This window comes from Carassius carassius, chromosome 21, assembly GCF_963082965.1.
Source record: "Carassius carassius chromosome 21, fCarCar2.1, whole genome shotgun sequence".
NCBI classification, from domain to species: domain Eukaryota; kingdom Metazoa; phylum Chordata; class Actinopteri; order Cypriniformes; family Cyprinidae; genus Carassius; species Carassius carassius.
Window position 1 is genome coordinate 19117021 of NC_081775.1, and position 287372 is coordinate 19404392.

A 287372-nucleotide genomic window follows, 5' to 3' on the forward strand; every position below is an offset into this window, starting at 1 on the left:
TTCAAGACGGCTGCACTTATAGTAAATGAAACTAACATGATCTCATTTAAAGCCCAACAAGGAGATCATATATAGTTGTATGAAGAGAAAAAATAAATAAATAAATAAATAAACAAAGTAAAATCTGTTAAGGTAGCACTAGTATTAAGTGCTCAACCATCTCAGTCTGTGACGGGCGCTGGCAGAGTGTTCATGCCTACCTATGGCTTCGGTAAAAGAAAATGCTCAGCCAACAAGGCTATTCCGGCCAGTCACTAACTTTTCCATTGATGACAGCCGAAGCACCTCGGAATGAAGCCTTTTTCCCTTCATCACGCGCCTTCTTGATCAAAGGCCAGAGCTTCTCCCGAGCCGCTCTGTCCTCCAAAGAAAGAGCTTCAGTAATCCTGAGACGATTCTCTTGCAAATACTGAGAGTTTTTAGCTTCTTTCCAGATGGCATCACAAAGGCGACGCAAGGCAAACAAAACTATAGTTGATCTTGCAGCGCCATCATCTTTCAGTTTCCCCACGCGATGGACAATGTCAATGCCTTGTTTCAAGTCTTCACGAAGCTTTGGTGCCATATTCCCAAGGATGTCGATTATCTTGCCTCTGATGTCTTCATCTCTTGACTCTCTTACGCCATGCATCTTAAGCGACCACCTTCTACTTTAGCGTTGACACTCAGCAACAGCTTCTCTCAGGTGCTTATTTTCTTCTTGGAGCTTTGTATTGGCAACTTTCATTTTCTCCAGTGTTTGCTTGTGTTGTTGAACATCCAGTGACAGCTGTTTGACAGTTGTTGTCAGCTCCTCAACACGTTTGGAAGTAGCTTCAGTAGTTATGCCTATAGCAGAGACTCTCCGGAGTGTTTCATCCTGCTTGCTGGTCATGGCTCGTATTGCCTCCATGAGTTCAGCATAAGCCGTCTGCCCGTCTCCTAGTTTCACCCACCTGATTGAGATTCTCGATTCCTTTTCTTGGCAGGCTTCTCTGGTGTCTCCACCGCCAAAATGGGAAATAAACCGGTGCCTGACAATGGCTCTGGGGTGGTTTCATACCAGCACATTTCGTCTCCACTCAAAGGATTCTGGGCTACCGACTCTTGAGACTGGTTACCTTCCATTTTTAGTGGCACGTGTAGAGAAATCGTTGAACTTTCAGTGTTCCTCTTTTTCTTTTTAGACTTGGGCATTCGTGGTAGCCTACAATTACTACGTCTTGCTATATGTTCGTTTTTTTTTTTTTTTTTTTTTTAAGGTTCTGCCATCAAATTATAAAAAAAAAAATTGGCAGTAATATCATAAACCCTTGGAAATTGCTCGCAGAGCGACAAGCACACGTCCTCCTACAACGCTGCCATCTTGGGACGATATCCTTCCGTGTCTGTTGTGAGAGAGTTCAAAACAAAGCAGTTTGTCATATCCGGTTCGCGAACGAATCATTCGATGTAACCAGATCTTTTTGAACCAGTTCAGCAAATCGAACTGAATCATTTTAAACGGTTCGCGTCTCCAATATGCATTAATCCACAAATGACTTAAGCTGTTATCTTTTTTAATGTGGCTGACACTCCCTCTGAGTTCAAACAAACCAATATCCCGGAGTAATGCATGCACTCAAACAGTACACTGACTGAACTGCTGTGAAGAGTGAACTGAAGATGAACACCGAGTTACTATTCAGTTCGATTTGGTGAACTGGTTCAGAAAGATCCGGTTACTTTGAATGATCCCAAACCGGATATCACAACCTGCTTTGTTTTGAACTCTCTCACAACAGACATGGAAGAGAAGATAATGCTGAGTTAAGTCGTAGTTTTTGCTATTTATGGACCAAAATGTATTTTGCAAAAAATTCTAACTGACCCTCTGATGTCACATGGACTACTTTGATGATGTTTTTATTACCTTTCTGGACATGGACAGTATACCATACATACATTTTCAATGGAGGGACAGAAAGATCTCGGACTAAATCTAAAATATCTTAAATTATGTTCCGAAGATAAATGGAGGTCTCACGAGTCATTAATGACATAATTTTCTTTTTTTCGGTGAACTAACCCTTTAACACATATTATTCTGCTGTTTCTACAGTGTACCTAACTGATCAACAATAATAGGAACAAACTAACAATGCGTATCACACATTAAGAAATATTATTGAACTATTGCAGCTAGCAACTTGATTCATGTCATCTCTGTACTGCTAGGCGCTTCTGTTCAAGTCTCTACAAACTGATGTGCTGCCTGGCTGGCTAGCTCATCAATGTTTTTTTTCTTTTCTTTTGTGTAATTTAGAGGGAAAATGTATGCCTTTTTGTAATTTGATTCACTTTTCAAAAGTTAATAAGTTGCCAAATTAGAAAAAAAAGAAAAAAAAAAAGGAAAACCTTGTTGCTAGATGCCTTTTAAAATATTCGATTATATTTATACACCGACAGTTGGCGACAAATTATTGTCTGAGTGAGTCAATGAATCAGTTAATGAATCAGTATCATTTATTCATACAATTCAGACTAATTTTGGAATTAAATTAACACTAGTCTTACGTTCCTGATGTTGCAAATACATAACATGTATGTATTTTGGTCTGATTTTTTTTTGTACAATATAGTTTTATAGAATAAGTCGTCTTTACACAATCGTTGAACTTTATTATTCAGGATCAATGTGTTCAACAATAAATACATATATTTCTAAGCATTAATCACTGTGGAATGCTACCGTGGTTGCCATTTATTTAATGTAAGGCACTTTATAAAAACAATCATGAGGAAATGTGAATTAAATTAAATGCAAATCTATTAATAAGCTTTCCACTAATTATTGATCCGTTCAGTATTACGTTTTATTTTCGATCACCATTCAACCCAATCTGAGCAGAAAAAGACTGTAGAATATGTACACAGAATATGTACACTGATTTACAAGAAATAATGGAAGGTTTCTTCCGTTCCACACACAATATGTACATAAAAGACTATACAAAACAACCATACATGTTGACATTTATGATAAAGTAGTTGTAATGACCAGCAGGAAACAATTTTAGTCCTGGTCCATGTAAACTCACAGATACTGATGAGAAGTAACACAGATGGGCATAGTATGACCACAGGAACATTTCAGTGAGCTTATTATTGATGATAAATTCTGCAGGCCTATCAATGCTGTGTTATACTGTAGTGACCTTTCACAAGAAAAATAAAAAATAAAATAAATTATTAACATTCATTGTTAATATAATAATTATTAACATTTCATTGTTAATAATCTGGCCCATTTCTGGAGTGGAATCTTTTGTAAATTAATCACAACATTTCACCATAAACCACTTTTTTTTTCAAGTTTGTTAAAAGTATTCTAATTTTCAAGATGTTCAAAAAGTATTTCCAATTATTCAACAAACAAAATGACATACAACATGAAAGATCCCCAGCAGTGTCATAGTGTTTCTGGAATACTGCTAGATATTTCGTATTCAGACATTTATATTCCTTCTCCTCTCTTAAACAGAGTAAAGAAATGTTGATGGTGACGAGAACTTCACTAAACACTAATTGTTTAATAAAAGACATCTTGTACTCTAGATTTCATTTCTCTGATGTAACTAGACAAAAATATACCAATAAAAACAATCCATTAACTTCAGGTTCATACTCTGACATTGAAGCATTGTGCTTAAAACAATGCTGGAATTCAACACAAAACTGTACACTCTTCCTTATTGAATAATGTTATAAGCTGCTTTTAGGAATGTTGAATAATCAAACTGCCCATTATTTCTTTAAAAATGAAATTAACTGAAATTCACTTACAGTGGGGCGCAAAGGTTTGAGACCAAATTTTACATGTGGGATACAAAATCAAAATTTACTTTTTATTGTTTAAGGATTATTTGTTTGATATCTATCAAACTAAATGGAACTGAACCTGATGCAGACGTTGCAGGTTCAAGAGTTTTGTGTTCTGTATTAGATTTGGTCTTTAAGGTTTGGAATCCGGTGGTGCTCTTTCAGTGGCCACCCGACGTCTTCTTTCCGGTGACCCATTCAATTATGATGAACGTAATGCTCATAATCATGAAGATGAAACCCAGTGTCACAAATGCAATCGCCTGGAAAACATAACAAAGTGAGAAAAAAAGAAGCCATAGATCTGTGAATGTACTACTTACATTCTGTCTGATTCTCACCTGGATCTTTGGCCGAGATTTCAACGGCTCCTTTTCTTCAGGGACGATGTAAATGTAGAATATTCCCGGAAGAATAAAAATGAGGCTGGGAGCAGATGTGGCACCTAGAACAAAAATCATTCAGCTCAGTTCTGTATTTTTATTATGTTGATGTGACCATTAAATCCTCTATGTGGCAGATCTTACCGATGAAGCCGAAGATGTCACGAATGTTGGGCACAAAGATGACGAGCAGGTTGACTAAGAAAAGGAGGCAAACAGCGATGGAGATGTGACGCACCCAGTGGAAAGGTTTATCGGGGAAAAGAAGCTGCAATACAGCACGACGAATCTAGAGAAAAACAATGAAGTACTGTCAACACTCGACCAACATGTTAATGAAGAATTGTATGCAAGCAATAACTAATGAGCCAGGAAAACTAGAAAAAAATTAAATACCGGGAAAAGGACCACGGGAATGGTCAGTGTCACTGCTATCACCACAGCCAGCCGAACACACAGCATCAGGGTGTCTTTTTTACTGTACATATTCAGAAGCTCTGACTCCACAGTTCCTGCACATATGTAGACACACAGTGATTGTTCAAACTTTTTCAAATATCACAAACCTTGAAATTCTGGCACTTTGATTATTATTTACCATGGTTCATTGTAAGTGCCATAGTTCCAGGTACAGGTATTTTTTTTTGTTTTGTTTGCAAACTTTCTCTTACCATAGAAGGTGAGGTAGCCAAAGATGGCAGTCAGCAGGTACACGACAAACACGGCCAAAATAGAGATATTAGCAACTTTTTGCATGCTTTTCTTGCTTGGACTAAAATAAGGAGACAAAAAAGCAAATATATCAGTACATAATAAAGTAATTTTTAAAAATGCAATGTGATTGAACAAAAGTGCAGTTCCAGTCTTACTTTTTGAGTTCTGTGTAAATGGGCAACACTTCAGGGTGACACACAAAAGCAAACGTAATAATGGGAATGGTAAAAGCAGTCTGTAATCAATAAAAAAAATGAGATTAAATGATTAATTCACTGCGTTTAATGTGAAGCTAAAAATGACACATAATTGTCTGATTTGCACTTTATATCTCTAACCTCTGGGTTGACAGTTATAAGTTTGGCTTCACACATGTCATCGGTGGAGTTGTATATGCTTTCAGTGGGCACAGTTTTGTTATAGCTGTGTTCATCAGGACACTCTGAGACAAACTTCTTGTAGATGACCTAATAAGACACAATAGGGAGAGACATAATTACACATGTCAGTAATTATTAATGTAGACTGGTGTTTTTATACTGTATGTAGGTGGATCATAGATGGACTTACAGTTATAAGGAAGAAGACTATGCAGCTGAGGGAGAAACCACTGGTGTAGCCCAGATAGCCTAAAATAAATGCATACATACATAATAAATGCATTTACATTCATGCCATACCAATTTGAATAATTTTCAAACTCAACTGGTAGATACTGATGAAATGTGTAGCTATAATAAAGGCCTTTATTACACCCTACCCAGTCATGTTAGCAACCTGCTTTCTGTTGTATATTGTGCCGAATTCACATGACCATCTTGAAAATGAGTGAAATCTGCTTAAAGAACCTTTTCCAAATACAATTGTGTTGATTCCTTCACCTGTGAAATTTCGCTGAGCAATGACTTTGAATTTAAAAGCATCTTTTGGTGCACTCAACAAGTGCAGATGTTTGATTGTGATTATTATGAAATATAATGGAATGACAAATGACAGAGGGAGAAAACTTAATGAAAGAATTTTTAGGAAAGGAGGCAATAACCTACCAAGTTGTTTGATCAATGCCAGGGGAAGAATGATCAAGACACTGACGATGATGATGAGATACCTCCCGTCAACAAGCCAGTAACTGACAAAGAGAATAAATGTAAATGTTTTACATCACATATCATGTCAGACCTTGAAATAGTATATAATCTATAGCGCAACACATTTCTCACTTATTTTACATCAGGTTTATTTATTTTTTCTTTTTCAGAATCTTAAAAGTTTTACAGTTTTGAACCTCACTGTATCCGGCACATCAGGATCAGTACTGTGTTCTGGTACTCACTCTGAGTTATCTGGCAGAAGACCTTGGATAATATGAGGTAACTCTATTTTCACAATGAACAGGTAACTGGACATTGCTGTTGGATCAAAGAAAGAAACACTGAGTGTTGTAGTACATCTGTATTCGGTGCTCATATTGCTTTAAGTGCTTATCCCTGACTTTGCTTTATCAGCTATCATGTCTTTTTGACATTGTGGGTAACTACTGAAATGTATAATATATAACAGTTTACCTCCAATGTTATGCAGTGTTATAATGCATGCTGCTAATATTTTCCCAGGTTGACCAAATGCACGGTTCCCGAGCTGTTCATATGCACGGTTCCCTACACACACAAACAAACAGAATGGAAAGTTCAGAAAAAAATCAAGATGCATTTTAACATAGGGTGTGATGTTAGTTTAAAAGTGTGATGTTATCAGGATTGTCTTGAAGATAAAAATCTAAGGTTTCTCACCAACCACTCCTGCACTCTCCAGAAGCAGGTGTATGGAGTAGGCAGAGAGAACAGCAATGAATAGCAACAGGATTCTGAAAACAGGTTACACAAATAATGAAACTAAGCAACAACAGCAAAAAGAAACTTCCCATGTGGACAGTGAGAATAGTTCACCCAAAATGATTTTCATCTTAATATAACCACCTCATTTTGTTCCAAACCTGTATGTCTTTCTGTCTTTGGTGGAGTAAAAATAAAAAAAGAGTTCCAAAACAAAATCCACTGACAATTTAATAGCCTGTGTAGATGGATATTCAGTGAATTATTTTCCCCACAAAATTATTTCTTATAGATTGTCTCATCAGCCGGTCATTTGACTTTCAGTATTGCTAATTTAATCATGATTAGGCGGCACAAACTGCAGTTTGAACGGGATATTATAACCAGTCGACAAGGAGATGACAGAGGAGACACAAATCTAACTTCTAATCCCATTAATGACGCATTAGACAAGCTGGGAGTGCATTTCTAACAACAACACCATCTCACACACACACACACAAACACAAATAACTCCGTAGTAAAGGCATGCAAAACAGTAAGTCAATGACATGTTTTATTTGCTAACACTTTCCCCTATTTGCATATTGCAGATTTTTTTGACTGGCAGGAAGTTTTTTTTGTTGTAGTTTTAGCTGTTGAGATAGAAACTATACTAGAAAACGTACTCGGTTACTAACATAACCTCGGTTCTCTCTAGAAGAGGGAACGAGTACTGCGTCTTAGCTAAGACGCTACGGGAAAAGTCTCTTTTCACGAAATACTGAAGCAAAAAATTATCCTTAATTTTGAATTGTTGTAAAGCGCATTTGCAGCAGCACACAGCCATAGGCTTCGCGCCCTTCATGCCACTTCCCGCCGAAACGGGTGTGGCCCAACCCTATAAAAGGAGCTCGCGAGGAGTTTCCTGGTCGTAAGCATTCTGAAACTGTGTTTCACCAATGCCTTGTTCAGCTGTCTTAGATCCAGTATGGGCCTGAGACCCCCGTCTTTCTTGGGCACTAGAAAGTATCTGCTGTACAGCCCCCCTTCGCTTTGACCTTGAGATACAGGCTCCACAGCCCCTTTGCTCAACAGTTTTGATATTTCGGCCCGAAGTAGGTGTGCTACTTCTGTTTTGATCGTCGTTTCGACGTGCGCTGAAAAGCGCGGAGGGCGTCTAAAAAACTGTAGCGAGTAGCCTCTCTTTATAATGCCTAGCACCCAATCCGAAACCCCTGGAAGCGCTGACCATGCATCTGCATGAATGGCTAAGGGCTGGATGCGAAGCGCACTCTGTTGACTGGGCAGGGCTGTGCTTATATGTGGAGATGGGCACTGAGGAGTGGGCATCGTCACTACATTTATAGCACCATCGGCCGTGGCCGGAACACCAGAAATAACACTCTTTTCGGGGAAATATCTGGGTAGCCGTGATAACGGCTTTTGTGTGCAGGCAAGTGGGCAACTGTGACTGAGAGCTTTGCGGGGCCGGTCTAGCGTGACTCGCTGCTGAACCGGAGCGCTTCGGCAAGAAGTGCTTAAAGGCTTGTGACGCTTTCTGGTCCTCGACGAATCTCTCGACAAACTCGTTGACAGACGATCCGAAGAGGTCAGCGGGGCGTCGAGGAACGCAGCGCGGTCAGACTCTGCCATGTCCGAAAGCGTTAGGCACAAATGTCTCTCAGCCACCGTAGCGGAAGCCATAACCCGTCCCATGGCCTGTGCAGCGGACTTAGTAGCGCGGAGGGAGAGATCCGAAGCACTCCTCAGATCCGCGAGGCAGATAGCTTCAGGTCCCATCTCATCCAGCTTGCGGAGGAGATCGCCCTGGAAAATCTGCAGCGTGGCCATGGTGTGTAGCGCAGACGCAGCCTGCCCAGCAGCAGAGAAGATCCGTGCGAGCAGAGATGACGTCATGCGGCAGGCTTTCGATGGCAACGCTGCTTTCGTCCGCTGTCCAGCAGAAGGCGGGCAAAGGTGCGTTGCTATAGCCTGTTCCACCGGCGGAAGTGACTGGTAGCCTCTGTTTTTAGCATCGTCCAGTGTGGAGAATGCTGGCAAAACAGACAAACGAGTTTGCGCCGAGAATGGAGCGTTCCAAGCTTTCGTCACTTCTTCATGAAGCTCAGGAAGAAACGGGGCGGGCTTCGAGCTGGGAGAAATACGCTCATCCGGCAGAAAGCTACCATCCAGCCGGGAACAAGAGTGGGGCGCTGGTGCAGACCACTCGAGGCCGAGGTTCGCCACGGCCAGCGTGAGTACTTGCATCAGCTCTTTCTCGATATCAGCCCGTCTGCCGGGCCTCTGAGCAGAAGGCGCGAGATCCCCGGAGCTCGCCCAACCCTCACTGCCCGAAGCTAGCAGAGAGCACGTGTCCTCTTCCTCCGATGCGGCCCTGAGATCCACTTTCTCGGAAGACGCGACAGCAGACAGCGGGCACTGACCATCGAGAAGCGATGCAGGGGAGGCAGGTGAAGCAGGGAGAACCGGCGAGCTCGGTAGAGCTGGAGGCGGTTCCGGTAATCGCTGGGAGCGGCGCTTTTTACGGCGCTGCGGTGCAGTGGAGGATGCAGGCTCGGAGAAGAATGCCAGGTGAGTCCTCAGAGTCACCATCGGCAGTAGCTCGCAGTGAGGGCAGCCGCCGTCAGCGAGCGCGAGCGCTGCATGATCCTCACCCATGTGTCGCAGGGCGAACACACACAAGGATATAAAAGGATATAGGCGCCGGAGAGCGCAGCAGGAACGGCAGTGGAAGGCGGCGAAGGCCAGTGGCTTCAGAAGTGGCTCGTCCCGCTGAGATGCTTATCAGACGGCGCTTGCTTCCTTCGTGATCCAACAATGCGTGAGCTTCGCTGAAGAGATGAAAAATCAGGTGAGTCAGCCTTTTCGAGCTCCTTTTATAGGGTTGGGCCACACCCGTTTCGGTGGGAAGTGGCATGAAGGGCGCGAAGCTGGTCTGATGTTGCATCAGCCTGCGCTCGATAGGCTTGTGCAGTTGCCGCAGAGCAGCCAATGAGCGAGCGAGCCGTCTCGCCTATGGCTGTGTGCTGCTGCAAATGCGCTTTACAACAATTCAAAATTAAGGATAATTTTTTGCTTCAGTTTTCGTGAAAAGAGACTTTTACCGTAGCGTCTTAGCTAAGACGCAGTACGAGAGAACTCTCGTAAGAGAACTTTTTTCTTCTCTCTCTCTTGAAAAGCCTGGCTGAGCTAGACAGACAGACAGACAGACAGACAGAGATACAGACAGACAGAGAGACAGACAAACAGACAGAGAGACAGACAGACAGAAATGCAGACAGACAGATAGACAGAGATACAGACAGACAGAGAGACAGACAAACAGACAGACAGACAGAAATGCAGACAGAAAGAGAGACAGAGATACAGACAGACAGACAGACAGACAGACAGAGATACAGACATTTATCAAAATAAATCTAATTATCAAACAATCTAAAAATACATATCTGGAACATTAGTCAAAGAAACTAAAACACAAAGTAAATTACAATTCTACCAAACTCTAAAATCAGATTATGAATGTGAAGATTATCTCCAGAGTGTCAGAGAAACAAAGCAGAGACGGATCCTGAGCACAGTCTAGCCATCAAGACCGGCAGCCAGAAAGAGCTGGTTACCCAGAAAGCAAAGAGTGTGCTTACTGTCAGACAGGAGAGATCGAGACAGAGACCCACTTCCTCCTTCCCTCTCAGAAATACATGTCTATAAGAGACCTCTACTTAAACAAATTCACCAACTTAATAAAGAACTTTACAGCCAGAAACAGAACAAATAAAGATACTATTATGAGAGGGACACACAGCAGCACTAGCTGCGAGATACATGTGGACGTGCCACAGCCTGAGAGACAGCAGTTGAACGTGTGTGTGTGTGTGTGTGTGTGTGTGTGTGTGTGTGTGACCTCAGTGTGTTACCTTACTGTGCACCACAGTGATCCTAAGTATGTTTGTGTGCTTCTATGTAAGTTAAAGACTGTGGTATCAAATGTTCACACATTCTAATTTGTTACAATGAATATTCTAAGATATAATATTCTAAGTTATAATATTCAGTTCAATTACTGTGATGTTCATTTAATTATTATTATTGTTATATTATTATTTATTTATTTATTTTGCATATGTAAGCTTGGGCAATATTGTATCATTTACAATCATGCCAATAAAGTAACTTTGAATTGAATTGAGTTGAATTGATACAGACAGACATACAGAGAGAGAGACAAAGATACAGACAGACAGACAGACAGAAAGAGATACAGACAGACAGAGATACAGACAGATGAATAAAATGTAGCCAAATGCCAAAGAGAGATTTATTAAACTTCTCTAAAACCTTCTAGAATGTTCTGTTTACATTTGTAAGTAGGAGCACATACCAGAAAGACTCACAATTTACACACAGTACTCATTATGTTTATGACATAAAAGAAACAATTATTACTTAGAACTAATTTTTACTATCACACCTTCAATAACCTTTATTTTTATTATCTATTGATACCATAAATCAACCTAAATACAAATGCTTGATTGGAAGTGTAGTTTGACTTACACAAAAAGGATGATTCCGGTGTTGGCCATGGCATAAGCCAGTCCCAGAATTCCACTGCCTATAATGGCATTGCTGAGGTTTAAAACAGACATTCCGAAAGAAGTCTTTCCCTCGAACTGTGATAAAAGTTGAATGTTGTGTTAGTCATGGATTGTATGTCTATTTATCTGAATAAGTTATTTCAATTTAAATAGTAGATTCACTTTTTGTGTATTAATTCCACAAACAATTACTAGGACAGAGTAGTTAGAAGTTATTCCTACTGTTACATATTATACTTAACTGTAATATAGAGGGTCTATGTTTGTGAGTCTTTTACATAATTCGAGTCAGTTTCATCCAGCCTTATACAGTAAGTTTTTGTGAAGCCAGTTCTGAAATCCGGATACTCACATCTGTAAACCGAGTTTCTGTCTTTCCATTACTCTTACTGGGGAGGAAGGTATCCCCCTCTGTCATGTTTTCAAGGGCATCAGATCTGTGTAATATAAGCAAAATTATTTATTTATTTATTTTGCCAAGTAACAATGGTACATTTGAATTGCTCTGTTTTTAGCTCTATTTCATCTTGCATTGGAAATGTTTAAAAATAAAATGCAGGAAAAGCTACTGTTTCTCTTTTTGACCAGGTAAGGACCCTTAAGATATAAGATTTATCTCTAATTGCATTAATGCAGCAGGTTTATTAATGCTGTATTAATAAATACCTTTAAAACAGCGGTTGCAGGCTCAAATTACTAAGTGGTTACTGGATTGCTTTTTTTATTAAAAACAAAATGGTTAATTTAAATGTTAATATAGCTGAAATAAAATATTAGATGATAACATGTACAATAAGCTTAAGTACTAAAATTACTAACTGATAACATACCGATTACGAACTGATCCTAATGGAAATAAAAACTTTAACTAAATATTCAAAAAAAAATAATAAAACATAATATTACTAGATATTACACTAAGATAAAAATGAAATGGAAAATATAAAAAGGTAATTTAAAATATTAATAAAATACTGATTTGGTGTAATATATTATTTATAAAAAACATACATACATGAGATATTATTACTAGCTAAACCAACATGCAAGTGAAAATTGATTTAATGATAGTATATTAACACCTGAGTTTTAGATCCCTAGTATCTTTCAAACCAAGCTTTGCATTAATAGGCAGAAAAAGTTACAAGCTAGAAGATATGATGTCATGTAAAATTTGTGAACTTTTAAAGCAGTATCTTTTTTCTGCAATAGTTCCTCTTGTTTTGATGTTGAAACTTACCCATTCTCAAGAATTCTGTCAGAGTTGAGAACATGGTGACCGTTTGATACATTCTGTAGTTCCATTTTACACTGTAAAACACTTAACAATCCTCCGAAGAACACTGTCTGCAAGCTCTGTCAACACAATCTGAAACACAGGAAGAAGGTTCTAGGATAAATTATCATTTTACTGACAACTGAAATCAACATGAAACATGAGTGCTTTGCTGAAAATTGTGCAAAAATGTCCAAAATCTAGAACATAAATTGCAGATTCAGTACATACTCAAATCTGCTTAAGCATTGAGATCAGTGACAATCACTTTCAACAGGACCATATCCTTCATGTAAATAATATTAAGGTCAAGGAGAAGACAGGGGAAACGTAATGGTAAAAACATTCTGAAGAGCATTACTGCATGCTAAAAAACACCTAATGGAAAGATTAGCCTTGATAGAAAACAGCTGTGAGTGTCTGTGTGCATATTTTTCCTCTTCATCATCGGATTCAGGCTGGCAGTACAATGCTTTGTGTTTTTAAAGCTTGATTACTTTAAACAAAGTAAAAATACACTATAATTTTAATATGTGGGAGGTGCAATTACATACTATATAAAAACTAAATATATTCAGATCTTCCCAAATAAGACTTTAAAAAGAATACTTTTTAACAATTTGAAGTACCCTTCAAATTGTCAAATTGAAACCTCATCTGTTTCACAAGGGTTATTAAAGAGATACTTCACCCTAAAATGAAAATGTAGTCATTAATCACTTACCCACCACGTCGTTCCAAACCCGTAAAACCTTAGTTTGTCTTCAGAACACAATTTAAGATATTTTGGATGAAAACCTGGAGGCTTGAGACTGTCCCATAGACTACCAAGTAAATACTGTGCTGCGTATGCTCTTCTACATAAACATAGAAACAGTGCATCCTTGTGGTGCGGATGACACAGAAGAACACACGAAGCACGGTGATATGGAGTGACACAGAGGAGACTGTTGACAAAGGAATTATTGAATAAAGTTATTTTTGCATAACCGCTTTATATAACCCAGATTACATGTCTGATTGTAGATGGAGTATTATGGTGACAACTTTTCATACCTTTTATTAACCTTGAAACTGTTATTTACTTGGCAGTCTATGAGACAGTCTCAAGCCTCCAGTTTTTCATCCAAAATATCTTAAATTGTGTTCCAAAGAAGAACGGAGCTTTTACTGGTTTGGAACGACATGTTGATTATTGAAAAAATTTTCATTTTGGGGTGGAGTAACCCTTTAAGCATGAAGCTATAGTGTTGATGGACACACCACAGTGTGAGTCATATGTTATTATTATAAATAAACCAAGAATTGTATTTGTATATCATATAGTCATCTTTTAGTGCAAATAGCATGGCTGATGCTACTTTTTTTAAGCTTGCACTCTCAGCATGACAAGGAAACATTGTGAAAAATGTGCCAGTTCTTGTACGTCAAGAAATACTTAAATCTTAATCTTCCGTTCAGGATATGGGCAGTAGCCTTATAAGAGAAAATGTCTGTATTCATTCTCTGCTATATTTGGGTTTTGACTACTTTAAGTCTTGCCAAAGCTTGGCAAGCACAGAACTACAGTCTTTAAAGGTCAAGCTACTAGCAAAATAAGTCGGTGAAGATTAAAATATCAGAAATGTATTTAGCTTTAGAGCCACATATTAATTAATGCTCCATTTAAAACACTATATTAAAGACCATCATACTCTGCACAATCTATTATGTGCTTGTTTAAAGTGAAAGCAAGACAAGAGATATACAGTTCAACTGAAGTGTACTTTAACAGTGTACCATCATCCATAATGTAAAATATGCAAAAGTTACTCATGACAAACCATCAATTCACTGCCAAAATGAACAACTGGTGTGAAATAATGCATGATTTGAATAAAAAACTCTTACAGAAACTGTAAAACAAGGGAAGTTAATCCTGTGAGGCAAGTTTTGGTTACATGACTCCTGTCGGATACAAGACTTTATCGGTATTGAAACAGAATGAACCTCCCTACACACCCTTATTCAAACACACGCTTGTATTCCAGCAGTAAAGAGAAAAAACTCACCCTTGTGGGATAAAGAGAAATTAAAAAAGTGTAGCAACGTGGTATCCTGAGGTCAGAGAGTCCTCAATCATTCATTTGTTAATGTGTTAACTGAAGCTGTCCAGCTTGTGTGAGAACACATTCAGAGCTCACCTGTGTTCTGAGACAGGAAAGGGGAGGAGATGAACTCCTGTGTGGAGGAGTGGACATGTGTCTGGTCTGGTCTGAGTCTTCCATAAAATAGTTTAAAATCGTGAATCGGCAGAGTTTTTTTTTATGTATGCGTATGCTTATACATGAATACAAATTATACTATGGTAGAAAAAAGACATCCAGGCATTAGAGCACTGAAGAATGATCATGCTTGAAATTTATAACAGTTTGGGGGATTTTTTTAATCTTTCACCTAGATATCACACTATAGAGACTGTGCTGTTCCCTGAACTAGAAAATACAAAAAACGTCCAAACCAAGTTAAGATTAACAATTTAATTGAGGTTCAACAAATAAAAAACAGATGCAATATGGATAAACAAATGATAAAGCTTGGCTTATTGAATATCAGATCCCTTTCTACGAAAACACTTTTTGTAAAGAATATGATCATCACTGATCATAATATAGATGTGCTCTGGCTAAAACCTGATGATTACATTATTTTAAATGAGTCCACCCCCCAAGATTACTGTTATAATCATGAGCCGCGTCTAAAAGGCAAAGGGGGAGGTGTTGCTTCAATTTATAACAACGTTTTCAGGATTTCTCAGAGGGCAGGCTTCAAGTATAACTCAGTTGAAGTAATGGTACTTCATATAACATTATCCAGAGAAACAAATGTTAATGATAAATCCTCTGTTATGTTTGTACTTGTCACGGTTCGTGAATACACCATCTCCAGCTGTAGTCATGTTATGTCATGTTGATTGGTTCATGTGGGTGTTGCCACTGATCGCCTGATCAGCGGCAGGTGCATCTCATTCCAACCGCCTATTTAACGCCCTGTCTTTCGTCTCCTGTTTGTCAGATCATTGTTTGAGGTCCATGTGTTGATGTCTGTTCGTGCTCCTGTGTTCCTGTCCTTGCCCTGTTTCCTGTTTCGGTCTCCTTTGGATTATCACAGTCACTCACGGATTATCACCACGGATCACCGATCCACCACCACCGTCATCGCTACCAACGCACTCAAATCACCTACCCACCTGTCTGTGCTGCCATCGTGGTTCCTGCGTCACTCACCAGCATTCATCCATCACAACTCCTGTCAATAAACTACCTTTACTTGCATCTGCCTCCTGTCCTCCATTGTTAGCATCACAGAACGATCTGACCAACATGGAGGCAGCGAGTAATCAACCTTCCTCTCACCAGACTCTTAACGACACTGGTCGCGCGGTTCAGGCTCTAGTGACGCAGGTGTCCGAGCTCACCCAACAGTTCCAGCTATTACGAGCTCCCACTGCGCCACTCACACCGCCTGTTCCACTAGCACCATCGGAGGCCCCCTCCCAGCGGGAACCACGCCTCCCGATTCCGGAGGCTTACTCGGGTGAGCCCGACTATTGTAGAGCTTTCCTTAACCGTTGTGATATGCATTTTGCCCTCCAGCCTAGAACTTTCGCCAGTGAGAGAGCCAAGGTGGCCTTCGTTCTGACCCTGCTCTCTGGGAGGGCGGCATTGTGGGGAACAGCGGTGTGGGAGAACCAGGACCCATGCTGCGCCTCGTTCCAGGCGCTGTCCGCCGAGATGAGACGGGTCTTTGATCGGGCCGCCGCAGGACGGGAGGCGGCCAGGAGGCTGGCGGAGTTACGCCAGCACGAGAGATCCGTCTCGGACTATTTCATTTAGTTCCAGACCCTGGCGGCGGAGTGCCATTGGAACGAGGAGGCGCAGTGGGACATGTTCCTGCATGGGCTGGCTGACCGCGTCCAGAGGGAGATCTATGCCCTGGACCTTCCCCCGTCGTTCAATGGACTTATTGAGCTGGCCCTTCGGGTCCATGCACGTCTGGCACGGATGGAGAGTAGGGGGCTACTCAACACCCCATCCAGGGGACCGGCAGACGTGCGGTTCAGCGGCGGGGACGTGGCCAGCCCCGTCTACGATCACGAGCCCATGCAGGTAGGGCGAGCTCGGCTTTCCCGGGAGGAGAAGGAGAGGCGGAGGTCCCTGGGCCTTTGCCTTTACTGCGGGGGAGCCGGACATCAAGCCCATGCCTGTCCGGTAAAAGGCCAGGCCGGGTAGTACGTATGAGGCTACTATCGGGTGGGATCTCCGCCGAGAAGACCTCATCATCATCATCATCATCATCACCATCATCTTCTACGCTCCTTCCGGTATGGCTGTGGTGGTCAGCACAGACACATCACTGTCAGGCACTACTGGATTCCGGGGCAGAAGGTAACTTCATGGACAGCACATTAGCCCACAAGCTCCACATTCCCCTCAGACCTCTTCCGCACCACATCACGGTTCATGCCCTCACTGGTCAGCAACTTACCACCATATCATACATCACTGAAGACATTACACTCATCACCTCTGGCAATCACTCCGAGACCATCTCTTTTCACATCCTTGACTCTCCCCTGGCACCCATTGTCCTCGGACACCCTTGGCTCCTCCTCCACAACCCTAGCATTGACTGGCTCTCTAACTCCGTTTTGTCTTGGTGTAAAAGGTGTCATGAGTCTTGTCTAGTGTCTGCCTGTCCATCTGTGTCTGTGTCTGTGTTGCAGGAGGAGGCGGTGGATTTGTCTAACGTGCCCGCTGAGTACCTCCATCTGAAGGAAGTGTTCAGTAAGTCTCGGGCTGCTTCTCTTCCTCCACATCGTCCTTACGACTGTGCCATAGATTTACTATCAGGTAAGTCTCCGCCTAAGGGCAAACTCTATTCACTTTCTGTTCCAGAGAGGGTGGCTATGGAGAAATATATTTCTGATTCTCTAGCTTCTAAATTCATCCGCCCTTCCTCTTCTCCTGCGGGGGCGGGGTTCTTTTTTGTGGGAAAGAAGGACGGATCTCTGCGACCTTGTATTGATTACCGGGGACTGAACAACATCACGGTAAAGAATACTTATCCTTTGCCGTTGATGTCTTCGGCCTTCGAGAGGTTGCAGGGAGCGTTAATTTTCACAAAATTGGACTTACGCAATGCGTATCATTTGGTTCGGATCAGGGAGGGGGATGAATGGAAGACCGCTTTTAACACCCCCAGAGGGCACTTTGAATACTTGGTTATGCCCTTTGGGCTCTCCAACTCCCCAGCGGTCTTCCAGGCACTCGTCAACGACGTGCTGCGAGATATGATCGATCAGTTCATTTATGTCTACCTGGACGACATATTGATTTTTTCTTCTTCTCTCCAGGAACATGTGCAGCACGTCCAACTAGTGCTTCAGAGGTTGCTAGAGAATGGGCTTTTTGTCAAGGCGGAGAAATGCGAATTTCATGCACAGTCAATTCCATTTTTGGGGTATATCGTGTCGACTGAGGGAATACGCATGGATCCCGAGAAGGTTAAGGCTGTGGTAGAATGGCCAAGCCCAGATTCCCGTAAGGCCCTACAGAGGTTTCTGGGGTTCGCTAACTTCTACCGGCGTTTTATTCGCAACTTCAGCCAACTAGCCGCACCTCTGACCGCCTTGACCTCCGCCAAGACTGCGTTCAGGTGGTCAGACACAGCTGAGGCTGTGTTTGCCAAACTGAAGAGCCGTTTCATTTCAGCCCCTATTCTGATTACCCCTGACCCTACACGTCAGTTCGTGGTGGAGGTCGACGCATCAGAGGTGGGGGTAGGAGCGGTGTTATCTCAACGTTCTCCCTTAGACGACAAGGTCCACCCTTGCGCGTATTTTTCATATCGTTTATCTCCGGCAGAACGAAATTATGATATTGGTAACCGAGAATTGTTGGCAGTTAAGATGGCATTGGAGGAATGGCGACACTGGTTATAGGGATCGGGGGTTCCTTTTATAGTATGGACTGACCACAAGAATTTAGAGTACATTAGCACCACCAAGAGGTTGAACTCCAGGCAGGCTCGGTGGGCACTTTTTTTCGGACGTTTTGACTTTACTATCTCGTACCGCCCGGGTTCCAAAAATATCAAACCCGATTCTTTGTCGCGTATTTTTGACCATTCCGAATGCCCGTCCACTCCCGAGTGTATTTTTCCTGAGACATTAGTGGTCTCCACTCTCACATGGGAGATCGAGTCGAAGGTCAGAACGGCCTTAGAAGGGGTAACGCCTCCGCCCGGGTGCCCACCGAACCGTTTATTTGTGCCGGAGGGATTAAGGTCCAACGTTATCCAGTGGGGACATTGCTCGAATGTAGCTTGCCATCCAGGGGTTAACCGTACTAGATTTTTAGTCAAGCAACGATTCTGGTGGCCACTTATGGCTCGCGACATTCACAGTTTTGTTTTGGCTTGCTCGGTTTGTGCCACTGGTAAGACTTCCAATCGGGCCCCTGATGGGTTACTCCAACCGCTGCCGGTTCCTTCGAGACCCTGGTCCCTCATCGCTCTAGATTTTATTACCGCCCTCCCGCCCTCCCAGGGCAACACGGTAGTTTTAACCATGGTGGACCGGTTCTCGAAGGCGGCCCACTTTATTCCCTTACCCAAATTACCCTCAGCCAAGGAGACAGCGTTGACCGTCGTAGACCACGTCTTTCGTTTACATGGCCTCCCGATAGACGTGGTTTCCGACAGGGGACCCCAATTTGTGGCTAAATTTTGGCAAGAATTCTGTAGACTACTGGGAGCGACTGTAAGTCTGTCCTCAGGGTTTCACCCCCAGAGCAATGGTCAAACCGAGAGAGCCAACCAAGATTTGGAAAGGGTGTTGCGATGTTTGGTCTCCAAGAATCCTTCCTCCTGGAGCCAACAATTGTCTATGGTGGAGTACACCCACAATACCTTACCAGTATCAGCTACGGGCCTATCTCCTTTTGAGTGTAGTGTAGGTTACCAGCCACCTATTTTTCCCAGTATGGAATCCGAAGTTGCGGTCCCCTCCGCTCACGCCTTCGTCCAGAGGTGCCACCGCACTTGGACCAGAGCCCGTGAGACTCTACTCCAAGTGGGGGCACGCACCAAGGCCAAGGCCGATCGCCACCGGTCTAGGCCTCCCGTATACGTCGTGGGTCAAAAGGTGTGGCTTTCAACCAAGAATATTCCTCTCCGGTCCGTATCTAATAAATTGGCTCCCAAATTTATTGGCCCGTTTACTGTCACCAAGATCATTAGTCCGGTGGCAGTCCGCCTTAAACTCCCTCCTACGTACAGGAGAATTCATCCCGCCTTTCATGTGTCCAAAATTAAGCCCGTATTTCATTCTCCCATTAATCCGCCTACCCCGGTCCCTCCCCCGCCGCGTCTCGTAGATGGGGAGACCACCTATTTGGTAAATCGAATTCTGGACTCTAGAAGGAGGGGACGCGGTTTTCAGCACTTGGTGGACTGGGAGGGTTACGGTCCGGAGGAGAGAAGTTGGGTACCTGCTAGGGACATCCTGGATCACTCCCTTATCGATGATTACAATCGACAGGTAAGAGATTCTGGGGACGCCAGGAGGCGTCCTTAGGAGGAGGGGTACTGTCACGGTTCGTGAATACACCGTCTCCAGCTGTAGTCATGTTATGTCATGTTGATTGGTTCATGTGGGTGTTGCCACTGATCGCCTGATCAGCGGCAGGTGCATCTCATTCCAACCGCCTATTTAACGCCCTGTCTTTCGTCTCCTGTTTGTCAGATCGTTGTTTGAGGTCCATGTGTTGATGTCTGTTCGTGCTCCTGTGTTCCTGTCCTTGCCCTGTTTCCTGTTTCGGATTTTCACAGTCACTCACGGATTATCACCATGGATCACCGATCCACCACCACCGTCATCGCTACCAACGCACTCAAATCACCTACCCACCTGTCTGTGCTGCCATCGTGGTTCCTGCGTCACTCACCAGCATTCATCCATCACAACTCCTGTCAATAAACTACCTTTACTTGCATCTGCCTCCTGTCCTCCATTGTTAGCGTCACAGTACTGGCTACTGTATACAGGCCACCAGGGCACCATACAGACTTTATTAAAGAGTTTAGTGATTTTACATCCGAGTTAGTTCTGGCTGCAGATAAAATTTTAATAGTTGGTGATTTTAATATCCATGTTGATAATGGATAAGTTTTGTGCAAACTTCATATAGCCAAAATTGTAAATTCTACTTCTTGTTACAAGTATGGAAGAACCATCACTTCTACCACAAAAGACTGCTTTTTAAGTTATCTTCCTGATGTATCCAAATTCCTTAGCATATCCAAAACCTCAGAACAACTTGATGATGTAACAGAAACTATGGACTCTGTCTTTTCTAGCACTTTAAATACAGTTGCTCCTTTACACTTAAGGAAGGTTAAGGAAAACAGTTTGACACCATGGTATAATGAGAGCGCAGCTGGAGCGCAGCTGGAGGAAAACAAAACTAGAGGTATTTTGTATTGCTTGGTGGAAAAGTAACCTATCCTACAGAAAAGCATTAAAAACTGCTAGATCCGATTACTTTTCTTCTCTTTTAGAAGAAAACAAACATAACCCCAGGTATTTATTCAATACAGTGGCTAAATTAACGAAAAATAAAGCCTCAACAAGTGTTGACATTTCCCAACACCACAGCAGTAATGACTTTATGAACTACTTTACTTCTAAAATCGATACTATTAGAGATAAAATTGCAACCATTCAGCTGTCAGCTACAGTATCGCATCAGACAGTGCACTATAGACCCCCTGAGGAACAGTTCTACTCATTTGAAGAATTGTATAAACTTGTTAAATCATCTAAACCAACAACATGTATGTTAGACCCTATACCATCTAAGCTCCTAAAAGAGGTGCTTCCAGAAGTCATAGATCCTCTTCTGACTATTATTAATTGCTCATTGTTATTAGGATATGTCCCCAAAACCTTTAAACTGGCTGTTATTAAGCCTCTCATCAAAAAACCACAACTTGACCCCAAAGAACTAGTTAATTATAGACCAATCTCGAATCTCCCTTTTCTGTCCAAGATACTAGAAAAGGTGGTATCCTCACAATTATATTCCTTCCTAGAGAAAAATGGTATATGTGAGGATTTCCAGTCAGGATTTAGACCGTATCATAGTACTGTACTGAGACTATAGAGTTACAAATGATCTGCTCTTTTCATCTGATCGTGGGTAAATCTCTCTATTAGTTTTATTGAATCTTAGTGCTGCGTTTGACACAATTGACCACAACATTCTTTTGCATAGACTTGAACACTTTGTTGGCATTAATGGAAGTGCATTAGCATGGTTTAAATCGTACTTATATGACCGCCATCAGTTCGTAGCAGTGAATAAAGATGTATCATATCGATCACAAGTGCGGTATGGAGTACCTCAAGGCTCAGTACTAGGGCCGCTACTCTTCACGCTTTATATGTTACCCTTTGGAAATATCATCAGGAAACATGGTGTTAGCTTTCACTGTTATGCTGATGATACTCAGCTCTATATTTCTTCGCGGCCCGGTGAAACACACCAATTTGAAAAACTAATGGAATGCATAGTCGATATAAAAAACTGGATGACGAGTAATTTCTTACTGCTAAATTCTGAAAAAGCAGAGGTGTTAATTATAGGACCTAAAAACTCTGCTTGTAATAACCTAGAACACTGTCTAAGAGTTGATGGCTGCTTTGTCAATTCTTCGTCATCAGTTAGGAACCTAGGTGTGCTATTTGATCGCAATCTTTCCTTAGAAAGCCACGTTTCTAGCATTTGTAAAACTGCATTTTTCCATCTCAAAAATATATCTAAATTACGGCCTATGCTCTCAATGTCAAATGCAGAAATGTTAATCCATGGATTTATGACCTCAAGGTTAGATTATTGTAATGCTTTATTGGGTAGTTGTTTTGCACGCTTAGTTAACAAACTACAGCTAGTTCAAAATGCAGCAGCAAGAGTTCTTACTAGAACCAGGAAGTATGACCATATTAGCCCGGTCCTGTCAACACTGCACTGGCTCCCTATCAAACATCGAATAGATTTTAAAATATTGCTTATTACTTATAAAGCCCTGAATGGTTTAGCACCTCAGTATTTGAATGAGCTCCTTTTACATTATAATCCTCTACGTCCGCTACGTTCTCAAAACTTCCTATTTGGCGCCTAAACTCTGGAATAACAGTTTAAATCTAGATTAAAGACTCATCTCTTTAACTAATATGCTTTTAATATCCAAATCCATTAAAGGATTTTTAGGCTGCATTAATTAGGTAAACCGGAACCGGGAACACTTCCCATAACACACCCTATGTACTTGCTACATCATTAGAAGAATGGCATCTACGCTAATATTTGTGTGTTTCTCTCTTATTCCGAGGTCACCGTAGCCACCAGATCCAGTCTGTATCCAGATCAGAGGGTCACTGCAGTCACCCGGATCCAGTACGTATCCAGACCAGATGGTGGATCAGCACCTAGAAAGGACCTCTACATCCCTGAAAGACAGCGGAGACCAGGACAACTAGAGCCCCAGATACAGATCCCCTGTAAAGACCTTGTCTCAGAGGACCACCAGGACAAGACCGCAGGAAACAGATGATTCTTCTGCACAATCTGACTTTGCTGCAGCCTGGAATTGAACTACTGGTTTCGTCTGGTCAGAGGAGAACTGGCCCCCCAACTGAGCCTGATTTCTCTCTCCAAAGGTTTTTTTCTCCATTCTGTCACCGATGGAGTTTCGGTTCCTTGCCGCTATCACCTCTGGCTTGCTTAGTTGGGGTCACTTCATCTACAGCGATATCGTTGACTTGATTGCAAATAAATGCACAGACACTATTTAAACTGAACAGAGATGACATCACTGAATTCAATGATGAACTGCCTTTAACTATCATTTTGCATTATTGATGCACTGTTTTCCTAATGAATGTTGTTCAGTTGCTTTGACGCAATGTATTTTGTTTAAAGCACTATATAAATAAAGGTGACTTGACTTGACTTGACTATAAAGTTGGGTTAGGGGTTATAAAGTATGTGGGAGAAAGCAGGGGGTTGTGGGTAATTGTGTGTTGTGGTAAGAAATGGGATTAGAAGATCAGTGCTTTGTTATGGTTAACTGCAAGCATTTGGACAAACACCATTAGACATTGTAATCCATGTTAAGCAAACATGTATGGAAGCAGATTAGTCTCAAATATAATTCACGCAAAAAACATGATTCACACATGCGTAGACAATTTTACATGCATGAAACCTAATTCACGTACACACAAAAAATATCCACGTGTGTGAAAAAAATATATATTCACAAAAAGCAATTCACATGCGCAAAATAAAATTATATACTCGTAAAATACATTTCACAAATGCAAAACACAATTCGTAGATATACAACTGTGCACAAAAACCTTTGAATGTTTAAAATGTATGAGTGTATCCTTGCATTTGAATGTGCAAATCGTCATTCACGTACGAATCGCCTTAGATATGTGTGTGTGTGTGTGTTTGAGACTTTCCTGGCAGCATAACACTCGTAACACAGAGCAGTCGTACTCTTTAGCCAATCAGATTTAAGCTTATCAATCGACCAATCAGTATCACGTGAGGGCGGGCCTACCTCCATGTTACGTCATCAGCTTTCGACCAGTTCATGGCTGAGCAGAGGTAAGTGCAGTTAATCGTTCATTTCTGTGTTAACTGAAGTTAAAGAGTTCGAGATCAGTTGAAGCAAAGTTTATGAACTATTAACTGATGTAAGCAAGTGTTGTTGTAATCAGATGTCCCATATCGTGTCAAAAATGAAGAAGAATGATGCTTGTTTTGTTGTATTTTAGCTGAAGGTACAGACAGCTCTCACAGCTACAATCACGCTAATGATTGCAAAACAATCATCTGTGGTCAATACCCATCGAGATTGTTCTTTAAATAGTGAATAGACCTATTTTAATGAGCAGCCAGTGTTTTTTTTGCCATTTGTGTATGATGTTAAATTATTATTAACACTTGTTTCCCTGCATTTATCAGGATTACTCACCTTTGGTGTGACATCTGGATAGCAGTCACGAACATCTTAATTCATGTTGTTTCTTTATATTCTCTATTGTACTTTTTTTGTATTTATGTCTTAATTGGTAACACTTTATTAAAAAGTTTCATTAGTTAACATGAACTAACAATGAACTGCACGTGAACAGCCTTTATTATTTTTTGTTAATGTTAACATTTACTAATACTTCATTAAAATCTTGTTAACATTAGTAAATGCACTGTAAACCAACACTGAACAGCTGTATTTTTACCTAACGTTAACAAAGATTAACAAACACAGCAACAAATGTATTGCTCATGGTTATTTAATACATGAACTAATGTTAACTAGTTATTGTACCTTATTGTAGACTTACCAATATATTCAACATTAATTTCCTTATGCTGTATTGTAATGTCAAGGTTTTTAAATAAGGTTTTTATTGTCATCTTAAGGTCTCACAGGACAATATTGTGAAGCATTCATTTTACTTTGCCTAGTAAAATAGGCAAATCTGATTTTATGCTGATAAGACAAAGGTACTTATCATAGAGAGGCAATTAAGATTATGCGACTAAGATTACTCAGTAAACTCTATTCAAATACCATCACTTAATTTCCCACATCCTTTGTCTGCACCTCTTGTACTATAGGGTTTTAGTACTTTAAATATCAGGACACAATCTTATATGTCCTAACAGAGAGGTCTACTGATGACCGGACTGAACACAATTCATTTTTTAACTTTTCACTTGATGTATTGCAATTATATTTATATACTTTAAAAGCAAAGTACACTCTGAATGGATCTCACAACTCCTGAAAAGACGTATATTTCTCTGTACTGAATATTGTGCTTCACAGTTTAGACTGTCAGTTCATGATCATATGTAACAGGAACATTAATCATGATCAAGTCATTTTATATATTTTATTCCCAAATGATTCGGAAACTTTCAAATTAATAAAACGTGTACAAATTGAACTATGTCTGAATCTTTTAATTCTTACAAGAACATTTAATAATGCCTGTCTTGGAAATCTGAAACAATAAAAACTACATAATATATGCAGATCAAAACATGTCTCATATGCACGTCATTACATACATTATCATCAGTTGAATGTGTGGTGGACAGGACATGAAAATCCATCAGTACTAAAAATAAATGTTTATATTCACATGTCGGCTAAACAGCAGTTAATAAACTATTGCTTCAACTGATCTCTAACTTCTAAACAGAAATGAACGATTAACTGCACTTACCTCTGCTCAGCCATGAACTGGTCGAAAGCTGATGACGTAACATGGAGGTAGGCCCGCCCTCACGTGATACTGATTGGTCGATTGATAAGCTTAAATCTGATTGGCTAAAGAGTACGACTGCTCTGTGTTACGAGTGTTATGCTGCCAGGAAAGTCTCAAAAACACACACACACATATCTAAGGTGATTCGTACGTGAATGACGATTTGCACATTCAAATGCAAGGATACACTCATACATTTTAAACATTCAAAGGTTTTTGTGCACAGTTGTATATCTACGAATTGTGTTTTGCATTTGTGAAATGTATTTTATGAGTATATAATTTTATTTTGCGCATGTGAATTGCTTTTTGTGAATATATTTTTTTTTCACGCACGTATATATTTTTTTGTGTGTACGTGAATTAGGTTTCATGCATGTAAAATTGTCTACGCATGTGTGAATCATGTTTTTTGCGTGAATTATATTTGAGATTAATCTGCTTCCATTTATTAATTTTAGACACCATTTTTGTCACAATTTCAAGTCATTCATGGCCAAATATTTTCAAGCCTCAAGTTTGAGTGCAAATAAATCCCAAATCCCTTTTGATAGTTTAATGTCCTACAAGTTTTATAAACCAAGGCAATTAATTTAATGTATTTGTAATGTATAATTTCCTGATTAATTAAGTCATGTTTATCTAAAAAAAGTGTGTGAAAAGTCAATAAATTGTTTTAATCTTTAATAAAATTTGCATTTAAGTTATAGTTATAGTTATCTTCTACATTGGCTATTAAGAGACTGTTTATCTAAAATGAAATAAAAACAAAGCATTGTCAGTTATTCTTTCTTTCTGTAAATGCCCACTCATACACAAAAAAATTGTATTGACTTATATTAAGGCAGCCCCTTGATTATTTATGTATTCATTTATGAATTTTACCTTTTCTATAACCACCTCACTATTTGTTGAAAAAATAAAAATGAAAAAAGTAATCTATCGCTCATCAATCTTTGTTATATAATAGGCTATTTGAAATAAAATCTTGAGCAATATATTTGACTAAATAAAATCATGAACCATGTCAGATGAAAAATATTTGGCTGGACAAATGTAAGCATGGGTTTGGCAGGAACTGAAATGATACTTATCAAAGTATTGTTGACTTTATTCTTTGTTCAATATTTGTTTTTGTTTCAAAATAACAAGAAAAACAACAGCATATGTATGTTTAGTAATGCTTGATTGGACGTCATCTTTTCATGTATATTGTGGTTTTAAAGACATGCATGGTGCAAAATTACCAAAAACATCTACTTTATTAAAAAGGTCGGGAATCTTCACTGAGACTATACACCACATAGCAAAAGATGTAATTCCGGTGCATATACTGTAAATCCATTTAAGGACAGCAAAAGTATACGTTTTAAAGGTGTAATAAAGAAAACAAAGGCAAAGTATGAAAAATGGTATTCACACACACACGTTTGTTTTTGTGAAAAGTGGGTTCATCCCATAGGTGTAATGGTTTTTATACTGTACAAACTGTATATTCTATCGCCCTTCACTAACCCTACACCTAACCCTAACCCTCACAGGAAACTTTGTGCATTTTTACTTTCTCAAAAAAAAATCATTCTGTATGATTTATAAGTGTTTTGAAAAATGGGGACATGGGTTATGTCCTCATAAGTCACACTCTCTTTGTAATACCTGTGTCATACCCATGTCATTATAGAGAGTTGTGTCCTGATATGTCACAAAAACAAGAGCACACACACACACACACACACACACACACACACAAGGCATTAAGCCAGTGTTTGCAGGCACAAGTGTTTATTTTAAGCTATAATAAAAATATTTATTTTAAAAATGTTGTGTGTTTATCGTCATCAAACAAGATGTTCTCACACAAAGACTAGCATCTTGACAGGAACTAGCATATATAACACATGTGGGGCCAGTGTTGTGCCTGAACGCGTTCATTGAACGATAGTTCATGAACTCATTCATATTTTGGGCGAACGTGAACTGAACGTGCTGTATTAATGCCTGATGAACGTTATTGTGAACTCGTTCATTCTGGTGTCTGTGAACGGCACGCTCTCTCAGGTTAACTTCGTTCAATATGGTGCCAGATTCTATAGAGCCTTCCAGGCGAAAACCCGGCTAAAACACACCGTAAACGGGTCTTAATATGTAGCGGAAAAACACCCAATCTGGCAACACCAGCCACCGTCCGCCGCATGCGTGACGCGTCATCAAAAAAAAAAAAAAACACAGCAAACGACAGCAGCATGTAGCAAGAAGGCGTATGATCATTTAAAAGAAATTTATGATGTTTATGACAAGGTCGGTGAGAATGGGAGACAAAGCATTAAAGCAACAATGGGGAAATGCTGTCCCCTCAATGCTAATGTAAACCCTGGTTGGATAAGGATTCAAAATTGGATATGAAGATGAAATCTGACGCATAGGTTCATTGTTAAAACTGATAAAATAATTGCTGTCTGTGATTCTATATGGGCTGTGGCAATAATTGTGAAAAATAATAGCTCGCAGCAACATATGGAAAAAAAAGAACTATGAACTAGTTCATTTTTGGAACTGTGAACTTTAGTTCAAAATTTTGTAGTTTGAACTATGAACTGAACTAGTTCATTTTAAAATTTGTGAATTGAGCTTTGAACTAGTTCATGTAGAAAGTGAACTTTCCCAACACTGTGTGGGGCCTCACTCACAGCAAGATATTGTTGTAATGCCTTGAAGGTAAAACAAAGCTTTATACAGGACTCAAAACACTAAGGGGCCTATTTTAATGATCTAAACGCAAAGTGTAAAGCGCACAACGCAGGTGCACTCAGGGCTTGTCCAAATCCACTTTTGCTATTTTAACGACGGAAAAACGTTTGGCGCGCCCGGGCACATGGTCTAAACGGGTTGTCCCTATTCTCTTAATGAGTAATGGGTGTTTTTTGGGAGTAACGTGCAATAAACCAATTAGAGTCTCATCTTCCATTCCCTTTAGGCAGGTTTTTGAGCCCGTAAGTCACGATTTCAAACCACGACTCACGACTTTATAGCGTTCCAGGCAAGTCACACCAAACTTCCTGAGCGCAAGCAATTGTAGCTAGATTATTAATTTTATTGCAATGTTATATTGTCCTAAAATCGTTTTTTTAACGTGCACCACTTGCGTAAACACTGCATCCATAGGCAATATTATCTGTAGAGGCTGCCATTGTTGTTTTTCGCAGGCTATGTGACGTCAGAGTTCGTAACTCGGAGTACATCTATCTAGTACGAGTTCACGGGTGGGAAGTCACGGGTTTGACTGCTGTTCCAGTGCAGTTTCACGGGTAGAAGGTTGGAAAAACACGGGTTACAGGTTGCCTGGAACACGGCAGCTGCGCTCGTGCCATGACGGGTTTGCTATTTACATGGCGGAATTTGGCAAGCGCAAAGACAGAACACGTCTCCAAGATGAAACGGAGCTGTTCGTGTGCAAGCAAATAGCCTAATTCTGATACATGTGATGATCCATTATGACATGTAGGCAAATATATATAAAAAATCTTATGCATTGCAATCCTTTAATTTTTAATATTTGGCATGTTTGTGTGCTGCTGTGCGTGCATCCCTGTGTTTAATAAGCTGCATGTACGCTCCTTAAATAACAAAGAAAAAACATTGCGCCAGACTTTAGACCAGGGGGCTGTTCCATAAAAGTCGCTTAGAAAAGCGGGGATTAAAGTCCAAAACCTGACTTGAATGAGCCGAGCTAAACATCCGCGCTTAAATTGGTTCCATAACAGTAAGTTGAGGATCATGTGATCTTACTAATTTGAGTCAGGTTTAAATAGTCTAGATAATTGCGCGTGCACGCCATTGTTTAAAAGTCCTGAAAAGTCGAGCATGGGTCAATCGATTTACTGTGGGCTACCATGGCAACAAAAGGAAAAGATAGAGCAGCGATGTTCACGGCAACGGAACAGCGTTTGCTATTGGAAACATATGAAGAATTTAAAGATGTCATCACCAAAAAAGGCAATACAGCAGCAATAAATAAAGCAAGAGAGAAAGGTTGGCAGGAAATTGCTGATCGTCTCAATGCGTAAGTAGCGGTGTAAGCTATTTAAAATACTTTATCAACATTGAATGTGTGTCACAATACATTGCAAAGTTTGTGCGTGAATAACCGTAACGTTAATTGCTTTCACGCAGCAGCAACTTAAGTGAAGGAAAAAGAACCTGGCAGCAGGTGAAAATAAAATATAAAAATATAGTTCAGAATGGTAAGTAAATCCAATATATGTAATGTATATATGTAATCAATGCCAGCTTGAAGTTACAACTATTCAGGTTTTTTTTATGTATTTTTTTTAATTGCAGCGACCAAAAAGAAGGGAGGGCCACCACCAGCCAGCTTCACTCCTGCAGAGGAGCTGGCTTTGGAAATTAATAAAGGGAGGCCCGTCCTTGAGGGTATAGAGGGGGGGGGACATCATCTAAAATGATATCACGTAGTATAAGGAGTGAGTATATAAAAGGTGTGTGTGTGTGTTTTATTATCATTATTCCTTCCTGACTAACTGATTTCCTCCCTCCTTAGGCATTGTAAGCCTAAGTACACCATAGCAGTAATGTCATGTAGAGGTACTTGTGCTACTGTAGTGGTGCATTTTGGTAAAAAAAATTTCTATCAAGATTCTGTATGCTTTATGGATCCACCAGACATCATGTTGCCTGTGAGTATGAGACCTTTTAAATCAGTCATGTAAGCTAATGAGTTTAACTGAGTTTAATCAGTGGTCACCAGGAGAAGGCCCATCAGTTGAGGAGGATGAGGAGACTGTGTCTGTATGTTCAAGGAGGCCTGAGGTAGTCACAGGTTCCATGTGATACTGTATTGAATATTAAAAAGTGTACTTGTGTGATAAAATGATCATAATGTGTTTTCAGGATGCTGACACTGTTCTAGAGCCCTCTCAGTCTGGGACCACATGTGACAAAGTGAGTATTAAGAAATGCAAACAATGTGACAAGAGTATTCAATGAAATAACTTGAATCTATGTTGCTACAGAACCCAGAAAACATAAAAGGAGTGTATAAACGCCACCTCCTTAAACAAATGGAAGCGATTTATATCGACATCCAGTATAAAAAACTGAAGATGAGGAAGTTAGAGCTGGAAATTCAACAGCTACAGAAAAATGCAAGTAGAACTACCATTTTTAAAAAAGGAAAAAAAAACGTTACCTTTTTGATCACTTTCCACAAAATGTATTTGTGTTTTCACCCCTAACAGGCAGATTCACTCTGAATAAAGACAAATCACATTAAATACTTTGACTTCTGTGTGTTTGTTCAACTAAGGAGAAAGTTGAGGGGCCAGTGGAAAATTTTAAAAGCTACACATGGTTTAGACCATATTAAGCAAAATAATTATTTGCATATGTGTCTCGTATAAGTCTGCCTGTTCTGTTTCGTTTTCTTCCAATACTGCTTCATTGCCCCAGTCTTCCTCTTCAACAATCCTTGGTTGCCTCTCTCTCCTCAGACAAGCAATGTTATGGAGGACTACACAAGCAACTACAATGTCACATGCCCTAGGTGGAGTCACTCTGAGGTGCTTCAGACACTGAAACCTTGACTTTATCAGCCCAAATGCCTTCTCTATACGACCTCTTGTGCGTGCATGGGCAATGTTGTAGCGGTGCTGTGCCTCTGTCCTGGGCTCCTGATAGGGAGTCAAGAGGTAAGGCAGGCATGGGTATCCCTTGTCTCCCAGCAAAACTCCTGAGAATTATCCTGCATAGAATGAATATATATAATGTAGTTTTTTTTTTTTTTTTTTTTTTTTTAAGACTTTTTGCGATTTAAGTGATTACTAGCATACCTCTTGCTAGTTGCTGGTAGAGAGATGAGGCTCTAAAGATTCTGGAGTCATGCACAGAGCCTGGCCATTTGGCCTCTACATTTGTGATGATGCAATCTGCATCACTAATCATCTAAAATAAATTAAACCTGTAGGTCACTACATTTTAATTGCAATGAACTAAACACTGGTGCCCAGCTTAGTACAGAACACTTAGTGCTAGAGCATAGCCTTCAATATCATCTCAGTGGGACCGTACCTGTACATTGATGCTGTGTACTGATTTCCTATTCACAAAGTCCGTTTCATGTGGACCAGACGGACACTTAATACGCACATGGGTGCAGTCCAATGCACCGATAACATTTGGGAAACCTAGGAAAATTATGTTTGTTTTAAATATGTCCCATGTAAAATCAACAGTCAAGAAATATTTCAATGTTTTTTAGTTATTTGAACAAGCTATTCCATAAAAGGCATGTTTAATGGTACAAATAGCTTTGTGGCCAGGGAATGTGATGAACACATTGAGTAGTCTTTTTAAAGAAAGGTACACCGTTCGTACAGAGCGCCAAACTGATGCTTTGCTGATATTCTCTGCATCTCCAACTGTGTACAAAAATGTTCCACTGGCAAAAAAGCGAAGTGCAATGCACACCGTCTGTGGGACTGTGAGCGCTCTGTTGCGGCGTGTATTATTTTCAATGTATGGGTTTAGTAATCTACAAATATATGCAATCCCATCTCTTGAGAACCCATATCGCTCATACAGGTAGCTGTCATTAAAAGCCAATGGGTCTGACCTGTCTCTGAAAGTTCTCTCTCTTTGAAATGCCCTCCGCAAGACTATAGCTCCCTCATCCACCACCTCATCTATGAAAGGACACGCCATGGTTAAGTTTGGAAACGATTTCAGCTCCCTATTTATATACTTTTAATTAATTACCAAACTCACCAATTAAACACACAAGTTTTGAACATTTCTTAGTGTATTTATACCTTATAATTTCTTACATTTATTAGTAAAGTACATTTGCTTATTTATTTTAAAACATTTTTTTATTAATAGTGGTTAAGTAAAATAAAATGACATCGAAACACCAGAAGGTGAGTATAAATGGTATGCTCGTTAAGCCTGAACTCAGACTTAGCCTGACAGTTAGCCTGCCCCGGACCAGGTTAATTTGCCAGCATAAGTTGCCGGGGTAACTGAGTTTGAACTTTTGTAAGTTTGATTTATGAAACCGAATCTACCAAAAATAAGCCTGACTAACCGAAATAAGCCTGGCTTATACTCTAATCTTGGTTTATGGAACAGCCCCCAGGTTTGAGTTGGTCTATGGCGCAGTCTATTTTCAGCTCCTTAAAATAGAATTGCGCCAGCAATGCGCCTGAACACACCTCTTTTTTAGACCAGCACACCCATGGGCGCAAAAATGAGCGCAAATGCATTTGCTAATTAAACGACGTGGAGCTGGACGGGAAAATGCGAACGGCGCCGGACTAGAAACTAGCAAATCGAAACTAGCAAACACACTTGCGCTGCGCCTTGCATCGCATTGTGTCGGGTGTATTATAGGGTCCTAGATGTTATAAAGTCTAATGGTCAATACTTATTATATTGGAGCGAACATAATCTATTGTTATTTTCTGGTAACTTACCTAAGACATGTCAAACTCTGAGAAAAACAGTTGAACAATATCAGTGATCCAACTCGAGAAAAACTCTGTGATATCTCACAAGAACAGACTGTTCAAGAATTGCCTCTGTCAACATTGACTGAAATGGTAAAACCGGTCACAAAGTACCATTACGTACTGTTGACGTTAAACACCTTTATGCCAAAGTGAAACTGAAATCCTACAGGTCTGACGCATTTTAAACCAGTAAAGTGGCTTTTGAAGCTCTGAATGTATGTGGAAAACAAAACAGTTGCAAAGAAATGTAATGAATCATATTTAATCTTATTCCATCACTTCAACCACTATTCACTATTCACCCCACATCCTGTCCAAACCTCAAGTGAATCCAGTGAAGTTGAAATTTGTGTGTGAGAATTGGCATATAAGTGCCACTGTAAACAAGGGATATTCAAATTTAAGTCTGTTTTAGAATCTAGATATATATGCATGGATTGTCTGTACAACAGCAGCCATTACAATTGATCTGCTTCTGTCATGAATTATTGCTGCTTTCGGCTATATAGATGCTATATGGCACATGGTCTTTCTACTTCCTTCTCATGAAAGGTGATAACAATTCATGAAGAAACAAATTAATTCTTAACTAGTGACTATATTATCTCATTTTGATCTTATGTGGGTGGGGTTATGTGTGTGTCTCGTTTGCACTGATTGTTTCATGTGGGCATGACCACCAATTGTTCCATCAGCGGCAGCTGCTACTCATTTCCTGCTCCCTATTTATTGCCCTGTCTTGCATCTTGTGTTTGTCAGGTCGTTGTTTGAAGCCTCCTGTGTTTGTGCCTGGTCTTTTCATCCTTGTTAGTTTCCTGTGTCTGTCAAGATTGATCTACTCCCTCCCATGCTCACCATTGGTTCTTCACTCGTCAGGATCACCCGTCTCAATCTCTGCATCACGCTCTCCTGCTGTCTGGTTCTGGACCTGATCCCTGGCAGGGAGAGATCTGCCCTATATTCATCATGTGGCTTTCAGTTTATTCTCTGACGTTCTGTGTGAACTTGGTTCATTATTGCACTTGCATTTGCTTCCGCCTCCTATTTTGTAATTACATCTATATAAAGAAATCATTGGACAACTGTCCACTATGTTGTTTATGCTGACATAGTGTTGAGGGAATAACTGAGAGATAATTTTCTTACCTTTTAATACTTTAATTACAGTTTTTCCTCAATTACAGTTAACACAGCAAACTGAACACACTCTTATGCTGGCGAAACTGTTAAGTATTCACTGCACAATGAATCACAGCATTTTATTCTAGTAATGCATTTATTCAAATTCAATATTAACATCAAAACTAAAAGTGTGTTCTCTGTTGATTTTATAACAAATTTAGCTAAAGATACACGAAGAAATAAATGAAAATACTTGTTTTTCATTAAGTTCTTTAATGAGGAGTTCAGGTGTATAACAATAAGTTGTCACCCCACACACACAAAAATATATATATATAATCCAAATAAGTACATAGGTAAATAAAAAAATAAAGTGATAAATGTACTGCATTCATTGAATCAATTATTTTATTGATCATGCCTCTCAATTACATCTGACCAGAGAATTTCATCAACATCACAGAAAATATTTTCATGAGTCATGCTTGTGCCCCAATATCTCCACAGGCCTCTTCCATTGCTTGAAGAAGACTTACTTGGTTGTAAGGGTTGCGATCATGTACTTTCCATCTCCAAGAGGAGAAGAATTCCTCAATTGGATTCAGGAAAGGAGAATATGGTGGAAGAAACACCATCCTGAATTGTGGGTGATTCTCAAACCACTCTCGCACTAGTGCTGAATGGTGGAATAGTATGGAGTAATTTTAACGCAGTATATATACGCAAAAAAATTACGTTTTGCAATAGAAAATAAAGTTTTGCAAATGAAAATAAAGTTTTGCAAACGAAAATTTAAGTATTAAGGAAAATAAATTTTCTTTTTGCAAACAAACATTTTTAATTGCAAAACATAAATGAAACAGCGCGAAAGCAATGATTTTGCAATACATATTTTCCATGGTCATATCTATTCATTTATTTGCAACGCTGTTTTAATTTGCGTGTAAGTCTAGTTTGAGCTTGCGATACCATTTTCCCTTTGCGCTTCACTTTTCTGCACGTCTCTCTGTGGCACTGTTTTGACGTGGGTTGGAGTCAAGGGACGGGGGTGTGTACAACATGCCTCCTTGGAAGTGACGTCATGGGCCCGAGACGCAGCTTATTGATCCAGGTCCTGTCATGATGAGCAGAGACTTTCGAGTGGATAATTTCATTTTATTCAATAGCATAAAACTGTACAAATTTTCAATGTAGGGAACAAAAAAATCTTCCAGGGTATATTAAAAAGAGAAAAATTATGGTTTGATACTCCTAGATGGTTCTTGAGTATGGCATCTAATACAGACAGATGTATTGAAAAGGAGAGAGGGAGCTATGGAAAACAGAAACATGGTAAACATTTAAGTTTTAAGCCACACCTTCAATTCTGAAAAAAAAAGAGTGGGACTTCCAGTTTGTCTTGCCCGCCTTCTCAAGTCAGTTGTTCTGAATCTCATTTCACTTTCTTTCTCTTTGTGTGTACATACCTAGGAAGACAAAACCTCATTATGAAGGAATCTTATTCTTGATTGGGAGAAAAAAATGGACCATGTTCTGTTTAATTAAGGGCATCATCCAGGAATGTGAACTTTTTTTCTAAATGTTTATTGTGAGCATTCTACTCACATTATTTGAAGTATTGAATAGTGCATACATATGTGAATTGGGATACACCTCTTCTGTTGCATTTTTAATGCTTTTGGCTTTGTAAGGCAGAACAATAAAGGAATGTGATGCTACTGGACAGGATTTTCAATGAAGCTCATTTATTTGATATTTAACAGACAAACAGTAGGCTTGTAGAAGAGACAGTCTCTCAAGGGCACAGTGCTAAAAAAGGCTCTCTGTAACTTTCCAGTCATCACCTCTCAAGGCGTCTAGTCAGAAACCCCAAAAGCACCGCTTCATCTGTTTACCTATTTGTATTTAATTATTTTTCAGCTATTATGCCTTATAAACTCAAAGTTCTTCATGCAGAGAAAGGTGATATTTTAATTCTCCCATGCAGCATTATGTAGGCTGTCATCTAACATGGACGGATAAAAAAATCTGTGGTGTATGGTAACTGATCCAGGTTCTCCCTTGAAACCGATTTAAAACCAAGAAGTTTCAAATCCTCATTATTTAAGGATCATCTTCATTTGCACAACTTTCTTAATATGTTACAATTGTTAAAAGCAGTATTCTCTCATCAACATAATAAGAAGCATGCATCTAATATTTAATTGTAAATGTTTTTTGTCATACTGGTACACTTTTACAAAAGCTGTCACTGGGGTGGTAGCTACCCTATTAAAATGTACTAACATTTGGGTACCGATATGTACATATTTAGGGACTGATATGTATCCTTTAGGTATTAATATTTACCTTCAGAGTACTAATATTGTACTCTTTAAATGTATCTTTTGATAGGGTACCACCCAAGTCTTTGTACCTAATTCTTTCTGAGAGTGTAAAGTTCTGCAGCTGTACCTCACCTGTCCGGGTGTGAATAGTCATGACGATCTGGTCACCCAGCACCACTAGTCAATAGCATGTTATGGTTTGGAGGCTGATCTAGTGTCCAGACTTCTTTGAACAATAGCGCCCTCGGATGGGGATGTGTTAAATTGAACAGCTGTTACAGTTGTTACCACAGCAGTGGTTTCGATTCTTTTCAATCCTTCAGTCCTTCATACAAACCCTACTAAAACTAAAATAACTAAACTAAAATTCCAATATTACCATATTTTGTAAAAAAAAAAAAAAATACGTATCTATTGGAAAAATAAGTGACCTTGGTAAAACTATATGGTGAAATGACAAAGAGTCAGGTCGTTGTAAGTAGTTACGTGTTTTATTATGTTATACATTTATACATTTCTATTATTTATAATGATTTATTAATTTAATTTAGCTAAAAAAAAGCCTATTGTTTTTTTCCTTTATATTGTTTTGTCAAGAACTTATCTTAATACATTTTACAAAGAAATATTTAGTCTGATAGCTAGACATTAAGTCCCTTCTGAAAATCATTAATTTTTCTTCGATTTTATTCTTTGACCAAATAAACAGCACTTTCTCCTGTTGTTGCTGCTGTTGTTTTAGTCACAAAATGGGTATTTGTTTTACATTTCAATAAAACATAAGCATCTATATACATATATCAGTGTGCAGGCATAAAAGAAAAAATTTATATATAAAATGTATGGATGAAATGAAGAATAATTGTTTTCAGTAGGTCAGTTAATCAAGGAAAGGCTGATAAAAAAGTATCTAATTTTAATAATTAGATTTTAGAAGACATAAAGGGGACTTTTGTTTTGTTCTCTTTTCCACTCAAGCACAAACCCGGAAGACGGAAATAATGTCCGTCGTCGTCCACTAGAGCAAGTCAGTTTGAGGTTGAGTGGAAGGTAAGTAAACAAGGATTATTTCAAACAAACACGTTGTTTACAAGAAGGTAATAGTTTGTTTTCGGTAGTTGTTTATACTTTGCCAAAGTCGTTTGAGCTCTTATTAGAAATTAAGCTGGATCTCAGCCGTTTCACACTTTGCTTTGAGAGCAGACGAGTCTGAACAGAGAGTTAACGTTAGCGGCTGCTGCTAGCACACTGACAGTCTTACTAAGTGAGAATAGTTCTTGTGTTTTTACTTTCCATAGTTTCTCTTTAGTTCTGTAATTATTAGAATTATAAGAATTCATTAGCCTTGCTTTTGCTTTTTAAAACTGCATAAATGTTATATAAACAAACCCACTAAAAGCGTGGCTTTGCATGGACTGACAAACTTTAGTATGCGTGTTTACGGTGTTTGTTTGGTTCGTTTTTCTGTCTGTTGTGTTTTTCCATGAATGACTTTATTAGTATTAAGTGTTTTTCATCCGATGGTATGTTTATGTCATTATGATTTTCGTTGTCAACTTGGTTTCATTTCATTTTATTAGTCAGACGATTTATTCAGAGTAAAATTCCCCTTGCTGTCTGCAAACGCCTCTTTCCCAGACCTCAGTCTCAGTGACATCACCTGTGGAAGTTGAGTCAGATGACAAATATAGCGTTTGTTTGAATTTCCAAGCAGACTTACACAAATGTACGTCTTTAGCCGGTATTTAATGATTGTTTTGGCCACTGCGCAACAAAGGTCCAGTCAGACCTTACAGGCGTGGAGCTTCTGAGAAGTGGAAGATTGAGTGTTAAAAGACTGTGGCTTGCTGTGTAAATGTTGTTAAATGCTGCCTTTCACTTTCGAGAAGCCACTTGGAAGCTGGTAATGGAAAGCATGGTGGTATTTGGGGGTCCATGGCATCTGAAAAACCCCTCATAGATTAAAGACTGGGAGGCATTGTATCTAACCATATCAGATTCAGAGCTCTGATTTCTGAAGTGTTAAAACGACCTGGGCTATTTTGTATCCTTTTTGTAGTTAAACATGTCTAATTTTGTCCATTCTGATGCAACATGGTTTTCCTGTCCAGTTTACCATGGCGATGACAAGTCAGACGTCCTGCTCCTCAATGAGCAACCACACTAAGGAAAGGGTCACCATGGCCAAAGTGACTCTGGAGAATTTTTATAGCAACCTGATATCACAGCATGAGGAAAGGGAAATGAGGTGAGACCCAAAAAGGCAAAAGGCTTTTCATTTGTTTTCATGTTATTTTTAGATATAGACTTTTCCATTTTTCGATTGAACATTTGTTGTAGCCCATGTGCTAGTTAAAATAAGTGAGACATATGTAGTTTTGAAACAAACTTTCGCTAGTGAACAGGTTTGGCAGGTCTAAATGAATCCGTAAGCATTTGGACACATGCATGTAATTCTTCACATACTGTAGGTTTGAGTCAATATGGTGTGACGACTATCTGTCATTATCACACATTGTTTCTTTAAGAACCTCCCAGATTCCAGGGGCCCTTTTAGACGGTGTTCCGTCTCTATTGAAATGATGTCAGACTAGAAGACCACACCTTTCAGTGGTGCGGTGAAGCAATCTGCCTCTTGGTGCTAGTGTTTCATCAAATGTCTAAAGTTATCCTTTATCTCTTACAGGCAGCAGAAATTGGAGAAGGTCATGGATCAAGAGGGACTAGGTGATGAAGAGGTGAGCATTTCTGAAATGCTGGCCTTTTTTTCTGAAACCATTTCCTCGCTTACATTAACAAACATCTTGGTCTAGATCCTGGTGGTTTTGTTAAATATTAAAGGTGGGGTAAGTGATTTCTGGTAGCCCAATCTTGATATTTCAAATCACAGAAGAAAAATTGTTTTTGTTTTTATCCGCCATCTCTATCTTTCTGTTGTCGCTCGTCCAATGTCTGTCCTGTGCACTCATGAGTAGACACGCCCCTTACTGCTGATTGGCTACCAGTTTGTTTTGGTATTTGGCCCAACTCCGTTTTCTAAAGCGTTTTTGAAAAAATACACCCCATCGGTTAAAACAGTTCAGAATGCAATTTCATGTGATCGGTCGATTTAATATTTGCCTTTTCTGGTCCTGCAGAAGCGTCTCCGGCGGTCTGAGCATGCTAGGAAAGAAACAGAGTTCCTTCGTCTCAAACGAACACGGCTTGGATTAGAGGACTTTGAGTCACTCAAAGTGATTGGCCGAGGAGCTTTTGGAGAGGTATAAGTTTCTTTCTGTTAAAGACCTCATAAATTAATTTTTTTTGTCGTTTTTAGCATATATGTTAGCTGTGAGACAGTTTGTGTATTGTGTATACTCTACCATTGTATTATCATTTTTCAATATTAAAATAGAAAAATTGTAACAATATATTACTGTTTTTACTGAATATAATTGCAGCCTTGGTGACCATGAAAGACTTTTTCATAAAAAACAAAACAGAACTGTAGTGTATTTTGTGATTTTAGTACATTCAAAATCCTCTTTATTTCTCTAGGTGCGGTTAGTTCAGAAGAAGGACACAGGACACGTTTATGCCATGAAAATCTTGCGTAAGGCTGATATGCTTGAGAAAGAACAGGTGAGATCACTGATGGAGTCACTTATGTCCACACATGTCATTTAAAATGTCCCCCAGTTTCAGCACTGGTCTTTCAACAGTGAAGCCTGCTCTGGTCCGGATGTGAACTATTATTATCCACACAGTGACTGTTGTTAAACTCATTACAGCGTTCAACGCAGAAACCACTCATGCACGCGCCACATGTTGTTACATATTAAATATTGTTACGGTTATCTTTACAGAGATGAACTGGAAGCTCGTTCATCAGGTTCGAATTCTATTCTGCAAGATAACCTCATGCATAATACAGCACAGTGATTGGATCAACATGGGGAAAAACTTGGGAAACTGTTGACGTAGACACACTCTTCAGCCACTCTGAATTAAAGCATATACATCACTTTTCGTGATATAGATTCAACTTTTCTTTTTGAACCGGAAGAACGAAATTGGTCCAAAAAATAACCACTTTTCCCTTAATAGACATAATGAGTGCTATTGTTGATTTCACTGATGTGCAACCTGTTCATATATGTTCACATCTCAAAAAATTTGTTTTAGGGTTTCATGACACTTTAAAGTTCTTTGACTTGTTAACAGGTCTCTGTTTTTTGTTCAAGGTTGGCCATATTCGAGCAGAAAGGGACATCCTTGTAGAGGCAGACAGTCTTTGGGTGGTGAAGATGTTCTACAGCTTTCAGGATAAGATGAACCTCTACCTCATCATGGAGTTTCTGCCTGGAGGTGAGTGCAGGATGTCAGATCCCTTTACAGTCAAAAAGATGGTAGGAAAGCCACTCCAAAAGATGACTGATATATGCATGTGTGTGTTTGCCCAGGTGATATGATGACTCTACTGATGAAGAAAGACACTTTAACAGAGGAGGCCACACAGTTTTATATTGCAGAGACTGTGCTGGCTATTGACTCCATTCACCAGATGGGCTTCATCCACAGAGACATCAAACCTGACAATCTCCTGCTGGACTCAAGGGTAAAAAAAAAATATATATATTAAACCGTACTTGAATAGAATCATCAAACTCAATTATCTTTAGCAAAATAAAGTATTTTTGAAGTAGGACATTATTCTGATCAATTTAGGCATTTGTTTAAAATTGTTAATACCAATAACTGTACCAGATACATTTCACTTTGTTCTACTGATACCGCATAAAGACTCATATCATTACATTATTATTTTTTTGTATATTGACAATATAGGTAAGATATGACAATGTGACATTATAGCTCAATCTAATAGCCTAGCAGGGTCACATAGCTTTGATCTAATGATTCTCATTCACAATGTCATTTTTGCTCTTTCAGGGCCACGTGAAGTTGTCTGATTTTGGCCTATGCACTGGTCTGAAGAAAGCTCACCGCACAGAGTTCTACAGAAACCTTAATCACAGCCTTCCCAGCGACTTCAGTAAGACTTATCACGGTCCATAACTCCTGTCACATTATCATTCAGAAATCATCCTAATGTCCTGATTTTCTGCTCAAGAAACTTTTCTGATTATCAATATTGAAAATTGTGGTGCTGCTTAATTTTTATAACATTATAAATGTCTTTTCAGCAGTTTAAATGTAATGCATGCTTTTTTCAGCATTACAGAACATGAACTCAAAGAGGAAAGCAGAAACATGGAAACGAAACAGGAGACAGTTGGTAAGAGATTTCTCTCGACCCAGTACTGTTCTACACACAGTGGGTTGGTACAGATTGATCCAGTGTTTCAGGAAGTTATTGTGAAATGAACATGTTCTTAATATGGTAGAAGATGATTGTAGAAGTACCATAGAAGGGGTTACGATGTACTCTTGTGTAATCCAGTAGATCTCACAATGTTTCTTGTGTTGCATCAGAAGAAAAAGAGTAGACAAATTATTTGTGGTTTTTCAGGCTTTCTCCACTGTTGGAACCCCTGACTACATCGCTCCAGAAGTGTTTATGCAAAATGGGTACAACAAGCTTTGTGATTGGTGGAGTTTGGGCGTCATTATGTATGAAATGCTGATAGGTGAGTTGATTTTTGGTTCATAAATAAAATGAGTATTTTAGATACGGTATATGGCTAAAGTGTTTGTGTGGGTGTTTTTCAGGTTACCCTCCATTTTGCTCTGAGACGCCTCAGGAAACTTACAGGAAAGTGATGAACTGGCGGGAAACTTTGACATTTCCACCTGAGGTTCCCATTTCAGAAAAGGCCAAAGATCTTATCCTCAGGTTTAGCCTCATCACTGCCTATGATTCTCCCATTCTTCATGTTCATCTCTTTTTGCTGTGGTTATTTTGTACTCTATCTTAGCTGTAGCACTTCTCTCAACCCAGTGGATTTTGCTTTCAATAACCATGTTGTGAAACTACACAAGACAAGGTTTATATTTAGCAGGCTTTTTTTCTTCATGTTTTGTTGTCTTCCACCAGGTTCTGCTGTGAGAGTGAACACAGGATTGGAGCCACTGGAGTGGAGGAGATCAAAACGAACCCTTTCTTTGAGGGAGTGGACTATGACCATATCAGGTAAACTGTCATCACACACAGATTAAACTGGAATCAACTTACTATTCATGCATAATGTCTTTTGCATTATAATTATAAATATTTTAAACCGTTAATATGCTACATTGTCAAATGATCCCTCTTAATTTGTCACATGACCTTGACACATTGCATGTTTAATTCAGCACGTAGTATCCAGTATCCAGTTATTCAAGAAATGGTTTTTAGTTATTTTTTTTATTTTTTTTATTCCAGTTTTGTTCTAAAATTATTTTGTTCTAATAATCAGACATGAAGAAAACAGTAATTTTAGGGCTTGTATTACTGCTGGTTCATTCATGCTACAAATAGAAGCTCAGGTAGAGCACATTGCACTGTGGGATACATTGTTCCATGCAGTGTGCTCTTTAAATGTGGATACTGCTTATTTTGGTGAATCTAGGTTATATGGCTACTCTATGTCTGACATTTGCAAAGCAAACATTTTTCAATTATTCAAAAGTTTGGGGTCCGTTAAGAATTTTTTTTTTTCAGCAAGACTACATAGTCTTCAGTGTCACATGATCTTTCAGAAATCATTCCGGTAGGCTTATTTGCTGCTCAATTTTCCCCCCTAGGGAGAGACCAGCGGCTATTCCAATTGAGATCAAAAGCATTGATGACACCTCCAACTTTGACGAGTTTCCTGATTCAGACATCCTCCAGCCTTCAGGTTTGTTTTTAGTGCTTTCTAAAATACATAACATTTCTTTGGGGCTGTTATGTATTTCAAAACATCTTATTCTTACTCTCTCCCTCTTTCTCTAAAGTCGCTCCTGTGTCCAACCACACTGAGGCGGATCTGAAGAGTAAAGACTGGGTGTTCATCAACTACACATACAAGCGCTTTGAGGGGCTGACAGCACGAGGAGGCATCCCATCGTACATGAAAACTGGGAAGAGATAGGCTTCGATAGCACTTGAGAACTTGCTGCACTCTTTCAGTGGTTGTTTTCCCAAAAGGAGACGTTCTCCATTGCTCCTCCTCGCATCTCTAGGATCCTACATCATCTGTTTCCTGTTTTGACTCGCCCATTTATGGATGTGGACTTCGCCCACACTCAATCCATAGAAAGACAAAAGTTTTATCTAAGGGCTTCTTTTCCTTTAACACCCTGAATGTGCTCATTTAATCCCTGAGGTTTTGGTTTTATACTTCTTAAGGATCTAACATTTAAGGCAATCATATTTTAGGTTGCCAGATTTTATACATTTTGGAATGGAGATATTTTAGTACTCTGACACTGGTAAAAATAAAAAAAGGGCTTGAACGGAAGCTAGTTAAACCTCCTGCATTCATAATTGGTTTTAATTGCATTAGCAGAGGTGGATCATCAGTTGTTTACTTCCATAAACTAGTATTTGTGGTAGAAGCCCCGTCTCAGCATTTTTCAAGTCCACGTCTGCTGTACACATTTTAAAGACTGAAAACTTCCATTGTGTCCAATAAGATGGATGTTTTGAAAATCCATACTTACTTTTTTTCTCGTGGTCACCATCCAAGACAGTGGAAAACATGGTCTTTTCAGAATGTGATTCACACAAACCCCCAGAGCTGCAGATGATGCCTTACATACGGATCCTTCCTATACACCAGCAGAAACATCATGAATGCATTTGCCAATCAAACCAAATTGTTCATCAGCTTGCTAGGAAACTTTACCAGCTGATGTCAAAGACCAAGCAAACTCTAGCAAACGGACAAGCGTTTGTTTTTTATTTAATGGGTCATTTTAGCCACTGACTGATTCAGAAGTTGCTTGGTGCTAATGCTGTCGTTTTTCTTGAAAAGGGGGCTCATTGCTGATGTTTGGGGAACAAAGCCTCATTTTTTTGCATCTTGAGGAGAATAACAACACTATTCAGGGATTTGAATTTGATCGAGTCTTCCATTTTAATATGGGGATGATATTACCAAAGAGGCGCCACTTTTGATCGGCTTTATGGGCTTGACTCTCGATGTTTGGTCGTGGATGCTTAAGCTTTCATACAGCATTAATTATACGTTCTTAAGCTGTTAACGTATGAACTTGTAGCAAAAGATTCATTCCATAATGGTTCCAGTCAGTCTGCGTTATTGGATGCTGCTTGTATCAGCATGTTGCTTGTGATGGCTGACTTTGTATAAATCAAACAAAGGTGTCAAGTACAATTTTCTGAAGTGTGTGAGATTCCAGACAGAGAATGACTGAGTCATATTTCAACAATCAGGACCCATATGTCTTCTTTCTGTGACCAAATTGAATGTATCTTGAAGATTAAGAGGCTTCTAGAAGTTGCATTTGTTTATGATTGGCTGCCCTGGAATGATCGGAGAATGATTTGGCGACTAAACAGCATGACAAAGGTTTTGTATGTGGAATTGCTTGTTAGATCTCGAGCTGAGCAGCTGTTGAACACAATATACTGCAAGAGAAATATTATCACAAGTAACAGATTACTGTATCGCAGAATGCTACAAATATAAGTAGCATGAAATTGTGATTGAATAGTGTTTTTTATCCTTTGGATGTGTATTATTATTATTATTATTATTATTATTCTTTTAATATATAAGAGTGGCTGGAGATTTTCATGCTGTCTGAGAGTCGGCCTGTTGCATGTTTTTGTGTGCTGGACAAGTCAAAAGAGCTATGAATGAGTTTGAGAATTTGTATTTTGATTTTCTTTTTGCTGCTTTGTTTATTTGTTTCACTTGTTCTACTATTTTTGAATGGGAATATGTGAGGGTGATTTCATGGTTATCGCTTATGAAAGATGGCTTGATGAAATGATACACTGTCTACAAGAAGCAGATCACAGGCTGGGCTGCTTTGTATCTCTTGTTGCTGTATCTCGCATGCTGAAAATGATCATGAAACCAGTGTCATAATGATAACCAGATGTAGACTAGTCTTAAGATTTCTGGGGTCTACATTTACTTGCTTAGAGCTAAAGAAATAACTACACCAATGTGTATAAAGGAGTTTATTCACACTGGCACTAGTCCTTACAAACTATCCAATGTTTTGCTGTTAATCCAGTGCTGATGGAGAAACAGCACTCCTGCTTCTGGATGGTTTGAACACCGTTCCAGTTTTCACTGATGTCATATTCTGCTGTGGGAGGTGGACGTTATTCCTCTCTCTGCCTTAAGTTTGAGTTGTAGAGTGTTTGTGGATTTTTCCTGCGCTCACCGAGCACCTTTCACTGGTTTATTTGTTTGATAGAGAGTTTGTTTTTGAGGTGTGGGCACACTTTGACCTGTTAAACGTCCTGAATAAAATTCCAGTTCATTTAAATGAGTGTGAGGCTCTTCTGTTCCTCTTACATAGGAACATTTTGTTCCTTAAAACATATATTATAATTTTTTTTATTAATGTAAAAAAATCCCCTCAACTATTCTAACAAAGTGAATAAATCTTATTTAGACCTTTTTTTTTGTTGTTGGTTTTTTTGAAGAACATACTGTGCTAGAAATGTATTTTAATCTGAAAATTGTTATGGTTAATTATCTTTTGTCAACTGAATTATCTACCGCTGTTATAATGTATGTGATTGTTTTAAAGTAAGGCTGCTTTAAGTACAAGTTAAAGGGGTAGTTTACCCAAAAAAGTTATTTGGTCATCATTTACTCAGCCTCAAGTTGTTCCAAACCTGTAGGAGTTTCTTCTGCTAAACACAAAAGAAGATATTTTGAATACTGTTGATAATCAAATTAATGGCTACTGTCAACTGTTTGGTTACCAACATTCTTCAAAATATCTTCTTTTGTGCTAAATGGAAAAAAAGTAACTTGTGTACGTTTGGAACAACTTTTGAGGGTGAGCAAGTGAATATTTTAAGCATTGTTTCCTGGCATCCAAATTAGGAGCCTGTGACTATACTCAACCCGTTGTTGATGAAGTGAACTCTTTGACCTTTTAACACAAATGTAATGTGAATCTTTTCAGTTCACAGTACATTAACAGCTCTGCTCTATAAATAGTACACAGATAGTCTGAACATGTTTTTCAATTGCATGCATTTATGACTTGGTCAAACTCATTCTTAACACTTTTCATCAGTGACTAAGGACTTTTTAATCTTTGAAACGTTTTCAAACATTGTTCTGGGAAAGTTGAGCTGTTCTTCTAAGTGTTATCCGGTAAAACCCCCACAAGAGCAGAAGGATGAGTGCCGCCATTGCAGCAGATACGGACACACTTATCAGTGCCATGTTTCGGACGATGCTGCTGGGATACGGGTTTCCTGTGGTCGTCGTGTTAGGAAACAGACTCTCAGGATTTTCCCAGTGAATCAGACCTTTAGCAAAGTCTAAACTCACTTCTTTAGGTGATAACACTTTCACCCCTTTATACATCCTCTTCACTCTTCGTTTGCCAGTGTCTAGTACGTCACAGCGGTATGTCCCAGAATCCTCTTCTCTAAGGGGGTCTAGCACCACCTTGTCCAGGCTCAGGGCTTCATAGCGGCTGAATAACGAGTCATCAGAAGTGATGATTCCACGGGCAAAGCGCCAAGACACCACAAATGCAAAGCGGCCCATGGCTTCCATCACTTCCTCTAAGCAGTCTAGCACCAGGCACTGACCAGCAGTTGTTGTTTGGGTCTTCAGTCCACACTGCCAGGTGTCTAGGCAGCGGATGGTCCTCATCTTGCAGGAAGTGCTGGAGATGTTTCGGTTTCCCCCAGTAGGGCAGAGCTCTTGAGTGCGGAGGCCAAGTCCGCAGGTGGCACTACAGGGAAAGCTGCGGGTGATGACCCAGGTGCTGATCATCTCCAGTTCTTGCAGTTCAGCTTGGGTTAAATTGTTACACTTGCTTCGTGAGTGCAGGAACATCCAGTGCAACAACACCAGCCAAAGTGCTGAATATGCCATTGTGACTTCTGACACTGCTGCCAGAAAATATCCAGAATGAGAATCTGTAAGCCCAAATATTAATATTAATTAATGAATTAATATATATATATATATATATATATAACCTGTTTTTTTTTTTTTTGCATATTTGTCACAGTTAAGATTCTGATCATCAAACAAGTTTTAATACAACACAAAGATAATGCAAGTAAGGGAAATAAGTTGTTTTAACATACCTGGCCTTATGTGAAAAAAATAATTGCCCCCTTCTTTTTAATCATGCAAGAACTGTAAGTAACCCCATTATTTTAGAAAGCCAAGTTAAATATCACTAGCCACACCCGGGCCTAATTACTGCCATACCTGCTGAATCAAGAAATCACTGAAATAGAACCTGTCTGACTAAGTGAAGAATGCTTGAAGAGCAACACATCATGCCACGATCTAAAGAAATTCAAGAAGAGGTGAGAAACAAAACAGTTTACATGTATCAGTCTGGAAAGGGTTATAAAGCAATTTCTAAGTTCAGAACCACGGTCAGAATCTTTATCCACAAATGGAGAAAACTTGGAACAGTGCTGAACCGTTCCAGGTGTGGCCGGCCTACCAAAATTACTCCAAGAGCGCAAAGACGAAGAACACAGAACAACATCTAAAGAACTGCAGGCCTCACTTGCCTCAATTAAAGCCAGTGTTCATGATTCAACAATAAGAAAGAGACTGAGCAAAAACGACATCCATGGGAGAGTTCCAAATGCAAAAGCCACTGCTGACCAAAAAAGAACACAAAGGCTTGTCTCATATTTTGCTAAAAATATATCTTGATTATCCCCAAGACTTTTAGGGAAATATTCTATGGACTGATGAGACAAGTGTTTTTTTGTTGTTGTTGTTGTTGTTGTTGTTGTTGTTGTTGTTGTATATTTTGGGAAGGTGTTTGTACCATTACATCTGGCGTAAACCAACACAGCATTTCATAAAAACAACATCATACCAACAGTCAAACGTGGTGGTAGTGTGATGGTATGGGGCTGCTTGGCAGCTTCAGGACCTGAACGACTTGCCATAATTGATGGAACCATTAAATCTGCAGTCTATCAGAAAATCCTGAAGGAAAATGTCCGGCCATCAGTTTGTGACCTCAACGATGTGAAACACTCATTGCCAGTTATCGTAAATGCTGCAGTTGTTACTGCAGAGGGTGGCACAACCAGTTATTATATTTAGTAAGCAATTACTTTTTAAAGCAGGGCCAGGGAGGTTTGGACAGCTTTTTTCCCTTAATAAATGAAGTAATTATTTCAAAACTGCATTTTCTATTTAAATGGGTTATATTTGTGTAATATTAAAATTAAATTTTTATACACATCCATAGCATACATGTATTAAATTAACATATTAACTAATGTAAACCTATCTATAGCACACCTGAATATTTACAGTTGTGGTCATAAGTTTACATTATCTGCATTCTGCATACTGTGTTGTTACCTGGATGATCTTTGGATCAAGAATCATGTATATGTAAACTTTTGAATGGGTTAATTTTTATGAATTAAATTATTATTTTCTGTTGTGGACTATATGTACATGTATTTTATGTGAAATATCTTATTCAGGTCAGTACTAAATAAAAAAAAACATTGCATTTTGTATGATCCCTCTTATTTTGGTAAAATAATTACAATTTTGCAGATACTGTGGAAAGAAAAAGATGTATTTGATATGTTCACTTATCATTCAAAAACAAGAATATATGGGTCTTACCTTAATTGCTGTGTTCAAAAGATATGAGAAGTTAAGATATAAAAAGATAAAAAGATAACCCTGAAACTTTTAAGATTCGATTCTGCATTCTCTTTATCGCGTCATATTGGACGTCTGTTGCGTCCATCACGTGCGCTTGAATTAAGTCGGGAAAGCACGTGCTTAAAAGAATATTTTGCTGTAACTGTCGGATAAAACATGTTTATTTGTTGTAAACAGTTAATATATTTTATTTGTTAAATATTGAATGGGGTTTTCTTTTTTTTTTTTTACATAGTTTGTGTTCGATCTTGCCACAAGATGGCGCTCAGTCTCACAGAACGAATGCAGTTTGGTTAAATGATTTGGATTACGGTTGTATTCGTGATAAAATAACTGTTGATGATATTATCTCTGTGTCACCTATGTTAGTTTAAGTTACTGGTAAATCACACATTTTTAAGTTATGTCAAAGCATGCAGTGGTAACTATAAGGCTACTCTACAGTTAGTGTAGGCAGCCCTTAAGCCAAGTAAAACAGAACCTGAGGTTAGTGACACCTCTCCTATGTCAGACAGCTATGATGCCTGGGGCTGAAATACTCCTCTGGGGTAATAGTGACTCAAACCAGGCCAACGAGTCATTCTTACCCTTTACGTTTTTGCCCATTCATCTGGTGGAGCCTGGTGGTTTGGTGGCCATATAAGTTGTGTGTTAGAGAGGGATAGATAACTTAGTCTTTTGTGATGGGGTAAACAGGATGTGGACAGGCTCTGATGGCTGTTTTTTATCATGCTGAAGAAGCATCACCTCAAGGGCACAGAAAGTACGAAGAAAGAAAGACAGACCAAACAAGCATTAAAGGAGTAGTTCAGCCCCGAAGAAAATTCTGTCATCATTTACTCACCCTCATGTTCTTCCAAACCTGTATGTTTTTCTATGTTCTGTGAATCACAAAATAACACACACACACACACACACACACACACATATATATATATATACATACATACATACATACCGTATACATGCAAACAATGCTAAATGTAATTTTTTTCACTTTTCTCATTAGAACTAGTAAAAAACTGGATTTTAAAAGCCTTGTTACTATGTTTAGCCCTGTTACCATTAAGGAAAATACATTCCTGATGGCTTTAATGATTAAATTAAACATATCTAAGTGTTCATGTTTACTGGAAACTTTTTTTCACTTGATTTTTGCTTACAGAAGTGTTTTGAGCTTTGTCCAAAATAAAAAGCACATTTTATATAGTATGATGAATGCATGTACTATGTAATACAGATGAAGGATACTATATTTGTCTTGTTGAAATTGTCATGTGGCCTGCAATTCCAGCATTGCTGCTCAGCATTTAAAACTTCTCTTCCATTGCCTCATGGGATAGTAAAGGATAAACTCTTAAGAATCTTGCCAGAAGTATTTCAGATACTTTGTCTACTTTTTTATGAATACTGTAAATTCAGACACACTGCCCCTTTTAAATACTCTTTTTCACCTTCTATATAGTATGAACGTGCATATTTGGAGGCAGCCTTTGTTCACATCACTGGTTCACATTTGTCTCAATAGTAGGCTACAAACAGATTTAGATTTAGACATACTGACACCTATTGGCCTACATGCATTCAAGTTTATGCACCACTAACTGCTGTGGTTTTACACCAAAACAGTTTGTTTCACCATTAAAAATTTCATTAAAATGTTGTATTCGTTATTGGTGTTTTGTGCTGGTACATGGTAGGTCGTTTGATATTAACATGGTGGCACCATGTTAAAACAATTATGTCTAGACTAGAGTCTTCATCTCATGCTAGTGAACATCATTTTAATGATAAATCCTAAGCATGCATTTTTATTGTATTATTTCTTAATATATTAAATAAATAAATAAATAAATAAAATACTGAATGCATCAGATGTGATGCCAGAGATGAAAAGAAACTATCTTCTCACAACACTTAAGCATCTAAAGATAACAAGGGATCAGTTCATCAATTTCAAGAAGACGTGATTTTTAAAGCGGTGCAACTTGCAGACGGTCCCTTTAGCGGCAGACTCGCTTCTCTCTCTACAGCTCCCACAGCCGTCTTGCTTTTCATGTAGTCCACACTGAGCTCTCGTGATCTCACTATTTCGGCTTTTACTTCACGGTTTTGCCAGTGATTTCATGGTTGCTGATCGTTTCACGTGCACTGCTTTTTTATTTTTACATCATTTCGCTGTGGCCACTTTCATCTTTTATGCTGCAGGCAGTCGGTGGGCTACTTCTCTAGTTGATCTTTTAATCGGAAAGTGTTTTAATGAGATGCAATTTGCTTTACGATTGAATTCGATGTTGCGCGTTGCTACTTTTACACAAGTTTCTTCAGTTTCAATATAACATTTTCCTCGTCGCATCCTGGTTGTTTGCAGCGCGCGACGGATCAAATGGATTAATAATCACATCTTCACATCAGTTTTCACACAACTGGCGTGTACTCTTGTTTGTTTGTAAGACTCTCTCTCTAAGGGTTTTTTAAAAATGAGCAAAATAAACACCGAGGAGGACAGTCAACAAGAAAACGGAGACCTCGGCAGCAAGGAGTCGGAGCGTCAGCTTCGCCTGAGACTGTGCGTTTTAAACGAGATATTGAACACTGAACGGGATTACGTGAGAAACTTGGCATTTCTGCAGTCGGTAAGTAGACTGGGTTCAATCTAAACTCTGTGAATGTTGCAGTTTGAGCACCCATGTGGCCGGTTACATGTTGCAGTCGTGCGGTTATTGTTACAGTCTCTTTACAGTCTCATAAACTGCAGATAAGGTGAAGCTGTCAAGCTGTGTTTTAGTCACTGTACTGGCGTCAAGAAAGAGGAAGAGGGAGAATATGTGAAACGGACAGCTTTTCTAAAACAAACCGTGTTGGCAAGGGTTTTTTTGTGTGACATTTTATAACAAAACAAAACACAAGGGACTGTTTTGTAGAGGGACTTCTTTGGGGGTTCATTAATGATGGTTTAAAATGACTCGAATGTTGTTTTTCCAAGTGGGTGTTTTAACTCAACCTTTTTTGCTTCATATACCCTAACCCTACAGCCCAAACAATAAGGCTCAAGTACCAATTCCATCATTTATTTTATTAAACACACACACAAATGATTCTGTGGGTAAAATGTTTGTCAAAAATTGAAATCAAAAGCCCCTTTAAACCATATTACACACACACATCTGATTAAGAAGAACTTTTTAACTGACTCATTCTTATTTGTTGTACTTTTCCGTTCTCCGTAGGTTGGAGATGACTGAAGTGTGAACACTTTCAAACCGAGAAACAAGAGTCTGTCACTTTTACTGCCTTTTTAGTCATTCAAACAAGCTCTAACTTACATTAGAGTATATTTCCTGGTCATGTGCCATTTCCTTTTATAAGCTCTGTCTCATAAAATCAGCAGCGACTCATGTAAGAGGTGGGATTTTCAGGGTCTAGTAAATCCCCTGTAACTTTCAGAACACTTGTTTTTTTTTTTTGTCTTTTGGTAAGACCGATTGTGCTCATCAGCATACAATCCTGCTCAGCCCAGAGCATGTGTCCTATAGTAACAACCCTCCTGGAGCATCACTGACCATTCATAGTATTTCAATGCCCTGATAACATATCTTAACAAGTAAAAAAATAAACACAGAAAATGTTTGAAGTCTCCAGATAGTAATTTGGCATACTTAGCATACTGGCATACTGATTAGCATCAGATCAAGACATAGCATGCCTGGATTTAAGAACAGACAATCATGAGCCCATTCATATTCCAACCTTACTACCAACCCAAACAACTTTTATTAGACCGAAAGGTTTCAGGACTGTGGCTTTGTTGCTCCCTGAATGGCTCTTCATGCATCTGTTTATCTGTACATTTTTTAGTGTTTTAGAACTTAAATAAACCCTGTTCTTCAGTTTTTTGTGCATTCCCAAATGCATTTCTCACATTCCACACCAGCACATTTTTCCCAGTCCAAAACCTCTTGATCCTGGGATATATTTAACAAGATCAAAGCAACTTGAGAGGTTTTACAAACACGCCAATGAAGGGTTAGCAGCCTTACAGTTATTAAACCAGTTTTATAACAATCCCTCATAATCATATTGGCCTGTCAAGCTTCTGGAGTACAGTGGCTTTGTGTGGAAGCTGCCAGTTGATGACGTCGAGACGACTGTGGCAGTTTAAGATTTAGGAAAGACACTGTTTCTGGTTTGCTGTGAGAGGATGGGTTCACTTGTCCTAGTTATTGTTCTTTCTCTGCATATGGGAAGAATCTTAGGTCCCTCTCATCTGCTGTGTCTCAGAGGGATTCATCTCCCAAGCGGTGCGTTTGATGTTATCTGATCTGGAAGCATTAAGTGAAGCGCGACCAATCAAATTAGTCCCTGCAGATGCACCTGACGGCCTCTCGTCAAGATGTGCTGACGCAGGTGAAGCGAAGCGGACGGGGGTGCATCAGGTGAAAGGGAGAGGAAGCTGCTTCGTCTTTCAGCATCTGTGTCTCTCCAAGGGCCTCAGTGTGAAAAACAAGGCCATGCTTGAGATCGATATCAGAGACGTCTGCCTTTCAACTCATGGATGGCACTCTTGGTGGTCTTAATGCTCCTTTGTCAGCACGCACAGTCATTCCAAACATCACTGGCTGCCACACTCTAGGGAGACTGATAATTGCTTCATGAATTTGTTTAGATATTTAAGTAAGATACCCAAACAACTTTTATTAGACCGAAAGGTTTCAGGGCTGTGGCTTTGTTGCTCCCTGAATGGCTCTTCATGCATCTGTTTATCTGTGGAATTCCACAAGGAATCTCAAAGATATCACAAAAGGATAATGTCATGGTTTCAAAGCAAGAAACCAGGCTGCGATGTGTAAACGGTTGGCAGAACTGTAGATTCCCTGATGAGTCTATTTTAGGCATCATGCCAAATAATGATTTTTTTTATTTTATATATATATATATATATATATATATATATATATATATATATATATATATATATATATATATATATAAAATCAATGGCATTTTTTTTTAAACTCCAATGACAAAAGCATTTGGCAAAATTATTAAGAAAAGCAGATGGCAAATGCTTTTTGCAATTAAAATATTATTAATAATGTATTATAATTCATTGCTTTAGTATTTTGAATAATTGATTAAATATTATAATGTTAAATTATTTATTTGAAAATGAATGATATTGTTTTATTTAAATAAGCTTTTTTAAGCATCTACAGCATTCACGTGGCCATGTAAAACTGTAGCATTTTTATTTTTATGTTTGAATTATTTAATTGATAAATCATTACTACATCTTATCCTTGAAAAAAAGTGCAGGAAATAGTTAATACATTATAATTCAAAACTTTGTTTTTTGAAAAGATCTCTTATATGCTCACCAAGGCTTCATGTATTTGATCAAAAATACTGTAAAAACTGTGATATTGTGAAATATTATTTTAATTTGAGAATTTATTTTAATATTTTGATGGTAAAGCTGAATATTCAGAGGTCATGCCTCCAGTCTTCAGTGTCACATAATCCTTCAAAAATCATTCTAATATGCTGCTTTGGTGCTCAAAAAATATTATTTGTATCATTATCAGTAATATTTACTTTCACTTTCATCAATTTAATGCATCCTTATGCATTAGCCCAATATTAAATCCTTTATTAGTAGGCTACGTCCCATTCAACAGACCTTTTAAACAATTAAGATAAGCTGATTTCAGGGAAAGTTTCCCTGGAGAAACCTGAGGGTTAAATGTCTTCTTCAGGGGTAAAAAAGTAGAAGATTGTGATTCAATTAACTTTTGAGTTCCTAAATGTAAGAGCTTCAGTGTTTGTATATGACCGGGATCCATTTCCTGTGTTGGGATCTGTGCCCCCTCTAATATCTTTGCTGCCTGTGCAGCTGCTGTTAGTTTGTGTGGCCCAGCTGGGCTCCTGTGGACAAGAGTCTGTTCACCCAAACAGAAAGACATGAATGTATAGAGGAGCAGGGGAGGAAGTCAACCTGGTGCTTCCCGCTTGCTGATGATGTCTCTGTCTGAGTCCTTGCAGGAGGGACGCACAAGTGTAGGCTTTCTGTTTTCAGTTACAGACTTGATCTGCACCACAGTGTCACAACCAGCTATCCAGCAACCATATGGCTCAGCGGGATACACGTCTGCACCCGCCAAACTATGGAAACAATCCTCAGCTTAGATAAACTGGTATTTTATATTTTCTGTGTAAGCTGCAACTCTATAGACCAGATGCCCAAACCAGGGCCTGTGGGCCAGAGTTACTGGTAGTACTATACAGTAGTACTGATGATCATCAGTAGCGGCACCGGTGGCACCTGTATTAAAACAGTCTGCAGCTGCCGCAAGCTCTGCCGATTACTCTACTATATCCCCTAAAATGTCAGATTATCAGTGTTTTAAAGCTGTGACAAATCATGCGTTATAAGCCAAGCCCAGTACACAGAGGAACAAGTCAGCACCAGGAATTTCAGGAATCTCTTTAACTTTTCCTGAGTTCAGTCAGCTTGGTAGACCTTTCCTCGTGTTCAAGCATCTGATATCAAACAAACACTGGGATAATGTTGCTAATTATAGCCTCATTTTTAATGCTGACAAGATTTGTGGAGGGGGTTGAGTTTCCTCATGTTCTACTCTGATAACGTATCACTTGAGGGAAAAACAGTTGAAGTAAAAGTGCTTTTGTAGTTTGAGCTGTTTCCGATGACTTTTATGATGTCTGTACTCCGTAACACCCAAAGACCCAAGTCTAGAAGTCTAGTGTCCTGCAAAGTGTAGCACTAATTTGTCACAAAATACTATACCTGCCTGGAAGATTTTTTAATTATGAAGAATTTGATCAGCAGGTTCTGGTGTGTGTAATTGGGGTTGGACACTGACCCTCCAAAAACAGGATTTTATACCCCTGCTGTATTTAGATTAATCACTCGAGAGCCACAGGACTGTGACAAGACTGATTGGTTGATGGTATCCCAGGAATGCACACAGTCCCAATTTACAACATAGATTTTACAGATAATAATCTAATATGCTGATTTGATGCACAAGAAACATTTCTTATCAGTATGAATGTTGAAAACGGTTATTTGATGAATAGAAGGTTCAGAAGAACACCATTTATTTGAAATATAAATCTTTTTACATTTCTTAAAACATTATACATTTCTTTATTTGACACTTTTGATCAATTTATCACATCCTAGCTGAATAAAAAATAATACTCATACTGTCTCCAAATGCTTGAATGGTAGTGTATGTTCCTTGCAAGTAATTTTATCAGAATACACAGCTAATTTTGAATTGTCTATGGAGTGAAGAGTTTGTGTTATCGAATCGGCACAGTCAAACATATTTAATAATCTGTTATGTGTTGAAAGATTTTGGGCCAATGATTGTTTGTCATGGGTTGGGGCTACCTAGTGCAGAAACGGCAATCATGGGACCAAAAAAATGTACTGTCAATCAATGTGGTAGCTGCTAGTTAATGGAAAATTCAGGATGTTTTCATGTTAATGTTTGTTCTGCTGATGTTCTCTGTGATATTCAGTATTTTAAACCAATCGGATTGGCTTAGCTGAAAGTCAAATTTAGAAATCCTAGATAGAGTTGACTGATTGGTAGGGATTCACCATATCAGGCCCGATACTGAGCTCCCCGATACCAAACACCGATACCACACAGCATGTGATAAGTGCCATATTCAGACAAAGAAATACAGACAGCAGAATGGAGTTATTAGAGATTAATGATGTCTACGTTTCTATGCAATGAATATAATATTAAACATTCAGTATTAACGCTGTATAGCTGAGTGGATTAAGTGCGCAGTGGCGGAAATGCACAAGCTTGTCGAGTGAATATACATTTCATTACTGAAAACTTTATAATTCGGATATGTCAAAAACAAGTAAGTAAAACAATGCACAAGTTACTTAACAGTAGGGAGGGAGAAATGGAGGGAGACAGAGAGAGAGAGAGAGAGAGAGAGAGAGAGCACACTCGCGCACTTCTGTTGTGTGATCTTTGATGTTCACTCACTTAGCACGCATTTGGATTATAACTAAATCATAAAAAAAAGTTTATAGGGGCATTCACTATAAATATCATTTATTTACAACCTTAGGCAGACTCTGGCAAAAGTGAATCTAGCAGCCTGTGTGTATTGTACTAGGCAGTACGTTACCAATGTCCCTCTCGTGAACCTGGATGACAGCATGCCCAGGAGACTACAGGCTGTCATTAAGGCTAAGGGTTGCCCGTCTAAGTATTGATAGTTGTGTAAATACTAACAGCTGTCTGAATATAATTTTGCTGATTGTAATCCATTACATACCTTTCTATAACAGTTATCAAACATTATCAAGATGAACTTGTTCTGACACAGTTTAACTATGAGTCATATTTTATTACCATCTTCTAAACTATAGAGAATAAACTGTGATCATGTGAAATGTTGAAGTGTCTGAATAAATTTTGGTTTGACTATATATTTAACAAATTAAGTTGACCAGCTAACATTATACATACTCTTTTGGTTTCTGTACCCAATATGTAAAATTTTACAAATGAAATAAAAATATTGGTATCGGTACTCGGTATCGGTAAGTACCAAAAATAAAAGTATCATATTGGGCGAGTACTGGAAAAAGTGGTATCGGTTAGGGCTGTGACGGTGGCTGATTTTTACCACCGCGGTAGTCATGGACCAACAACCGCCGGTGGCGCGGTGTTTGAAAAAAAAAATATATATATATATTAGTGTCAAAATTTGCTCATTAACCAAGGCGATAATTTTTTTTTCCAGTTTAACGTATTCAAATTATTAATTTGAAATTATTAACATAAATTATTAACGTAGGGGCGGGGATGGCCACCCACTCACAACTGCTGTTTCTTTCACTTTTTCTCATGACAAGAAGTGAATTTATTCAGTCGCAGACTCGCAGAATGACTGAACAGGAAACGTTTCAGACACGCGCTCCACTTCACTTTATTATCAGGTGCAAGTTAAGCGAGCGCGGACGGTCCTGTGCTCAAAGGCGGTGCGTGCTTCCTTTGTGCATATCCTTTCATATCAAACTGCGAAATAAACTATATGCAAGCAGTGTCGTGGTCAGTTAATTCATGGAATTACCAAAAAAGGTGATTAAAGCTGACTTAAACTGTGCATGCATGTAATATATTTTATATATATATTATATACAGGATATATTTATATGTATGCACGTCTAGAAATCAGCCCAGCACTGTCTCACTCATCTAACACATCCTATTTAACTCGTCAGTTCGTGTTTATTTGAGCACTTCTGTCAGTGAACGCCGCCTGCAAAACACTAAAATAAATATCAAAGAAATAATGTTTATTTAGGCTACAAGAAAGTAGCCTAAATAAGAAAGTTAAATACACCCTGTCTAACGGACGCGAGCAATGCAGTGCAACAAAATACTCATTATAATCAGTGATGCTACACTGGATGCAGCACAACATGACATGATAAATCCCCGTCCGGTCTGTGATGTAGGCTACTGACACAGAGTTCAAATGTCCTGTATAGATACTAGACAGACTAAACCTGTCGCAACGCGGTTGTGTTGCGTCCGGTTAACTTTTCCGCCACCAAGCAAGCTCAGTAACTCCTCATCTGTCCGCGCTCTCTTTGAAATAGGAATCGTTGCCATATTTCTTGTTACCATCTTTTATTTATCGCGGTCTCGTTTGTATTTGGCCAGTTTGGAGAAAGCCTCACCAAACCTTACCAGCCAGCGTTTGCGATCACGAGAACTTGTGCAAACGCTGATGGGTGACATGAATGCAGATGACTCCAGATCGGCGATGTGGTATTTGCTTTCCCAACAAGATCCATCGCCCAACACTAAATTAATTTGCTGAATGTATAAACTGTATTTTCCTGCGCTCAAATCTGCCAATCTAAAGGAAACGCTGTGTTTGAGGTAATTTGTTAATTACCATAGACTTAGAATTTGCAACTATTACAGTTATTACACTTATATACAAAACTTTGTATTATGTTTGTGACGTCACGTGCACTACCGCCGGTGGCAGTAGACAACCGCGGTAGCAACCGACCACCGCGGTGACGCGGTTGTCACGGCAACCGTCACAGCCCTAGTATCGGTGCATCGCTACTGATTAGTGAGTCACTGTGAGGTAACGAGCACAGCATGAAAATGATACGGTCATCTGTGTTCCTGACCACGCTGACAGAGGCCTGAGAGAGGTGTCGATGAGTTATTTATTCAGATATCAAAAACAGAAACACATTGGGATATGTAACCAGGCAATGGTGTAATAACTGTCCCCTGCTCTTACTAGATTCACACCTCTGATTTAATAGCATCTACCTAAACATGCCTGTTGGCACCTCCTCATCTTTTACAAAAAGCTGACAGCAAACAAAGCCATGTGTTAGATATTATGAATGCTATCAGACGGAGGAGAGGTATGCAGACCACATGCATATGGGATAAGACTCTTAGCAGATGTTCCCAAAATGTTCAATAAACTTCGGATTATGGCTTGCAGCATTACACTGACACTTACATAACTCTGCTTTAAGCAGGTCTGTTTTATGTTCCTGGCTGTTTAATTATTTAGGTGATGAGGATTTATGTGCATGTATGGTGTTTGTTTTCCTTTGGATCTCTTTGTGGGATAGTGGCTGTGATTATTTACTTGAATCTGATACAATACTTGTGCTTTCTCACTCTCTCTTGACCGCCAATAGTCTTGATTGTGACCCCATCACAAACATTACTTCTGCAGCTATAGACAATAGCCACCTACTGGAGAGGCATGTTTTGCAAAGAGAAAGGCAGCAGTAAATAGAAGGCCATAATTGAAGTATTGACCCTTGACACCTTTGTCCAGAAGAGCTCTAAGGAATTCCTCAGTTGTCCTCAGGGATTTACCCCTGTGGTTTGTGGCCAGGGGCTGGACGTAGTGTCATGACTCTTGAGATATTTTTTGCGGGGGGATCTTCAGATGTAGGCTATGGCTTATCCAGTTGCTTCTGAAAGGGAAGAAATATGAACAGTGTGATGTTAACTTATCCCACTTACCTCATCATTGGACAAACAAAGGAGCGTGTAGTATTGATGGATGTGAATTGTGTCAGAATGATTGGAACTGAATTATTTAGTTAATTTAGTGAATTATTTATTAATTTAGGTAGCTAAATAAGATATATCAGAGAGCTTAACTAAAGTAACCCATTGGAATTCATTGACATAGTGTTTACTGATTCTTAAAAAAAGGGATATTTCACCTAAAATTGGTCTTCTATTTGTAATTTATTTTATTTACTCACTCTCATGTTATTCATGTCACTTTAATTTTTAGGAAGCGAATGATAAAGGATAAAGAAAGCAGCTGTGAATTTGAAAGCTGTGAATCAGACTTCTCACAACATATTTCACATTTTTTATGTATCAGATCTGTAGGCGGAGAATAGACTTTTGTGTTTGAACACATTTAGTCACAAGTGTGTCTGTGCTATGAAAGAAAACCTCTGAAAGTGGAAAATCTCAAATGGTTTTAGACACCGTTCACACTTGGATTTGTTCTGTCGACTTGCATATGCATATTAATACCAAGTGTAAACAGGTCTATTGTGTCAACGAGTTCAAGGCTGGATCAAGTCCAATTTGTGAACAAATCATTTGTTTGAGCTAGTTCTTTTCAAATGAACTGTTTGCTCAGGTTCCAAAATTAGAAGAACCATTTGTCCACAAATTAATTAGTTGTTAATGGCTTAAATTTGGGTTTGTTCCCCATGTAATGATACTGCATATAATCAAAAAGCCTGGAATCTACTAGCAAACAAGGAATTCTTGCTAATTTAAAGTTATTTTTGGAGCTTATTACAAGTGTGGACAAAATCTAAATGAAGATTATTTAAAATATTAAATCATATCAGTCATGTGGAATTAGTGAACTGTCATTTTTGTATCAAATGTAGAACTTCAAGCAAAACCTGCTGTTTGATTTAATTATTGCTGTTTGATAATGAATGAACTCATTCAATCTGTACTTTAATCTGTCATAACCCTTTAACGGATGTAAAGCATCCGATGTTTTGTAATCTTGTGGGTGTATTTCCTGTGGTAAGACGGAAGAGTCTTGTCCAGCCACCAAAGCCACTCTTAGGATGTTAATCAATGAAGAAATGACGGAAATTGTGCATTTGTAGTTTGACTCTAATGAAGCAATACTGCAATAATGATGATACACTTTGTGGCTTTTGGGCTGAATGTGCGCCAGTGATATTGAATCCATTATTCTAAAGGGAAGGAGGAATGACACATCAGTAAATTAGATAATATGCACACACGTATATAAGCCTGTGGTAAATGACAAAGTAAGCTGCTACGGTTGTTCAAGGCCAAAGAAATCCCATTATGCATCAGTACACTCCAAAGGTAATTAAACAGTATGTGTTTGTTTGAGGACTCATGTAAGTGTCTCTCTATGTGAAGTGATAATGATTGCTGTCTGTTGTTGTCGTATGGGCTAGCTCAGGGACCACTCTGTCCTTTACCCCCTGTGGTGAATGAACCCCTGGCTCTCATGGCACCTTTCCATGTGCTCAATCACTCTTCCATGGAGATGAGCCCAAATGCCTTCCAGATGGCCAATCCAATCTGGACTGAGATCTTATCTGGACTACCACATGTCAGCACCAATCGTTTGTAGCATTGCTGTCCAACGGTCAACCAGTGTTGGATTTTCCATACCCTCAAGCTTCATATGCCAGTGTCACAGACAGGAGTTTTCTTGTGAATGAAGCCATTTTGCGGTAATGCGACGTACACAACTACCTCACATTGGAAGCATATCTTTAATTATTTTTGCTTGGCAGATGAGAAAACGGGTGGAAAAATCTCATTACATTAAAGGGTAGATCAAAACCATATTCCATAGGGCTGTGACGGTGGCAGATTTCTACTACCGTTGTGGTAATGAATCTACAACCGCCGGTGGCATGGTGTTGATATTAGTGGTCAACTGATATGTGCTTTTTGACAGCAGGGGAAAGCAGGGGGTTTGATAGCCGATATAAAGCCTATATATATTTTTTTATTATTAATATTTAAGAAATTTGAAATCATTTGACAATGGATTAAAAAAATAAATGTGTAAAAGAAACATACGTATAATTTAGATGACAGTATTTTTCACAAATAAATAAATATTGAATAAAATTCTAGTATAAAAAAAGTAAACACTTTAACCAACAGGGCACTCAGTATTCTTGGAAGTTTGTGTGTATTGGGAATCATATTTTTCAAATAAAGCCAGGGTAACCCTCATTTTACGCTCAGGCACTACGGCTCTCAGCGCATCTAAATAAAAGTCCCGCCTCAAACACATCTAGTTGATATATAAGAAAAATTTGTGTGTGTCTATATATATATATATATATATATATATATATATATATATATATATATATATATATAAAATTTATGTAGAGATATATTAGTAATACCGAGTGCACGATTTTCAAACGTATTGGGTCGCCGTTGCTTTAACACTGCATGACTATCTGGGTTAGCATTCAGTTTCTGCTGTGTTCACATTGCACGATGGATCGGCGACAGGGGGTGTCACATCGCATGACTTCACAATACGAAGAATCGCCGACAACTATGTCTAAACCACAAACTACGCTTCACAACAAAACCCACACAAAAATGATAAGGAAATAACGTGAGAACCCATGTGCATCAGACAGGAGTTCTCGAGCTAGGCTGGAATTATATAAAAAAATATATATATATAAAATATATTTTAAGCCTGCAAATTCTCTGTGAGCTGATTTCCAACTACAAGGAGAAAAAGAAAAACAGGGTGCAGGGAACAGGGATTGGGTGTTCTGCAAAGAGAGTTGGAGACAAATAATTTAGCAGTAACTGTAATGCTGATGTTGTGGCTGGTCAAGCAAATGTTTTTGCTTGTTTCTGTATGATATAATGGTTCATATCTATTAAAATACTGATATTCTGGCCTATAACTCCTCCCCGAACTTCCCTCTGCCCTGAATCTTGTTCTCTCATTGACTGTAAGTCATCCCCGATGTAGTTTTCAGTCAAAAATCATTGCACACAGTGTGATTGTGAAATATTTTGCGGGTGGCGACTTGTTGGCAATTCCCTCAGATCGCGTCTTTGACTTTCTAACTACCTGATTGTCTTCACGTGAATGAGCATGGATTTGCCTCCAGTATCGGACATTTGTCTGCAATTTCGCCAAACCTGTCGTTGATTTAAAAAATCAGGCTTAAATCGTGCAGTGTGAACTCTGCATAACATACCCGATTTAACTCGTCAGCTCGTGTTTATATTAACACTTCTGTCAGTGAATGCACAGCCTGCAAAACACTAAAATAAATATCAAAGAAATAGGATAATACAGTTAAACAAGAAAGTAGCCTAATCAAGAACGTTAAATACACCCTGTATAACAAACACGAGTGGAGCAGCGCGACAAAATACTTATTATAATCAGTGATGAATGCAGCACGACACATGACAAATCCCCGACAGTAAACTGCCTTGTCCTATTTATGAGGTACTGACAAATGTCATTTAGACACAAGACAGACTCAACCTGTAGTGATGGGGTGGTGTCAGGAGCCAGGCGTTTGCATCGTGGCAACTTATACAAACGCGGATGTGTGACACGAATGGAGATTGCTCCAGATCGGCAATGTAGTATTTGGTTTCCCAACAAATTAATTTTGTGAATGCATAAACTGTATTTTCTTGCGCTCAAACCTGCCAATCTAAAGGAAACGCTGTGTATGGTGTTTGAGGTCATTTGTAAATTACCATAGACTTATTGTCTAAATGAAACCATTTGCAACTACACATTATTGTATACAAAACTTCATATTATGCTTGCTACAGAGTGCTTGACATCATGTGCACCACCGGTGGCAGTAGACAATCGCGGTGGGTGACATGGTTGTCACCGCAACTGTCACAACCCTAATATTCCAAAAACCTCTAAGGACACCTTGACAATTGAATCTCCATCACTGAAATACTATACATAAATATGTTTGTAAAATGGCACAGCTTTTTAAATATGTGAAAGCACACACTTAACATCAATCAGTTAAGCAGTCAAGCCTTATAATATGATAATCAAGTATTATTTAAAAATAGAACTTAAAAACTTGGTAAGAATGTATGAATGCAAATTAGTCATTTTAACTGAACTTAGGAATGGTGTTGGTGCTTTTTTTGGTCATATAGTGTTCCTGCAAAAAAAAAAAAAAAAAAAAAACTAACAATAATACTGATAAGAAATTGTTATTATTATTATTATTATTATTATTATTATTATTATATGAATTCTACCAATAAGAACAATATAAAATGCACCAAAGATTTTAACAAGCTGCTGGATTCATGAATATTAATCAACAACTCTAACTTATTAACTAAAATCAAAACGGGGCCAATAATAGGTGAGCACAGCCAATGAGATTGTCATTTGCACATTTGTACTGCCCACTACCGGAAAACCCGGCAGTTCTTAAAAGCTGAAAAAAATTCAAAAAGGAACTCCATTATTTTGACAGGAAAATACAACAAAGAATATAATTTACATATAGCGCATCAACTCTGCATGTTATGTAAGACTCTTTTGCTTGCGCTCTCTCTCTCTCTCTCTCTCTCTCTCTCTCTCTCTGTCTCTCTCACTTTGCGCGAGTGAGAGAAAGTGACAGCGAGCCGTGCGCCTTCACACTAGAGTTTACGGTATACCAAATACACAAATGAAGGTGCGATGCGCATCCATTGAGATGAACTGAAAAATATCACAGATCGATTGTCTGAGAGTGAAACTCTGAAGTGCTCAGGCAGAGTGTTTGGCGAATTAAAATTTATCTGTACCAAACTTATACTCAGCCGCCAATTCACACACTGGCGAGTAAAATCTAAGAATTTATTAGCCACTGGCGAATATTAGACATCATTCAGTCACCCAGAGTTAAGATTTAGTTGCATATGCAACTAAGTGATTTTGATATTTAAGAAACAGAGTATCATACAATCTTCGGGGGTAGGCATTTTTAACTTGGAACAGTAAGCAGCAACCTACTAACTACCCAGAACACACTAGCAACCTCCTAGAACCACTCAGACCATCCTAGCAACAACTCAGAAGATCATAGGCAATCACCACTCACAATATCCTCAGAGAATCTAGTTTGGAAAGTCGTCTTAATCAGGCCTTGTCCAGATTGCCATTAGGTTATGTAGTATAATCTTGCTCAGTGCATCAGTGCTGAGTGTCTCGTCCCTTGTCACCCTCATTTTTTTTTCTGTCTCTCTTCTGTCATGTCGTGCCATGGCTCGTTTCCACCCATGTGTGCGGCTCAAACAGCCGTGAACTTTGAAGCCCCTCATAGCGGAAGTGCGTGACAGGGGGTCGAACTCAAAGAGGACTTTGTTACAGCAGCCGCTGCTTGAGGGGTGGTGGGGAATCAGAGTCATGAAGAAAGAGGGCAGAGCTCGGATCCCCTCTTTCAAACCTCATCCTCCTGTTACTGGGCTCTTTGTCTCCATTAGCTGGGTTGCGGCCACAAAGAGAGGAACCCCCACCCCACCACCCCACCACCCCGGTTTATTTATTAAATTTCACGCCATGCCGGCCAAAATGGCCCCTTCCTTGCGTCCAAAACTACTTCATACCCTTTTGCAGCTAGGCAGATTCTCACAGAGAGCCATGAAAGGGCCCTTTGGAATGGCTGGGGTGTGTTTTTAGCTGGGCATTCACCGGAAGCGTGAGCATCAGATTCAGTGTATTTTGCTGTTGCTCACGTTGTGGGAACCAGTTCGGGTTGTAAAGATTCTCCTCACTTGTTCTGGAAAAAGAGGACAAATGTGTGGTTTTGAGAACCTCAGGGGTTCTTATGTGACCCTTTATTGTTCATTCAATGTTAAAGTACTAGCAAGTAAACACCACTGTTTGTATGAAGCTGGAAAAAATAACCTTTAGGCAGGATGCTTAGTGCTGACATGTGCTGAGACATTTAACTTGAGGAAGGCTGGGTGAGTTAATGTCTAAGGATGTCCTAGAGTGGACATCCTATAGGTTAATATCCTGTCACTTAGCAGTACCCATAATATCAGACTGGATGAGTTTTTCATCAGGTACCTTCAGCCCTCACAATGACGCACATAGTGCTGTGGATTTATAGTCAACATGAAATCAAAATTGACCATACTTACTTTCATTACATATTCCTGGGCATTTTGCAAGTGAATCAGCAGTACGTTATTCCAAAGAAAAAAATTGTTTGTCTTCTTTGTAATGTTTTTCTTCTGAAATTACTTTTTTTTTTCCACTGATGTCAAGCACGTTGCACAGGCCAGTGGATGATGTTGACATTTAGACATTGTTTTATTAAACACACATTTGATCTGACTTTATTTTGGTATTTAACGCCCACTTTTCACAATCCAATCAGTTCCTGATGGGTCACTGAATATCCTTATCCATTCTTAAATAAATCAAATTATAGAGTTGGTGTTTCACTTTGTAAAGTAAGGTGGGTTGGTTTTGTTGTCCTTTCAGTTATTTACTCTACTGTACGTACATGTGCGATTTTTGTAGCCTGGTGAATTCTGAACATTCAGTTGAATTTGGGTTTTATTTCAAACTTTTTATAATGTACATGTATGTACATGTATTTCCTTCAAACTGTCCTTGTTTTTCCAGAATGCCTGAGCTCACTTTCTTGTGCATTTGAAACTCCTCATTGTTGCTGCTGTAAATTACTGCTGAATGAAAGCAACTATCAGGCAAATTGACTGTTAGCAAAGTGTCTGCAGAAATGTCTGCTGTCTATTTCTGCCTGAACGCTGAGTAATCACATTCAGTTTGTGATTGCTATAGAGTCTGAGACAGTAGTGTAAAGGTACTATAATTTGAACTTAGAACTTTTGATTTATTCATACAACGATGAGTTGTTATTGGAAAAAGTGTTGCTAATATTCAGGGATTGCTTTGTTTACATTCACTGGAGATGATCTGGGGTTGTAAATGTGAAGATATATGTAAATGTGAAACATTCATGTTTGATGTGTCAATATACATTAGTCGTACCCGGACAGAGAAAGAACTTTGACATGCTTTATATCATCTCAGCCCCTTAATAGTAGTGTAAGACATTTGTTCACTTTGATGCTAGCTTTTTAGTGTAAATATGTGATATTAAAAATTGTAAACCTGAGCAGTTACAGAACGTACTTAATATACACTATTTTTCATAGGCTTTATCCTCCTTAAATGGGCCATGAACCATGAAATGTGTGTGTTTACGTCACCCACAAAGCGGAAGGAGACACAATCGCTGCGTCCGAAATCACATACTGCAAGGAGTCAGCAGTGTTTTGATTTGAGAGCGCGGGCAAACATAAAGAGAACGTTGTGGTGTGTGTCCATTGCATGATAGAGCTGGCATACCACAACTAGGGCCCTTTGATTTCCACGATGCAGAAAACGTGGAGGGAATCGCGGAATCCTGTCATAAAAACGGAATTTACAGTTTAACGCGGAATGGCACGGAATTTGTCAAATTTTTAATTAATTAATCAAACATAGGTCATTGCACTTACATCAAATCACTATATGGACTAATATCTGTAAATATTAAGCCGGAACAGTCTATTTAAATAGAAATTCTGCATGTTTTGCGTGTCTCTGTTAATGAATGGAGTAGAAGCGCATATTCCTTTATCACACACACTGAAGCGTGCGTGACGCTCCGGTGATTTGTCTCCTGTCTCACTAAATAAGGACGTGAACACGTGAACAACATCTCCAGAACTGCTCTGATGGTCACTTCATGAGCATTTGACCGTTTGATTTGAGTAAAACTAGCGTCACATCACATACACAGAACTGTAAAGGTACACCAACCCGTCAAAATAAAAGGCCGGTTAAAGACAGCAGAATGTACATAGCCTACTACTAAAAAAAAATCTAACTTTTTTTTTTTTTAAGGTTTAATCACACAACATTTCTTCCATGTTTTATTTTTAATAGTAAATCCCCTTTGTTTACCAAAAAGTTAAGTTAATTTTCAAAAATTAAAAGATAAATTAAATGAATGTTTTATGTGTTTAATGTTTAATGTGCATCTCAGAAAATGCTTTATTTAATACCCCAACTGAATGGCACTTAAATGCACTTAATTCATCTGTTAACTTTATTGTCAGTGTTCACAGTACAAGTACAGAGAAACAATGGGTAATAATTAAATGTTTATGTTTGATGTATGCATTGCATTCTATGCATTTAAAAAATAAAAATATTTATTAATATAACTTTAAGAGACCCAGGAGTCTTATTTTCTCTTGCATAATTAATATTGCACTTTAATTAAGCAAAAATACATTTTATCCAATGCTGGGACATGGCATCACAGTATGGTAAGGGACGTAACATTTCCATCACACGCTTGAGGTATTCAGCCAATCACAATGCAATGGATAGCTGGCCAATCAGTGCACACATCACTTTTCAGAATGATGAGCTTTGTAAAAATATATGGGTTTCAGAAAGGTGGGGCATAGACAAGCAACAGTAATGTACATTATGTGGAAAATAATGTTTTTTCAACCTTAAACCGCATAAACACACTGCATTACACCAAATACACAACATAATGTACTTTTTAGAAACGTCATGTGACCCCTTAAAATGGGCCATTTTTGCATTTTATTTGAAAGCTTAAAGTATCAGAATATAATTTGATTATCATTTGTTGGACCAGGATGTGACCTGTTGGCTTAATGTTTAGCTTTGTTAGTTCAGAAATTGTACTTGTACACATTGTTCTGTGTAGCGCCTGTAAAAACCGCATATCGCGGTTTTTCGAATGTCTCACTTCTGTTTCTTTGTTCAATTTAGTTGAAATCACATGCTACAGTAAAGGCTTAGAAGTGTGCCTTAATGCTTTTGCGTTTCCGCATCTTTTTCCTGATCTGTAGCTTCCCTTGTGGTGTTAAGCAATTTAGGCTCACCCAGACCAATGTTTTCTTGCTGATTTTGATCAGAATCTGACAGATTCTTGCATAAAATGGGTTCACAGCTGTTTCTTTTTCTTTTTTTTTTCTTTTGTCAACAAATCGGTAGGTACAAAGGTAACAATCCCAAATGCAATACCTTTTGTCCACTTGTTTTAGTCAATGACTTGGAGTGACCGTCTCGTTTAAAGAAATTGCTGAATTTACCCTAGTTTCACAATCAGAGGTTTAAAAAGATTATGTTGCAATAGCCAGACTAGTCCTGATTTCAATAGAGTGCCACTGTACTTGCCCTGTGTGACAGAATTCATGCGCTTTTATGTACGTACATGTGGTTGAAAAATAGGATCTCAGTTGCACATAAGAGAATATTCTAGAAGTCAAATAGCTCAATGTCTGTACTACCCACTGTCTTGCTGTAAAGTAAGTTAAACACTGTAATTTTTTCCCCCAGGAAACCATCTGACATTTCATGATGTTGCTTTGATATCCCCGGACATGTTGATTGTCCACCACACTTTCTTTCACCGTCTGTGTACTGGTGCTGCTAGGTCAACCAGAACAGTGCTAGTCTCGACGCCTGCTGATGGCAGAAGTGTTGGCAGCAGGCTCTTGACCATCAGTCCTGTTTGGAGAGGTTGAAGTCCATGACAGCATATGGCCAGTCTGGTTTGGTCCACCTTACTGTCTGACCATCTTTGCCTGACTGCTTCACATCAAACAAAAGGCTTGTTGCCCATGTCTGACCTTCTGTCACTCCGAAATTCAGCATGGCTGATGGGTTAGATCTCCAGCGATGTGAGACAGTAAAGTATGTCAATCAAACTTTCACCCCTTTAGAATAATAGTGTGTATTCACAATGTTTTTCTCTGTAAAAATATGTTTTGTTGCTCTGGTCAGAGTCTTTACCTTTGTCAAATCAAGAAGGGCTACAAACACACTATACCCTAAAGGATTGAAGTCTTTGGACCTGAATGATACCTCAAGTCTGAGATGCATTTGTCCACACTGCCTCAAGCTGTTTCTCTGTTTTAGCAGCACACTGGAATGCATGTGGGCTTATTTTTCTGCATTGACCACACAAAGCTTGTCAGACCGCACCGTTTCCTATCTAGAGTCATATCCTTCCCCTTTTTGTTTTTTGTAAAGAGAACTCAACTTTATTTCCCCCTTCCTCACAAGTATCACCTTAATTCATACATTGCTATGATTTCGAGGTTGTTCTTTCTTTAAAAAGGGTTATATTTTTAGAGGAAGGTTCTCATTTCCTAATTGCACTCACCATTTACTAATCAGTTGAAAGTGAAAACCAGATAATCTTTCCTGAAGATTCTTAAAACAGAACATACACGTTGCAGTATTAGCTAGCTGTTTTACAAATGGCCTTTGTTCAGAATCAAAATATTAACTTAAGTATACTGCAGTATACACTTTATACCTCGTACTGTTTTTAAAATACTGAAACAACTGCCATTATTCCACTATAAACATAGGGGCCTATGAAATCTGTATTACTTATTTTTTCCATTAAAAAATAATGGAATGCATTGTTCTCTTTTCTCATGACTCTTTTAAAAATGTTTAATCATCAGAAAGCATATTTAATTAATTGAAATCCTGAAACTTAAAACTACAATATTAAACATTTTAAGTTTAACAAAAATGCAAAATTTTAAGGCCCTATGTAATGTTATTTTTTTCTCAAATTCTTTCAGTTTTTTTTTTTTTTACCAAATTCTGTTTTTTCATTCATTCTAATGGTTCCATTAAACATTAATAATCAAAAACATCTCTAATTAATAGATTTTATATAATATTTCATTTATTTCTATTTTTCCAAAAATACTGTTTGTATTTAAAATTTTCTGTTAAAAAAATCCTGGTAAATAATTTTCTGGTAAATATTCCTTTAAAAATAATGTTTTAATAATAATTTTAGTAGTAGTAGTATACATTAACATTTAAGTAGCATTTCTGTTATGGTTTCTTCGTTAAACCAAACTTTCATTTTGAAGGTGTGGTGTGTAAGCCTTTAGCTTTTTGTTTTTTGTTTGTTCACATTCCATATCATTGCATTATAAAGTAAATTCCATTTTTTATGACTGTATTCCACAACTCTGTCTGCGTTTTCCAAATTGCGGAAATCATAGGGCCCTATAAACATTTCAAACAGCTGAATCCTAGATTATTACATAACAGCACTGTTTGTCACATGACCTAACCACATATTGCTTTATTGCAAATATCTTGAGTTTTTTTCCTGACATTTGGTATTTTGATGAAATTATGTTTTGAGAGTGAAAAATCCAAGTTGTTATTACTTCCTGTTCACTTCGCACACTGGAAATGGAAGGTCAGGTTAAGCACATTGCAAGCGGTATTTCAGACACCAGCAATAATAAGGTTTTATTTATATGTACCGGCAGAAGGCAGCACATTGGCATTGCTAATATCGGCTAATTGAGTTGCAGTGGTGTTTGTTTATCAGAGAGGGACTAAGTGGTGTGTCTGTTTGCATGATAATGAACGCCTCTCGTCTGTGAGAGAGGCCGTAAAGGAGGTTATTAGAGTGGCCCATCGTTGTTCAGTGTCTGACTCCTCCAGGAGCAAGCAAGTGTGACAGAAATGGCTCTTAAGGCTCAGAGATGTGCTGGACCAAAGTGAATGGTTTTCACTCAAGTCCTCCTCTGTTCTGAGACCCTGGTAAGATCTGCCCATGTGCCATTGTTAGAACTGAACTGATGCTGGTTATAGCTGCACCTCAGCTGGAAAGTTGCATCTGAAGGGTTCAGTTTGTAAGTTGTTTTTACATTTTAACACTGTGGGTTGCCACTTTTTTTTTTTTTTTTTTTTGTGGAAAAGTGTATAAAACACTTATAAAAAAAAAAAAAAAGACAAAAGGACAAAAGAGGTTTTGTATTTTTATTTTGTGTGTGCATTATTTATTGGTACTTTTTGTATTTGATTCATAGATGTTCATACTGAGATTTAGTAAAATTGAAGATAAAATTGTGATTTAAAGATTAAATGTAAGATTAATTTGAGATAAATCTTCATTTTCATAAATAAAATAAATGTACTTAATTTAATAAAAAATATTTTCTTATACATACTGAATATGGTTACTTATTGATAAGTTTTTTTTATGTTTGTGACTGTGGTTGTTGTGACATGGTTCAAGTTTCAGACCAGCAAAACAAATTTGTTCTAGTTCTGGATATGAATTTAGCATAGTGAGAGATAGAACTAAGAAAATGTACTTTTCATGAGCAAGTTTTGAACAGATCTTATGGGTTAATGGTAAAGTTTAGACATTAAAGTTAACTTCCACTTGTTCCCCAATTGTGAAAACAAACACAATAAAATGTACTGACAGAAATGCACTTAACACGGATGTTTATGGGAAATGATTTGCCACAGATGCTGTCGATAGAGCTTCTTGTATATTCCTTTAATGTACACATAATAGAAGCCACTGTTGTGAAAGATATTGCAATCATTACAGGCGGTATAATGTCACCACAAGTACATTTACTTTACATTGCTGTTTTGTCCAGGCACATGCGTTTTTAAGGGGCTTACAGGAATTAGTTTGCTGTGTGGTGGTAAAAACTGCGGTGGACATCATACATGGCTGTGGTTTTTCAGATGCACTAATGAGTGCATATTCAGTGCTCTGTGAGTGTTTATGTGTGCAAGTATTACTTCACAGTTTCCATGTGGTATATTGTTTTTGGCAGTAGTCCATCCCCAATACAAGGGTGAAAGGCTGTGCAAGCTTCCGAGTCGTTTTTTTTTTCTCTGTCTCAATAATGACAATCATTGTTTGATAATGTGCTAACTTAAAGGAAAACGGTCTAAACAATGAACAGTGTTGATGTATTGTGTGTGGGAAACAGCAGCCTTTTTGTTACGGAAAAGGTTCGTTCTGCCTTTTCCTTCCTGAAATGTAAGAGGCCAGGGTCTCGCTCCTGTCATTGAATTAGTGTCAGTGTTTGGTTAAGGTCACCTTGTTTTGCAGGTGGCAAAATTATAATGTCTGTTTCCTGGCAAAGCATTTAATTGAGGGGGGAAAAGAATCAGCGAACAGCTTGTTTCCTTTGTGGGGACATATGGACACATTGCTGCTCTTCTACATCTAACAGCCTGTGGCTATTCTACTGTGTGTAATTCTATTCCCCTGTCCCTCTTACCAGCTGGACAGAACAGACAGTCACAGTCTTCAGATATGTAAACCTCATCAGAGTGCTAACAGCTTGTCAGTTTGCCTGTAGACTATAGATAGATTTTCAGATTTTTTGCTGTTAACTGTTTTCCTCGCTCTCAGTTGCATCTGTAATGTCTGAAGCCCTCACACACTTGAAGGTTCCATTTGAGAGTTCTGTCCTCTTTTTTTTAGTTTTGTTCCAGCTGAAATAAAATGCCGGATCATCTGAATAATGAAAGAGATTGAAGTCAATGAAAAATAGCTTGTAAAGGTTGATGTGCAATATTTCATTAGCTCAGTGCCTCTTTGAATAAAAATGAATGAATTCAATTTTCATTTCACACACATGCCCCCGGTCGCACCTGTCATCCTCTGCTGCTGACTTCACACTCTCCGTTGCCCAGAGAAACAGTAACTGTTGCCATGGAATCATAATGCAGCCTTAATGCAAGTATCTGTTTATTTTGACGTGAGCATGATGCAGGGAAAGGCCAGAGAAGGGCCAAATCATGCCTAGGAAGGAAACTCTTAAACTCGTCAAGGTGATTGAAGTGTGCCTTTTTTCAATGGCACATTTCACATATCCCATCTTACAGAGATGGCTGTATGTAACCCAACTATTACAATTGTTTGTTGAGCATCATGACCATCCCAACAAAGCAACACTGTCTCAACCAATGGCATGAGTTTGGGTGTGGGGTGTAGGGAACCAGTTTTCATTTATTTTTTGAAAATATTTAGAAATCTTTTTTCATAAACTCCATCCATGTAATGCACACACTCCTTTTACTCTTCACACCCTTCGTTCTGTTTGTGTGGCATTTTGGAGATTTGCATCCTGTCTATAACTCCACCAGCCCCTCGGGCTGAGTCACATGAATGACCATTTTATGGATTACTGTGGATGGGCCATATGAGAGATTAAATTAGCTCATGCCTGAGGGACGGGCCCCTCGCATTGCTGCCAGGAACTGCAATGAACAACAGGACCACCATCATCACCACCCATATGACACTAGGTGGCAGTTGCAAGTGAGTTCAGGTCCCTTCTGGGAAATCTGACTAGCTGAACATAAACCATTTATTCCAAACCTGTATGACTGACTTTTTTTTTTTTTAAGAACACAGAAGGAGATATTATTTTGACAAATGTTTAGAGTGCTTTTTTCCATACAATGAAAGTCAATGGGGTCCAAAACAATGTATAGACAATAAACGCTTTCTTCAAAAATATTCTTTTTGTTTTACAGAAAATAGAAAACCGTGGAGGTTTGGAACAATAGAAGTGAGTAAATGACTAAGGCCTCATGTGGCACAGATCGGATATGACTGCTGAACGTGTAAGCAGGAAAAAAATCGCATGGATTCCGATGTTCTCAGATCGGATTCAGGCCTTATTCATGTGGTAATAAATCGGATATGAATCGGATACGTTCATTTGCTTGTGCCATGTAAGCAGACAGATCGGATATTTCCCAGTAAATGTGAGTCGTACGTCATTAAAAAAGTGACGTCAACTCAGGTGGACACCACCAACTGAGATCACATGACTTATTATAGGTGCGAAATTACAAGGGCTCCTCTTTTTTTCTCCGCCGTACGAGACCAATGTTTTGCTGATTTTTTTTGTTGACTTTTCAAAATATTGTGGAAAGCAAAACACTGTATAACTTTATTTGCATCTGCATCCATTGTATTTCGTGCTGTTTTACTTCCTTTTCCGGGTCAGAACATCTACGTTTGGTAGTTTCAGCAGTGTATAGTGTAAATGCAAAAATTGGATAGAGGACTTTTAAAAAATGATGTAAGCGGGTCGTCAAAAAAATCAGATATAGTCAGAAAATCGGATTAGGGCATCAAGACCTGCAGTGTAAATACAGCCAAAATTGTCATTTTTGGCTGAACTGTCCCTTTAAGTTGAATTGAGCATTTCTTGAGTGCAAGCATGTGATTTCAGATGATGTTTACAGTTAAATGTGTTGGAGAGTTTCTACAAACAAACACTCTTCTGAGCATAAGCTGCCATCCTAAATGTCTTCCAGAGACACAGAATTGTGACCGAGAGTTAGTCTGTCATTATCAGAAGGATGCCAGGAGGAGATACAGCCAGTGCTTCTCATTAGCGAACTTTTCCTCCTGTTATGTGGTAAAGGAAAAAGAGGTGTGACAGTCTGCATTTAAGGTCTCATTCGCCTTTAAAATCTATGACAGAGGGATGAAGGAGACTGGCGACGAGAGATTTTTCTACCCAAACAATCAGCCCTATGCTGATGCACAAAATCACCGCACATGCTAATGAAAGAATCAAAGAGAAAGATGGAATGAAAAAAAAAAACAATAGCAGAGGTGGCAAAGGTGAAACCGCTCAGGATAAGTCTTTAGCTTTGTGGTGGTGCTGTCGGAGACCGTCTGAGTGACAGGTAATTTAACAGACGCTGGGGCGGAGCGAGTCGAGTGCACTGTCACCAGATCGCCTCATTGCCGCCGCCGCTGCCGCTGCTGATGAGAAGTGTTTTACAGAGCCAGAATTAGAAACAGTCAGTGAGTGGCAAACTGTCTTTCTCCAGGGGAGACTCTTCTAAAACTGTGCAAATCTGTGATGAAGATATTTATAAATCTCTCTCTACCCTCTGGTTCTGTTTGTATCTGCTTCTCAGCCAGCGAAATTAAAGGAAATTATGGGTAATGTGCCTGTCCACAGTTCACCAAATATACTGTTTACTCACCGAGTCGGTCTAAATGTGTATATATCAAAGCTTCTCAGGGAGCCGGGACCCACTAGGGGCCTCAGCAAACTTTCAAGGGGGCTATAGATGATTGAAAAGTACTTCAGTTATGTTAAAACAACAAAAAAATCAGGATATTTATTATGTTTTTTCACCCATTCAACATTTTTTTAAGATTCAGTGTTCCCACCCATGGAAGTCATATAAATTAATACAATCGTATAACTCCATGTGCATTTCTATAATGAATATGTATTTTACAAAAAATACATACAAAAAAAATATTTTGCCCTTAATCCTTATCCAGTGAATAACAAAAAACTGGAAAGGTCATATTGTAGTTGATAATAGGGGCCCTGGATTCAGCAGTTTATATGTATATACATTGTAGGCTGAAGATTTGATGACGACTGAACGTTTATAATGAGTTTTGCTATATTTACATGCAGTAAATGCAGATATAAATCAACACTAGATTTGTGTTTGTTTTGATAGTTTAGTGTGCATGTTTGTGTAGAAGGTCTAACATCCTTACAGTTTTAGCACATAGTCTGTATGCACAGCAGGGTAAAGTGCTGTTAAGATCTCTTTGTAAAGACTCTGAAAATTAGTCTATGACACTTCTGTTTATTCTCCCATCTCCGGTACACAGTGAGTGCAGTATGTGCTTGGCTTCATGTGTGTTTGTCACTGAAGGTGAATGTTTAGTCTCTAGTCAGAGTTACAGTCAGAAGGAGGGTGTAAACCTACAGGAAGTGTTACAGCTTTCAAACATTAACATAAGTGTGGGGACCATACAAATCTGCCCACCTTTATTTCACCGCAGTGATTCCTTGTGTAAACACTAACTTTTTTCCCTTTGTGTCTCTCTCTATTTTTGTAAATCAACAGGCTTTTCTCCAGAGAATAAGGCAGACTGCAGAAAACCAACAATGTCTTACTCCAGAGCAGGTCAAGGTGAAAAAGAAAAAACATTAACACCCACATAATATTTTCATGCAGTATTATTATTTAAAAAATATACAGAGGCTCTAAGATATTTGGACACTTTAAGTGTTACTGCATTAGATTACAAATTGTGTTATTTTTGGTGATTTAAAAATAAATAAACTAAAACTTTATTTCACGCAGATCTTATTTTCCAACATTGAGTCCATTTTGGAAGTCCATCATGATTTTCTTTCCACTCTGGATGCCAGTTTGCAGCCTGAACCCCAAGCACACCATTCTCTTGGACATGTGTTCCTCAAGTTTGTGAGTCCATGAGATTGCATTAAAATCATCATTGAACTAGTGCTTCTCTGATTAGCAATTGATTTATTATGGCTCTTGGACTTTTTAGTCATGCACACCATTAAAATCTGTGTCCCAATCCTGCCCAGTGTGGGATCATTCCCAGTATCCTAGATCTGTATGCGTTCACCTCCTCCATTCTCTCCAAATTCTATCACCCCCGAGCAGTGTTTGGAATAACGGCGTTTCAAAGAACGGCGTTAGGTAACAACGTTATTTTTTCAGTAACGGGGTAATCTAACTAATTACTTTTCCCGTCGTTACAACGCCGTTAACGTTACTGAACGTTAAATGCGTCGCGTTGCTATGCATTGATTTAATATGCAATCCGAACGCACCCCTGGCTCACACAGCGAGTGAGCAGGTGGGTTAATAACGAGATAAGCGATTATGATTGGCTAAGGCAGAGTCATGTGTTTCATGGTAGCCAATCAGAGCCAGTGTTTTTACACACACACGCCAGCGGCGCCAAACACACACACACAGTCACACACACGCAACAGCTACACAGAGATTCACAGCAGCAGGAGAAATGGCGAGTCAGGAGCAATCCGATGAAAAGTTGGCATTTTCAAGGTGGAGATATAAGCACTACTTCAAATTCATTGTAGTCAAAGGCAAGAACGTGCATGCAATGTGTGACACACGGATCTACAAAGCTAGTGGCCAAAAACACTTTTCTTACAAAGAGTGCAGGATAAAACTCTTGCTGTCTGTTGACGTGCAATAAATCTCGAAAGTTATGTACGATCACCCGTCTGTTCTACTTATTTCAACTGACTTGTGAAAACTGCTAAAAAAAAAAAAAATTATTTGACATATAGCAACTTTTTTTTTTTTTTTTTTTTTTTACAGTAACGCAAATAGTTACTTTCCCTGGTAACGAGTTACTTTTATTATAGAGTAATTCAGTTACTAACTCAGTTACTTTTTGGAACAAGTAGTGAGTAACTATAACTAATTACTTTTTTAAAGTAACGTTCCCAACACTGCCCCCGAGACTACCTGCCCTCCCTGTGGTCTTTCTCAAAAGTGACCAGTAGTTCAATAAAAAGTATAGAAAATGCAGTTTCACTCACAATTTAAATTTTAGCAACAAATGTTCAGTTGAAACAAAGGAAAGAAAAGTATTTAATGATTTTAGTTAGCAGCTCTATGGGTTTAGAAGAAGATCCATCAGCTCCACTGCATGATACTTTTAAGAAAACAATACACCTGATCCTTGATCCATTTTCAGTCAGCTGGTTTGTTAAATTTTTCTGTTTCTGAAAGGATTGATATGACATTATGTGGGTTACTATTTTATTTTTGGGGTATTAAATAAAAAATTAAAAAAAAAAGTCACATGCATTAAAGTTGCAACTTCATGGAAGCATTTGTAATGTTTTCTAAATAGCTGTCTACAATTCTAGCTTCTTTATCCATTCAAACAGTTCTTTATAAATTAAAATTAAAATATTTTCCCTCTCTGGAAATATGGTCATAATGATGATTTGTGATCTGAACAGTGATTTAATTTATTTCTTAGTATTGGCTGTCAACCATGCATATTAATTCTGGCACTTTAACTTTTTCTATGGTTCCCACAAGAAGCCATTTTGGGTTTGGCATTTGTATGTGACCTTCGACCAAGTTCACTGAAACATTCTGAGGTTTTAACCTCAAACTGGAATGAATTTCCTCTTAATTGGACTCCGTGTGTATGTGTGTGTTTTTGGGATGAACGGTGCTATAAAGCATATGCCAGGACAGATGTTCGCCTCGTTCATGGATGAGGTTGTGTGATGCTGCCAAACTCAAACTCAAAATCTCATTACAGGTGCTGAGGTCTGGAGCCCTGAGGGCCCAACCACAGTACTGACACACACACAAACACACACACACACACACACACACACACAAATACACATTAATGCAAATACCAAACCCTCTCTAGACATATACATGCAAACAAATGAGAAAGAAAAATGAGAAAGAAAAGAGGAAAACACACAATTGCTCTCTAACCACACAATGCCTGTGGAATCCCAGTATCAGTTTCCTTCTCTGTCAGGATGCCTCAAGCTCCCTCATCTGTCAGGATTCACAGTGTCCCCGTCAAGGTTACAGTGCCTACACAGACTGTTTCTGTGGAACTCGGATAAATGACATCCTACCCTCACCACATGCATCTTTAATAAACTGTCATCTCAGCCCTGATTTGATCCAGATGAACAGTTCTTCTGGACTTATTTTAGCCAGACCCGACAGATCCTGTTTAATGTAATGTAATTTATTTTTTGTATATTTTTTTATATAAAGGTTAAGTTGGACCAGCATTTATTTAAAAGCATTTATTTATTTATTTATTTATTTATTTATAGATCACTACATAATATTTAAACTCTCATCTGTGGCACTTGATAATTTTTGAAAATTTAAAAATAATAATTATAAAGAATGAGTGTCCAGTCTTCTAAATGGTAATGCAGTAGAGATTTGTTTTTAATAACTGCATGCTGGGATTAAACTTTACTAAAAAGCAACTCCTCTTTAAGCTCTTCAAAAGGAACAGTGCACATCTTTAATCATTAAAGCTGTGCACTGCTCACTTTTAAATGTCTGAAGATGAGCTGCTGTTCTTTGTAGCTTATACCCTATTTCCACCTAGCTTTGCACACCACAGAGAAGGTGTGGCTTTCAGTCAAAACCTATGCACTTTGATTTCATTTCCTGTGTTGTTTCAAATAATGTAGGGCAAAATGATGGGGCTTTGTTGCTTCTCTGGCAGTTTCACTGCCTGAAATCACCCCCCATGTCACTTCACAGCTCGGTATTTGAGAGAATGGTTAAAGGAAGAGGCATATTGAGCTATGTAAAATTTCTTAAAATATGTATTATATGTTCAGTATTTCCCATATGAGCTAAGCTCAGGTCCTAGGTCAACATTTTGTGGGTGGATCAGAGGGCCTGCCAGCCTGGGACAAAGTTTATACCTGAACATGAGATTTATAAATTAGAATGTGCAAAAACAGACCTCCTTTCTAACAAAAGAAAGTTTGACTCTTGATTGTTTTGAAGTGTTTTGACTCTCCTCTCTTTACTGCAGAGGGACCGTTTCTCTGTGTATGGCGAGTACTGTAGTAACCACGAGAAAGCACTCAGACTACTGATGGAGCTTAACAAGATCCCTCACGTACGGACTTTCCTATTGGTAAGCACCTTTCCTTTCTAAAAAGTCCAGTCTATTTTATTACATCATATCTGATGATGATCTCTCACACATCTTGTGACCGTGCTGGCACAGATAAGTTTCACTCATGAAGCCCTGCAACAGATTTCATTAGTGATAAGATCAAATAAACATTAGTGGCTAGATCATTTCGTCATCTCCAAAATTGATTGAAGTGAAAGTTATACCCAAACTTATTTTACTGTACAAACCAGGATGTGAGAGTGTGCCTTTCAATGTTTTCTATGGAAACCCAGTGTATTCTCAACATAAATCAGTTTAAAGGGGATGTTGTGCAAATCCAATCATGTGTTTGTTTTTTCAGCACCTCATGTTGTTAGGAGGAAAAAAGAGCACAGATGTTCCTCTTGAGGGGTATCTCCTCTCTCCCATTCAGAGGATCTGTAAATACCCTTTGCTACTAAAGGTACAACTTCCCTTTTTCCACTATGGCTATTATCAAGCATGTGCATTATGAGTTGATTATTTCTTCCATATATATAGTACTACTTTGCAACATTATTATAGCTATACATTAACAGTAGCTATGTGTATAACAGGACAAAAAAATAAATAAAACTAAACATATAAAATGACATTTGCAACACATTTTACTTCACTAATTTGACATATCCGAATGAAAGAAGACTTAGTTTTATCAGTTAGGATTTTTTTTTTAAATGGCTGTTACTATTTAGAAATTTAGTTATAAGTTAACATTATGCAGTGTCCTTAATGATGCCAGAGGAAAAGAAAAGAACGGTGGTGTACATTTATAATTACAAAGATGTTGTCTTTCTTGGGAGTAAGATCATGAATGTATTAAAAGGGGTACATTTTTATTTACTATTCATTTTAAACACCCCTTTATAACCCAACATATCAGCAGATAGTTGATGTGTAACACAGGCATGTACCTGCTGTTGTCCTTCAGGAACTTTTGAAGAGGACCCCTAAGAAGCATTCAGACTACCCCGCGGTAGAGGAGGCCCTGCAGGCCATGAAAGCCGTGTGCTGCAACATCAACGAGACCAAGCGACAGATGGAGAAACTAGAGGCTCTTGAGATATTACAGTCCCGCATAGAGGGCTGGGAGGTGAGTCAGATACATGATCACTCATTGTCATAGATGATGCACTTTTTTTCTTTTCCTGGTTGATGGTTTTAAAGGAACAGAGCAGCACCAGTTAGTTTGGTTTAATGTTTCTTGAAAAAACTTCTTTGTTTTTGGGAAGCTACTCTTTGACAGATTGCTTTGTGTTTATGAGCATTTTTAAAGCGTAGCCTCAAAAGAATCACTGATGTGGACATGATCAGCGTCGCATTTTGTCTCTGATGACATTTTCTCAGGACAGGAAGAGGATGTCTTAGCACAAAGGCCCGTTACTATAGAGATCTGTTAGTTTTGTGTGCCACCACAAACTTTGTGTGCCACTCTCTCTCTTTGCTCGTCTTTCATTGCTTGTCTCTCCCCGCCTCCTTTTTTTCCATCATCTTCTCTATGCCATAGTTACTTTGTCTCCATCCTTTCTTTCTCTCATTCTTTGTACCCTGTCCATTAACCCTCTTTATCGATTTATCTGATGCAGTACTGAGTGGTTGTACAAAGTGAGGCGTTTTCTATAGCTGGCGTTAAGCTTTAAGTGTTGCTTAGATGGTTAACATTTTCACCATTTAGTGCAAACAGTGCATTTTTGTTTCTGTTGTTATTTTCTAGTCCAATCATGCCTCTGTGAACATTCAAGATTCCTGCAAAGCATGACAGGATGGGGATTATTTAACATATTTTAAAGTAGGAATAGGAATAGTCTGCCCATAAAAATAGAATTGTCATTATTTACTCAATCTGATGTTGGTCCAAATCCATATTGTTTCCTTTCTTCTGTAGAACACAAAAACAAAAAAGAATGTGCAGGACACTGTTAAACATATAATAATAGTTCATGTGGGCTGTCGAACTATAAATTGACAGGAATAAATGCAAAATGTACAAGAAATCAAAAGAAAATACAAAAGTTAGGTTTTTAATACTTCAGAAAACTTGGAATATAGAATATGTTGGAATATAATGGAATGGATCTTTTATGTGTGTGTGTTTTTTTTGTTGTTGTTGTTTTTTTATACAAAGCTTGACATTCTGGGTATCAATGTACAATCCTGACCATTTCACAGAAGGAAGCAAATAATATGAGTTTGGAATGACAGAATTGTTCCTTCAAGGTTTCAGTTCTTCAGTTCTCCAGAGATCATGTATAGATAACTATTAAACATTTAACACAACATAAAATGAGGGCTTAAAGATCAGGCTTTTTGTAACCCCAGACACAGAGTGTTTCAGGATGTGGGGTCTGATTGAAAAGCAAATGCATTAAGTTTCCATTTAGTCCAGAGTGTTTCACCTTTATAGGTAAATAGTGCAGAACAAGCGGAAAGCAGATTCCCATCTCTCTAATTGACCCGTCTGGGCATGCCATTGATTAAGCAGAGAAGATGGAGTCTGCTTATCAAACACACTCACACACGCCCACACCTGCCAAGCATAGAAAATCACATCCTGTACAGAGTCAGCACGAACTGCAGCGTCAGAGTGGAATCAATTTGAAATAGTCCTGGGTATTGAACAGGACACAGTCTGTGTTAACATGTCGGGCTTCCTCTGGCCCTTTAAAGAGAAAGGGGATGCTCCTATCTGAGGCACAGATGGAAGGTCTGATTTAGTGACCAGATTGAAGTTGTTTTAAATGAAATTTGACATTCTCACTGTCATTAAACACAAAAAGATTGCAAATATAATGACCACTTCAACTTGATCAAATAAACTGATGTATAAATCTTGGCAGCATCTTCATAATTTTTTTCAACTGCCACTACATGAACAGCTAATCACTTCTAAATAAAATATTTATCATGGAATGTTTATAGGTGAAACTCTTATACTGTTCTTTTTCATGGAACTTGTGAAGATGCACATTTATCAAAATCAATGGTAATGTTCCTTTGTTTTGTTCTCCAGGGGACGAACTTGACTGATATATGCACCGAACTGTTGCTCCAAGGCAACCTTTTGAAGATATCAGCTGGAAACATCCAGGAACGGGTCTTCTTCCTGTTTGACAACCTTCTAGTTTACTGCAAGAGGAAGTCCCGGTTAGGCCTTTAAGATGCTTTTGAGTTTTATATTAATCTTGTATAGAATATTTGTAACCTATCTGCATAAACCTGCATAAACGTGATTTCTTGTAGATTACTGTTATCCCCAGTAAAACTTCACTGAAACAGAATCAGAATCATGTGTAGAAACCAAACAATATTGGTCTCATTTTGTTCACTCTTTAAAAACCCAGAGTGTCTGGGAAGAAATCCACCAAAAGGACAAAATCCATCAACGGGCCGCAGTACGTGTTCAGAGGCCGTGTCAACACGGAGGTCATGGAGGTCGAGAATGTGGAAGACGGAACTGGTAGGTTGGAGTTTGTTAGTGCTTTTAAAGTGTTTTGTATGTGTCATGTATTTTCCGTGCTGCTTAAAGTATCGAATTGTTAGCTTAGCAACATGCTAACTTCAAAGTCTGTTCAAATCTGTTGAGTTTCCTGTGCATCTAAGTAGATTTTGAAACTATTGTGTTTTGTTTCTTGCCACACAAATATTCATGTTTTAAAGATTTTTAAAGTAAAAAAAAATGTCTGTTATGCTCTTCATTGCATAGATGTCCATAAAAATACAGTAAAGGTAATATTGTGAAATATTACAAAATGTAAAAATGTACTTTATTCTTGTCAAAAACAGATTTTTTTTTTTTGCATTTTTATCAGCCATTACTCCAGTCCTTAGTGTCTCATGATCCTTCAGAAATCATTCTAATATCCTGATTCGGTGCTCAAAAAAACATGTCTTATTATTGTCAGTGATGAAACAGCTGCACTGCTTTATATTTTTGTGGAAAACATTATATATTTTTTTCAGGATTCTTTGATGTATAGAAATTTCAAAAGAACTCTAAAGTATTAATAATGCCATTCTGATCATGTTAAAAAATAATTAAATGATCTAAACTTTTACAGTACAAAGCAACATTTTTCTTGGGATGTTTAAGGGAGTTTCCTGTATGATGTCCTTGTTTTTGTTCCATCTGATCACCATGTGATACTTCTGAACTTCACAAGAAACAAACAGAACCATTTAAAGGGAACTTCAGCTGATGCAGTAAAAATTAGCGCCTCTATATCCTAAAGATAAATTCATGCAGGGTTGGTTTCTCAGAATCGAGCGCTTTGCGTTTAGCACCTCTGTTGCGCTGACAGCCGAGGGACCTCGTCAAAGGTGCCGTTCAGCTGTCGGGCCGAGCATGAAATTCAACTCTCAGGAGAAGTAACGGCTGCACTTCTCACCTTTTGCTCTTAGTCTTTCACCACACCTTAAGTAGCAGGGTGGAAGCGCAACTTTTCTCTCTTTTTCTCTGAGCCACATAGAAAAACATCCTTTCTGAAAAACAAGGCATAGGGTGAAGATTGAAGATAATGAGTTTGAAATTCAGATATTGGGCCTAATTGCAGTTTTATGATTACAGTGTTGTTTCAAGGGAGATTTCAAGACAGTTTAGTGATGAATAATTATTAGAAGTGGTAGCTGTTATGACCAAAATCTTTTATTAAGCTATGAGTAATTTTATGTGCCATTCATTTTAATTTAAGCGGTCATATGATTTTGTGCTTGAACTGATGGTAAAACAAAGGACATTATTAACTGTCTTTACATGTATTTTAAAAGATGAAGCTCGTGATTGTGGAAAGAGGCGTTACATTTACAACAAGTGCTTGTGGTGATTGGGCAGACTGCGCTTGTCGGAAGGAGGGACTTTGTAGAAAACGACACGTTTGAGAGAGGCGGAGAATAAAGGACCTACTTTAATTTACAGTATTTGAAAAATAATGTGTTTTTTGAAAATTAAAGCATGTCAACATAATCTGTACACCAAATACACAAAATAATGATCTTTAAAAAAGCATCATATGATCCCTTTAATATTTTATGCTGTTAGGGTTAGTAAACCATAAGATAGGCTTATTTATAGTAAATTAATAACAATAAAAGACTGACTTTACTGCAAAAGCAGCACCATAATATGTAATGGTCATAATATGTAATATGTCTTGAATGGAAAAAACAAAAGTAATGAAATATATAGTTCTGACTCTAAATTTTGATTAGATCAGTCACATTTGAAGCAGTAATAAAATGGCACATCATTTGTGGCAACAGGAAAAAAAAATGTGGCAACCTTAAACATCTCAGTTTTATTTTTTCACATTACTCCATGTTTCTTTATTGCTCTCACATGCAAAGCTTGGCAATCTGATCTGCTCGTTTTGACTGAGCTATTGTTTTAATTGGAAAACAATCAGATAATGCTTAGGTGGTGTTTATTACTGAACCAGACATGTGTGCCAAATACGATTACCCATAAATTCTCTCCAGTTTACATGAGCTAAAAGCCTTTGTCAAATCCTCTCAGTGCTCTGAAATCTATTTATACTACCTCACATTAAACACTGCTCATTACCTATTCCATACCTCATTCATTTCTCCATATAATTCACCTGCTGTCAGGTCTGGGATAAAATTGGACCATGAGTAACAGTCTGAACCGCTCACTCACACACTCTCTTGTCAGGCTTTGGTTAATGGTGGGAGAGAAGTGCCATGTGCCGAAATGCATCTTTAATGATTTCTGACACTAATAGGACAGTTGAACCTTTTTTACATTATTAATGCTTCTAGATTGTTGAAGATAATCTTATCTTATTATCTGTGTCAGCATTTGTGTTTGGGTCAGTAACTCATTTAGTAATGGTTAGAGGGAACCTTTTTAACCTTGGTAATAAGCTGACAAAATGATATCGTAGCGGAAATGAAACCTCCACATTTTTTAAGGTTATTTTGAAGGCGCAAGCGATTTTGATAGATGATCTGATCTGATTTAGGTAGACCCTCAGTAAACAGCCTTTAACAAATGTATGTAATTGTTTGCATGCCATATAAGTAAATGTTGTGTTGTATGTAATGTTTGTGTGATCTAGTCCTCAACTGGTGTACTCATGTTATTAGCTTTGATGGATATTTTTTAACCTGTTTTGTCTTTTTCGTGTTCTTTTACTTTGTCTTTCCAGCGGACTATCACAGTAACAACTACACAGTTACCAGTGGCTGGAAGATTCACAACACGGCTAAAAACAAGTGGTTTGTTTGCATGGCCAAGAACGCTGAGGATAAGCAGAAATGGCTTGATGCCATTTTAAAGGAACGTGAACAGAGAGAGAGTGAGACATTTTTCTTGGTTTATAATTATGGAGTGTGCAACATATGAGCATAAAATAACAGTTAAATGTAAAAAAAATAATAATAATAATTAAACCGTTATAACTCATACAAAATGTTTTGAATCAAACAAATCATTAAAAAATTCTGATGGCATGACGACTGGTTTTACAATTTAACATGTTAATTTAGTAAATATTTCTGAAAAACTGCTAATGCTATTACGTTTAAACTGGCCATATGATGTTATTTCAAGTTTTCCTTTCTCTATGGAGTGATACAAGCCCTTGGTGCATAAAGAAGATCTGTAAAGTTGCAAAGACTAACGTGACATGAATCATAATACTTAAGGCATTTGGCCAATCACAAAGCCCTGAATAGCTGGCCAATCAGAGCACACCTTGCTTTTCAGAACGATGAGTTTTGTAAGAATCAACGCGTTTCAGAAAGGAAAGAGCACATTGCATTACGCCAAATACACAAAATAATATTCTTTTTAACAACATCATATGAAACCTTTAAATGATTGTATAATAGTGATTTTCGAAAGTGATTTTAAATTATTTAAAAAATAATTTATCAATAGCCAGTCCTAGTCACAACATTTACTAAATACAACCCGAATTCCGGAAAGTTGGGACGTTTTTTAAATTTTAATAAAATGAAAACTAAAAGACTTTCAAATCACATGAGCCAATATTTTATTCACAATATAACATAGATAACATAGCAAATGTTTAAACTGAGAAAGTTTACAATTTTATGCACAAAATGAGCTCATTTCAATTTTGATTTCTGCTACAGGTCTCAAAATAGTTGGGACGGGGCATGTTTACCATGGTGTAGCATCTCCTTTTCTTTTCAAAACAGTTTGAAGACGTCTGGGCATTGAGGCTATGAGTTGCTGGAGTTTTGCTGTTGGAATTTGGTCCCATTCTTGCCTTATATAGATTTCCAGCTGCTGAAGAGTTCGTGGTCGTCTTTGACGTATTTTTCGTTTAATGATGCGCCAAATGTTCTCTATAGGTGAAAGATCTGGACTGCAGGCAGGCCAGGTTAGCACCCGGACTCTTCTACGACGAAGCCATGCTGTTGTTATAGCTGCAGTATGTGGTTTTGCATTGTCCTGCTGAAATAAACAAGGCCTTCCCTGAAATAGACGTTGTTTGGAGGGAAGCATATGTTGCTCTAAAACCTTTATATACCTTTCAGCATTCACAGAGCCTTCCAAAACATGCAAGCTGCCCATACCGTATGCACTTATGCACCCCCATACCATCAGAGATGCTGACTTTTGAACTGAACGCTGATAACATGCTGGAAGGTCTCCCTCCTCTTTAGCCCGGAGGACACGGCGTCCGTGATTTCCAACAAGAATGTCAAATTTGGACTCGTCTGACCATAAAACACTATTCCACTTTGAAATAGTCCATTTTAAATGAGCCTTGGCCCACAGGACACGACGGCGCTTCTGGACCATGTTCACATATGGCTTCCTTTTTGCATGATAGAGCTTTAGTTGGCATCTGCTGATTGACACAATCATGCCGATGAGTGATGCTGTGTCGTCTGAGAGCCCGAAGACCACGGGCATCCAATAAAGGTCTCCGGCCTTGTCCCTTACGCACAGAGATTTCTCCAGTTTCTCTGAATCTTTTGATGATGTTATGCACTGTAGATGATGAGATTTGCAAAGCCTTTGCAATTTGACGTTGAGGAACATTGTTTTTAAAGTTTTCCACAATTTTTTTACGCAGTCTTTCACAGATTGGAGAGCCTCTGCCCATCTTTACTTCTGAGAGACTCTGCTTCTCTAAGACAAAGCTTTTATAGCTAATCATGTTACAGACCTGATATCAATTAACTTAATTAATCACTAGATGTTCTCCCAGCTGAATCTTTTCAAAACTGCTTGCTTTTTTAGCCATTTGTTGCCCCCGTGCCAACTTTTTTGAGACCTGTAGCAGGCATTAAATTTTAAATGAGCTAATTAAGTGGATAAAAGTGTAAAATTTCTCAGTTTAAACATTTGCTACGTTATCTATGTTCTATTGTGAATAAAATATTGGCTCATGTGATTTGAAATTCCTTTAGTTTTCATTTTATTAAAATTTAAAAAACGTCCCAACTTTTCCGGAATTCGGGTTGTAATCGTACTTGTCAAAGCAAATATTTTTTACATCTATTGAATAGGAATGAACTCATTTCTGCCATGCTTTGTATTTTAGCATCCTTGATTCTGCTATACCTAGTATGTCTTTATGTGGATTTTTTTTCTTTTTTTGTTCTGTTGTGATATGAAGCACCTGTCCTCTGCTGGGACACCTGTTCTTGTTTTATCTGCTTTTGAGGCCTGTGTTTTATTAACAGGGTTGTTCTGATTGTTAGGTCACATGATCATAGCAGTAAAACCCCAAATATACCACAGAGCTCATTCTGATCGCAACTCTTATGTTTTAGCATGAAGTATTAGTCTGCAGGATCGGTTTGCCAGTGTCCAAGGCAAAGTCCTCAGCCAGAGTATTGTAATGTGGTGTGAGCTGGCGGTAGGGCGAGACGTAACTTTAATGCTGCATTGCCAGATGAAAGTAGAAGTTTATGGAGCGTATCGTGTTTCCAACGTTTGAAATTGGAGCCCATTTCAACAGGTGCCGCATCAGTCACACCTCTCTGACCTTCCAGATCTTTAGCCAGCGCCCCCTTCGTTCCTCTGTGCAAGTCAAAGACGTCATTGAATTACATGTTCCAATTAATACTTAGCTTGACATGCAAAAGTGGCTCCAACTTAGGAATTCTGGTCATATAGAGTTTAAGATCAGAAATATATTTCATTCAAACTAAAAGAATATGAATTACGCATTACAGTGACATGGTCTGCTTAAAATATACCTTTAAATATATAACACATTTTTTTATAATTATTAGTAATAAAAAATGCATGTTAAATGCTAGCATTATTTATTTAAAAAAGTCATTTAAAATAAAGTGTATTTATTTATTTTTGAAGAATGTGGGTGAACATTCCCTGAATTTATACCTATGTTCACCCATTTCGTGTTGGTGTGCACTGTTTGAAATCAGCAGTTCAAAATAAGTGAAAAAAAAACAATCAAGATTTATGGTTTGAAATGAAGGCTTGCTCATTTCTAAAATTGCCATTCAGCATCAGACCTACAGATGCCACGGTGGAAATTACACTTCAGCAGGGTTATTTCTGAGCAGCCATTTTTAATGATGTGTTGCCTCTTTACTGAGACTTGATTGAATTGGAGCCTCGTACAGCTGCCACGAACACCTCCTCAAAAACTCTTTGTGAGCGAGAGCTGCAGCTGCCGGTGGCTTCCCTCTCTCCGGGGTCTCAGACACAGTAAAGAGCTCTGAATGAGAGCCATGCCAGCTGCCGCCACATCTGAGCACGTCCCACCTCCTGCATCAGCTGCAATCCCATTGATAGTCACCACCTTTTGTTTAAATGTATGGTAAAAACATGAATGTTTTCTTTGACTGAAGAGTTCTTTGCATTAAGCAACATACAAACAGCCTTGGACAGCCTTTTTTTAGCCAGCCTACTTTGTGCGAAGCTCCTGTTTCCGTTGCAGCTTGACTCATTGCACTATTACACAGTTTTTAATATGCAGCATTGTTGTCTTCAGGTCTTTTGAAGGAAACTGCAAACATTTTGGTAGCGGTCTTTTTCTGCATTTTTTTTCTCCCCCTATTAACCACATCTTGCCACTCGACCAGAAGTGTAGCAAGAAAATTATTATGAGTAGTTTTTTGGGGGACCTGTCTTTAGTAATATGTGATAAGCAGTCACAGTTTAATTTTTAAAGACTTGCTAATGCTACCTTTTATTATTTGATGGAATTTGACAAATAGAATTAATGGTTTAATTTTGTGTATGGTGTGTGGCTTGTTTGTACTGTACAATGCTGATACCGTTTTTTTTTTTTTTTTTTTGAGCCTCAGCCCTTCAACCACCAAAATACCTCAAATAGCAGCATGCATGTGCAAGTGTGAACACACAAACACGTGCAAACCTGTGTCTTATAATAAAATCAGTTAAACCAGTGTTTCCTTTCAGCCTCACCTAAATGTTAACTCACACAGTAACACCCACACTGATTCAGTGAAACAGCTAGTAAGTGATGCTCGAGGAATAAACTGTATTTGCTCTTTTTGTTGTTTTTGATTCCACTGTCCTCATCTGTTAGTCACTTTGGATAAAAGCTTCTGCTAAATGAATAAATGTAAATGTAAACAGCAGTACAGTCTCAAATGTTTTTGACATTCAGACCAGTTCAGTTCCTTCTACAAATTTGCTATTAAAAATTATTTCTTCCCGCTTTAAGTCCATTTATGCTTGCCAAATATGACTTATGGTTTTCTATGAAAAATAATGCACATTTGACTGGTGTTGCAGGAGGAACACACTGAGATAAAAAAAAAAATTATTCATGCACATTTGGATTTATTCATGAAATAACTTTTACAAAATCATTTATAAATTATAATTTAAGAATTAACCTTGTGCCAACATTTAAAATAATTACAAAATAATAAAATTAAACAATTTGCATGTTTAATGAATAGCTCCTTAATAAATATATATATATATATATATATATATATATATATATATATATAATTTTTTTTCTTTTTTTAAATTTGTATAAATGTTTTTTATTCACAAAAAATACAGTTATACAATTATACAATTTAATTAAACAATTTACTTGTTTCATGCACATTGTTATTATTGCTCTTGGATGTGTATTTCTTAATTTGCATCTATTGTTTTTGCAAAAAATACTAATGTTATTGATGTTATTTTTTTTATTTATATAATGTACATATTTTTTTCATATGTATACATGTTCTAATTTTTTTTTTAACCATAATCCCAAACATTTTATTGTTTTTATTATTATTATTTTTTTTTTAATGACATTAAATTGCAGATTTTTTTCACTTTTATTAGGAGTTCTTGACTCTTTTTTTTCTCATATTTATTGTCAGGTTTGAAGCTTGGGATGGAACGTGATGCCTACGTCATGATCGCAGGGAAGGGAGAAAAGCTCTACCATTTGATGATGACCAAGAGCCGCCACCTTATCAAAGACCGACGCAGGAAACTCACCAATGTACCCAAGTGCTTTTTGGGAAAGTAAGTTTGAGCAATTTGTAATGCGTTTTAGAGATTCTCATTTACAGAGGGGTTCCCCTTATGACTGGTCAGTTCCCATGCCAGTGATTGGCTCGCTCCGTGCTGTGTGCGGCACCTTCCCTCGGCGGCTTTTACACCGTCTGACTGTCTCCTGAATATCTTGCAAGTCATCCTAATCCAAGAGGCCCCTGCATGAATGAAAATGCATGCGCACACACACACATACACACTCACTTAGCGCTTGTAGATGCTTTCCCAAGCTCACTGCCAAGCACCCCATTGGACACAGACATTCCCAGCAAAAAAGCCTTCATTAGAGAGAACTCTGCATTCAGTCTCTCTCTCTCTCTCTCTCTCTCTCTCTCTCTCTCTCTCTCGCTCTCTCTCTTTTTCTCTGTGTATCTCTCTTCATTTTTCCCTCTCTCTTTCTTTCTGTCGCTTGCTCACCCAGTCTTTCAACACCATGAATGAACAATGAGTGCTATGTACGCCATTAAACTTCCAAATACAGTGTGTGTGTGTGTTTGGGAGTTGAGAGGAGAGATTCCTCACCCCAATTAAAATTCCCTTTTTGCACTGCACTAGTAGATAAGGGGAAAACACTGTGGTCCATTTAAAGCTATTATATTGATGTAATCTAGTTTATAAGGCCACAAAAATTCATAAGTTCAAATATGAGCCTCGTTAAATTGATTCATAAATCGGCAGGGCCTTTCTGCGGTGCAGTGTTGGGAGCCAGTAACTCAAAGTAACAAATGCTGCTAACTTTTCTACATTTTCAGCAACGCGGGTAGCTAACATATTGCTTACAGTCACAAGCCGATTTAACCAGTGAATAACAATATTATGCAACAAAATGCTGTTCTCACAATTGCAAATTCACTTCATTATAGTGAATTTCAGTTGGAGAAAAGAAGAGAGGAATCATTTTTAAACTCATTTATTCATTGACCTATTCACAATTTGTATTATTATTTTGTAGTTAGATGCTGCTGTACCATTTTTCCAGTTCTAGACCTAGTTTTATTTAGTATTATAGTATTTAGTATTATAGTATTTAAAACTATATATTTCAGTTTACACAGAAATATATACTCTGATTGAGATCCTCACTGGTTTTGAGGCAGATTAATTACTGATTAAAAACAACAGTGTACTGTTTGATTTTAAAGTACCCCCCTATATGGCTTTATTATTTGTTAACATCTTGTAGTGTACAGTAGCTAGGTTAACTTGACTAGTTCAAATACAGTTGAAGTAGCACTTCCGCTGAAGTGGCTTAACTGTCGCTGGGCTTACGGCCTCAGCTGTGCTGTTGTTCTCCTGTCAACACCTGACTGGATGAATTTCGCACTGCTCCCTCAGAACACAATTATTTGTGCGTTTCAGCCTCGGTGGTCCAGGTGAAAGCAGCTGTGATTGGCTTCTGTTGTTCGCTGGCTTGCGCATCCATCTCAGAATAGAACACAATCTGACTCCTTCCAGGAACAGCCGAGCAGTTCAGCTGTTAATATGAACAAACGCTCTGCTACTGCTCAGACTCTGGCTCTTTCTCTCATCTCTGTCTAGCTTGAACTACTGTTTTGTTTTCCCCTGTTGTGCTTATGTTGAAGAATTCACATCAAAATGATGAGATTTTGCATTAGCATCTGTTGTCTGAATACACAGAAATCATTTTGACTTGTCCATCAGTTTGCAAAAACAAACAAAAAGTTGCATTTATGAGACTGGTATGTTAAAATTGTTCACTAATTATCCAGTTATTCAACTCAGGTTGTGACCATATAACCATGATAAATCCTGCCATTGTTGCATGACACTTATAAGGATATAAAAAAATCCACCCACAAGAAAAACATTGGTAATGCACAGCTTAAAGTTCATCCATTCAGAACATCAGTTCCACTGTTTAAGTTTTTTTTCTTTTGCAGTTAAAATAACACCGTTTTCTAAGGAAGGGTTAATAGTGCTTTACATACATATGCAAGCTTTACATTTCTGTCTTGCATCACTGAACTCTAAGCATATTTCTGTTAACGTGTATATTATTACTACATTTTATATAATTTCTTTCAAACTAAGGGCCACATCCAAATCTAAAAATTAGATAAAAGCTTAAGAAATTCTCACACACATCTACGGCATGTGAGAGGGCTCTGTGTGCATTAGCTGTGGAGAATATTAATGAGTTACATAAACACTAATTAATTCACCCCAGGGACGCCCACCTCCACCCCTTCTCTTTCCTGCCAATCTGAATTAGAGACTTATGTAATCACAGCAGACTCACTGTCTGTTTCATTTCACTGCTCTCTTTCATGGGCCTGACCGCCCTCTCCTCTGTGAACTTCCTCTGCAGGGCTGCACATAAAATACATAACCCACATCATAAACATCTATTGTCTGGATTTTGTGTTAAGGGCAGGATTACGTGATTACTACCCTTTTATTGATATAAACAGCTTGACAGTTTTTTTTATTAGTGGTCAGTGCAGCTGCTTAATGCATCTCTAATTGCTTTAGGGCTGCAGCTAACGATTATTTGATAATCAATTAGTTGGCCAATTATTTTTTAAGATTAATCAATGAATCTGATTAAAACCCCTATTTTCTTTATTTTAATTTTATTGGCAAAAAGACACTATTCCACATTCTGCCCAATGTCCTTAAAACAAATGTGCTAACTGAATGCTACGAAAACATACAGTGCTTAATTTATTAGACCACCTGTCATAAGACACAAATATTTTAGGAATCTGTCAAAAAAAACAATATTCTAAAAATGTTATTGTAATTTTTGGTCAAATAACCAACTGAGATAACTAAATAGTATTCATTCGCTTAACAAAAATGGCCTCCTTTGCATTTGATAACAGCTCACATGCTTGCTGGCATTGTTTATGTACTTTTTGACTAATTGGGTATCTGAATAAAAAAAACACTATAAAGCACTTGACAATTTTTTTCTGCCTTTCTTTCACAGATAACAGCAATAATTATTTTATAGCATTAAAAATAGCTAACTACTGTTACTAAAAAGCTTAAGCATATTGGAGGTCTGACCAATACAGAAAGCAAAAAAAAAATTTTTAATTTAATATGTTAATTACGTTTAATGCACAAGCAGGCGCTCTTTCAGTAAGATTTCAACTTAATGCAGACTGTCAGGACGGGCCTTTATGCAAAAATGGAAAGGCTTGCATGAATTTGTGACATTTACAGATAAGGATATGACTGTTAACTAAAAGTTATATTTGCACCGAAGACGCACACAAGTATCTGTAAAAGCCCCTGACAGGCAAGCCATTACGCTAATACATCAGCTTGAAACTTAAAATAAAGATTTATCATGTTTTGAGCAGCTTAGATCACATACTTTTCCTGCAGAAGCTCATTCTGTTTCCTCCAATATGTGTAGATTCAGTTATTCAGTTGTGTAATTTGATGCGACTTGCTGAAGTTGTACGTGCGCTGTGGGCAGACCTGAATAATCGACAATGAGAATTATTGTCGATGATTTTCATTATTGATAATAATCGATTTTATCGATAAGTTGTTGCAGCCCTAAATCAGTTAATATTCTTTTCCTTTGTGGTAGCACACTGTTTGTGTTTAGGGGATTGTGCTTGCCACGTACCTGAAACGGTAGTCTCAAATCACACTCACTCAAAACACAGAATCAACATGATCTACAATATTATGCACAATTGTGCTAATTTTCTCACATATATTGTTGTTGGTATACTGTTGAGTTGCATAGACAATCGAAGTGGTATTAGATAGTATTGCCATCGCTGTCTAGTGTTCAATGGTGAAGGGTAAAGATTTATCAAGGTTAAGTATTTTAAAAGAGTTAATTAAGTTGTGCGTGTCGTCAGCTGATTTGGAGGAGATATGGAGGGCAGGTCAGTTTAGTAGTCAGGTGGGATATGAATAGAGAATCTGGTCGTCTTACTGTACTGGATGGATGTGGGGCGCATTTGGCACCAGCATCTTCTCTTCTCCTCCTGCTCCATCTGTTAACCCATCCTTTTATCCGACCCCTCTACCCTCACTGCTGTCGTTCAACATTTCAAGGACGGACACTCACACACACACACACACACACACACACCCTTCTCAGTTCTCACATTTCCAATTTCCAGGCGTCATAATTGTTTATACGTTGGTTATTTCTGTCACTGAATCTAATGGGATTCACAGTTTCTCACGCAGCACATTTCAGGCATGAAGTCACACAAATGCACTCACACACAACATTAGATTCACCACTAAACCACTTCACACATGTAAGTGCTGAAATTTCTCCCCAGCTCTCAACAGAACCCATTTATAATTGAATAACTCCTCTTCAAAATGTATTTTGGCAGTTGATCAGACTAGCAAGCATATACAGTATAGTAGCTACAGAAGTGTGTGTATGTGTGTGTGTGTGTGTGTATAATAATATATTATATGAAGAGTTTATTTGCAAGAAAAAAATATATATATATGTTTTTTTTTTATTTTGTTTTAATGTCAATATGTTTTATTGTGTTAGTTAGCTGTATAGTTTAGTTATTTTAATTGTGCAAAGAAATGCACAATAAAAAAACATGTTTTTTGAAAATTAATAAAAACTGAGTTATCTGTTTTTGTTATCTGACATACAGTATACTATTATATTATATTATATTATATTATATTATATTATATTATATTATATTATATTATATTATATTATATTGTATTGTATTGTATTGTATTGTATTGTATTGTATTACAAACAAAACTACTGGATATTAACAAAATTCTTATCAAATTTGATTATATTTCATGTATTTTTTTATTATATTATTTTTTAAATATAATATATATTTTATTAATTTAAATTAAATGTATTAAAATTTTAGCTTGAAGTCATTTCCTGAAACTAAAACACTATGTGAACCTTACTTGTGATTTTTGAACTTTTAAGTCCTTAAGAGGGTGGAATGCAGCTTGATATCATCATGATTTGTGTTCTTGGTGAACTTTTTACCATTCTTGACCAGTCACTCTGGAGGACTGAGGGAATCCAAGTTCCCAAGTACCTTTGACTAGGGGCTCATAAATCCTTTCTTTATCATGCTTGCAGCATTGTGTTATGTGCGGCCTGACACAGCTGTTGTCTCTGTGTGTCCTCAGTGAGTTTGTCTCATGGCTTTTGGAGAGTGGAGAGATCAGTAAGGCTGAGGAGGGAATCAACCTGGGTCAAGCTCTCCTGGAGAACGGCATCATCCATCACGGTAAGACAAGGTTCTCCCTTGAAGAAAATTGTGTTGTTTCCTTGATTCTGTTGGACATGGGCCATGGTATTCCAGTAGTTTAATTTTTAATTAATTTAGGGTAATGTAAATGTGAATATAGTACTATGGTATTCAAATACCATAGTTGTAATATCTGATCTTTGGATGTGCAAAACCTGCATATGTTCAAAATCATTTCAATTGGCTATAAATAGCTAAATGTATACATAAACGATCATAATAATGATTGATTCAACCATTGTGACCCATCACTGTAAAATTACTAATTGTAATCACTATTTCTTCATACAACTCCATTATTCTTTTTCACTCTCCGTGTTTTCTTCCATTTATTCTTTCCACCTCTTTCAGCTCCAATGTATTTCATCATGTTTTTGAGTGTTTCTTGGTTTCATCACCAAAATGCAACTGCTGTCTGTTCTGTTTTTTTTTTATACGGTCTTGCCAAATGAAACCCAATCCATTAACAGTTTATACAAATGTTGGACTGTTAAAAATCACAATTTGACTGATTTACACACTACAAATCTGGCAAATATCCTTGTTGGCTGGCACTCACTGAAATCCCCTACAGATGATCGACAGTCTGGATAGTAACATGACATGAAATGCTGGTAGAGAGCAGCGTTCTTCTGAATTATTCAAGAGGTGCAGTGTTTGCCTGAGATTTTGGGAGCATCATACCTCTATTTTACAGCCAGGGGATTGTAACAAGCATTGTGACAAACACCAGAAGGGATTGGAGTGATGAATTCAAGTATAAGGGCTCAGGGGCTCGATCAATAATATGGTGGCGGCATTCAAGGAGAGGTCAAAAAGGCTTTTGTGGAGTGATGGCATTCACACACTTCAATTAATCACAGACCTTCACATACATGTTTATAAGCAGCAAAGTGAGAGAAACAAAAAGATCACACACTCAATGTGTTATGTTAGAGGTGAAGTTTACGGTTTATGCAAAACATAACCAACATTTAACTCTATCTATATGTGTTTTTTCCACCATAGTGTCAGATAAACATCAGTTCAAGAATGAGCAAGTGTTGTATCGCTTCCGGTATGATGACGGCACTTATAAAGCCAGGAGTGAAATGGAGGACATCATCTCAAAGGTATTTCCCCTAGAATAAAATGATAGCTCAAGTACAAATGAAACATGAGATAAGATAAATATCCTTTTTTTTTTTTGGTGATGAGGTCAGCAAAAGAATCAATCCAAGGCAGACAAGATGAGAGAAATGTGATTAGAAATACACTTAAAATTCACTATATATTGAAAAGTGACTTTAAAAAGTTGCATTGCATTATATTACTCAGTATATGTGTGTGCTGTGCTAACATCAAACTCTACTGGAATCAATTTAGAGTCAAGTTTCATGTGGAAAAATTGTTTGTGTAGGCAGCTCACTAGGTTTTTAACCAGTCAGTTTACAGATTTAAATCAACAGAATCTTGAGTGCCATATGATCTCGATAAATAAAGACTACAAAATGGTCTACTTAACAATTGTTGTCAACAACTCAATCAAGCAGTGATTTCAACAGTAAATGAAATGAAGAAAGCATTGCAGCTGTTGGTACAAATGCTTTATGTGAGTGTATGTGTGTCCGACAGGGTTTGAGACTTTACTGTCGTCTCCACAGCCTCTTCACACCTGTTATCAAGTAAGTGACACATGTTCTATGACATACTTCACTCTCCAAACAAATGACAAAACTATTACTTAATTAACACTATTAGGATTTGTAATCAAGTTTCTGATAATATGTGTTGTTAACACCCTTTCTTGCACATGGAGAGTAGCATTACCACTTATTTATTGTCTTTTTCAGATATAAATCCAGTTTAAACATCTTTTTGACAGCAAATACAAATGATTTTTAATAAACAGTTTAATTTCAACTGTTGTAAAAGATGAGACGTGTCTGTTTGTACTTCATAAATTCACCTTGGCCAGCTGCACATGATAGACTGCAGTTGGGACCAAGTCTGATCTCAGATCCACAAATTAACACAGTTACTTGCCCTTTAGCATATACTTTTAATCTTTTTAAGTGACTTACTAATTACATTACACTAATTGTGAAGGACAGACCACCCTGGAGCAAACTGGGTCCTAGTGGTAATAAAAGATCTCAGTTGATAGAAGATATTTCCAGATTATTGATCTCCATTAGCTTGGCTTGAACCCAACTTTGCCACTAAATTGTTCAGTACCCACTTCAACACTTTCACTGAATTGGTACATTTCTATTGTTATTATATCAATTATATTAGAAATATAAAAGGCCTAATTTGGGTTTTTCCAGTGGTATATCTTGTTAGAAATTCCCTGCTCTTTTGCTTTGTCTTGTAGTCAGATGTCCGATGTTGTTTATGTTACCATCTGGACAGTTGTGAACATTTTTAAACTCTTCTTTATGTACAGAGACCGAGATCATCATTTGAAAACCTTCAAATCTGTCATACCAGCAAGCAAACTGGTGGATTGGCTTGTGTCACAGGTAATATGAGGAAGGACACACACACACACACACACACACCAGTTTATTGCATACACATGCACACACAAACACACTCCTTTTTTGCTTTCTTTTACTTTTTGTACATCGTTCAGCTCAGAGTTTTTGGGTTTCTTTACACAATATCCCATTTCTGGTCTAATTGAATACCTACTTATTTACAGTTCAATGTTCACAGCTGCTTCATTATGTAATTTCATTCCAAACACAGAAGTCATTTAGCATGATTTTCCTTCTTCAGGGTGACAGCACAGCCCGTGAAGATGCAGTGACCCTCGGTGTCGGACTCTGCAATGCTGGTTTCATGCACCATGGTCAGTCTCTATGTCCAAGCTTTGTCACAATCCAATCAATAGCTGTTGGATTGAACCAAGTCCCAGCTCTAAATTTTTCTTTTCGTTTATCCATTTCACTCAGGATATAAAAGACATCTCATTGTGATTTTAAAGGTCAAATGTACAGTTTCTGTGCTCTGATGAAATCAGATGGAATTGCAAGAAGTATCATGAAAATGTTACGTGTGTTGTCTTTAAATAAACTTCAGATTTTTCCATTTTGGTGCCTTTTCTGTTTGCCATTGCAACACATACTGTATGGTGCCCAGAGCAAAGCTTTGAGGGTGAAAGCGTTTTTAAAAAGCAATAAGCCCCAAGAAGCTATGTTTTACAGTGATAGGCAACACGTAGATGCAGTGGTGCAGTAGTACAGAGGTAACACAATTTTAGTTTGTTTGTGTTTTATTTTACATTGTCAATCGCGACTCAGCTGATCATAATCAAGAGCTAGAACTATTTAACGACCAAGTGTTATCTTTTTTCCTCTCTAAATTCATTGATCAGTGCATTAAGTGCAGCACAGTTTTAAACACCAGTGTGGTGTTTTACAGTTATGGATTTTTAACATCACCCTGATTGTGTCAACAAGAGGTCTAATTTGTTAGTATGAGAGACACAGAAAAGTCAAATGAAGAGAGATGAGTGCGCTTTAGATGTAAACAGCTGCTGCAATAACATCTGGGGCCTCTGATGGAACAGAAATAGTCACAATATTGGAAAAGAACATTTTCAGATGAGATACACATGCTCATAGGCACAAGCGTCCTGTCAGAGTTATTGAAGTGTTTTGCTGCCATGTCGGATCTCAACTTCCAAAATAGTCCAAAACAATATTTTGTTTGGAATTCATAGACCGAAGTTACAGAAAACACACACACACTCAATGTCACATTTCTTCCTGAGAGGGAAAAACAGCACACACCAGATCTCCCATTAAAACCTCTGCCTTCATCCTTCGCCTCAGATTTGCCCAAACATCAATCCCACAGACATCATGAGTTGTTTTGACGGGAACTGAAGGGTGATGCAATCGGCCCATTTCACACTGTCAAATCATTTTGTCTCCAGCAGATATGACCAGCACTGAGTGTTTTGTTTTACCGGTTTCTAAATGTGTGAAATTGTTTTTTTTTATCAAATTCCAATTGAATTAAATTCAAACTTTGCCTTGCAGTTCTGGAGAAAAGCGAATTTAAGGACGAGTCACAGTTTTTCCGCTTCTACGCCGATGAGGAGACAGAGGGTACGAGCTCCAAGAGTAAACAGCTCCGCAGTGACTTCAGACTCATCGAGAACATCCTTGCCAAATCCTTAGTGGTGAGATACACAGACACACACACAGCCGGGGAGAGCAGTGTTGACGGATAACTAGCAATGCCACTAACTTAACCAAATTTTTCAATAGCTGAACTTATTTCGAAATGCTGTAGTTGTTTATATGTTGCTTTATAGCTCAAGTGACCTAGGGCATTGAAACGATCAAACCTTCTGTCAAGTCATTTCGCTCTCAAAGATCCTGTTCTTATAGTAAATTAATTAAAATTAATAAAATTAATTTTGACTACTTAAATTGTGTAGCCTGACAAGATACAGGAGATATCAATCAGATTTAGATCATTCTCAGTTTGACAAACTGGCCCCAATGTCAACAATACTGACATAAAAGGAAACAGAAAACCCAATAATTTCATGTTGAAAGTAACATATTAACAAAACACACCCCTTTATTTATAGGCACACACTCATGCTACTACACACACTCAAGCGCAACCATCAGCCATGCATTGATTTTTCTCCTCCGTGCCAATTAAGACCCTCCTCGTCCATCAGTAATTACCCTGACCTTTACAAACTACTCTTTCATCCCTTATAGACTGACAGATTCCTCCTCCAGATCATGTCCTCTTAGATGCTAAGAGCTTTCAGACGTCAGGACCTTACCCCACTGCAGATTTTCAGAGAAAATAGGGGTTGAAGGATAGACAAAAAACAAAGGAAGGCATTTAGAGTGCTGGTAAACATGTTCTTATTAAAAGCTCTTAGATAATAAAAGCATGTAAAAGCCCATCTCATGTATAGCTGTGAAGAAACTGAGCATTATATCCTTGTAATGTTCCAGACTTGACCTTAAACCAGTATATCTTTCAACCGTGATAACACCTTTAGCACCTGCGCTGGCCTATTAGCATGCATTTGTGGCACTATTTGAACAAATTATTGTTTGGTTATTTTTAGAAGAAAAGACTTAACACCTCAATCAGCTTTTTGGACTACAGGATGCATCGCTTGTTCACACATTTGCACAAACGCTGATGCTCTCTCAATGTGGCACCGAGCTGCTAAATCATAAATTGAGTCCCGAAAGTAACACTTTTTTTCCATTCCGCTCTGCATTTATTTTGAGATGCAACCAGCTCTTGTGATGATATTGTGTTTCTCTTGTCCATCCACAGATCCACCCTGAAGAGGAGGACTATGGGTTTGAGATTGAAGAAAAGAACAAGGCCATCGTAGTGAAGAGTGTCACCAGGGGCTCATATGCAGAGGTAAGAGTTTGGGTAACCGCATCCTAGTTCTCCACATTTCTCTGACCTATACAAAAATATCAATGAAAGGGCAAACCCAAAATACATGAGTCCCACAGTCTGCCACATTTGGGATTTTCCCTAGTAAGTGGTGTTTTCTTTCTTATAAGGCATTTTCACCCAAATTCTGTCCATATGTGTGAGCTGGTAGTCTTCAGAGAGTAAGAAAACCTAAACAACTGTTTCACAAGTTTCACTGTCTGATCATCTGTCACATTTAGCACTGGTTCATTGAAGTAATATTTAGTAATACTGTATGATTAAAATAGGCTCAAAAACTATATAAAATGTAATTGCTAAATGAGGCTTAGTTTTTTATTTAGAACCTTTTTTTGTTAACATGAAGGTTACATACATATTTGAACTGTGCAATTTCATAAAAACTGTCAAAACAAATGTCCCAGTTATATTTCATGCCAAAATGGAAAGACAAAAATAATTTGCTGACTTAGTGATGAAAACATATTATCAATGTTCAGAGCAGTTGTGCTGTTCAGTAGTTTATGGAAACCATTATTATTAGTATTTTTTCAGGATCTTTTTTTTTTTTAAGAAAAGCATTTCTTTGAAATATTTTGTAACATTATATATCTTTACGGTCACTTTTAACCAATCAGTTTATGAAAGTATTTGTTATGGATCTCAAGCTTTTGAAAGCTAGTATATATTTAAAATATTGTTTAATAAAATAATAGTAAAAGTAATTGTCATTCTTCACAAATTTGATATAAAATCAATGGTTAATTGCAAGGGGGAGTTAAATATGTTTAATAACTATTAAAACAAAATAGCACATTGCAAAAAACAAATGAAAATAGACATTTGTATGCAAAATATAATTTATTATATTTTGGAGTGAATTGTGTAAATTTTATTTGAATTGCTTTGTGAGAGTCACATCTTCATGCAACATAATTGTATTCTCTTAATGTGCAAATATGTTAATCCATCTGACTTATTCACAGTCCACATGGTTTTACAAAAAAAAAATATAATGGAAAATGTTCCAAGCTGATAGATGTCCATTTATTTTTATCCAGTGTGGGTTGTATTATAATGTGACAAACTCTTCTTGATAGCTAGATCTCTCAAGGACTCTTTTTGCATCTAAACTAACCTTGATTGTTTCCCCGGTCTCTTGTTGGATGTAGTGTGGATCTAATGTGATAAATCTGCCTTTGGGAAATAAACCTAGATCATTATCTCTCATTTGAAAGGGGACCTGTTCAGCTCGAATGCGTTAATTTCAGTGCACAGGGTTATTTGTGTTCATGCTCTGCCAGATATTTATTGAAGATTGGTAGGTAATTATGGTTAAGATCTAAACTACCACTCATTTTATCCCCACTGTGCCTGTTAGACCTGACACGAGACATTTTGTTCATATTCAAGTTTCACACTGCTGCTCACAGGAGCATCTGCAGAAGATGAGAGTGTGATGGTAATGGTGATTAATCCAGTGTATGAGAGGAAGTGATGTATGTCCTGACACTTACGTCACGGGCTGCTCAGATCATGTGTCAGGTCCAGGACACGCTTGCTTAATTCATTCCACTCCCTCTGTCTTCACAGCTCTGCTCTCTGGAGATCTGGGAGAAGAAATTAAGCATGTCCCATCATATTCTCCTCAGAGTCTTCACACTTAACTTATTAACCATCTCTTTCTTCAAAACTTTCTTGTTTTTTTTCATCCCATTTTTTCTGTTTCTTATAGATTACAAGACTTTCTTCCTTCTTCATTTTTGATTGTTTGTTAGCTGGATTCTTGGTATTCATTTCCTTTGTTTTCATCTTTATATCTATGGTGCAGATGGCAGGCCTGCAGCCGGGTAGAAAGATCTACTCCATTAATGAAGACCTGGTGTTCCTAAGGGCTTTTTCTGAGGTGGAGACCATGATCAACCAGTCCTTCTGTATACGCCGCTCGCTCAGACTGCTGGTGGCCACCAAAAACAAAGAGTAAATCCATGTTTATTTCAGAAATCAAGTACTTATTCACAGACACACAGAAGTGTTAAATGTAGCCGGGTACAGTGTAAAAAGACACTACTGGTATCAGAGTTACATGCAGGACAGCAGCACACTGCAAAACAGTTGTTTTCAAATGAGTGCTCATTAATGTATAAGCATCCCAACACTTCTTGTTCCTCAGTGTAGACACAATGTTGTTCTTGAAAAAAAGATATTCTGCTTAGTAACACAGAATGCATCCAGTACAGCAACACTCTTGCTCATGTCATGTTGCTTAAATAAAAGTGAGACAAAAGAGCCTAGCTTATGTGCTTATATCCTGTCTTTGTGTGTGTGTGTATATGACAGGATTGTGAAGATCCCAGATGTTCATGGCACTCTTCCTTTTGTTCTCTGTGGTTCTTGTCCACCTTACGTTCATGCAGTTAAGAAAGGTGAGTCCTCATTGTTTGTAATGATCAAAACAAGCATACACGTAATATCACATTCATATGCAAAGTGATTATGGCCTCAAAACCCTAGAGCCTTTCTGATTTTTTTCCATAAAAATTCACATGTGTTATTCTGAATCGGGGAATGCATTGTCTGCCTGACAGATGTTAATGTACTATAAAAAGCTTTCAAATAAAGCAAATTCATGACACCAGGCTGCTGTGGTCATGTGATCAACATCTGGTGCTCTTCAGAATTTGAACCCAAACTCAGGATGCCTGCACATGTTTCTGGATTTAAAAAGCGCACTCTAGGAGCTTTTTGAAGTCAAAGCCGTTAGCTCATCTTCACGGCACTTAGACAAAAGTAGAGATTTATGATATGTCATTATGGGAGCTTTCATCACTTCAAGTGCCCCTGAATGCAGGGGGTGTAAATTCCAGAATAAGTGGTCTATTCAAAGCAGAGTCAAGAATACATGAAATCATCCTGTTAATAAACAATAATCATAATTTCTTGTCTCATAAATCTTCCCGTTGCTGCAACTTGTTTAAATTTCAAATTTTTATTAGCACTCGAGTGAATTTGTTTCTTTGTCTTACGATATAATTATGATAATAACTTTATGATCGGTCATGTTTGATTAAGATAATATATTAAGACAGGTACCTGGGAGTACATATAAAAAGACGCGCTATTAAAAATAAAGGTTTCAAATAGTTCTTTTTATTTTTGATTTTCCAAAGACCCTTTCAATAAACTGTTCTCTGTACATTATAGGCATATTTTTGTGTTTACAGGCTCTGAGGCGGCAGCAGCGGGTCTTCAGCCCGGTCAGTGTGTCCTTAAAGTCAATGGCAACAACATGAACCAGAGCAGTTACCAGGAAGTCCTGGAGCACTTTAGTGGACATCAGCCTGTCCTGGAGCAGCAAGATACTGTGAGAATCAACACTGCATTATGTGTTTTTTTTATTAGACTATGTGGTCCACATATGGTGATCCCAGAGGTTACTAGCTTCTTACACTCTATACAGTGCCCGTTTCCTCCCTTTGTGATATTGTTCTTTTCTTGTGCCGCAGAGCTGTGGTCAGTGGGCGTACCGTGTGTATGAGGATGTGGAAGAGCAGATGTCTTTCAGGGGATGTGAGAATGGCTCAGATTCAGAGGATGGCTGCGCTAATGGAACAGGTTGTGTGTGTGCGTGTGTGTGTTTTTGGCAAATTACTCAGTGGGACAGGTGTACCCAAAAAGTTATTGTCGTTAACGGAAACTATTATGAATACAAAAGCCAATGGGAACTTTAGATCCAGTGTCAAACGCATTTGTGAATGCAAGCTTGGGTGAAGACCTTTTGTTCTCGGCTAAGTACCAAAGACATTTGACCAGTGGTGGATCATTGACGTCATTGACTTCTTGTGTGAATTCACATTAATAATGAACAGATAAATCTCCCAAACCCTACTAAAAGCAAAAGATGTGAAAAGATGGTTATATATATTCAACTATTTATGAATAATTTAAAATAAAATTTAACTGAAATTAAAAATAAAACTCACAATGAAATGAAAATATAAAAAAAAAACAAAAAAAAAACCTTTTTAATGTCATTGAAATGTGAGGTGATGTCCTGTACACATATATTTGTGTTTCCATTTGATTCTTTACACTTGTGTGTTCTTTGGATTTCCTAGGCTCTGTAAGAAGGCTGGAACAGTTGTCCATCTCTGACGATGTTCCTTCAGTCAGTCTGAATGTGGATAATGTTCATGTGGAACATGGGGTTGTGTACGAGTACGTCAGCACCGCAGGAATCAAACACTGTGTGCTGGAGAAGATGGTGGAACCCAAGGGCTGCTTCAACCTTGCTGCAAAGGTCAGACCACATTTTAATACTAAATGTTTCATTTTCTGAATTTTGAATTTTGATGACCCATAATTGTGCTTGTGCGTATACTGTACATATTAGATTTCAAGATGGACATTCAAAGGAAGTTGTTTTCTCTGACCTACCACTTGTTCATGTTCTCAGATACTGCAGGCCTTTGTGAAGGACGACAGTCTGTTTGTGAAGAGCTGCCGACAGCTAATGGCTCAGAATGAGAAGGTGGTGACCATGCCACAGTTTGAGTTTCGGAGCATATGTGACACCAAGCTGGAGAGCATAGAAAAACGCATTTGCAGCTACAAACAGGTTTGACATCTGTCTTGCTGTTACTACTTTATCGTATTCCCTAATGCTCTATGGATTATACAATATCTCAGTGTTTCGAGACATGAATGACCCTTTTTTATTAATCTAATTGATATTGAAAAATTGAATAAAAGGCATTAAAAACAATGCAAATGCTGTCTCATAGTACTTTACTATTCTTTTCCTATCAGTTTGTGGAGGAATTGCAGACGAAGGCCTGGCCCACGTTTAAGCAGGCGAGCACTAAACCTCATGTTCTGGGCTGCATGGACTTCGTCCCCACCAACTGTCATCTGAACCTGATGCAGGTGTCCTGCCCGAAGAACAGCTCCTCATCAATCCGAGGCTTCAGCATCCGCTTCGGACGCAAGAACTCCTTCTTTGGCCTTGATCCTGATCAAGGTACATAATAGTCATGTTACCATTTATAACTGAAGGGATTTATTCTAGTGCTGTCGAACAATTGCGATTAGTCACATCCAAAAGAAAAGTTTTTGTTTACATAATATAAGTGTGTGTGCTGTGTATATTTTTTATGTATATATAAATACAAACAGATGCATGTGTATATATTGAAAAAAGAAATTGTTTATATATTAAATATATTTATATATAATATAAATTATATGAATATTAATTTATACATGCAAATAGATGTAAGTATTTTCAAAATATATACTGTATGTGTGTTTATTTATATATACATAATAAATGTACACCGTACCCATACATATATCATAATAAACAAAATCTTTTCTTTTTGATGCGATTAATCACGATTAATTGGTTGAGAGCACTAATTATATCAAATTTAAGTATTGTAGTTAAATATTAGATATTCTTTTATAATACATGTTAATATTTCTGTTTCTCGTAAAGGCTAAATAAAATCGGTTAAAGAGAATATGTAATGTTTAAGTCTGAGAAATGACTTGATTAAATACAACGATTCAGCTCATTGGCTCAGTTAACCAAATCTCCATGTTACAATTATTGAAAGTTGTAAAAAAGTAATTAAGCTTTATGGTGAAAACCTCCCAGGTCTTGTAAAAATCATGGCCTGCTATTCCCAAAGCAATCCAGAACCTTTTAAAGCATCTCCATCAGACCCCCATTAAGACACCATTAGACCATAAAAAAGTAGCTTTTAGTGATCTCATCCCCACTGTCCCATAGGTCTATAGTCATCCAACGCCTGCATCTCTCTCTTAGTATGACTTTGGTTTTTGTTTATGAGGCCTGATGCTTTATTTAAGAGGATAAACCTTAAGACATTTTAGCTTTATTATCAAATATAACAAATTGGCAAACTCAACTGTGAAGCAATTGTTCAGATTTGTCCAGATTCTTCTTGGAGCAAAACAATTATAACATTTATTAATAGCCATTTTAATATCATTTTGTTTTATTTAATAATTTTAGTTTTCGTTTTTTAAAATATATTATTAGCAACAATACCTATAAATGATACAACTTTAATGAAACCGCTTTAAACTTGTAAATTATTATTTTTTTTCCTCTGGATTTAGATGAATGACTTTAAAACCCAAGCCATTCTGTACTTGTCCAAAAATTTCAAGACCTTTTAACATTTAGCTAAGTTTTAAAATTCAACTGGGCATCCCTGGAACTTAAAGAGCCAAAGAAGCTGGCTTTCATTTTTGGCTTCACCTGCACAGATTTCTGCGGCCCAACTTTCTGTCTAGCCGCCACGTGTAGCTGGGAATAAACCACATAATGCTTTGTTTCTTATGCTCTGCAGCACGAGAGCTTTTTATTTTTCAGTATCTGCTACACATCTGCTCTGCAGTTGTCTCATGGTCTGAGATGTTTAAAATTCCTCTGGTACACTTCTCTGCAGTCTACAGCCTCATGGTCCATGGCTTTACCACATGCAAGTGTATCCCTCACTGCTTTTCAGTCATTCGATTCTTCTGTGTTGTTGAGTCACAGAGACTCCAAACTTAGTATGCTGCATCCCTAGACAGCATTTTAAGGCATGCGCCCAGCATGAAGGCTGTTGCAAAGTCTGAGTACCATAATAATGTCTTCTAAGATGCCTTCTTTAGGCAAGATTGTAAGGTTGCACTACTTATATTTCCAGGTTGCAAACTCAGTGACTCAAACTCAAGAAATCCAGGGCATGAATCAAGAAGAGTGACACTATTTTTAATTTTGATTAATGTCATTTATTTTCTTCCTGCAGCTAATTTAAATCCCATGTCCCACGCCGTGCATTGTGTGACCAGCATGGCGGCCCCCTCCTGGAGTTGCCAGAGTTTAGATGAAGACACAGAGGAGGGTGACGGGAGCATAGAGGACGGCAGGAAGTATGAAGAGGGAGGTCTCAGCTTCCTTCTCAAACAGGAAGACATGGAGAGCCAGGATAAATACATCTGCCTCTATAACCGCCTGGACATTTCAGTGCGAGAGATGAAGCAATATGTGGCCCAGATAGATGTGTAAGTGGTGAAGTAATTTAACAGTGTTCAAAGTAATGTTTAAATAGATTTAATTTGATGTGTGATGAGCTCTTTAAAATGTAAAAAAATAAATCTATAGTTAATATACATGTAATCTAATCATTAAGATAAAATATTTAATAATCTACAAAAACGTTCTCAAATTCTCATCTGATAGTTTAGAGTAGGTTTTAGTGTCCTCCTCTTTGAGTTCTTCCAGTTCAAAACTTCAGGATGTTCTTTTATCACAGTCTAAAAATATTTATGGCTTTTATTTTATTTAAGCCATAACAGTCGACTGCAGAGAAGACATTTCAACAGCCTCTCAGGAGGAACGAATGTTTGTTATTCAGTGGCTAGCATGTGCTTAAGTTAATTGTCAGTGAAATGGATTTAATTTCCCAATCCCGTTCCCCCGTCTCTTTCCCAGTGCCTTTCTGTCAGTCTACACTTCCCTGTCACATAAAATAACAAAGATCATTAGTAAAATAAAAGGGTGTTTCTTCAACTAGAGACAGTTTTTTCCTTATTGTCTTAGAATACCCTTAAATAGACTAAGCTCTCTTATAACGTTTCATATGGTTACTAGTTTAATTTATCCGTTAACTTCATTTATTTGATCAAATTTAGAGTGAAACAATAAAATAGATCAATATTATTGCAAACTAAAATATCTGTTTTCTGTTCTTGTGTATGTTTTTAAAATGTAATATATTCCTGTGAGATCAAAAGCAGGATTTTCAGGATTCTTTAAAGTTCTATAGAAGTCTTTCATAACAATGTACCGTAAAGGTTCTTACTCTTTATTTTAATTAATTAAATGCATACTCGCTGAATAAAATATTAATTTCTTAAAAAAAAAAAAAAAAAAACTCTAATATATGATTCAAATTTGAATTACGTTAAAAAATTATAATCAGATAATGATGTCTTATTCTCAATATCTGTTGATCTGCTCCAACATTAATAACATTAATCATTATTGAGCGAATCAACTCATAACTCACATAATGTTCAATGTCAAAACATTCTCATAATTCATTATAACAGTTCAAATCTATGGGTTTCCAAACCTCTCTAAATACGTTTCATCATAGACTTCTGTCATCGATAACTGGACCGACCCAGCCACAGGGCTCAGAGCCGCCCTCGTTTGAGAGCGCCCCCTCAACCTCTCCCATACCAGAAGAGACGGACCAAGACAAGACAGAGCATGGCGGGAACAAGAAAGTGTGCTTCAAAGTCAACGAAGATGATCAGGAGGACTCTGGACATGACACCATGAGCTACAGAGACTCCTACAGGTGAGGAAACGATGTTTATGAAACATGTTGGAGCCTGGGTTCTTAAATGAGGAACACAGGTTCAAGTCCGTCCTGCAACATGTCCTGATCCCATTACCACACTGTTAATAAGTATACATCTGTAATAACTATAAGTTTTTAAAATGCCAATATTGATACAAGTACCAATTGTCATTATGACCTTCATAATAACATTTTGTTTTCTGTGAAATGACATCTAAAAGTTGATTTAAAATCCCAGTTTTCCTCCAGCACATGTGAAGCAGAGAGCTAGACAGGCATCTGGTCTCCTGTCTGCTTCTCCTGTCAAACAGACACATAGGGAGATGATTAACATCCCTTGCAAAGAACCTGTAGTGCCACAGCAACCCAGACGCCCTCTTTAAATGCTGAAGAACACATTCAGTCAGTGTTGTTTTGTCATCATTATATGGAGCCAAAGTATGTGTGATCTAGACCTGGCGGAGCAGGGCAAAGCTGGGGCTGACCACAGCCGAGTGGATTTTATGCTTCTGTCGGGATAAATGGATGCCCTCTTTAGCACCCTCTATCATTATGTGGCATTCCACTTTAAAATCCTGCTACTCTGTGATAGGGTGAGCTCATGAACAGCTGCAGCCGTCATGTTTTATAGATAGAAGCATTTTTTCTTCTATTTAGGCTCTTACAGTAAGTAAATGGATTTGTCTGTGGGATGTAGGTAGGCTGTCTGTTCTTGTTATCGTGAGAAGAGTGCTGGCTGTTGGAGGGACATGTATTTTTAAGGGTTCAGAAGGTTGAATGGTAAAATATGAGGGAATGCTCCTTTTTCCACTTTCAGCTTCTGGGAGTGTTGCAACCTGCTGGTCATGAGCAGGATCTGCTTCCATTCTTGGCTTGTGGTGACACTAAATTTGGCCTCCCTCTCATTGTGGGGTGGGGAATGGGAACTACTTCTATTCTTTCTACTACTAGTGGGTTGAAGTACAGTCTGTTTTTCCCTCAAGCTTTTTGGGGCAAAAAAAGACATTTAGAAAGTTTTATTCTGTCTCAGAATAAACATTTTAAGGATGGCAAGAAGACATCCACCTAAACTAAATTGTTGATGAAATTTGTTGATGTTTCTAAATCACTTCAGCTCCTAATTGATCCGTGTAAACATTTTCTTAAAGGGATAGTTTATTAATTACTCACCTTTATTTCATTCCAAACCTTTATCACTTTTGTTTCTTCTGTAGGAAAAAATATATATTCAGCATTTTTGTCCATGCAATGGAAGTCTTCTACTTATCATTTGATTCCAACAGAATAAAAAAAATCATAGAGCAGCCCCTTTGGTATTTTGCAATCATGTGATCATACAAATTAATGTGAATTTAACCAGTTGAAACGTTTGTGGAAGCATGCATTTTTTTCCCCTTTTTGCAATTTTTCTAAAAAGAAAAGTTATTAGCTCATCAAAATGTGTTCTTCTGAGCCCAAACGAAATGAATGATAGGTGTTCAACCACTGTCCTACCCACTGTATTGCAGTACATTTCATCATAAAATGAACAGGAATGAATCAGCCATACAGAGATCCTGGAGAGTTGTTTGTTTCAGTGAAGCTCTCCTTTACAATTGTAATTTTTCTACAGCTTTGAATAATTACTGAACTTCGCATTTGTTGCATTGGCTATACATTTTTGTAAATCTGGAAGTGTTCTCTGCAGGCATCCTTCTCATCACATGAAAACATTTGTGTCTGTGTTTTCACAGTGAATGTAACAGTAACCGAGACTCAGTGCTGTCATACACCAGCGTCCGGAGCAACAGTTCTTACCTGGGCAGTGATGAGATGGGCTCAGGTAACTGTCGTCTGTTAGATGCGGTTACAATGCTGAAATTCAGGACAATAACTAACAAAACATCACTATTTTTATTGTTTTTTTGTTGTTGTTTTCAGGAGATGAGTTGCCATGTGATATGCAGATTCCTTTAGACAAGCAGGATAAACTTCACGGATGTCTGGAACACCTTTTCAATCAGGTATATTGATTTTCCTTTTTGCCAATTTTAGCTTGATATTCCTTTTGTAACTGTTGCCCTTTGTCTGACTCCACTCACCTCATTATTGTCTTCTATTTTTGCTCTTCATCAATACATCCCCTTTTAGTTTCCCTCTCTTCTCCCACAGTGTCGTTTATCACATTACCATCATCTCTTGTAAGCACTCTTTGACCTCTGCACCTCTGCTCTTTGACCTCAAAATCTATCGTCTTCTGGAGGTCACCAGATTTTGACCCCCTCTCAGTTTCCCAGATATCAATAATGAGTTCTTTTATCCACTGCAGACAGGTTACACGTGAACAGACTGAAAGCAGCAGGCCTGATGTTAGCAAGGGCGTTAGCCGGTCTTCAGTTAGCACAGGATGTTTGTGGTGACGGGGTTAACTGTATCTTTTTCATTCTCAGGTTGACTCGATCAACAGTCTCCTGAAGGGCCCTATCATGAGCAGAGCCTGCGAGGAAACCAAACATTTCCACAATGACCACAGTCAGCCAGGTACCGCCCGGGCGGGTGTGCGTGTGCGCTATATTTGAAACTCGTTTGAGGGATGTGTGTATTTGGGTTCTCTGTTGGTGCGTTTGGGGTGACTTTTATAGGTGGGGTAGGGGTGTGTGAATGTTTCTGTTTGCATCTGTACGTTATTACCTCTGCATGTGAGAACACCACAGTAGTTTCTCCTATGTGTTTTATGTATTTTAGGGGAGTAGTATAATTAGCTTGTTTAACTATGGGGTTCTGACAACAGTTAGGAATTTTGTGGGGTTTTGTGAGAGTTCACACTGCCAGCTACATCTGTTGACCTGTTAAAATGTTTGTAAGATATTGCAAAGCACATTCGCTTTATATATTATATTGTCCCCTATATACATATAATTATATATAAATGTATATAAATATATACATTTTTATATATTTTTTTTCAACCCCATTTTTAGTCCTTAACTTATAATGTCTATTAACTATAATAGAGTTTCGGCACACGGATGAGTGGACTGCACATTGGCGGTATGTCTTGCACAAGAATATCCAGGAGGACCCATGGAATCTGCCCATTTCAATAAAATCTTTAGTTAACAGCCTTCATCGCTTCGTAGAAGGTAAGTCAGTATAACTATTTACTTTTCTGAACACGTTTTGTAGTGCACAAATCATCATTGTGCATTATTTTAATGATGATTCATGCAATAAAATCTGCAGTAATAATAGCAAATAAAAATGTATTAAAAAAAATTTACCATTGGAATAATGGCTAAACAAAATACTTTAAACTATTTTGTGAAATTAAAAAAATTAACAAAATGTAAACTTTAAGTTGAGCTGGCATCACGTCTATCATAGAAAAGCTATGGAAAAGCAGTGCAGTGGAAATGCAAAAAACATGCTGTGTGAACAGCCCCTACACCAGTAAACTAGATTAGAAAACCGTTTCATGTTCAAATTGTTCAGGCTATAATGTCCTGTATTATTGTGCATTGGGTTGTATTCATGTCTGTTTGTAACTGTTGCAGATGGAAGGAGTCAACTCTTGTTGGCGTTGCTTAAATGCACTGGTAAGTTACTCAAAATTTGAAACATTCCCTTGTTGAACTTGACCATTGTAGATCATTTCAAATAGCTATTGAAAGGCAACCCAGAATGTTTACATGGTCACGCACTTGCGTCATCATCTGTGTGAGACTTCAGAAAGGCAACTGCATTGTGTGTGATTTATCGTCCCTACTACTGTTCTGGACTGAGCTGTATTTACAGACACCTTCATGTGCTGTGATAAGGGAGTGTTTTATTGGAATTCTGTAGCAGGGAGTGTGTGCATATGTTTGTGTGCGTGCAGTCAAGTTGCAGTGGGGTGTGTCTGTAGACACAGATAAAGTGAGAGTGGGTTTGTCTCGTGGGGTCTGTGGTGGGAGACATATGGAAGCTGTTGAGTGTTTGCTTTGGAACCTGATCTAGAGCCCTTATCCCTACTGCTCCACACAGACAGCAGCTCAGCTCCAATCCCTGTTCCCACCCAGCACTGCTGTGAAACCCACCATCTGCTTAAAGTATTACACACGCTGAACATGGCTTACAACTGTTTTAGGACATTCAGGATTCCCCTCAGGCAACTGTTTGGGACATATGCTGATCTGTGAACAGTAAATTAATCAGTATTTGCAACATCTGCCAATAAAACTTTAAATTAGAGTAATTAAAATTAATAAAATAGCAGTTAAAACAGTCAAATTAACCAGTTAATAATGGCTTCCGACCCATAAATATCAATTTCAGAGGAATTATCATCATCATCATCATTTGGAGCGTTTTCTCAACAAATATTAATATTTGCTTGGTGTCAACAAGAAAGTATTTAACCAAGTAATGCATTTTTTTTAAGTATTTAAGCAAGTAATGCATGTATTGTAAAAAATTAAATTGATTAAAAGTGATCACAAGTGACAGTAAATTCAATGTTAACCTGTTAGCCAGCACCACACAAAAGTTTTAGCATCTTTCCAATTATCAGAGAATCCAGAAATAAATGTATCATGATTTCCACCAAAATATTAAGCAGCACAACTTTTTTCAGCATTAATAATAAAACAAAATGTTTCTTAAGCATCGAATCAGCATACTAGAACAATTTATGATCATGTGACACTAAAGACTGGAGAAAATACATTTTAAAATATATGAATAATTGTAATAATGTTTGACAATATTGCTGTTTTTACTGTATTTTTGATCAAATAAATTCAGCCTTGATAAGCTCAAGAGGCTTCTTCCAAAAACATTAAAACATCCCCAAACTTATGAACAGTAGTGTTTCTCTTCACCCCAGAGTATTGAATATGAATATACAATAATATTTATAATAATTTATATTACAGTTTAAACAAATGATTAGGTCTAAGACAAATATTTTTATTTGTCTATATGATTTATTGACTCTTAAAAATGTGATACAAACATATGGAAAAATAATTACATATTTTCCATGCATAATGAATAAATGTGAGTGTACACACATGTACATATATTTATACTACTCTTCTGTCCCAGACACAGAACTCCAGCTGCGGCGGGATGTCATATTCTGCCAGTCTCTGGTGGGGGCGCTGTGTGCATTGGCCGAGCAGCTTGTGAATGCGCTGAACCTGCGGTTCAACAATAACGGAGAGTATGAGGAGGACAGTAAAGAGGTCAGCCGGAAATGGCTGGAGCAAATTTCCACCATCGGAGTGCTCTTTAACTTACAGTCAACACTTTCTCCACATGTGGTAAGACTATTAGACATGACATCTTATCATAGCTGATTCAGTGACGGTCATCCCACAATGGCTCAGTGCTTTCTACTAATACACACAAGCACGATAATAAAGTTTTAGAATTGAATCCTGAGACTATTAGGACTAAATACAGAACCAAAGCCATCATATCCAGGATTTTCCTGGATTTTTATTTCAGTCATGTACTCTCCTGCTTGAAGATCTTGATTATTTTGGGCTCACAAACTGTTTTCTTGAACAGAGAGAAGAGCGAATCATGCTGGAAGATACAAAAGCAGCACTGCAAGATCTGGAGAAAGTCACCGTGCTGTTCCGCCCACTGGAGAACGAGTGCCTCGTCCCAAGTATGACACCACACCACATATATTAACACATCGAGTACTAGCTTGTCTACACAGTGCAAACAGAAAAATACATGCATGTGTGTGTGTGTGTGTGATATATAAAACACAAACACACAGCTTAGAAATGGTATAAATATTTATTAAACTTGTATGCTGAGTAAATTAAAGTTTTCAAATGCTTTCTTTAAACCACTGTAACTCTTATAAATAGTTAGATCCAGGGTCCCTCCCTTTCTCTGATAAAGCTGTGGGATTCCACTAAAAAGTGAAAGCCAAAACTCTCGTCCTTATATAGCAGAACCTCCTTCCCCTCCTCACATACACATACATACACACACCCTCCAGATGTCCTCTTCAGGAATGTCAGATAGGAGAACAGCTTTATCTGCCCTCTTCTGTTTTGGTTTGACTAAATCTGAGGGAGGATGTTCTGCTCTGTGGTTTGTTCCTGCCACAAAGGTGTTTTATTTACAAGGTCATCTCTGTGTTGTACAAATGTGAACAGCTTGACTTTTTCTCTTTCACACATCTGTGAGGTTTTTGCCTTTACTCATCTAATTACAACATAATTAACCTGACAAGATTCCCAGTGTCTTCAAACATAAAGAATACCTTATACAGTATGTAAGGGTGCAAAATTGAAATTGGATAGAATTTTAAATATTCTCTTCCTGTGACTCATGCATCCTTTAATGCACTTTTTCCAGACACATCTGTGCATTACCAGGTGGAAGGCAGTCGGCAGGCCATCAGGGTGACAATGTTCTTGGACAGCTGTCATTTCAGTGAGCTGCCAACAAGACTGCAGAACGGAGGCTCTTTGAAGCTTCAATCAGTCCTCTTCACTAGAGGTGGGAGCAGACAAAAGAAACAAGACAAATGACTCTTTCCATTCTAAATGTGTTTCATTTGTAATTTACAATTCTCAAACTTTGTGAGCTGCCTACAGAGGCACTATAGGCTATTCAAAAAGGTAGCCTTCTTAATTATGCTGCCTCTTAAGATGCCAGGCATGCTTCTTTTGAGGAAACACCTATCCCAAAATGTAATGTGATAAGAATAAATCAAGGCAAGAGAAGTGTCTTTTTTTGTACTTTGTTTTTGTTATTTTGAATATGGTTATATCAGTTTTACTTCTAGTTATTTGTTGAGAAATGATTCCTTGGCATCTAGCTGAAAAAAATGAGTTCATATCAGGTGGTGTTTATTTCAAGTAACAAAATAATAATAATAATAATAATAATGGTTTTAATTTTGTTTATTTTACTTAAAAATAAGAACCCTGGTAATATCATTGCATTATTTTACTGGTTTTTGGTCTTTGTGCTGTGTATTTTTATGCTTAGGGTTTTGTGCAACATGCAAGCCTGGTATCAGAAAACTATTGAAATCAATTTAGGTTCTTACAAAATATGAAAATGAGTGATGTTCCAAATCGGTCACTTGTGTGGTTTCATGACGTTTAGGGTTCTGCTTTATAAGAGGCATTTATAGCTAAAATCCAAATATGGCATTGTTTTAAAACTTTTAAAGGTAAAACTTTAGAATAAGGTTCCAATAGTTAATGTTAGTTAATTGTTTTAATTAACATGAACAAACAATGAACAATAGATTTATTACTGTGTTCATCTTTGTTAATGTTAGTTATGAAAATACAGTCATGCATTGTTAGTTCATGCTAATTCACGGTGCATTAACTAATTTTAACAAGCACAACTTTTGATTTGAATAATGCATTAGTAAATGTTGAAATTAACATTAAGATTAATAAATGCTGTAGAAGGATTGTTCTTGCTTGGTTCATGTTAACTAAAGAAGTTAACTAAAATTAACTAATGGGAACTTATTCTGAAGTGTTACCCTTTTAAAATCTAGACTTTCAAGGGGATTGCCTATTCCGATGTCACAGAGAGAGTGTTAGAATTAGTCATGGTCCTGATGTGCTCATTTAGAACTAGTTAAAGCCTGGATGTTTCCTTTATGAGTCGTGGTCTCCATCTAGTGGCATGTTGAGAGTATTACAGAATGATATTGATCTGCATTTTCTTAATCATCATAAGGGCTGGAGAAGCCAGAAGGTGTGTTGTCTCAGGATTTTGTTGCCATGGAAGAGTTTCAGCAGCGTACAAATGCTCTGTCACTGGAGAAGGTCAAAGGTTATTACCGCAAACTCAGGTACATTTGGCCATCACCGATTGACCTTTGCTTGAAGTATTGATTGATTTTGATTTTGCTGTTAAGCTATCTTTATATTTAAATTAATAACATGGTTTAAAAAGATAACTTAATGACATGTTTAACTTATATTTTTTAAGTAAATCATTTATGTAATACATACATTTTAATATTTAAATGGCAAAAAAAAAAAAAGTGTTAATTGTTTTTATAATGTCTTTCATTTTTTAGGGCTTTTTATCTGGAGAAATCAAATTCAGACTCAAATTCCACTGCAGTGAAAATAGACCAGGTAACATCCCGACACGCTATCATTCAATTGTTTGGTCATTGATTTTTTTTTTTATGTTTTTATTCTGCAAAGATGCATTAAATTGATCAATAGTGAAAGTAAAGACATTTACATTGTTACAAAAGATTTCTGTTTAAAATAAATTCTATCCTTTTGAACTTTGTAATCATTAAAGAATCTTGAAGAAATATAACATTTTCCAAAAAAAAGAAATAATACAAATCAGCATTGATATTGTTCCAAAAAAAAAACATGTTTCTTGAGCAACAAATCAGTGTATAGAATGATTTCTGTAAGATCATGTGACACGGAAGACTGGAGTAATGGCTGCTGAAAGTTCAGCTTTGCCATTATAGGAATAAGTGACATTTTTAAATATATTAAAATAGAAAAGTTATTTTAAATTGTAGTAATTAACGCGGTCAAATTATTAATCACATATAAAATTTAAGTTTTTGTTTACATAATATATGTGTGTTCTGTGTATATTTATTATGTATGAAATAATAATCATTCATTTAATTATTTTAATCTCCAGCTCCTCCGGCCGCTTAACACCTTGGATGACCTCTGTCGGCTCATGCAGACGTATATGAATGTAAAACCCGGCTCTGCGGGTCAGCCCTCTGGAGTCAGTGTTCTTGTGGTGGCCTCCGAACTCTGCAACCGGCTGGGAGCCTGTCACATCACCATGTGTGCCACTGGGATGCAGAGGTATCTGCAGTGAAATGTTGTTTTCATGTTGCTCTCGATCCAGTAGTCAAGCGTGAATCCACAGATGGGAATAGTTTCATAGAGTGTCGGCTCATAACACACGCTTCTTATCTTTAAGCCTATTACAACTGAAGTACAGCCACAGTCTAATATTTTATTTTTACTTTCATTTATTCTTGCTCAAATGTGCATCTAATCCAGGTGATTTGTATCCTAGGTTACTGCTACAGTGAGATAAATCTATAACAGATGGTCTAAACTGCCTCTTGATGAAGGTTTTTATTCTGTGTAGATGTACTCTGACTGTGTCACTGGAGCAGGCTGTTACTCTATCCAGAAACCATGGCCTCATGCCCCGCTGCCTAATGCAGACCATGGACATCATGCGCAAACAGGTACAGCTTATGACATATAACTCAAGCTGCTCACCTTATGTCTTTAAATCTTTCCAAATCAATCCTGTGGTTTGGTAGAAAATGTTCTACATCTATACGTGCTGCCAAATAGGCCACTCCAGACTGAGTAAGTAAATACTTTAAAAAAAGTTTTAAGATGTGAGGCCAGATTTAAAGTTGTGAAATGAGGGCATGATACTGGATATTTGAGGTGCAGTTTTTTCAGTGTGAATAAACTATTTATCCAGACTTGTACTGTATGGAGTGAAGCATGACTTACCGTGGATCACTGTATGCATTTTGCCTAGTAGGTGGCCACTAAAATGCTTCTGTACTGTACACTTAAAGGACAACTTCATAGATTTTCAACCAGCTTTGTATGTTACCTGCTCTCAGATATCTATGTGTATTTGTCAGAAAAATCTGCCAGATGGTGCAAAACACTGACAGACTTATGCTAACAAATAATCAGAGATATCTGGATGCATGTAACATAGAAAGAGTACACATTGTTTATTTACATGTACTCCTGACTTTGACAATAAAAAAATATAAAATAATTGGTGATGTTTTCACTTAAAAATGTAATGTTAATTAATTATATACAGCAATTTTTATGTCAGTATGCAAAGATATGTATTTCAAAGTAGTGCTGTCAAATGATTAATCATAATAAATAACATCCAAAGGTTTGTTTACGCAATATATGTGTGTGTGCTGTGTATATCTATTTTGTATACATAAAGACACAAACATACAATATATATTTTGAAAATATGTAAGTTTATATTAATATAATTTATATCATAAATATATTTAATATATACATATAACATATTTTTCTTAAATATATACATGCATGTGTGTGTATTTATATATACATAATAAATATACTCATCACACAGATGTATATTGTGTAAATGAAAACTTTTTTTCGGGTGCGATTAATCACGATTAATCATTTGACTACTATTTAGAAGGCATGTCTGAACTTTCTCGGTTTGTTGAATTGTAAGCAATATCAAAAAGCTTTTGACTGGCATCAACTCCTGATGATATGACTCAAATTTGGTCACTTGGATGAACACTGTAAGAGTTTAAATAAAAAGATTTGATTTGTTTAAAAAACTAAAAACTAAATCTAGTTTTGAGAGATTGACTCCAAAACTCGGCCTAATCTGTATGCTGAATCTCACAACTTTTAGCATACAGTTCTATAGGTCGACTTATTATGCGAGAAGTAGAATAATAAGAAGAACTTTAACAGATACAATATGGGCCTGCACACCTGCAGTGCTTGACATATGCTTGAATATATCAGTAAATATGTGTGGGCAAAGGAGTTGTTGGTAATTCGAGCAACAAACTAGTAATATACACTCAGAAACTGACGGAACTAAATATTTTGATGAGACTCTTTAGCATGTTTTAGAATGTTTTAAGGTATTCTGATAGTATTCCAACCATCAATAATAACTATCTTTATTTATAAGGGCACCAGAGTGGAGATCTCTGCCAAAAACCTCAGAGTAATGGACCAGATGCCACCGTGTGCTCCCAGGTATGACTGACTCTTGCTATTTAACTTTAAATATGAAAAGTCATTATTCCTAGTGTGGCTTTGGAGTTGAATGAAACTTCTCTTTTGAATCCTCATCACAGGCTCTTCAGGTTGTGTTTACCCCCCTCCGATGGAGATCTTTGAATGAGGTGATGTCTGTCTCTCAGACCTTCTAGATGCTGGGAGATATCAAGACTGGCTAATCATTTTGAGACCATGCCTCAGCACATATCAACTCCCGGCCAGCCTTATCCAGAGAGGTCTGGCTTAGGTCAACACAACGAGGAATGAGAACCATCCGATCACTTTTATCTCCTGCTCTGGCAGCTGAGAAAATCGCTAATGCTAACGATGCTAATCTTGGCTAGCAGTGTCTGCCCACATTGCTACATTGTTTGGGTCTCCTAATGGATCTGGACTGGCATGTGAATGGCTAAATCTAACTGTAAAAGGCTGTATTATCTCTTCTTTCAACTCTGATTTTCTCAGTTTGGTATGGATGGCGACATTATGTTCAAATACGTGGTGATTATGTGCAATTACTGTAGCTTAGCATGCATGTGTCTGCACTGTGTCATGGGAGGTGGAGCCCTCAGAGCGCTGTTGTGATTCTCTCACTCATATCAGGTATTTCAAAAGTACTGAAATCATTCCAGCCTACATGAACCGGTTTCAATATTATAATTCTCATCGGTCATTGTGTTTAGAATTCGCTTCATTTTGTTTAACAACACAATTTTATTGTGAAGTTCTAGCACCGGCGCATTTTAAGAATAGCAGGGAAACATTTGGTGGCTATAAGCTTCTCAAACAATACAAAAACATAGGCCTGCATACAAAATACAAGATTTCACTCCAATCAAAATGTTGATATTGAAGGTTGAAACCATTATTGATCAACTGGGTGAAAAAAAGGGGGTATAGCACTTTTTAAACATGAATCAGTGCTGTGTTACAGTGTGTGACTGTCCCGGCTGTTTGGAAAAGCACAATAAAAAATGCTTGTGTTCTTCAGTGTTTATTAAAAGTACTGTACATTTTAGAAGAGAAAGAAAAGCAAAGGGATCATGTGAAGAATCAATAGATATAGTAGGATTTTATTGAAGTTTTGTATTTAGGTAAATATATGTGTATGTATCAGAGGGATGCTCTCAAATGCTCTTTGGGAACAGCAGTGCTATAATTTAAAGAGTATTAATAATGTTAAAACATATAATATTGTACATCTTTCATTTTGTATACTTAGTGTATATTCGAATAGGAAACGGTATTGTGCTTTTACACAGTGTGTTCGATGTTTAATTTTCTAACTTCAGCTGTGTGTCAGTAACCGTGAAAGGCCTGGAATTTGAACCGCGTTCCTGGGTTAGTTAAGCTAGTGTGTACAGTATGTGACCGCTTTTGTAACATGCAAAGTCTGCATTTCTCTTAACATATATATAATTATACAGTATATGTTAATTTCAGTAGTTCTGACAGTTGAGAGTATTTGCTCAAATTTGACACAATTTTAAGAACTCAAAGATTTGAGTAAATAAGGTCACTTAATGACAATAATGCAACAAAGCATCATGTCTTAATGAAATCTTGATGAGAGGTTCATTGTGTTTGCATTGTAGTTCATAACACGTCACTGTCTGTTACATATCAGCATGGAAGTTAGACGCTGCAACTTAAAACCATAAAATATTTTAAACAATACTTGAATTTATGCTAATAAATAGTGTTTTTTTTCCTTTCTTGTATCTACACAAATTGAAGCCCAGTGCTGGTAAAATTCTGATTTAATTTAAATTGGATTTTAACATTTTATTTGGTCCTCAAAGCAAATGGTTTTTAAACTGGAAACAAGTGTTTTTAATCCACAGAATCTGTGCGGTGTCATTATATATTTTGAAGGTCTTTGTTGTTGCTTGTTATTATGCTTTATAATGTCCACATGAAACCTATCATTTCCATATGATAGACCTAAATCTAGTTAAACCCAAAGACATAGCATTAGCGTTAGCATGTTTCTGTCACTGTATATTAAAATCTCAGGTTTCTGCACCATTTCGGTCCATTATTGTGCGATTAGCTTCCCCTTTCAAAAGTTCTGACTGAATAATTTAACCTCACTAATCAGTCAGCTGAAACATGGTATGCTTGTAATCAAATGTGTTTTTTTTTTTTGTGTTTTTTTTACTTTAATCTTCTGTCCTGTTTTCAGTACTATTTTATTATTGCCAGTTGTTAACTTCTTGACACGATTTCAACTGTACTTTTTAGCTCAAAGAGCAAAACATTTTCAGTGGTGCTTACAAATCAAGCCTTTTTTGGAGGGCCTTATTGTTTCTTGGTCTTTACCTCTTGTTTTTTTTTTCATTTCCAAATTGTTTTCTTAATTTGACAAATTCTGTTGGTTTCTATTAATAAGAGCAGTTTAATCAAAACCTCACTGGTGGAGTGAAGAAGTAGATCTAATCTGCATCTGCAAATATTTAATTTTAATGTTTGACTGTGATGTCTATGTCTATATGCTGTCCTGAACTCTTAATGATAAATACATTAAATGGCTCTTAAACTTACCTTGCTGATAATGTAAGAATGTATCCAATTGTTTTTAACTCAAGTGTTGAATTAAAAGCATTGTTTAAGCTCTCCTTTCCGAAGAATTTAATATCTATTTAGATCCTCCAAGAAAGCACCTTCAGTTAAAACTAATGTCCTGCAGTAAATCCAGGGGTCCGAAGCTTCAGAATTGTCTAATTAGGGATGTATAATTGCCTTATACCCTAAAGCTCAGCGTGTCACCCTCATTTCCGAATGCAACCCGACATAACTGTTAATAGTATATATAAGTGGACACTGAGAGAGGTTAAGAACAGTGAAAAGTCCTGTTTATTGCACTTTCAATTAAACCACAACTTTTGTTTGGTCTGCCTTAATAACCATTTTTCCCCATTATTGACTGTCTAGTTGCACACCTGTGCAGAAATCAGCCCTTTTGTGAGATTTTATAATGTTTTAAGGTAAGCATCACCTTTTTTAACATGACACCAACCTGGAATAACCTACTGCTCGTCTCCATTGTGCTGTTAAGGGCATTAAGATTTCAGCATGGCAAAGTTCTATTTCCTTTTCTTCCATGAATGATTTAACTAGCTTTCTAATTATTTACTACTTGAAACAATTTGTTACATCAGCCCCTTTTTTCAAAATCCGACAGCTGAAACATTAAATATAGAGGCTCGTGCAGGAGCCGGAAGGCGTAAAGATAAAGGACTACCCCATTGCAGTTTCGCCTTAGCGTTTCAATTGGCTTTTAGTACGAGACCACCGCACTACAGAACACACCCCGGTTCGGCGATGTCTGCCCACGATTACTTTATACACTCGTTTGGATCCTTCAAACTGTAAGGATGGTGAAAAAATCCGCTAACGGTGAAGTTTATCACCCTCCCGCAGGGGAGAAGAAACAGAAAGTCGGCTTCGTGGGACTGGACCCCGGGGCTGCGGAGACGAGCCGAGACGGGGCACTTCTCATTGCCGGTTCCGAGAGCACAAAACTGGGCAGCATACTGAGCAGACCGAGGTCCAGCATCTCCAGGGGGAGAATCGCTCACAAAAGAAACGCACGTTACCGCAGACTGCAAAATTTCCTTTACAATGCGCTGGAAAGACCCCGAGGCTGGGCGTTCATTTACCACGCTTATGTGTGAGTATCTGCGTTTCTGCGTGACGTGGGAATCACCCACCTTTACTGACAGAGATGCTGTGCTGCACCGCCCAGAATGATGAAAGTTTGACATTTTGTCGGCCTGCCTGCAGCTTTTGTCGCAGAGCGTCAGTCAAACAGTGGGGAAATATGTAAAAGTTTTGTCTGGTAGCAAATGTCAATAGGCTATACATTTAGAGCCAGGCCGCCAAATGAGCTTTTCACGGCTGTGCATATTTCTGAGTCGTTGAAAAGTGTTCACAGATTATTAGCCTACTTGTAGACTGTAGGGACATCAGGCAGCGGTTTCAGAACCGGTCAGCTCCTGTAGTACCGCGTCAGCGCGCTCGATCGTGTTTGCCCCGGCGATTTCAAATCCGTGATGCTTGCCAAGAGGGAAAACCGTGCCAGAGGTTCACGGCTTCCCCGGTGGCATGCAAACGCGGCCGTCGCTGGGTTCTTTATTGTGGCACAGGGGTGTAGGAACAATCTGGAAAGTGAGGAAACTCATTTTCTGACCTTCTTACTCTGGCTTATGAATATTAATTGGTTGACGTACCTTTCGCGTAAATAATTGGCTGAAAGGCAGTTAATGATCCGAGCGTTTAATACAAGGCGAGTTTTTTCTTTCAAAACTAGCTAGACAACTAGAATAATGTTATGTAAATTGTTCTTTTTTTAGTTTAAGTGATTTTACAGCGTCTTGGCTACTTAAAGACGGTGGTCATGGGCGAGACCGTCAAAAAAATATTTTTAATACAGTAGCCTATGTCATGTGTATTATATTATATGCTGTCTATTTCAAAACCATGGATTTCACTCTGGGTTGGTTGTGTATGAGCCGGAAGTCGGTTCGCAATTCAATCTAAATTATTCGAACAGCTCACTACACTGAATCGTGTGCTGAGTCTTTTTCAGCTCTTAAAATACATGACAGAGACAGATAAGGGAAAAGAGCACTGGATGAAGAGGATATTTATCTAAAATCAACTGAAAAGCTGTACTGTATGCTTGCCAGAAAGTCTTAATTCACTCTAACCAATGAATTTCCAACCAATGAGTATCAAAACAATACACAACACGGAAGTACCAAGTAGGCTACTACTACAAGTATTAGACATTAAGACATTATTAGTAGCATTTACTGTAACTATTCATTGTACATTAATGTAGTAGGTTATCCATATGATTATTGGTTGGAATGTAAATCACTGTACTGTTTGCTAACAAAATATGAGCAGTAGGCCTAGGCCTACACTACTGATGCTTCTGACAAAGCTTCCCATGTTCCTTCTACTGACATGCCTTTTTCTATCCAAATAATGCACGTTATGAACTACTGTGAATCCTTATGAGGCTTTATTTTATTTACTGGCCTGTATTATATGACTCCATCATTATCTTGCTGAGTGGTCCCTAATCAAGAATCTTTACAGATTAAAATTTCTGTAGTAATTTGGAGCATGTCCTAAAGGATTCTAACAGGAATGTAATCAAATAAGATCCTACAGGATAAACTGAAGTTCTTGCATGAAGTTATTTATTATAATTTTTTTAGCCTGAAATTGTCTAATCATTATAACCCTAAATACTGTTTTTCTGGTGGGTATTGGGAGCTTAAACACTTTAGACCTTTAAATAGGAGTTATAAAGATTTTCTTTAATTTTCTTTTTGGTGTCCTTCAGCTACATGATCTTCCTTTTGATCTTATATTCCTAAAGATCCTATAGGATTGGTTTCAAATGATGACACTTATAAACCTCTGTATTATTTTGGTTGGAGAGATGAGATTGGTCCTGTGATTGAATCTTAAAGCAAGGCGTGTACAGCATCACTTATTCTGTAGCCTTTTAGAAACACATAAAGCTCCATTACCTCAAATGTCATCTCTTATGATGCCTATAAACCAGTCTGTCATAATGCAGCATCATAACCTCAGACTGTCATGGATGCTGGAGCATCCTAATGTCTAATCTTCTAAGTGGCTGTAAATGTCTTTGTCCGCTCTGCTGGTCATGCAACCCTCATAGAAGACTCCCACTTCAGCCTGAGACTATGTGAGTTCTGAAGATACATTATTTATACAGCCACCATCCTTATTTTACTCTGTCTAGTGTGCCCACATACACATACACACTCACACACAGTGCAGTGCAGTGTGCTGACTTTGGCCTCTTACATTAAGTGTTTTTTCTCTCTCTTTCACAAGCATTAAATGCAGAGATAGCACTTTGCATGCTGTACAGACTCAGCTAAGTCCTTATTTCTCAAGCTTAAGGAAAGGAGTACAAGGAAATATTTAGAAGTGGTGAATGCTTTGATATGCAAGTGAGTATTTGTGCCTTATGCAACTTTATTTTGCTGCTAGTTAGATGTTGATAGCTAATGCAAACAAAAGGGCAAGAATATAATAATCTATGTTATACACAACAATATACACTCACAACTCCAAAAATTGGGGTAAATAAAATTATATAAAAATTAAAATGAATGAAAAAAATGACAATAAAGACATTAGTGATCATACAGAAAATATCAAATGAATGTTTTATTTAAAAAATATATACTAATAATAAGTGTTTTTGTGCACCAAATTAACATAATTATTTTGTGACATTGAAGACATAATATTTTTAATGTATTTTTAATAAAATTAATGTAACCTTTGTGTTCTTTCAATAACATTATAAAAATCTTTCCAACCCCAAATTTTTGAAGGGTATTGTAAACTTTTAAGACATTACTTAATTGTTATTTAACATGAATTACGATTTGATGTCACCTAATAACAAATCATTGTATATGTCCCTGGTTCAGTCTGGAGAGTCTCGTTTTGAGAGAATTGTGCTAATGGGGTGAATGAGGTAAATCGATTGCTCTATTACCTATTCACTGCTGACTCAAAGAATGTGTCCTTGTCTCTCTGTTTGACAGGCCCGTATAGTCTACTCCGCCTTACAATTTCCAGATTAGTCTGTGGCTGTTGCCAACATCAGGAGCAATAACCAGCCTGACAAAGACAAAATGGCTTAATGACTATTTGTTTATCGTGTTTATGTAATTGGTTTGTACTGTAGGTTTTTTTCATTTGATGTTCAGATATTAAGTATCACAAATAGTAAGTGTCAAAATGCTGTATTGTTGCTGAAGTAATTGCAGTCTTGTGTTTGATGCCTCTGTGGTCAGTTTGACTGTTTGTGAAAATCTTATTAGATTTTCTTGGGTTGCACTTTCAAAGCACAAAGTTTGTAAAGCCCCTTACCTGAAGGCAGTACATTCAGATCTTAGAGATCTGCATGTCAGCAATCATCAGCATAAGTTACGTACAAAACTCCAGTGTAGCTGTGTTAATGTCAAGTTTGTAATAAATGACTTCCTCATCCTCAAACCATCTAACAATTAAGACTAAAGTCCACACCATCTGAGAGCAAGAAGGTGAGCAATCATTTCTCATAATGTGATGTGTTGTTCCTGTAAGCCACGTCAGGTGTCTGATGTCACTGGTCCTGCACGACTCAGCATTTTATGGCCATGTGTAATGAGTAAAGATTAGATTTCCTGTGAGGATTCTCGTTTGAGCTAATTTACTTACCATTGACTTTCTAATCCTCTGTCTCTCACCTTTATTAATGCAGACCACATTTATTCACCTCTGGCCTCATTCCCTTTAGGACCAGTCTGTTTTACTGATCTCCTTCTGTTAGATTGTTCCAAATTAGCAGATTAGTTTCTGTTATGACATATAATATTAATACCTGGGGCAAGAAGCAGCTTACTCAGCAACTCAGATTTTATATAAGATCTTATATAAGAACAGCAAAAGTTTGTCAGTTTAAAATCAATACAGATCTATTGAAAATTAATACAGGTAGTTTTTTTTTATCATAATGGTTTTCTTTGCATATTGAAGAAGTCTGGAATCCTGGCTCATTTATTACTCTCGCAGGGCTTAAGTCCAAAAATTGAGATTCACACAGACTCAGGGCCAACTAAATATTGTCTAAATAATAAGACTAAATATTGTCTGCTTTGTAAAGTGAAACTGTCCACTGCAATGGAATAAAAAATAGATAAATAGTTTAGTTAAAAGATTACATTTGAAACAAATGTCACTTTAAACAAACAAAAAGGAATTCAAACAACACAAGAACATGTACACTACCGTTTAAAAGAAGAATGACTCATTTTTCAATGTATTTTAAAATGAGTATGTTATACTGTAGATCAAATAACAGTGTTCAGGGTTTTGTTTTTGTTTTGGAGAAAATAGAATGAAATGGGCAGCTTTTATTTTCATTGTCACCCTCATCCTCTCAGACTGATCTCTTCTCTGAAGGCATTGCACTGGTCATTTGAGTGCCTTCACTGATTGTGTGATGATGGTCGAGATTCCCTGACATTTAACTTTATCACACAGCGCCACATCACTGCTTGTTGCCTCTCTAATGGTGTGAATCATTAGGCATCAATGTTTTGGAAGTCTCCAGGTAGCTTTGGTTGTCAGTTCAGAGTATTTCTGGTTCCCCCCCAAAGTTTTATCTCAATGTTTTTATCCGTCATTGTTTCTCTCTCTCTCTCTCTCATTGTACATGGGTGTGAGGCCCAGAGAGGTTTTATGCTAATGAGACTTTCAGCTATTTTAGTCTCATTTCCCTTCACTCTCCTTCTCTCTCTTGAGGGATTTATCTCTGAGTTTAACTGCAGAGTGTCAGGAACTCTCCAAGGATTCTTGTCTCTTTCAAGCCAGTATTTTTTCTCATAGATCACAAAACCAATGATGGGCCCAAGAGGGCCCAATTCTAATTAAGTGTCTAAACTCAATGTCCTTCATGAATATGCATCAACTACTTTATCAAAAACAAATAATATCAATGAATAACTTCTAATAGAGAAAAATACTGTATCAGTTGGAGCTTGTAGATTTGCTTTGATATCTCACGTGAGAGAACAAGCCAGCGTTCCATTATTGGTTTGATTTACTGCTCTCCTGTCTTGCAGGTTTCTGCTGGTGTTTTCCTGTCTGGTTCTGTCAGTGTTCGCAACAATAAAAGAATACAAGAAAAGCTCTGAGAGTGCCTTGTACATCCTGGTTTGTATCTGATCCTCGTTTAACATGATTTACAGGCAGAAGCTGATGCATGGTAGTGATTCTGTCAGGTTTTTATATCAAACACTTGTGTGTGCACATTGTAAACACTGTAGATCACAGTAGATCCTGTTCCATATTCTAACAGAACGTGACGAGTAGAACATTATCCAGCGGTGATGTGAACTGCTGTGAACAGGAAACTTTATAGATCTGTTTGGATCAGTGTAACAGAAGCCATCAAGCACTTACATACTGCTCTTTTAACATAAAAAGATTGGATGTGCTGTGATGTGTGTATTTTTGATTTGTTACTATTTTTGTAAAAAATTTGTTTTATAGTAATAAGTTTTATATCTATTAGTTACGTTTTGTTTTTCTAATTTGTTAACAATTTGACTTTTATATTATTATATTATATTATATTATATTATATTATATTATATTATATTATATTATATTATATTATATTATATTATATTATATTATATTATATTATATTATATTATATTATATTATATTATATTATATTATATTATATTATATTATATTATATTATATTATATTATATTATATTATATTATATTATAGAACTAAGTCTTAGAATTTCTGTTGAATACCAAATTTGAAACAATGCTGTTCTTGACATGAATAATCATTTATTCAATTTTATTTTATATTATTTTATTTTTTATTTATCATTGGGCATTATATTACATTATAACTATATAACTATAATATGGCAGCACAAATAAATGTCAGTAAGTGGATGTGTCTGCTGTCTGCCCAGGAAATTGTGACAATCGTGGTGTTTGGTGTGGAATATATTGTGCGGATTTGGGCAGCCGGCTGCTGTTGTCGCTACAGAGGATGGAGAGGAAGGCTGAGATTTGCACGCAAACCCTTCTGTATCATCGGTTAGAAAATCAATTTTCAATCAGTTTTTTTTGGTCTGTTCTGATTTTCTTCTATAAAGCATGTTTCCTCTTCTCTCTCTCTCACACTCTCTCTCTCTCTCTCTCTCTCTCTCTCTCTCTCTCTCTCTCTCTCTCTATTCTTTTTGCTCAAGAGACAATAAAATCTGCTTTGCCAACTTTTTGGGGGGCAGTAAATGAGAAAACTCTCTGAATTGTGACACTTGATAGACTGGAACCAGTGCTACAGTAGAATAATGTGAACTCCATTAGTGCATGATTTAAACAAATATAACATAAAGAATTATCTTGTTCTGCAGATATCATGGTCCTTTTTGCCTCGGTGTCAGTGCTGGCCGCTGGCTCACAGGGAAATGTTTTTGCAACCTCTGCCATTCGGAGTTTGAGGTTTCTTCAAATCCTTCGAATGCTGCGTATGGACCGCCGCGGTGGCACATGGAAGCTCCTAGGATCTGTGGTTTACGCACACAGCAAGGTGACCAGTAACATGGCTGTATTCTTATGACAGAATACAGTACATTTTTCTGTCCACATTGAAAGCAGAAATTATGTGCAATGCAAAACAATCACTATATCAAACTATGGATAGTTAGAACAAAGTGTTAAACACCAGATCATTTCATATACTGATTGTCTATCAATACGCATACTGTATGTATAGACCAATGTTCATTTTTGTTTACTTATGAATTTGTGTGCTGAATGGGTCGTAAATGTGTACATGAGTGAGCATATTTCCACCAGTCTGCAATTCGGGTCAGTGGGCAGCAAATTCATTACTATTCATTAGTTTCTATTACTGGAGAAACTGTATCACTCCGTTTAGTCTGCAGCTATTAAAACTATTCAGTGGCTTTAAGTACCCCGTGAAATGGTTTGAAAGCACATTTCTTTGCTGTATTCAGAGATTTTGGCATTTTATTTAGCAAAATGTAGTCCAGTATATGTTACAAAATATTAGTTTTTAAATAAATGTTTTCTTTTAAACTTTTTATTCATTAAAGAATTCTGAAAATGTATCACAGTTTCTACAAAATATTATGCAGCACAGCTGTTTTAACTTTGATATAATAGAATATGTTTCTTGACAATCAATTCAGCATATTAGAATGATTCCTGAAGAATCATGTGACATGAAGATTGGAGTAATTCAGCTCTGGAATTCATTCCAGGAATCCGCCATTACAGAAAAGAATTACATTTAAAGGAGCATTGCGTAGGTTCTGAAATTTCTAACCGTTACTGACACCAGTGGACGTTAGAGGAACTGCAGCCAGTCTCATGCTCGTTCTCAGTGCGCACGCTCTTTTTTTTTTTAACTTACGAGGAGTGTCCGTGGGTGTCTGAATTGTGCTGGAGGCTGGTCGCTTCTTTCCATCCGCAGAGTCCATTTGAAAACACTATTGCCGCTGCTTACTATAATGGCTGGCGTGCCGTACGGTTGTAAGCCCAAGTAAACGAGAACGCGCATGACGGCAATTCGGGCCCGACTCCTCCACACACAATTGAGCCTACAGGCTGATAGAGGCAACCGTGGTGGACAGTCGAGGTGTCATTCTTTTTTTTACATCATGGTTGGCTCATACATGTACAAAACTATCTTAAAGATTTTTTTTTAAGTAAAAACCTCCACATAGCTCCTTTAAAATATATTCAAATGGAAAGCTATTTATTTTCCCAAATGTAAAAGTATTTCGCAGTATTACTCTTTTCACTGGTTATAAATGCTGCTATGCTGAACACTGAAGACTTTTTTCAAAAACATTTAAAAATCTTACTAGCCCCAAACTTCTGGTTTCAAAGTAAAAGATGTGGACTAAAAGTCACAGATTAATTCTTTATTTAGGCATCCATGGAGCAGTTTGAAAAATTATCTTTATATGGGATTGCATGCAGTTAGCGTGTTTTATTTTCAGTAAGAAATTCATCACATGTTCTTGATGTTCCTAACATTTCTGAATCCCTAAATGTAGGAACTCATTACGGCGTGGTATATTGGATTCCTTTGTCTTATCCTGGCATCTTTCTTGGTGTACTCAGTGGAGAAGGATGACAATGCAGAGATGTTCGAGACCTACGCTGACGCCCTCTGGTGGGGGCTGGTAAGTGCTACAGCTTCAGCCAAGCTCATAGTGGCCTGCTTCCTCCATCTAATCAGATAAAATGAAAAGATAAGACACAGTGAAACATGACACTGCTCATAGATCCATTTCACAAGTGGACCAGTGCACTAAAAGAACTGGCAGCTCCTCTTAGGCTCCTTTGGCAGATAATTTCACTCCAGAGTAACTTAGCGTAAACTAATTGTGGACATTACTCCATAAACTGTGCTCAAGGACACAACAGGATCCTTACATGGGTTGAAATTATAACCTCTACATGACCATCCTAAACGCTTACTAGCTTATATTATTAGTATATATACAGTACATAAGCTATGCCATTGTTTAGCAAAATTATTTCTATTCTCTAGATCACTCTTACAACTATCGGTTATGGGGACAAGTATCCTGTCACGTGGAATGGACGTCTAATTGCTGCCATGTTCAGTTTGATTGGTGTAGCTTTTTTCGCTCTTCCTGCGGTGAGTTTAAACCGAAATGATGTCATCTCTAGTGCCTGACTTCAGACATGGCTCACAAACAGTTGTATTTCTACACTGTTTTCTCTGTTGCAGGGTATCCTGGGCTCAGGCTTTGCTCTAAAGGTTCAAGAGCAGCACAGACAGAAGCATTTTGAGAAGCGTCGTAACCCTGCTGCATCTCTTATCCAGGTCAGACCTGGAACGAGTGTAATTCACACCACACACATTTCGAGTGTATCAGCATTTGTAGGCCTTTCTGCTAAATGTGCTTACTTATATCTTTTCATATTTAGTTGATGTTGACTTTGCGATGTTAAAAAATATATGAGGATCGTCTTTTAACTTTCACTCTCATCAGGTTTTTTTGATTTAGAAGGATTGAAATGTTGGTGGTTACTGCATATAGTTATGTATTACTATGGAAGTCATGTGTCATCTTAGAAGTTAATTTCAATGATTTTTTTCCCCCCACATCAGGCAGCTTGGAGATTTTATGCCACTAATCTTTCCAGGACAGACCTGCTGTCCACATGGGACTTTTATGAGCAGACTGTGTCGGTCCCAATGTACAGGTAGTCAGTCATCTTGTAGACCACTGTAACTGTATTTTAAAGACCCATTTCTTGCTCGTTTGTATGTTGTTTTCTATTTATTTTAATTTTCAACCGTGTTTTTTCAGTTTTAAAAGTCTTTTCTCTGTTCTGCCTCTACTTAAAGACTCATTCCTCCTGTAAATCAGCTCGACATATTAAGAAGCCTGACGGGGAAATCTGGTTTCAGGTCTGGTAATTTTACTAAAGAGCATTTGAAATATTAAAATATCAATGTAAATAATATTATAATTATCATATCTCAGAGGGGTCTAAAGTTTGAGACCACATTGAAAATCTGTAAATAATCAAATGTTTTAAATCTTGTGCAACAAAGAAAAGTTAATGACCCTATGCAGAAGAAATTCTTCTAGCTCATTAATCAAAGTGATTGATTATGTGACTTTTTTGCACATGGTCAGATGCTTTTTTTTTTTTTTTTTGCTTCCAGTGCTCTTTAGATCACATCATGCTTGAGAACATAGCCTTTACACAAATTGTAGTTTATGCAGCTGAAATGCTAATAATTTGCACTCAAATTATGCTGATAATATAATAATAAAAATAAAAATATATTAGAAAAGGGATGGAAAAAATGAAAAAAAAACAAAGGCAGAATATTCATTAATTCTCTCTGCCTTTTGGCCTTCACTGTATTTGTGAATGTTATTCCTGTTTAAAATGTTTGTTTGTGGTGTTGCCTGCTTCAATCTCCTGTCTTTATCGTTTCTGTCTTTCTAAAGGAAGGACTCGCAGCTAGAAGTCACTCCAAGGTTTGTTGCCCTGGATTATCCCATAGAAACTTGACTATTCCCAAATCACGTCAGTCAAAAACTCATTCAGACACATAGAGAATCGTAGTTTCAGATCACCATCATCATTCTTCAAATGAGAAAGCAGCCCGTATCGCTGTGTTTGAAGTCATTTGAAATCACAAATGTTATTCAAAGACAACCTGGTTGCACTTTATACTACACTACCTTCAAGTGGTATTTACTGTACAGGGAGATGAATTAGTATCATACTAGCACATCATAATCAATGCAGTTTAAAGGAATGAACATCTCATTAAAGAAAACAATCACACTTTTGTGGTCTGCTACGTATAATACCTGCTATAGCAATCCTGTAAAATCAAGTGCAACCTATGACAAATTCAGTTCATTTCATTCAGTGTAACAGTGTTGGCTGTTTTTAGGGGGTTTAAGTGGGGAATAACTCTGATTTTAGGTCCCACACTTGGACATGGCCTAAACCATTTTTGACCACTGCTTGTATAATCTTTTCTCTCTCATGACCCACTCCAACCACATTCGCAGTAGTGAGATTTCACACAAAGACACTCTGTGTGGGTGCTGCCCGAGAAGCAATAGGTACCGTTGCTCACAGATACTAACATCTGCACGCCCAGATCTCTCTCTCTCTCTCCAGCATTTGAATTGATCTATTTCCTTTCTGACTTTGATTTCCCCTCTATTTCTAAATGTATTCCATCAGTGTGTATCATCATCAGCTCAAGTCAAATATTGCAACTTATTTTGAGACATACAGCATAGTGCACATTCATTTCTCTCGTCAGCTCAGGTGGGCTGAGAAATGTTCTGCTCTCCATCATCTAAAAATGTTGTCTTGTTTGAACCAGAGATGCAGACATTTGTTTAGCTTTGTTGAAAGAGTTTTGCTTTGCGGATCAACTTTCCCACTTAGCACCTGGAAGCACTTCCCATCACTTCTTACCTCAATCCCACGAGACCATCTTCCTCTGCAAGCTGCCTTGTGTTGTATAAGGGTCTCTCACTTTTTCATTTATTCACTTGGCTGTTTTTTAAAAGGTGTTTAATATAACAGTTGTGTATTTTTTCAGCATGCCCGACAACATGCATGTGTTTCATTGCTTTGTTGTTGAAAAGTTTCCTCTGTGGCAGCATGTGGGTCTGCTGTTGCATCCAGAAGTTGTGGATTGCATTGCATGACTGAGAAGCACCATTATCCATATCTTTGCCCATGTAAGTCTGATCTTAATTAAAATAGAAGAATGCAGAAACCATACATTCAGTGTTTGCTAAGGAATTAAAATGTTTTAATGTACAGTTGTGAAATTGCCCACAGATTACATGTTTCAGTCATTTTTAGAAATGTACAGAACTGAATTCTCAAGCAGTTATTTGATTATTTATTATATTTCAGTGTTTTCTTTTTAGTGGCTTCAGCTGAACATCCCTATAGCAATATTTACATATCAGTAAATATGTTGTTCTTTTAATATTTTTAATAAGTTTTAACATGCACACAATGATGAAATGATTAAATCCATCTGCACTTAGTTTTAGTTTATAATTTTCTTAGTAATGTGAATTTTTATGGGTTTATTTATCTATTTGTTTGTTTATTTTTTACTGGGCGTTAGATTTGTACAGATGTGTAGAATGGACTGATATTCAGTGACGTAAATTTTCAAGCAAAAACAAATACATATATATTTCTGTATAATAATATAATTTAAAAAAAGGTACAGCTATAGAAACTGGGGAGAATATGTCCTGAATTAAGTGTTTTCTTTGTCTTTTCTGATTAGCACCCTTTTTTAAATATAAATCTTACAAAATGCATAAATCAAAATTTTACAATGCAAAAAAAAAAAGTTCATGTCTAAAACAGAAATTTCAATCAGTGCTAGACATACAAAAATACTTTTTTTGCAGTGTATGGTCATTAATATAATTTACTGAGTATTTTCTTTTTAGCACTGGATGGTTTCCACACTGGAAAAATACTTTTAAGTGTGTGGGCTCAAGATGATTTGTCTGTTTCCTTTGCTTTTTTTTGTTTGTCTTTTGTGCTTCATTGTGTCTGCTGTGCAGTCGTAAGGCAAGCTTGAAAGAGAAAGGCAGTCCCTCTAAGAGCACCGGGGGAAAGACCCCAAAGCCAGAGGAGGGAGTCAAAGAGAGTCCAAGCAAAGTGACCAAGAGCTTGAGCTTCACAGAGCGGAACAAAGCAAAACACGCTTTCAGAATGAAAGATGGAGCTTCTCGGCAGAACTCTGAAGGTCAGAGAATGTTGTTAGGTGCACATACACAGGAATATTGGAATACACACTCTGTTATTGTGAGTGGAAAGTGTAAACTGCTTCCAAACGTACATTCACCTGTACATTACATACTTTGCATATCACTTTTTTTGGAGTGAGATTTTAGCACCTAGCAAGAGTAGTTTGTAATTTCCTGGCACAGAACCAGCTGCCACACTAGATTGCTTAATGTGTCATAGCACAAAAGATGGTGTCAGTGATAGTCTATTCATTAGAATCCATAAGACAGCAGGTGTGAGTTTCTATTTAAAGAAATAGCCCAAAAGAAGAACTGATCTTTTTTTTCATGAGTTTAGTCCCCTTGCTTTGACACATAATGTTTCAAATCATGTTTTGCAGTGCAACATTGTATTATTGTTTAAAGATGCTTGTGGATGCTATACCATTTGTGGCTTTTCAGTTGAAGTTACTGTAGGAGCAAGTTTATATGCCCTTAGACGCTCGATTCCCTCAAAATATTTCATGCACAGTGAAAATGGTTTGTGGGAATTCACTAAGAATGAATTGCATTTGCTCATAGTGTTGTTTTTTGCACATGCTACTGCATTTGTATTGTTTAGTATCTGATTCAGTACAGGAACTGCAAATCAGGCAACAGTGTAAACGCCTGAAGATTTCATGCTAAATGAAATTTGCACAGGAGCATTTGCTGATTTGCCCTGGAAAGACTGTCAGTTAAACTGTATTTTGGGTGGTCAATGAATGAGACGTATTACTCTCATCCCCTGTTTTATGCTCTTGGCATAACTCTGTAGTGCTCAAATTCAAAATATATATATATATAAATGGATCCATTTTATGTATTTCACTTCATGCACACTCACCAGTTTCTCTCTCATTTCTCTCTACTGGAAAAAAATAAAGTGCTGATTGAGTTGCAAGATGAGGACTTCGCCATGAAGAGTTCTCCAGGTTAGGCCATGATCCACAAATATGATCCAAAACGTACAGAGGTGACAGAGCAGTTTCTCTTAGAAGTAGACTTTATGAAATCAGAATCTGTAAGTACACTAATGCAGCAATAACTGCTCTCGCAAATGCCACCTGGTAGAAATGACAAAATATCATGTTTGATAAATAATGAACAGTATCACAGACCTCAGCTAAATGAATTTGTATAAATAACTTATGTAGCAGTGACACCACAGCATAAGCAATACGAGAAATAGATTTGGGGTTTGTGGCTTTTCCATGAATATGGTATAAAAAAAAAAAAAGGGCAAACAACATATTCTGTCCAATTCAGTTTCTATAAGGTTTGCCATTTTGGCAGCCCTAATATTAAAATGTAGACATTTAAATAAATAAATAGAACACTTTTTAAAATTCTAAAATGTGTGCTTTTGTTTTGTACTAGCAACAAACATAAATAAATAATTTATTAAAAGTAAAATTCATAATAGGTATGCCACAATGAGTACTGGAAAAAAAACAGACATTACAAATTATAATAATGAAAAACAATTATATATATATATATATATATATATATATATATATATATATATATATATATATATATATATATATATTTTATGAAGTCATTTGACATTGAAATATATGATTTTCATGGAAAGTGCTTTATAATGATGTCTAAGCAAATCTCCCCATTCATAATGTAAAAGAAGTCTAATATAGCCTAAGTGACACCATGTGTTATACAGTTGCATGGTTGAAGTCATTGTCATCTTTGACCATCTCTCTCTCTCTCTCTCATCTCTCTTTCTGTATTTCTTTCTCTCTATCTTTCATATTTTCTCTTTTTCTCTTCACATTTTGGCAGCGATTGAGGGCTTAATCAGTAAGACAAACTATGTTGTCTGGGGCTGCATCTCTTTAGCACTAGTCCAAAAAAATCTCAACACCAGTCTGCTAAAGAAACACAATGCATGTTTTAAAAATGGCTCCTTAATTACCAAGCTGCAGCATATCTTTACAGATTTGCCCATCATTCAACACTCTCTGTCATGAACGCTTGGCTGAAAGTTTCATCTCACTTGAAGCATCTCCCAAAATATAAATTCTGTCACTGATGCTTGGATAGTTTTTACAGCAGCTATATTAGCCTTATCTGTCAACCATATGATAGTGAAGTGAGACAGTAGAGCAAAGATGATCAGTCTCATGCTCATCCCATGACAGAATGTGTTCCATGAAGGTGTTAATGAAACACTTTGCAACTTACACTTTCCATCGAGTACTTTGCACTAACATGCATGAAAGAATTTCTCAGCTTATGAAGGAAACAAGTTTGTTTCCCGAAATCGGCAGTTTTAACTAGCTGGTTGTTACTGTCATTTGAATAGGATATGCTTTTTCGGCTGTCACATCCTCATTCATATGGCATAAGGATGACAAATGTAGTACTAATATTTAAACTTTTCTGTCCCAGCTTTACGTTAACCAACATTTTTCAGGGAGTTGAAATTTGTTAGATTTTGTTAGGTAAACAAAAATTTCTCTCACATGTGCTATTGCAGTAAATGCTCAGGCTAGCAGGTTCTGGTAAGTGTGGCATGCATGAGTTACACTGTTGTTTCAGCTCCAAATGCACATTGAAATATTAAAAGCATGTCTGAAGCTTCTGACTAATGCTGACATAGTGAACATGAGATTAGGAGGGATATGAGTTCACATTTCTGAAGTGTGGAATATATTAAATTCAGTTTTTGGAAAATCTCACTAGTGATTTAGCATTTTTTTCAAGGAAAGTCACTTTGGGTCACTCTGATTCCATATGCTTTTAAAAGGACAGTTCTCACAAAAAGTTTAATAGTTGTCATTTACTCATGTCGTTTCAAACCTGTACGGTGATCTGTAATGGGTTTTACTCTAGCAATATCACATGAGCAAATATTGTAATGAATTTCAGCATAGCTAGACAAAGTCTCATTCCTACAGTCATGCTGATATTCAGAACAACATCATCATTTGCAAGTGTGATATTGATTTTATACAACAGTTTTGTAAATAAGATGATATTTCAAGAAACTTCACACAACTTCAACTTGATACTCGGTGGGAATGCAGACAGGCAGAGTGATATTAACAGTGAAAAGTCACAGTGCTGTTGGACTGCTGTAAATATCACTCTTGGAGCGCTGCTCAGCCAATCGAATTCAAGAACTGGAACTAACTGTTGTATAATGTGGAGTGCAGTTTATCAAGCATGTCTGCCATGTCAGATGTTTTCTGTAATCTTTGATCTTGTCACAGGGCTGTTCTTTGTTAACATTAGGACTCTTTACATTGGGAGCAGACTGTTGTTTTGTGTGTTGTAGAGGCAAGTCTTCCAGAAGATTTTGGGGATGACAGAGGTTTCCACTGTGAGTTTGCGCCGGATCTGTCTCCGGGACTCAAGGTCACCATCAGATCAATCTGGTAAGAGGCACCAATCTCTGGGCTAGAAAAAACTAGGGGTATAAATATTTGCTCTCACAACAATTCAGTATTACAACAAGTTTTGTTAAAAACAGAATAAAACTTTTTTTTTTAAATCACACTTTAAATAATGAAATATTTATGCATAATAAATATAAAAAAAATTATTGAACTGCTGGGACAATCAAATGTATATTAAAGGGCTCATGAACTGCCTGTTTTTATTTTGCACTGTTCTCTGATGTCCACTAATGTTATCAAGATTTTTAAATAAAAAAACCTTCATAATTTAGAAGTAATAGGCTTTTGTCTGTACTGTTTTTTACCCCCTCATCAGAATGCTCTGTTTGAATAGGCGTGGCAGATTGTAGACTCGGATGTACAGTAAACAGCCACTGATATGATTGGTTAACACTTATATATGTTTGACAGTCTTCGTCCGGACACTGATAATGTTAAAAACACATAAACACTCAAATGATCTGTAATATCAGACAAAGCAATAGTGATCACGCAATAAAAACAATTACTAACTCTGCGACATCGCATCCAATATAGTTGGCACAGTATTGTCTCTTAGTTTCAATCTTTCTGAAAATCCTGTGCCGAACTGTGGCTTGTTTGTAAGTGAATCTGCGGGAATATAAAGTGAACAAAGGAACAAGTTTTTACTGGTGTCGTCTGGCACTTCATTAAAAATGAAGATCATCAAATAAATTTATCATTTTGTTTTTGTGTAGACCTGCGTTTGCCACTCTGTGCATGAATCGGTGGGCGGGGCTAAACAGACATTGATGTAGAGGCAGGTGTTTATCATCTTCTGTGGAGGCGATGCATCATAAAGTGGCACAACCTGTCATTTTGGCAGATTGGCTTCAAAATAAGCTGTTTTTAGATTAATGAGAAGGTTTTGAGTTCTGAAACGTATAGAATGTTTTTTTATAGCACAATGACATCTCGAAACATCAAGGGAATTTTGATTTCTCAGTTCATGACCCCTTTAAATTCTGTAATTTTTGCTTTGAATTGTAATTTTAGATATGTTACACCCTAATTAAAGTCTTATTCGGTCTTCCCCAGTATTATGCGGTTCCTGGTGTCTAAGAGGAGATTTAAAGAGAGCCTCAGGCCTTATGATGTGATGGATGTGATAGAGCAGTATTCAGCAGGCCATCTGGACATGCTGTCACGCATCAAAAACCTTCAGTCAAGGCAAGACTTCAGTCTGTCTAAAACAAAAGAATCACATCACAAAGTTTTCACCATTGCAGTGACCTAACAGTGAAAGGATCCACCTGCTTCAGTAGTCAATCTGTTTTTGGCAAGAGCTGTAGCAGAATTGTAAATAGCACCCTCTGGTGGTAATGTATTTGATGTTACAGAAAGTTTAAACAAAACTCTAAAGCAGGATGAGATTTCAACACTGCTCAATCAAAATCACATTCACAGTGGGTTTCTTGTGTCACATTCAAAACTATGTGATTCACTCCTTCTCCAGATTCACAATAAGCCTCATATATGTTGTGAAATTACATCCACACATATACTGATATATTCCAACAGCAAAAACCATTTCTGTCATACATGTAAACATGAGACACTGTTCCTAGAAGTGGGTGAGAACAGACATGTATGGAATATATTCTTTCTTATTTGTCGACGGTCCTCACTGGGGTACAGGGAGTGGTTTCCATGTGTTGCTTGATGATGCTTGGTATCCATGTTCTCTCTGTGTACTTTGCCAGGATAGATTTGATTGTGGGTCCCCCTCCCCCCTCGACCCCTCGCCACAAGAAGTACGTAATCATTCACCATTAGCTTTCCCAGGCTGCATGGGTTTATTACTGGACAGCATTGGATTAAAAACTGCAGTGTTGTGTCAATTTATTGTCACTAACTGGTTGGATTGTTTCTTGATTGGTTATTCTCTGTTCACCTTGAGAAAGATTTAAATTTTTGATTTAAATTTTTTATGATTAATAAAAAGTGTTTTTGCTGCACAATAATTCAACACACTATTGTGTGACCATGCAGTCTGTTTAACGGGGGACGGATGTAACTGTGCATGTTTTCCCAGGGTATTAAGAAGAGAGAATAACTTAAATGTACAGTGTGTAACACACAAAGCATCATAAGGCATGGAACCCGGTGACTTTTTGGATTATTTTTCATTTAACACCTTATTCCCCACATTATTTATTATATAAGTCAAATTCCCTGCCATTGATGCAGTATTGTCTGACTAACATTGTTGGGAAGCTACTTTAAGGGTACAGAATTTTTCTAAATAAAACATATATATATATGTTTTATATATATCAGATATATATGATATATCTGATGATATCATTTATAATTTAATCTGAGATATTTTACAGGATTTTTGAACAAATGAATATGAATCTCAATTAAGATGACAGTACCAAACAAATTATTATTATTATTTAATATACAAATAATAGTAACTAACAACGGAATTTAACACTATATTCTGTTATAAAAAAGTAGACAAAATATGTAGCACAGGCACTTGAATTGATGAAGCTATTTTATTATTAATTTACATAAACCAATTTAACAGATTTTGCTAGATATAGATTTTGCACAGACAGTGTTATTTTACTATTAGTTATTTTAGTATTTATATACTATTGTAGATTTACATTTTAAAAATAGCTTTTATTTGTATATGTTTGGTTTAAGAATTGTATTTGATTTATTATGTGCTTATGCCCTTTTCATTTTTGTTTTGTTTTTTATAAATGTAATTAAATAATTCATTTATTTAAACGTTATTTTATTTCATTTTCATTTTTAGTTTTGGTTAACTATAACAAAACAAAAAGATTAGACTATACCAACATTACAGTATAATTAAGATTTTAACATTTATTAGACTTATATAAAGAAATAAACTTTATAATTTAAGTGAACTTAAAACAATCTTCACATAAACCTATTATAATAAATGTCATATTTACCTGTGCCCTTCAGAAAGTAGGAAATATACAGAAATTAAATAAAGGTATCAACACTAAATTAAATATAGATGAATCCTTAAAGCTACAGAAGTTATTAATTTCCTATGTTTTCTTTTGTTCTTTGATTAACATATGTCACAGCAGCTGGGTTATTAGGTTATTTGGCTGCTATTACTTTAAGAGCTTGCTGCTGAACATGAAGCACTTTAATACGAAATGATAGAGACTACAGTGCGTTCCGTCATAATTGTGTGTGCAATCGAAGAGCATGTATTACGAGCACAGTATAACGGCTGACAGGACAGGAAAATGTATTTTTACTGACATATGGCTTGTCAACATCTCATCTGAACGCAGTTCTCTCGCGATTTCAATTGACTTGCATCTGACGCTGAGGTGAATTGGAGTGCACATCTGAAAAGTCTTCCATTTGATGTGGTCATATAGACCTTCTGTGTCTAAATAAATGCAATCCTTTTCAAGAAAAAGAGACAGAAGCAGTTGTGAGTGGGGTGGCCAACCCTAGCTTCGGCCATGCATTAACTGCGTTAAACTGTAAATTAATCACCTGTATTAATGCTAATTTTGACAGCACAACTTATATATATAAAGTAGAAAGATTTAATTGAAAGAATCACACTTGGTAGATGAGGCCTTTTAGGACAAATTATTTACTAGATTAATCAGATTTCCATACTGAAAAAGGTAGTTAATTGAGTTTTTTCTTAATTTTTGTTAGTTTCTCCTCAACACTGATGTCAATAACTTTGCAAAGACATGTGTTTTCACTGCAGTATTGTGAGCGTTCATCTTAGTGTAATGCTGCAGCTTTGAAAGAGTCACATTTCCAAGATTCCAAGAGTCATCTTGATTTGTCCCTGACGAATGCATGCTGATCAACAACTTTGCAGTATTGCATGCAGCAAGCAATATGGCATATATTCACTTTCAGCAAATCAGGCTTCAATCATCTTCCCTCTTATTTCAATCCTGCTGTCCTATGTTTGCATTCGCATGCTTGAGTTCTCCTCCATAAAGTTAATTTCTGTTAACTTGACAAGGTACAGTGCACAGTTAACCACTGAATCTCAGTGTGGATGAGGGTGTATTGACTATGTGTCGAAGTGATGGTCTATTGGATCATTAGAGTGGATCAGATTGTGGGAAAGGGAGCCACGGCAGGAGAAAAGGAAAAGCCCAAAAGCGACACGGAGATGGCTGAGGACCCAAGCATGATGGGACGTCTGAACAAGATGGAAAAGCAGGTGAAGTATGTTACATCAAGTTCATTTAGTGGAGGACAGTACACACTTAAAAAAAATGTCCTTTATTAGAGTCTGTGGTTCCATAAAGAACATTTAGCATCCATGGAACCTTTCCATTCCACAGCACATTCCACCAAAAGCGAATTTAATTAGTAGATTACATATAAAGTCAATGCAAAGATGCAAATAGGTTTGAATTCTCAAACACACAATATACGCCTCAGACACATCTTATGCGCAAGTTGGAAAATTTCAACTTATGTAGAAAATTCTCATAACGTGTTGTCGTGCAAGCCAATAAGCGAAAAGCTATTTGACATGTCTGATTGTATAAAAAAATGGAAGAGATCATTACAGCATGTTTATCTAGAGGAAGTAATCACAAGTAATCTAGAGGAATAATGCGATGAGAATATTCACTTTGTGTTTGGTGTGCTCACACCATTAAAAAGAAAATGTTTGTTTTAAGAGCTGTTTCCTGAAAGGTTCTTTAAAGGGGTCATCGAATGCCCATTTTCCACAAGTTGATTCTTTAGGGTCTTAATGAAAAGTCTATAACATACTTTGGTTAAAATTTCTCAATGGTTGTATAAAACACCCTTTTGCCTGGTCAAAAACAGCTCTTTTGAGAGCAAGCCGTTTTGTTGCATGCCGCTTTAAATGATAATGAGCTCTGCTCACCCTGCCCTTCTCTTCCGAGCCGCTCTCTGAGAGATGGTAAACTTTAGCCGCATATGTATATGTCAGTGCTAAAGGACTTCACTGTTTCTCCTCGTGCAGGTGGGGGCAATGGATCTCAAACTCAACTTTTTGGTCAGCATGTACACCACACATATGGGCATCCCACGATCTGAGACCGAAGCCCTCCTAGGCTTTAAAATCCCTTACCCTGCTCCTCCCTACCACAGCCCTGATGATAAGAGTGAGAAAGCACAGGATGAGAAAGAAGATGAGTATAAAAAGAGTGTGTCCCCTGTCTATCCCGGTCCCAACGGGACTCCCACCGATAGCCAATGTCGGCCCTCTGCCTCATGGCATCATCAGGATGACCATCCCCTCAATGTGCCTCTCTGGAACAACAGCCGAGGAGTTTCACCAATAGGCACTGACGACCCCTCGCTGTACCGCATCCCGCCTCCACCATTCCATGAGATCGGGGACAGCAGTCGCTCACGTAGGTCCAGGAAAACCGTCCAGCAGCAGACGGCCATTGAGAGTGACACGTCCCTCTCTATTCCCTCAGTGGACCATGAGGAGCTGGAGCGCTCTTTTAGCGGCTTTAGCATTTCTCAGGCCAGGGAAGAGGATTATGTGCCACCGGTGAGACTGGGGCTTTTTGGTAGAGGCGGTGGGACACCGTGCACCCATCTCAGGCCTAATCTGGCTGAAGGGGAGTCGGATACAGACTCTGACCTCTATACACCGGGAGCACCGTCCCCTCTTTCGTTTACTGGAGAGGGGCCTTTCGGTGACAGGATGTGGCCTGGTCTGAAATAGTTTGGAGTTTGTTTAATGGACCAGTATCCTGGATGTAGCTAATGGATGTGTATGTGGCCATTTGGACTTGATGGAGTGAATCATTTCAATGTCAAAAAACAAAATTGTGGGTGTGATTACCGACTGCACTGATGCCACAGAATCGAGAATGAATCATAAACACTGCAATTAAAAAAAGACCCCAAACATGGAGGCTAAGGATGTGTGCATTCACAAGTGGAAAAGATTGTGTGTATTCAATTACTGGCATGGAAATAAAAAAGACACCTCGTCTTTATTACTTTGCGTAGTCACCACAGCTAATGCAGTATCAAATGCACTTTACCTTTAAACTGTAATTTTAATTCATGAGATATTTATTTATTTATTTACATTGTCTTTTCCTGAAATGCGTTATGAGACTGTTATGAAAACGAGTAGTTAATCAGGGCATGTGTCTGTAGTAAGCATTTAATTAACATTTTAAAATGAAAGGAGAAATTAATTCAGCCAAAGAAAAAGAAGGCAGAAAGCTGAGCATGCCAAACAGGTTCTTTTCCCTCTTACATTTCTTATCTGTAGAATGGAAAGATGAATTAATTTTTTTAGCTACATTCAATAGCTTTATAGCTAAAGTGAAAACACTTATGGAGAGAGACACATACTTTTGGAGGAACTATTAATATTTGCAGGAACCCTGTTGATGATCAGAGGACAAATATCCATGCTATTGTATGCAATCGGTTTTAATTTTCTAGAATTGGTAAGCTGCACTATGATATCATGTTTTATGCTGTAGTGAAGAAGGCATTGAATAATAATCAGACCTAAAAATACATTAACTGCATGGCATGTTTATGGAATATAGCTTGTTGACAACCTAATAGGATGACAAATAAGAGCAATGAAAGAAAGTCCCTTCAGCTGCAGTCAGATATAGTCAGGGATGAAGGAATTGAAAATGTATCAATTGTATTTATTTGTTTTGTTTTTCCAGGTCAGTTTTACATTGAAACCACTTGTTTGTACAGGTTTCTTGTTGGGCCCAGAGACCACATATGTCTGCAAATGTATCACTTTTCTTAGTAAAAAGGAGGAAAATTAATCTATTTAGATGTGGTTTACATAAGAAAACAGGGATAACCATGTTAAAAGATATAAACATTTTTCAAAGCGCTGTTCAAACATTAAAATATTAGGTTGCACACTGTAAGGAAATAAAGTTGGATTTGTCTCAGACTTCTGGTTTGTCTGTTTCATGAGATTGTGCATGGCCTTATGCAATGGTTTCTCTATCATACTTGCAGAGGCCTTGATTTCTTTGTGTGTGTGTGTGTGTTTTGAATTCAGTAGATCCAGTCCAGGTTTTCTGAGGCCCACCAGTAAGACAGCACACCCACCGCCGTCACTAGACTCACTGCTAACACTGAACGCAGCAGGACAAGACACTATCGAGAGATCAAAACAGAGTTAGGCTAGATTATTGGCTTTATTTATTAATGACTTTAATGCTGTTGTGCTCAAGGCTGATAGAGGAACTTAAATTGTACTTTAATTATGACAGGATCAGAACTGACATTTCTATGAAAAATATGAACACAGTTTATACATAAATAAAGCGTACCATGAGCATGTTGTTATTTACTCCTTTAATTTCAATCCAATTACTATTTACCTTATTTCTCTTGGGTTGTTCCTTCAGCTGCTTGTCTGCCTTTTGTAACCCCTTTGATAAGACTTTGTACCTTCCTGTGTACAAGCGTCTCTCAGTTGGTTCATCAGAATCACTGTGGTCCTGAATCATGTGGATAGCAGTAAAACAATGACTTGTTACTATTATTTGATCATTTTATTGTTCGCTTGATGATCTGATGTTCCCACCTCAGTCCTCAAGATGCTGACAGTGTCATCTTCAGTGTTTGATTCCTGGTCACTGCTGCAGGACAACATAAAATGCAAGCTTACAAATCTGAAATATGAATGATATTGAAGCTGAATGAAATCCATCTTACCTATCATTATCGTCCTCATTTTGAGAAGATTGTTGGCGAAATCTTAACATAACTTTGTGGGTCCTGTCTGTGACTGTTAAGAGTGAGGCACATATTTATTCATTTAGCGGGCCTTTTTATCTGGACCCACGATCTTGATACTAACACCATTTGATCTACAACAACTATTTTCCCAGCAATATATATAGCTAATTTGGGAGTCATTTCTTAGTATTTTCAAATACTTCAACTTAATCATAATAAATATTTTCTGGATTCTGAAAGAATAGTATTTATTTGAATTTGAAATCTTTTGTAGTACTATAAATGTATACTGTCTCTTTTGATCAATTTAATGCATCCTTGCTGTTTTAATTTCTTTAAAAAAAATCTTACTGCCCCCAAAGTTTAGAACGGCAGTGAAATTCTATAGTACATGTCAGAACTTACCCTCATTTTGTTCCTCTTCATAATATCTGTTAGATGCATCAGTTCTTGCTTGTTCCTGCTTCATTTCCCTCTCTATTTCACTTTTCAGCTTCTCCAGGAAATCGTGATCATCATCACTGATCATTGTACCTGAGTTCATTTGAACTTCTTCATTAATATCACAGTCATAATCCTCAAGTTTCATGTTGTCCTCATCCATCAGAAGGGCGCTGATATTTTCTATGATGTGTGAGGGTTCACGGCTGTCTTCCTTGTTGCTTTGGTCTCGTTTGATTGAACTGGACTCTGGAGGATGCAACTCACTGATGCAACTTACTGTGCTCGGTTCCTCTTCACTGCTGTGTGGAAATATCACATGCAAATCGAATTTATGAGCTTGTATGGTGCACTTAAGTATAAGATATGTATGTAACACAAAACAAAACTTTCCTTTTGAATTGTCAAATCTTGAAATTTGTCTTACCTGTAACTATCCTCTTCATACTGAGAGGATTCTGTCTCCAAACAAAATGTCACTTTGTGGCTCCTCGCTGTTGTTGTTGTTGGGTAAGAATTTACCAAAATTAAAAAAATAGATTTTAATAAAATTGTGATAAGTTAAGATGGTTCACAAATGAGCATTTACCCTTGGTTTCCTCATCTTCGACAGACTCGTAGTATCTGTTAAATGCTTCAATTCTTGCCTTTTCTTTCTCCCAGTCCCTCTCGGTGTCTTCCTCATCATTCTCCAGCTCTTCCAGGTAATTGTCCTCTTCATCACAGATCACCTCTCCTCCATTGATGTCCCAGTCATATTCATCGAGCTTCAGAATGTCCTGGGACCAAAACATCCCAGGTAACAAAGTGTTGATATTTATATCTCCAGTTTCTGAAAGTTCTGAATGTTCACTGTTATGTTCTTTGTTGTTCTGGTCTGTTTCCACTGATGGATGTGACTCACCAACACTTATGTTTTCAGATGAATCAGTCTCAGAAGAATCTTCCACTACAGTTCCACGAGATGCTGGAATGCTTGATAAACCTTCTACATCACACATCTCTGGTTTCAAGCTATCTTTGCCCACCCCATCCACAACTTCGTGCTCGATACTGTGCCAGTCTGTAGCAAAGTCCTTTGTAAAGTTGTGTGTGTTTTTGTCCTCTGTGTCAGTATGTGAAATGAAATCAGGTGTATCTTCTTGGTTTTTGCAGTAGTCGTCCCCATCACTGCTGAAATCACTGTCATAGTCCGGCTGCTCATTCATGTAGGATTCATTGGAATTGAATTTGAAATTCTCAGAGATTCCATAATCAGAACTTTCCCCAGTGTTTGAAATCTCACGATGATATTCAACATCTGATTGGAACAAGATGTCATCATCGGATTTCCCAGTTGTTGTCTCCACATACAGATCCTCATTCTTGACATGAGTAGGCATGTCTGCAAGATCCATACATTCAGCTTTCTTTTGGACATCATCATCTTTCCTTGAAGTTACAACACTGTAAGGCTGGAGATGTTCTTCTGGGCCTACAGCCTGCACCTCAGCTTGCTTGGTGTCCATTTGATCGGGTTGTCCTTCACTGCTGTCCCCACTGTCAGTTTGAGACAGATCAGAGGGATACTCTGCTAAACCTTCCTCGTGTCTCTCATGGTCCTCATGATCTTCTTCTGTAAACTCTTTTATCTCATCCATAGACTCAACCTCCACTGATGCAATGTTGTCTTGCAATGTTGACTGTAAGGCACTTAAATGATTGAGCTGCTTATCATCTGGTGCATGCTGAAGGACATATCCCTCAGTGCTGTCAGGCTCCATTCTTTCCTCTTTTAATGTTGAGCACTCATTTTCAGTTTTATCCACCATCTGGGAGGCCAGGAGATGAGATGTGGTCTCCTCCTGAGTCCATGTGCTCATTGTATCCAGACCAAATTGAGTTCCCTTTGGGAGAACCATTTCCAGCACATTGACATCTTCAGATTGTTCCTTGCTCATTTGATGGATATCTTCATGTATCTCAAATTCAGTCTCTCTGCAGTCTTCTTCATGCAAGCTTAATTGCTGGTTTTGGGTTTGTGTCTTATTTTCAACTGCATCGTTGTCATCCCGTGAACCACAAAGCGTAGATCCTGCCTTCGAGCTTTGTTCATCTAAAGAGAAGTCCCTATTGTTCTCAAAACAGTGCTTAGTTTCCTCTTCCCTATTTGTCCACTCTAAATCTAAGTCAGAATCAGAGTCCTCCTCCATGTCTGGCTTATTTTGAAGTACAGTAATGCTGTGTGCGGTTGCTGTGTCATCATCAAAGTTTAGATGCTCAAAGTTTGTCTCGGTTTCTATAAAATAAAAATAAAGGAGTACACACATCAGTACTTATTACAGTGTAAGAAAAAAATCAGTAGAAAAACAGATCACGTCCTGGTGAAAAATACCAGTACCTATTCTGTAAAGTTTAACTTTAAACACAACACATCTCATCAATGCGCAATTCAAAACATGGGCTAAACACCTGTGAAAAATCAAAACCGAAAATGCAGCATGGTACACTGATGTTTTTATGGACTTTTCTTTTAAATAGGTGAAATTGTATTCCTCAACCCAGAATATTTCTGGCATACCACAGTTTAGTAGTGATATGCGCAAATGTACATTATATAAAAGTGTTCTTACCTTTGAATGCATTGTTCAGAATATCAGCAATGTTTTGATCCATCTTGTTTTTGACACGGCGGAGGTGGAAAGTGTTTAATTTCATCCCATACAGACAAAATCAGATTCAAACATGACAGAAACTCTGAATGTTTTAACACTTGACAAAATGAGAGTGTGTGTTACGTACTGCTTTGTGTCATAGCTGCTTCCTGTTTAAACAGGGTCATGCTAACAAGAACATCAACACAGAATTTACTAAACAAAACAAAACAGTCACATGAACATACAATTTAAATCAACATGTTTAAAATAACAAAAGTTAACTTATCAAATATGTCAACTTATATTTGCTTGATTACTATTATTTACATCTTTTATGTGTGTGTGTGTGTGTGTGTGTATGAGTGTGTTAGTGCAGCAGGAACGCAGTCTTGTATGACATTTTGTAGGTTGTGGTTTGAGAAGCACAAGCACACCACACATCTCCTCTAAATTGATACATCCTCTGCATGAGTCACATGCCAGTTTTATTCAAAACGCTGCTATGGCTTTCCATCAGATAATGTAAAATGTTATTAAAATGAACAAGATGCTTGATACCCATTCTGAGAGGTTTCTTTTTAAATGAGCCACTGTAGTGCTGCGTTTTAGTCGATTTTATAGTAAAATTACAGAATGAAAGAACACAAGAGCATAGTTTCTACTCCTCTTGATCAAAACATGCAACATGACAAATCATGACCCTTTCATGTGTATATAGTATGAGCGTTTTGTGTGTTTTTTTCTTAGAATTTCAGTTAAAATGGTGAGACTGGCAATATGAGGACACTGTGCTTATTATTTAACTTTGACTATTAGCAACTTCAATATAGGACACCATAGCAAAGCACAAAGACATCATAAATCCAAAATTACCAATTTTAATTTAATGTACATATAATATTAATGAATGATCATTAAAAAAATGGCATAAATAGTGTATTAAACAGCTAGTTTTTCCTGAAAACAGCATAATAAAATATACGATGAAAAAATATAAGCTTTTACTTTCCATTATGTATTCAGATTTTCTATCAGTTCAGAGCCTCTAAACATTGTTTATGTTTTCTGCCGCTGTTTTCATGCATGACAACATGTACACAGTAAATGTGTGTAATAATTGTACACGCTGCACATGTGGTATTGGACACTGAACCGGTAAATTATCACAGTATCAGGCAAATAATTATATACTATTAGAATTGATACTTTGTAGGTCATATTAACAGAGATTTTTCATTTCACAGTTCATGACGCAGGAGGTAGCGATGGTTTGATTTCAGATCCACCTCGACAGGATAGTGGTCACTGACTTCCAAAGCCTAGATGCAAAAAAATTCACATTTTATAATACATTTGACGCAGTTCTATGAATTAACTCTGTTTTGCAATACTGTTTACCTCTTCCTCAGACAGATTGAATTCTTCTTTGAAGTTGAATGGTAGAGCAGATTCCGGAACTATTCCAGAAATTAGTTCTTTGCCATGAATAATAATCCTAAAAGGGGTTTTCAAAAAGATTCTACTATTAGACCGTCTAACATAGACTAGTATACCATTGTAAAGTTGTAGTTTAGACTGAGAATGCTATAGAGTGCTGCAGGAATGAGTCCTAAAACTTGGGCTTTTTACTTCTGGTGACTGTATTTTTCTCTGATCAAAACGTGAAAGAATAGAGTTAGCCACTTCAGCTGTTATTTAGATTTTTTGAGAATTAGGCATATGCAATATTGGACCCACTGGTGGGTCCCCAGAGTTGATGTGGTTAGAATAGAGCTTGTTTTCTGGAATAATCCCAAAGACAATACAAAAATCCTAAGGAACTGGTGTAATGGTAACCTCTGGGCTGGCCTTTGAAATTATGCCATCCATGTAGCACTCTATTGTTCCTGTGGTTACTGGATTGGTATGCTATAAGAAAGTAAGTAACCTGTCATAAGCGCAGCGTGTTTTTTCACGCACTGTAGTGTCTTGTTCATCTCTGATCAGCCAGTGAAACTTTGGGTCACTCCTGAGACGCACGTTTTTCAGTCCTTTATTGGTAACATAGCTGCAAGCTGCATTTAAGTCTCCCAGAAACATCACATTCTACATCAGAAAGGTAAAAAAAGAAATGAAATAGAATCTAGTAATTAATATACAATCTATCATTCTAATGAGTTCCGTGTACCTCAGTTTTCCATTTCTTCCTGACTGTTTGGAAGACCTCATACAGTCCCTCCATTTCTTTCATTGCACTCTTAGGACAGGTGTGCTGACCAATAAGGACAAAGTTCTTCACCACTGTAAGATAATGCAACCAGTCAGATTCAATATGAATGCATCTGAGATGTACTGTGCTATTTTATTTGGTGGTACTAGAAATGCTCTGTGGAGCGTTTATGACGTACAGGTAGTTGGAGAATGGATCCGTATGATGAACGGCTCTCTGGCGAATACTGTGCTCTCGTTGAACTCTGGGTGCTGGTATTGCTCTTGCACCTGTAGCAAGTCTTTTCTGTGAAAACAGAATTTTATCATCATCACTCCTGGTGTTTGCAAAATTCAGGTACAGTATGTTCACAGACGATCACTTACACTGTGTTAGTGACAGCACACATTATTAAAGTTTCATTACCTGTAAATGTACACATACTGCTCTTTATATGTTTTCTTCCCCATTCTTTTACTCTCTAAATGTGTGTAAATGTGAGATTTGTCAAATCTGGAGGAAGGAAAATGAAAACATTATTATATGGCACATTAATTCAGAGTCACGTGTGTCAGTAAATGCTGTGAATATACCTGTTTAGGTTCATCAACAGTGCAGGTACAGCTTCGCCTCTAGAATCTCGAACTTCCTGAATCAAACTCAGGTCACAGCGAGAAATGATCTACAAGTTCAAAATGTTTTATTTATTGGTTTATAAAAATATTCATATTCTCAATTATTCTTTGTATCTTTGTTAAAATAAGCCATTTTGTTCATTGTATTTGTAGGACACTCAGGTATGATAATCAGTAAGGACATTTAATTTTTAGTCATATTCTCAAATATGATCTATATACCTTTATCAAAATCTCCATAACTCTCTTATTGCTGGCCTTTGCTTCCCCATAGCTCTGGATGTTGAAGGCACAGATCTTCAGTGAAATGACAGAAGTCCAAAAACACAATCCAACAAAACATATCAAAAGAGACGACTTCATTTATCAGGACACCTAGAAATACAGAAAATTTCATTAATCTAACACAATTTATTTGTCTTTTTGGATAGTAGTATATAGCATATATTGTATAATTTAATAACCCTAAATGATGTCAATAAACCCATCTTCTTGTCGTACAGCCCATGTCTTTAGCCAGCTTATGTTAAAACACCCCAGGCCTACAGTAAATACTGTTTGTGTCACACTGTGTCATTGTACTTCCATTTTTACTCTTTTACATGTTAAAGCTGTAAGTCATCAGAAAGTTCCTCTAGAATTTCAAAACTATGAGACACAGAGGCATTTGTGTAAAAGCGTATTAAAATGACTCACCCTGTATGACGACTGTCAAGCTATTACCACAGTTTTTTAGGCTGGAGTGAATGTTTTAATGGGCTCTGGTTATCTTTACACAGGAAACCATGGTAAAAAAAAGTAGTGTTAGGCAAGGGGAGGGGCAGAGTGTGAATGTGTTGAAACAAGCTGTGTCAGATCTCCATTAATGTGTGGGTCAGTCTGGAACGCTAAAGAGAGTGACCTGTCATGACAATGTGCTTTTTCAGCCATTCAACACGACAGTATTGTCTTTTTATGTGCTAACTGAAAGAAGTTTACGTTACCCTATCTGGCAATAATCTTATGAAATCATTCAGTAAAAATAGAGATGCAGTTCAAAATACAAATATTACATATTTAATACTAATGTCAAAATTCAAGTCTTGTCGTACACAGTAAATTTATTTCAGGCTTAATCTAAAACAATTCTTTAAAAGTACCGTTTTGAATTCCAATAATCAGTTAAAAATTGTACAATACAGATTCAGATACAGACACAAGAAATTCATTCTAACATCTTTGTTTTGCAACATGATACAAGTATTTATACAGGCAGGTTGGTCTGTTTTTGATACTAATACAAAGAAACATGAAAAATCTTAGCAAAATAATAAAGACTTTATATGTGTAACTTTAAAAATCATTTATGTACAAAAATCAATGAGAGATGTAAAATAAAAAAATAAATATAAAGTCAAAAATCTCTTGGTTTTGCTATTTGCTCTTTTCACACAGGTCTAAAGCAGGCTCCATGCTGTGCTGAAGCTGTCTGGATGAGGTAGTCCTCCATACGCTGCTCCAGGACGGAGTAAAACTGGCGGAGCTGCTCTCTGGCAGGTGGATGATACAACCACAGGGCTGCCAGCACCACCACCGCCATCAGGAGCAGTAGGAAGAGAAACAGACAGAGCCAGGACCCACAACTTCGTCTCTGTTCAGGGAGATGAAGGTGGAAAATGGTGTACGGTGTTAATGGAAACCAAATGAAAGTGGGGGAATCTTGATCTTAACCAACTTCATTTTGAAAACAGCTCACTGCAGCTGTCAGAATATGTGGCATTCAAAATATATTCATCTGAAAGAAAGTTGTAAGAAAGTTCAAAGAAAACCTGGCTGAAACTAGACTTATAGTCAGGCATTGATGCGATGTTGGTAGAATCTCACCCTGCTTTTGTTCTGGCGTGTCGTCAGTGTGTTCAGTTCTTCTCTGCATTGGGTCAGCCGGGACTGATAGCAGTAACACTCTTGCTCCAGGGCTTCAAGATCCACCTGCAGCTCCATGCACTGCCACAGCAACCAGGCAATCAAGACAACAATATGTTAAACTGTGTCTTACATAAATGTATACATACTTTTTTTTTTAATTGTTGGTTTAACTTTTTATTTTATTGCCCCCCTAAAACAGTCCAAGTATCATCCTTGTGCACTGAATTTCAATGCTACTCTACAGCTTCTAAAACACACACACACACACACACACACATTTATTTATTTCATATATAAATTTAATAATTTATTAGTAATAATTTTAGGCAAGAATAATTAAAAGGTAAAAGAATAGGTAAGAAAGAAAAAAAGAAAGAAAGAAATCACCATATGTCCCTGTGTTCATTAAATGAGTGATTACAGTACATTAAGGTACTGTTTTTTATTACAAGTTTTCTAAATGTTTAAATGCAAATGAAACATTAATATAATGAAGAGTTTAATTATATATTATACAACAGAATCATATCATCACAACAGAAATCTGAACACTGGATAAATCTAGCCTCAAAAGGTTTTCATTTTGTTTCTATAGTAGAGTTATGTTTTATTTTTGATTTTATGCATAGAAATTAATATGATATAATATACTATATATATATATATATATATATATATATATATATATATATATATATATATATATATATATATATATATATATATATATATATATATAATTTTTAATTCATGTTTCTAGGGGGAAAGATATAGAAATCAGGCAAAGGGTATATGAACAAACCCTCTAAATGCAGAATATAGATAAAAACAAAACCATTAAGTTTGCTTAATGCAAAATGCCTATAAAGATATGTATTGTAATATCAAAATATGAAAATAGTTAAAAGGATATAAAATAAACACTTCTATGTGTATTTCATACCATAATATGTGTGAAAGAAGACGTTATGGAAGCAAAATCCCAAAATTGACCAATGGTTTTGCCTGTAGTGTCTTTTCTTATTTTGAATTTCAGTGATCGCTCTGGCAGATCTTTACCTTTTTTTCTTTCATTCTGAGTCTATGTTCAGTCTCTCTCAGTTGTCTCGCTGTGCTGCTATCTGTCCGCAGGAGCTGCTCCAGTCCTGAAGCGTCTTCGTGTATTTCTGTGCTATTATTCCAAAACTCATGGTTGTGTCCTGTGAGTGTGTATAAGAAAGAGAGACAGATAAAAAAAAGATATCAAACTGCAAGCAATATGAGAATTGAAAGAAATACAGCTTGTTAACTCCTTAACATTATAGTACAGTGTATTCCATAAATTCTAAACATCTGAATGAAAGTGAAGTGAGAGTCAGTTTTCCCTCACCTGTCAGTTCCTGTAGATGTTCTCTCAGGTTGAGGTTCTCGTCCTCCAGCTCTGAGATGAAGGAGTGAAGCTCTGCTCTCTCCTGCTGCAGAGATTCAGTATGTTTCCTCAGCATCTCCTCCTGTTCCACAGAACGCTGCACAAACACATTCTCAGTTACACAACATACATAAATGACATTTCAGCGTAGATATGATGGGGTCTACAGAACGCAGGGTCTTGTGGTTTGTCAGCTTTTGCAAAATTTTGTGATGTGTCACTCAAGTCCTTTGATACTCTCATGATGGTTTCTGTTACAGTGGCTTTGGTGTACCTCCAAGTGACCCTGCAGCTGTAGCAACTGATCAGTGCACTCATCCTGCCTCTTCTTCAGTTGACTCGAACCCTCTTTCAGCTCCTCATACAGCCTCCGCCAGTGCTCTGACTCTGCCTGTGCTGTCTGCAGCGCCCCCTGGTGGAAGGGAAGAATGGGAATGAAAACTGGATTCTTGGAACAAAGCTATGCATTCTAAAAGAAAAACCCAGTGCGATTTGCAACTATAAATATGGAGCTAATGTTGGTTATTTGTATTACATTTTAAAATTGTTGTAATGACTTTGACCAAGGCATTTGCTTACTTACCTGGAGGTACTCCATCTTACTCTGAGCATCCGCCTTCTCATTCTCTGCCCTGTGAATAGCCTTCATAGCCTTCTGTTCATATTCCTCCCTCTGTTTTTCCATCTTTAACACTACTTTTTTCACTCCATCCTGAGGAACCTTCTGAAAAAGACAAATTACAGCTTTTATCGTTCTATGTCAAAAAGTTTCTTAAATTCTTTGACCTGTACTTATCAAGGGCCAATGCTATTTTATAAATGAAAAGCAGAAAACATATTCAACAAACCACAGCTTGGTTTGGTATTTCTGCAGAGATGCAGTACTGCAAGTCTTACCTTGATGCAAACCTGCAGCTGGGCCTCCAAAGCTTTGATCTTATTCTTCAGCAAGTCCTCATCACAGCGTGTCTGTGGGAGGAAAAGGAAATGTCTGTTTGTGTGTTTGTCAGTTAGAGAGATAGAGAGAACCACTGAAGCAAGAGTTTTCAGTTTCTGTACATGCATTACATCCTGTCTTATAACTGCCGCCTTAGCATTTTGTTAAAAGCAAACAACCTTTACTATTTATAATTCTACATTTGATTGCTACAGTATATTGCCTCTTGAAATAAATAAAGAATGAGCTCAAAATGGAAAAATGGAAAAGTGTGAATGAGGGGTGAGTTTGAAGCATTGCAAAAGTGCAAACAAACCCCTCTTTGACGCCTACACTGCTCTCCATTTTGTATGTGTGAGCTAGAAAAAGAAGCTTTGGGTTTTTTTTCTTTTTTTCTTCTGAACGAGCCACATAGAGCTGGATGTTAGCAACCACAAGACCAACCCCCAGCCTCTCTCTGTATTACTGCTGTGACCAAACCAGGAAATTCAGCAACTGATGAAGCCAGTATTATGCAGAGTGACATTTTAGCTAATGTATCAGTAATGACCATGAATTTAAGAATGCCTTTGAATATGGTTTGTCTCATTTTTATTTAATAACCACAGTTTTTGAGCTCTATGAACTCCACAAAGCCCAATAATCATGTTCTACAGCAGATTTACGAATGATCCAAAGATCATCTGGTGCTTCAATGGAAGCAAGAACATCTGACAGTCTGTATGAAGGATTTCCTGTGGTCAGTGTGTTTGATTAGATATCATAATGTACAGGGGTGTGTTTGCCTCTAAATGATGGTGCAGGGCTTCAGCAGGAAGTAGTTGACTAATGTACCTTCCACAGGAGCTCTGTAGAGTGCAGTAACGTGGCGGCGCTCTTCTGGAGGTTGGAGAGCTTCTTTTTAAGAGCCTCTTCTCTTTGTAAGGCCTCCTGCATAGAGATGTCACATGTCACATTTCACATCAGTAACAGGATGAGCTGGTGTTTATCAATATATAAACATAATGGGTTGTCTTACTTCTAAATAGTCAGCCAACTGGTGTACATCCTAAAAACAAAAGGAGAGGGAAAAAATATTATTATTATTATTATTCTTTTTTAAATAAATGAAACAGCATTACCATATTTAGCTATATGTTTTTAAACAAGCATCAAATTTCTTACTGCTTCTTTGACGGTTACAAATCCAGACCTGATGGAAGAAAGTTCATAAAGCTGCATTAATATTTATAAAGCAGGTGCATTATGATTAAATGTTTCATTTTCAAATATACAGTAAATGTAACATGACTCACTCAGTCTGAATGCTGGCGCTATGCAATGTCTTCTGGGTGTTTGAGAGCTGAGTGATGTCTTTAAGAAGAACTGTGAATTATAAACACAATGCTTAATATGCTTAATATTATAATATTTTGTCATGTATCATTTTGTCACATCCTAACACATATAACAAAACACTATGAAAAATGGATAATTTTTATTTCTAACATCCCGCAGTGCATAACACTAATATGTTTTGTCATATTATCTCACTGTTACTTGTTACAGTAAGTAGAACTTAAGTATTCATGTCTTGGATTAATTTAAAGTGATGTTAGGCATGACCTGGTTGGACCTATGGTTATTCATCAGAAAACCCACTAACCTCGTTCCTTTCTCGTTTTCCCATGAAGCCGAATAGAATTGAGAACTGGTACGTCCCATCCATCTGATTTCATGTCATGTTCATCATCCATTGGATCCATGGAGACTGTCTTTGGGATTCGGACATTTGATTTCAATGTTATTATAGAGGATGTCATTAAAGAATATGAAAAAAATCCAGAATTTAATAAATTTAAATATTTAACAAATATAAAACTGGTGATCAATCAGTCACAAGCCAAAGACCTGGTTAATAATCTCTCTACCTGTTTTGTAAAGTTAATGCCATCTCTCTGGAGCTTTAGATTTTGACTTGTTATCAAGGGCCGTCTGATTGACGTTAATGTTTGCGTCATATGCTCTGATGCATGCAGGGTTTCCCTTGAGTATCTGTGCCTTGGCACAGGAGATAACAGTGCATATGTGCCATGGTCCACTGGTCTTCTTTTGAAGAACTCAAACTGTCTTTTGCGATGCAGTTCATTTTTAATCCTCCTTGTGTCCAGATCTCTCGTAGGACTGCGACATGATGTGGTGTTATTCCGATGGCTGATTTCTCTGTGCTTCACTGCACGCTGCTCCACTTTATACTCGTAATTTGCAGCCGGTGACCTTCTTTTGTCGTGAGCACCCTCCATTCTGTCCAACTCTGAATTAGTTGAAAACATTGTGGGATATTTCAGGGCACTGGAATGTCACCTCACACTGTAAATGTATGGTTCTTGAAGTGGCAATTTCCTGTAATTGAAAAACAACATACTGTATATCCATCCTTTAGTGGTACTATATCATTAGATCTCAAAAATAGACCATCCAAAATGAGGATAATCAACAACAATTGCTGTCATAAAACAAGCAAAAACAAAAAAAGCAAGTTATGCTGTTGTGGGTCACACTTGTTGTGTGTTCTTATTATTTCCAGAGCTAGAATAAATTCATGTTTATAGTCACATATAAGATTATAAATGCTTATTTAAACATACTGTAAGATGACGTGTGTCCAGTCATTCACTTCTGTTGTCATATTGTTTCAAAACAGGCATGAACTGAGCTACATGCAGCTGAAAAAAAGGTTGAACCGTCAATGATTCTTTAGAATGCAAACGGTGTTCATATATATGCAGATATCTGCTTAATAATGACTGAAAAATGTCTCTGAGACACAGCATGCAATGCTCCCATATATAGATTTGCAACAATTTTATGCACTACGTTGACTAAAAATCTTTTAATTTTTGAAAAAAATATTTTAAAAAGCAATAAATATTTTCTTTCCGAAAGCATCATTTAAATAAATTTACTTAAAATGTAAACAAGTTATAACCAAATAACAAGTTTCAACTGAATAACAAGCCTGCATTCAAACAGTTAAACCAACATCTTGTATGTTGTGCAAATGCAAGAAAACTACCAGATTAACTCCAAATGCAAGATACACTACAACATGTTTTAGCATATTTGTCACTTTACATCCTTTTAATTAAAGTACCTGTTCTGAGATGAGTCCCTGGAGTCAAAAATAATTGTGAAAGCCGAGTCTGAACACTTTGAAGTCTACATGGCATTTGAAAACTAGTTCATTCAATAAAGGGCGGTCTACTTTGTTTGCCTTGCTTGCTTAACAGGAAGTAAGATGAACCTCACAACTTGTATGAGTTCCTCTATCTCAGCAGCCATGCATATTGAAACTGATGTCACACACGGATGGGCCCTAAGATTAGGACGGATGGGCCCTGTTTAGATGTAGCAAAAGTGGATGGGGAGGGACTAGAGAGAAAGAGAAAGATGACATTGAATCAATATTCAGAGCTATATCAAAGCAATGCAAGCAAAAACAATTGGACTCATGTTGATGTTCCTATTTGAAAACAAATTTATTTGAGTTGAAGACAAAAATATAAAGTAAACACTTAATCTAAGTTTAAGTGGGTGTAGAAACAGATTATATAATAAGTAAAGTTTAAAATACCAGATTGTTAGACTGTAAATCCACCTATGTTCAGTGTATTGATCCTACAGTTTAAAATTGGGCAAATTCCCATTGATTATTAAAAAAAATCAAATGAAAAGTGTTTATCTATTTAAAGACGTATTTAAATGTTTATTGATATTAATTATAATCATCAATTTGTTCAAATAGGCTATTTATGCTAGCAACAATTTACAAGCGTCAACGTTTCTTTTATTGTTTTTATGGTGAACTGGCGCCACATGCTGGCTCCCTCTCAGAGTGCAGAGTTTCCCGGATGTGACAGATCGCTGTGTTTTTTTTTGTGTGTGTTTTTTTTGGAACATCTCGCGATATCTGAGGCGAGAATTCCTCATCCTTGGTCTAGAAGGGCACAGAGAGACCGGTACAGAGACATTTCGGCCAGGGATCCTGACATTGACCGGTTAAAAATGTTGTCGAGACTGGTGCTCGTATCGGGTGGGTGGTTTATCTAATGAACGGTACTCTAATCCCTCGCGTTGAATATGTGGTTTAAATAGACGGTTTTATGGAGGAATGTGAAGTTGAAGGGTAAAATTAGGCCGCACGGTTTGAATGGTCACACATGAACCTGCAGAGAAACGTGTTTATCTGCTCTGATGAATTTATGTTTAAAATGCAATGAAGTCCAGCTTTCATGCTCAAACAGTGATTGCTGTATGAGAACGATCGCGCAGTTGTTGTGCTTTCAGTAACAGTTATGTCCTTGTATTGAGTTGTTTAGCTATTAGCTGAAAGCTAACGCCACATTCAGACTTTACCACTTATCATATTTTCTGCGTAATAATTTACATTTAATGTATAATAACATTTATCGACTGTTCATGTAGGGGTGCAAATGAATACATTTAATCTCAGGTTTTTGCTTGCCTGGTAAGATTCACAGCTTCACTTTTGTTATGAATGCAGAGACGTTTATTTGATCATATCTGCACTATGAACCAAAATCATTATGAATCAAAAAACTAAATGTGGAGTCTGTTAATATTGTTTAACTTATGATTTGTAGACAACAGGTTTTAAAAGTGACAGCTGCAAAAGAAAAATTCATAAAAAATTTCTTATAAACAAATCATTAATTCTTTAGATGAAATCACAGCTGCATTTAATAAATCATAATTACAAGCACTAATGAAAGGTTTAGTCTTTCCACGGTTGACACTGAGATTATTTTCAATCATTTTCTAACATCTCTGTGTTCTGTTTCTTGTAGGTCATACCCTGAAAAACAGTGGGTCCTTTGGCGCTTGGTATGTAAAATCTTTATTTTTGTGGTCAGTGCTGTGTATTTCAGTCTGGGGTTGAAGAGAACTGGAAAACAAATGACTTCTGTAAACCTCTAACCCTGTGCTACTTTTACTCCTCAGCCTGGTTCAGGCCTCTCGCTCCTTTCACCAGTCCTCCCAGAGTCTTGCACCAGTTCCCCCTCTGCCCGAGAAGGGAGGAAAGGTCCGACATGGCATCTTCCCAGAGGAGCTTTTTACACTGCTGTATCCCAAAACCGGTGTGACAGGTGGGGTTGTCCGCTTTATTGCCTCCTTTCTTAGCGTTTCCCTGTTATCCAGATTCCTTTTTGTCTTTTTAAAAGTGCACTCTATGTAGAAATTATCGAAAAATCTTTATGCAAAAGTTTACAAGAATCATACATAATCTATCATGCTCCAAAATGAACATTCACATGTTTTTTGGAATTGTACATAACAATTCAGTTTTATTTAGATGCAGTCCTAGCTTATTTGATGAGTTGATTGATTATAACATTGTTATTCATTAATAATCTCTTCATCCAAAAGATCTGTGTAAAGATTTTTTTTCGTTACCAGCGAGCGAGAGCCAGTACATTGATACACAGGTTTGTGTTCTTTTCTGTTTGCAGGGCCTTATATGCTGGGCACCGGTCTGCTCCTGTACATGCTGTCTAAGGAAATCTACGTAATCAATCACGAGACATTTGCTGCCGCATCAATCGGTGCAGTCGTCATTTATGGCATCAAGAAGTTTGGGCCCAGTGTGGCCGCCTTCGCCGATAAAATCAATGAGGTGCAGAAAGAATTTAGTGTTCATCAGAAGTGAAATTGTGTAGATAAACAGTGAAATTTTGATTTAGACTGAAATATGATCTGCTGGTAAATGGTTCTGTTTGACTAATAGTTTGTTCTCTCTCTTCCTCTGCAGGATAAAGTGGCAAAGGCTCAGGAAGTGAAGGATCAGGCCATGGCTAGCCTAACTCAAGGCATCGAGGATGAGAAGAAGGAGCAGTGGAGAGTGGAAGGAAGACACATGCTCTTTGATGCCAAGAGGGTGATCATCTCTGCCTTCATTTAACATCCATAAATGAAGACATCCACTAGATTATTCGTAATTAACATTTAAAATGTGGCACTAGTTCTAGGTTTGTGATGCTCCTCTTCCCATCTTCCACCAGAACAATGTGGCTATGCTGCTGGAGACCAATTACCGGGAGCGGGTGCACATGGTGACCAATGAGGTGAAGAAGAGGCTGGATTACCAGGTGGAGCTTCAGAACCTGCACCGCCGCATGGAGCAGGAGCACATGGTGAACTGGGTCGAGCAGAGCGTCATCAAGAGCATCACCCCACTGCAGGTAAAGGGAATATGGTCACTCCATTGACACTTCATTGTATTTATATTGTAAAAGGAAGCATTTGTTTATAACTAAAGGCCTTTTTTGTCCTCGGGGAAGAAATGTGAGTGTGAGAATAAGAGTGAACTTACTTAATATTAGCAAGTATGGTAATTACAGACCTTTTCTTGGAAAGTTTATTACTTTTTCAGGTTTGTGTAAGTGGTACTTTTCTGTTTTCTCTCACTTTTTTCCAGAATCGTTTCTAATCAGCTACAAATGTGTCCAAATACACACGTGCATCTAAAAAATTTTTTTGTAATTTAATAAAAAAAGCAAACTTTCTTATATTCTAGATTCATTGCACACAAACTGAAATATTATAAGAGTTTTTTCCATTCAGATGGGTATTTTTAATATTCCATTTTGAGCTTGATTAATTTTGAGTATAATTACTTATATTTACTTACTGTCCAGAAGACAATCATCAACACCCTCCACAAGGAGGGTAAGTCACAGAAGGTTATTGCTGAAAGGGCTGGCTGTTCACAGAGTGCTGTATCAAAACATTCATAGCAAGTTGACTGGAAGGAAAGAGTGTGGTAGGAAAAAGTTGCACAAGCAACAGGGATGACCACAGCCTTGGGAAGATTGTCAGGAAAAGCCGATTCAAGAACTTGGGAGAGCTTCACAAGGAGTGGACTGAAGCCAGAGTCAGCGCATCAATAGTCACCACAATCAGATGTCTACAGGAAAAGGGCTACAGCTGTCACATCCCTAGAACCAAGCCACTCCTGAACCAGAAAAAAAACATCAGAAGCATCTCACCTGGGGTAAGGAGAAGAAGAACTGGACTGTTACTCAGTGGTCCAAAGTTTTCTTTTCAGATGAAAGTAAATTTAGCATTTCATTTGGAAATCTGGAGGAAGGTCTGGAGGAAGACTGGAGAGGCACAGAATCAAAAGTCCAGTGTGAAGTTTCTGAAGTCAGTGATGATTTGGGTGCCGTGATATCTGCTGGTGTTGGTCCATTGTGTTTTATCAAGTCCAAAGTCAATGTAGCCATCTACCAGGAGATTTTGGAGCACTGTATGCTTCCATCTGCTGACAATCTTTATGGAGATGCTGATTTAATTTTCCAGCAGGACTTTAGCACCTGCCCACACTGCCAAAACCACTTCCAAGTGGTTTGCTGACCATGATATTACTGTGCTTGATTGGCCAGCCAACTCACCTGACCTGAACCTTACAGAGAATCTATGGGGTATTTTGAAGAGGAATATAAGCAACATCTGCCAAACAATACAGAGGAGCTGAAGACCACTATCAAAGCAGCCTGGACTTCAATAACGCCTCAGCAGTGCCTCAGGCTCATCGCCTCCATGTCACGCCGCACTGAAGCAGTAATTCGTGCAAAGGGAGCCCCAACCAAGTATTGAGTGCATAATTAAACCTGCTTTTGAGATCTTGAACATCTTTTTTTGATTGATCTTTGAGAAAATATTCAAATTTTGTTGAGATACTGAATTTTTTTATTTTCCTAAGCTGTTAGTCATAGCCATCAGAACTAAAACAAAAAACTCTTGAAATATTTCAGTTTGTGTGCATTGAATCTAGAATATAAGAAAGTTGAATTAAATTACAAAAAATAAAGAACTTTTCCATGAAATAAATTTTTTTTTAGATGCACCTGTAAATGCTACTATAGTATTTTTTTAGCTTGGCCTCTAGATGGAGACTTTGTACTCAACAGTCTCAGCAGTTATAGTAATAGTGTAATTGATACATAATGTGGACATGAGATTTTGATGGAAAAGGTTTTTTTGTATGTATTTCTTATTTCTGTATGTATTTTTTTACACTTTATTTTAAGCTGTCCTTAATACAGTGTAATTAATTATACATTTAAGTACTGAGTAATGTTACATATATTTACTTAGGGTTAGGGTTTGGCTTAATAGTAAGTATATGTAAAATGTAATAAGGACACCTTAAAATAAAGTGTTACCCTTGCACTGTAACAGAGTAGCAGTGAGTAAGAGGCTACAGGGTTTGCTTTAGGGTTAGTTGATTGTCATTATACATGCTTTGCTGTTATTACTGTAGTAAGTACATTAACAATAGCATTGAAAAACAGAACAGAAACAAACTTACCCATTTCTGCACTTGCACTAACTACAGAATAATTGTTCTGATACTGTTATTATGTGTATCTCACTTTTTGTTTGTGTCTTTCAGGAAAAGGAAAGCATCGCCAAGTGCATTGCAGATCTGAAGGTCCTGGCCAAGGCCACTCAGGCTCGAGCTACAGTATAGGTCTCTGTCAATGTCCGCACTAAAGCCTGTTGTTTTCATTCTAAATGAACCCTTTCCTTGTGAACATGCCAGTCTGGCAGTGTCGTCAGAAGTGTACATACCCGTATCAAATAAAAGATTTGGTGGTTCACTAAATTCTTTTTCTGTCCTTTTTGTGTGATGATTTGAAGAACACTATATCTTTGTCTTGTAGTTCTGACATTAATAGTTTAAATGTTTTCTTGAGGTATGAGGTGACATTAGTAAGATGATTTCAACTTCACAATAGTAAGCCATATCTTTCACAATGCATCTACAAACAAATGATTTGTCCTCCTATGGTGCAAATAGTTCATTTAAAATGGTTGAAACATTTTCATCTTTCTTTTTAAAATATGCCATTTGGTTTAATGTTTTATGGTAATACAGCAACATACATTTAGTGTGACGTAAGTGTATAAATTAAATCAGGGGTCACTGTGCACCACTTTGTTGTACACGTGCCAATGGCTGTCTATTAATGACAAAACCTTTGTACTCAAGGATGTAAATGTAAAACCTTCCTGCTGCTACCTGATTTATTATTATTCAGGATCTCGACTTTGACCTCAGCTTTTCCAAGCAGGAAGTCCAGAATATTTTCTTTCAAGCAGTTCACGAAGAAGACAGACTTGAGAATGTGTCTAAATCCTGGATTGATCTAAACCTAGGACTGGAGATTTGCAGTTAAATTTTGGATTTTCTTTAAGGTACGTACAATCATTCATTTGTATAATAACAAGGTTGATTTCAGCTATCCTTATTTTATAACCGAAACCACTGTAGAGGCACTGAAACATGGTGTTTTACACACAGATTGATAGGGCAGTGATTAATCTGAAAAACATGGTTACATCACGATTTTTCAAATTTTTGTTGTGTTTTAGAGATGTTATTAGTGTTTTTTTTCCTTATTAATTTTTTCTGGTTTGCTCTGCGCGTATTGCTTATGCACTGTTTTCTTCTCGCCAAGCCAAACATGTTAAGTTGTTATAGAGAAAGTTCCAGCTTTGTGTTGTCAGCAGTTTTTTCTGTTTATTCGTCAAGCACTTCATGACTGGACAGTTCTCGCTTCTTTTTTGAGAAAAAAAAATCCTTGACCATAAGTTTCTTCCTTCTTGTATTGTAATTGGCTTATGAAAGCCAGTGATTCTGCCATGATATACTGACCTCATTTGAAAAATCTGACATTGATTATAATTTCTACTACTCAAATTTAAAAATAAATGTCAAGTTATGATATTAATAAATTAGGCAGTACACACTAACTGACTGACTGAAATTATAATTATATATTTTTCTTAAATATCAACATTTGAACATAAAAAGCACTTGTTCTGATATTTTGGTTTTAGGCAGTTTAATTGGTTAAAAGAGTGTGATATTGCAAGTATGTTCAACTTGATGACTATACTTTCACCTCCTTTTGAAAAGTCAAATGGTGTCAAACCACAACTGATGAACAGATACTTCTAACTAATGTTTCTACCTGGCATAGATTCTCAGATGTTTATCTGACATTTTTCTGAGTGGTTTTATGACTGATAACTTTATTATTACAGGTGTTAAATATCATAGACAAGAATGTATGGGGGGAACCCTGTCCCAGTTTTCCAGTCAAGGTACATATCTTTAACTCACCACCACCTCCATCAGCGATATCTTTCACTGTGTGCGAGTGGAATTTGTACCGGTGGTGCGTCATGTCCTGCATTCTCTCATTGGTTGTCATAACAGGTGTCAGGCAGGTCATTGTTACACAACGTTGTGAGGCAGGGTTGTTTTTTAGTTGTGCATTTTATTTCTTATGAAGTTTCTTATGCTCATCAGTAACTATTCGATTAAAAATACAGGGGAAAAATATTTTGTGAAATATTATTGCAATTTAAAATAACAGTTTTATTTTTAAATATACTTTATAATATAATTTATTCCTCTGAAGGGAAATTGTATTTTCAGCATCATTACTCCAGTTTCAGTGATCCTTCAGAAATCATTCCAATGTGTAAAAGAGTATACTGAAAAACACAAAACACTGTTTTTTTTTTTTTGTTTTTTTTGTTTTTACTTTTTATTCATCAAAAAAGTATTACAGATTCCAAAAAAAATTTAAATTAAAAAAAAAAAAATATATATATATATATATATATATAAAGCAGCACAAGAGTTTCAACAGTGATAATAAATCAGCTATATTATAATGATTTTAATGATGTCATGCCTTGATGAGCATAAGAGATTCCATTGAAACATAAAAATCTGACTGATTAATCCCAAACAAGTAATGTCACTCATTATTTATAATACTGTTTTGTTGATATCTGGTGTGAATGAGGTTGACTTTGTTGTTAATCAAAAAAAAAAAAAAAAGTAACATCAACTGGTGCAGTTTTTATTTCACTGACATTACAGAAATAGCCAAAGTAGTTTATCCAAAGTAGATGTCCATGTACTTTATGGCCATATCCTGCATATTGCAACAGCATTGAGCTGACTATGAGTTTTTTTGTTAAGAATAGTTAAATTTAGAATAAACTCACAATTAATATTAGAAATAACAAGGAATGTTACTGATTACATTGTGTTTTGCTACCATACTCAGGATTTATTGAAAATCTGTTAACTTTTAATATTATTACAATTCTAAAATTAACATACTTTGATACTACTAAATTGACAAGATATACAGTACAGACCAAAAGTTTGGACACACCTTCTCATTCAAAGAGTTTTCTTTATTTTCATGACTATGAAAATTGTAGATTCACACTGAAGGCATCAAAACTATGAATTAACACGTGTGGAATTATATGTGGAATTATATACAGAACAAAAAAGTGTGTAACAACTGAAAATATGTCATATTCTAGGTTCTTCAAAGTAGCCACCTTTTGCTTTGATTACTGCTTTGCACACTCTTGGCATTCTCTTGATGAGCTTCAAGATGTAGTCACCTGAAATGGTCTTCCAACAGTCTTGAAGGAGTTCCCCGAGAGATGCTTAGCACTTGTTGGCCCTTTTGCCTTCTGTCTGCGGTCCAGCTCACCCCTAAACCATCTCGATTGGGTTTAGGTCCGGTGACTGTGGAGGCCAGGTCTTTTGGCGCAGCACCCCATCACTCTCCTTCTTGGTCAAATAGCCCTTGATGCCTTCAGTGTGACTCTACAATTTTCATAGTCATGAAAATAAAGAAAACTCTTTGAATGAGAAGGTGTGTCCAAACTTTTGTTCTGTACTGTATGTACAGTCCATACAGACATATTGTGTTGTGACTATATTATAGAGGCTTCTCACCTGAGCCGCCGTCCCAGGGGCCTGGCATGTCTCGTCCTAGTGCCAAATCCATCTACAGTAAGTACAAATCCCATTTAAACAACATATGCTAAAATAATTATATATATACAGTATTTAAGTTGACTTTTATGCAGTGCAAAGGAAGGAGTATGCAGAATCAATCACCAGACAACAAGACAACTTTCAGTACAGAGTAGAGGTAAGATTGAATCCATTTAATGTGTTAACTACACTTAATAATTAATTTATATTATATAACATATTAATAAATAATAATCATTTTATAATGTTCATTTGTGCTGACTGCATATTACTGATCATAATCTGTTAGAGCAAAGCCAACACCCTTCACTAATGTGTGTTATAGAAAATAACTGACAACCAGTGCTTATCTAACATGTACTGTACTATAGAGATTTCCCGACAAATTGAACTGGAAAATTTGATGAGGTAGCAAGGCTGAATTTCACAATAGCGTCCGTGTGAATCATATGTGATCATAAAACAACATAACGTCTAATTCTCCTTCCGTCCCCTAGCATCTGTTCACCTGTGTGTTAGATGGCAGAGAGGTGAGCAGCATTGATGACTGTGTGAACAGGCTGAAGAATATGGACAGTAAAGGGAAAGTGTGGGGTCAGGACATGAACATGCAGGTCCAGGCCAACCAGCTACAACTGTGTGACATAGAGACCAAGGTCACTAATCTGATACACCAATCTGAACAAATACTTTGGCCTTTTTTACGTTTACATTATAGAACACTTAGTTCCAGTACTAAACATTCAGCTCTTCCTCTGTTTCCTGGATTTGTAGGAGGTTTTGGAGTCGGTGCACTTGAGTAGCATCAGAGCGACAAAAGCTGTTCTCGACAGTTGTGTGTATGACTCCCTTCTCATAATCTCAGTTCAGGATCCTGGCCAGAGAGCTCCACAGGCCTTCCTGTTCCAGTGTGAGGAGATTGGGGTGAGAAACAACACTCTGATGTATAGTCAAAAATGATAGATTCATCTAAGGGTAGATAGTGCTGCATCTGCCCGGTATAAATCTGTCTTAAAATCTTGTGGGTTGATGTGGGAGTTTCCATTCCACTCCCTCTGTCAGTGTCCTGAATTCTATGAAGGTATGTGTGATGTTTTAAATCGCTAGGCTCAGGAGGTGGCAAATGATCTGGAAAAGGTAATACAGCAAGGAGGGGATGCCACACCACCGCTTAAAGAACCACAGATGGACATCAGGTCAGCTGCTGAACTTTTTCCCTTTTAATGTGCTAAAATGTAATGTTTTAAATAGACGTTGTTGATTATTTGGTATAATGATCTAAATATCAAAGATCTATGATTTATATTCTCAGTTTTTAGCAGCGCTGTACAGTGATATATTTTCTATTACTCAGGAGCCATCTGGAAAGCATCATTGGTCAGGGTTATCCAGGAAATATGAAGAGACCAGCTCTCATGCAGCCAAACCCTCCTCCCCCAGAATTCCCACCTCCACAGTACAACAACTATGAAGACTATGGTGATCACTTGAAGAGTTCATTTCACTCAGAAAAATTATTTTTTTTTAGGCAGACTTTTATGTGATTGTTTGTATTGGGTCTGTTATACTGTAACAATGATTTTGATTGTTTTTGTTGTAAGGTGTCCATAAGTGTCATGGAAGGCGCCTATAAATAAATGAAATAATAATAATAATAAATAGACTAAAATGTTCTGAAATTAACCCTCTTGAGTGTTCTCAGCCATTTTAGACTGAAAAAAATGTAAATTTTTAAATTTGTATTATTATTTTTTAACCGAACAGAATGGTACGAAGCTTAATGACGTCTGTTGCGCTTGCTATTTGAACACACAAAAAAGTGTGGATCTTCATAGTCAAAAATATTCACCATATTAAATGGGAAATACAAAAATACATATACATAATCTTGAGGGGGGGGGGGGGGAGTACAGTCAACAAATCAGCCACAGTGAAGTAGTGTTTCTTAATGTCTGAATATAGATCCAAATTCAGATAGATTCTAATCTTTTCCTAGATGATAGACGGCCTTCACCCACTATGCCATTTCCCAGAGATGAAGTGCCCTACAGGCCAATGCAGTCTGAGCAGGAGCAGGCTCCACCTGCATTACATGATGTGGAGAGAGATTCGGTTGGTTGATTTTACTGACAATTTTATCACACCATGCTATTAATCCATCTAATTCAGAATTTCAATTTATTGACACATCCCCCATCCATTTGCTTTTCTCTACAGGAGATTTTTAACCATGTAGCAGCCGACATTGAGACCTTTGTATATAAAGTAGGCTCAGCTTTGCCAAAAGAAGATGGAAGCAAGAAAAAGAAAAAGAAAATTGTTGCAAAAAAAATGGGTGAACAATTAACACCTAGTGCTTGTTTTAATAATTTAATTAATTTCCTATAAGGATGTTAAAAATCTACTTGATGTCAACATGATAAGATTTGTTATTTTTATAGTTGCAAGTATTCCCCCTGTGGAGGAGTACATATCTTGGCTGCAGAAAATAAAGTATGGCTTCAACCTTCTGGTAAGTTATACATTCCATTTCTGTGATATTTCCTAAGAGTAGTAGACCACTTCAATGTATACTTTCAAATAAAATTGTTATTACTACTACTTTAGATTTGTTATGTCCCTTAAGTACAATGGAATTAATTATATATTTTTTCAGTGGTCTCAAAATGACTTCTCAATAAAAAATAATAATATTAAATATGAGACATACTGTCTTTTTATTTGTTGCATATATCTGTTTTCATACTCTTCTCTACTTGTGACAGGGGAAACTGGATGGTCACCTAAAAAATCCTCCTGCTTCTGATTTTGTTCACAGTCTCTTTTCATCCCTTGCTTTTGTAAGTATATGTTTGTTCAGTCTGTTTGCATTGCAGTCACATTTCATAATTTTTTTTCATTATGCAATGAAAATGGCTGCGCATACTTTCAGAAAAGCTTTTTTTTTTCTCCTGAAGCTTCAGAGGGTGAGTCAGTACGACCCACCTGACCTGTTACCAATTTACACAAGTATAACAATGTTTTAGAAAGCACAAGTTGTATAGTTTTGTATTGGCATCTATGGTTCCATAAAGAACCTTTTACATCCATAGGACGTTTCCATTACACAGAAGGTTCTTTATTGTGGACAAAGGTTCTTTAGATTTTCACAGTATACTTCATACTAAGAAACACTGAGAACCCAAAAAGGTTCTTCTATGGTATCGCAACAGAAGGTTCCAAAAGTTAGTTTCCCCTTTTCAAACTTTTATTTTCAAGAGTGTACTTTATGTCCAGAGAAAAGGCTTTACTTTTGATGATTTAGCAAATTGTTCACCACTGAAATCTGACAACATATCACAAAGTTAAAGGTCAGGAGATGCACCATATCAGCCCTCATCACACTCAGTTCCTGACTGTTTCTTCATGCTTCAGACGGTGAGTCAGTATCCTCCCAACATCCCTCCCACGGTGCTGAGTCCACTGCTCACAGAAAAAGCCCTGCACCTCCTGGGAAAATCTGTCACACCAAAGGAGGACGTACTGTGGAGCAGTTTGGGTGATGCGTGGAGCATCCCAAGGTCTTCTATTCTACAAAAAAATGTCCTCACAATTTAGCAAACAAAGGAGAAAAGCTTACAATCTTTCTGTATTTTTTAATCAGATCTAAATGGCCAAACGGGGATCAGATCCCTCCATATTATCCCGAATTTTACGATGGTTGGCAGCCTCTTCCACCCGGCCCTTCCCTGTCCCCTCCCGCCAGCAGGCCGCTGTCCCGGAGCAACAGTGAGCACGTCCCACCCGGGAATGCCATGCAGAGGCCACCTGAACAGGTAAAATCTCCCAGAGGGCAAACTTCAACTGATTTAAGCGTGAGGATGTCATAAAATACGTCAAGTGTTTGACATATACATCCTAACCTAAGGTATAATAAAGTGTAAGAGTACAAATTACTGTTTACCTTCTCTTCCAGAACAACAGACCCTGGAACGCCCCACCCATGCGGTGAGACATATCATGTGAACTCCCTTTGAAATACCCAGATAATATAGAGGCAGTTGTAACAGCAATATAAAACATTGTTTATTTCACTTTATAAGTATGTAGCTTTTAATGGACAGATGAGTTCACTAAAGAATTTAAGAGGTTTTTTGTCTTATTTTGTACCAGGTCATCTGAGCCGCCAATCTACATGAGGGTAATCTATGACTTTATGGCAAGAAACAGTCAGGAACTGAGTGTGATGAAGAGTGACATGGTGCAGGTAATCACCTGACCTATAACATACTGGTATTTAAAAACACACCCCACACAAAAGAAATTGTGCAACCTCAGGGTGAACAAGGTGACTAAATCAGTAACTTTTTCTGTTACCACTAGTTAATGCTATAGTTCAAAGAGTAAGCAATACATTGGTTAAAGCATTTATTAATCTTTGTTTAAGTTGATCACAATACAACTGTTCATTGTTAGTTCAAGTGTAACAAGTACAACTTTTGATTTTAATAATTTTAGTAAATGTTTACATTTACATGAACTAACAAAGAAGAAACATTTATTAATCTTAATCTATTGTAACTAAAGTAGTAACTAATGTTAACAAATATGATACCTTTATTCTGTGAGCAGAAAATGCATACAGATAGTTTGTTCTTGTTTATACACTTCTATGCTTATGTCAACAGGTAACCGACAAGTCTGGCCAATGGTGGAAAGTGAAAAACAGTCGTAATGAGGAGGGCTATGTGCCTCAGAATGTTCTAGAGCCTGCTGATGGACAAAGGCCGACAGTAAGTCATGGTCAATACACATATTTTCTCTTTTTTTCTTTCTTTTCATATAGCCTATTGTTACAAATGTATTCATACTATACAATTTTATTTAAAAACAATTATTTCAATAATGTGTTAAGGACATACCAAACAATGGATTAAATCTTTTTTTTTTTTTTTTTTTACATCAGCTATATAAAGACATAAAAAATTGTCGGTCAATATATGTCACCCAATTTTTCATCACTGTTGGGTCAGGACATGTATTGCTGTATATTTAACTAACTAATTGATTTTTGCTAAACACAATTCATTGTTTTATGAATGTTGCCCTCTATGTTCTCAGCAAAATATGAGAGGACCTCCATCTCTAGACATGAGATCTAGACCTGAGGAAGTCAAAGCCTGGTTACAGTACAAAGGCTTTTCTAAAATGTAAGAAACCATTTCTAATCATCTTTCATTTTATTCTTTAAAATGGTCAAAAATACCAAAAACGTTTGCACCTAAAAAAATGTTTGATTTATATTACACTTTGCAGACCATTATTTATTGGTCTTCACATTTAATTAGCTGGAAGAGCACACAGATTTTTGAGAGAAATAGCTTAACATGCACCAAGAAGTCATTTTTTAACCTGTTTCACCCTTGATTCATCTTGTATTTGTGTAGGACAGTCCAGAGTCTTGGGGTGTTTAATGGAGCAATGTTGCTGGGAATGAAACAGGATGATATCAGAGCAATATGTCCTGAGGAAGGAGGTCGAGTATTCTTCCAGCTGCAGAGCGTCAGATCGACTGTTGCAGTAAGTCATGCAGCTCTATTTGTTCAAAGTAAACTCCCGCCTTGTACAAATTCTGTTATTTAAGGAACACTTTTCATTGTGGTGAAGTGATCTCAAAGTATTCAGCTTGGTTTCATACCTGAGTCTTTTAATGACTGAGGCAGTGCTCACAAATGTCATCAGTCTCAAATTCCTTTGCAGCTTGCCAGAGAGGCTGAATACAGCCAGTATGGTGGTCGCTGATAAACGAAGGACACCGGTGAATTTTGATAGCAAGAATCTGAACATGTCTGGACCTGAATGAACAAGAGCTAATCAGTAAACCCCTCAGCATTCCCATCAACAAGCCAAGGTTAATACCTACAGACTTGTTCAGTTATATTAACCTTCACACATGCAAATGATGAATACATTTAATGCATTCATTTTATTTATTTGATATAGATTGTTCCATTAAATTGATTTCCACTGATGACACTATGGTGGTGGGCACTTGTCTAATTGTACTGTATGTTATTTAGCTGTTATATGTGTTAAATTAAAACAAACTACATCTTTAACACTCTGATCCTGTTTGCTAATTGTGCACTGTATATTAATAAATCGTCAGTAATCAACACATTAGTAGCCATCATTTATTGGTCTTAAAGTAAGCTTTTGATTTTGGGGCTAAATACGTTTTGTTACATCTAAGTTCCAGTTTTAGTCAACAGTCCAGAGTATAGGTTTGTGTTTTACCTCACAACAGTAATAAAGTTAATTTAATCACAATACCTTTGGTTTAAAAACCTGTTTTTCATTTGCATTGTCATTCATGACCATTTCTAATCAATAAGGGCTAAATGCACAGAACTCAACAATGCTCTGCTTTATTGTTTCAAAATAAGGTCAAGTTCATGTTTTTTTTTTTTTTTTACAATTTAAACACAGGAAACCTGAACAGTGAAATATCTAATACACTATATCAGTGATCCTCAAATCTGCCAGATGTACATTCAATATTATTAGGATGTACATTCAGCTAATCCTTTTTTTTTATTGGGAAGGTTAAAATGTTGTACCAAAAAATAAATCAAGACAAAATCTTGTCATTTTCACTCCTTCTTGTTTCCCCATTTGGCCATCTTGTTGTTCACAGGTGTTTTTATGAACTTGCCCGACTTCATGTACTCTGCAATCTTCTCAAGGCTCTGACAGGGAACACAATTCATATCAGAATCACCGCGTATATCCCACAATTTACATAAGAATATCAAATTATAGTCTGTTTGACAAACTCAATCCAAACCTCAAAGTGATCCAGGAAAGATCTCAGGTTTCTGTAATCATCCAGGCACTCCGGGTGAAACATACGATGCAAATCCAACAGCTCATACATGATGAAGTCCACAAATGTGATCTACAGGATGAGCTTGTCAAACAAATGATCTCTTTCCTATCACAAAAGATCAAATTTAAATGCTTCCAAACATTGTGCCTATTTACCTTGTCCCCAGCAAACCACTTCCTGTTACCAAGGAAGTCAGAAAACTGCTTTAGAGTTCCTGGCAATTTCTCATTGTAACATGGTTTGTTTTTGTCCTGTGAAGTATTACAAATCACTTATCAATTTACAAAAAAAAAAAAAAAAAAAAAATTAGATTTTCTTCAAACAATCAATTAGCACTTACTTAAATGGTTAGTTCACCCAAAAATGAAAATTAGCCAATAAATTATTCACCCTCAAGTCATCCTAGGTGTATATGACTTTCTTCTTTCCAGTCAGAGTTATATTAAAACTTGTATTTGATATTTCAAGCTGTTTAATGGCACTCAGTGGGTGTTGCAGTGCTTAATTCAAAAAGGAGTTAAATAAAAAGTGCCCATCCTAACATGGCTCTGGGGGTGAACAAAGGCCTCCTGTAGCAAATTGATGCATTTTTGTCAAATAAATAACCACATTTAAAACGTAATAATCACTAATCTAGCTGATTAGGGTGGGTGACGTATGGAGGTCAGCTTTGTGCAGGCACCATTTAGAAGTGACAGACGCAGAAGTGCAGGGGTGAGATCAAAACAAAACAACGGTCACTAATTTGAAGTACAAAACGATGATTGTAAAGAAGAATGTCAGAAGATTTCAATAGAGGCCTAGAGGAGACTGGTTTTCCTTTGCTAAAGTAAGGTAATGTTGCTGCTTTTGCTCCTGTTAACAAACAACTGTTGGTGCAATCTACATTAAAGTGATAATTATGTTTTGAATATGGATATTTGAATATGGAAAAAAAACACATTGACTCGCAAAAGGAGGACTTTGTTCACCCCCCGGAGCTTTGTGAGACAGTTTTTATTAATGGATGGGCGCTTTTTAATTAACTTCTCTTGGACTGATGCACTGCAACACCCGCTCAGTGCCATTAAACAGCTTAAAATATCAAAGATTTCTAATATAACTCAGACTGGATTAGTCTTAAAGAAGAAAGTCATATACACCTAGGGTGACTTGAGGGTTAGTAATTTATGGGCTTTATTTATTTTTTGGGGTAAATTAACCCTTTAAGACAGTATACTAAAGTTGTTCATGGGCACTCACAAACTCTCCATAGCAGAGCTGGGCAAAACCATTGCGGAAATCCATCGCCTGGTTTTCCAAGATGTCAACTCTCATCTGCTCTTCTTCAGTTTCCCCACCTAGAAACATTACAGAGAGTTTAACATTAGTTATTTTCAGTGATGCTTTTTTAAATGAAGAAAAGAAAGTACTCACAGAGGTTGTTCTTGCGGGCGATGTATCTCAATATGGCATTGCTTTGGACTACTTTCCTGTCTCCATCCTCTAGGTAGGGCAACTAGTGAAGGATGATGGTGGTTAGTTATTGCATGTTATACTGAACAACACTATGTGATTAACCATATAACTTACATTAGGAAAGTCCATCCCAAGTTTCTCTTTCTCATTAAACCAACAGCTTTTGTCATAGTTGGGAGCTGCAAAGCAAGAATATAGAATCAACTCAATGTGCTTTTATATGGACAATCTGACTGTGTCTGCTACTGGATGTTATAATAATCATCACTTACCATCACCACAAGAATAGAACTTCTCCTCATACTTAGTACCAGTGTATTCCAACAGCAGACGGATTGGTTGAGCAAGCTTTAATCAAAGGGGAAATCATGAAATATAGCAAACCTCAGCTTCTTTGACACATGTTTTTCTCACTCTTGGAATAATTAACTGATGATAAAGATATTACACTGTATATTAAAAAACTAAAGTTAATATCTTTGCATATTCAAGAGATGGGCAACACTAATAAACTGAAATATCGAAAGAGAAAAAAAGGATGAGGCTTGTTTTTTATGCACTTTCTTATCTCTAGCTTGCACCAGAATGAAAGATGGAGGATGGTTAAGAATGTTTGCTTTTGTGTGTTTTTAATACAATATTTAAGTGCATGGAATAATCATAATAAAAACTGCAATTTTGCATGAAAAACAGTCTATTCCAATTTCATGGTAACATTAGATCTTCAGAAACATTGTCAATTCAAATACCCAGATGATGCTCTTATTTAACGGAAAAAACACAGTGGAAAGAGGAATGTTGGACATTTCATTCACTTGGAACTCCAATGCTGCTTTTTCTAGAAACCATGTTGTTTTGATAATGTTGTTGAATTTTTCATTAATACAATGTTGATTCTGGGTAAATTCTTTATACATAAAAGCGTGTAATTGATATAAGATTATAATATATGATGATGTTAAGTGTATCTTATTTCTCTGTATTAAAAGGGAATTTCTTTGTAGTTATTTTCAATCATTAATTTGAATGAAGAGTAACCTTTGCCCAGGGTTTTAAAATCGCGTGAAAAGCTCTTATTAAAATAATACCGCAGGCACTTAGTCTTAATATGTGGTAACACTTCATGCAACGGTGTAACCACATCCGAAGCGGCTTCAGGTAAGCTTGGCATGGCGAGACAAGACAAAGCATGTCCACAAATACTTTAAAGACCCCTGACTAGTTCTGAAGCCCACGTTTAAAGTATAAAGGCTTCGGTACCAAACTTTGCTAACTAGTTCAAGAATAGAGTATTGACTTACCGTCTACTTAAAATGTAATTTTAAGCAAGCTGTATATATATTAAGTATAAATGTGTGTATATTTAGACATGACAAACCACACTGAGTGATATCAGATTTTCTATTCTTCTGTGATGCAAGCAGCATAAATTCTGCATATATTAAAACAAAATTAATTAAATGTCTAACCATACACATATATATATATATATTTCTTACCCCGCGTATATCCCAGTATGCCAATTTTATAGCCATCTTGCCACTTGCAACGAACACCTCTGTGCAGGAGCAGAATGTGAGGAGAGTGGATGGCGGAGGCGCGAGCACGCCAGAGTGCGATGTATGTGAACAACGACGGGAGCGGCAAAACGTCACTTTGGGGCGCGTCCAAAAATCACGCAAACTCTGTCACCCCCTCATGTTGTTCTAAGCTCGTACGAGTTCCCTTTCTTCTGCGGAACATTTTTGTGCAGCGTCCCACAATTTCTATGCTAAACAGTAAACAAGTTTTTATTAGTCTTTTTCAGCAAACACATATCAGGGCTCGACGTCATTTACTCTTGTCCGGGACAAGTGAATTCTGTGAAGGGGCAAGTGAAAGAGAAATTTACCTGCCCGACCGGACAAGTAACCTGATTAAAATGTTAACTAGAGCAGCACCGAAACTTTGGCGAGAATGATTCTGATTTTATTACTTTCAGTGTAAACGGTAACTAACGGATAATGTACTGACAGCATCAAGGTCGGGTCAGTTGAGGCTCGCAGTCTGACTCGCGGAGAAATCAACAGCACACACAAAGAAACAAACATAACATACTGCGGTAGAAAAATATAAATATTCTATATAATATATGCAACATCACACGACCAGGAGTGATGTTTTTCCGACTTTCAGCTTGATTGCACATGTGATATTGATTTTATACAACTTAAGTTAAATAAACAAATAATATTAACTGACTTACATTTTAGACACATTATGGATCGTTTTTGCTCCATTTCGCTAACAAAAATCATTCTATAGCCATTTATAAAAACGGTTACTTGCATCATTTATTGAATGATTCAGCCTTTTGAACGAATCGGTTGAATCAATGATTCACTCATCAAGACAGTGACTTGCCACCACCTACTGGTGGTTTAATTTCATATTTAAAAGAATCATTGCATTTTTCCAATATTTGTATTTCAAAAAAGTAAAACATTAATCTAATAACATTATTTATGCATTTGGACAAATGGAGTTTGTTGATACGGAGTTCAATTAAATAGTAACAACCATAGTGTCTTATTATTCTAACAATGTATTGATAACATGTAAGAATTCGACGTAAATGGAGACATGTACATTTAATCAGTTTAGGAAAATATTGTCCTTCATAAAGTTAAAAAGTGTAACAGTAATCAATTTAAGGCAAATATCAAAACTTTTTTTCTCCTGGACAATTAACTTTTTTACTCTGACAAGTGAATGATTAATTGATTAATGTTGAGCCTTGCATATGCATTATAAATCCAAACATGTTTTGGCATTAGTGAGGCTTCCCCAGTAAGAAAAAAAGGAAGGTTCTTTTTTTATTGAACAAAACTTTGCTTTTATTGGGCCAAAATAAGGTACTGCATTTAATGCTTTGTTTTCAAATGTAGAATCACAATCCAAACAGTGAGATCCACAAAATAACAATGAAATGCTTTTCTTTTCATGGCATCAAACTGTCAAAAATCAAATTGCGAAACCTTTCAATTTAAGCTTAAGTGCTTGCACTATTCCTACAGACAACAACTGAGAATTCTGATTGTTTTGGAACACTTTTGTAATCAATACTAATACTAACTGTCGCTTTGTTAGTTACTGAAAGGTTTAAAATAGTGATCCCCCAAAACAATTATTAGTGTGCAGTTCAACTGCATCAACCTTAAAACCAAAGCAGATGATGTTGCACCTTATGATGCTTTATCAAGACACAATCTTGTTCGCTTCACTCCTTCTTGTTTCCCCATTTGGCCATCTTGTTGTTCACTGGTGTTTTCATGAACTTGTTTGACTTCATGTATTCTGCAATCTTCTCAAGACTCTGATAGGGAACAATTCATATCAGTCACAATATGGTTTATCTTTTAGCATACAAATTAGGTGAGACTATCAAATAATTCTGTGACAAAAGCTGAATCCAAACCTCAAAGTGTTCAAGAAAGCATCTAAGGTTTTTGTAGTCATCAAGGCACGCTGGGTCAAACATACGATGCTGATCCAACAACTCATACATGGTGAAGTCCACAAATGTGATCTACAGGATGAGAAAACAGGATGCGCATGTCAAACTAATTATTTTATTAGAAAACACTTTTTATATCCTGCCACTTTAAATGGACAAACTGAAGTGCTTCCAAACATTATGCCTATTTACCTTGTCCCCAGCAAACCACTTCCTGTTACCAAGGAAGTTGGAGAACTGCTTTAGTGTCCCTGGCAGTTTGTCAGTGTAGCATGATTTGTTTTTGTCCTGTTATCAAGTACAAATGCATTACAAATCATTTGTGTTATCAATTAACAAGTAAATTCATATTATTAGTTGCAAATTTCTTCAATGCTGTATATATTTCTATATATTTAATCACTCACAAAGTCTCCATAGCAGAGCTGGACAAAACCATTGCGGAAGTCCATCGCCTGGTTTTCCAAGATGTCAACTCTCACCTGCTCCTCTTCAGTTTCCCCACCTAGATACATGTTAGTATGAGAAGTTTAACATTACTTGGATGGCTATTTTCAGTAATGCTTGAGAATATATATATATATATATATATATATATATATATATATATTTGTTTTTAAATGAAGGGATAAATTAATCAAGTACTCACAGAGGTTGTTCTTGCGGGCGATGTATCTCAATATGGCATTGCTTTGGACTACTTTCCTGTCTCCATCCTCTAGGTAGGGCAACTAGTGAAGGATGATGGTGGTTAGTTATTGCATGTTATACTGAACAACACTATGTGATTAACCATATAACTTACATTAGGAAAGTCCATCCCAAGTTTCTCTTTCTCATTAAACCAACAGCTTTTGTCATAGTTGGGAGCTGCAAAGCAAGAATATAGAATCAACTCAATGTGCTTTTATATGGACAATCTGACTGTGTCTGCTACTGGATGTTATAATAATCATCACTTACCATCACCACAAGAATAGAACTTCTCCTCATACTTAGTACCAGTGTATTCCAACAGCAGACGGATTGGTTGAGCAAGCTTTAATCACATTAAATGACATACATAACATTCTGTAAAAATAATTCCAGCAGCTGTAAAAAAATGTTCACTCTTGAAATTATTAACCTGATATCACATAGCATATTCATAAACCCTGGCTTAATATTCTTATTTTCATATTACCGTAGTAAGGCGAATAACACTGATTAGAAAAAAATATATAACCACCAGTTCAACCCTCTGGTGCCGTTTGGTCATTTTTTACTGAAAAGGTTTTGTTTAAGAATTTTTTGCTTCATTGGAATGGTACGAAACTTGGTAAAGTTACATGAGAAAAAAAATTACACTTGTAACGTTACTGGTCGTGGTAAAAAAATAAACACATTGGAAATTCATGTGAAGCGAATTAAATCTAGTGGAAACGTTTGGTACAGCCTCCAAACAAAATGTTACTGAAAGCACTTTGAGACATCAACCTCAAATATGGAACACAATTGTTTAGATTTAACTTTTACTTTCATGCCATTTAGAGTCGACGGAGGAGACAAAACAAGAATCGAGAATGTTCCGCGGTAGCAACCAAAGCAGTTTTTCACAACTCAAAACATTTTGGCAAAGTGGCCTAAACCAGCTCTCAGTGACGTTTATATAAACCTAAGTTAAAACTGGCTTTTCCCCAGTGCTTTAAAGGTGCCATGTGCAAAAATTGAGGTAAAATATCCAAAAAATGACCTACACGCATCAAAAGAATGAGAAGAAATAAGGGCGATTATGTCATTAAAAAAAGTCAAGTTATAGTGCTGCAGAGATATCAACCTTAATTAGCATTAGCATTACTAGCCCCGGCACGACAGGTGTTGTAATACCAGTTTCGGCCATGGGAGGCGGTATGCGGGCAACATAACCACCAGCCAACCTGCAATACACGAATAACTCGCACGGCTTGTGGGCGTACTTATACCTGATTTCAATCATGTGGAAAGTACAGCCCACTACTTCATTTCAGTTCAGGCAAGAGAGCGGAAGGATGACTGAAGCCCTTGGCAAGAGACCACCACCCGCTACAGGGAAACAACCGCGCTCGGAATCACAAATCAAATCCGATAAGAAAAGGAGCCGAACCAGAGTAAACATCGGCACTGCTTTCAATCGCTGGAGACAACTGATGGACCTGAAAGAAATGAGGTTCGACACCGAACTTGCAACATTTCTTTTGGATTGGTAAGTTAGATGCTGTTAGTATTTCGCTAGAAGTTTGCTTTATATGTTTGTGTATTTTTTTTCGGGAAGTTATAACATAGAAATGTATCGAAGGCTAACCGTAGCTGCGTTTGATAATTAGCTAACGTTAGCTATAACTTACCCATTTTTTTATATCATAACTAACCTGCTCTGTCTAACTTAGTCTGTTGGTCTCCGTGTCCTCTTTGCTTCGTGGTTTTTCTGTAAGTGAGAAAATGGATGTGTGGCGTGAAAGCGTGTGAAAAGAGTCAATTGCGTGTGTCTCACGGTGAATGCTTGAGAGTTGGCAGCTCTGGTTACATTGGTTGGCGCTAACTTGGTCAAAAAATTAAAAAAATGTGTATATACAACTCAAAATGTAATATGAACAAAACGAATAGGAACATATTCACTGGTAAAGGTGAAGGGGAGTAGCTTGAAGATGTCATGTTTCAAAATCACTTGACATCACCCAACGTTCCTCTGGAGGCAAAACGTACTCTTAGGCTTCGGCCATGGCTGTAGGGTTGTTGTTGTGAAGGTAGGGGCGGAGCATAGAGACTATGCCGTTTCTCGTTTGTTACTCTAGAGTACACCAATTCACTTTATTGAGGCATACTGCCCCCATCTGGTATGGAATGTGGAGTATGACTTGATTTTTTGCCAGACATGACAGATGGCACCTTTAACAAAGTGTTTAATTGTAGCTCTTATGAACTCAAAGAATACAGCAAGTGTTTCGTCGTAATTTCGCATATTGGGGTTGTAGTAACGTTAGATAGACATTAATGGCATAATAGCAGCATCTGTGGGCTTGGCAAACAGATAACGTTAACATTAAGTTACCCGCTAAGTTAAACGACAAAAGCACTTCAGGTAACGTTAACTTATTTTAACTCCTATTTATCGCTCTAAACAATCAGTGAACGCTTTTTAGGTATAAAACGTTATTTTAAAGAATGGACCATAAAGATACTTACAAAAAATAAATAAATAATAGATTGTTTTAGGTCAGTGTCACATCAGACGACCGTCTAAACCTACTAAACCAGTATCAAACTTTGCAGAGTTAGTTGATTTCTCTCGACTTGTCGCTAACCAAAGACGTGAGTTGAAACCATAGACTGTATAAAAACATGGACGTAGTGTCCGTGACGTCACCCGTAGTCTCCTGAAGTGTGTTTTTGAAGCCTAAAGTGTGTAGAGCGGGGCCGTCGCCATCTTGGTAGCGCTTCACCGCGCGACTCTGCCGGACAATCAAAAATGGGCAAAAAGGCGGGAGCTAGTTGCTGAAGCCACACCCACCTAGCACGACGGCAGTGTCAGCAGCGGCAATCCACCTGTCACTCAAGTGGCCACGCCCTTAATTATGCAGAACTTTAAGCCTTAATAAAATTTAAACGGATGAGTTATAAAAAAAAATTCACCCCCCTCACAGTTGTCATGAAGAGCAAAATTAGCTATTTAGACCAAAATCATTTTTTGAACCAGGCTGTAAACGTTTTTTCCTGCTGTAAAGTTGGGCATTTTCACATGGGGAGTCTATGGAACTGACTCCCTTTTGCAGCCAGCCTCAAGCGGCCAGTCGACGAATTGCAGTTTTAGTCACGTCCTTATAGACCCTTTGCAAACACGTGACCACGACCACGTGACGACGCCATGCTGGACGGCAAAATCACTGGACGCGCAGGCTGAGCAGTAGTAGACGAGCGGGAAATTTGAATAGTTTTAAACAGATTAAAATAGATAACGTTAACATTACCACTAAACTTCATGGCTTCTTCTATTGAAGAAGTTGTAGTGCCGTTATCGGTCGAGGTAGGGCATCTGGTAGGTGCTCACAAAGAGCGATATTTGGAGAAGTTGGAGATAGCAGGTTTGGATACAGACCCTTACCTTCTTCATCCCTCGGTTTTCACGGACCTCGTTAAATCGCCGAGTCTGCCTGACTTCGGCCCACACGATTTGTACCACTATGTGGTAAACGGGGTATCCCCATACACTGGTGCTGATCTCAAAGCTTTTAAAAGTCTGGATGCTTACCAGTTCTTCGTAGCTGGCTGGGTTACAGCTACGCGATGCTACGCTAACGGCGGGGGGAGGTACCTCATAATGGCAAAGGTAAGACATCGATCTATGGTTTATTTTGTATTATTACATGGCTTAGTTGAATTCTAATGTAGAATGCAGTCTGTTATTTCTTGATAAATATTTATATAACACGTAGCCTATGATTTTAGAGTACATGGTCGGCCGTGGCTTTTTAATGGATGCCTGGACGCATCCCAGCTCTGGGAAGTGCAGTCATTAATTATCGATCACACGTTAATCCATGCAGACAGTAAATCACGGTGTGTCTTTGATCCGTAGTAACCACATATAATTGTAACATCTAGACATCTTTTTATCTGTGATTATATTCGCAGTAGCCTATGTTAAGATTCTACCAGTTAATCACAGCAAAGTATTCACAATGTGCATTTATTGTGTTACTGCAGCATTAAACAATAACATCACAATAACATTCATGTAAAAATAATGTATCTATGCCACTTTCTGTATTTGTAGGTGCATCATAGCCAGTAAACCACGGAGTGTCTGTGATCAGTAGCCACACATAATTTTTACATCTAGCCATCATCTCATCTGTGATTATATTCGCTGTAGCCTATGTTGAGATTTGACTATCACAGTGATTAAGATGTATTCACAAGGGGCATTTATGGTGTCACTGCAGCAGTAAATAATAACATCACAATAACATTCATGTAAGAATAATGTATTTATGCCACTTTCTGTAATTGTAGGTGCATCACAGTCAGTCACTGTCTGAAACCCAACTACAACCATGGGTATCTTTGAAGAAGGATGGGACAGTCTTGTGCGGCCACTGTACATGTAAAGCGGGCCTGGGAGAGGTGTGCTCCCACGTGACAGCTCTGCTATACGCAATAGACTCTGCTGTTAAACATCTGGAAGACAAAAGCTGCACTGATGGGCCCAGACAGTGGGGACTTCCTCCTTTGAAAGCGGGCAAGGCTTTGTACGAAGAGGGATCAGGAATTGATTTCTCACATCCTGCCAAAAAGCGTTGTGGTGTAAACAACCAAAGCCATTCAGGTTGTCCATCTGTGAAAAAAGTGAGTGTGTCTGCAGCAGCTATAGAACAATTCTACAAGGCTCTGGATAATGCAACTCCAAACCCTTCAGAGAAGAGTGGTATCCTACGCATATTGCCACACTACTGTAAACAGTTTCAACCAAAAGTGGTGTCTCTGGGTCTACCACAGCCCCTGACTGAGTTATACAGTGCTCAGAACCGGAAGCTGTCTGCCTCGGACCTTGAGAAAAAATGTGATGCGGTATTCAATGATATGGAAGTCACACCAGAGCAGGTATAGTCATCCCTCTTAATCTCATATGACTAAAATGTGCTTTAAGGTGTCATGTCATTAATTTCATCTTCTATAATTTACAATGTTGTAGGCAGTAAAAGTTGAGGAAGAGACACGACAACAGGGAAAGTCAAGGCTATGGTTTGACATGAGGGCTGGTAGGGTGACAGCATCTAGGTTCAAGTCAGCTGCAAGGACAGACCCTACAAATCCTTCCAAATCCCTAATTAGGCAGATCTGTTACCCTGACCTATGCAGATTTTCAACAGTTGCAACCAGGCATGTGTGACATAATGACATAAACATACAGTTACTGTTTTTAATTTCACCATAGTGTAAGTGAGTAAAGAAATTAGATGTTCTTTGAACTTATGTTTCAACTATGGAAATGTATGCAATACATGTTGTGTTCTAATGTAGAGGGCCCCTGCTCACAAAAACATCAAAGAAACAAAAACAAGACAAAGAAATGCATTTATCATTGGAATATTTATTATAGTCAGTATTACAAATTATCAACATTAAATTACAAACATGATGACAGATTACATCCCTCAATCTCTTTGAGTGCCCTTATCTATTTTTAATCCCAGGTGTATGGTGTAGGTCCTTTGCCTATTTATTCCTAATGTTCCTTTTAAATGGTTCCTGTTATATTTAATTTACACCTTTTTAAACTACTCTGTGATATCTGTGATAGAATATGATACAAGAGAATATTATGTGCTATTAAGATTAGGCCAATTTTGGGTACTGACATCTATAGTACTTATAGTTCTTAGGGAAATGAGAGAACAAATCCAATGAAAAGGACACTCAAAGAGCTACGATGACTTAAAGGAATAGTTCACTTTAAAATGAAAATTCTGTCATCATATACTCACTCTCATGTTGTTTCAAACCTGCATGAATTTCTTTCTTCTGCTGAACAGAAAGGAAGATATTTAGAAGATTATCAGTAACCAGACAGTTTTTGGATCCCATTGACTTCCATAGTATATTTTTTTCTACTATGGAAGTCAATGGGACCCAGAAACTGTCTGGTTACTGACATTCTTCTAAATATCTTCCTTTCTGTTCAGCAGAAGAAAGAAATTCATACAGGATTGAAACAATATGAGGGTGAGTATATGAAAATTATCATTTTAAAGTGAACTATTCCTTTAATAACATTATTTTTCTCATTTTCAGATGGGGATGTGAACATGAACAAAAAGCCAGAGAGACATATGAGGCTTACGCTGCACAACATCATCAGGACCTAAGTGTTCGTGATGCCGGTCTCCATATTGATACCTCCCGTCCCTACCTTGGAGCATCTCCAGATGCCTTGCTGTCCTGCTCCTGCTGTGGCGATGGTATTTTGGAAATCAAATGCCCACACTGTGCCAAAGACACCGGAGTCCTCAGTGCCACTGAAAAGAAACATTTCTGCATTGAGAACACAGATGGTACACATGCACTTAACAGAGATCATCAATACCACTACCAGGTGCAAGCCCAGTTGTTTGTGACGAAGCGGAAGTTTTGTGACTTCATGGTGTGGTCTACATCCGATTTTTTTATACAGAGAATTTTGCCTGATGCTGACTTTTTTACAGAAGCAGTGCAGAATGTTGAGGCCTTCTATAGGTCAGCCATTTTATCTGAGTTATTGGCCAAGACATATACATGCCCAGATAGACTGCTGTCAGACAAAACACAGTCCACAGACTCATGAAGTGAATTACTAGAATTGTTGGGTCTTTGTAAATTATAGTGTGGTCTAGACCTACTCCATTTGTAATGTTTTTCTTTTAATTTCTTATGATGTGATACTATAAATAAAATGTAATTGAATTATTAGTAAGATTTGCCAGTGTGTAATTCTACATACATTTAATATCCTTTTATAAAGTACAACAGCATAGTCAAAAGTTTGAGGGCTGGTTTATTTTACAAAAACATCTTTCAACACGTTTATAAAAGCCAACCTAAATTACATTAATAATGACATTAAGCTAACGTTAGCTACCTTTGTGAATGGGTAGCAGTAACGTTAACGTTAGACTGCACAGCCCTATCACACTAGCTGGCACTTGCTCATTACATAGCTAACTTAGGTTACTCATGTTACAAATGACAATTTGACTGGGTCTCCATCTGGACAAGGATGGCGATATGGTATTACACAAATTAAGTAAACGTAACTGGGAAATACATGAACCTTACCTTGTAAAAAATGCTCGCTGCAAATCCTGGAGTACTTGGAGGGCTGCCAGTCCTTTCGGCTGATAGCAGCAACCCATCGCTGCCTTCTCTCCCCATCAAATGGTATTCGATAAAAAGATATATTGGCTTTACCCTGTCTATTAGCACAGCCCACGGCACAACACGAAATAACCATTTTACAACTAGAACTAACTCAAACACGAACTCATTTGGCTTGCCGTCCGTCTACAGAATAGCTCTTCCGCCGTCCGTCATGGCGTTCAGAATTCGCGCGAGTAGAGCGTGACGTCACGTGCAAAGGGTCTATTGGCCTCACGAGAGAGAGCGGGAGGTTGGCGATCGGTTGAAACCTGTTTTTATACAGTCAGTGGTTGAAACAAGCTGAGCACATTTGACCGTTTTTAGACATGGCAAACCAAACTGACTTCGATTTTTCTGAGATGACTCCATGACGAAGTTATTAAACAAACAAAAAACAAAGAAATCAAATATGAATCAATTACAGGTCTATCTATGCAAAATTAGTATAAAACAGGTATGCAAAAAAATACGACTGTTTCTTACCCCACGAATATCCCAGTATGCCAATTTCATAGCCATTTTGCAACAAGAGTGTGCACCGTCGCGCTTCAAAATGAGGAGCAGCGGAATGGAGGAAGGGGGCGTGTGTGCGCGCACACGTGGGTTCTGTGCGGTTTCAAGTTAAAGACATAGTACACCCACAAAGTGAATATTCGGTCATGTTCTGAGTATTATGGTCATGCTAAATAAAATAATAATAAAAAATAATATTACCAATCAATAGGTCGATGTGCATTCTAAACGCATGCGCATGTTTTAGCATTTCGAAGGGGGGAAAATATCTTATTGGGACCTGTTTTTATACAGTCTATGATTGGGACCAAAAGGTCAACTTGTTCTTGTTATTTTATCTATATGAGGCTTTAAATTAGAAATAGTTTAGAACGCATTTACATCGTATACACATATAAAATGTACCATAATTAAACAAAAAGGTGTTTGTCTTGTAATTTTATATCCCAAGAGTCGATATGTATTTAGGCTACTGTTTTTTGCTTTTTCTTATTTAAAAATTAACAATAGAAGGTTTCCAGTTAGCAGTTCCAGTTAAACTTTTGATAATGCTTGATCCTTTTCCCAGATTTTCAGAAACGACCAAAACCCTACAATTATTTGATTAAAAACTAATATTAAAAATGAATCTGCACCAAACAGCAATGTGATCCAACATGCAAGTCATTATAAATCTGATGTTTTAATGCACTAAGTTAAGGCATAAGTTACAGTCCCAACACTACAAGGATAAAGGGCACAGGGAAAAAAGCTGGTCAAAAGCACAAAACACACTGGTTTATAACAAAAATAGTTTCACTATTTACATTGTTATTGCTCTAGTTATTTTTCTATATCGGTTAAAAATCTTGCAGCTTACTTATGCTTTGAAAAATACAGTGAATAGTATATGTACAATATTACATCCACGGACTCTCAGAATTATATTTTAATTTTGAGATACAGAGGAAAAATAAACTTTACTTTGATATTATCATGTTTAATTGACAATAAATAGCACTAATAATTATTCAATTACAGACACACATAAAAATGGTCAAATGACAAAGGTTACAAGCACTATAAAACAAATATCACAATAATAAACTTATTAGAACAGAACCTGTTCAAATCAAGAATATAAAAGAGATAAAAATCCATCTAAAATGACAGGATGTTGACGGCTCATGGCAGAGACGTGCGTAGATACTTGAGCCAAAGAACAAATGTTTATGGCTGTTAGCGTTCAGAGCAAGTGTACAAGCGACACCAAACATTTATAATCTATGATAGTGTAAACCATTTCACAGATCTTCATGCTGGACTGCAGGTTAAGGACAGTGTAAGGTCCACAGTAACAGAGGGGGAGACTTATGGGGTTTCCTGATGCTTGACTGGATATCTGGAGCAATCTAATAGTTCACAGATACTGTAAGTGTTTCCAGTTGGTATTCTGCAAAATGTTTATGTGCTTTTTTCAAACACAACATTGGCATTTCCTTTGTGCAAATTCTCTTTGCTTCCTAGCAATGAGACCTTTAAACCTGCACTTCACAACCAAAAAAAACAACAGGACATTTCTAGCAAATACCTAAATAAAGTCAAATAAAAACATTTAGTTGAACACCAGCGGAATCAAACACAGTAGGACTGTGTCACATTTCCCTGAATCAACCTTTCACTCACATTCAGTACTGGGTGAATAATTGAGAGTGTATGACACCGCTAACGTCTGGCCGGTCCTGCATCCATGCTCAGGGAGCCCTGCTCTTCAACCGTCTCCAGCTCCTCTGACCGCACAGCCTGGGTGATCAGATTCAACTCCTCGCACAGCGTCTCAAAGCGGTACGCCACTCGGATGTCTGGAACATTAGTGCGTCTGATGTCGTTGCCCTCCTGCCCCTCTTTGAGATAATGCGGCCCCAGCCAATAGCTTTTCACCTGGACACAAGACATGTGCATGCATTAGATATGTTTTTCTCTTTGATTACTTGTATTTTAATTGTCTTCATCAGTGGTTTGGCTTCAGGATGCACACTTGACATAAAGTCAATGCAAAAGAAGCCATATATAATGTAAAATAATCTGAGTCATATTTTCCTTTATTCACTGTAGTTTTGGTCAGGGTTTTAGAGAATGAGGTCATGTTATGCAATTTGCTTATGCTGGCTTTTAATTACTGTACTGTAATTTGACTAGAGACAGATAGACTTGAGCCAATATATACTGTTGTGCAGAACCAAATTGGTTGCCACAACAACAAGATATATGAGAACTTTATCCTCCCTTTTAAAAGTGAGTGTCTTAAAGTTTCTTTTTAGTGAGAAATAAAGTATTATTTTACCCTGCTTTCCATAATTGATTTATTGGACATGACACACCAGTTGAGTACCACCATTCAAAAGCTTGGTAAGATTTTTAATGATTTTAAAGGGGTCATATGGTGTAGTTAAAAAAAACATCACTACATCAACTACTTTACATTTTTTGGGGTGTATTTGGTGTAATACAATGTGTTTATGCGGTTTAAGGTTCAAAAAACAAAAAAGGTTCAATGCTTTGTGATTGGCCACATACCTCAAGCATGTGATGGAAATGTTATGCCCCTCACCATACTGTGATGCCCTGTGTCCCGGCACGACAAGACAAAACCAATAAAACCAATTATAAACGAGGCATTTGTTGCATCCAGTAGGGACATGATTACTGATTTTAATGACTTATACTGTTTTTTGACGCATTGTGTTCAGTATCGCGCCGCATTAACATAAAACCAAGTCTACATTTGTGATCAGAGAAACAATAAGCATACTCTACACTGCTCAAAACTGGCGTTTGAATCATCAGTAGCAAATTATTTAAATATGTAAATGCACTTACAGACTGTGAGTATGAAGCAAAGTTGGAACTGCCCCACTTTATACAAACAGGGAAGACCAAAGTAGTTTCGCTTTCACAACAAAACACAGTGTCTTCACAACATGGCAGCGGCGGCAACATGAGAAAAAGTTATGCCTTCTTTCTTTGCGTGAACATTTGGGTGGTGTTAAGCAAATATTTCCACATTGTGACGTAGACATGTGGAGGCATGTTTAAATGAGCCGTTTTATGTAGGCGTGGTTGACTCTTAACTTTTGTAAAGAATATCTCTTTGGATTTGAGACTTTAGTCTTTGCAACTTCACAAATCTTCTTTATGCACCAAGAGCCTGTAAGGAGATTCAATCTCGGGACACCCGAAGCACAACTGTGCCATATGTTGACTCACTCCCAAGTCACTTTTGATCAATTAATGCATCTTTGCTAAATAAAAGTATTATTTTAAAAAAAGTAGTGTGCGTAGAAATGAACAAAATGAATATAACATTTTTAGGCCATCGTACCTTGTGCTTTAATGTTAACAAATTTAACCTTATGGTCAAGTGTTCCCAAAATAGTGAAAGTAAAATGTGTAGTTTACTAAACAACACAAAAGTGACTTCTGCCATGCTAACAGAGGTGTATGTGTAGATGTGAGCACCTGGTGAGAAAATCCACTCATGAGGACACTGTTTCGGGCCAGCTCACACATGTCACATGAGCTCAGCTTCCACACCTGAGCAGCGATGCTGTACTCCTCCATCAGCGGCTCCTGAACAGCCACACACACACACACACACACACACACACTAGGTCAAACACATTACAGACCTAACAGATGCAATTAAAAACATAATATCTGATGTTATAGTTCGGCTTGTAACCTTTGTGAAGTGGAACTGCAGTGGGTCATCAGTGGACAAAGACACCATGAGGCCTCTAGACAGGTACTCAGGCAGAGGATTCCGATGGTAACTGAGGAAAAGGCTGTTGTTACTGAGTGGGGACATGGCGATGCCGATCTGAGCCAGGTAATACAGATACTGCAGTACAGGAGCCTGAGGAAAATACACAAACACCTCACTCTAAAGCTCTGGGTGGAACGATAAGCTCTTGACTTTTAAGATGAGAATATTAGCTCTAAAATATCCAGTGTGAAAAGACATGATGTTGTTCTATCAAAATTGTTCACTATAGGTCAAAGCTGAAGAAAGGATATCAATGTTTGAATGGCTGTTGTATACTGGCGCCTTTCAAAAAGCATCTGTTATGTTTGTTTACTTCATTGGACTGATACTAAACAATCATGAAAAAAAAACTAAAAAGTAAAATATGAACATTCTTTATATCTGAGCAGGACAGATTTTCAAGGACAAGCTAAATTCAGTATAAGTATGTAAAGTTTCTTTACTTTTCTTAGAAGCAGGCCATGGGAAATATTTTCTGATAGCATAAATCCTGACACAAGGTGGTGAATAGGCCCTGCCTCTCCACAGTGTGGACGCAATACAAATGAATTCAAGTTTCTTTGCCTGTTGTAGAAAGAGATGACATTTAACCATTTAACCACATTTATCCTGGAGCTAAAACAGCTTTAAATTCAGTAACATACACATTGCTTTTAATCCACCTTTCAAAGAAGAAAATCTGAAAATCAGTATTAAATGCATACATTTTTACCTTAATTAATATGATTTATTGTGGTAAGTAAATGTGTACTTGGGTGCATCAAATACCTGCGCAGATGGTTGAGTACAGTCATATTTGCATACATGTAGTACAGATAATATGAGTATGGAGGATTGTCTTCAACCGTCCAGTTCACAGGTTTTGGACTGTCCAGGTTAAAAATGTGATGCTCAGGTTTGGACTCATCATCCACACTATCAAACCCCACAACCTAAAGGGCACATCAACATTCAGTCTTACAGTACACTGCAACTGTGATCATACTTGTTGACAGTCTAATTTTAACATAAAGGGAGTATATGGATGGATGCATATTTTTGGAGTAAAGTGGGATGTTTGATTTAACCACAAATGTTAAACTTTAATGGCAGACTCTTTCTTATCTAAAGCACCTTACAAAGCAATTTACAGTAGTTGTATAGGGACAGTAATACTGTAAATGTATGAGCTAAATGTTTGATTCTGTGAGTTTACAGGCCAGATCTTTAACCGCTGGGAATAAGGAGTGTGAAATCAAATATGCTTCCACTCCACACCAATTTACATATTTATTTACACTAAAACAAGGTTTACTACATTACTAAAAGTTCACTCACATGTTGCAGAAAGAGATGTAGCTGTGGGTGGCTGCTGGGATTGACTGTGACTTCAAACAGAGGCATAAAGATGTTCTCTAGCATCTGCTGGAAGTTAGATAGCTGCTTTTTGGTGTGGTACACATCACTGTAGAGGAAAGAAACAGGTTTGTTATGTCAGTGATGGCTTTAATGTAGTCTCACTTGTATATTTTGTTCAGTGAAAATATTTTTCTTCATTTCGGAAATATGTCCAATTATTTAGGTGCTTAATTTAAAGTGATTTTTATGTAATAATAATAACACCCTTCAAAAGTTTGGGGTCTGAAAATTTACACATTGATCAAAAGTGAAAAAATATATCGTGGTATCCACAAAAATATGAATTAGCACAACGCTTTACAACATTGCTAATGATAAGATCTTACCAACCCAAAACAAGAGTGTAAATATTTGTATTTCTTAATTTGATCAAAGATTTAGGCCTACTGTAGACATCAGATAATAAATTGCTACTTCACATAATAATTAAATAATAAGTACTCACAATAACCGGGGCACCTGCACCAGCCAGCGCACGTTATCTGAATAAACTTTGTGTTTGACAGCCCACTGAGCCAGTTTATCCCATTCATCTCGTGAGCGGCCGTAGATGGAGAGCCGCAGCTCCACATTCTGATATTTGCTCTCCTCCAGGTCCGCCATCACCTCCTGAAATACACCAATTTACTACTATCAGCAGGGGGCGCACTTTACCATACGTTTGTTTGGTCTAACTCAAAGGTTATATGGAGTAGATACCTTGATCATGTGCCCGAAGTATTTCCCCTCAACATGGTTGTCAGTCTTGATAAAGATTTCTCGGAGGATGGACTCTCCAATGGGGTTGTATTTGGAGTTGAATTTATCAAAGCGGTGAAACGTGTTGCGGTCCTACAGGAAAGAGAGAATATTTTTAATCTTTAAAAAAGTTTTTTTCCCCTCATCTTCCCTTCCAAAACAATTTCTTCAATGTTGCCCAATTATTTCCACATACAATTTAGAGAATAAATCTCTTTTAGTAAAGATTTTGATTCACATGGTTTAGGGACCCAATAAACTGTGTGCAATGTTGTACAGCATTCATGTAGAGCCACAGTTTGCATTGAGTAGAGAACAACAGGTCATTCATCAGCTTATTCAGTTCTCACTTAAGTGTAAACCTGCTGAGATTGCGCGACTGCATCTGCAACTCTGTGCAACATATTTGGAGTGAGAGTGACCTAGATCCCACACAAACTCATGAAGTCTGGAACTCCCACTGAATATTTTCCTTGGCATCTACTGGGAAACAACTAAGTTCTTTTAAAACTATTTCACGGTTCTGTGTTATTTCAGTTTTCTGTTCTTTTATGCTCATATTTTGTTAATAGTCACTTTATTAAGGTTTTAATGAATAATTAAGTCGACAAGACAGAACATACCAAGCACTACTTTCACTACTAATCAAAAGTTTGTGGTCGTTAATTTTTTTTTTTTTTTAGAAGAAATTAATATAACAGAAATTCAACAATGGACAAAAAGTGACAGCAAAGACATTTATAATGTTATGAAATATTTCTATTTTAAATACTCTATTCAACTAAGAACCATGAAAAAAATATTTGGTAACACTTTCTATGAAGCCCGTATTTATAATACATTATAAGGGTATTCTTAAGGCATTATAATATTTTTTTCACAAAACTATGAAGGAGCACAACTGTTGATAATAAAAACGTTATCAAAATTCATAATAAAAAATGTTTCTTGAGCACCAAATCAGAATATTAGAATGATTTCTGAACGATCATGCGACACTGAAAACTGAAGTGATAATGCTGAAAATTCAGCTTTGCGAATCAAAAATGGCAATAACATAATAATATTACACAATATTACTGTTTTTCCAGTAGTTTTAATTAAATCTTGGTGAACACAAGATATTTCTTTCAAAAATGTTAAAGTCTTGCAGACCCCAAACATTTTAAGCATATTCACAAGTGAAGTGGACATTCAGTTTATTTCTTCTGTTTATTATTATGTCTAATTGCTGGTGATGGTAGAAGTATTTTCCCAACAACTCATGGCAGGTGTATAACTACAGTACAGTACCTCTACAGTTCTTACCGCATGCATATCCAGAGTGTCTACGCTGAGGTCAAAGGCCGTCAGGTTCATGCTCTCAAACACCTCTGATAGAGTCTGTCCTCGGCCTTGTTCTACATGGACGATTTCACCTGGATATTTCTTCATGGCTCTTTTAATGAAGCGCAGCAGGTGCTTCTGGTTCATACAGGATGAGGCATGGATGTGTGTGTCCACCTGAAGGTCAAGACCTCAAAGTTCAATAGTGATTGATCAAATAATCAGATTTTTCCTAATAAATTTAATGAACTTCAATGAAACATATTTGTGCGGACAGCAGACCTTCCTGATGTTGTAGAAATCACGGTGAGGGACTTTCTTCTGTGCTGCCAACTCTTTCATCTCGTTTAAGAGAATGTGCATCTGGAACTTGGAGCTGAGGTATTGCAGCCGGCGATAGCAGAAAGATTTCCTGTTTGAAAAATGTGCAATCAGGAATCCATATGCCAAACCTAAGGCAGATCAGAGCAGTTCTGGCTATTTTTAGGGTCAGATTTAATCAGACTTTTCCACTTCTTCATCTTCGTGACATTTATCATATTACAAATTAATTACACATCTTTATAACAGTGAGGATGGGTTTATTTTTACATTTCATCCACAGGTTCAAACTGAGGTCAGTGCATAATGATTTCAATCAAGCAAAGGAGCTCACTCAGGGATCAGCTCAGGTTTACAGAATGAGCCGTTTCAATCAGTAATTTGATCATCTTTTCCTGACTCTGCTGCATCAGAATGGAAACAAACCTCACAGTGTTTAGGACAACTTACACTGGCCCGTTAATGATGAGCGCCATCATCATGTTCATATCAGCTATGTATTCCTGCAGGTCTGGGTACGGCAAGTCTAGCTCTAAGGAACTGATGGACATTGAGAAAGAATATATTAAAAAAGAAAGTACAACTACCACCACTTTCCAAAAATATTTTAATTATGTATCACTGTTGATAATGTTTACATGGTTAGTGGGTAAACAGGAAGAAGTCTTACTCCTGCGTGTACACATGAACAACACCATCCACCATCTTGCAAGTGTAGCCCAAACCTGGGGGCATGCTGGCAGGGTCTAGCCCCTCATAGGGGTGGGTTTCTGACACCGGTGGGTGGACCGTTGCATCTATGGAGAACATATGATTAAAGAGAGAGAAACATATTCAGTCGTCCTATTTTCTGAATACTGATCACCACCACCACCAAAAAAGAAAAAAAAACACTTACCTAACAAAGTTTTTTTTTAATGTTTTTGAAAGAAGTCTTCTCTTATCCTTACCAATCCTGCATTTATTTCACCAAGAATACAGTAAAACCAGTAATATTGTGAAATATTATTACAATTTGAAATAACTGTTTTCTATTATTTTAACAAATGAATTTGAAATATCTGACTATTTCATAAACAGAGCTTTGCTATTTTCCCATGACCAAATCAAGTAGAGCTAGGGCTGATGTCAAGATTTGATTTTATATATGATTTTATATATGAAAAATGATTTTATTTAAAAAAAATATTTATTTCTGTTCCTCACTTTGTTATATTTTGTAATTGTGGAGGTAATGATGACAAAATGTAATTTTTTATGACTATGGCTTTAATGGGCAGAAGCGCTGTGGTTTAACTGATCATCTGTGGTTCATAAACAGATTCTGAATCTGCAAACAAAACACCTGGTATTAATATTAAGTTAACAGTTAAATTCCATGAAATCATTCTGCTGTAAATTATTCCACTCTACATGCAGATCAATCCAGTGTGTCTCTATTTACAATCTTCAACTTTTCCATTTATTGTACATTCTGAGTATAAGGTCCTGGTTCTCGGACATAAATCAATCCTCAGAATACATGCTTCAGAAAACTCTGGTTCAACCCACCTGCAGATACAGAGGACTCCGGCATCTCCTCGAAGGTGTCGAGGTCCAGAGGTCGGTCACCTAGCTCCTCCTGCAGGTAACGTGCTGTGGTCCTGCAGAAGCTCTGCATGGACAGAGAGACGTACTTCTCTCTGATGAACAGAGCTTTGACCACACATTTAGCAGCATCCAGTAGGTCAGTGAATGGAACCTGTAGTGTGTGAGAGAAGAAGACGAACTCAAACATTGTCTGTCTGCCCATCTATCTATCTATCTATCTATCTATCTATCTATCTATCTATCTATCTATCTATCTATCTATCTATCTATCTATCTATCTATCTATCTATCTATCTATCAGAGATGGGGATTTTTCAGTGACCCCTTTCTGCAGGTCAGTGATTCATTCACTCAGACGATTTGTTCAACAGTACTGATTCATTCAGTTAGGTATGTGTTGGCCAATGATTCATTCAATTAATAATTTCATTAAAAAACACTGAAGCTACTTATTAAAGTCATTTGCTGTACAATAGGAAGTTAGCACATTTAGTTTTTAACTTACTTCACAACCATTACAAAAATGCATTCTATAAAGTATGAATATGGGTATGAATTAAATTTGGACATACTACATCCACCATGTTGTCGCTGTCATGGGACCTACTAGTGTCAGTTGCGATGCTTTATTGCCAAATACTGTTTTCTGCATACTACGTATATAGTATGGAAGCATCATGTTTCATTCAGGGAGGAAATATTTAAATTTAAGTGAATCACTGAATCTTTCACTCAATCGATTAGTTTAAAAACACTGATTCATTCAAAAATGAAACCTCATTTCTTAAAGTCTGTCTGGTAAATGCTTGAGATGCTCAGCCGTATACTTTGACTTTAAAACTAATTTCTTTTTCAAAACTAAAAAGGTTCCTTACAATATTGTGTCTGAAATGAAAGTTACTGAATATTTACTTTAATAATTTTACTCATTTTAAAATAATATCACGTTTGTAATTGTATTGTTTTTCTGAGTATCAGTATCGACTGTAAAATTGAAGGTGTGATGCCTAAATCTATCTACATCTTTCTAACCTTTCTCAGGAGACAGTTTTACAGTATAGTGTCAATAAGTCCATTTCTCTTCAAGATACACAGCACTTTAGGTGAAAAAAAGTAAAAAGCTGTTCTAAAATGTTTTATTTATTTATTTACTATGAATATTCTGTATTTGTTTCTTTCAGCTCCTCCCTCAGCTGTGTTGCGGTCACCTCATGCTTCCCTCAAGAGTTTGTGTATTTGAGTGGGAATGTGTGAAACTTGGTTCCCTTTCAGTCGGTCACTCTCGACGCCACATCGGTGACCGACGAATATGGGATATCGCTTCGATAGACCAATCTACTTTGAGTGTAAACTAAACGAGCCAATGCACATTGGTCCAACCAACCCTCTGGGGACCACCGCTCCTCTTGCACCTCCGATCCAGTGGAGCAACCCACGGAACGCACTGGGCCCTCTACAACGAGCGTACCAGTGGTATCCAGTGGGCCTCCCCCCGACCGGATGTCGATCTCAGCATCGGAGGGAGAGCTGTCAGAAGAAGATTCAGCTGCGCTGCCACCCTCTGGGACGGTGGCAAGGCCTGAGTCGGACCCCGAAATGTCAGCTATGCTTTCCCGGGCCGCCGAGAGGGTAGGGCTCGAGTGGAATCCTCCACCGCGTCCCGAGCCCTTGCGGCTGGATGATTGGTTTCTCGGGGTGGCGCGCGCTGGTTCTCAGCGCCGCACCCCAGTGCCTTTCTTTCCGGAAGTGCATGATGAGCTCACCAGGTCGTGGACGGCACCTTTTACTGCCAGAAACCGTCCGGTGGGCTCCTCCTCCCTCACCACCCTCGATGGCGGTGCAGCAAAGGGATATTCGGGAATCCCGTCGGTAGAGCGGGCGGTAGCGATGCAATTGTGTCCTAAGTCCGCCTCCTCCTGGCGTGGAGACCCGGTGCTTCCTTCCCGGGCCTGTAGGCACTCGTCTGGTCTGACCGGCAGTGTCTATACGGCTTGCGGGGAAGCTGCTTCTGCCTTACACGCCATGGCGTTACTGCAGGTGCACCAGGCTAAGGCACTGAAGGACCTGCACAAGGGTGGTCATGACCCGGAAGTTCTAAAGGAGCTCCGAACCGCCACTGACCTCGCGCTCCGAGCGACTTAGACGATTGGCTGATACTAGCACAGTCTCGAGATCAGTTGTGCGAGCACAGGGATGTGGTGCTCCGGCACCTGAGCCTGCTGGGCTTTCGGGTCAACTGGGAGAAGAGCAAACTCTTGCCGAGGCAGAGGATCTCTTTTCTTGGTATGGAGTTGGATTCGGTCGAACAGACAGCACGCCTCACAGAGGAACGTGCGCGGTCGGTGCTAGCCTGCTTGAATACGTTCAAGGGCAGGACAGCGGTCCCACTGAAATTTTTTCAGAGGCTCCTGGGCCATATGGCGGCCGCGGCGGCACTTACACCGCTCGGCCTGTTACATATGAGACCGCTCCAGCACTGGCTTTATGGCCGAGTCCCGAGGTGGGCGTGGAAGCGTGGCACTCACCGGGTCCAAGCAGTTGCTAGCAGTACAACTTGCCTTGAACCGTCTCAAAGGTCTCTTATGAGGCAAGGATGTGCTGGTCCGAACGGACAACACTGAGACCGTTGCGTAAATCAACCGACAAGGTGGTCTGCGCTCCCGTCGCATGTCACAACTCGCTCGCCACCTCCTCCTTTGGAGTCAGAAGGTTCTGAGGTCACTTCGTGCCATTCACATTCCAGGCCTGCTCAATCATACAGCCGACGAGCTGTCTCGAGCAATGCTCCCGGGAGAATGGCGACTCCATCCCCTGACGGTCCAGCTGATTTGGAGACGGTTCGGAGTCGCTCAGGTCGACCTGTTTGCTTCTCCAGAGACCTCTCACTGCCAGTTGTTATACTCCCTGACCGAGGGAACTCTCGGCACGGACGCACTGGCACACAGCTGGCCGCGGGACCTACGCAAGTATGCGTTTCCCCCAGTGAGGGCCCATTCGAGCCTTTGCATTCAGTTGAGCTAAAGTTTCTTTCATTGAAAACTCTGCTCCTGCTTGCACTGGCCTCCATCAAGAGGGTAGGGGACCTGCATGCATTTTCGGTCGACGATTCGTGCCTAAAGTTCGGGCCGGCTGACTCCCAGGTAATCCTGAGGCCCCAGCCTGGCTACGTGCCCAAGGTTCCCACTACACCCTTCAAAGACCAAGTGGTGAACCTGCAAGCTTCAGGACCTCAGACCAGCTCTTTGTCTGTTACGGAGGCCGGCAGAAGGGGAGTGCCGTCTCTAAGCAGAGGATGGCCCACTGGATTGTGGATGCCATAACCCTGGCTTATCAGGCTCAGGGTGTGCCCTGCCCGTTCAGGTTGCGAGCTCACTCAACTAGAAGTGTTGCATCCTCCTGAGCGCTGGCTCGTGGCGCCTCGCTGACAGATATTTGTAGAGCTGCGGGCTGGGCGACCCCTAACACGTTCGCTAGGTTCTATAGCCTTCGTGTAGAGCCGGTATCCTCCTGTGTTCTCACCTCAAACGGGTAGTGGCACTGAGAGGCCCCGGTTAGTGTCGGCTTGCTTAGACCGCTCCAGAGTGTCCGTATTGTAGACCCTGTTGAGATCCTCCATCACCCTAAGTAGCTGGACGCGGCGGAACATCCGGCGCCAGACCTTCATGATGAATCCGTGAGAACCATGGAAGGGTGGGTTCCATATTGAGACCTAAGCGGTACTCATATGTGTATAGTCCACGGTATAGCCTTAGAGCCCGTGTTTCCCCGGCAGACTTCTGCCTTCCCAAGAGGGTTTTAATCACCTCAAATTTCTCCTCATACTCCTAAACGGATGCTATTTGTGTATTTGCCTCCGAGACCTCCTTCGGGAAGGATGGGGCTTCCGCAGCGTCCCGGCTCCAAGCGGGACCGGGTACGTTTTCCCAGTGTTATCCAATCTCACCCAGTGAGGTAGTGCTTTGACAATGGTGAGTGGAGCTACTTGTTCTGAGCCCCGGCCTACACCTAATAGGGGCGCAGGCGGCTCGCACAGGGCACTGGAAGGGGCAGCACCCATGGTGCTTTGATAGGGATCCCATATTCGTCGGTCACCGACGTGGCGTCGAGAGTGACCGACTGAAAGGGAACGTCTCGGTTACGTATGGTAACCCTCGTTCCCTGAAGGAGGGAACGGAGACACCACGTCCCGTCGCCATGGTTGCTGTACCGCCGCTGAGCTGCCGGGTCCCCGGCTCGGCTCCTCAGCGAAAAACTGGTATGCATTGCACCTGCTGCCCTCTTATACTCACGCAGTGATCAGCGGCAGCTGGATGCAATAATTGCATGCCAATGTGCATTGGCTCGTTTAGTTTACACTCAAAGTAGATTGGTCTATCGAAGCGATATCCCATATTCGTCGGTCACCGACGTGGCGTCTCCGTTCCCTCCTTCAGGGAACGAGGGTTACCATACGTAACCGAGACGTTCTTCCTCAGGAGTTTATGTAATGTCTGTAGTGTCCACTTTAGCTCTGTCAACAACAGCTTGTTTTTGTATAACAAAAAAAACAGCAAAGTGAAAAACCGAGCTGTTGCTACCCCACATTTCTCCTCTCCAGAGATGGCGACTCTCTGATACTCCCTCTCAGGGACGAGCTCTCTCTCGGGATAGGGTTCTTTGGGAGGCTGGCTTTGTTCTTTCATATACCTGAGACAGAGTAAAGGTACAGCATGCTGATACTAGTTAAAAAAAACACTGTATCTCACATGAATGATCTTAAAGACACTCACTCCAGATCTGTCGCACTGTCAGTTTTCATGAAGTCCTGTTTGGCTCGCAGCAGGATATCAGGCTCAAACCTTAAGAGAAATGGCATTTAATTAACTTACTGTGGGTCAAAGGTCACATGTGCATACGGAGCATCGAATGTATAGGACTAATATTGGCACAAGTTAATTTTTTATTACACATGCCCAGCTGAAAAGACTAGTACAGTTGGACATCAGCATGTATGTTGTGCTTCAGTTGCTGGTACAAAAAACTACAAAACAAGGTAAATGGAGAAAATGAAGTAAAATGACAGAGGATTTTAAAATAAGCCACAAGGAGACTGGTTTTTCCTTTGCCGTAAACAAAACTTGGTTCTAGCATATTCTCACCAGAGCTTACACCCATTTCATCCTCTGAAACTATACTCTCATGTACTGTAAGACTAATAAATATGGATATTTTTCTTACAAAAGTGCATTGATTCGCTTCAGAAGGCCTTTATGTGGAGTACTTTTTATGATGGATGGATGCACTTTATTGAACTTCAAAATATCAACAGCCATTCACTGCCATTAAAAAACTCGGAAGAGCCAGGATATTTTTAATATATATAACTCTGATTGTATTAGTCTGAATGAACAAAGTCAAATACACATAGGATGGCTTGAGGGTGAGTAAATCATGAGGTAATTTTCATTTTAGGGTGAACTATCCTTTTAACTAACAAGTGTATACATCCATTGGTTGACTAGCTTTACTAGCATTCAGCTTTATGTTGACATTAAAAGTTTGCTGGCTATCTGGCTCTAGGAACAGAGAATTTTGGGTTAGGGAAAATGTGGAGTTTTAGGTTACAAATATTGTGTATTGTAAGTTTCATGATGGGATGTAGTACTTGATATGCTGGCTGATTTGCCGCTCCAGTCGGTGCCGCCTCTCCTCCAGCTGCTCAATAGGGCTCTCCTCAGGGAACTCATATGGAGCGCTCCGCATCTCACTCTCCGCCAGGCTGCGGGAGAACAGCTCCTAAACACACACAATTAAGCACTCATTTACATAACAGCAGAAACAAACACCAAAAATTCAGTCAAGCATCGTGATTATTCTGATTGCAGCATTGTTTACCTCTGCAATCTCTTTGTATTTGCCATCCATGGATGTGCGCAGGTCAATGTGGCTGTGCTTGGTTACAGGGTTGCCAGGCAAAGAATACTGGGATGTGAGGAGGTGTCGGCCAACACGGAGATCTACTAGAATGATCATGAGAAAAAGATCTTTATACTTCAGCATAGATGGCATGACTGGCTTTCATTTTAAAAACGTTTTGATTTTTTAGAAGTGAATATGAAGAAAACATTTGAGGAAAAATGGCAATACATTGTGATCCATTTTATTTAGCCTTGTTTTTCTGTTGTCCAGAGAAAGGCAGGATCAGAAAGCTGCTGAAGATCCACAACCGTTTGTCTCACTAAACAATGGAGCATTTAGGTGGAAGGCATTAGTTTGTATGTGAGTGTGTTTGCCTCAGTCTTAGTATGCCCACTTAACTTGTGGGCAATTACAGACAAAATAGTTCTAGTGCCCACTCAAAGTATAGCATTTCTACACTGCAAAAAGTCACAGCAATCAATATCCAAACCTTTTTAAAACAAGATCAATTTGCTACTTAAAATAAGATACTGAGAATTAGATATTAAAATGCTTGCATGTTAAGAATGTTTTTGAAACTAGTTTGTTATGCTCACCATGGTGGCATTTATTTGATTAAAATACAGTTAAAAACAGTTTTATTTTTAAATATTATTTTGATTTAAAACAACTCTTTTATTTTATTTTTTTTTATTTTAAAATGTAAGAATTAAATCATATTGGGAATAATTGTTTAAGCATAAATAATTAAGATAACATTTTATTAAATATTTTGACTAAGGATCTATAGATATTTTCACAAGAAAACAAAGCCAAAATACTGAATTATTTTTTTTCCAGTATGGTATAAGCAAAAGTAAAATTCTCACAGATCAGAAATATTGTAATATCACATTCGGTGTTGCGAAAAGTTATTTTTAAAAGTAATGCTTTACAATATTGCATTACCCCCTAAAAAAGTAACTAATTACATTACTTAGTTACTTTTTATGGAAAGTAATGCATTACGTGACTTTTAAATCTTGCTAATTTGTTTTTGATATATAAAAAGTTCTTCTTTTACAAATATAAAAGCCCTTTCACAATTAAAGTGAAATGAATACGTCTCAGGCTGAAGGAAATGTAAATTCATGTTCAACACGATTCAGTGATAACAAAAATGAAACACAAATGTGTAATGTGTTACCCCCAACACTGGTCACAATATTGTGCTTCACAAACAAATGCTTTCAACACTTTTACTTAGCAAGTGAAGCTCGTCCCTTCTGCTCGAGTTCCATAGTTCCCGTGAGTGATATCAATCTTCCTGATGCTTGATCAAATATTCATAAGCCTGATAAATAATTAAGCACTGCAGAGAACTGGACATCTCGTTCCACCGTGAAAGCACACAGGAAATGAGCAAAGTATAGATGGATTCCTATAGTTGCACCCATCAGCACAATTTCAAAAACAGTTACAGTAGCAGCACTTCAGAGCAAGCTACTAGTGTGTGGGCTACAGTATAGATCTGCAGTAGTCAAAATACAGATAACAGTTGTTTTCTGGACCTGAATTCGTCCTGAGATCATATGCTGAGCTCAAAAGTTGGTATACGGACTTATTCATCACCGTTTTACAAAGAGCTGAAACTTCCCATTTTAAGCATGAGAGAAATCCATCATCATGAAAAGCTATTTTGATCTCCTGGTTATACAGCTCCACCCTTAATGAATTACTCATGAAAATGAAACCATATGACTTCCTCATCGACACTGGATTGTTTAGATACTGCACTACACTAAAAAAAAAATTTATTTAACAAAAAAATACCTTAACCTACTTAAATAAAACATTGTTAAAATAAATTCAAATCGAGAAGCAAAACGTAAATGTGACTGAGATATCCGGATATTAAAAAAACAATAGTGAATATTTTCAGAATATTAAAAAAAAAGTTTAAAGGGGTCATATGATGCGATTTAAATGTTTCCTTTCGCTTTGAAGTGTTACAAGCTCTTGGTGCATAAAGAAGTTCTGTGAAGATGCAAAGACTAAAGTCTCAAATCAAAAGTGATATTCTATATAAAAGTTAAGAGTCAACCACGCCTACATAAAACGGCTCATTCTAACACGCCCCCACATGTCTACATCATGATGTGGGAAGATTTGCATGACACCACCCAAATGTTCGCAAAAGAAAGAACGCGTTACTTTTATTATCGCTGTAGTATTGTTGCTGCTAGTATTGCTGCTATGTTGTGAAGACACTGTGTGTTTCGTTGTGAAAGCAAAACTACTTTGTTTGGTCTTCCAAGAGAGGACATAACTAGAAATTAGTGGTTAAGTTGAATTTACAACACTGTTCCAGAACAGTTCAACCCAAATATTGTGTGCAGCGCATTTTATGGAGGACAAGGACTGTTTCCTGAAGCAAGAGCCTACAATGCATCTGTGGCACAAAGGCGGTTTCTATGAAGTGGGGCAGTTCCAACTTTGCAAAGACAGTCTGGCGCTCCTGACTCACAGTCTGTAAGTATGTTTTTGATATTTAAATAATTTGCCAATGATGATTCAAACGCCAGTTTTGAGCAGTGTTGAGTAGTGCTTGTTGTTTGTCGTTTCTCTAATCATAAAAGCAGACTTGGTTTTTTGTTTAAGCAGGACGATACGCAATGTTACGCGTAAAAAGACAGTATAAGTCATTATAAGCAGTAATTATGTCCCCAATGGATGCAACAAATGCATGTTTTGTAATGGGTTTTATTGGTTTTGTCTTGTCTAATGATGTCCGGATCGCGAACGAATCGTTCTATTTATCCGGATCTTCTTGGTGAACCGGTCGAACCAGTTCACCAAATCGAACTGAATCATTTGAAACTGTTCGTGTCTCCAGTATGCACTAATCCACAAATTACTTAAATTATTCGGTTTATAAACGTGCCTGACACTCCCTCTGATGCAAAATAAACCAATACATGGTACATTGACTGAACTGCTAAAAGAGAACCGATGATGGGATGTGCACGGGTATCATGTTAAAAAAGATCAAAATATGTACTCCAGACTAATGTGCATAAAATGCACTGTGACATAATAAACATGGTTTGAGTAGATAAAACACATTGGTTGGCTTGTTAAAATACAGCAGATTTTGAGGATACAATACTTTCTCAATAAACAAACTGGAGTCACTGTCATCCCCTAAGGGACTGACGTCTGTTGTTTTTCTAGAGCTTTACCATGATTCCTATTCATAACCTCAATAACAACCACTTTGTTATAACAATGCAATTTGATGTAATACACGCATTCTCCCAACGGAAAGTATGAATCGCCATCCGCCTGCTGAGAATCCAGTACTAAGTACGAACCACTGCCATGTAATTATCCACAGCGCTCAAACACAAACAAGAGTAGCAGAACTGAATAATTTAAAGTTTGGTATCAGCGGATGTGGCCCATAGCTGCCGGAATGGAGTCATGTTATACTAACCCTCATTCTACTGCAGTTTACATAATGCTTTATAAGGCCCTGCTCATTGTTTTACTGTTCTGGCAAAGTTAATGTGCAACATACTTATCAGTGAGTTTATTGAAGGTAATTACCGACAGGATTGTCTTGGAAATGAACTCACTGCTAAAATCTGTGTGGCCTTTTCACATGGCCAGATGGGTTGACTAATTATGACAATGACAGTTCATTAGCACACAACACAGACAGACACAGCATGAGATGCACACACACAACCTCACACACTTATAATCACGCTCTGGGTTTTCACACTTCTCTTTTACCTCCACACGATCACGGCCTACACATTTTACACTTCAATGAAAGCTAAAGCATAAAAAAGAGTAAAGCAAGAGATTTTGTCAGGATTTTTGATGTGCATGTGCGTGTATAGAACAATGCAAAGACAGAAGTAGAGACTGCTATATCCACTGGCTTGTGTATAATCTTCTCACGTGTGTTATTTTGGTAGTTTCATGCTTGTTACATAACCACCAAACCCCCAGGATCACTACACAAACAGCAAATCAGAAAAAACACTCAAAACCAGTCAGAGTGGCTAACCTCTACTGGGTACGGAAGAGATTCAACCGTGCAATTACACAACACAGGTAATGGAGTTATTGATTCTGATGGTAAACATTCTAGAATGAGGGTCTATAAATGCCATAGAGAGAAGAATAATCACTGTAGTGAGATATAGAGCTGAGAGATAAGAGCAGCACTAGAATGACCAGTGCAAGAGCTGAGGTCAAAGATCAGACCCACTGATAGGCTTGCTTGTAAGTTAGACACCATCCTGCTCAGCAACAAATTCATTTTCATTTGAAAGTTGGGTAATATTTGTGCATTTATCTGCTTTATATTTGAAATAATATTTTAGGTTTAAATGTTAGCTTTTGAAATTAATTACATTTTAATAAATGTTTAATTACATTTTATTTGAATTCATTCTGTTTTCTATCAAATATCATGCATGTGCACTAGTAAGAAATGACTACTGTTATTCAGCAAGAATGCATTTAATTGATCAAAAAGACATTTAAGATGTCACTAACAGATTTCCGTTTCACATAAATGCTGTTCTTTTGAACTTTCTATGCAACAAAGAATCCTGAAAAATATGTATCCAGTTCACACAAAAATATTAAGCAGCTCAACTGTTATCACCAGCAAATCAGCATATAAAAATGATTTCTGAAGGATCATGTGATGCTGAAAACTGGAGTAATGACTGCTGACAGGTCAGCTTTGCCACCACAGGACTAAATTATACTTTAAAATCTTTTAATATGTTTTTTTTTTACTATATTGTACATTGTTCTTATCTATTAGTTTATTTGAAGGTTTTCATGTGATGTTTTTGTATTGCAGTTTTTTTTGTAATAATATTTCACAATATTAATATTTCTTTTCTTTTTTTTTCATTTTTTATATAATATATGCAGTTTTGGTGAGCATAAGAGGCTTTTTTCAAAAACATTTGTACTGTATATTTACAGCATTTAGTATTATCATAAAAGTTCAGATAATGAAACATCTCATATGTTCCATAAATGCAGAAATAGGTTATACAAACATAATTGGGGAAGCTGTCTTGTCTTACAATACCTAATATGTGGTCTAAAATTATATTACCGGCTGGTTCTAATGCAAACAGTGACATACTTCATGAAATCCTGAGCAAAACCGAGCCACACTAAGGATTACGGTTACCTCACTAACTCCAATCAGGGCCAGTCACTGTCACCATGGCAACCTAATGTGCATCCCTTTGTTCACTCACTTAACACCTGACATGACCCTTCAAGATAGGTGTAAATTAAACTGGAACTGGCAGAGAACATAAAAATATGAAACACATTCAAGGTTTATGTGAAATCACATGACTACAACTATAGCTTGCAGTGTTCCATTTAGAATAATAAACTCCTGTCCATGGGTTTCCTGTTGAAAAATCGTTGTGTTTTGGAACACGGTAAATGGTTTCTAACTGGTCACGCTAAATCAAGCTTGGTAGCTGGTTTGCTGATCACCCAAAATTATCCACCAGTGTGTACCTAAATTATTAGAAACCCAAACACATCGACCAGCTCAAACTGGATTTCCCAGTAGGGTTTGGAGGCCTCATTACCTCTTTTCCTTTAAACAGACACAATCTCATACACAGAACACATCCAATCAGCATCCTTCCCTACTACTCCTTCAACTGTGTCACCTGTGAAACACAACGCTAACCATAACACCTTCAAAACAGGACAATACTGAGGACAATCAATATATCCACGCACCGTCTTTCAGCCACACACACACACAAGTGCAAGACTCCCGAGGGAAAAACATGAGCTGACAGCAACACAGCTGAGAGCTTAGAGATGGAGAGACACAGAATGAAAGGGCATAGAAGGAAATAAACATCTCAGATGAAAGGATGCGTGCAAATTATTGCTGGAAATCTCCCAAAACAGGTCAGAAAAGGCAGGCAGAATAAAAGAAGAGAGACAGAAAGAACATGTAGCAAACACAAAGCTACACTTTCTAAACCAACGCATGTCTCCAGCAAAGCATGCCTGTCATTCATTTATTCACTCACTCACACACACACACACACATTGTCTTGTGATTCAGTCTGTCCCACATACATACAGTAAACACAGCTGATGCAGCCGAAGCATCCACTCTCCCCTCCCTCCTCTTCCTGGTTCCTGCCAGCTGTCTGGGCTATAGCCACTGTCATCCCCCTCTCGTTTAAATATCCCTGACACATGGCTGGACCATACCACTTGGTCTTGAGGGGCAGGGGAGCTCAACAGCATCACTGTGTTGTCTCTGTGACAGAGTGAGCTAGACAGTGTCTCTCTACACCCCCCGTCCTTCACCTCCGTGACGCGTTAGACTGCAGTGCATGCGAAAACGCTGGAGGATGTTTTGAGAAAAGGACAGAGAAAGAGAGACTCCCTTGGAAGCTGAAATAGAGGTCATCTCAAAACAATTTTTGGTTGATTTTGTTGTTAACAGAATAAGAAACTAGTTTTGGACGACGAGACTGATATAAGATCTGACCCATTTAAACAGTCATCACGAGCTATTTTACTGGAGCTGTCACCAAACCATCACTGTCAACAGAATATTGAGCTGAGCATTACTGTGGATGAAGTGTTATCTGCTTTGTCGCTTAAGCCCATAGAAACCTATATAGAGTGTAAATGATTCTGCTCTTGTATCCAGAGGGGTTGAGAGGTGTTTCGGATCATCTGAAGCTGTTTAATCAGAGGGAACAATAGCATCCCTGAATCCTGCTCCTCTTTTAGAGGAAAAAGGCTTTGATGGAAACATCAGAGAGAGAAAAGGAGACAAAGATTGCACTGATGAGGTTTTGTGAGCCTCTTGAGACCAATTGCTTTTTTTTATTTTATTTTTTTATTTTCCTGTGATTGAAGGCCTTTGTTTGGGGGAAATAAAATAAAATAAGCAAAATAAAATAATAAATTTATAAAATAAAATTTTCACATTTTATGTTGCAGCATTATGTTAAACTGCTTTAAATTACTTTTTTCCACATCAGTATACCCTCCATACAAAATAATGGCAAAGCAAAAACAGTCACAACTTAATCCCCAAAATTCAAATTAGTCTGTGTTTTACTCACCCTTTAGCCATCCTAGGTGTATATGACTTTCTTTTTTCAGACAAATCCAATCAGAGTTACATAAAAAATTTTACTGCCTCTTCTAAGCTCCATCATTGTAGTGGTCGGGTGTTTCTGTTCAACAGTTCAAAACACGTTAAATAAAGCGTGCACATCCATTATAAAACGTGCCTCACACGGCTCTGGGGCATAAATAAAGGCCTTCTGTAGTGAATCCATGCGTTTTTGTAAGACAAATATCCAGATTTCAAACACTTTGTCTGATGTGTGTGCCTCTGAGATATGGTAGTTTCAAGATTTCTTTTAAGGAAGCATAGTTTCCTTTAGCCAAGGAAAAACAGTCTTCTCAAAATCTGACATTTTTCTTTACATTTTCTCTTATTTTGTGCTTCTAATTCATGACTGGTGTTTTGCTTCTCTGTGTTCGTCACTAATCATGCAACGCTGACATCGTACCTCATCTGCCTGAACTGCTTCCATGTATGACAGATAGCGGAAGTTATAGAAAGGTTTTTATTACGTTCAAAATATGGATATTTTTTTCTGACAAAAACGCATAGATTCGCTACAGGAGGCCTTCATTCACCCCCCAGAGCCATGTGAGGCACGTTTTATTACGAATGCACACGCTATATTCAACGTGTTTTGGACTGTTGAACAGAAACACCCGACCACTACAATGATAAAGCTTAGAAGAGAGAGGAAAATTTTTTATATAACTCCAATTGGATTCGTCTGAAAGAAGAAAGTCACATACACCTAGGATGGCTTGAGGGTGAGTAAAACACAGGCTAATTTTCATTTTTTTGGGTGAACTAACCCTTTAACTCAGTACTTAGCTGATGCACCTTTACAGCCTATTTTTGGGGTATTTACAAAAGTATTTTTGGTATGATGTGATAGCGACAAGCTATGTACATCAGCATTTTGCAATTATCTGCCATTCTTCAGCTCACCTGTTCACCTCTCAAGCTCTGTCAGGTTAGATGGGGGAGAACACACATTTTCAGGTTTCTCCAGAAATGTTTGACTGGATTCAATCCAAGACTGTGGCTGGGTCACTCAAGGACATTCACAGAGTTGTTTATAAGCCACTCTTGTTTTGTGCTTAGGGTCCTTGTCGTGTTGGAATGTGAACCTTCTGCCCAATCTGAGGTACTGAATGCTCTGGACAAGGTTTTCTTTAAGGCTATCTCTATATTTGGGTGCATTGAGCTTTTCTTCTACTCTGATGAGTCCCTCAGTCCCCCGTCACAGCATGAGGCTGCTACCAGCACACTTTACTTTTGGGATGGTACTCTGCAGGTGATAGGCAGAGCTGGTTTCATCAGACCAGAGAATCTTGTTTCTCACAGTCAGAGGGTCCTTTAGGTGCTTTTTGGCAAGAGAGGATTAAGTCCTTCTGTAGGTTTCTCCTGTCTCCACATGTGTTCATGGAGCTGAACTAGAGTGACTATCAGGTTCTTGGTCACCACACTAACCACAGCCCTTCAGTGCTTGGTCTTTGCTCTAATATGCATTTTTAGTTGTTAGACCTTTTATTAAGATGCGTGTGCCTTTCAAAATTATGCCCATTCAATTGAATTTGCCACAGGTTAGCTTCACTCAAAGTGTGTTAACATTTACTGTACAAGCAAAATGAATGCTCCTGAACTAAATTTCAAATGTCCCCAGATAAGGGTATGAATACTTATGCAATAGAATCATTCAAGTTTTTTTTACCTTAAATACATTTGCAAAGATGTTAAAAACCTGTTATTTTCTTTGTCTACATATTATGATGTATGGAGTGTAGATTGATGTGGGTAAAAGTTTAAAGCAGTTGGCTGCAATATAAAAATGAAAAAATGAATACTTTTGCAAGGCACTGTATATATTGTTAGGGTTAGTTAAAAATGAACTAACAATGAACAATACTTTTATATCAGCCTTAATTAGATTAATGCTAATGTCCATGCACACTAATACAAATTGAATGTATTAAGAACCAAATATGAACTAGAAATGATGCCTCATGCATTATGGAATAGTGGTTTGAAATAAGAAGGTGAATAAACTATGACATAATTTTTATTTTCGGGTGGCCTTTCCCTTAAAAAATTGTAAAGCATTTCAAATATAGCCCACTGAAGCCAGTTTTACCCATTAGTTTCAATATTTGCATTTATTTGTTAAATTAATATATATATATAATTTTTTTTTTTTTTTACTTTAAATTGTACAGTAGATAAGAACACTCCAAGAAAACAAATAGAAGCAGGGAAAAAACGCACATTTAAAATCTTGAGACAAAGCAAATGAATATCAAGTATGCTTGCTTGGAAAAATGTCTCGCTAGTTCCACCTAGTGGACAATGTTAAACTGTCTGTTCTTTGGATTGCACGATCATAGAAAAACTCATTCTTTCAACTGACTTTCACAACTACTGTCTTAATTCAATCCACAAGCAATTGACAGTACACAATTACATATACACCTACACATATTAATAGTCTAACTACCCTTTTATAAAAGCACAAGAGTCTTTAAGAATCCATAAACTTCCCACCTCATCAGTGAAGTCCCTGGGAATCTTGGGAAGTAAAGGGTTGGGTGGATTTGGAAAAAAACAACTCTAAATAGTAGCAATATGGTGGCTGAGGGGGAGGCAGTAAAAGGGCTCTTTAAAGAAGCCCTCCTCTTCCATACCACACTGAAGGCAAAGGGAGGTGCCACGGGGTCAATGTTTAAAGCATTGCAACGTGATGTGTGTTATACAGAAATCTAGAGGCTGAAACATGAACTTCGACTATGATCAAGTTATACCACTAACATTCTCATCTTATCTCTACTAACAAACATCTGTGCCTTTAAGGATAGTTTAAGTAATCATAGTCAATAAGGTCAGCCTTATCTTTTCCATTCATTGATCAGAGGAAAAAAGTGAGAAGGTTATGAAACATTTGAGCGAACATAATGTAACAGAGACAGGGTCCCAAGTGACATAATGGGAAGAGCTCTGTGTACAAACCTCAAGTGACTCATGGCGAAACACTCATAGCGGTTATAAATAAAATCAAAACAAACAATATCATTGTACATTGAATGCTGGGAGGTTAAACAGAATGTTAGTCAAAGGTTATTCAAGGTATGTTATTAGAGCCTATAAGGTAAATGCAAAGAAACATGTTCGCTTTATGATGCTGAAACCTGTAAGAATAAAAAAAACCTATGGATGCACCATAATTTTGGTCAATATGATAAATAGTCAATAGTTATAAAATATTTTTACTACATATCAATCAGTATTTTGACTGATTACTTAAGTCCAAATGTTTTATAAAATATTATAATAAAGAAACAAAATGGAACATTTATCCAAACCTTTTATTTTTTACTGCGGTCTTTTAAATCATGCCATGCATTTGCATATTTAGAGTCGATTAACATGTCAAGAATGAGCCACAGTAAAAGCGCACGCAGCCTTTCAGTAATCAGACACTTGATTGCTGCTGAAATGTGAGAGGAATTTTAAATATTGCATGTTGTAGTGTCACAAAAAACACTGTTTAAAGGACTTTTCATTTTAAGCAAAGCAGTGGCTATAATTTATTATTTGCATGTGTACATGTGAACGTGAACTGTTTTGTGGTTGTCAGGAACTGTGTGGTTTCAATTTTGCATCATTTTTTTTTAAAGACAGCAGGAATATGCCTCTACGCTCATTTAATTTCTCCATCTCTGTGGAGAAGATGCTTTTTGATAATGTTTTCTGCCTCGGGCTCTCGAAAGTCAAACGAGTCTGGTTTTGCACTCAGCCAGAGATAAATGCATTTTGAATAACACTGTTTCAGGTTTTCATCAGAGGCACAAATGTCTAATGAATACATGCAACACTTAAGTAAAGTGTTTGTGTTTTTCTGCGAGAGAAAGGTGTGAAATGGTTTTTGGATCGGATCTTATGTAAGCCTTATGCAATGCTGGCCTGACCACAAACAGTGTTGCATGCATTTTATGGATGTGGTCTAGACTGTAACTGGTGCATGTTTGATTTCCCTTGTCTGGCTTTCTTGCAATTGAATCAGGAACATTATCTGGATGAATTTATTCAGCAATTGAGGCGTTGTGGTCATAAACACAATCAGCTAAGTAGTGCCAATGTGATTATGGCTAAGAAAATTATGTATAATACATAACTTCCTCTTTCTGCGCATCAGAGAAATATCAAATACAGACCCAGGAGCTATTACTCCATTTCAAAGAGAAAAACATTCATGTAAAGTATTAGTTTTAGCTCTTCTTGGACCCATAAGAAAAAGAGAGACAAAAAAAGAGCATATAGTCTTGAAAAGCTGCAACAGTTTTCCTTATATCAACAGGTATAAAAGTTTCTACATTATACAGAAGCTGGATTACAGAAACTCTCCCGAACAACTGGCATATAAGAATCAAATGAGAGGAACTTACATGCAAATATGTTGAATATATACAAATGTACATGTACAAATGTACACATAATGACATATTCTGTTCTCCTTTCTATTAAATTTCTACCGCACTCTCTCTCTCTCTCTCTCTCTCTCTCTCTCTCTCACACACACACACACACACACACACACACTTTTATAAATCCATATTGTTTTTGAATAAACACACTTACCTCCACTGGTTGTGTACTGCAGGCTGCCTCTCTTCTTGAAAGGGGATGTGGGTTTGCCTGAAGGTAGCTTAGAAGACATTTTGGCTTGAGATTCACCAGAGACGGACAATACACTGGTTGATTTAGACACTGAGGATTCCTAGCGGGGGGGCACACACTTGGTCCAGAGGGGCTTTGACTGCAGTAAGGAGGATGTTCATTTGTGTGTGTGAAAGAGAGATCCCTGCTCTTCGGATGCTGCAGTGGGGGAACTGGCTCCTCCCCACACCTCCCAGTGCCCACTCACACGCTGCCTGCATGCTGTCACTCCGCACTGTTTCCATGTAAACCCCAGAGCCAGGTGGAACTTGACCGGAGAGTACGGCAGGCATCTGAATAATGCTGGGATGATGATAAGGAATGTTCCTCATTCTCACAGCCTCAGGAGACAAGAGGAAACATGAGCCAGATGCTGGCTTAAGGCTCAAGAGGCTCAGCAGATCACATACTGTATGAGAGATGCACAGTATCAAAACATGGGGGGGAAAGCCACTACAGACTGCAGAGCAGCTTTGAGATGATTGTATGGATCATAACAATTAGAATCAACATGACATTTTTGATGACAATCAACAGTCAAGATTGGGCAAAATTCAGAAATCTAAAATAGAATCTCATTAAAATTATATTAATTGCAATAAAAAATAATTTAACAAAGTCACACAATAGATTTTGAACAAAACATAATTATATAGATTTGGGCTATTAATTATATATTTTTATTCCCAAATATTTTTTTCTTAACGGATTAACTGAAAATTTTCATTTTTTTATAATGCATATTATACGAACAGTTATATTTTATCATTTATATTTTAAGCGTATATGTGGATTATATGTATGTGTGTATGCTTGAAATTAAAGTTCATTAAACATAATGAAATATTTAAATAAAAATTATTAATATCATCTAATGTTACAGAAAATATGCCATATGGTGTGTTATATGAGCATCATAATTTATATGTATTACATACACACACATATATACATACAAACTTATGTATTGATTATTGATATCATACAATGTTACTGAAAACATGAATTTTCATGAATACATTATTGCACAGACAATATGCCAGTGGTGTGTGTGCAATATTGTATTCATGGAAAATGTTATTAAAATTGTATTATTAAAAATAAGAAACCAAATTTTAACATTTTAATTTAATTCTAATTTGCTTCCTAATTCTGCATCTTGACAGTTACTGCAATTCAAATTCAGCCAATTCATTTCATGAGCTGCTCATTTTTACATAATGAGAATGCCTGTGAAATGCTAGTGACAGCATATGCTGACCCTCTTCAGCAATGTACAGCGAGGGGTCTTTACATAACAAACGACTCTTTCTGTCTCTGTGCTGACTGGACATTTCAGCATGGTAAAAATCCAGCTCCAATGGGCCCTGGAAACTTTAGTATTAGCTTTCATTCAGAACCAAAGGCGAAAAATGTACTTTATATTATACCATGCATTAAAAAAAGTGTTTTATGCCGAGTTAAGTTACAGTACATAATGGTCTTAAGATGAAATCAGTAAATTAACTCTGAATTATGAAGAGATGGCTGTGAAGATTTTCTTTCTCCTACACTAATGTGTATATCAGGTACAGGGCATTAAAGCGATAGCTTACAACTCACTCTTGTGGAGACTGAGAGTGATGTGTTCATGTTTGTTCAAGGATACCCTACATTGGCAAGATTGAATAAAAAAAGAAAACAAAATACCAAAAAAACAACAAAATACCAACACAAATATTACTGTAAATCAACATATAAAGAACGTTATTTGATAAAAACAAAACAAAAACAAAACAACAACAACCAACCATCTATTAAGACAGAGCATTTTACTGATTTTTTACCAGCACTGTACCATGACCAATAGCGCCTGATCTCACAAGAGACTGTAGGCGAACTGTACACGCTACACCTTTATATGAGTGCAAGAATTAGTCATTAATGATTCAAAAAGTCCTTCCACTAGGAAACCCGCTCATGCTTTTTAAAATCTGTGTCAGTCTTGAATGCAAATCAGATCAGGTCTCTGCAAAAGCATGCATTTAGCTATTCCGTTTGAAACCGCAGGGTTGAGATTCTCCTGCACCAGTCTCTGTCACATATTTATTGAATTGAAGTGCATTAATATTAGCATGCAAAATGGTGACAACATGACAACATAAACACCGTTTATGCATAATCAGGATTAAAACAACTTGCATGCTGGATTGAGCAATTTATATAGCCTGAAGGGAAAAGTTAAAAATATGTTTATGTAATGCAATTTTCAACTCAAATTATTTTATGCTGTATAGCATATACTTTAGGCAGGAAATAACCATCTAAAACAATCCCAGTCCACTGTCACCCACCCTAGTAAGCCGTGCTGGAGTGTTAGAGGCAGGCCTGGACCACAGAAACCCTAATGAGATTGGCTCTGATGAAGAGAAGGACACCATGATTAGCTTGCTATATTCCTCTTGGAAGCATTTAGGGATTTGGGTGCTCACAACCTGCCACAAGCAGTAAGAAAAAATCTGCTTACCTAAAGTGACGTGGATTGAAATCTCGCTTTCACAGAGAAGTGTTTCTTTCCCATCATCCATCTGGGGAAGCAGCATGCGCTACGAGTGGGAAGGTCTGATATGTTTCTGATTTTAGATAAGTGTAAACAGATTTGTTTCAAATCATCTGAAAGCAGAGTTAATGATTCGCTGAGGAGCAATTGTTGATTTCTGGTTTACATGTAGGCCAATTCATTTTGTGGAGAGTTAGCGCTGGTTGATGGTCAGAACATGACTTCAGGTTAACTAAATTTTAGATGAATCTCTTTTGCTGAGATTCTGCTTTTATAAGTCATACAATTATCAAAACACACTTTAAAATAGAATAGTTAAGTTTTTTTTTTTTACATTCCTAAATATTAATAACAATGCTATGAAAACGAATTTATTAATTCTTTAAATGTTTAGCCAGGGGTAATAATTGTACATTTTGTGCATGACAACTAAATAATTATTCTATGTATTTTCCTTAATAATGCATTGGCTGATGCTTCATTGCTAAACTTAAATCTAAGCAATGCACACACACACACACACACACACAAAATAATAATAATACACATTGTTCATAAGCATGGCATAAATGAAAAAAACTTGTTTTTTCTATTTAGAGATTTGCTTTAATAAACACATGTTTGCAAGAGCAAATTTTATATATTAATCCTTGGGACATTCCATTAAAAGTATAGTTTATGTCGCTATTCAAAATTGACAAACAAAACCACCAAATGAAATTGGTTTATTTCACATCAAAGACATACACACAGAAATAAATATGAAACAACTGTCTAATATTGGATGCATATGAAAAGTTGAATCAGGTAGATTGAATCATTTAATACAAGCTTTAAGCCAGGATAAAAATAAATCAGTTTTCACAGCCCAATGAGAATAAATACTATTGATGAGTTATAGTGCACATTCATTCTCTTAAGCGCAGTGGGTGGAGGAGATAAAGTTCAGTTCAGTGGGCTTAAAGATGATGTTAGAGAAGAGAATGGTGATCGGATGGCAACTTCAGCGCTGACTTTACCACTCCGATCTCCCAGAAACAAGACACACTGACCTGTAAGCTCTCCTACTTTACCCCCAAGCTTGGGGTTACATAACAAATGAAGCTATGTGTGTGTGTGTCAAACGGAGAATGCTATACACGTGTCAAGACAAAAAAGTCCACCAAGAGCAAAACCCTTTATCCTCTGACCTCTAAGAACTAAATCAACATCAGAGTTTAACTGACTGAAATATTATTAAGAAAATTGTTGACTTTGTGGTGCCAATGAGCTAAAAATTCTGAAGAAGTAGCAGATTTTATACATGCATATTACTGTAAAAGCTCAAGCTCATTTTCCTAAAACTTCAGATATTGTGAAGCAGTTCTAGAACACACAAAACTTCACCATATCAGCCACAAATCCAAACAAGCCCCAACTGATCACACATTGTCATCTGATCAATGTCAAAAGCTAATTCACTAGAAGCATTGGTCCTAATTTTTACAACCTTCACTTCTGTCCTTGTTAGCTGATCTAATAGGATTGGCTGGTTCACACAGGAAGATCAGCAAAGCCCTCCCCAATCCTAAGCTAAGACTTTTGAGGTGGACAAGGAGGAATTAGAGGGGATAGAGCGACCAAAGGAGGAAGCAGGGCATTCTGCTTCAGTCTCTTTGCCTGTCTCTATCCACTCGTCCATCCCGAGGTAGGTCAGTCACAGAGGAATCAACACTTTTGCGACCTTCCTCCTGCCAGGTGATCCAAAGTACAGGGCTGCCTGTATCCATTTCTTTCTCCGCAAAGCACAGGGGAAGCCGGCAAAATTTCTTTCCTTGAGGAACTTGACAGGGAAGCGTCAGACGACGAGATGGGTAGCGGAGCAAGCGCAGAGGATAAGGAAATGGCCAAGAAGTCCAAAGAGCTGGAAAAACAGCTCCAGGAAGATGCTGATAAAGAAGCAAAAACTGTCAAACTTCTGCTGCTGGGTAAGAAATTGGTGTTCGTTAGATTCCTCAGTCCACTGGTGCTGAGTTAAGAGATTCTGCATCCAAAATGAGCTTCTCATGCTGTATGTACATTTGTGCCTGCAACAGGTGGTCACTACGTACTATAGTACGTTGGAAGAAGTTGCTGCAGATCTTAGCATTTTAAAAGAACTTCAGTTTTTTTCTGAACATATATGCATCCTTGATGACTGACATTAACTTGTACCGAACAGAATAAAGTGAATGGTCAACACTATGAGAAAGTGTTGTTTTCAGGGATTAAGAGTTATAGATGCACTGAGGTAGAGCGTTTAGACAAATCTTACTTAACAAGAGGTTATGTAATTATATTATAAATGACACAATTGTAATCAGTTATCATGTTTGACTTTATAATGCATTAGCATTAAAATAAAACAACAGAGATAAAACAATTTTTTTACAAGTGATTATGCCATTTTGCACCATATAACACCTATTTGATGGCATTTAAAACACTAGCAAGTGCTAATGCATTTCAGATGAATTTGCATGTGAATTAAGTGACGCACATCAGCTCTTTTTCTGTAAACCATTTTTAGCATGAATGATCTGTCTAATTGAAAGTTTATATTAAATTAGCTTGTAAACTGGTCAATTCCTTCTTGACTTCAGCAACACATCCACATTTTCACCGCAAATGAAGTCGCCTTAGAAGATCACAACCCGAGGAATACTGAATTGTGGCATATTAACAATAAGACCAGAATCCGATTACTGTGATGATTTAAGCCCCGATCCTCTTAAGCTCAGGTTCAGTTTATCTTCCAATGGAAATGGAAAGCGAAGGCGGCCAGTTTGAGTGCTCCCAACAGTTTATTACATCAAGACACCTTACATCAGTGAGCCATTTCAGCAAATCACTGCGAGACAGATGCACTGATTAAGTACCGACCAGCTTGACAAGTCACTTCCTGTCTGAACAGGAAGTTCATAACCTGCTGTTCTCAGATAATAATAACAACATTACTTAATTAGAAGTTAAACTTATTATAGATACATACTCTTCCATCTCTATGTAGTAAATTATCGAAATTAGTTTTCTCAATAAATAAGCAAATCACTTTTTTTGACTCTTTTTGCACAATAAAAGCAAAAAGTGTGTGGTAATAGCACTTATATGCATTCACACCTGATAATTATAAAGTAGACAGCATAATTTAATATAGTTGCTAAACTAAGCATTCGAATGGACCAGCTGGGATGATGCATGTTCTCTTTTACGGCTTGCGTTAACTTAGGAAGTAAAGGGCACGTAAGAGTGACAGTTGCCATGGGAGATGGTTGAGCCCCACCCCCTTGCCCTGTACTGACTGAAGCTCCAAGACTAATCAAAGTGTCAGTGATCTTCTGAGAGGCTTTCCCTAACACAAATCCAATTGGGTCACTTTATAAGCAGGTTAAAGAGCCTTTCTCTGACCTGGCCATCAATGACAATCTATAAGTTTATTCCTAACAGATCATCTATCGCTTAACATTGTCCTCATTATGAAAGTGAAAGTGACGTGACATTCAGCCAAGTATGGTGACCCATACTCAGAATTTGTGCTCTGCATTTAACCCATCCGAAATGCACACACACACAGAGCAGTGAACACACACACACTGTTAGCATACACCCGGGGCAGTGGGCAGCCATTTATGCTGCGGCGCCCGGGGAGCAGTTGGGGGTTCGATGCCTTGCTCAAGGGCACCTAAGTCGTGGTATTGAAGGTGGAGAGAGAACTGTACATGCACTCCCCCCACCCCCAATTCCTGCCGGCCCGGGACTCAAACTCACAACCTTTCGATTGGGAGTCCGACTCTCTAAACATTAGGCCACGACTTTGATTATGAAAATCAAAATTCACAGAGCAGAAAATAATCAATTCAAATAACAAAATTCAGGCATTATGGAACAGATAAGATCTACAGTAAACATCATGTACACTGTAAAAATGATTAGAAAATCATTGGAGTATGTTTTACAGGAAAATAATATTTCATTCTTTCTGCTTCAAAACTTCACATTTAATTCAGTGTGTTACTTGCTGTGTCTTTGTAATTATGTGTGAATTTTACTAGCAATTTAAAAGCTAACCATTATAGAGGGAATTTAGCCTTGGAGATTGTCTGAATTTCAGTTTAAGAGCATTTGAGGGCTCCTTGTTTTTTCTTTTGTTGCTCATATATTTTTGTACATCATATTTTTCTTTCTGTCTTGTAGGTGCTGGTGAGTCAGGGAAAAGCACCATTGTAAAACAGATGAAGTGAGTTTAAACACATGCAACATCCAAAATGTTTCCTCAGAATAGTCTGTTTGTATCTTTACGGGCTGTGGAAGCACAGAATTCCGGATATATATTTTATCCAACCTGAAGTGAAATTAAAATCTCATCCATGCATTCTAGTTGAAAATTTCTTTAACAATTGGTGTGCATTTGGGAAATGTCAGTGCATACAACGTTGTACCCCTTGAACACTCTTAAAAGTGAAGGTGCTTCATGGTGCCATAGAAGAACCTTTTTGTTTAACAAAAAAAAGAAGAAGGTGAAAGAAAGTTCTTCAGATTATGAAAAGTTAAGAAAGAGATGGTTCTTTAAAGAACCTTTGACTGAATGGTCCTTTGTGGAACCAAAAATGGTTCTTCTATGGCATCGCTGTGAAGAACCTGTTAAGCGCCTTTATTTTTAAGAGTGTAATGCTAATGCGTGATCAGCAGATGGTAGTGAATGTGAAGCCTGCTCTGTATTTACTGTATGTACAGTACTTCAAAACATTAATCAAAACACTCTGTTGCTGCCCCCCAAGAATTCTCCATCAAGGTGGTTATACAAAAGAAGAACAAATGGAGTTTCGATCTATTATTTTTGGCAACATCCTGCAATCTGCTCTGGCCATCATCAGAGGCATGGAGATGTTGGACATCAACTATGGGTCACCAGCAGCACAGGTCTGCAAAACACAGCACAGGTCTCCGAAACACAAAAAAGACCAATGATTAGAGCGTAGACATTCACATGCCAACAAAATGCACACGCTGAAACACAACAACATGCACAATTTTGACATGAAATGAAAATTCACCCTTTTTCTTTTTTTTCAACATTTTTACAAATTAAACATTATGCATGGATGAACTGTTCACAATCTACACTCTCTAGAAAAAAAGGTACAAAAGTTTGCACGCTTTCAAAAGGTGTACCTTCCTTACCTTTACAGGGTGTACTGTATATTAGTGGCTCATTGAAATCGACAGACTTTTTTTCTGCTGATACCAGACTTCTCCAAACATTTAGATCGCTTAAACCCTGCCCCTGCAAACTCTACATCTTAAAATCAATTCAACAACTGATGCATAGAACCAAGTCTTTGGTTCTACTTTTTTTTTCTTTTTCGATATTCCATTACACTTGGATTTATGTCACAGTTAGGAAGAAAATATATGTTGCTACTTCCTTTTTTTTTAGCATGACTAATTAAATAATAGAAAGAAATAATAATTCACTGCATGATGGCTAACAGTGCCCCATTTCTTTGTCTCATGCAGGAGGACGGTCAGAAGCTCCAGAACCTGTCTGATTCCATTGAGGAGGGCACCATGCCTCCAGAGCTGGCAGACGTCATCAAGAGGCTATGGAAGGATTCGGGTGTGCAGGCCTCGTTTGATAGAGCTGCTGAGTACCAGCTGAACGACTCTGCTGGATAGTGAGTACAACACTCAACAGGGACAGCAAAGCCTACAGTTCATTGGCACCTGAGGATCTGGTTACATTGTGCATAATTCCCTTTGTATTATGGGAATACAGTACACCAGGGCTTAGAACTTCTGGAGGGCCGCAATCCTGCAGAGTTTAGTTCAAACCCTGCTTCAACAAACATGCCTTTAGTGTTCAAATAATCCTGAAGGGCTTGATTTTCTGGATCAGGTATGTTTAATTAAGCTTGAAGCCTAAATTGACACCCCTATAGTACAGAGTTGCTATGCTTTGGAGATTTTCAGGACTTTAGCAAATGGACAGTTAAGGTGTGTCTGTAAATGTATGGCTTATCTCCAACAGCTACTTGAGCGAAATGGACAGAATCTGCAAACCTGACTACCTCCCCACTGAGCAGGATGTGCTAAGATCTCGAGTCAAGACTACTGGTATCATTGAGGAACAGTTCTCCTGCAAAGAGCTCCACTTCAGGTGTGTCTTACATGGCTAATGTGATTGAATCAACTGTTGTGCATACTCTATGTTAAAACTGAGATCCACAAAAATTGCTAGTGTAAAGAAACTCAAGAAGACCTCAAATGTGTCACTGTCCATGTGAGAGATTCAGGTTCTTGTGTAACTAGAACAAAATGAACCAGGATTTTGAATGAAACCATTTCATGGTTTTTCACTGGGCTGCAGGATGTTTGATGTGGGTGGCCAGAGGTCAGAGAGGAAGAAATGGATTCATTGTTTCGAAGGAGTGACTTGCATCATCTTCTGTGGAGCCCTGAGTGCTTATGACATGGTGTTGGTAGAAGATGATGAAGTGGTAAGTGCTCATCTTTAGGCAACACTCTTTGAAATAAAGGTTCTTTATTGTCGTCTATGGTTCCATAAAGAACCTTTAACATCTATGGAGTCTTCGATTGAACAAAAGATTCTTTATAGAAGAATAAGGTTCTTTTGATTTTTTTTTTAACATGTTCTTCACACTAAGAAAAAATTGTTCTTTTAAAAATTGCTAATTGAAATATTCTTTGTGGAACCAAAAATTGTTCTTCAATGGCATCGCAGAGTGAAGAGCAGTCCTTACACATCTTTTAATCAGCAAAGAACACAAGATCATTCACATTACAAATATCACAGAGACCAATCAATGGACTTGATGCTGCTGTTTTAAGCTTTACCAGTGCATCTCAACTTATACCGTTGTCTTGTTTTCCATGTTTCCCCCAGAACCGCATGCATGAGAGTCTCCATCTCTTCAACAGTATCTGCAACCACAGATTCTTCGCCACAACTTCCATTGTGCTTTTCCTCAATAAGAAAGATCTTTTCCTGGAGAAGATCAAGAAAGTCCACCTGAGTATCTGTTTTCCTGACTATGATGGTGAGTGAGGTCTCTATAAAAATAAACACCTTTAAACTGTAATTTACCCAAGAAATGAATTATCTCACCCAAAATCCATTCCGAATCTGTATGCCTTTCTTCTGTAGAACAACTCCTAAAAAAATTTTAAGAAAGCATCCTGGGCATTCTTTTGAATATACTGACGTCAAATGAGGATCGTGGTTATGAAGCTACAGAATGACAGCAAAGAACCACAAAAGTATCACAAAAAAGGTCCATATGACTTCTACCACTTTCAAAACCATATTATAGTTTTGTGTGTGGTACAGATTTAAATTTGAGTTGGTAATTTTGATTTGCCCTTGCTGTAGCTCTCCTTGGCACATTCATGAGACAATGTTTGACTCACAAATGAATCCTTCTTTTGAATCTGATCTTTTTAATAAACTCATTTAACTATTCGACTGTTCACAATGGGTACCAGTGCATAATGAATCATGATTTAAATTCAGTCTGCTTCTGATGTGGCTCCTTATGGCTGGTATGGATCTTTTATTGTGCTTTTGCATTGTGTAACTTCACAGTCATTCACATCATTATATTGAAATAGTCATCAGAATATTCTTCAGAAATTCCTCTCAACAGAAGATAAATAAAGTAAATAGTAAATAAATGAAATGATTAGTAAATAAGAAGTAAATAAATGAAATGATTTTTCATCTTTGGAAGTATGCATGACCATCATACCTCATAGCAAACACTTGGTGGTAATGGAACTGTAACTACAAATGAACAACAGTCTTAACAATATGCCTAGCAAATATGACGCTGAATATCCTAATTTTACAGGTCCAAACACATATGAAGATGCCAGCAACTACATCAAGACTCAATTTCAAGATCTGAACATGAAGAAGGGAGTAAAGGAGATCTATGCACACATGACCTGTGCCACGGACACAAAGAACGTCGAGATCGTGTTTAACGCTGTGACAGATATTATCATAAAAGAAAACCTTAAGGACTGCGGTCTCTTCTAAACACAATCTACTTTTTCAAAGGTATGTTCCCTAAAATTACAAAGCAGATTCTTACTCCATCTACACTGGATGCAAACGAAATGTTATATAAGTAAATAACTCCCATCGCCTTCAGTAGTAGTAGTTTTTTTTATTACTGTATCTATACTTCTATCAGCATGGTCCATGGTAGTAAACATATTTAGATGGAATAACACTTCCACACTTCCAATGCAGATGGATTTCAGAATGTTCTATAAAATAATTTCAACAAGATTTTTTTTAATAATTGACTTTAAAACATTTATTTTCAGATCTTTCTACCCTATCCCCACCAGCATGATTGGATGTACTCTGGCGAAGTTGCTACAGTAACAAAAGAATATCCACAGTGGCACAAAGGTGAACTCTACAGGAGAACTCTACTAGCAGTCAAGTGTGGTCAGTGGAACCCCGGCCAAAAAAACAACCTCAAAAACTTAACCAAACCTCAGAGACTAGATCCAGATTAGACTAATGGACTCTGCCCTGTCAAACCACTAGTAGAGACGAGAGAAGGATTACCAAAGAAAGGGGACTTTTGATGCTATGAGTTATTGATGCTTGTGGAGAAGCTTCCTCTCAATGTGTTTAACGTTAAACCTTATAGAGGTTTGACTGTTAGATGTTTTTTTCCCCGTTCATTTGCAGAAAAAGAAAAGTAAATATAATGCAATTAAATGATGCTGTATCAAAGAAACTGAAGTGCCCCTATCAGATCCCATGGTAGCAACTAGAAACATTCTTATATGTACAGCATCTGGTTTCCTTTTGAGAGATTCAAACTTGCATATTAGCAAGATGTGATTGTTTGAACTCTGCCAGCTCACACAATATATGAAAGACATTTCTTTTTCAGCCCCACATACAGTAGGGCAGTATGTTTTGTAAATAAGAGTAGGAAAAAAAAAAGTTTGAAAAAAGATTCTATATAAAATATATATGGAGACATATATCTATATATTTATGATACAGTATTACAGTAACAAGTGAAAATTCTAGAATGGCCCGTTGCTTTGTTTAAAACCAGAGGTATGAATTTGTGGAGATGTTCTGGAATGTTAATGTAGGCACATGAAATAAAGACTTGCATCAATTTCACTGGTTGCTGGTGTTGAATTACTATCATGTGCTGCAAATGGCTGGCTATTAGTGCTACTGTAATTGTACACCTTCACAAAACACTGACCTTAAATTGTTTTAATTGGGATTTTAAAACACCGACCCTTGGTATCAGAGCTAATTTTGAATGAACCACAGTGCAAAACACTCTTTTTGCTAAGAGTATTATATAATCAAAAAGAGGTGTCTTCATGACAGCAGAAATGAGTAGTAAAGAAGGTTGCGAAGGTTACTTTGGAAATGTAATAAGTTACAGATTACAAGTTACCCTATTTAAAATGTAATAGTAGTGTAACTTTTTTAATTACTTTAATAAAGTAATGTAACTAATTACTTTTGAGTACATTTTGATTACTTTTATAAATTTCTAATGAATGTTAATTTGCAACTGTTAATCATCTTCAACCATTTTACACCATGCAGGTTTAACCTTAACAGTAGTGCTCAATACTGTCAGACTTTCACCATCCTTCATCACCTGAATTAAGATGATCAAATTTGAACACATCCACCACACAATCAGACTTTAGTACTGCCTTTTACTTAGAGATTGATCTGAAGTTCAAAGCAGATTTAAAATCAAAAGAAATAGTTTATAGATACTGTTTTTGAAACCAAATCTTTGCATAACTACAGGCATCTAACTGCATTTAACAATGGTTTGGGGAAAAATAGTTAATAAAAAAATAAAAGCATATACATCAACTCAAATACGGTTATCTAATAAGCATGTGTCCTATTTTGTGTACTAAACTCCTGAAACATTGGTGTCTTTTTGAAACACTGCTGTCTCTTTGTATATGATATGATGATAGTTTCTCAAAATAAGTAAAAAATGCTCATGAAGTGACTGTTCTAGAGATTAATTTCCATGAGGGGCGGACTGGGAAAAAAATAGGCTGGGAAATATCACACTCATACACCCACAACCCATTCTGAAACATGGACAACCCTATTTTTTTTTGGACCTGACATGAAAAAGATTTAACTCCTTAGGTTGGGGACATGCAACGTAATTAAGAGTTTTCTCCTGAACTGCACCTTCACTTCCATTATCCATCCATCTCTCTCATGACTTTAATACTGAAGGCAAATGAATTACCACTTGTATTTATTTTTACTACAAATTCCATAGTTAAACCACGGTTAGTGCCATATACCATAGGCTACATTAATTTTCCTCAGGGTTGTGTTTTTGTATCCACTAGCTCCCCCTAAACCTATGATAAAATATGATGATTTGTCTGCTAACTTACCATTGTAACATTACAATAGATAATAATGACGTCGTTTATACAGTATTTTGAGTGAGTGTGAGCAATGTGCTGCTGCTGCTTGACTAAGTAAACAAAGACAAAACTACATTAGCATATTTACAGATGAAACTGACCTGCACCTGAAACCCTGAACAGAAGTGTCGCTTCTCTGCTCCAGCTGTGCGCTTACACAGTTCACTCCGGTCTCTCTCTCTCTCTCTCGCATTGATTACTCGGAGTCTGATCCAAACCGTTCGGCGGAGGCGCGGAGAGCGCGCGAGGCGCGAGCCCAACCATTGCCAGTCACGACTAACCGATTCATGATTTATTAGAAATTTAATTATCGAATGGCGGATTCGGAAATAATCGCTTTAGTATATTCGGCCTGCAATTATACAATAACAATATTAAAGTAGAAGGCCAAATCGTCTGCCAGGCCACCGGGAATAGTCCCGGTTCTCCCGATGTCCAGTCAGCGCCTGATTTCCACAGACACGCAGAACGTGCAGGATTCATATTCAGTCTTATGACTGGATTCTACGAATGTGTTTTCCGCGTCTCGGAGATTATGGGCCATATGTCTTAGTGCAATTTGGGAAAGAAATAAGCTGTATGTGGATGTGTGTAAATTCAAATGTAATCCTCTTTGTAATCGTTACAATTTTCATAAGTAACTGTAATTTAATTACTCATTTTTTCTTAGTAACTAACTGATTACTGTTACATTTATTTTGTAATTAAATTACGTAACGCCGTTACATGTAACTAGTTACTCCCCAACACTGCATATTTAGAGCCACAGGCACCTTCAGAGAAACAACTAATAAAAGATAAAAGTAGGAAATAAAAGATCCAAAAATGCAATTGCAATTACACATTTGAAGAATTAGATCAGATACAAAGTCAAAATGATTATTAGTCAAAATGATTATTAGATACAAAATGATTATTAGTCAAAATTTGCCTTCCTTGTTGGACTAAAATTAAAAGATTATTTTCAACTCAAGTGTTGTAGATCTTTTCTGATCATGATTATGCATATACTATGTGTTTCCTTAAACAAAGGTAATTTGATAATATATGTATTTTCTAAAAACTGTAGCAATTGTTTACATTATACTTTGGAGAGTTACATATGATTAGACAAGTCCATAAACAAAACAGGTTTTAAATAATACTCAATAAAATGTTTGTTTGTTTTTTGTTTTTATTAAACAAACCAGGTTATTAGCATATTAGTGATTCAGTGCTATCATTAAAGTTAGTTGTTCATTTGCACTTTCATGTTTCAAATAGCTGAAATAGTTAAATAAAATAATGCACAGTAATATAGAAAATAAATCACAGCTTGTTGCATAAATCCAGACCGAGTTCATGAATGTACCAGAAATGGAATACCATACTTTTTACATAATATTGGATAATATATTTCTTGCACATGCAGGTAACTCTGGCTGTTTGGTATGTTCTGGAAGCAACATCTGACTTGATGTCAACACTTTTCATATTAAATACAGGTATTAAAAACCAGATCACATTGTGTCAGTTTGCTTAAAAATACTGAAATCCACAGGATTAAACAAAAGCACATCAAACAAGTCTTGTCAATCTGTGCTCCATCAACAATGCAAATCTGGCCATCATGTTCCGTTTTCATGGCATTTGTTCCCATGTGGTCTTGACCCAACAGAGAGTCATTGTTTCTGAACCATTCAGAGATGTGTCTGTGAGAAAAACATTTGTTCACACCTTTACTGGGATACTTTTTAGAGATACCATCATAGTGAGTTACCGTATATAAAGTGTTATATAAAGTGATCCATGTTTGATTAGTGAAAAAATAAACAGTGTACAGTTGCTGTGTGACTGGGCTGTGAATTACAAAAGGTATGACAACATTATAACACAATGTACACCAATAGTTCTTAAGTATGAAGTATGCAAACTTAAACATTTATAAATTAGCTAAGTAATTGCTATGAAAACCTGGCAAAATATTAACTTTCCCATAAGAACTGATCCATTGTTATTAAAAGCACTCAGATCATAATCTTGCTGCTTGCTGTGTTAAAAAAAAAAAAGAAAAAAAAAGATATTTGATTCAACTGAGGTTAGTTTGTTGACACATATTACTGTCTATTGTGGATTATGATCTATGCATAGGGGTTTGATGTAATACCTACAGAGGATACAGAAAATGAACAGAATGAAGCTGTATTGGCAATAAAATAATGACTACAAGGAAGTGGCAAAGAAATAATGTCCATAACAGATTGTCATTAAGAATGATATGGGAGCAAAAATGTCCATGGGCATAGGTACTGCATTTAGTTTGAAGAGTGCATGCAGTGGGGAGGAAGTCTCTCGCTTATTCGCCAACAGAGGAAACTGACAAAACCAGGAACACCCAGTCACTGAACCTCGGAAATCTTCCACGAATAACTGTAAATAAAAAAAAAACATGTCTTAATAAAAATGATAAAATATATGAAACACATTTCAAATGACCACATTTCATGCTTTTACAATTAGCAGGGATCTTTGGGTTTCAATATGTATGGTTTTATATTCTACATTTATTTTTATTCTACATAGAAAAAAAATCAGTACATTGTGAAAACGCTCCACTGTGTTCCTCATATTCTCTTCTGGAGGCCCTTTTCTCTTTCGATGCACTTACCTTCTGCTTCAATAGAGGCCACACTCTATGAGGTTATTCTTGATAATGACATCAGTGACCGCATCAAACACAAACTGTACGTTCTTTGTGTCCGTGGCACAAGTGAAGTGTGTGTAGATCTCCTTTGTGTCCTTTCTTCGGTTCAGATCCTCAAACTGGCACTGGATGTATGCTGCGGCCTCCTCATATGTGTTTGTTCCTGAATGTCACAGACAACAGAGATGAGTGTAAGATTTGTGTGATTTCCATAACAGTTCAAAAGCTTGGTGTAAAAGATATTTATTTATTTTACTTCTATTCAGCATGGAGGCACTGAATTGTGAAAAAGTGACAGTAAAGACTTTTAAATATTTACATAAGAGTTCTACTTTAAATAAATGCTGTTCTTTTTTAACTTTCTATTACTAAACTAAGTGTTTTCAGCATTGAAATGTCTTTTGACCAGCATATTAAAATGATTTCTGAAGGATCATGTTGCACTTAAGACTGGAGTAATGACCGCTGAAAATTCAGTTTTACTATCACAGAAATAAATTAATTACATACTGAAATACATTTCAAATAGAAAGAGTACTTACTCCAGCAACTTTTTAAGTTGGGAGATGGAGAATAAACAAGACACTGCACGAGACATAACACGATTATTCGGGGCACAGAATAAAAATACTCTGTTATTTTTGGAGGAGTATATTAAAGCATCTCAGTGATTCAAGGTTTAAAAACAACACTTATTCATCATTTTGAAAAATGAAGTGAGGCAAAAGTTTCTGCTAATGGTCCAGCCCATTGGCAAAATAAACTGTGCCACTTTTCATACATGAATGATTTCAATGAAATACACTGAGGACAAACCAACAGCTGTAAATGTAAAATATAAAGACTGAGAGAGCCATTAAAACATCTTTCTCCCAGCCATGAAGGATAATGACTAGCAGACAAAAAACAGAGGTTTTTCCACAGTGCTTAGACGATGAATAGCTCCGCTTCTCTGATAGGCTGTTCAAACTCAACCTCACATAGTCCCTACTTCATTTTATAACTTTTTATAAACAAGCAATAACTCATGCACTCTGCCTTTTGCCCTAAAGGCTGTACCAATATAATGATGCTCGCTCAAGTAAAAATACGACTTACTGATTATCTGCAGATCCATCTAATTTTAGACATAATTCAAATAGGTCATGTTTTCCAGGACTGAAACCCAAAACAGATCAAGCTATCAGGAATAATACAAGTATTGTTGAATATAGCCTACTGTCCTGAAACAAACTTCTTCCTGACCATGCATCATCATTCACAAGTTTAAGTGCTAAATATTAATGTATGTATGTATGAATTTATGTTATTTAAACCACTAAATATCCTTTCACTCAAAAGGACAATATTCTCACCAGAGTATTCTGGGTAGCATATCGTAAGTGGACTCCTTTTGATCTTCTCCTCGAACAGATCCTTCTTGTTGAGGAAGAGAATGATGGATGTGTCTGTGAACCATTTGTTATTGCAGATGCTGTCAAAAAGCTTCATGCTTTCATGCATACGGTTCTGTGGACACATCGAGATCACCACATGAGTCATGACTAATGTTCACATTTGCTCGGACGTTGCTTGGTTTGACAAGTGAGAGCTGAGATTTTCAAAAAGTACATATGAATGAAAAGTTATAAACACAGTGCCGCAATAGAATCAAGGGTTATGTAACATTGTGCATATTGACTCCACGGAAAACCAATATGCAACCTCAAATCATCCTTGTATGGAAAAACAGTCAGTGTATTTTAAGAAATTAGGTCTCATGAGGAAACTATGCGCCCTTTCCAGGAGCTATGAGGAAATCACTTTAACACAACCAGGACAAATGGAACATCCCCTGTGGAACTGAAATACTGAGATCTGGAAGTAGCTTTTCGCAGTGATTATAATACTTGACTATATTTTCATTAGCCCATCATATCAAATGAATTGGCCCTATAATCTATACTATAATGGACTAGTGTGCCATTCTGATTTAGTTCTATAGGGCTCACTTCAGGATGATGATGGAAACTCACCATCTCTTCATCCTCAGCCAGCACCAGGTCATAGTCGCTGAGTGCCACACAGAAGATAATAGCAGTGACGCCTTCAAAACAATGGATCCATTTCTTCCGTTCTGAACGCTGGCCACCAACATCAAACATCCTGTGCAGACACAAGCAGTTTACAGTGATCAGGAAGGAAGAAAAAAGAGAGAGAGAAAGGTACTTACTTGAAGTAGAGCTCTTTGAAGGTGAAGTGTGTTTCTACAATGCCAGTGGTCTTGACTCGAGTCCTCAGCACATCTTGTTGAGTGGGCATGTAGGTGGGCTGGGATATCCTATCCAGATCGTTCAGATAGCTGGACATGAGACAAAGCGTACTGAGCATTTGGATTGAAACCATTTTAAAAACAACACTGAAAATGTCAAGATGATTTAAAGAGCATTTAGAAGAACATAAAAAAAACCCCAAATCAAATCACCAAATCAAAACCTGTTTATTTTCTCTTCATTTTCTTTGGGAGTTTATATGACTACCACATTATCACGCAGTGTCGATTACATAAACAGTCTCAGTAGTTGGAAGGAACACATTTAAAAAGGTTGCACCTGTTCTGAGATCTGCGTGCATATTTAATATATTTCTATATGTTTTTTGGAGCAACAACCCTTTTTTATTAATTTAACAGAAGACATAATATAAAAACATACACTGCCATTCAAAAGTGTGGGGTCGGTACAATTTTAAAAATGTTTTTGAAAGAAGTTTCTTATGCTCACACATGAAGTGTATCTTTTCTGCTAATACTGTATGAATAACAAATGATTATGGTGGTGGATCTTTCATATTCAGGAAACCAAAAAAAATCCTGTGACTCTCTTGAGTGTTTCAAAACTCATTTGAAGATGGCTCTCTACTCTTTTGCATATAACTGTCCTTAGATGCACTGAAATGGATAGTGATGTGTTGTGTGTTTTATTGTGTGTAAAAAAAAAAGTATTTTGGGTGTGCAAAGCACCTTTGTCAACCTGTGTCATTTTTAAATGCACTATAGAAATAAACACTGATTGACTGATTGGTGGGAGGGGGGTGCAAAAATGAGAATCACTGCAATACAAGCCTGATGTTCCCAAAAGCACTGCTGTTGCATACATACTGTTTCCATCACAACAACCCACCCTTCTGATTTCACTAAAACACTGGAGCACAAGGCTTTTCTCTCAATAGAAGATTCAGCTCTATAGTTCCACTGCATGAGTTCACTGAGAGGAAAGAACTTCGGTCTTGATTATTATCACTGGAAACATTCTTAGTGGCTACCAAAGCTGAAAACAGAGTGAAAGAATGACTGGAAAACATGGAAAAATCTGAGGGAAAAAAGTGGTACAATTCAGAAAGCCACAAATTTCCCCATAGTCAATGAGCTGGAATCTACCAGGTAAAAAATGCTGAACAAGTTTGCACAAGCAAGATGGATCTCGATCAGCTGTACACTGTGCCTCGACCTGAATCATTTCCATTTAGGAAACCAAAAACTAATTTCTTGTTAATCAATCACTTCGAACAAAAGCATGATTCTCTGGAGACAAATTATGATACAATAAACCAAATGTACTGAGGGTAAAAATAACATCTGCTAAAGTTAAACCAAAAACTTAAGTGCACTTACTAGGCTGCTGAATCATTGAGCTGATACTCTCGTGATCTGACGAAACACGTCTGCACTCCTTCGTCCTTCCACAGCCGACGGATAACCCCAGAGAGCTCGGGGGTCATCACTCCTTCCTCTGCAGTGCCGGCGAGCACAAAGAGCTGCCGAGCATCGTCCTGATGTTAAACAGAACACCATTAGAAGATCGATTAAAATATACCTCAGAAGTTCATGACTGAAGCTACACTAGCTATGCTCGATGTTTATGTGTTAGCAGTTAGAAATAAAAACGTTACATTTATAGTCAATTTATTTATATGATTTTGTTGTACTCAATTTAGGTATAATTTATTTTTTGAACTGAAAAAAAATTATATTTTTTGTTTCCATCAAAAATGTTTCCTCCATGGCATTTCTTATAAACTGTTTTATTTAAAACATATGTGGGTAAATACTGCTATTTATTTTTATGCATATAGCTGATAATATAATTCTTTCATGTTAATTTGGTGAAAAACATTGTGGGAAACCATCACTGGAATCTTAGTGTATTTAGAAATAGTGACCAATTATGGTGGTACATAGCGTCGTGATTTTATAAATGATCCAAAATACTTTTGTCTTGGGAAGGCTGAAAAATAAACATTTTTCCAAGTACTAAACTCTGGTTGGATTTTATAGGCAACACTGTACTCAAATTCCAGCACTACACAGTTTAGACGAGAAAAGTGTTTTTATTTATTTATCTTACCGCTCTTGCTGGATCCCCAAAGTCGATCTTTAAGCGGCCCATGGCCCTGATAATGGCAATGATGGACTGAATAGTGTTGCTATAAACCACGACTTTATACTGTTTGCACTCCTCATCTGAGTAGCCATCTTCATGAATGATCCTTAAGTAAAACAAATAAGATAATGCATCGACTGTACTGCACATCAAACAAAACAATTAAATCAATAAGATCCAATTATAACTGCAAGTAATATTCCCTCTAAGCTGTGTGCACAGGCGGCCTTCATGATGAAATCTAATGGTGGTGATGCACAAACTAAAAAATTGATTTTGTACGATGATTTTATATTTGATGACAATCAAATTACATTTAATTTTTATATATGTTCTCTAATAATTAATTATGAAGAATTTTTTTGTACATTTTTTTTTAATTTATAATTTTATTATAATAATCAAAATGACCCATCTGCAGTTTCATTGATTTACATTGGAATACAGGATAAAAAAATAAAAAAAAACATTAAAAAAAATAAATAAATAAAAAACATTTAAAAAATCTGTTTTTGCAAATGAACTCTTCATATATATATGTACACATACATACAAATATTTCTGTGTGTGTGTGTGTATATACACTCACCGGCCACTTTATTAGGTACACCTGTTTGATTGCTTGGTAACACAAATTGCTAATCAGCCAATCACATGGCAGCAACTCAATGCATTTAGGCATCTAGATGTGGATTTTAAGTATCTTTGAACGTGGAGTGGTTGTTAATGCCAGACGGGCTAGTCTGAGTATTTCTAAAACTGCTGATCTACTGGGATTTTCATCACAGCCATTTCTAAATTATAATTATTATATTATACATATTTTTTTTATTATAATCATATAATAATTATATTTTTATGCTGTCAAAATTAATGTTAACTCTCTCTCTGTCTCTCTACACACTCACACACACACACACATATATATATATATATATATATATATAATTATGAACCAAAATTTGACTGTATATATTTATAATGCATACATATGCATATATATATATATATATATATATATTCAATGTAACTCTATAACCATTATACTGTATATCATGGTGGCCGAGTGAGAACACTAGAGGGAACATTGAGTACCAGTATCAATCTTGCATATCAGCATAAATATAATTAAAAGATTAAAAAAAAAAAAACACTCACTTCATTTGCTTAACTATTGTGCTCTTCCCTGATTCCCCGGCACCTACAAGAGCACAAACAACACAGAATGTTGCTGATGAGGTTGATATGGCAAATTGATGAATGCAGTTTATTCGCCTGACCCCAAACATCACAAGCTCAGGAGAAGGTCTGCATGAGATGAATAGAAGCTTTCAACCTCTGCCTCCCACATCACAAGCCCAGCATGAGCTGCAGAACGAGCTCTCTATTTCGGGTTGTGCTTGCCATACGGTGAGATTCAGTGCCCTGAAGATGAAAGGTCTGTGTGATGTTAGTTCCCCCAGCTGAAGTGTTTGTGAGGACAGCGGGAGCTACGATAGGTGAACTTTTTTTAACCAAGTCAAATGACTCATTTAAATGGCTTATTAACTAACACACCAGAAAGAGATGTTTGTACAAACATCAGCAAACAGGCCAGTGGACACATGGCGTGTACGTAATCCAATGCTTTACTTCTCAGCTAACAAGTAAAATGAATATTAGTGTAGTTTACATAACACTTTACATTAATATGCTATTTAGCAGGTAATGCATTACATTTTTAACACGTCTTGGATATGGAGTAACAGAGTCCGTAACCTACAAATCACTTTTATATACCTACATTTTTGTATTGAAATGAATAAGACTTGAATAAAAAACCTCCTTTGGCTTTCTGGTCAAAAAAAAATTCAGTCCAATAACAGTTGGTCAACTGTTCAATCTTCAGGATCATTTGTGCCGGCGGTTACATGCAGCAAATCTACTGAGGGACGCATTAAGAGTTAGATCAATAATGTCTGCTTCTGAGGTGTGGCTTGCTGCCATATTAGCCCAAATTATAGCATGGTGAAGGAATAACTGTGGGTCTTGGGGGGTAGAGGATCAAGTGGAATATTTCTTCTGAGAGTCTTGAACCGCAGGCATTCTGCAGCTGAGAGCGAGACGGCCAAAACGTCCTACCACGTCTGATGAGGAATTGGCACAAGTAAAAGTTCAATGAGTTATCAATGGCTGAACCAAACAAAGTTTTCATGAAAATCAGTTCTGGGATTGCCAAACAGATTGAGAACACACAAACCTATTGACATTTCCACCACTGTACAGGTAAGCAAGCCAGATGTGGGTTTGTCATTTTTTAAAAGAGTAGTTTACCCCCCAAAAAGTTGAACCAGTTCAGTTTGTGCATGAAACATTACATGGGAAGTTCACCAAAAAATGAAGATTCTATCAATATTTCCTCATCCTCAAGTTGATTTAAACCTGTATGAGTTTCTTTCTTATGTTAAACACAAAATAATATATTTAGAAGAATACAAGGCAACCAAAAAGTTGCTGGTTCCCGTTGACTTCCATGGTACTTAAAAAGAAAGTCAATGGGGATCTGTTTGGTTACCCACATTCTTCAAAATATCTTCTTTTAGGTTATTCAGAAAAAAAAGAAATTTGCAGAGGTTTGAAACAACTTCAGCGTGAGTAAATGATGATAAAATGTTCATTTTTGAATGAACTGGATAAAATGATTCACTGAAGACACACATTTGGCATTTGACACAGTTAGTTATTTCATTAACATACTGTAAGTAAAATCGGCAATAAAAATCAACAATAGACATGGATTTTGCATCTTCAGATCAAATATGTATATAAAGTGTATTATGTATTATTGCAGAACTGTTAAAAACTGGAAAATGTGTTACAAAGTAAAATAAACAAGCAATTGGAATGAATGAATGAATGAATGAATGAATGATTTTTAGGTTCACATTTTTAAGTTCTTACTGATTTGGGATCAGCCAAAGTAAATGTATTCATTCATTTCACACAAACTGGATCCCAGATCAAAGGTTCCACACTTTTTCCTGATTACCACAGCTCTGTATTTACAGTCACTTCAGCGAGAGCCGCACACGGTCTGGATGCCAACCGAGAATCAGGTCTTGCACTGGTTCTGTGCGGCACAGCCACAAAATCTCCACATACACATCTGTGAACGTTTGAATAGGTATGTTGTAAATGTCTTACTCCTGCTGTAATTATACAGTTAGCTGCAGTGGCATGTGCAGTGTGGTTAAAATGGCCGCTATTATCAATCCCAGCTGAGCAGAGCCGTTCTTTATGATTTATATCTTTTTTATTTAGCTATTTATTTTCAATAGTGCAGGTTTACACTGAGCAGTAAGCTGACCCTTGAGGACAAACCCCCTACCGAGCAATATCCTCATGTGGGATAATCATGGCGTTATCAAAAATGGAAACTAATTTCACATTGAGAAATCATCCCTCAGCTGACAAGCAAAACTTTTTTTTTTTTTTCAGAAACGTCAAAATAAAAAATGATGTTCATTTATTGTATTTTTTGGGGGGTGGAGTACCCCTTTAAACAGCCCACTTGAATTGCAGTTCAGCCAGAAGTAAATAGTAGAGTCATCTCATCAAAGCCTAATGCATCTGAATCTGCTGATGTCAGGAGAATCACAGAGAACACAAAGAAAAAGCCACAAGTGAGTTTCCACAGTGTGATTAAGCTCAGAGCTCATTGTGCAATGCTAATTACAACTCATCCATAGTCAACTCTGCTAGACAGTTGCAGTCCTCTTGCCTACAGGGACGTAGCCATGCTGTCTAATCTCGCCAGCAGTATTAAAACAACAAGATCGTATAAAAATAATCAGTAATTCAGGATGACCTGCTAGTTCACTGTGATCACTCAGGCCACAGAAGTTGGTCTTCGTCCAGCTGTAACCTCAGAAGTCGCCGTCCTCGGACAGTTCTTTCAGAGCAGCTTTTATTTATGAACGGCATTCTGTTTAATGAAGCGTGTAATATTCGGCTCATTGAAATGCTCACCCCACTTCCAGCATACCGTGGGTTTCCACATCCAGAGTAAAAAGCCAAACCCCCCTCCACCCCCCAACATGCCCCAATGCACGATTTAAATTCCAAGAAGGGAAGGGTTTCATAACTTCATTAAAAAAAAGACTAAAAGTAGGTTTTTTACGCACACAAATGTTGATCCACTGACAGGAATGCTGTCTTGGATGTGCACGTCTAATCTGTCTGAAACATTACATAAGAATTTGACAACATCACCAACAGACAAAGTTGCTGATCATAACTTAGATTGTGTAATCTACTGCAATAGTTTTAACCTGTTTTGACAGAGAATCTGGACGTAGAGAAATATCAGTCCTAAGGAATACAATCCCACACAGAAATCACAAATGTCATTCCATATTTGACCACTCCTTAACAAACCACAGTATGATTTACTCAGAGGAACCACCTCGCTGTCACAAGGCACTTTCTACTTTATGAGAATATATATTTATGTTCATTAATTCAGCACTGTTTTCCAAAGCAAACAGAGGCAATTAATACAACTAAATGGATCAAAACATTTATCTGGGGTGCCTCGGTCTCTAAAAATTGGTATGCTACCGACAAAGGATCCACAAACCAAACAGACAGACAATAATACACCAGTATTTTATCTAAATCAGCTATTATCTCCTGCATTTTATCAAGCTTTGATAGCTGGAATACTGCCATAATCACACCATTGCTTTCCACTGTTTTGCTGTGAATGTGTGAGTGTGTGGGTTTGCTTCTCATGTCACACAGAGCAACCAAATGCTGCAGGTTAAATATGGTAATAAAATGTGATGCTCACTGGATGTTTTGCGACACTGTGGGAGGATTACCAAGGGAAACATGTTTTGACAGCACATTGAGCCAAGACTAGTGCAAACAGAACACATTCTGAATCCACTTTATAATTTAGTCGACAGCTCAGAATAATGGTCAACAGGCTGTCGATCTTTGTTCTACACTAAGATATTTCAGCCTATTACAGATGAATGCTTAAGTTTAATTACCGCCTTCATTTTTTACATGATAATCTGCAATGACAAGTTCACTTTTTGGACTGAACAATCGACAAGCGCGAAAACGATCGTGAAAGAGAAAAAAAACGACAGAAAAACAAAATAGAATGCATTTGCGTTTTTAAACATTGGTATTAAGAAAGTCTAATGTATCATACCGAGCAGCAGTAGTTTGACTTCTCTAGATGCTTTCTCTCCGTCCTCTCGCAGGTTCCGATCAATCATCTTACTCCTCTCCATCGCTGCTTTATCTTCAGCACTTAACGTGCAACCCATTTTGCTAAATTTAATTCAACGATTAATAAGAACCTTTGAAACTGTACGTTGTAGTAATTTTCCTTCAGCTTGAAGAATAAAGGAGCCAAGGAGAGAAAGGCGTTGGCAGGTTCGCACGAGATGATGCCAGCCTATGAAAACAGATACTTTAAAACATATTAAAAAGGCGGTTCTGGTCACACCAAGCCTAAACGGCACCGCGATCCACCGAAACTACATTGACTGGGACAGAGCAAAGGATCCAAAACAAGGAACCCAGATGAACAATGTTTCCGTGACTAAAAAGTTTCCACTGCTGAGGCTTTGTAGTCTTCTGAAAACGCCAGTTTAAATTTTTTTTAACGCATAAACGGTATCCAAGACTGTCCAAAATATGTGGATCACAATTAGAGCTCTTAACGAATCGTTGTTTTTGAACAAATCTTTTAAATGAACGAATCGTTCTCGTTCAGTTCCATGCACTGACTCGCATGTTTCGTTCGCTGAAGGCTCTCCCGTTTGAAGCGCGTGACTGACGTCGGAACCATCAGAACTCGACCGCGGTTTGTGAGGAAGCAACGTTATTGGTTGGACCTACTGTATGAACACGCCCACTTCACCGGACGAGTCAGTTTTGAGTCTGAACGACAGTCGAGCGGCTGTAATCGAGACTGATTTGGTTTGTGAATAAGTCAAACTTGAGCTGACACATCTCGTTCTTGAACGGAGATTTTTTTTTCAGTGTGTAAACTGATTAACTTATATACAAATTAAATAGCCTACCGTAGTAGCGTTATTAAAACGGTTTTTGAAAAAATGGAAGATGTTAATATAAGCTTGTTTCGTTTTTAAACATTATTTTAAGCAATCGGTTAATTAATAATTCGCTGATAACCCACAAAAATGCACTTGTCGCTACTTATGCTGCAGAATGAATCACTGAACGAATCAGTGAATCTTTTAACGGCAATTTTAAATACAAACTGCCATGTCATCTCAGTGCATGTTTACAGACAGAGATACAAACTTATGCATTGTTGTTTTGTAAAGTGATGCAGCAGGTTATGATTAGGGCCTTTTGCTCATGAACGCACTCCTTAGCCAGAGAAATGTCACAGAGGATAAGTTACCATGGAAACACCAAGTCCCACAGTGGTTGAGAATAAAGCCTGTGTTCCTCCACTGAATCATTTTCATAGAGATTTAAATGCAATTTATTTGGATTGTAATGAAGTCATTATCTTTTGTGAATCTAAAACAGCTACTGAAAACTGTCAGAGTTAAGCGGACGCACAAACTGATCTCTAATCAGCGGCGAGGAGAGCCTCCCCCAGTGCTGCAAATGACTTCACAGAGCTCTCAACACCTTCATCTCTCAGCAGAGCTAGAAGGTCAGCTTGTTTGAACTTCACCACTAGGGGCCTCCCTCTTACTTACCAAACATCAAAGTACACTGATGTGTGTTTGTGCACGAGTGTGTGTCTACATCTGTTTGTGTGTGCATGTTCATAAATATGTGAATGTATATATCCTGTAGGTGAATATGTGGGGAGGAGAAAAGAGAGAGAACAACACAATGTGAATAGGAAATATTTTCATCAATAGCACAGTATTTGATATAAATGGAATTTGCCCTCTTATTAAAGGGATTCTCCACCCCAAAATAAATTTTTTTGTCATTAATCAGTTACCCCCATGTCGCTCCAAACCAGTAAAAGCTTTGTTCGTCTTCAGAACTCAATTTAAGATATTTTTGGATGAAAACTGGTAGGCTTGTGACTGTCCCATAGACTGCCAAGTAAATTACACTGTCAAGATCCAGAAAAGTATGAAAGACCATCTGCCATCAGTGGTTCAACCATAACATTATAAAGCGACGAGAATACTTTTTGTACATGAAGAAAACAAAAATAACAATTTTATTAAAAAAATTGTCTCCTCTGTGTCTCTACACATCACTGTAGCGCCTTTTTGGAGAACATAATCTGTATGCAATCAGCATACGTTCTTCTGTGTGAGCCGTGCTGCACAGATGCACGGTTTTCATTCAAATCAATGGGTAAATACACATAAAAAACGTATCCTTGTGTCATGTCTGACACAGAATAGCGTACGCGGATGTTCTCCAAAATGGCCCTACTGTGATGCAGAGAGACAAAAAGGAGACGCATTGTTGAATAAAGTCGTTATTTATGTTTTCTTCGAGTGCAAAAAGTATTCTTGTCGCTTGATAAAATTCAGATTGAACCGCTGATGGCAGATGGAGTATTCTGACGATGTCTTTCATACTTTTCTGGACTTTGAAATTGTAACTTACTTGGCGGACAGTCACAAGCCTCCCAGTTTTCATCCAAAATATCTTAAATTGTGTTCTGAAGAAGAACAAAGCTTTTATGTGCTTGGAACGACATGGGGGTAACTGATTAATGACAAAATTTTCATTTTGGGGTGGAGTATCCCTTTAAATGATAGTTTGTTATGTTGAGTCACTTTCTGTCAAGATATGTTTACTGAATTATTTCGAGATGTCCTTCAATCCAGTTATTAAGAGTTGAACAGCATACATGTTATGATTGTATCTTTACCTTTCATGCAGGCAGAAGTCTAGGAGGTGAATAAAAAAATGTGTTATTATAATTTATGTTAATAATAAAATTCTAACAAAAAAAAAATCTATGACATTTAGAATTTTAATTATATACACTACTGTTCAAAAAACCTGGGGTCTGTAAGGGTTTATTTTATTTAAATCTAAAACAGTAATACTGTGAAAAATCATTATAATTTAAAATAAATACTTTTCTATTTTATCATATTTTAAAATGTTTAGTCACGTGAGTAACTTCAGTGTCACATGATCCTTCAGAAATAATTGTAATATTTTATTATTTTTTATTATATGTTGAAAACTGCTGTACTTCTTAATATTTTTTATGGAAACCCTGATACTTCTTCCCCTTCTTTTAGGATTCAAGTTCAAAAGATCAACATTTATGTGAAACAATATAATAAAAGATAAATGATACAAGTCACTTTTGATCAATTTAATAAATCCTTAAATAAAAGCAGTTTTTTTTTTCAAATAAGAGTGTGTATATAAGATTATCTGTATGTATATATATATATATATATATATATATATATACTGTATATATATGTTTTTATTCATATTTTAGATGCTTTGTTACTTTTTTTACCCAGTATACTTCTCTCCTCTTGATCTTAATGAAATAGTTAGCACTAATGTCATTACAATGGAAAATTAGAAGCCGTGTCTTTACTGCCTTTCATCTCAAACACTCAAAATAGAAACCACCAAAATAGCAACCACCAAATTTGGTTATATGGAAATTAACTTTACTGTATTTTTGTATGCTGCTCATTCTGCTTATGGCAAAACATAGCAGGGCACACAGTCACTGACACAGGAATGCATGCTAGGTTTACCTGTAAACAAACAGCCATTGACATCTAGATGAGTCTTGTCTGTATCACAAGAACAACAAAGAAACAACACGGCATTTTTTTTGATAATGTAGAGGCTGTTTAGAATATTATCTTGTTGTTATAAACTTTTTTAATTCCTCAAAATATTACCATGCATGTCCAAAAGATTAAACAGTCTGAACAGCTACTTTAATATTTCGATTATATAAAATAAGGAATATCTGTATCTTATCTTAAACTCATTTTAAGACATTTTGCATGAACTGTTCTGTTTTTGAACTGGCTGATATCTCTGTCTGGACTTTTTTATGGTCCCTGTAGTGAGGAGAGAGATATGAAGTGCCATCATTTTCTAGCAATATTTGAGAACTCAGTTGATACAGATCTGATGTGGAACTTGCTAATGAGTGAAACACAGCAGGTGTAGTAGGTGTATGTAAGAAATGAAAAAATTATAATAATAGCAGTGTTGCCAGAGTTGGGAATCTAAAAGAACATCTGTAGTGGCACATGTTTGAAGATGACCCGATTGTTAACGTTTTGTCAGAGACTATCTGATTGTCCCTCGCCATGTTGTGGATCAGGTGCTTGAGCAAACCCAAGGCCCCCGAGGTGGAAGCCGCCATCTTCATGTCACAAGTTCTGGAAAATGTGACTGAAAAAACCAACAAAGATTTTACTCTCTGTAAACACACTTCACCTTTTTTTTCCAATCTGAGATTATCTCTTTATGGATGATTAGCAAGGCTTGCTGCATGAATGTGCATCTTGATAAATGTTCAGAACTTTTCCAATTTGGGAATTTATCACATTCTGGTTGTTCTTTTACATATCCTTCATTGTTCAAATGACCAGAATAACACAACTCAGCGTGTAAACCTTTTTTGGATTGGAGTATACTGTTCAATACTTTGGGGAAATAGAAAGAAATTAATACTTTTATCTAACAAAGATGCATTAAATTGAACAAAAGTGTCAGTAAAGACATTTATGTTACAGAATAAAATTCTATTTCAAATAAATGTTGTTATTTTAACTTTGTAATCAAGGAATCCTGAAAGCAAATGTTTCCAAAAAACATTGTTTTCAACATGAAATCAAATAATCATTTGGTGCTCATCACATAAATAATCACAGGAATAAATTATATTTTAAAAATATATAAAATTATATATATTACAAAATATTTCAATATATATATATTCCGCAATATTAATGAAATTAATAAAAAATTTAATGTCCCCAAACTTTTAAACAGTACTACAGATAGTGAGGATGAAAGCCCTTGTACACCACAACCACCACAGACTATGTGTTTCAATGTTTTAATTCATTTTTGAGGAAAAAACAAAATATTAAAATATGACTAAAGAATTAGAATCTACCAACCACACAAACTACCTTGCTTCAATATTAGTGCATGCTCCAAATTTTGTTGGTACAATAATATTTAGTTATTAACCAATTTTATACTAATTTGTTGTCTGAATTAACATTAGGAGCATTAAAAGTTTGTAACATTGACCACTTGCGGTTCAAACCACTTTCTGAATACAGATTCCATGTCACAATGTTGCTTCCGTGTTACATTGTTCGGACAAATGTTGCTGAATCTATATAAATAAGCTTCTGTCTAGTGGAAATGTGCTGAAATGAGGTCATTTCATCAGTCCAACATTTCTTCTCTAAAGAAAAAAATATGCTTTGTGTATGACATAAACCTTACCAACCAAAAATTTTAAACAAGCTATGTACAAACTTGTCGGCAGAGTATAAAAAGATCCAATGCTAAAACAGAGAAACAATATATGATACATTAAATATAGATTTCACATCTGAAAATATCAACCTTGCATTTCCGATTTTGTCTTGATACAATTGTCTGATATATTAAGGTCATTTATGTGTTGGTGCTCTATGAACTCCGAGGTCTCCTCCATGATCTGGCCAGGAATGTGGAAGTCAACAGATGGCTGGTGGAGCTCGGTGGAGAGAGGATTGTCCTCCTCCTGTTGAGGGATGGAGATGCTTTGGGAATTCCTTGGCCGCATACCTGTGCCCTGAAGAAACTGGAGAAAGTTCTCCTCAATAGAAGCCTCTCGACTGGGCAGCTGTTCTTCTTCACCAGGATGCCCCCACTTAAAAACGAAGGCCAGGTTTCTGGCCAGCTCTTCCCTGATCTGCCGATTCAGAAAGCCGTAGAAAAAAGGATTGGAGGTGAAACAGAAGTACCCAATCCAAGTGAAGACATCCTCCAGCTGGGCCATGTGTGCGAGGGATTTGTTAGAGGACGGCATGACGGCGCAGTACAGGTGGAAGGAGAAATAAGGCAGCCAGCACCCAAGGAACTGACCTCCTACGGCGACTAGGACAACCGCAGCCTTGCCCCCACTGAAAGTCCTCTGGGGGGTAGTTCGAGCTCCGCTGAGGCTGGCTGCCATGCTGGAGTAGCTGCTCAGAGATTCAGAGCGTGGCCTGGGAGTCTCCATCCAAGTGGGGACTGGCCCTTGCTGCATGGCAGCAACCCTGGCCACCTTAAACATGTTGCAGTACACCACAAAGATGATGAGGACAGGACATAGGAAGTACATCAGGGTAAAAAGGACCATGAATACCAGTCGTTGGGGCCCTTCCTCCATCCAGTAAAGCGAGCAGCACTTTGGTTCAACGATTTTCCCCATAACTTTCCCCACAGCCATTCCCGGCTCCTCTGTATCGAGCACCCAGCCGAGTAAAGGGAACGCGGACATGAGGATGGCTTTGATCCATATTCCAATCAGAACTGAAACCACCAACCCTACAGTCATTTTCACCTCATAGCGCATGGGATGAACGACGTAGTAGTATCTCTCGATGTTGATAGCTGAGATAGTGAGGATAGCAGCACTGATCAGTCCCACGCTCAGACACAAGTAACCCTGACAAAGAGCCTTGTTGAAAAAGCCCTGACCTGACAGCATACCCAGAGGCATTAACACCAGGGCCGCGATGAGATCCACCAGGCAGAGATGGAAGACGAACACAAATTTACGTAGTCGCGGTGTCCTGGCGATGACTGTCATTACAGCTAAGTTGCCCACTATAGCTAGTACGTCCAGCAGGAGCATGGTGCACAGGCCGAGCGTTTGCAAGAGGTGTCCATCTCTGGGCTCACTCAGTCCTGAGGCGCTAGGCTGGGTTGTGTTTGGACGCCAAGAGGTGGTGTGGGTGATGTTCCACGTTGTGTTGAAGGCGGCTGTATGCTCCATTAAAGAGGATGGAATAAGAATTGTGGGCGGAGGTGATTCTCATGGGACTATCACCCATTCTCCCCTGCTGAAGAGTGGCATCCAGCAGTACCGTTCAATGGGGAGTTCTGTCGGCGTTACGACATGCTGGTAGAGGTCGGACTCTGGAGTTGGGACGGATTAGGGTTTCATCTTCAAATATTCTCCTCTGAAATCCCTGGAGCTCCACTGTGCTCTAAGTCCAGCAGCACCAAATGAGACATGATGGGACTGTGAAGAGAGACAATAATGTTAGCAAACAACTTTTAAGGAATAACCCATGTTAGCGCTGGATAAAAATACTGACTTTGCAATTAATTACGATATTCATTTAAACAAACTTGATATCTATTCTTGAAATCCTATATGGTCACCAAGACAAAATCAATTATATTTTACTCAAGTTTGCAGTCCAAATTGAATGTGGTAAAATGTGTGTTTCTATTGAGTTGTCCTGACGGGCTGCAAGTAATAACAATCCAGTTCACAAACAAGTGACTTGAACTGTTTCAGTTTAGCGGACCAAAAAACTAGTGTAGTCCAATTCTCAAACAACTCTCATTAGCTGGTCTAGGTTTGGGTGATGCACCAAAATCTTATTTCATGATATGAGTAATTTCTTCTTATTAAAGCAACAAAAGTGATTTAGTCAAGAGTCAAGTCAAGTCAAGTCACCTTTATTTATATAGCGCTTTAAACAAAATACATTGCGTCAAAGCAACTGAACAACATTCATTAGCAAAACAGTGTGTCAATAATGCAAAATGACAGTTAAAGTCAGTTCATCATTGAATTCAGTGATGTCATCTCTGTTCATTTTAGAGCAGTGAGAGACTTTCTCAGTTTTGTTGTTTTATTAACATGCATGACAGACAGCAGGAATATTAGACTGCTGTCACTTTAAGAGCTGCCTAGATTGAATATAGTGTTACACGTGTGTTTTCTTTCTCAGTTTGCTTTCACTTAAGACCTAATTTTTGTTAGTGCTGGTCATTTTAATCAATTATTCAAAAAAAGAATAACAATTAAGAGTTACTGTTTGAATCAGTCTGAAGGATCCTTCATTATATAAACTTACTGAATACATCAGAGCAGTTATTAAATCAGCAATAAGTTATCCTTGCAAGTTTCTGCATTATCATACATTCATATGTAAATAAAATGGATTATTATAACTTCTTAACATTTATTTAAACAGGAAGTCACATTGAGGTTAAACCCTCTTTTACTAAAATATATGCCCAAATGAATTGGAATCAAATCAAAATGAGTCCAAATTATGATTCGGAATCAAATTCAATAATGAAATCTTCACCGATACCCAACCCTAAATTCACACAAATATACAAGTGCATGAAACACATGGCGTCAGATAGGGGCACTGGAGGTCTACCTTTGACCCGAGTTTGGCGGGGTTCGGCCCCAAGCACCCTTCAAAGCTCTTTACACTGTTGGCAATCATGTGCTCTGTGTTTATGGTCATGACCTCACCTTCCACACTAATTCACATGCATCATTTCTCAAATTTACAATATCATATTTTACTGTAAAAACACTGGACCAGCTTTGTCTCTCCACATCCTCAATCCATCCAGTTTTTCTCTGAGGGCACAAACTCTCCCTTGTGATACAATGTGGTCAGTGTTGTGACAAGCTCAAAAGCATCTCTAATTCAGCTCTAAACTGTTGTTTTAGGACAACTCTGTGTTTTCTGCCCAAGGCTTGTGACCACAATGATCTCATGGTTTACTGATTGATTGTAGTAGTGAAGGCTGTTCTGTACCTGGAAGGTCTCAAAGCAGTTAGAGCTACAGTGGCATGATTATCCACATGACTATGATGAGCTTGATTGTGATGATAATAGTGATAACGTTTACCCTTCTTCTTCATCATAAGGTTTGCGTGCTGTAGAATTTTTATTTTTTATTTTTTATAAGTTATTAGTAGGGTATTTTTAGTTAAAGGGATAGTTCATCCAAAATAAAAACTCTGCCATCATTTACTCACCCTTGTGTTGTTCCAGTCCTATATGACTTACTTTCTTCTGTGGAACACATAAAGATATTTTGTAGAATATTCCAACTGTTTTTTTGTCAACTGGACCCTATTGGCATTCATTGTATGGACAAAAATACAGAGACATGTTTCGAAATGTTTGTGTTCCACAAAACAATCATACAGGTTTTGAGCAAAATGAGTAAATATAAATAGAATTTTACATTTTAGGTGAACTACCTATTAAAGTGAAAAAAAGCTCTAAACATCATTCACAGGATAATAATTACTAAACATACTTAAGGAATAAAAAGAATGAAAAAACTACTTTTAGATCTGAGTTGAAGTGGCTCAATGACACAATAGTTATTGGTCAACTCAATACATTTCCAGGTAACCTCTTGTGATGTTTACACAACTAGGCCAGAACCATTAGGATACCACTAGGCTGGGATTTTAGTTGTACTAGGCAATCCAGCACTGTTAAAAGTGAATACAGGAAGTTATTACCTGAAAGGTGAAGTGTAATTTGTGGTTAAAATACTTCCTTCTGTCAGAGTTAAATGTGCATAAACTTTCAAAAGGCTCTTTCACAGAATAGACTGCATTTACAAGCACAGTTATAATTGAGCTGCAGTAAGCTTTCAAGTGTACTGTCCATGACAGCAAGCTAATACATTTTTTGAAGGATTAACACACATGAAGCATCCTCTTTGTCTTTCTGAGCAAGCACGCACTTCCAAAGTTAGATAGTTCACCTAAATATGCAAATTGTTCATACAGTATATTATTCATCCTCATGTCGTTTCTAACTTGCAGGACTGACTTTCTTCCGTGGAACAAGATGAGAGTTTTCTCTTTTTTATACAATGTAAACAAAACAGTTTGGTTACCAACATTCAATATCTTCTTTTATGTTACGCAAACCAAAGAAAGTCATACAGGAATGAAATGACATTAACATGAGTAAGCGATGGCAGAATTGTAATTTTTGGGTGAACTATCTCTTGTAGTTATATTAACATGTTTGGTTTGTGGTTGGTATGACTGTTTGATGTTTCTAAAGTCTCTTTGCTCACCTAGGCTGCATTGATCTGATCAAGATAAAACAAAAACAATAATATTGTGAAATATTATTAAAATGTAAAATATTTTGTAATATATTTTAAAATGCTACTTATTTCTGTGATTGCAAAGCTGAATTTTCAGAAGCCATTATTCCAGTCTTCAGTGTCACATGATCCTTCAAAAATCATTCTAATACTGTATGCTGATTTGGTACTGAAGAAACACTTCTTATTATTATACATTTTGAGAACTGTGCTTCTTAATATGTTTTTGTGGAAACTGTGATACTTTTCCCCAGAATCTTTGATGAATAAAAAGTAAAAAAAAATAATAAAAAACAGCATTTATTTGAAATAGAAATGTTTTTACAGTGACTTCTATAAACATTATTGCATTATTGCATATTTTCTTAAAAATGTATATATTACTAATCCTAACTAGACAAAGCAGACCTACAATCACACTATCTAGACCTAACTAAACAAATATCAGATCCATAAGGTTCCGTCAAACTGAAGTATTTACAAGAAGTTTTAAAAAGACAACTCAGTTGTTTGAACTTTTAAAATGAATATAAACATTTTTTTTATTTGAGACTTTCGACCAGCTGGACACAACCAGACTAGCTCAAACAATGGCGTGTATTTAGAACAGTCATTTCGTTTTCTATTTCAATGACGGTAGTGGTGCACACTTGTAAGGACCCATTTCTACATTTGTGCTTTAAAAAGTCTTTTAAAAAGCTTTCATTGGCAGAGCCTTAATGTATTCCAGTTGAGTCATATTAAATATAATAGGCTATTTGAATAATAAAACCAACTATTTAAGATTTTTAAGTTCTTACAAGCTTTTGATTTTGGTCACTACAGCTCCATACTGAGCACTACGGAGAAATACTAATTCGTTATGTCAATATCTGTGATCTATACATATCCAATACCCATGTCATGGCGTACTGTAAATAATCAATGTGAAAAACATTTCTATGCAAGTTTGCAATCATCAGCCTGTGATGATTCTAATGCTCATGCACATGATAAGAAACAGTTTCTGGGGGTTTCATTGGTGGGTTTGATTAATTTTAGGGGGTTTAAAACAACCTGTGCTTTCTATAGGAAAGGAGTGGGATTAGCGTTCATGCTCATAAATGCATCTACAGGACAGAGATGAAGCCTGCAAATGCATTTTAAAACAGTCGACTTTCTGTGAACCCTCCTGCACTTTGTGAGACAAAAATCTGCAATCAACTGACAATCTCAGGGGCTGCCAACTGAGAAACATATGACCCTGTAATATGCACATGACTCAGTATTTACAGCGATGAGAACTAGCTCTGTTGTTCAAAAACCTCGTGTTTCCCCCCTCTCTTCTTCTTCTTCTCCTTTCCTCCCTCAGGGTGACCAGTGCTTGCACTTTACAACTAATAGCCCACACTTCTAAACATGATGTCTGCTGTCATCACCTAAATAATCCACTATCACCCCAACGACCGCCCAGTTCATTGTCTGCTTCCAAACAGTTCCCATAATCCCCCGAGGTGAGCTGATTCAGTGCTACATTACACATATGTCATATATGTCAACACCTTCATTCAAGGCAACCTCTGGTTTATGATTCCTAAGAAAATATACAAACAGCTATTCCTCCATGTCACTGCCTGGTGATGGAGCCTACAAAGCAAGACCAGAGAAACGTCTAACTGCAAGAGCGAGATCTTGAAACCCATTTCCAACTCATCCGTCTGGAAATTCTACAACAAATGCATGTCTTCTAGGATGCACAAGTTTAAGCAGGCGTCGGTGTGAGGTATGGAGTTAAAGGAACCGTAGCTCCATGAGATGTAGATGGGGAGAACGTACCTGTAGTGGAGAGGTCCAGCAGCGAGGATCTCCTCTTCAGTTTCCAGGGTTAGTGTCGCGCGACAGGAAGAGAGGGATAAAAAGAGGGGGAGAGAGAGCGAGCGAGAAAGCTAGAGAGAGAGATACCCAATACCCCTCCTCACCTGGCCCTTTCATCTCTCCGCCCCTCACCCTTTCACCCGCCCACACACATGTTCACACACACATTCACACAAACACACACAGAGCGAGAGATATCGCCCCCTCCCCCGTCAGCGATGCTTCAGGCAGGCGGCTGGTCCAGGTGGTCAGGCTGATGTTCACGCTGCCGAGAAGACGGAAAGATAACAAAAAAGCGGTCTCTCTTTAGGCGGTGATGTATGAAACCCGCTCTCGCCCCTTTTCTGACACACACACATCCACACAAACACACATAAACATGTGCTCTTCCTCACATGCACGCAGGGCAACTGCAGATCAGAATGGAGAGGAGACAGGGATGCAGGCAGGCAACCCTCCTCGCTTCACCAGGTCCTAGTGCCCTCCCGTTCCTGATGAGTTCGTCCGAGGGCCCTCAGGCGCATACGCTCGCACACATGGGCTGCAGTGCCTTACGGTGTCACTTCGGGTTCCTGGGATCCATGGGGGTGTTGCAAAGAAAAACAGCTGCTTTTTCCTCATTCAATCTCTTATTTGGGCTTGGTTTTATTCTCTATGTCCAAACCGTTAAAAGCCCTCTCATGAGACCCTGATTATTGTTTGTTTACGGTTGCAAAGTCTGCCAAAGGCGCAAAGGGACTGCGAGAAACACAAGAAATGATTCTAAAACCGGGTTTTGGAGGACATCATGTGTCAAATGAAAATCAGTTCAATTAAAATGTATATTTAATATGAACAGGAGTTAATAGGCCTTTTTTTTTAATCAAACAGTTATTCGTTCTACATAATATTGAAAGAATAGAATATTTTAAAAAAAATCTAAATAAAAATAGCTTGTTTAATAGAAAAGTTTAGCATTTATTTGAGGTATTTCATGCAGTGTGTCTAGGTAAAATAGCATACCCATAATAATGCATAAAATACATAATTAAAAAATATGCAGACATAAAATATCCATACAGTTTCTTTGTCAGCAAGATATATTTTTTAAAAGTTAATTTTCTGACTCTATCTTAGGGTGTTCTGACATTTTAATTGTTGTCTTTAAATTTCACTAGCAGGAATTTCCTCATCAAATTATTGGGGCAAACGTGCTATTAGTGTGCAGCAAATTTATGGCAGTTAAATCTTATTTGCATATGAGCTTACAGAAACATAGCAGCTATGTCTGTCTGAACGTTGCATTTCAGTAAGGGATTCTATATACCTTTCTAGCACATTTTTGCACAGGAATCATCTAGGATGCAAGATATTGTATAAAAATCACTAAAACAGCTACAAGCACAAAAGTGAGAGAAAACATTCAGCTGACACCACTGGACACAAAACTCTTGTCGCATATGGAGCTGTCTTAAAAAATGAATGACTCATGTATTTATTTCAGCAAACCGGACAAACTTAAGCACCAAATAAACAAATTCCTGATGCCTTGTATTCCTCTTATTTATTAGCATCAGATAAACAATGCCTAACTTCTAACATAAGCTCAGTGGTTAAAAATCACAAGTATCCTCTGAAATCAAACTCACACTGAAGTTTTGGATAACACTCAAAGAAAAACTTTCAATTACATATTGCACTCTAATCTGTTTCTTTGTGATTTAAAGGTCCCGTTTTTCGTGCTTTTTTGAAGCTTTGATTGTGTTTACAGTGTGCAATATAACATGTGTTCATGTTTCGCGTGTAAAAAAACACAATATTTTTCACACAATTCACCTATCTGTATACCGCTGTTTTCACTGTTATAAAAACGGGCTGATGACTTCCTTGTTCTATAAAGTCCCTCCTTCAGAAATACGTAACGAGTTCTGATTGTGTCAGCGGTTCCTGTGTTGTGATTCAACAGCAGCTGAGCACAGGCTGCCCTCCTGGAAACACGATTGGGCTAGTTTTGAGAAGCAAGTGGGCAGGAGCATGTGCTGGAGATGTACTTATAATCACAGGAGCATTTTTACTGACGAGATGCGCATGAAAATCGCATTCAATTTTTTTGCACAGCCCTAACATCTAGTTAACAAAGCTAAACAGTGTTGCCCTTTGTGTAATAAGTTACAGAAACTGTTAAACGCACCAACTTAAATAATAAAATACACTTAAGTTGTTTATGTGGTCCATAAACAACGCCTTCTCCAGACAAAGAGGGAACTGCTCCATCTTCAGGAATAATCTTTGTGCAAATCCGGCATTAAACTGAGATTGAGGAAGCTGTCCTCAGCAAGCTGTCCTCAGCAAAATGTGCTGCACATAGTTTTACATGTGCATTATAATTTTCGGGAACCGAGTTAAACATAAATTGTAGCCATTAATCTCCAAGTACAGCATCCCTGGGAAGCCCAAACAAAGGTGATTGGACTCCGAGATGAAAATAACAGCGTTTCGACGACAAACACAAATGCAACTCTTCCTCCTCCGTCGGAGCACAACAAGACCACGCCCCCCTGTTTGTGTATTCATGTGGGCGGAGGTTAGTCAAAAAACTGTTTTAGTGACGTCATTACTGCAGGAACTAGAGAGACGTAGTCCAAACAGGTCGTTTTCTGTAGGCGAATTCTGTTAAATAAAATATCTCGCTTGGCATTGAACTTTGAGCTTTAGAATTTTACAGATATTATTTATACTCTAACAACAACATTACACACTAACTAAAGCTTAAAACATGGGATCACGAAGAACGGGGCCTTTAAGGCATTTCTTGCTTTTTCAAGACTTAAGATTTGGTCACCTTAGTGACATTCTGGCAAAATTCCACAGACAAAAAAGTCCACTGTCTATTGTCAATAGCATGGTGTATGAAGCAGAACTTACAAAGAAGTGACTTTCAAATTTAGCAACTTTATATTGGGCAACGCAGTGAACCAATGTGACCAACCTGAACCTGTTTTTATTATTTATTATTTATTTTTGCCATTTTTATGCCTTTAGGACAGTAAGTGGACAGGAGAGAGATGGGGGTGGAATCTAGAAAGGTACGCGACCCAGGACTCAAACTTGGGTTGCCCGAAGCACAACAGCGATACATGTCGGTGTGCTACCTGTTTGTAATTTTTTTTTAATAAGTATCCTTATTTAAAAATAAAATTTGTTCTATAACACTGTGAATAATTTACAAATCACATAAACTGACAATACTTACGTAGCAATGTCATTGTATAAAGACACATGGACTCATGTTCATGTCTGAGATATGACTGAGTAATTTATGAGTAAATGTCTCTTCAAGTAATGTTCACCGCAGTCCTTTACTCATAAATCAAAAACCGCTAATCTAAAAACCCATTAGAAATTCCCAAGGGAAGCTAAGGCTAATTCTCTTCAGGGTTTTAGGGCTACAAACTTACAAACTGAACCGCTCTATAGGACTGAACACTCTCTTTCTGTGAGAGTAAAACTCACCCAGAGAAGAAATAATAATCAAACTCTTATGAATAATTGATAGAACGATGAACAGGACTGCAGGACTTGCAATTAGACAATTTTAGTCTAGTCTCACTCATTTTTTAGTGCAAGAACCACATATATTTAGTTATTACAACACAAGTGTGAGTTCCTTTAAAGAAAACAAACATTTATGAGGACAATATGATTGTAATGTAAGGTTAGCTGAAAGAATGAATTGTTTTAGCTCCACTGCCATGTAAACAAAGCATATTGACAGACCAGCCCTGAGACATAGGGGGGTTGCAAGGCAACGCATTCAGGCACAGGAGACCCCTCTTTTGTAACTTTTTGCTCAAGGGAAAACACAGCCACAAGGGCTCAGAGATGTTGTTGGTTGATCAGGATCCATGATTTAAAGATGAGTCTAGATGCCAGCAATGAATGGCTTGATCATGTTCTCGGTGCACTGGTCTTCCTCGCATTGTTTGCACACAACAAGTACAGCAGCTTACATGGGATCGCAGCACCAATTAATCAATAGATCATTAGCTAGACACACAGAAAGACAGTCAGTGGGCTGACTGACATTTAAAAAGGATTAATGGAATGGGAAAAGATAACAATAGGAGCGAAACAAGAACACTTGTATGTGAGTGAGGGCAGAGAAAGACAGCAGGCTGAAGGTGTTGGAAAAGACAGAAATAGCATATACTTGCTCAACCCGGCAGCACCAATCACGGGAGAGGCAAAATACAATGGTCTCCATGACAACCCAGGAGACCATAGACTCCAGGCTGCCTCTGAGCAATAACAGTCCAACCATCTCCCTGTGCAACAGCCAGTTATAACCCACTGTATTTTTAGCACGTTGCTCCAAAAATAAATACATACAAACATAAACGCCCTGTATGAGGTATGACTCATCCTTAATATCTTTATTACCACCAATTGTTCATGGCTGATGGTGAAATTGCTGCAGTTACAAATTTCTTCAAATGAAAAAGCACTCAATAATGATTTATGCACAAAGCATGTTTGATACCTGTCGAGATATTTAAAAATGGAATGGCAATTCGTGCATTGTATTTGGGTGAAACAGCATACACATAATAATGCATAAAAATGATTAGTAAACATACATAGCAATGTGAGAATAAAAGGGATTACATTTTTTATCATGACAAACAATCTACAAGTCTAGATGTAACCATTTTTGTACAATAGAGTATCTTGACTGCAGGGGGCGCTCTTACATTAGAGAAATTGGGTAACGCAGCTCTGAAGGATTGTTAAAACACATTACAGTGCTTCTCATCTGTGCTACTATCAGACAATACAGGTGCATCTCAATAGATTTGTTTATTTCAGTAATTCAACTCTAATTGTGAAACTCGTGTGTTAAATAAATTCAATGCACACAGACTGAAGTAGTTTAAGTCTTTGTTGTTTTAAATTGAGATGATTGGCTCACATTCAACAAATACCCACCAATTCACAACCAAATTAGATAAATTGATCTCAACAAATTAGAATACTTCATAAGACCAATAAAAAAAAACATTTTTTGTGAACTGTTGGCCTTCTGGAAAGTATGTTCATTTACTGTATGTGAACTCAATACTTGGTAGGGGCTCATTTTGTTTTAATTACTGCCTCGCTTCGGGGTGGCATGGAGGTGATCAGTTGGTGGCACTGCTGAGGTGATATGGAAGCCCAGGTTTCTTTGACAGTGACCTTCAGCTCATCTGCATTCTTTGGTCACTTGTTTTTCATTTTCCTCTTGACAATTGCCCATAGATTCTCTATGGGGTTCAGGTCTGGTGAGTTTGCTGGCCAGTCAAGCACACCAACACCATGGTCATTAACCAACTTTTGGTGCTTTTGGCAGTGTGGGTAGGTGCCAAATCCTGCTGGAAAATGAAATCAGCATCTTTAAAAAGCTGGTCAGCAGAAGGAAGCATGAAGTGCTCCAAGATTTCTTGGTAAATGGGTGCAGTGACTTTTGTTTAAAAAAAAAACACACAATGGACCATCACCAGCAAATGACACTGCACCTCAAATCATCACAGACTGTGGAAACTTAACACTGGACTTCAAGCAACTTGGGCTATGAGCTTCTCCACCCTTCCTCCAGACTCTAGGACCTTGGTTTCAAAATCAAATACAAAACTTGCTCTCATCTGAAAAGAGGACTTTGGACCACTGAGCAACAGTCTTTAGCCCAGGTAAGATGCCTCTGACATTGTCTGTGGTTCAGGAGTGGCTTAACAAGAGGAATACAACAACTGTAGCCAAATTCCTTGACACATCTGTATGCCTTGACCCCAGCCTCAGTCCATTCCTTGTGAAGGTTACTCAAATTCTTGAATCGATTTTACTTGACTATCCTCATAAGGCTGCAGTTCTCTCGGTTGGTTGTGCATCTTTTTCTTCCACATCCTTTCACTCAACGTCTGTTAACATGCTTGGATACAGCACTCTGTGAACAGCCAGCTTCTTTGGCAATGAATGTTTGTGGCTTACCCTCCTTGTGAAGGGTGTCAATGATTGTCTTCTGGACAACTGTCAGATCAGCAGTCTTCCCCATGATTGTGTAGCCTAGTGAACCAAAGTTAGAGACCATTTTGAAGGCTCAGGAAACCTTTGCAGGTGTTTTGAGTTGATTAGCTGATTGGTATGTCACCATATTCTAATTTGTTGAGAGTGAATTGGGTATTTTTTTGTTAAATGTGAGCCAAAATCATCACAATTAAAAGAACCAAAGACTTAAACTACTTCAGTCTGTGTGCACTGAATTTATTTAATACACGAGTTTCACAATTTGAGTTGAATTACTGAAATAAATGAACTTTTCCACCACATATATGTATATATGTTTATGACAAATTAGTGTCAAAATAGGTAAATACATGTACATTATCATAAGATCAGTCTATTCATCATCAATAGGGCAAACCAAACAAATTAAATTAAAAGCATTTAACTGCATGGTAGCTCCTCACCATCTGAATGAAACGAGGTAATGGCATTATTTTTTAATAATTGTTCAATGTTCAATTATGAGTATTGAGTACCTTATAACTGTCACTGCCACAATTACAGACAACTACCATTTTAAGCTTTTAAAGTTTTTTTTTTTTTTAACTGATGTCCAAGTGTGTCCTGAGTGAGTGAAAGTGGACAGCATTGCCCCTGCTGGTCAGATGGACTTTACACACAACTCCTCCTCCCATCTCGTCCTCCTCCCAGCATACACTCAAATACATCCTATTCCTTCATAGGAACATAATGCATCTATTCAAAGTCAAATCAAACTACATACAAGTTATTTGAACAAGTAAATTTGATATATAATCTACATAATTATTTTTTAAATAAAATGGATATATATATATATATATATATATATATATATATATATATATATATATATATAAAACATTAAGTTTAATATCCATTCAAAAAAAAAAAGGGCACATGCTAACTTGCAAATTGGAAGGGGGATTTATGTAAGGTTTAACAGAGGGCAAATGTCTTTCAACAAGATATGTTGTTGCATTATATATAATGCCAGTAATAAGCGTTAAAAGGGCACATTTTCTGCCTGCATGGGAATCTGTGTAATTATTTTAATTGTTTTGTATATTGCAGGCAGTGAATCCACTGGCAACAGCTAAAGCCCAAGGGAGCCTGTGTGAAGTCCACAGGATTGCACTCACTGCATTAATGCCTGAGCAACACAGAGAAACTGTAATTATTTAAAGAAAAAAGAGAAGACAAGACCCATCCTGTCACAGACACAGAGGTAATAACGATTAAAAGACCAGTCTTAAGTAATGAATTACCCCTGTTCTGTATGCACACTACGTTAGGTAATGTGTTGGATGGCCCAGCACCACCTTCCAGCAAATATACACACATCCAAGCATCCATGCATGGGTGCACTATATGTCTACACTGTGTAGAAAGCTATTTACATAGAGTATGACATATTCTAATGTTCATATGCAGTTTTCTTTATATGTAGCTTTTTAATCCAACCACAGTGTTTATAGTGGTCTCAAAACAAAAAATTTTATAACAATGTTTTGAATGTTTTGTTGTTGTTGTTGTTGTTTGTTTGTTTGTTTGTTTTTGAATGTATTTCCATAACAAAAGAAAATGAGGTCCCCCTTTATATTAGGTGGCCTTAACTATGTAATTACATAAGAAAATATTGTATTGTAAAACACTTTTGCTGCTATTGAGGATTTGAGGTGGGATATGGGTAAGGTAATGACCAGGTTAGTATGAGTAGGTTTAAGGTGGATTAAAGTATAAGGGATGGTTCAACAGTGTAATATAATTATAAATGTAATTACAGAAATGAATTACAGATGTAATTGCATGCAGGTATTTTTAAAATATAAGTACAATGTAAAAACATGTATGTACACAATAAGTGCATTGTATCAAATTATTAATTTAAATGTATGCATATTGTAGTGTAACGAAGTGGCTGAGGCAGAATGTGAATCCATTTGCAGGAGTTTATTAAAGGAAGATCGTACAATCAGAGTCGTGTAACCAGGCAATGTGTCAATATCATAAGGGCAGTCCGATCTTTCAACATACACAGGGGTTATCCAATAGGCAGAGACGAGTAGGCAGGCGAACAGGTCAAACACAAACATCAGTCCAATCAAGCAATATATCCAAAGGGGCAATCCAAGAGACGTGAATGAGATAACAGGTAGAATCGTGATCAAACAGGCAGTCAGAATACTCACAAGGAAAACGCTCGGTAAGGCAGGTTAACTGGCAATACTTCACAGTGAAGTGACATGCTAGCACATGTTAAATAGTCCCAAACAGGAAATGACTGTAGAAGCAGAGGGAGTGGTGAAAAGTCAATACTCTGGTGAGGGCTCCCTCTGCTGGCGTGGCGTTACAGAATCCCCCTCCCTAGGGGTGCCTCCTGGCACTCGACGCGGACGTCCCTGTGGTCGTGGCGCTGGTCGATCGGGTCTGGCTCGATGGAAGTCCTCCATGAGAGACAGATCCAGAATGTCGCTGGCGGCTACCCATGACCTCTCCTCAGGTCCATAGCCCTCCCAGTCCACAAAATATTGGAGCTGACCCCCTCTCCTTCTTGAGTCCAGTAATTCTTTGACCGTGTAAGCCGGTGCTCCATCAATGTCCAGTGGCGGTGGTGGCTCTTGAGCCTCATGTGGCTCAAGGAGTCCTTTCAAGGGGACTAACCGGCAGGACTTGGAGAATCTGTCAATAATAACAAGGATTGCCGTGAAACCATGGGACAGCGGTAAGTCAGTAACAAAGTAATCATCTAAATTATCTAAATTACGGCCTATGCTCTCAATGTCAAATACAGAAATGTTAATCCATGCATTTATGACCTCAAGGTTAGATTATTGTAATGCTTTATTGGGTGGTTGTTCTGCATGCTTAGTAAACAAATGACAGCTAGTCCAAAATGCAGCAGCAAGAGTTCTTACTAGAACCAGGAAGTATGACCATATTAGCCCGGTCCTGTCAACACTGCACTGGCTCCCTATCAAACATTGTATAGATTTTAAAATATTGCTTATTACTTTTAAAGCCCTGAATGTTTTAGCACCTCAGTATTTGAATGAGCTCCTTTTACATTATAATCCTCGACGTCCGCTACGTTCTCTAAATATGCTTTCAATATCCAAATCCGTTAAAAGATTTTTAGGCTGCATTAATTAGGTAAACCGGAACCGGGAACACTTCACATAACACACTATGTACTTGCTACATCATTAGAAGAATGGCATCTACGCTAATATTTGTCTGTTTCTCTCTTATTCCGAGGTCACCGTAGCCACCAGATCCAGTCTGTATCCAGATCAGAGGGTCACTGCAGTCACCCGGATCCAGTACGTATCCAGACCAGATGGTGGATCAGCACCTAGAAAGGACCTCTACTGCCCTGAAAGACAGCGGAGACCAGGACAACTAAAGCCCCAGATACAGATCCCCTGTAAAGACCTTGTCTCAGAGGACCACCAGGACAAGACCACAGGAAACAGATGATTCTTCTGCACAATCTGACTTTGCTGCAGCCTGGAATTGAACTACTGGTTTCGTCTGGTCAGAGGAGAACTGGCCCCGCAACTGAGCCTGGTTTCTCCCAAGGTTTTTTTCTCCATTCTATCACCGATGGAGTTTTGGTTCCTTGCCGCTGTTGCCTCTGGCTTGCTTAGTTGGGGTCACTTCATCTACAGTGATATCGTTGACTTGATTGCAAATAAATGCACAGACACTATTTAACTGAACAAAGATGACATCACTGAATTCAAGGATGAACTGCCTTTAACTATCATTTTGCATTATTGACACACTGTTTTCCTAATAAATGTTGTTCAGTTGCTTTGACGCAATGCATTTTGTTTAAAGCGCTATATAAATAAAGGTGACTTGACTTGACTTGACTTGACATCTCTCTGCTTTGACGTACAGGTGATTCTTCAGGAGCCGAGTGAGGACTGTCTTGACATGGTCAACGTGTTCTGCTTCAGACTTGGAGTAGATGAGAATGTCATCAATGTAGGCAATTACATACTGGTTCAGCAAGTCACGGAAGATTTCATTTATAAAGGACTGGAATACACAGGGTGCGTTGGCAAGTCCATACGGCATGACCTGATACTCATAGTGCCCCCTAGAGGTGAGGAAGGCAGTCTTCCACTCATCGCCCTCTTTGATGCGAATAAGGTTGTATGCACTTCGTAGGTCCAATTTGGTGTAAATCCTTGCTTCGCGGAGCTGTTCCAGAGCTGAAGGGACCAATGGCAAAGGGTAGCGGAATTTGATCGTGACATTGTTTAATCCCCGATAATCAATACATGGCCTGAGTCCTCCGTCCTTTTTCTCCACAAAGAAGAACCCTGCTGCAGCTGGAGAAGTGGAAGGTCGGATGAGTCCTGAACTCAGGGCCTCCTCAATATAATCCTCCATGGCTTGGGATTCTGTACAAGACAAGGGATACACATGACTCTTGGGAGGCATGGCATTGGGGAGTAAATCGATACTACAGTCCCATGGACGATGAGGTGGTAGCTGTGTTGCCTTAGTTTTGCTAAAGACCTCTGCCAGGTCATCATAACAGGGGGGAATATTTACAGTCTTGGTACTCGAGGGACTTTCAACACTGGTGATACAGCAAGGTCGGGGAACTGACGAGAAGCAATGACTTTCACAGAAGGCTGACCACTTTGTCAACTCACCCTGATGCCAGGACAGGACGGGGTCGTGAATGGACAGCCATGGGAATCCTAGGATGACTTCATGCTTAGGTGAATTAACGACATAGAAGGATATGGACTCCTGATGAAATAACCCCACTTGCAAGGTAAGTGTTTTAGTTTGTTGAGTTATTCCAGTTCCGATTGCTGTGTCGTTGATGGCTTTGATCTTGATGGGTTGGTTACATGGTTGGACGGGTAAGTTATACTTCGTGACGATATCTTCATGAATGAGATTTAATGCAGCTCCGGAATCGATCATTGCTGTTAATGAGATGGACAGCTCTTCAGTTTTCAAGGTAAGGGGAAGTTTAAAGGATTGATTATTGGGTATAGACAAGTGTTCCATATTTACCAGAATGGGTTTCAGGGCCTTGTGTGGACAACTCTGGCAACAATGTCCTGGTTCACCGCAGTAGAAACAGAGACGGAGATGGCATCGCCGTGCTCGTTCACTTTCAGAAAGTTTGGTATAGTTGACTTGCATGGGCTCTTCGGGCGTTATAGTTTTATGTACAGTCGTGGTAACAGGCGGTATTTCCTTCAGATACTTTCCTCACGGAGTCGGTCTCATCAAATTATCCATCCTAATTGCAAGCGTGACGAATTCAGTAAACGATGAATTTTCTCCTTTACATATGAGCTCTGCCTGGAGATCCGTGTTGAGGCTTCTCTGGAACACAGCTTTTAGCGAAACATCATTCCACCCACTCTGAGCAGCGAGGGTGCGAAACAAGATGGCGTACTCTGCGGCTATTTTGTTTCCTTGCGACATTTGCAGAAGTTGAGTTGATATATCCTTGCCCCCTGCGGGATATTCAAACACTTCTCGAAGTTGTTGCAGGAAATAGTCCAAGGACTGTCTGAATCTCATGTCAGTATCCCAAACAGCTGCAGCCCAATCGATCGCCTTTCCAGACAACAAGGACATTATGACGGCACATTTCTTTTCATCAGAGTTAAACTTGTCTTCCTGATTGTCAAAATAAATCCTCACTTGACGAACAAAGCCCCGACATCTATCAGCTGATCCATCAAATTTATCGGGTAGTGCAAAACTCACCACTCTAGGCGGGGTTGATGGAAGTGACTGGATGTAGCTCGTCAAGTGCTCGTTGACTGCTTGAAGTTTACTCAGCTGATCTTGGTACCCCTTCAAGACTTCACTTTGATAAGCGAACGTCGCTTGCATGTTAGAAACTTCCGCTGGATTCAGTTGAGGCGAAGTATTCTGTAACGAAGTGGCTGAGGCAGAATGTGAATCCATTTGCAGGAGTTTATTAAAGGAAGATCGTACAATCAGAGTCGTGTTACCAGACAATGTGTCAATACCGTAAGGGCAGTCCGATCTTTCAACATACACAGGGGTTATCCAATAGGCAGAGACGAGTAGGCAGGCGAACAGGTCAAACACAAACATCAGTCCAATCAAGCAATATATCCAAAGGGGCAATCCAAGAGACATGAACGAGATAACAGGCAGAATCGTGATCAAACAGGCAGTCAGAATACTCACAAGGAAAACGCTCTGTAAGGCAGGTTAACTGGCAATACTTCGCAGTGAAGTGACATGCTAGCACATGTTAAATAGTCCCAAACAGGAAATGACTGTAGAAGCAGAGGGAATGGTGAACAGTCAATACTCTGGTGAGGGCTCCCTTTGCTGGCGTGGCGTTACATGTAGTTAAGGCCACCTAATATAAAGAAAAAAACATCAAACCAAGTGGCATTTATTTTAGAGCAAAATAGCACTAAAACACATTGTATAGGTTATCCATAATTGATTAACATTTAAATAGTTTTTTTGCATGGCCAATTTAATTACTGAACCATTTATTACCTTAAGTCACCTGCATGAAAGGAAACATGCAAGTCTAGAGATGTTTTTACTGTACTCTATTATACAGTCGTTCAAACCCGACTGAAACACATTTGAGACAATATGGAGACTTCAGGAGTCCAGTGCTGATCGATTGACCACCAGCATCTTAGTTATTATGAATTTGGGTACGATCAAAATTCCATGTGTCACGTTCGGTGTTACAGCAAACACGGAGAGGGAACCAATTGCAGGTAAGTCATTTATTAAAGGGTAATCCAAAGGGGTAAACAGTCCAGGCAGGGTCAAAACCAGAGTATCCAAACATACATAAACAAGACACGAAGACAAGGCAAGGCCAGGCCAGGCCAGGCCAGGCAAGGCAAGAAGCGACGGACATGAATAAACTTTCAACATTAAACAAGGACTCTGTAACACAGACTCAGACAGACCGGGTATAAATACACAGAAGGATAATGAGGCAACAGGAGACAGGTGGGGAACAATCAATTACTCAACAGGAGGAAGGTGACCAAATAAGGGAACAGGAAGTGATAAGGTGACAGACACCGTGAGAAAGGAGGACACCTAGTGGAAACCCAGGGAACACAACCCAGACACTGTGACAGTACCCCCCCTCTACGGAGCGGCTCCCAGACGCTCCACGACAGACAGAAAACAGAGACCAGGAGGGAGGAGGACCGGAGGAGGTTCAGGGGGAGGGACGGAGGGCCAGACTAACAGAGAGGAACAGGGATAGGGGTGAACACAAAAACAAAAGGCAAAAAACAACATGAAGCCCCCCAGGGCGGAGCAGAAGACCACCACATCCTTGGGGTCGAGGCCAGAGTCCTCCAGGGCGGGGCAGAAGACCACCACAACCATGTAGTCAGGGCGAGAGCCCCCCAGGGCGGAGCAGAAGACCACCACGTCCTTGTGGTCAGGGCGGAAGCCCCCCAGGGTGGAGCAGAAGACCACCACAACCGTGAGGTCAGGAATGAAGCCCCCCAGGGCGGAGCAGAAGGCCACCACCACCGTGTGGTCAGGGCGGAAGCCCCCCAAAGCGGAGCAGAAGACCACCACAACCGTGTGGTCAGGACGGAAGCCCCCCAGGGCGGAGCAGAAGACCACCACAACTATGTGGTCAGGACCAGAGCCCCCCAAGGCGGAGCAGACCTCCGTGTGACTGGACCAACGGGGCGACGAAACTCTGGTAATCCCCTGGTGTCCTTACTGGACTCCAGAAGATTGGTGCTGGCCTGACACTGCTCATGAAGATCATTGGTGACTTGTATTTGTACATGAAGATCATTGGTGACTTGCATTTGCTCATGAAGATCAATGGTGACTTGCCTTTGTTCATGAAGATCAGAGGTAACTTGCCCTTGTTCATGAAGATCAGATGTGACTTGCCCTTGTTCATGAAGATCAGAGGTGACTTGCCCTTGTTCATGAAGATCAGAGGTGACTTGCCCTTGTTCATGAAGATCACCGGTGACTTGACTCAATCCTTGAAAATCACCAGTGACTTGACTCAGTCCTTGAAAATCACCAGTGACTTGACTTGACTCTGAAAGGTCAACTGTGACCAGCCTAGTCTCTGGAAAGTCCATGGTACCTAGCCCTGACTCTGGAAGATCAGCGGTGACTAGCCCTGACTCTGGAAGATCAGCTGTGACTAGCCCTGACTCTGGAAGATCAGCGGTGACTAGCTCTGACTCTGGAAGATCAGCGGTGACTAGCCCTGACTCTGGAAGATCAGCGGTGACTAGCCCTGACTCTGGAAGATCAGCGGTGACTAGCCCTGACTCTGGAAGATCAGCGGTGACTAGCCCTGACTCTGGAAGATCAGCGGTGACTAGCCCTGACTCTGGAAGATCAGCGGTGACTAGCCCTGACTCTGGAAGATCAGCGGTGACTAGCCCTGACTCTGGAGGGTCATCGGTGACTAGCCCTGACTCTGGAGGGTCATCGGTGACTAGCCCTGACTCTGGAGGGTCATCGGTGACTAGCCCTGACTCTGGAGGGTCATCGGTGACTAGCCCTGACTCTGGAGGGTCATCGGTGACTAGCCCTGACTCTGGAGGGTCATCGGTGACTAGCCCTGACTCTGGAGGGTCATCGGTGACTAGCCCTGACTCTGGAGGGTCATCGGTGACTAGCCCTGACTCTGGAGGGCCATCGGTGACTAGCCCTGACTCTGGAGGGCCATCGGTGACTAGCCCTGACTCTGGAGAGTTCACTGGAACCTGACTTGACTCTGGAGGGTCAACTGGAACCTGACTCGACTCCGGAGAGTTCACTTGAACCTGACTCGACTCCGGAGAGTTCACAGGAACCTGACTCGACTCCGGAGAGTTCACTGAAACCTTACTCGACTCCGGAGAGTTCACTGGAACCTGACTCGACTCTGGAGGGTCAACTGGAACCTAACTCGACTCTGGAGGGCCAATTTGGGCATTGGCGCTGGGTTAGCACCCACCTTGTGCTGTGGCGCTTGGCTGGTTGCCATCCTGGGCAGTGGTGCTGGGCTGACGACCACCCCTCCGGAAGAGACAGGAGTGGCTGGGGCATCCCACCGAAGCCGATGCTGCAGGTAGCGCACTAATTCCCAGAATTCCAGTGTCTCTAACTGCGCCATCTCCTCCTGAGACACTGGATCATCCAGCCCGCCATTGAAATAGTCATTGAGGGCCGCATCGTTGTAGCCCATGCCCTCGGCCAGGGACCAGAACACCTGAGCCAGGGCACCCACTTCATTTCCCTCTTGGCAGAGGGCGGTCAACCTAAGATACTTGGCTTGCCGCTCCGCCATCTTGGCTGGGGAACGGAAAAACGACATAAGTCATTTATTAAAGGGTAATCCAAAGGGGTAAACAGTCCAGGCAGGGTCAAAACCAGAATATCCAAACATACATAAACAAGACACGAAGACAAGGCCAGGCAAGGCAAGGCAAGGCAAGGCAAGAAGCGACAGACATGAATAAACTTTCAACATTAAACAAGGACTCCGTAACACAGACTCAGACAGACCGGGTATAAATACACAGAAGGATAATGAGGGAACAGGAGACAGGTGGGGAACAATCAATTACTCAACAGGAGGAAGGTGACCAAATAAGGGAACAGGAAGTGATAAGGTGACAGACACCGTGAGAAAGGAGGACACCTAGTGGAAACCCAGGGAACACAACCCAGACACTGTGACACCATGACCCTCATGACAGCTGCACAGGTACTACTGCTGCATCTAACCACATCCATAACAATCTACAAGTTCCTGTAAAACAAAAAGACAGATCAGCAGGATTTCTACGTCTATCTCTCATCTACAACTTTGTGACTGATCGATGGCAGTGGCTATTTTAATGAAGCAACTCAAGCGAGTGGAACTGGCTGACAGTGGGAGACAGATGACAGAGAACCAACACTGGAACAACCGGATCAGCAAGAATGTCAAGCCTTTATGAATGAGACCATGCACTCAGAAAGAACTAGATGAAGAGCCCAGTGAAAACCATACAACAAAAGAGCAATTAACCACAGCTTGAAAAGCAAAGGCACCGTACACAGTACAGTGAAGCTAAAGAGAGCATCTCATTCAGTTCCCTCTCACAGCATGATTAATTGCAGCACTTCACACCTCACATACCTCATAAGTGACTAAATACATCTTGTCTAAACACTGAGGCGGTCATTGAGAGATTCTCAATACTCCATGCATTTATTTATGAGCCAGTGTCAAGATCTACATCATTCTGTTTTGCATTATCTTACAGAATAGGGTAAATTCACTCTGGCCTTCTTTTAACACATTTCTAACCTGACTGCCATGTGGACTTTCATTTTTTAATTGCCATACGCTTAGAATACCAATGCTATACTGCTTGTGAGGATCTCATTAGCAAACATTTTCACCTCAAAGAGTTTTTAAGGCTCAGCTTTTAAGGCACTAACTCATTTTAAAATGATCAAATTCATTGCTAATACTGATGTTTGAGCTGTTTTATGTTCCAATCAGAAACTACTAGGGCAATGTCAATAAGAAACTATTGTTGGGTAAAGTGATATATGTTACAGAACTATCAGAAATAAAGAGATTGAGGACACAGGAAAAGCAAATATATTTTAAAAAGTTCAAAAAATTATATCTCCAAGATAAAATCTTTAGTTTGAAGCATTTTAAGAATGGACAAAGGGGGGGAAATGTTTTGTCAAAATTGTAACATCAACTCAGTGTAGTAAATTTATTTATAATTTAACTGTAATTCACTTAGAAAATTACCACAGTTTCCCCTAAAAAAATAAAAAAACAATGAAGTACTATGAGAAGTATGGGGTTGATATGATTAATATTTCTCAGAACGTTTCCTATGCTCAACAAGGCTGCATTTATTTCATAAAAAAAAAAAATATATATATATATATATATATATATATATATATATATTTCTGTGATTGCATAGCTGAATTTTCAGCAGCCATTACTCTTACTTCTTCAGTTTCATATAATAAAATACTGTAAATTGGTGCTAAAAAAAAGAGCAATATTTTTTTAAATACTTTTTTCCTTAATTTTCAATGTTGAAAATGCTTAATATTTTTGTGGATAATGTTATACAATTTTCATATTTTTTTCAATAAATTGAAATATTGTTTTATAATTTGTAAATATTTTACAGTCGCTTTTGATAAATTTAATGATACCTGAATAAAAAAGTAATAATATTAAGTATCAGTTTCTTTTTAAAAATCTTACTGACCCCAATCTTTTTAACAGTAATATAAGAGGACACGTAATAATAATTAAATGTTACATAAAAACATAATAATTAAATGTTATAAATTTAAAATGATCTTCAGAATCATCATCTCTAACTTTAGGAAAAATCATCTCATTTCTGGGGAACCAAACTTGAGTCGTTGAATTGAATACAATAAATACATGAATCAAAAACAAGATATTCCAGTGGCCTAAATTTGAAAACTTGCAGTAAGAAAAGAGCTCATCTCACATTCTGGCTGTAATGGAGAGAAAACGAGCAGTGACATCATTAGCCTTTGTGTTTATAGGGGCTGTGTTTCAATGCTTTTAGTTCTTAACCAAAGCCCTGTAAGATGAGTATGATGGGAAATGTTTGCTGAGACTTTGGAGAGAGATGACAGACAAGCAGAGCTACATTACAGGGTCTGTTTTATACTTTGATAATTCCTCAACTTGGGCTGAATTCTCTTTAATCCCTGGGTATGATCAGGTTACCAGAATGACTCAATTTAGTCTAGTGCAACACAGTGACTGGTTCTCCCATCATCCTAGATGACTGTGCACTTCTCTAGCTCGCTGTACTACTCAATTTTTCTCTATAGGGGGCGCCCATATTAACAACATGCTAAGGGTTGTATATTGTACAGTATATACTAAAGTACCAACACAGGACAACTGAACAATGTCAATTCAAATTATACCAATGGGTTGGAATAAAAACCTATAACTGAAACATATATTCCTAAAAACACAGATTATTCCACTATTATCAGTCACAAGGCATAATCTGTCTGGAAACATCATGCATTTAATTTGAAATCTCAATCTTAACGTTGCTTTGGTTACTAATCATAAATCACTTTTTATTAATTATGTGAGCAATAGGTAGGCTATTACTTTAGTAAGAAGTAGTTTGAGTACTAAATGTGTCCTTTCTAACTGTTCTTGTGTTTTCTATGGCTGCATTGTCCTTGGTTGAGAGTTATGGGATCCCAAGTGAATTAACTGTGCACTGCAGCAGGGCATGACCCCATCCAGAATACTGCAAGGTGTTTCATCCTGTTAGTCTATTGGCTTTCTTTGACTAATGAGGTGTTGAGAACAACAGGCCCATTCTCAAGATGCCACTTGCGCCTGAAAATATCAGGGTGTGACCGCCACAGAGCACGTTTGCCCTAAATATGTCCTGTATGTTTACAGCCTTGCAAAGTGCCAAATAGTTATCTAGAAACTCAACTCTGTGTACTACAAATATAACAACCCATAAAACAAGAAAATAAACTAGCAAAAATAAACAATACTTATTAGGGTTGCGTGATTTTTAATATTATTATTATTTGTTTTTATTTTATTATTTAAAAAATCTCTTATGCTGACCAAGGCTGCATTTATTTAAAATAACTATTCTATTCTATTCTAAATTCTATTTGAATGTTTATATTAAACTGTCATTTATTCCTGTGAGAGTGAAGCTTGATTTTTAGTAGCCAGATCCAAATCATTCAGAAATCATTCTAATATGCTGATTCAGTGCTTAAGAAACATTTTTATCAATGTTAAAAAGAGTTGTGTTGCTTAATATTTTGGGGGAAACCATAGTACATTTTCTCAGGATTTCTTGATTAAAGAACAGCTTTTTATAAAACTTCTTTGTGAAATTACAAACGTCTAAAATCTAATGTCTAAAATAATGTTTTATCTAAAGCCTATTAAAGTGCAGTGGTCAACCATATCTAATGTTTGTCGGATGCCTTAATTTATCATGGAAAAGATGCTCAATTTGAATCAATAAATTCATATTATAACTGAATAAGTTACAAAGGTTTATATTCAACACCACATGAAAAATGAAGAAATTGAGATTACTGAGGAGGATTTTAGTAAGCAGGGGGGGGGGGGTATTATCATGCACTGAACTCATGGTTAAAGCAATTAATTGTTGATTTGACTGCAGGCTTGTTAAACTGATTTTTCTACACAAAGACTCAAAGCTATTGTCTTTGACAGGCCTGCTACCTTTCATTTCCTGAGTTGTGAGGTTATGGAGAGATATTGTGTAGTAAACATTAACGTTTAATCTTGCAGATAGATTTTTTGAATACAGTGGGAAAACAATGCCTCCCACACCTTACAACAGGTTTACCTCTTACATTGAAGGTATTTTTAGGGTGGAAATTTACAATTCAGTAAGTTATGTCAAGATTCAAACAGTCTGCATGCATCTACGTTGTACAATAGCAAGTAAACATTTCTGCAGCATTTACAAAGAGAAGACAAATGATGTACATTATACAAAACTATCATTTAAATAAAAAATATATATAATAATTCAAACATGTAAAATAGACAGCATTAAAAAATATATATTTAAAACATGTGCAGCATTACATGCTTCCCTGGTTTCCAGAAGAATCAGAGAAAGCATTTCATAGTAAAAGTGTTGATCTCACGTTCATGAAGGCATGACAATGTAGCACACCTTTGACCCTTAGTCATTCATACTGCACAAATCCATACACACAGATTTAAAAACACAGGAATGCACAACACCCCCCCCCCCCACACACACACACACTTCATAAACACAATCCCTAATCTCTTTCTTCTGAGTGAGTCCATATATATGCGTGTGTGTGTGTGTGTGTGTGTGTGTGTGTGTGTGTGTGTTTCTGTGAGAAGAGAGACAGCTAGTCTAGAGCAGGATGGCAGTTCTGACTTTAGATAGATGTTGGCTGCTTATTATAAACTTTTTGCCAGCAAGCATGTTGGAGGACACCAGCTGTTTCCTCTCTGGTCAAACTGCCAGTCACATCAAGTCTCTGAGTCTAACAGAGTTTGATTACAGTACATTATTTGGCCATGGATAGTCTATCCATATCTTTAAAAAAAAATATGATGTTCAGATGAAGACAAAACAGAAGGCTATATTGAAAAACTAGACAATCAGTCATGTACCCTGAACTTGCTCCAGACAAATGTACCTTTATCATGTCATTTGTCACTGTAAAGCTCCAGAAATTATAAAGTAGTCAATATGGTTCTCGCTTGTGCTATTCCAAGTCTTCTTAAGTCGTACAATTTATATGAAAACAGGCCGAAATTTAAGTCGTTGTTTACTAAAATTGCGCACTTCCTGCATTCAAACACTGGGCGCGAGAATAGTTCTCCACTGCTGCAGTTGTACGGATTCATAGCGCATTTATAGCAACTACATTTAATTTTTTTTTTTTTGACAGCTGTCATAGCCCACCCTGCTCACCCAGTAAGTCTGTTTGTTCAATAAAAAAATGAATTAATGAATTTGTTTCAAAATGAATATTTTAAACACTAAGACCAAAAGGAAAGAATAATAAATTGTCTTGGGTATACATAGGCCTATAATGTTCACGCAAGAGCTGCCTTCTGACTGACAACCGGAGAACAACAAATAGGCTATTGAATAGCCTGTTAGAGTTTTAGAATGTAGTCTTGTGTTTTATTAAAATTTATTATTATTTAAATCTCAAAAGGATATGCACTTGTGCGCACTACACATTGGACTGCAACGCAAGATTTTCATAAAATATTATCACTTGTCGTTTCAGTTTGTTTCTCACTAAACCCTCAGTATAGCTTCAGAATGCTTGGAATATACACCATGAGATGCATATGATTATTTTACAACAAATATGCATCCGCTGAAAATATATAAATAAATAAATAAATAAATAAATAAATAAATAAATAAAGTCACCATTCTCTACCATTAAATTGGTGCAAGTAGGAAATTTTTTGTGTTATTAAGTAATAAGCATTTAGAACAACATTAAGGTGAGTAGTCACTCTAGTTCACACAGTTCCAATAAATTGCCATGGTTTAAACTCAATAAGCAGACAGACAACTACAGTCAAGCACAGACAAGTTTTGAAGTGCACAGCAAACAAGCATCAGTCATATTTAAAGCAGTGTTGCCAAGTCAGGTTTTGTTGAGAAAACCTGGTTTTGTTGAGAAAACCTGGCAACCCTGATTTAAAGCAGTTTAAATATGCAATTTAAATTATTATTGAGTAGCCTACTGATTTATGTTCACTTGGATTTTTTACCCATCGAGGGGAAATAACTTCATAACCTACTCTGTCATTTATAGTCGTATGGTAAAATGTATATTTTTATTTGTGTAACATTATTCAAAATAACAAAATGTCATGCCTTTGAAAAATATAGAGTACAACAGAGTGCGCTGCTTTAGTGAGTCTAGATCTTCTTGAGCATCTTTCTGGCACATGCCACAAACATGAACCACAGCGAATGGGCCTACTGGTCTTTTAAAAGGCTTCCTTTAGATTATTTGACTTTAAATGAATCATATAAGTCACTTTGGAATAAATAACAGTAGGCCTATGTATTACAATTAAAAAAGTGACTTTACAGCTTGAAAATACTTAGGCTATAGCTAATTATTTTATGGGCCCCTGTCACTTTAAAGGGGATGCTACAAACACTTTAACAAGTTGTTTGAACTGAAATGTGTGTTAGCAGTGTGTGTATAAAACCACCCCTATAATGAAAAAAAAAATCCACCCAGTGGATTCAAATTCTTTATCACTTTCTCTAGTGGAGCCGATCTCAGATACCTGACTTTGTGACGTCACACTGACAGGCCCCTCCCATGAGACTTTGACTGACAGTAGCTTCAGCACAGACTGTACTGGCATCTCACCTTAGACCCGCCCTGAGTGAGCTGACATCAGTAAGTCCACCGAAGTTTTGATGCTGGAGAACATGTAGACAAGAATGTCTCCTAAGCGATTAAGGTGTTCTGTTGTTGGATGTAATAATGAACACAGCAGTCATCATTTATTCCTGACATCTGAGCCGCTGAAGTGGATAAGGTTTTGTTTTTGAAGGGAATGTGCTACATAAATGAGTCTATGTTTGCGAGAATCATTTGTGGTCCATCTTCACCTATAGAAAAAGTGAGTATAAGGTTTTTTAATGAATCTTTTCAAATTGCCTTTCCTAATAATGTGCTAATTAGCAAGTTTCGCGATGAATGCGCTAAATTAAACAGTTTCTCTGAGAGGGGCGGGCTCGGCAGAGCTCATTAACATTTAAAGGAAAATGCAAACTAACTCGTCTTTTATTTAGGTTAAAAAGATAAATTGGTTGATGTTTCTATTTATTATGTTGGCTTGCAAGCCAACTTACATTTAAACATTATTATTAGTATCAGAGTCAGACCTTCAGACTCCTTTTCTATCTGGTTAGACCAGTGGTTCTCAGTTTTTTTTTTTTTTTTGTCGCAGACCCCTTTAAACCTTTAAAAAAAACTGGACAAAACCCAACATTAAACTGATGACTTGTTCTATTTATGATGTACTGACACAAAGTTAAAATGATTTGCAATGGTCGCTTTGTCACGTCCAGTGTAGAGCTGTTGTGGCGCGAGGTGATAACTGTAGCATCTGGCATAGACACGGTGAGTGAAGTCAGGAAAACAAGATATGACTCGTCATATTTTCTGCATTTAGCTTTTGAATGACCCTTTCACAAACCGATACATCTCCCATTACAAGTTATGTCCTTTTGCTGTTTACCGTTTTATTTCCCACGCCTGCCCTGCCATCCCCCTGGTGGGCTCACCCCACACTCTGAGAATCACTGACTGTATAAATCCTTGCGTTATCTGAGCAAGGAAGGCCGTAATACTAAATGCTGTCCACTAGAGGGGGCAACAGGATAAAAAATATTTCCAGTCTTTTCTCTCTGTTTACATCAGTCTAAATGACAAATAAATGCATGAATTTCATTGTTACTGACATGAATAGGCCATATCTGTGTACAAGAACAAGCTTCACACGTCAAGCTGTACAACTACTTAAAACTTACCATTCAGACTTTCTCAATCCTACTTCAAACTTTGTTCACAAACATCACTCTTGTTTCTTTTAAGATACTGTTTATTCACTAGTTTGTTTATTTATTATTTTCCAGCTGGACCTTGTATTTTAAGATGTAAGAGGAGTTGATAAATCATATTCAGTTAATGCATTGCTGACCCTGGAGGCCCACAGTCCTACAGAGTTTAGTTTACTTTAATTACATTTATGTGGTTACATTACAACAATAAGGAAAGACATTATTAAATAAATATTATAAGAATTGTAAGATAAATCTTGTGGCTGTTTAGCACAGAATGTCAAAGATGAATGTGGGGGGAAAGGATGTCACTAAAGCCCTTAAATCTCACCACAAGCCTGTGTGGCTGAGCATAAGATTACTACAGCTGAATAAGAGCTTTACTTAACACTATGAAACAAATCAGTACAATATAACATAGTGGGACTGACAGGAAGAATTATGCTTTCTTCTCATGCTCTGTGAAGATAAACAGAGAAAACATATAGCTGCTTAAGCTGCTGTGCTGCTTTTACAGAAAATAACTTTCTTCACTCTATTAACTACTGCATAAATGAATTATCTGATAATAAAAAAATGTAGATCAAATAAAGTTTTAATGTTCCTTTTCCATGAGTATACACATACCTATGGAACTTTTCCCAGAGTGCAAAAGAAAGAGATGAGAAAGAAAGATTTCACTTATTATAAGTGTAAACCAATGCTGTTCATCCTAAGCATATGAAAAAAACTGACTGGTTCCTAAATCTGCAACTCCTTGCTGTAGGATTATGTGGAGGTATTGTAAGTGAATGTTTTGTAAAAACATTACAACACAGTCTTTGTTCTGATTACATAAGTTCATAGTTGCCAGGGCCTTCAGGGACACATTGTGCCCATCACACAGAACTCGCTCTGAAGGGACACTTAGGTTAAGATCCTTCCGCTTTTAGAACAATACAGTCATCTATTTGTCCTTTAAGAGAGCCCAACGGAGACTGTGCAGGTCAGCCTCTGTTTATAACCAAAGGAAATGTATCTTCAAATGCATCATTAAAATATTATATTATATTATATTATATTATATTATATTATATTATATTATATTATATTATATTATATTATATTATATTATATTATATTATATTATATTATATTATATTATATTATATTATATTATATTATATTATATTATATTGTGATTGTAATTATTAAATAGTTGAAACATCAATAGGAACAGAATTCAACTTAGATTGTCAAATTAAATACAGCATCTAAGGTCTATTGATGTAAAATTCCATTGTTGTGTTTTTCTCAACAGTGCCACATGTTTGTTAATGACACATACGTTCTGCATCTGCACAATAGGCTCCATTAATCCTGTAATTAGTGGGATATTATCTTGTAAATCCACAGGAATCTGAGCCATCAGTCAAAATACTTGGCAGTTTATTGTGCAATAATCAATAAGAGGTCGGCTGTGCCTCAATCATCACACACTTGCAGCCAGCTGAATGTCATGCATAAGAGTGATGCATGCTGGGAAGTACAGAAATATAGGAGCCAGTTCTCTGTCATACATGCAGATGCACACACAGTATACACTCCCTTATTCAGAGTAACACAATCCTACTCTTTCTCATCTGCATTAGTGGACACAGCCATTGCATAATCGAACTAGTCATTATGTGAGGGGGTGGAGTCTACAGTCAGGGATCACAGCAAGAAAAAATCATCTGGGCTGGTTCTTAAGGAAAATTGATGCTTAGTGGAAGACGACCAGCTGCTATTGTCAACAAGAGAAAGATTAGAGTGACGTAGAATGTTTTAAACCGTAGACAGATACAGGGATATGAGGGCTATTAAGAGGCTAAAAATGATTGAATAAATTCTAGCTGAACCACCTAAATCCAGCAAAATGCAACATCCTTTTTCTGTTCAGTTTTCCTTCCATGGCCTGCATGTGAGTGGCTTGTACAGTCTGGTCAGTGTCAAAAGTGAAACTCAGGATGCTATGGGGTAAAATCACCTTTGTGTTTTATTTCTATTGCCATAATAATGCAGACATGCAACAAATCAAATGACACTATTCTTTACTGATTCTGTTGCCTCTGCCGTTACCATAAACTGTATGTGACGGGTGAAGGATGGGATGTCCTGCACTTTGAGGCACTCCCTTGCTGTTTCAGGTTCCCTGAGTACATTTGCTGCAGTGACTTTCCGCCCATTTTTCATTATTCATGCTTAGTGATAAATAAATAAAGACACAGTCCAAGAAAAAAGCAGGCAGGAAACAGGACATTTGATCCTGCAATGAATTAAACCACCAGGACACAGTATCTGTTTGTACCTCTGTTAAATAAGACACTTGTTGTTGGCCTCACAGAAGGGCACTTAAACCCTGGTGTGCCTGTGCATCTGCTTATTACAAAAGAGCTTTCACAGGTTTTGTGACAATTTTTTAGACGTTTTTTTTTTGTTTGTCAGGATATTAATAGTAATAGAAAACATTTTAAATCTTTCAAAATGTTTTTATTCATTCATTCATTCATGCAAATGCCACAACAGGAATATTTTCATGAAAATATGGTGGTCAGCTTGTGCTCAAAGAGATGTAAATTTGATCCCTTTTTTGACAGGGTGGTATTTGGACAGATTTGGTCAAAGGTCCTTGGCTTGAAGAGATGGGCTATAATAGATTTAAATATATATATATTTAAACTCTTTTCTGTGAATCTTATGCCTTGTAAAGAGAAAGCTGCATATGGCCTCTAAGGATAAATGGGTTGTTACATTACTCTTGATTGGAAGCTGCTGTACTGGAGAGAAATGGTTTTGTGGCCTGAAATGGCTTTCAAATCTTCTCCCGAGAGCAAATGTATTTCCTTCCCAGTAAAATCTCACTATACCAGGCCAGAAGGCAATTTTGCTTTCATAATCACAGCATTTGAAACTATTAAATACTCCATGGCAACAGCTTTTGCTGACAGCTAATGTTGGAGATAGGTATTACCAGCTACAGTCGAAAGAAACATCTTATTGTCTTTATGTTAACTACTATATCTCCGTGAATCTCAGGGAAAATATTTTTAAATAAATACTTAAAGAGTTGTTTGGTGATTGTGATGTTGAAGTCACACAACTGTGGTGTAGTTTGTTTATAGCTTACATTTACCTTTTTTCTTCTGGCAACTGTATTGAACTGACAAAATTCATGAAGTTATGTTTGTGAAAATCATCACGCTGAACACAACCTGTAAAAAACATAGATCACAGAACTTATTTTCTGCAAATAATCCAAAAGCTATTTGGCCCCTTTGAAAGGAATGAGTTTGATGCTAATTTACAAAAATATGCCATCACTGCAAGTAAGCTTATTCAAGTAGCCTACTTATTTAATAAACAACGGTTTTTAATTATTGCAGCTTTGTATTTCCAGTTTACAGACCTTAAAACTCTTAAAAGAGTTTTTTAAAAGGTCGTAAAACTCATGCAATCTGAATTGAATTAAAAAAATAATGATTTACCCCAAGCTACAACTCTAAGGTCGCCCAGTGCACTGTTGAACTATATGTTGGAGCTCTGCCCACAATTCTATGATCCAACACTACTAGCATTTTTAAACAAAACAGTGTGTTCTGTATATAAATGGCCCCTTACTGGACCCAGAATTCGAACGCTACACTGTCTGCCAACTTGCAGCGCCATAACTTACCGTAAAAGCTAAAAACAACAGCTTTGGCTCAGAAATATGCTCTCCCTGCTGACCTAGAGAGCGTTAGCCTGAGACTCATTAAGGGAAATGTTTATTTTCACATATGCTTGCAGTGTAACTACTGACTGAACAAGAGATGAGTGGGAGAGTGAACTGAGTCTAGCAGTGTGCCTCTCTCAGTAAAAATCTTTTGGCAGTGTGTCTTTGAAGCAGCCTACTCAGACAGAGGGACAGTCTCTTACCAGCGATAACAGCTAGATCCAAAAAGCAGGTGGAAAACCTCTCCAGCTGCTTGAGCAAATCTTAGTTATTAGCTGAGAATGGGGGCAACTTCCTCTGTGCTGACTAATGAGCCCTCATAGTGCTGTTGATCCAGAAAACAAGAGTTATCATCAGCGTACCCTTTTAAATTAACCCTTGGAATATTATGATACAACTGCAAAAGTTGTAGCTGCATGTCTGTTTGGCAAATTCATCCTGTGATTGATTATTAAAACATTTACCATTCCAAAAATTGCACTTGAAGTTTGCCATTAATAAGCAGTGAATACTGAGTAAAATGAAGAGGAAGTGCTAGACTATCTGAGTGCACATAAACATTAGCAGCTCTTTGGGTTTTTAAGTGCACTATGAGCCATCATGAAGTCACAGATTTAAGAGATCTCATGTAAGACAGGCCCTAAGCGAAGACCTCTTAATGGAGCTGGCAAAAGCCACAAGCATGAAAGGGTCTAAATCCATCAATCCACTAAAGAGAGACAAAATCCCTGCAGTTATACATTGAAGTAACAGATAATTCTAGATCATTTAGCTGCTTATTGACTGAGCTCTCCCCCTGAAAGCTGAAAACAAATACTGGGGACTGCCCCCATGAATAAACCACCTGCTCCTCTATTGTTACCCTCGTCAGTCTAATTATGTTATAAATAACCAGCATTTTCTGGTGCACTTAGGAGTTTGTCTTATTCACTTTGCATTGACTGTTGTTGCTATGCCTTGACTCATTTAACAAAAACAAATATTTGCTCAAAAAGAAATTTTCTTTGTACTGCATATTTTCCATAAAATACTTAATTATGCCAATAATTAATAAAATATGCTCAAAACAAGATAAATTTACTTGAGAAGGAAAACTGCTTAACAAAATAAGACTTTTTTCAGTGAATATTAGAATGCGCCACTATTTGAAAGTTTAGGAACAGTCAACAGTCAGTTTCATATTTTTATTCAGCAAAGACACATTAAACTGATCAAAAGTGATGGTACAGACATTTGTAATATTACAAAGGACTTTTATTTCAGGTAATTAAAAAATGCGGAACTTTATATACATCAAATAGTCACCCAAAAAATTGGTCGTGGTTTCCACAAATATATTAAGCAACTGTTTTCAACACTTATAACAATAATAAATGTTTCTTAAGAACCAAATCAGCATATTAGAATGATTTCTGAAGGATCATGTGACTGTAGACTGCTGAGAATTCAGCTGTGTAATCACAGGAATAAATTAAATTTCAAATATATGAAAATTTTAAAAAAAAAGTTATATATAATATTTAACAATCTAATTCTTTAATATAATAAAATATATGTAGCTTTCGAGACTTATTTTCTTATGCCACGTTTTGGTTTTAGCATTTTTAAGTATACCTAAAACAAGAAAAAAGTGCAAATAGAGTGAGAAAACTTGATACAATTACAAAAGAAACAATCAAATTTTAAAAATGTTTAAAACAAGACAAAAAAAACCAGATTCAAAAACAATGTGAAGTTATCATTTATCTCTTTTACTGACCATTTTAAACTCAAGCTTTGCTGTTTTTATGCCACAACTGATATCAAATGCACCTGCTGGAGACCAAAGAATGTGTTTACCATCTGCATATGTCAGCCAGGTGGAGCATAGCCATTGACTGCAGCTCTGTTTACCATTGTGGAGACAACACAGGGATCCATTTGTCTGTTTAGCATTGTAAGCTATAGAGGGATAAGTAATTGTTGGAGAGCAACAACAGAAAAGGAAAGACATTCTCTCTCAGTTCAGTGTTAATTTATAATCAAGCGGTGAACACCCTATATTGTGACTTGCCATGTCAACAGCAGTTTTTTTCCTCATATGTTTTCAGCTTCTTTCTCACTATATCTGTTGTCTTCCTCCCTGGTAAATCCCGGCTATAAGCAGACATCCCAACAACAATCAGAGGGTGGGCAACCCAACCGCCACGGCTCATGTAAAACCATAACAGTTGCCAGGCAACACAGTTCCCTCCACAGCAGGAGCAGGAGTCCAATAGAACATTAATGATTCTGAGCACAGATGCACTGGACTGCTAGTGTCCTCCAGATATTTTACTATGGTTAATTATGCAAGAAAGTGACTGCAAAAACACACAGGATTTTGCAGTTCATCTGGGCTAATGAAGAGGCTAATGGAGGCTCAACTTTATTTCCAATCTGGAGCCTGTGGATGGCTGTGATTGGATCCTTGTGGATCTGTACAGTGGTACTGTACAGTGTCACCTTTATTTCCAGCAAGTTTAATTACTCGAATGACTCCTATCTGTCCATGTCCATGTCCATGTATGGGTTGTGTTTGACATCCTAATTTATCTTGTTGGTTGATCACATTTCAACAGTGATAATAATTTGAGATGTATTCTGCTGGCAGTTTTCCCTTGCACTCGACCCTGGTCTTTAGGTCCAAGCTAATAGACTCAATGATTGTATGTATTTTGGTCTGTTGTGGTCTTCTTGATTACATAAAACATGTTTTTTTTTTTCATTTTATTTATCTTGTTACTAAAAAGAAAAATTATTTTTTTTGGACCCTATTATCTTAAAAAAAAAATTAAAAAAAAAAAAAAAAAATATATATATATATATATATAATGTAAAAAAATTGTTATATTCTGATAGCTGTACCTGATGCATGTATAACTTGTCCTACACTCTTAAAAATAAAGTTTCCAAAAGGGGGTTTTCTTCTATTATAAAGAACCTTTTGTTGAATAGAAAGCTTCCATGGATGTTAAACGTTCCTGATAGGACCATCCTTTACTTTTAAAATTTGAATTAATTTAACTTCTCTTTTCATAATAAACATAGACTGTAAAATCCTTTAATGAGAAGCATAATCTAGGTATTAATAAATCTTTGTGCATTTGGAATGGTTTAGATATTGGGAGAATGATTTATTGAGGATTATATGGATTCATCCTTTAGTTCTGCAACATCTCCAGCAAACATCTCCTGTGATCACCTTTGTTCTCTGGCTCTAAGATTTATGGAACAGTTCAAAAGCTCCGGCTGGAGAGAGAATCTGAGAGAAGAAAGAATGACAGAGCCTGATGCCATTTTGCAGGTCTTCAATGTGAATGGTTATTGCAAGAACATGAATTTAGCTAACACACTCTCATCCAAATGGACACAGTAACCTTCCAAATCAACCCGAGTCATGCTATTAGACATAAACTAATGCAGAACATGTCAGCAGAGAAGACAATCTCAGTATCTGTGGAGCTAAAATATCAGTATCAGATATCAGTAAGAGCTAAAATGTGTCTAGCAAATTAGTCACTGAGGCACTATTCTGGGAAGTTGCAGAAATATTTTTTACTGGCATTTTTAGGTAGCATGTTGATGCATTCAGATATTTTATTCATCTGATGGTGTTTTAAGGGATATTTGTATATGAGACAAAAGGAGAAAGGCAATTAATTAAAGACTGGACTAATGCAATTACGTATGCAAGAGTGCAATTACAAACCTGCAGGAGCATCAGTGTCAGCCTCTCACCGACTCTCCTGCGTTTTCATGGAAAATAATTACGCTTACTCTCTTGCTTTAAGAGATTATTACTTTCTTTGTTGCAAGTGTCAAATCTTTATATAATATTTAAAGCTCTGTATTGTATATTGCTCTGTGCAATTTTTCATAAATAACTCTTTACATTAGGGCTCCATTTGATAACATTTGATGAACTAACAATGAAAATTACATGAACCATTTATCATTCTTAGTTAATGGTAATACAAATACATTTACCAATACATTATTCTAATAAAAAGTTGCATTTGTTATTATTATTTAATGGACCTGAGCTAACATGAAAATCCTGTCAGAATGTGAATCCTGAGCCTGTCAGAAAATCCATTGAAAGATGTTTACTCTGTGTTTTGGAATATGATATGTGGCTTAGCTGGTATAAGCTGGTCATAATCATGTTCTAAGACCCACCAATAAGCTAAGATAGATAGATAGATAGATAGATAGATAGATAGATAGATAGATAGATAGATAGATAGATAGATAGATAGA

General features: G+C 37.7%; 16 protein-coding genes across 22 annotated transcripts; 6 read left to right on the forward strand and 10 right to left on the reverse strand.

The window, feature by feature from the left end:
- Positions 1-2809: 2809 nt before the first annotated feature.
- On the reverse strand, positions 2810-12747 carry LOC132097737 (sodium-coupled neutral amino acid transporter 3-like). 2 transcript variants are annotated; one of them, XR_009422777.1, is made up of 16 exons: positions 12611-12747; positions 11723-11807; positions 11330-11445; positions 6728-6801; positions 6503-6595; positions 6271-6346; positions 5984-6066; positions 5508-5566; positions 5276-5404; positions 5093-5172; positions 4895-4995; positions 4620-4735; positions 4368-4512; positions 4182-4285; positions 3691-4103; positions 2810-3645 (listed from the first exon to the last, which is right to left on the reverse strand). XR_009422777.1 is itself a non-coding variant. In XM_059503633.1 (15 exons), exons 1-15 carry the CDS (start codon positions 12673-12675, stop codon positions 4002-4004), a joined length of 1428 nt encoding a protein of 475 aa, XP_059359616.1. In that variant the 5' UTR covers positions 12676-12747; the 3' UTR covers positions 2810-4001. The 2 variants fall into 2 exon arrangements, 1 of the variants encoding a protein (XP_059359616.1); XM_059503633.1 differs by having other exon boundaries at positions 2810-4103.
- A 25219-nt stretch (positions 12748-37966) lies between these two features.
- Positions 37967-44457, forward strand: LOC132097738 (serine/threonine-protein kinase 38). Its single transcript, XM_059503634.1, has 14 exons — positions 37967-38061; positions 39123-39259; positions 39698-39749; positions 40149-40271; positions 40549-40632; positions 41235-41358; positions 41454-41608; positions 41944-42046; positions 42228-42289; positions 42524-42641; positions 42724-42847; positions 43049-43144; positions 43741-43835; positions 43933-44457. The coding sequence occupies exons 2-14, from the start codon at positions 39129-39131 to the stop codon at positions 44067-44069; spliced, it is 1404 nt and encodes a 467-aa protein (XP_059359617.1). The 5' UTR covers positions 37967-38061; positions 39123-39128; the 3' UTR covers positions 44070-44457.
- A 2691-nt stretch (positions 44458-47148) lies between these two features.
- On the reverse strand, positions 47149-49884 carry tmem81 (transmembrane protein 81). The gene is made up of 2 exons (XM_059502794.1): positions 49773-49884; positions 47149-48067 (listed from the first exon to the last, which is right to left on the reverse strand). Exon 2 carries the CDS (start codon positions 48021-48023, stop codon positions 47241-47243), a length of 783 nt encoding a protein of 260 aa, XP_059358777.1. The 5' UTR covers positions 48024-48067; positions 49773-49884; the 3' UTR covers positions 47149-47240.
- A 1905-nt stretch (positions 49885-51789) lies between these two features.
- On the forward strand, positions 51790-123113 carry prex1 (phosphatidylinositol-3,4,5-trisphosphate-dependent Rac exchange factor 1). The gene is made up of 40 exons (XM_059503635.1): positions 51790-52450; positions 77709-77774; positions 77949-78071; positions 81199-81303; positions 81647-81748; positions 82256-82417; positions 84335-84468; positions 84666-84781; positions 87489-87638; positions 92656-92803; positions 97970-98070; positions 99100-99203; positions 99706-99755; positions 100520-100595; positions 100855-100927; positions 102123-102265; positions 103402-103494; positions 105344-105492; positions 105853-105938; positions 106737-106876; positions 107019-107127; positions 107631-107812; positions 107969-108130; positions 108322-108532; positions 110337-110592; positions 111690-111896; positions 113633-113721; positions 113820-113902; positions 114329-114419; positions 114893-115021; positions 115433-115474; positions 116964-117181; positions 117432-117534; positions 118242-118385; positions 119595-119709; positions 119941-120001; positions 120540-120715; positions 121008-121110; positions 122604-122671; positions 122773-123113. Exons 1-40 carry the CDS (start codon positions 52295-52297, stop codon positions 122813-122815), a joined length of 4869 nt encoding a protein of 1622 aa, XP_059359618.1. The 5' UTR covers positions 51790-52294; the 3' UTR covers positions 122816-123113.
- Positions 123114-125936: 2823 nt separating this feature from the next.
- LOC132097741 (potassium voltage-gated channel subfamily KQT member 2-like) lies at positions 125937-148992 on the forward strand. The gene is made up of 15 exons (XM_059503637.1): positions 125937-126368; positions 131368-131458; positions 132246-132372; positions 132690-132865; positions 134364-134492; positions 134864-134974; positions 135068-135163; positions 135452-135546; positions 135692-135754; positions 136308-136337; positions 138426-138610; positions 141934-142033; positions 143114-143245; positions 146162-146279; positions 147060-148992. Exons 1-15 carry the CDS (start codon positions 126073-126075, stop codon positions 147774-147776), a joined length of 2466 nt encoding a protein of 821 aa, XP_059359620.1. The 5' UTR covers positions 125937-126072; the 3' UTR covers positions 147777-148992.
- Positions 148993-149083: 91 nt separating this feature from the next.
- On the reverse strand, positions 149084-153002 carry si:dkey-183p4.10 (uncharacterized). The gene is made up of 8 exons (XM_059503636.1): positions 152845-153002; positions 150822-152510; positions 150660-150726; positions 150197-150534; positions 149768-149840; positions 149637-149691; positions 149431-149550; positions 149084-149203 (listed from the first exon to the last, which is right to left on the reverse strand). Exons 1-8 carry the CDS (start codon positions 152927-152929, stop codon positions 149102-149104), a joined length of 2529 nt encoding a protein of 842 aa, XP_059359619.1. The 5' UTR covers positions 152930-153002; the 3' UTR covers positions 149084-149101.
- Positions 153003-153761: 759 nt separating this feature from the next.
- Positions 153762-156518, reverse strand: dnase1l1l (deoxyribonuclease I-like 1-like). Its single transcript, XM_059502795.1, has 9 exons — positions 156388-156518; positions 155914-156066; positions 155650-155738; positions 155483-155569; positions 155256-155362; positions 155036-155148; positions 154796-154953; positions 154267-154363; positions 153762-154187 (listed from the first exon to the last, which is right to left on the reverse strand). Exons 2-9 carry the CDS (start codon positions 156052-156054, stop codon positions 154107-154109), a joined length of 873 nt encoding a protein of 290 aa, XP_059358778.1. The 5' UTR covers positions 156055-156066; positions 156388-156518; the 3' UTR covers positions 153762-154106.
- Positions 156519-156773: 255 nt separating this feature from the next.
- On the reverse strand, positions 156774-163341 carry LOC132097742 (TRAF3-interacting JNK-activating modulator). 2 transcript variants are annotated; one of them, XM_059503638.1, is made up of 15 exons: positions 163075-163341; positions 162569-162646; positions 161852-162323; positions 161587-161695; positions 161237-161306; positions 161106-161133; positions 160960-160989; positions 160776-160871; positions 159902-159973; positions 159588-159728; positions 159279-159416; positions 158966-159101; positions 158656-158795; positions 157555-157674; positions 156774-157321 (listed from the first exon to the last, which is right to left on the reverse strand). In XM_059503638.1, exons 3-15 carry the CDS (start codon positions 162251-162253, stop codon positions 157118-157120), a joined length of 1686 nt encoding a protein of 561 aa, XP_059359621.1. In that variant the 5' UTR covers positions 162254-162323; positions 162569-162646; positions 163075-163341; the 3' UTR covers positions 156774-157117. The 2 variants fall into 2 exon arrangements, with proteins under 2 accessions (XP_059359621.1, XP_059359622.1); XM_059503639.1 differs by lacking the exon at positions 162569-162646 and having other exon boundaries at positions 163075-163340.
- A 548-nt stretch (positions 163342-163889) lies between these two features.
- Positions 163890-168609, forward strand: atp5pb (ATP synthase peripheral stalk-membrane subunit b). Its single transcript, XM_059503640.1, has 7 exons — positions 163890-164013; positions 164789-164825; positions 164943-165088; positions 165452-165615; positions 165751-165876; positions 166001-166180; positions 168397-168609. The coding sequence occupies exons 1-7, from the start codon at positions 163986-163988 to the stop codon at positions 168472-168474; spliced, it is 759 nt and encodes a 252-aa protein (XP_059359623.1). The 5' UTR covers positions 163890-163985; the 3' UTR covers positions 168475-168609.
- A 440-nt stretch (positions 168610-169049) lies between these two features.
- Positions 169050-178261, forward strand: eps8l3b (EPS8-like 3b). The gene is made up of 20 exons (XM_059502797.1): positions 169050-169202; positions 170055-170114; positions 171776-171843; positions 171921-171985; positions 172326-172484; positions 172603-172752; positions 172936-173024; positions 173183-173307; positions 173825-173940; positions 174046-174163; positions 174270-174340; positions 174594-174668; positions 175243-175388; positions 175472-175643; positions 175784-175815; positions 175981-176074; positions 176496-176600; positions 176929-177017; positions 177255-177387; positions 177568-178261. The coding sequence occupies exons 2-20, from the start codon at positions 170077-170079 to the stop codon at positions 177607-177609; spliced, it is 1887 nt and encodes a 628-aa protein (XP_059358780.1). The 5' UTR covers positions 169050-169202; positions 170055-170076; the 3' UTR covers positions 177610-178261.
- A 130-nt stretch (positions 178262-178391) lies between these two features.
- Positions 178392-181827, reverse strand: LOC132097173 (glutathione S-transferase Mu 1-like). Its single transcript, XM_059502798.1, has 8 exons — positions 181654-181827; positions 180427-180502; positions 180269-180333; positions 180113-180194; positions 179939-180036; positions 178852-178947; positions 178655-178765; positions 178392-178556 (listed from the first exon to the last, which is right to left on the reverse strand). The coding sequence occupies exons 1-8, from the start codon at positions 181687-181689 to the stop codon at positions 178461-178463; spliced, it is 660 nt and encodes a 219-aa protein (XP_059358781.1). The 5' UTR covers positions 181690-181827; the 3' UTR covers positions 178392-178460.
- Positions 181828-182874: 1047 nt separating this feature from the next.
- On the reverse strand, positions 182875-192173 carry LOC132097174 (glutathione S-transferase Mu 4-like). Its single transcript, XM_059502799.1, has 8 exons — positions 192042-192173; positions 184614-184689; positions 184456-184520; positions 184300-184381; positions 184058-184155; positions 183843-183938; positions 183612-183722; positions 182875-183509 (listed from the first exon to the last, which is right to left on the reverse strand). The coding sequence occupies exons 1-8, from the start codon at positions 192075-192077 to the stop codon at positions 183414-183416; spliced, it is 660 nt and encodes a 219-aa protein (XP_059358782.1). The 5' UTR covers positions 192078-192173; the 3' UTR covers positions 182875-183413.
- Positions 192174-192710: 537 nt separating this feature from the next.
- Positions 192711-219175, reverse strand: ampd2b (adenosine monophosphate deaminase 2b). Of its 5 annotated transcripts, none has more exons than XM_059503643.1 (18): positions 218930-219175; positions 207124-207245; positions 206894-207024; positions 206019-206087; positions 205827-205935; positions 201211-201400; positions 200330-200456; positions 200110-200199; positions 199621-199750; positions 199321-199515; positions 197974-198105; positions 197720-197883; positions 197194-197320; positions 196645-196808; positions 196320-196440; positions 195793-195966; positions 195570-195680; positions 192711-193991 (listed from the first exon to the last, which is right to left on the reverse strand). In XM_059503643.1, the coding sequence occupies exons 1-18, from the start codon at positions 219006-219008 to the stop codon at positions 193776-193778; spliced, it is 2451 nt and encodes an 816-aa protein (XP_059359626.1). In that variant the 5' UTR covers positions 219009-219175; the 3' UTR covers positions 192711-193775. The 5 variants fall into 5 exon arrangements, with proteins under 5 accessions (XP_059359626.1, XP_059359625.1, XP_059359624.1 ...); XM_059503642.1 differs by having other exon boundaries at positions 207124-207248; XM_059503641.1 differs by lacking the exon at positions 218930-219175 and adding an exon at positions 213287-213392 and having other exon boundaries at positions 207124-207248.
- Positions 219176-223084: 3909 nt separating this feature from the next.
- On the forward strand, positions 223085-230742 carry gnat2 (guanine nucleotide binding protein (G protein), alpha transducing activity polypeptide 2). The gene is made up of 10 exons (XM_059503646.1): positions 223085-223233; positions 223332-223513; positions 225759-225801; positions 226343-226484; positions 227082-227239; positions 227593-227721; positions 227932-228061; positions 228469-228622; positions 229433-229644; positions 229917-230742. Exons 2-9 carry the CDS (start codon positions 223396-223398, stop codon positions 229621-229623), a joined length of 1065 nt encoding a protein of 354 aa, XP_059359629.1. The 5' UTR covers positions 223085-223233; positions 223332-223395; the 3' UTR covers positions 229624-229644; positions 229917-230742.
- A 3701-nt stretch (positions 230743-234443) lies between these two features.
- On the reverse strand, positions 234444-245052 carry gnai3 (guanine nucleotide binding protein (G protein), alpha inhibiting activity polypeptide 3). Its single transcript, XM_059503647.1, has 9 exons — positions 244360-245052; positions 240315-240357; positions 239121-239262; positions 238388-238545; positions 236948-237076; positions 236751-236880; positions 236091-236244; positions 234700-234898; positions 234444-234461 (listed from the first exon to the last, which is right to left on the reverse strand). The coding sequence occupies exons 1-8, from the start codon at positions 244475-244477 to the stop codon at positions 234708-234710; spliced, it is 1065 nt and encodes a 354-aa protein (XP_059359630.1). The 5' UTR covers positions 244478-245052; the 3' UTR covers positions 234444-234461; positions 234700-234707.
- A 4610-nt stretch (positions 245053-249662) lies between these two features.
- On the reverse strand, positions 249663-251288 carry LOC132097747 (G-protein coupled receptor 61-like). The gene has a single exon (XM_059503648.1). It carries the CDS (start codon positions 251149-251151, stop codon positions 249748-249750), a length of 1404 nt encoding a protein of 467 aa, XP_059359631.1. The 5' UTR covers positions 251152-251288; the 3' UTR covers positions 249663-249747.
- Positions 251289-287372: the final 36084 nt, after the last annotated feature.

Coding starts and splice junctions, on each gene's coding strand:
- LOC132097737 (XM_059503633.1), bottom strand. CDS start 12,675: ATGGAACTACAGAATGTATCAAACGGTCACCATGTTCTCAACTCTGAC. Junction 5,173..5,275: donor TTATAACTGTCAACCCAGAG/GTTAGAGATATA, acceptor TATTGATTACAG/ACTGCTTTTACCATTCCCAT. Junction 4,736..4,894: donor TGGCTACCTCACCTTCTATG/GTAAGAGAAAGT, acceptor ACATATGTGCAG/GAACTGTGGAGTCAGAGCTT.
- LOC132097738 (XM_059503634.1), top strand. CDS start 39,129: ATGGCGATGACAAGTCAGACGTCCTGCTCCTCAATGAGCAACCACACT. Junction 39,260..39,697: donor CATGAGGAAAGGGAAATGAG/GTGAGACCCAAA, acceptor TATCTCTTACAG/GCAGCAGAAATTGGAGAAGG. Junction 42,848..43,048: donor GCCAAAGATCTTATCCTCAG/GTTTAGCCTCAT, acceptor GTCTTCCACCAG/GTTCTGCTGTGAGAGTGAAC.
- tmem81 (XM_059502794.1), bottom strand. CDS start 48,023: ATGGCATATTCAGCACTTTGGCTGGTGTTGTTGCACTGGATGTTCCTG.
- prex1 (XM_059503635.1), top strand. CDS start 52,295: ATGAGCAAAATAAACACCGAGGAGGACAGTCAACAAGAAAACGGAGAC. Junction 87,639..92,655: donor GGAACGTGAACAGAGAGAGA/GTGAGACATTTT, acceptor ATTTATTGTCAG/GTTTGAAGCTTGGGATGGAA. Junction 117,182..117,431: donor CAACACTTTCTCCACATGTG/GTAAGACTATTA, acceptor TTTCTTGAACAG/AGAGAAGAGCGAATCATGCT.
- LOC132097741 (XM_059503637.1), top strand. CDS start 126,073: ATGGTGAAAAAATCCGCTAACGGTGAAGTTTATCACCCTCCCGCAGGG. Junction 132,866..134,363: donor TGGTTTACGCACACAGCAAG/GTGACCAGTAAC, acceptor CCCTAAATGTAG/GAACTCATTACGGCGTGGTA. Junction 138,611..141,933: donor TTCTCGGCAGAACTCTGAAG/GTCAGAGAATGT, acceptor TGTGTGTTGTAG/AGGCAAGTCTTCCAGAAGAT.
- si:dkey-183p4.10 (XM_059503636.1), bottom strand. CDS start 152,929: ATGAAATTAAACACTTTCCACCTCCGCCGTGTCAAAAACAAGATGGAT. Junction 149,551..149,636: donor TCAGCATCTTGAGGACTGAG/GTGGGAACATCA, acceptor CACATGATTCAG/GACCACAGTGATTCTGATGA. Junction 149,204..149,430: donor AACAACCCAAGAGAAATAAG/GTAAATAGTAAT, acceptor ATCTCTCGATAG/TGTCTTGTCCTGCTGCGTTC.
- dnase1l1l (XM_059502795.1), bottom strand. CDS start 156,054: ATGAAGTCGTCTCTTTTGATATGTTTTGTTGGATTGTGTTTTTGGACT. Junction 155,739..155,913: donor TTATGGAGATTTTGATAAAG/GTATATAGATCA, acceptor TTGAACTTGTAG/ATCATTTCTCGCTGTGACCT. Junction 154,364..154,795: donor ACACGCTGCGCTTATGACAG/GTTACTTACTTT, acceptor AACCCCTTTTAG/GATTATTATTCATGGCAAAG.
- LOC132097742 (XM_059503638.1), bottom strand. CDS start 162,253: ATGTTTTCAACTAATTCAGAGTTGGACAGAATGGAGGGTGCTCACGAC. Junction 161,307..161,586: donor GAAAACGAGAAAGGAACGAG/GTTAGTGGGTTT, acceptor TATAATTCACAG/TTCTTCTTAAAGACATCACT. Junction 158,796..158,965: donor ACATCTACAGGAACTGACAG/GTGAGGGAAAAC, acceptor ACACACTCACAG/GACACAACCATGAGTTTTGG.
- atp5pb (XM_059503640.1), top strand. CDS start 163,986: ATGTTGTCGAGACTGGTGCTCGTATCGG. Junction 165,616..165,750: donor TCGCCGATAAAATCAATGAG/GTGCAGAAAGAA, acceptor CTTCCTCTGCAG/GATAAAGTGGCAAAGGCTCA. Junction 166,181..168,396: donor AGAGCATCACCCCACTGCAG/GTAAAGGGAATA, acceptor TGTGTCTTTCAG/GAAAAGGAAAGCATCGCCAA.
- eps8l3b (XM_059502797.1), top strand. CDS start 170,077: ATGTATGGGGGGAACCCTGTCCCAGTTTTCCAGTCAAG. Junction 174,164..174,269: donor AATTGTTGCAAAAAAAATGG/GTGAACAATTAA, acceptor TTATTTTTATAG/TTGCAAGTATTCCCCCTGTG. Junction 175,644..175,783: donor TGCAGAGGCCACCTGAACAG/GTAAAATCTCCC, acceptor CTTCTCTTCCAG/AACAACAGACCCTGGAACGC.
- LOC132097173 (XM_059502798.1), bottom strand. CDS start 181,689: ATGGCTATAAAATTGGCATACTGGGATATACGCGGG. Junction 180,503..181,653: donor CATACTGGGATATACGCGGG/GTAAGAAATATA, acceptor CTTTGATTAAAG/CTTGCTCAACCAATCCGTCT. Junction 178,557..178,654: donor CTTTCCTGGATCACTTTGAG/GTTTGGATTGAG, acceptor GTTCCCTGTCAG/AGCCTTGAGAAGATTGCAGA.
- LOC132097174 (XM_059502799.1), bottom strand. CDS start 192,077: ATGGCTATGAAATTGGCATACTGGGATATTCGTGGG. Junction 184,690..192,041: donor CATACTGGGATATTCGTGGG/GTAAGAAACAGT, acceptor ATGTGATTAAAG/CTTGCTCAACCAATCCGTCT. Junction 184,382..184,455: donor TTGGGATGGACTTTCCTAAT/GTAAGTTATATG, acceptor ATCCTTCACTAG/TTGCCCTACCTAGAGGATGG.
- ampd2b (XM_059503641.1), bottom strand. CDS start 213,377: ATGACAGTGGCTATAGCCCAGACAGCTGGCAGGAACCAGGAAGAGGAG. Junction 206,088..206,893: donor CAAATCAGCCAGCATATCAA/GTACTACATCCC, acceptor ATTTCTCTTAAG/GTTTGAGCCTGATATCCTGC. Junction 193,992..195,569: donor TGAGTGGATTTTCTCACCAG/GTGCTCACATCT, acceptor TCTTGTGTCCAG/GTGAAAAGCTATTGGCTGGG.
- gnat2 (XM_059503646.1), top strand. CDS start 223,396: ATGGGTAGCGGAGCAAGCGCAGAGGATAAGGAAATGGCCAAGAAGTCC. Junction 223,514..225,758: donor TGTCAAACTTCTGCTGCTGG/GTAAGAAATTGG, acceptor TCTGTCTTGTAG/GTGCTGGTGAGTCAGGGAAA. Junction 228,623..229,432: donor CTGTTTTCCTGACTATGATG/GTGAGTGAGGTC, acceptor CTAATTTTACAG/GTCCAAACACATATGAAGAT.
- gnai3 (XM_059503647.1), bottom strand. CDS start 244,477: ATGGGTTGCACGTTAAGTGCTGAAGATAAAGCAGCGATGGAGAGGAGT. Junction 239,263..240,314: donor ACAATAGTTAAGCAAATGAA/GTGAGTGTTTTT, acceptor GTTTTACTTAAG/GATCATTCATGAAGATGGCT. Junction 238,546..239,120: donor TTGGGGATCCAGCAAGAGCG/GTAAGATAAATA, acceptor GTTTAACATCAG/GACGATGCTCGGCAGCTCTT.
- LOC132097747 (XM_059503648.1), bottom strand. CDS start 251,151: ATGGAGCATACAGCCGCCTTCAACACAACGTGGAACATCACCCACACC.